The sequence below is a fragment of the Mirounga leonina genome, unplaced genomic scaffold, assembly GCF_011800145.1.
Source record: "Mirounga leonina isolate KUSES-001 unplaced genomic scaffold, KU_Mleo_1.0 Mir_125, whole genome shotgun sequence".
In the NCBI taxonomy this organism is placed as follows: Eukaryota; Metazoa; Chordata; class Mammalia; order Carnivora; family Phocidae; genus Mirounga; species Mirounga leonina.
The window spans coordinates 21,873,607-22,161,964 of NW_023270305.1; the positions used below are offsets into that span (position 1 = coordinate 21,873,607).

A 288,358-nucleotide genomic window follows, 5' to 3' on the forward strand; every position below is an offset into this window, starting at 1 on the left:
TTCTTGCTTCCATTCATTGTCCCTGTGTTACTCTGCTGCCATAATTTCAACTTTTTAGCACATATAAGATGCCATTACTAGTAAGCAGCATGATTTTATATACCACCGAGACAGAAAATAAACTGCCAATTAAACCATGACATGCCATCAATTGTGGGATGCATCCCACATTCAGAGCTGTTAAAATATTTTTAAAGTGTGTCTCAAAGTCAATAAAATATGTTATCTTTATAAAATATGAATCTGATGAGGTCACTTGTCTCTAAAAGCTCCAAACCTTCCCCTCCAGGATGAAGTCTAAACTCTTTGCTACGGATTTTAGGCCTCTATCGTCCAGCCCAACCTTACTGGCCTTGTCTCCTAACATTTGCTGCCAGGCATCCAGTCTCCTCAGACCTCATTTTTTTCCCCCACAGCAAAAGCACATGTTATCTTCCTTCTTTCAACAACATTTATTAAATGGCTGCTGTATACCAAGCTCTATTCTAGGCACTCTGCTGTTTTCTTTGCTTGGAATCTCTTCACCTCTTTGCCCCTAAACCTGGTATCTATTCTTCCTTCAAGATTCAGCCCAACTCTCTTCTCATTCATGAAAAAGTTTTAACTGTATCCAATTTTCTCATGTAGACTTGATTTTGTCAACTTCTATTACACTATATTGAAACTGTTGACTTACCAGTTGCCCATGCTAGACAGTGGCCCCTCAGACACAAGGAAAGACATTGATTTTTGTAACTAGAGTAGTGATTAGAAATGTAGGATCCAGCTTGCTGGCTTCAGAGGCCCTATCCTGCCTTATAGGGAATCATGCATCCTAAGTGTGAGACAGACATGAAAAGTACAGACTTTAGGGGAAGTACAGACTGTAAGGAGTAAAATCACTATGAGGTGAAGCTCTTGGGTTTGATCCTCACACAGGTCAGAAGTACTCCTATGTTCTAGAACCATACACTAGACTGCATTTCAAAAGCTTTGAAAGTAGCAAAGATTTAGTGAATATCCGAACCTATTATAGGTTTAAAAAATCCCATCATTGAAAATGCTAGAAGACTTATTAAGTATCTCTTATATGCTCAGAATCCTGTAGGCGCTAATTTCCTAAGTGACTGATGAGAAACTCTTATTAAATAACTTATTCAAAGTTACATGGACAGTAATAAACACAGTCAGAATTTCATCCCAGGTCAATTCAATTCCCAAGATCATGTTCTTTCCATTAGAGCACTTTATAGCACAATGCCTCATCATCACTGAGGACATTTTTGATTTAGTCAGTAATTTGTCAAGGAAAAAACTGAATAGTCCTCTTCTTTAAATACCTGTGATTGTCATTGCTGGTTGGCTCTTCTCCTTGGCAAATCTAAACAAGAAACATAATATGGTCTTTGACAATAATCAGCCGATGATGCAGACTCTTGGAGTCTCTCCTATATGGTTTCATGCCCTATGATCCCCATCTTCCAGTTTTCTTGCTAATCTACATGGTCACAGCTTGCGGGCAGCTAGCACTTGGTCAATAAACGTGTTTTGTTGCGTGAACTTTAGTTTGAGCTTGAAAAAGTTTGTGAAGAACAACCAATGTAGCCAATAAGATGATCAAGACACATTATCAGTTAATTAGTGAAAAAGAATATGAATAGGATGGCCTTAGAATCCAATACCAAAATATTAGAATAGTCTTTAAGTTCAAATGATAAATAGAAGGAGGTGCCAATTTAAAGTCCATAGTAAATTTATGGATGTCAATGTGATGAGGGTAATACTCGTGGGGGGAAGGCTTGAAAGGGCAGCATATAGGGGCAGTACTGCAAAGAAGGTTTGGAGAGGAAGTCATATATTCTGACAGATGTGGAAAAAGGAGAAGAATGGGGGTTTGAAGAGTTTCATTGTCTTTTGAGTGCATAGGACCTTGGTAATCCCCCAATAAATCTATGGGCTGGGACAGTGTGAGCGTGTGGAAGCTCACTCTCACGGGGGAGCAGAATGGAGCTGGCTACCTTCTCATTTGAGTAAGTGGAAAGTTTTGATATTACTTATTTTAACTGCCACTAGTCAGTGCTAACAAAATGTTGTTAAGATCTAAGAACATTATGATAATTAAAAAAATGTAAAAGCTAGAATTGGTAACAATCATTTCACAACATTCCATGGTCAAACAAACAAATGCTTGTTGTTTATAGGTGATGTCAAAATGGCGTTTGGTCTGAGAACATATAATAATACCTGGGGCCTGAATAAACAATTAATGTTATTTCTGTTTAGGCTAAAATATGTTAGGATGAGCTGGCCGCTGTAACAAACAAGCCCCAAATCTCAGTGACTTCTCACAGTAAATATTCATTTCTCCCTAACATCACCATCCACTGAGACTTCAGTGAGGTCTATGTATGTGAATGTGTCTGTATGTAGGAGGTCAGCTTCAGACAGCCATTGAGGGATCCAGGTTCTGTCCATTTAGTGGTTCCAGATTCGCCTAGTGCCTCAGGTCCTCCATGGTATGCTTTGCAGCCAGCCAACAGAGAGAGAATAAGAGAAATATGCAGGATGGTGGAGAGTTTTAGAGGCCAGCCTAGACAAGATCCCCATCCACATTTTCATCCACATTCCATGGCCCCATCTAACCTCAAGGAAGATGGTAAGTGTTGCCTAGTTTTGTGTCCAGAATGAAAAGAAGGGGGTGCCTGGGTGGCTCAGTTGGTTAAGCGACTGCCTTCGGCTCAGGTCACGATCCTGGAGTCCCTGGATCGAGTCCCGCATCGGGCTCCCTGCTTGGCAGGGAGTCTGCTTCTCCCTCTGACCCTCCCCACTCTCATGCTCTCTCTCTCTCTCTCATTCTCTCTCTCTCAAATAAATAAATAAAATCTTTAAAAAAAAAAAAGAATGAAAAGAAGGAACATAGAAATTGGTAAGCACTACCAATTCCCCCAGAAAACAGGTAATAAATTCTATTTCAATGACAAAACATCTGTATGATATATAGGATATGAATATAAAAATACCAGTATTCTGATGAACATTATCATATCAGAATTTGCAATTCAAATAAATGATGTCTCCTTGTCAGCAGTTTCTTGGAAAAGCTGAATGCTGGTTCCATGGAAGCCACCAATGCCTACCATCTTTTTTATTGAGATATAATTGACATATAACATTTATTAGTTTCAGAGGTATAAAATAATGATTTGATATTTGTATATATTGTGAAATGAGCACCATTCTTTAAACTTTTTTAGAACATATTTTTTCTGGAACATGTGTTGATTCTCTTAAATATTGCCAACAAATATCCATCCTTTGAGGATGAATTTGCTAGAGATTAATAAAAATTAATTTCGAGCCAAGTCTGGTGAATGAAGAAGGTAATCTACTTGAGTTTTATAATATGTCGAATCATATATGATGGTTAAACAATGAAGCATATTTTCCCATGGGACTACACAAGGCAATTCCAAAGTAAACATTATAGGAATGATTTGAGCACTTTCACTAAGTGTTTGAGGGAGTGTGCAGATAAAAGTTTCTGGAAGGCAATCTGGCAGTGTCAAAAATAGGCATACTTTGGGGCGCCTGGGTGGCTCAGTTGGTTAAGCGACTGCCTTCGGCTCGGGTCATGATCCTGGAGTCCTGGGATCGAGTCCCGCATCGGGCTCCCTGCTCGGCAGGGGGTCTGCTTCTCCCTCTGACCCTCCCCACTCTCATGCTCTCTCTCTCTATCTCATTCTCTCTCTCAAATAAATAAATAAAATCTTTAAAAAAAAAATAGGCATACTTTGACCCACAATTAGCAATTCCACTTTAGGAATTTACTAAAGGAAGTCAATGGACAGATGTTTGAAGATTTTGCTAAATGGGAATGTACTGCAGCTTTGTTTATGACAGTGAAAATATAAAGCAAACAAAAAACCCTTAAAGATATATTAATATGGCATTATTAAATATAATATGGTATACCCATGCAATGTAATATATTCAGTAGTAATAAAAAGGATGTAGTTTTTATCCTAAAGATCAATATGCCATGTATAGGTATAAGTGAAAAAGCATTTATAAACTACGATGCGTATCCCATTTTATATTTCATACTTTAAAGGGGAAAATAAGCCTTCAAGGATGTATAAGAAATGTCATTAATGGTTAATATTTCAATGATGGAATCATAGGTGATATTTTATCTTTTTTTTTTTTTAACTTGCTTGTATTTTCTCATGTTGCCCCAACCCCCATGAGCACGTATTTGTGGAGAATATTTAAAAAAAAAAAAAGAAGTAGTAGTGTATAACATGGGTTCTGGAGCCATACTCCCTGTGTTTGAATCCCAAATTTTCCTTTCAAATAGGTGTGACATTGGGCATATTATTTAACCTTTCTGTGTCTCTGGTTCCCTACCTATAAAATGCAGGTAATTGTGTACCTATTTCAACAGGCTCTAGTGAAGACTAGTCATGATAATATACTCAGGTAGTAAGCAAATATACACATTGTAAATACTTCATAAATATTTCTTATTCAATAATTAGGAAAACAATGAAGCTATTTCTATTCTGAGAAAAGCACTAATGGCTATTTTAACTTTTCATATGCAAATTAACAAAGAAGGCAAGATCTTGTGGTAGATGTTAATTTTAAGGTGGGTCCACAAAAAACAATAAAACTGAAAAGAAAAGCAATTTACCCTTCCCAACTTCCTGCCCGAGACAGTGATATACACAGTCTCCGATGGTATAATAGGACTGGTTTCCAGACTCAATAGGCATCCACAGAGTTCTAAGACCTCGCAAGCCACACAGCCTTCTGTGCCTCAGATTCCTTAACTATAAAGTGGAGACAGCATTTAGGCACTGGAGGTAATATAAGGCTATTCTGTACATTAATTAAAATAACCCTTGTGAAGAGCTTATTAGCAGGCACTCTACAAAGGTTAGCTATTACTATTATTATCATTATTATTAATGATATACCCTTTGAAATATTATTAATGAACTAACCTTTAAAATAAGACTGGAATAGGTCCAAGAAAATATTACAAAGGCTACAACCCCAGGGCTAGACAGACTGCCAAAGTGGGACCAACAGAAAGATCCATAAGAAGGGGGGGGAAAGGTGAATGCCTGGTCAGGTAGATGCTGCACAGGAAGAGGTACTGGGATATCACATAGCAGGAATTCTCGCTCCAGCCTAAAACTTGAGGAGACACTCAATGAGAAGGACTCCAAAAATACCAATAGACAATGAGAAGGACTCCAAAAATAATATGAAAGGAGAACAACCATTTTATCCATACTATACTGTGGTTGGTATTCAAATTTGTCTCCATCTTACAACAGAGAAACCGATTCAGAAAGGATAAATACCTTGTTCAAACATATGTAAACAGCGAGAGAGAGAACCTGTGTTGTGCATGTGCCTTCCTGGGTTCTAATACGTCCAGAGTAGCTGCCATACACAAGCAGGGTAGATAAGAAAGGAACTGCCTCAGTAAAATTAGGTACTAGGTGGTGATAATCTAGCCCAAGTACCAGATCCAGAGCCCAAGATCAGATGGCTGAACTTCCAAACCAGGGGTTTCCCTGCCACTGACAGGGTCCAAGCCCAAGGTGAGCCCAGCTGAGGTTGGCAAGAGCCATGGGAGGGAAGAGGGGAAAAGAGCATGTTTCTTGTCCTGGTTTCTTCATAGATCTCTCTACTAGGTATGCAACATCTTTAGAAAACAATGAGACTTTTTCTCTGGTGCAATTCAGTTTTAAGAGTGTGTTTTTCAGACTCAAAAGGCAACTCCTACATTTTTCTTTTCGTTTCCGGAAAACACAAACATCTCAGAGTGTGACTAGAGTGGAGAGGTTGAACTAGGCACCGAACCAAGGAGGAGGGCTCTAATACCACTGGTCTGTCTATTGCTCTCTTATTTCCACTTTCTACTAGGTCCCCAGCTGAGCATTTGATTTTTAGACATTTTCAACAATTTAGCAAACCCCTCCCACCCAACCCCCCCAATGGCCAATAGAGGGCGGACTGTCTCTTCTTCCAGACCTCCATCAGAAGTATAGTCTAACTCCCTTTCCTTTTAGACCTGTGGGATTTGGTTTTGTGCACTAGCCCCCCTCCCCAATTTGGAAGACTCCTTCGTGTCCAACCACCCTTTCAAAGGCTTCTTTTAGAGGCATTTACTAAAACCAAGAGAGAAAGGCTGCAGACAAGAATGTTCATATATCTTTTTACCTATAATTCTTCCCTCTCTTTATCAACTCATTCAGGCGTGCATACATTCTTACGAGTCATGTGCCCTCCCCCCCAATAAGCTGACAATTTAATGGAGTCCAGACCTATTTAGAGAAAGTTTTATAATATATCATGATGAATGCTACAAGCAGAGGTAGTTACAAAATGCTATAGAATAGATCAGGGAATAAGCTCAAAAGACTTCTCAGAGAAGGCATTAGACCATATTCCATGTATGACTCTCTCTCTTTCATTTGTATAGAACTTCCAGGGTCTATGTTATCCCTCCCAGTCTACTTTCTCCTTTGACCCCCAATTGTCACCATGTTGGGCCCACCTATCCTTTCTTCTGTATCTTTACTCTGGTCTCTAAAGATCAGGGAATCCTTTTGTTTGAGCCTCACTCTCAGCCTTGGCTTCTGGCCACCTAAGAGTCCCTCCTGGATCCCAGGGAAGAAACTGCTACTTCATAACTGAGCTCCTAGTTCACACACTGGCTTCAGATAAGTTGCCAGGCCCTTGCTGGCTGCTTATTTATTACTAGTTACAGGCCTCATGTAACTCTTCCTGTTTTCTCCTTTGCTTCTCTATGAATTCTACGGCACAGGACCCTATATAAGTTGAATTTTCTAAGTTGATATATCCATCTTAGGAATCTCTCCAGTCCTTTCTAAGGTTAACTTGAATTCCCATGAGAAGTCAGCCTTTATCGCCTTGCGTTTGTCTACCTTCCACCGGAATCCCAGGAAAGATGGATGGTGACCTCCATATTGTTCCTCGCCTGTGTTCAATCTCTAGCTTTCCCTAACCCTTAATATATTGCCTTAAAAAAATAAAAAATGCAAACACAAAGTAGGACCTTGAGAATGATTATTCTTATTTTTTCAATTGACAGTGGCTTTCTCACTCCTGCATTTTTTTCCCACCACCTGACCTTGGCTTTTCCTGTTGAGTCCTACAATGTTATCTGCTACATTTTAATAATGTCTTTATACTTGCATTTGAACAGAAATATAGATAACCTCTCTGCAAGAGTGGCAAAGGCCTTTTAACACAGCACAATGATGACAGTTTGTTGGCAAATCCCACAGCAAAGGGCTGGTGCCTTGTTGGGATACAAGCAACAGTCATGTTTAACAGTGTGGTGTGTTTTTATCTTTCTTGAATTCTGCTAACAGAAAACCGAGCATATTTCAAACAGTTTCACTAATAGTTGTAATTGCAGAACCTCAGGATATGAGGTCCTTTCAGAGGGCATCTAACCTGACCTACACAACTACAGGAATTGTCTCTACAACATCTTTGGAAACTAGTCATCCCAACAGCTCTTTAGACCCTTCTAGAAAATGGGATGCTCATTCCCCCTTTCTATTGTTGAAAATCTTCTCTGCCACCCACTGATAATCAGTAATAGTTAATGAGTCTCTTCCTCTCCTCAGGACAAAGAAATACGATTGGAGCAACATTTAGTTTTCTGATGCCAGTGGCTGGGGAATATTCCAGTCATAACTCTGGCTTTTTGGTTCAGAATTGGAGTGGTTAAATCCAAAATATTTATGGTAAGTATAAATTTGTTCCGAAAACAGAGGATTTCAAAGGCATCTTTGTTTCCTTTCTCCTTACAATTCTGTGCTATTAACTTTTGGTTCATTAGTCACGATTTTCAGGATCCACTTGGCTGCCACCTTCCTGGAGCCAGACTCTTCTGGATCAGAAGGTCCGCTGCCCATTCCCACCTCACACCTGCCACAGGACTTGATTTTTTCACACACACCCCCCCCCCACACACACACGGATGCAAGTCACTTTTTGTTAATTCACGAATTTTATTGACCTTGGTACATATCCTGTGAATGGTGGGTCATTACAGAGCCTGTCATTTCCAGAACGTTTTCTGACAGTCACAGAAGAGAAACAATCTCCGCACAACGCATTTTGCATCACTTCAGTTACTTCTTCACTGGGGTTTTCACAAATAACATTTATCACGCATCTTCTTTATTAATATATTTACAATAAACAAGTAAACGGGGGGAAAAAAAGAAGGAAACCCATTACTTCTGTCCAGGAGCTTGGGAAAGAACAGGGCAATGTCAGATGACATTAATGATGCATGAGAAACACGGGTCCAATCATGTCAAGACTTGTAGTAATCCAGTATTTGGCCTTACTCAAGGGAGAGAAATTCAGCTCTGCTACTTTCCATTCACCCCCTCCCATAACATAGCACCTTGGCACAGACGGCAGAGCGACCAGCCACACAGGATGTGGACAGTTAAAATTCAACTCGAGCTACAGCAGTCCTCAACCGTCCTCCCCACCCCCTGCGGAATATTTACCTAGACCGTTTAAAGCACTTAATTAATTCACCACTAGCTTCGCTGGAGGCGTCTCGAGCTTCCCGAGACTCCATTACATAGTATCTTTCACAAAGTCTATCCCCAGCTCGAGTGGAAGATGGATTCTCATCCATTTGCGGAGGCTTCCGTGCATTCGCTTCCCTTTGGCTCCGGCGGATGCCCCAGCCAAGGCTGCAGCAACCCCCTCGGCCCCGAGCTTCGCGGTCCCCGCCACACTCCGAACTCAAAGCCGGCCCAGGAGGGGCAGCCGGCTCGCCCTCGGGGCGCCCAGGCCACAGCCACGGTGGCCGCGGAGCCTGCGGGCGCCCGGCACGCCGCGCCTCTCGCTGCCCGCCGTGTGCGCCCCGAGCCCGAGCCGCAGCGCGCCCGCGGAGCCCCGGCGAGGGAGGCGCGCGAAGGCTCGGCCGCAGGGCCGGCTCGGCTCGCGGGGCTCCAGCCGGAGGAGCCGGAGGGGGAGGAGGAAGAGGAGGCGGAGGAGGAGGAGGAGGAGGCGTGTGAGGGAGGAAGGGCCCGGCAGCCCGCGAGGGAGGGCGGGGGAGGGGGCCGGCCGGGCCGGGAGGGGTGGGGGGGCAGCCAATGAGCGGCGCGCGGGGGGGGGGGGGGGGGGTCGGGGGGATGGGGTAGGATGGGGGAGGGCGCAGCCCGAGCGGCGGAGGCTCGAGCCATAAACAAGCGCCCGGAGGAGCCGCGCAGGAGTGAGGCGAGCGGGGCGCGCGGAGCGGACGCCGCGGACCTTCTGCTGCGCCACCGCCCCCACTCGGCGGCTCGGGAGGCGGGGACCGGCCCGGAGGCTGCGCCGCCGCCACCACCGCCGCGGGGCCGGCCGACCCGGAGGAGGAGAGGGAAGAGGCGCCGCCAGCCGGGGCTGGAGCCCAGCGCAGCCGCCGCCGCCGCCGCCAGAAGTTTGGGTTGAACCGGAGCTGCCGGGAGGAAACTTTTTTTCTTTTTTCCCCCTCCCTCCCGGGAGGAGGAGGAGGAGGGGAAGCCACCGCTGGCGCCAACGCTAGTGGGCTCGGGGTCGGCGCGGCCCGCAGCGGGGGGCGGGGGCCTCGCCCCGCGAGGGGAGGCGCGCCCCGGGGGCCCCGAGGGGGGCGGCGAGGACCGCGGGCTGCGGGTGCGGCGGCGGCGGCGGCGGCGCGTGTGCCCCGCGCAGGGGAGGACGCCCGCCCCGCTCCCGGCCCGGCTGCGAGGAGGAGGCGGCGGCGGCGCAGGAGGATGTACTTGGTGGCGGGGGGCAGGGGGCTGGCCGGCTGCGGGCACCTCCTGGTCTGGCTGCTGGGGCTGCTGCTGCTGCTGGCGCGCTCCGGCACCCGGGCGCTGGTCTGCCTGCCCTGCGACGAGTCCAAGTGCGAGGAGCCCAGGAGCTGCCCCGGGAGCATCGTGCAGGGCGTTTGCGGCTGCTGCTACATGTGCGCCCGCCAGAGGAACGAGAGCTGCGGCGGCGCCTACGGGCTCCACGGAGCCTGCGACCGGGGGCTGCGCTGTGTCATCCGCCCCCCGCTCAATGGCGACTCCATCACCGAGTACGAAGTGGGCGTATGCGAAGGTACGGTCGCCCGCCGCCGGCCCCCTCCCACCTGGCTGCGCCGAACAAAGTTTGGCGGAGACTTTCCCGAGGAGAGAGGGCTCCGCGGGAGGAGGGGGCCGCCGCCCCCGGGAGAGAGCCCCCCCGCCCCCTGGTTCCCGCTCGCCCGCTTCCCCGGACGCTGGGCCGGCCTCCGGCGAGGGTGGATTTCGTGGGTGGGGGCGGGCGGGTGGGGGTGGCCGCGCCAGACCCGCACACGTGTGGCTGCTCGGGCTGGGACTGCGGGGGGTGGGGCGGGCCCCGCGCCCCGCGCCCGGAGGTGGGGGCGCCGCGGGCAGGGGGCACTGCGGAGGCTGTCGCGAGCCCCTCGGGGAGTCCGGCCCCTGCCGCCCTCCCCGCACAAGCGCAGTGTGCTACCGAGTGCTGCACACCGATCTCGAAAGTCCCTTTTCTGTGGGCGAGGAGACGTGTCTTCAGCTCTCGCTCCCTGTGTGACTCCTCTATTATTTTTTCCTTGCTCTCTTCCTTCACCCCCTTCCTCCTCCTTCGCATGTAAATCAGTTTCAGCTCCGGAATATGTCAGCCCAGGGGAAGTTACATACGGTGGTTACTCATTTATTTGCCTACTGAAAACAGTCAAAGGCTTGCTCTTCTGAATGGGGCCGGGGGGGTGGGGTGGGGGGTGTTGCACCTAGGAGTGAAAAGTTGTTGCTGACTATTCGTGGCTGCTTTTTAAGATCAGATATCCGCGTGTTTCCTCTCGTGTTGCCGGTTCCTTCTGTTTGTTTGACAGCGAAGGCTGTACTCCTGTTTTCTCCACGAAGCATTGTGCACCTGGGTGTGGAGACTGGCGGAGGGAGAAAGCGATTAGAGCAGTGAGCCTCCGCTGGTTGGGTGGACCCCTGTGAGCGGGTGTCGCCCTGAGCCCTGCCTGCCTGCCTCGGCCTCCGGGTGCTTGGTCAGGTTTGGGGACTAGAAAGAGGGGCAGTGAGTTCTTTTTATTTGGCTGTTGGGCAGGACTCGGTGAGCACCAGTTAGAAGCGGGATCCCTGCTCGGGCTGACGTCGGGGTGATGATGCTGTTCCGGGGCATCCTGGTGCAGAGCAGCTGCCTTCTGGAGAAGCGGCGAGGAGGAGCGACCTGTCGCTCTCTGACCTGGGCCCTTGCTTACCACACTCAACGGCCAGACCCAGCACACCAGGGAAGGGTTTCTTCTGAGGCATCCTTCTGTGTGCATGTTTTGTTTATCGTGCCGAGGTACTGAAAAAGAAGGTGGCAATCTTAAGGATAAAATGGGTCTATTAAAAGACTTCAATTCTGTGATTTTCTTTAAATACACACACATTTATTTACACCTCTTAGAGTTTGGACAGTTCTGGAAAATCAAGGAGGCTTTTCTGTTTTGGAAGCTAGTGGGCAGTATGGAGTGAAGGGAACTCTTCTCAAAGGGAAGGGGCCCTGCCCTGCTGCACCCTTAGGACATTGGGCGAGAAGAGTTTATTTGCCTGAGACACAAAAGCCTCTGAACTGGTGTCAAGTCCCATGTTAATACATGTGTTTTTATTTCTCACATCAGGAAGAAATGGCCAGGAGATTAACTTCTGATACAATTTTATGTGTTTGATTTGGGGAATTCTGAATGAGTTGGACTCAAAGATGCATCTTTGAACCCTGCCTCTTGGAGTGTATAATTTACTTAAGCCAGCCTCCCATAAATCTAAAAAGAACAAGCAACATGAAAGAAGGCTAACTGCAGTGGAAACTGCTATGCTCTGAGAAGGACTTTTGGAGGTTTCAACGATTCTGACCCTTGTTTTGTTTCTTCTCGATGTACTGCTGGTGAAGGAAATGTGGAGCTGGGGGCTTGCACGGGAATGGAGTGTTTTGGCACCAATCTTCCAGTATCACGGTATAGAGTTATTTTGGCAGTTTGTCGTGAGCTTTTCATTCCTCTGAAATGATGCGATCCCTCTTAGTTTGATTCCTTCTGGTAACACCCCGTGCACTTGGTATTAGCCTCGAAGATGCTTGGAAGTACTTGTTTCCGTGATTATATCTCAATTAGCGTTCTCTGGCAACACTTTTCATTTAGCAGGACTGTTTTCAGTTGCCAAAACTGGGCGCTCAGCATTTCTTTTTATCTAATCTTTTTAGAATTCTAAAAGCAGCCTTCAAGTTGTATTCTAAATCCATTAAACCAGAGTAAGAACGGGGGCTACCTGGCATGATACAGTGTTTGGATTTACACAGATACTGTCCGTCGTCTGTCTGAAATTTCAAGTATTTTCACTTGGCTACAAAATTTATGGAAAACGTAGGATAAATAACCTTTTTTTTTTCTTTTTATAAAATTAGAGGAGTCTTTAAATGTCAGTAATTACCTAGAAGGTGCGGACTCTTTTTTGTTAGTTTGCAAGAAACTTCTCAATGGCTAGTCTTTCCCTCAGTTTCCATTTTTATTGAGAAATTCACACACTGAAGCACGATTATTATAACAGACGTGACTAGGAACTGATAAATTTTAATCATGTTGAAGTCTCTTTCGTTGCAATTTTTGCACTAAAATGACCCCTACTGGTTGTATCTGTTAATGAAAACTGTTTTTGAAAACTTATTTAATTGCCTACACTGAGAAATCCTATTGCATGTTATAGATATATTATCATTACTAATCTACCGGCTTTCGAGGACATAAATTAAATACCAGTTACATTGTTCCGCTTGCCAAATTGCAGTAGTTTTTATTTGTGTTACTCTCCATTCTGGCTTTGTGGTGAAAAAAAAAAATCATGTTTTTAAACTGTGGTTCACATAATGAGTTAGATAAATCAGAAGCAAAAGTGGACCCCTTCCAACCTGTGGCTCACTGTCTTAGGTTTAAAAGCACGCCAGCCCATAGTAGGCTCTCAATAAATGTGTATTGAGCAAATGGATGAACAGTCTTCTCCACAGAAAGAATAGTGAAGAAAAAATATTTTCTGAAAGATGAAATAATGTGAAGAGTTGTGCCCTGTGAGTCACGTGACATACACGTACACTTGGTCTTTTCAGCGTTGTTTAGATTGTTATCAACCAAATCGTTCTTTTTTTAAAAAAAAAAATACATTTTTGGTTTAAGTGCATTTTAAAAATCGAGAGCCATAGAGCCAAGTACCTAAAGTTTTTTCCTGCTCTCTCGCAGTCTAAAAAGTGCTTTTTGGCCCCCAGGAGGGCACAAGTCTCTTTATTGTTTCCACTCATTAGGTGAGTCCCTGTGGCCATTTCTGACTTCCCAAGCAGCCTGTCCCTTGGCTGGGCTGCCTGCCGCCAGGTAAATCACCTAGAAGTCAGAGAAACAAGTTTGAATTCTGAACTCCTGAGGAAGAAGACTGGATGGGAGATCAAAGACAGAGTTTTGAAAAATTACCAAAGCGGGATTTTCTAGGAAGAAGGTTTTGATTGTACCATGAGGATTCTATTTTGGGATGGGGGTGAGGACCATTTTCCCTCTTATATGGAATAGTACATGATGCTTCTGTTGTGAGGGGTCAGGACAAGGGGGGCGGGGCGTGAGCAGCCTTCTCTCTCTACATAGTAAAAAGGCACATGATGGCTTGAGTTTGACAGTTTGTGAGGACAGTGATTTGGAACCTGGCAGACATTACTGAGTGGCTCGGCCCCGAGAACTTTGTTGTACTGGAGCCAGGTGATTGCTGTCCTAGACAAGAACCAACTTTTTTTTTTTTCCCCCAGTGCATGTTTACTCAGTAGCTTCGTCTTTATGGAACTTTCCATGTTTTTTATCATGGCATCTCCCAAACTATCTCCTTCAAAACACAGTCCTTTTATTTCTCCCAGGTATTTTAACTTTTCCTTCCACCTAGTTTTCATGGGGACAGTGAGGAGGAAAACCATACTGTGGTTATGTGGTGGGTGCTTACAGCAAACAGAATGTTGGATTCTGAACCTGTTGACTTTAGAAGGTTATAGTTTCTTTTCAAAACCCTGGAAAACTGAGTCGGGGATAGAGATGATGGCTCTTTGGAAAAGAGTGTATGGAGGATCTGAGGTCAGGGTGCAGGAGGCAGGTTTGTTTCCCAAACCAAACCATTTGGTTAATGCACAAGCCACACGGATCTCCTCTCATTGCTCTGAAATGTAGGACTTGGAGTCAAGAGTCCATGGATTTTAATTTTACTAATTAAAAAGAAGAGGGGTGGGGCCAAGTTAATACTCCTATATTGACATTTGAAAACTTGACACACCCAGGACTCCTTGTTTTTGAGGAATGTGTTTTGCTTTCCATCTCAAAGTGTTCAGGTGGAGTGAGCTCCTAGAGAAAGCCAGCAGAGGGCCTATAAAATTACGATACTAGGGTATGGGAAGAGAAACCAATGCAAGTAAACAAGGAAATAATTAGTTCCTCCCAGAAGTAAATATTGACAAAATATGGAGAGACTATTCACTGCACAAATGACAGGACTTGGTGACCTTCGCTTTGACTCTCAAGCTTACAGAATCCTGTTATTCAGGAATCCAGTCACATAAAACACTTGGCAAAGGGCAAATGAATTGCATAGTACCAGAAAGACAAAAATAGCACGTCTAGAGAGATTTGCTGCCATTAATTCATGCTTAACAGTGACCAGCAGAATCCACATGCAAGTATATTGACAATGCAGTTGTGAACAGGCTAATTTATGAAGAAAACTGTTTGAAGAATCCTTAAACTGTGGGCATTGTGTCTAGCGATAAGAGGTATTTAGTGAAATGGTGCATGCAGGTTTCTCTGTTCGTGCGGCTTGGTTAGAAGCAATGACTTGGATAAACAAGGGAACAGCTTGGGGGTGCTGGGGACAGGCATTATGAAGTTGGGAGGAGTAAGTAGATGACCCTAAAAAGATAAGGGAGTGGGAGGACCAAAGAACGACAAATGGGAGAAAGGAAAAATATTGAATTCATCTTAGGGCAACTGTGTCATCCTTTGAAGAAGAATCCAAAATGCATTCCAGACATTAATTGTGAAATTCTTGAAAAAAATGTGGGTGTGTTTAACATCTTGCAGGAGCATGGCAGGGTAGTGCTGCTCTAGCATGTGGATGCCGCCAGATGAGCCATGGCAGGATGGATGGAAGGTCAGGTGTGTCTGGTGAAGCGGCTTCCTGTAACACTGTGTTCCGTATGTGGCACAGGCGGTGTCAGGATCCTCGAGACCCCCCAGTACAGCTCAATTAATTATTCGAAGAGGAAACTGGACTAGCCAAGCAGGCATGAGTAACAGACCAAAAGCCTGCCTTCTCAGCGGTTGACTTTTCCAAAGCTGAATTTTCAGAGATCTGACTTGTCTTTGCATAGAAATCAATCACTCATTCATTGATTTCCTGCTCTGTACCAGGCCTTCTGCTGAGGCAGAGGGCAGCTGGGGAGCTTGGGGACCTCTCAAATGTGTTCCCTACTCCCTACACTCTTTTCCTTCCTCCTTCCCTTGCCTCCCTCCCTCCCTTCCTCCCTTTCTTCCTTCCTCTTTTAAAGATTTTATTTATTTATTTGACAGAGAGCTAGAGTGAGCCAGAGAGCACAAGTCGGGGGAATGACAGAGGGAGAGGGAGAAGCAGGCTCTCAGGGAGCCATACCACTCAGCACTCGATCCCAGGACCCGGGGATCATGACCTGAGCCGAAGGCAGACGCTTAATGGACTGAGACACCCAGGCGCCCCTCCTCTACACTCTTTTCATCTCAATAAAGTATAAGGCAGCAAGACCTTAAAAAGTCTACATAGTCATACAAGTTCAAGCCAAATAGAAATGATCTTGCAAGTGTGTATATGATTAGTTGTTGAGTGAAGTAGGTGGTTAAAATTTGTTCTAGGAATCGCAACATCTGAGATGATCTTTTCAGGGTCTGGTGGCAAAGCTGAAAAGGAGAATTTGAATTCAAACTAGGTTTAAAAGTATGAATAGGAGCTCTTTTTTTTTTTTGCTGGGGGATGGGATCCTACCCATTCTTCTTAGAGGCTGTGCAACATATATCAGAGTGTTTCCCAACATCCGAGAATGAGGCTGCATTCTTAATGCTTTACTAGTTGTGGTTTAGAATGGCAAGTTTCCTTTCCAGAGTGATTTTCTCCGTGTTCTAGCTTGTTCCACTAGGCAGATGAGCGTGGGCAGTGAGCTGAGAGGTGTCCCTTTATATCAAGCATCTTTCCATCTCACCCACTCCCTGCTGCTTGTCTTGGCCAGTTAGCCTGGTCTGTGCTTCGACAAGACCTCCTGGGTCTTCTGGTCAGAGGAGTGGTTGTATAGATTTAAATTTAAGAAGGCCCTCCAAATTAACATTTCTAAGTGTTCGTGTTGGGCCTCACAATAAACATACATGCTACCTATTACTATTACTATGTGGAAAAAAAAGTTAAAAGATCCTTTTTTCTTTTACAAAGCGAACAGATTTCAATTCCTTACCTCCCTTCCCCAGCCCCAATTAATTCCCCGTGCAAAAGACGTACACCTTGATAAAAGTGTGTCATGGTTGAAAACTTGGTTTCTGAGGTCAAATCTGCATCTACTTCTGTGCCTCTCAGTTTTCTGTCTGTGTAGTGGGTTAATAATAGGGTTGCTGTTAAGGACTCAATGAATTGCTATGAAGCACTTGGAAGAGTGACTGGCAGTGACACTTAATAACAACAAAGGTACCAACCAGTATAAGTAAAACAACTTGATATGGGTGCATTCTGTTGTTCTGCTTAATCCTCCTCTACCTGAGTAATGATTATCAGTAGTTAAGGAGTTTGGGCTCTTAGAAAAGGAGCAGATTATCAAGCTCAGGTCCCCTCTTTTCTTCTACCCCAACACCATAAGTGCATTGAGTAAAAAACTTATTTAAGGGCCTCTAAAGCTGTTTGCTGCCTTCAGATGCCCATTTGTTAAACTCTGTCTAAATCATTTGTATATTTTGGGTAAAAATAAAGAGGGAGGAACCTGAAATTTTTTGCATTACGTCATGGGAGTTATAAATGTTACCATTTATCTGTGGGCTAATATTTAGGGAAGAGGAGGGCACCTAAGCTCACTGTAATTAGGACTGTACATTTTCCTGCACGTTATATTCTGGAGGAAGAGTTTGCCCCTAGCTCCTGGAGTGTTCACACTGCTGGTGCCCACAGGATTTGACCTGACTTGAGCTAAGGAGGCAGTTTGTGTCGCTGCAGCTTGCCTGCTTTGGGACCCCAGGCCCACCTGCTGCTGCAGTTGGTACAAACTAGACAGAACTAGAGGTCAGACGTTTACCCAGTCCTTTGCTTCCTACCTGTTTCCCTGCTGTCCTTCCGCCCGCAAGTATTTACTGAGCAGCTGCTATGGGTCTGGTCTTTGTGCTACACTATAGTGATGCTGCCTTTCTGAGCCTCAGTTTCCCTCTTGGGAAATAGTAATAGGTAGCATGTGTGTTTGTTGTGAGGCTTAAATGAGATAAAACTGTGCTGAAACTTTCGTGTGCACATAAATCACCTGGGGATCTCATTGAGCATGGAGGTCCTGATTCAGTAGGTCTGGGTGGGGCTTGGGTTTCTGCATTTCTAGTAAAATCCCTGGTGATGCCAAAGCTGCTGATCCTGGGACTACACTTTAAGGAGGAAAAAGCTAGTCCATAGAACAGAGCATGGCCTATGAGACCTGATAATGTTACCTGCTATTTTAGTTATTTTTCAGCCAAAATAAAATAGGGACCCCGCTTTCACAGAGGCCATGGTCTAATGGCAGATAGCAGAGACGCTTATATCCAAGAGTTATTTACAGCTGTAAAGCGCTGAGAAAAGTGCTGAGCATCTCAAGAGCAACTAAGAGGGGCTCTGACTCTAACCACCAGGAAGGATTTAGTGGGCACCAAGCAAGGTCTGAGGGTGTGCTCTCTTCCTTCCTGCTTCCCACTCCTCTGTGCAGGATGTTTTAGGAAAAAGAAAATAGGTCTTGATACTAGACAAACCTATGTTCAAACCTCAGCTCTTATTTTTTAACTGAACAACCAACTTGCTTCATTGTTTTGGGCTTCGGGTTCCTCGTCTGTAAAAATGGAATACTTACAGCTTTCTGTGAAGTAGATGTAGTGAGGGTTGGAATACATATATGTGTATATATATATATGAAATTACATAGATAATGTGTGTGTTGGTGTGTGTAGAGTATAATTCTTAGTACCAGATAGATTTTTAAAAAATGTTAATTCTAATTTTCATTCTGTTATCCTTTTTCATTTTCTTCTTCGTTAGCTTTATCTAGAAGTTAAAAAAGATGCACTTTGTGACACACAGCTCCTTCACATTCGAGTTCAGTACTGCTGTAGTTCCTAGCCTCTTTGCTATTTCAGCAGAATGTGGACATTTGCTTGATTTTGTGGTTCGTGTTCCTAGTACCAGAGAGCTATTTCAAACTAAGACTTTTTAAAAGGTGACCTATCTTAATATCGATGGCCTGTGGTTTAATGGAAGCAAATTAAATTTCCTTTTATTGCTAGAAGTTTTCTGTGGGTTTCAGGGCATCCCTGGAGACATGGGAGACCCCAGGAGTGTCACCAGGGCAAGGCTGGGATCACTGCAGTTACAAAAGGAAGGAAGGATGGAGCCGCCATCCCAGCCGGCCCGAAGACAAGGGCAGGTTAAGAATGAGCAGGAGACGGTGTTGGGCGGACATCTGCATTGCTTTTCTTGATCCTATGGGTTCCATCCATCCTTCCTGTGGACTAATACAACGGCTTTCCCGTGGAATAGCCTTGTAGTTTCTCTGCAGCATCTTTGTACTACAGCGGAAGGCTGGGAAAGAATGCCTAGAATTAAAATACCTGAGTTCTTGTCTCTTTAGTTCCTGGGGTAGGTGCGGCTCCCACTTTAGGAAGACAGAACTGCTGCGCTGTCTTCATGCCTGCAAATGGGTGTCATTTTTACCCAGTAAATATGGGCTGAGGACTCACAAAGCAAATGCTTTATACTGGCTCTTAGGGAACAAGGAGAAAGAACTTGATGAAGATATAATCCTTGCAATCAATAGTTTACAACTCTTTTTTATTTTCTTCTTGACAACCAAACCTTATTATCACACAATAGAAATTGAATTTTCTTCCAGAAACTCTTTTAGTAGCTATCATTGCAGTGCCTCTTTCATCAAGAGTGCTGGTATTCAAATATGTAACTTACAAGCAAGGTGAGATAAACTTTGAAATTTCAAGGTTTTAAGTATGTGCTTGTCAAATCCAAAAATAACGCCCTAATTCGAAATCACCTGGGAACATTTGTCTTACGAACATTTAAGAACAAAAATTAAGTGTTAATTATATTTTAAGGTGTTATTTTATGTTTCAAGTTCCTGAGAAGATAATTTGAAGAATCTGCCCTTTGGAAATTTTAGGGAAGTGCTTTGTCCTTAAGAAGGAGCCACTCTGGCTATAGCAAGGGGGGGGGGGTTGGGAGGGGGAGATATAGGCTGTAACTAGAGACTCTGCCTGTCTTATTTAGCATTTCAAAACAAAAACCATAAACAAACATCTCAGGTTCAAAACAGAAAGGAATTTCTGGCAGGGCAGAATGAAACCTGAGCCTGCAAAGTCCTGGGTCTACAAGAGGTAACTTATTTAGCTTCTTATCCAAAGGCCGCAAGCAAAACGGTTCACAGCTGTGATAAAACAAAAGGCATGTCAACATTGGAGAGTTGTGATACTTCTTTTTCAAGACTCTAAAAGACCTGCCAAAATAAGGTAAAGCTACCGTAAGGAAGTTTGACCTGAGCTAGACTTTTCATCTTAAGGATTAGTTGGACCACTTCAGACCCATCACATATGAGGAACCATACATACAGGATGTAGGTGCTCAGTACCCTTAGTGTGTGTTTATAATTCTGCAGAGAGAGAACATTCCATCATCTGGTCGGATGTAGATCTGGAAAACCTTCACACGGTTTCCCCTTTCTCCTCACTTTCCATAGTTGGCACATTTGCTTTTTTAAAGACACGGACATTTACATTCTGCATGAGGAAAAAGGGATAAATAGTTCTGTCTCTGAAAACCAAAGTAGAGAGATGTTTCAATGGTTTGAGGAAGACTGTGTGTGTTTTTCAGAACTACTGAGTTCTTCTATTTCAGACAGATCTCAGGAAAATTTATTACCACTGTCTGTGACATAAAAATGAAAGGCCAAATAAATTTCCATGTTTTATTTTTTTATTTTTTTAGATTTTATTTATTTATTTGACAGACAGCGGAGAGAGGGAACACAAGCAGGGGGAGTGGGAGAGAGAGAAGCAGGCTTCCCGCTGAGCAAGGAGCCCGACCCTGGGCTCCATCCCAGGACCCTGGGATCATGACCTGAGCCGAAGGCAGACACTTAACGACTGAGCCACCCAGGTGCCCCAGATTTCCATGTTTTTATCAAAAGAATGAATGGGTTCATATATATACCAGTTTGTGACAGGAAGGATTTAAGGCTGCTCAGAGAGATAAATCGTGCAACATTCTTGCATGTGAGAGTATACCATGTTACAGGAGACAAAGTAGCCATGCTTTCAGATCTGCTTTCATCCCTTAGTAGCTCAGTAACTCAAATAAAACCTTCTCAACTTCCCTTGATGTTGCCTTAATTTATCTAAAGGGAATTAGGTAGTTGCCTACCTGAAGGCAGAGGAACTGAACTGATGGTATCTTAAGGCCCTTCTGGTCATAAGATCTATGTTTTTTACGACCTAGAAGTGGGGCACAGGAGTCAAATATTACCTTGTGTTTGCGGAGCCAAGGAAGGGAGAAGTGGTCGTGTCTACAGGACTCTTTGCCAAGGGCTGTCGGCGGAAGGGCTTGGAGGAAAAGATCAAGTGTTCTCACATAGTTCTGTTTATTGCGAGGTGGTGGAGAGGGCAAAACACAGTGATCGGGACGTTATTGACATCTTTAGATGCTGGCAATCTTTAAGCCATGTTGAGTGTTGGCCCAGCCTGGATTCAGGGTAGAATTTATGCCTCTCTTTTGTGAATGGGCTGGCCTGTTGCCTTCACTCTTTCTCCGTTTCCCTCCTTCACTTCATTAATTACGATGACTGTGAGGTAGGTAGGTGACAGCTACCACAAGGGGAGAAGCTTGAGCAAAGACAGGCCGAAACTTGCCCAAATTCACATGCTCCTTTCTGCCTCTGACACTAGGAGAGAGTTGAGTAATTGCTGTTCTTCCTAATACTGCAGGCGGCAGCCAAATTCCCAGCATTCTTTTACCTTTGCGGCTGTTTTCACTTGCCAGGGAGTTTCCTTCAGGAGCAGGCTGGATTTAAAGAAACATAGCAGTCCTTGCACGTGAGGGTTGGGTGGGGGTGGCCGGGGTACTGGCCCATGTGGCCCTTGGGCGCCTCACACCGGGAGGATGAGCTGAGTAGTCTCTGCAAAGGGACGTGCTGCACCCCGTGCCAGCCCCCCTTGTTACCTCTGTGTGCTGCGAGCCCCGGGAGCAGGAAGCCCTGCGTGTCCGTGAGACAGCAAGTCTACCCTGACTGTATTTCAAGAACAGGCCAGCTGTGAAGCTCAGGAAGTTGTCTCTTGGGGTCTAGAAACCCCACCCATCCTTTGCATATTGTCCAGGTGGGTGGACCCGTGCGTGGCTCTGAAACATGATATAACGTGAATTATTCCAAAGAATGGGACGCCTAGTGTACACCAGCAATCAGCTTGCTTTGCCTTGTGGATATTACATTTTTGCCAAGAGCAGCCTTCCAGAATGAGGTGCTAGTTAATTCCAGTCGGGCATTTATTCGTTAATAAGTCTGCTGAATGCTAAATACTCCATTTGGGAGTATGCGACTGGAGAAAACTCAGCAGCTAATTATTATGTAGATCTCTTCTGTGATTCTCACTTTCAGTTCAATTACCTAAGCCACCAATCCTTAGCAATGTGAACTTATTTAACTTTTAGTTTTCTGTGATATTTTGCTTTTTGCTCCGAAAGTTTTTTTTTTTTTAACTGCTATGAGATTACTAATAACTGGATAGACATTTTATGTTGTTTAACAGAAAACCTTTCTGGGTTGTGGAGTACTGTGGCTTGCTCTGTTTTTTGTGTTTTCTTTCTTTCTTTTTTTCTTTCTTTCCTTTCCTTTTCTTTTCTTTTCTTTCTTTCTTGATATCCGAAGTTAAATCCTGTTCTGGATCTTATCCTATCTGTCCTTCCAGGGTAGATTTCTGGATAGCTAATTAATGGTGGTGTCTGAAATAGCCATTGAGGGGTGGCTGGTGTTCATTTACTAATCGGAGCTTTTGCTGAAAAACTAGGTTCTATTCTACTCTTCTTTGGTATATCAATAGGTCTTTATTTGGTTTCCTTCCTGCTTGGTTGGTGCATATTAGCTTGAGAACTTAAGAACTTTTGAGCTGGGGTGGGGGGGGGGCAGTAATGATGGTCTGAATGCCTAGGGCCTTCTCTCTAGAACACTTCTCTCTTGGAAGTGGCCAGGGTGTTCAGTGTGTGTTTGCTGCCACCAGAGTCCGTGCTAGAAGGTCCATTTGGTACTTCTCATGCCCATGACTTTGTGCTGTGCTTTGGCCCTCCTTCCCCCGTGAATCCCTGCCATGACCCAAGGTAAGCTGTATCTCAAGCACCCTGAAAGGCATGCTTTCCAGAATTCTTTCCATTTGCCTCCACATTCTTCCTAGCATGGTTAATGCAGCTCTCCAGCTACTGGTGACCCAACTAGTAAGAGAAGTTGGTGCCAAGCATCAAATCCTCTGCGAGGACCTCTTCCAGTAACGGTGTCTGCACTAAGAGGATAGCAGAGAGCAGTTCTGTAGAAATGTTTGGAGGGGATGTGTTCGCCAGTACGTGAGATTCATTTGATTCTGTGCAATATGATAGTATGGGCCAGCAAGTGATAAAAGTTCATAATACAGGGTTCTTCACACATTTGTGGTGGACTTGCTGGCCTAAAAAGGTGTGCCCAGGATGGTAAAATATCTGTAGCGTCAGCAGCTGGGCTCCTGGTACGCTTACAGATGTGACTTTGAAAGCCAAGAAGCTGTGATAATTCTTTCTTTCAAGATGCAGGTAACTTCATATCTTTGGATAGAGAGTGACTGTGTGTGTGTGTGTGTGTGTGTGTACAGCTGCTGAGAGCACAATATAAAGAATACTTTGCATTGTGTTGAGTATGTGCTGAAAACAACTTGCATAGTTGAAGCAAATTAAATATACTATCTACTCTGTAGATCAGCAAACTGAAAATGACTTCTTAAGTAAAGATTGCGCATTGTTTTATTACACTTGAAAAAAACAATTCTAATTAAAGTGCTTTGGCTTTTAAACTATCTAGTTAATTGGGATATCTATACATGGGCAAGTGGAACTCAGGAAGATTACTGACTTTATTTCTTGCTGATTGGGACAAAAGATTTATTATCCAAAGGACAATTGTGGGATGATTTATAGTAGGTTATCACTAAACATAGTTTTTGGCCTTACACAGGAATTTTAGATGTGATAACAGAAAGGAAAAGCAGAAATTTAGGGTGAGAAATGGAATACCTCTATAGGGAAATAAGCACATAAAAGAAGCCAGAGGTGTTTTTGGTTGGAAGGAGATGAAATTATTTTCAAAGACTATGTTGGGAGAAGGTGAGTGAGCTCTCAGCAACCAAGTTTATTGACTATCTATTCAGGAAATTGTACTCAATGCTTTGGAAAAAGACTCTGCCAATAGAGTTCTGGAAAACTTGAGGGAGAAAAAGTATTTACATGCTTTATAACATAAAACATGTCCAAAAGAAATATATAGTTACAGCTACATTTGGCACTGAAAATAGTCATGTATTATATTTTTTAAACTGTGTGTGAATGTGTAAGCATGTGCCCTGGAGTCAGAAATGCTTGGCTGATACCATTTCTTGAGAGAATGGAAAAGTAGAAGGTATGAGGAGCCACAAAGAGGGAGAAAACATAGAGGATGACTAGTAGTAAAGGAGGAACAGTGAATTGTTTTTCCTTTGGAGGGGATATATTTCATGTGCATAATGATTCCAACTTACTTTTTTTTTTTTAATAATCTTAGTATAATAAGCATTTAACTTCCCATAGAGCCTTAGTAATTTGCATGTCATTACCAAAAGCCCACAGGTAAGGGAAAATTAGACTCCTAAATTCAGTACCTGACTATTCTCAAGGTGTTGGCTTGCTAACGTTGTTTCAAGTTTATGTTGGGCAAAGACCCTTTGAGAATGCAGAAAATTAGGAGATCTGTTCGACACACATGCTTCCTAGTATCTGTTGCAACTAGAGGTTTGCGGGCAAAGCCGGCAACTGGAAAAAGGGTGTGGTGTCCACTTTCAGATTACCCCAAATTGTCTTTACATCCTTCAGAATGTGTTCTTGTCCTTCAAACCCTGCCATTTTATGCTGCTTCCTTTGTGAGGACTTCCTGCCCTGCCCAGGAAAAAGCAATGCCATCCCCCCACACCCAGTGCCCATAAATAGCACTTTCTCCTTCCCCTGTTATAACATTTTTCACACTGTGTTAGAGTTCACATTTCTGTCTCTCTGCCTCATTGTGATCCATTCGAGTGCCAGGATTGTGTGTTGTTCTAGCGCTTGGCACACAGGAAGAACTCAATGAGCATTTGTTGACTCAATCTAGACTCAAGGTCATCCAAGATATTATACAAAAACTTTTCCATCTGAACTGTTTGGTTTGCACTGTGGAAAGTGTTGAGAGAATCCCAGTGAGAAGTCTCATCATTGCAGAAGGAAGCTTAGAACTGGTTAACCAGGTCCTCTCTCCTGTCACACCCCTCCCCCCACCCCACCCCCAGTCATCCTTAGAATTAAGTTTTTAAATTTTGCTGTGATAGGTTAGTTTCAGCTGTAATTATTTTGGCTAATATTTAAAGGTAATTTTTATTTGTGAGGACTTTTCTTTCTTTGCCAGTTTGCCATAAAGATGTCACCTTTCATTCACCAACCTTTCATCAGCTTGTAAGAATTTTCCTCGTGGGCGGCAGCTCGTAACCTCTTTACCACCAGGGATCTGGGACAATAAGCAGTTGAAATGCTACAGTGATCAGCTATTTGTAAACTATAACTGATAAACAATTATGAATTATTATATAGACATGCTTCAGATATGTGACCATATGAATAATTGATAATAAACGTCTGCATTTTCTGCAAATCTAGGATTGTGTCTGAAGCATGTATGTGGACTAATCAGGAGGGAGTTTAAGTTAACAAACATGCATAGAACTTTCCATCTGTGAGTGTTAACGCCAGTGAATGACACAACCTATTTACTGCTGCAAGTGATCTCCGAATGTCATCAGGAATTTAACTGTGCACCTTCTTTGGGGAAGGAGCTCCGAAGCCAACAACATGAGGGTGGAAGTGTGTGACTGTGAATAATAAAAATGCCTCACAAGGGTTTGAACAGGAAGTCCATAAGAATGCAATATAAGGAATTTAAAAAAGCAAAATTCCTTTTGGATTTTCTCCAAACCCTATGACTTCAGGGACTGAGGAATTCTTGATGACTCGTGGCTGGAGTCCCAACTTGTTATTAAGCCGGGTGGAATTGTTTTTCCTTTAGCACCAGTCATGAACTCTTTGTTTGTTTGTTTATTTTCCTGAAAGTCTTAAAGTGGTTTACAAATTAAGACACTAAGGCATTAGACACTTAAGGACACAACAGTAAATTATAACCTTTGGGTGATATTTTTGGTATTAAAGTTTTCAACTGCTAAAAAAGGAGAGATTTGGCTAAAATAAGGATACAGGGTCATAGACACATAATACAGAATTATCCTGGTATAAGTCAGGCATCTGTAACCTTCTGTGACTTTAGTGTGCCCAGAGAGCCCCATTCCCTCAGTGCAGTTTTAATTTTGATGTCTCTCGTACAGCATGTGCCTTCGACTTTCCCATGTTTAAGATGCTCATCCCTTATGTGATTGTAATTGTTTATAATATTAGTGACATGGCTGGCGGCTTTGCAGTAACCCACTTGAGAGTACCAGTTGTCCTAAAGGCTTTGGGAAGGGGGAGGAGGGCAAGCTGGAACTGATCGCTAAGTAAGGTTTAGGAGTAGAGCTCTAGTTTTCCATGATTCTTGGTTGGTGATGAAAGGTTCAAGATTTTAAGCAAGGTAATTTTTTTGAGCATCCACTAATGATTTTCCTGTAACTCTTTAAAAATATAGTTTATTACTTTTAGGTGGCTTCATTACTGTTAAAGTTTTAAAAGTCAGCTTCCAGACATTGGGAAGTTGTTCTCCTTCAAGTGTTGGCCTTCTCTAAGATTTTCTCGGTAGAGAGAGTATTTAACTTGATGGTGGATACTGCCCAAATTAGGGGTGGGCCTATCACAAAACCTGTGGCTCCCCTGTTAATTTGAGGTAGAAGGTGAAGGACCGAGAACTGTTCTTGCTGCTAGAAGAGCATATTTACTCTCAGTCTTTAATAAAATAAATGAAAGGAGGCAGAGAATGGGGAAACACACTTGAAGGAGGGAGGGGCCTCTCTTGTTGTAAGCCAAAGTAAACAGTTCTGTAACTGAAAAGTAGACTATCAGGAAGGTGAGAACCAGAGAAGTAGGTGTCAAGTGCAACCAGCAAGTACCATTTTCAGCTACAGAGATAGCCAAGTTGCCCCGAGTCCCAAAAAAGAACCTCTCGGAGGTATTTAGGGGAAATCAGTTTCCTGAACTGGCCTTTCATGGGCCTACAGCTGGACCCAGGGCCAGGGCTGGGGGAGAGAACAAACGGATGCGATTCTCTGAGGGGTAGAGATGAAGTCGCCAGTAACCGAGGGAAAACTTTTCAGGGGAGCCCGTGGACTGGCAGAATGCAGTGGGAAGGCATCCCTGAGTGCGCATGATGTTAGAGTTAATGGAAACAGAGACGTTTTCTTTCTGTCTTTTGTTACAGTGGAAAACTGTGTTGTTACAATGGACAGCTGCACACACATTGCATGTGATGTGTGCATGTACTTACACACGTCCACATACGCAACACATGCGCACGCACAGAACTCCTTACGGGGTCACAGTCTTGCCCTGATCGTCTCTTTGTGTCCGTTTTTCTACCACGATAGCGTTTTTTCCTAAGTGGAGCTCTTAGGCTCTGTTCATTCCAACAACAACAACAAAAATTCTGTCTGTGGCCATCCTTAATTTATATAAATAAAGACACGTAGATTGTCTCCTAAGAGGCTTACATAAAGCTCTGGGCATCTCATTCCTGTGTTGTTTCTTCTGTAGTTAGTAAGATACTTTTTCAGGTTTAGAATTGCTGATGTCCTGCTCATGCCATGTTTCGAGAAAAGGAGACCATCAGAAAGGACTGATACAGAAATTTCTTAGAACTTCTTATGCTCAGAAATTCTTGGAGCTTATTGCATGTGGGAAAGGGTCTTACCTTGTAAAAAAAAAAAAAAAAAAAAAAAGCCCAAGTCTCTTGAATAGTCACTTAGAAAGGTGTTATCTAAATTCCTTTTCTGTAGTTTTATTTCTTCAACATCTTATTTTCCTTAATTAGCTGTATGTGCTGCGGCCAAATATTGGGTCCACTGCCTTATAAAGACAACATAACTTTATGAGGCAGCTTGGGAAATAGAGAAGAGAAACAATGATCCAAAATGCTTTTGTTCCAAACCCAAGAACTAGTTTCATGTTACTGTGTATGTGTATACCCTGTCTAGCCTTCCTCTATGTACATACCTTTTTAAAATCACACATCCATATATTGCTTCTTTCCATTAAAATTATATCAAATGAACTTTACTATGTTGCTACATAGTCTCCATTACTATAATTTAAGCTTATTAAGCAAGATGTGCTGACTGTATCTTTCTACTTCATTTTCCTAACTTCTTTCCTCTCAGGACTATATAAAAGGTGAAAAGGGGGCGGGGGAAGTCATTTGTGGTGATCTTAAGGCAAAATTCTATGTAGTCTTAATTTGTTTCCAGGAGTGCCTAGGCTCTCCAAGCAGATGAAAATCATTGTCTTCTCTCCCCTCACTGAGGATGTGACCACTTGCTACCTGTGCCTGTGGCCCTCTGTGTCTAGTACTGTGTCATGAAGATGGGGGGCCCTTAGCTGTTTTGTCATTTGGCCATGCTGCCACCAGGACCATGTTGACTCTGAGGACATTGAAGCTTTTTTTAACCTTTTCCTCTGTTAAGTGATGATTTGTTGGCTTTGTGCAAATAGCCCACTGGGTAGGGACATTTTTATTCTTTTTTTTTTTTTTAAGATTTTATTTATTTATTTGAGAGAGAGAATGAGAGACAGAGAGCATGAGAGGGGGGAGGGTCAGAGGGAGAAGCAGACCCCCTGCCGAGCAGGGAGCCCGATGCAGGACTCGATCCCGGGACTCCAGGATCATGACCTGAGCCGAAGGCAGTCGCTTAACCAACTGAGCCACCCAGGCGCCCCGGGACATTTTTATTCTATTGCTTTTTTTTTGTAGTGAATTATTGGATTGCAAATATTTATTTAGAGTGAAAGATGGATATAATTAACTACACCCTAAATACTAGATACTAACTTCAAGATGAATTTGCAACCTTTGTGCTTTGTATGCATGAGACATAGGCTCTTGTTACCAAAGATTTTATCTGAGAATTTAAGGTTTCCACTTCCACCAATTTATAAATGAAAACTTGGAGGCCTGGAAGTTATCCCGCGGGGCACATGTATAAAATTTGGAAAAACTCGGATCACTTGTGGAATTGAATTTGTTGAAATCAGGGAAACGGACTTTTTTCCCTTGTATTATTATTGGCTGATACATTAATAAATAGTTTTTACAACTCAGGTACTGGTTTCCTATTCAAAAGGTATAGATAGCATCTGTTGTAATATTTCAGATACACTTGTGTAGTCTTTGTTCAAACATTTCTCACTCAAAACCGATTATACAAACAGGATGCAAAACCAAATTGCCAGGCTTCAGATATATTTTATATAAATTTGAAGTGCTTTTTGGATTATCAGAAGGAAGACAAACATTTTGATTACCTCTTTAAATTAAATGACTGTTTCTGAATTATTCTAAATCTTTGAAAATTTATAATTCATGCATGTGATCTCTACCAATCAACATTTCCAGTCTAGAAAATACTGGGCATTTACCTGGCTGCTTCTTGGTTGGAGAGAGGACCCATGTACATGTCACTAAACCACAGCATATAGCTAAGTAATGCATGTGCACAGCTGGATTTGAACACTTTGGGTCAACATATTTATTTAAAATAAGCACACTTTGTACTGAAAAAGTAATTTGAAGGTGAAATCACATTAGATTTAATAGTTTAACCTTGGATATTTTTGGAATTTTAGGTAATATTATGGGACAGTAGCATTCATTAAAGTCAAGTGTATAAAATCTTTTAAAAATTTGTTAAAATCTTTTTAAAAATTAAAGCACAAAGGGATATTAATAGATATTTATATTCAGCAGTACTAAAGCAAATATTTGACACCCACCACCATCTCCAAAATATGTGCGCTGACATTGGGTCTTTAGGGTAAATGAAAAGGTGTGGAAAAGCTGACAGCTTTTAGGGAAAAGGTTTGTCAGGGGGGAAGGAGTGTGGGACTCCCCTAAGGTTTGGCCCTACCTAAGGCCTGTAGTTCCTTTTGTAACAAATTTATAAACATTTATTTAAGTCTTTTCATCAGTAGATTATCTCCAGTACTAAACGGTTAATCATTAATCAGCTGATCTTCATTATCAACCAAAACCAATTGTGTTTTCGTCACAAATGCTCCTTAACAATGTGGTTCTAAATATTTAAATCAATGGATAATGAAATCGATTCCTGTGTTCCTTGTCATATGGTAGAACGCAAAGCTTCTGGCTTTTGGAGAACATTTCAGCAGTCGGCGAGGGCTAGTACGGTGTCCCTGAGCTGCTTTTTTTTTTTTTGCTTACAGAGCCCTGGAACTTGGCCAGCTTCAATGAGGGGGAGGAGGAAAGGTTCAAGTTTGAGAGCCCTGGGTTTATTTCTGGCTGTTCAGATGTGAGACAGTGGGAGAAGGCATATAGTTTGAGGGAGGTCGCAGACTCAAAGGTTCACGCCACGGGTAAATGCGGGATGGATTTTTTTATCGCGGCTTCACACTTCTACCTCTCAGAGTTGGTGCTTCCAAGGGGTGAGGCACAACGTCTGGATCTAGTATGGTGGGTGTCTCGGAAGTCTCTCCTAGCCATAGTCCAACCGTAGCACTCTGTTCCTTTTCTTTCTGAATTTGTTGTCAAATAACTAACTTCCTGACCTGCCGTGAGACTTGATTTTTGCAAACAAAACACCATGCATCTTGGAGAAGGGCAGTTAGGTGAATACTAAATGCCTGTAGCATTTGGGGCTGGAGTTGCGGGAGGTAGCGGTTACACTACCTGCGAGAGACAGGCAGACGCACCCCAGTCTGGAGCCCCCAAGCCGCCCGAGTCTTTTTCCCTTAGTGGGTTGGTCATTGATTTCCCCTGTGCAGATTCTGAATCCCTTTCTCTTGTACCCACCCTTGTTGAGGAAGCCCCGCTTCCAGCCGCTGCCCTCACTCGAGCCCCAGCTCTGCACGCGGGTACCCTCTGCCGTTAGCGGTTTGGGGACACTGCCCAGCCAGCCCGCCCACTGCCCTCCTCAGCGGTGCCTCTGGCCTCCCCCCCAGCGCGGGCGCTGCCTCCTTAGTCCTGCTGCTTGCTTCCCGGATGAGCAGTCACCACAGCCTTGGGACATTTTACCCACCCATAGGCCTAGCTTGTGTTCCTTCATTTGCCGGGGAGCACTGCGGATGCCGTCTCAGGAAAACGTGCCCAGAGGAAATGACTTCCTCAGGAGAAAGCACATTTATCGGTAGAGGCAATATTAAGTGCTAGCAGGGGTTCAAGCTCTGAGGTCAGTTCATAGTCCATCCTAGTGACTTGCCTGGTGCCTTACCCTGCCAAGCTGCTTGACCTCTGTGCATGGTTTCCATCCGTAAAATGGGAATAATAATAGGATCTACCTCCTTCAGGTTGTTATAGGCCATACCTAAGTTAACTCATTTGTGTACAGCATTGGAATAGTAACCTGTACATAATAAGCAGGTTTTTTATGGGCCACTTTAATCATAACATCAACCACATGATAGGCAGGTGGTCGATGTTAGCTGTGATTGTATCTTTTTGTCCCTCAGCTTTGAACACTGTGGCTTGTACGTAGCAGGTGTTCCTTAAATGCCTTGTTGATTAAATGTAATATTCTGAAGGTGGAAAGAAAATGACTTCCCCTTCTCTTACCATAAAATAAAAGTGATATTTGGTTGAAATAAGACATTGTCCGCATGAAGATACTTACCCCCTGGTTGGAGGCAGGGTAGGAGGATGTTCCAAATTAATTATCAGTAACAGTGTGCCGTGATTTCTTCATCAGAACTGACACACCCAGCCTGTCAGTAGTTTGAATAATATTTACTGGCTCCCAAGATAATTTTGAAAGGACAAAACAGCTTAATAGTGATTTATTTCCAGTAAGCATTGTTATTGGAACATTTCAAATTCCAGCATATTTGATGGCTATATTAAAACAGGCTCTGCCCTTCATGGGTTCACCCTGTTCTAACTTATGTTTGCTTTTAAGGCGGAAGATGGGTAGAAAGATGCTCTTTAATTGAATAGGTCCCTGCTGCTTTGTAGCCAACTCAGTGCCTAGCATGGTGCCAACAAAGAAGTAGTTGCTCAGCAAATAATATTTTAAGTTAATTAGTAAATTGATCGTACGTTTTTCTTCACATTACATCACACTGATGGCTTGAAGGTACCTGTGAGGAGGTCTTGTTCATGATTTTCCTCCAGGCAGGCGTGCCCTAAGATGATGGTCTCTTGCTGTTGGGTGATAGAGTATTGAATTTGAGGACCGCTGTCAGAATTCCTCCTCATCTGCTATAAGAAGAACAAATGGTCCCCAAGGGGTCCAGATAGATGGTGCAGGAAGGAGCACCACCACTCATCGCTGATGAGGTATCTGAGCCATACTCACGATGAAGATCACAGCTCTAACGGAAATAGGTAAGTCATCGTTTTCTAAGTTAAGAAAGTTTAAAGGTTTATGCTGCTACTATTTCATGTGGCAAGGACTGAAGAAGATATATCCTTGTGTTCTCTTGTTAGGGACAGTGATCCGAACAGTAAGAGTATTTGACCCCGGACCTGGAGATTACAATTTGGAAAAGATGGTTTTAAAAAAGTGATCATGTCCACAAAGACGACAAGAACATGAAGCTGAAGTCCTTTGTCAGTGGTTTGTAAGTGCTTCTTTTCATTCTAAAAATATTTATTGATTCAAAAAAATGATTTATGTGACAGGATTGAACAACAGTTAGAATTCTTTTTCTTTATGGAGAAATTGGAAGAACTTCAAACTAACACACATACATACTCATTCAAAGAAAACCATTTGCCCTGCCTTTTCAAATGACATTTTTGTTGTCTGGTGTCATTTTAATAATGTTTCTTTTCTTTTTTCTTTTTTTAGGTCTTGGTGCATACCAGAATTTTTTTCTTTCAACATTAAGGTTCTCCCTTGTTACCCAACTTTAAAAAAATAAATTGATTTCAATGCAAATGAGTGCTGTGTGTTTCTTCCGTGGTGAGATTATTTCATAGGTGGTTTGAAGGATTCATCGAATTTTATAAAAAGAGTGTAAAACTGCCTTTCCACTTTCTCACATCTCTCTCACCCAGATTAAAGTGGCCCATTGAAAACCTGGCCTTTATCACAGAAGAGCTGTTGTGGGGCAGTCTTCATGGGCCACCTGCCCATGTCTGCTCTGGGCACACACCGTGCTCATGTGCAGGAATCAGCCGCCACAAAGGAGCAGTCTGTTGACAGCAGGAGGAACAACACGTGATGGGAACATGCACGTTTTACCAAACGGGACACTGGACTGCTTTCTTATGAAGGGTAGTGTGTACGTGTTGGGGTGGGGGGGAGTCCAAATTGCAGTTAGTTCCAGATGATTCACCACATGGAAGGCATATTCTCTCGCTAGTGTTTGGGTCTTAGTAAATAAAGTATTGTGTTGAATCCCGGTCTGACAGGAAGGAGGTGGTAATTGGTCAGGGATTCTATTTTGTTTGTTTTCAATAAAAGGGATTACTTAAAATGAGATGACTCTACATCAGGATACCTTTTCGTAGGATCGTTTTTATCTTTTATACAGAATTAATCTTCGCTGTTGTCAGCCTTTACTCACAGAGACTTATTAGAAACAGTTGTTGGTTTTTTAAAAAAGGGGAAAGATAGATACTTAGTTTGAAGTACAGTTGGCAGATTTGACCACTCGAGGGTGTTGTTTTCTCCGTGGAGCATCTTATAGAGGTCGAACCTGGCTGACAGATGCTTCTTATGACTTTGTCTAACCCATGAATGGCAGTTCCTCTTCATTTATCCCCTCTCCCCAGTCTCCCTAGCATCATTTCTCTCTTCCTTCTCTCTCAAGTTCTATTCCCCTCAGTCATCAGGTGGTTGAAGAGCAAGCCAACCCCTGTCCCCAGTAGGGCGGGATGCCAGTCCAGCCACGGGCCCTCACTGCCCATCTTCCAAGAGAGGACAGTCACCTTGACTGTCTTGGGAGGGAGTAGGAGGTCCTGCACCCAGGCTGAAGTTGGCTTATTTACCTGCTTACACAGGGACCAGTTGGGCTCCCAACTCCTCAGTCCTCCCCAGCCTCCCCTTCCCGGGTTCCAGCAGACTGGAACTTCTGTATTTGAGGAGTTCCATGATGGGCACTGTGTCGTGGTCCTCGCTGCCCCCCGTGGGTCCAGGTGTTAAGTCCCATCATGCTGCAGTCCTCCGCTCCAGAGGGTGACCTTGAAGAAGACATATGTCCTGGAGCCTGATTTCATGAGCCTTGGGGCCCTGCAAGCAGGACAAGTTGGGAGGCCCTTGAGAGGCCAGAGCCTGAGGGTTTGAGCCCAGCCCTCTACAGAGTTAAAACCCGAAGGACACAGAGATCACATGAAAGGCTCCCAGACTCTTCTGGGAGACACTTAGTCAGAGGCAAAGGAATCTGATTTTGCAAGAGGACAGTTTTGCTCTGGGAGGTGAAAGAAGCTTGGTTGCCTTCTGAGTGGAAGTGGCCTCCTATTTGCTAGTCAGAATGACCTCAGGCCTTGAGAATGACTGAGGTCAGAGAACTGTTGCTAACCCGGGAATCAGAGAATTACGGAGTTGGAAGGGTCCTCAGAAAGGCATCTCTGGGCCAGCCCCCTCGTTTTACAGATTGAGGAACCGAGGCCTCTGGAAGTCTGTTGTGCTCTCTTACGCTTTTTACAGTTTCTGGTGTGTCTGCAATGAGCCTCTTCTTCGAACCTGAGCAGGTTGAGTGGCTGCTGCTTGCCTTGTCTGGAGGGACCTCTTGGGGCCCCTGTTGCCCTCACTGCCCATGGCCCTGGGCCCTGAGTAGTGGGCTCAGTAGGCCGAATCCTCCTCTGCTGAACTTTTCCCTCCCTGCCTGCCTTCTTGCCGCACCCCCACCCCCCGTGAAGGAGTCCAGAACCCTCCTTGCATGTGAAGCCACTGGAATGTAGCATTCTGCCCCCTGGCCTTGAGTGTCCTGGATGGACCTGGCCTGGGAAACTGGAAGGACTCAGGGGAGAGGGGGTGGGAACAGTCCCTCATGGCCCTGGGGTGGGACGGAAGGAAAGAAAGTGCGGGGAAGTGTGACCTCCCCGAGTAGGCCCAGCTGACTCTCACCACATGGGAGGCTGGCGCGGGCGTTGGGCTGGCAGACTGAACAGGCAGGTTTCCTCAGGCCAGGCCCATGGGTGGGGGCCTCTGGCAGTGCTGAGCCCCAGGAGGTGAGCTGCTGGGGGAATTGGGGTGAAGAGGAAAGGATTTGAGAGGAGCAGGCCAGAATGCAGAGGAAGTCATTGTAACAGGAGGTGATGAAGGTGAAGGTGGTGGATGGAAAGAAGGAATGTCCAGCCACTGTACAGACTGGATGCATTTCTCACTTTAGGAACCAAATGTTAGGAGATGGGAAAGACTGCCTTAAAGAAGCTTCTGCCCTACTTTGAGACTGTGGGCTTTTTAACATGCTTACCCTTGGCAAAGCAGGGTTAGTAGGGAGGGTGGCTGCACATTCAGGTGTGAGACTCTTGACACTTAGCTGTCCCTTTCTATCTTCTGCCTGTGAGGACACCCCACCCTTGACGACCCTCAGAAGGTTAGCAGCCGGTTACATTCCCTTGAAGAGATTTTTAAAAACCCTGAGGCTCAGCCAGGTGGCTTTCCACCCTCTCTCTGCCCCTTTCCACGATAAAGGAACCTTGCTTCTTCCTCAGCTCCTTCCCAGTTAAAGCCTGTGCAGAACTCGGATGCAGAGCAAGGGATGGGGACCGCCTCATGGAGCCCCTGGGCAGCCGTGAGCAGATCACACCTTGCCCCACCGCCTGTGAGGTTCGTCAGGGTGGCAAGCCAGCTCTTTGTTGAGTGTCTAAAATTAAATTCTGTGCTTCTAGGAAGGGAACAGGAGTGACAGGTGGCAGAGTGTTTCTGAAACACCTTTTTAAGAGGAGAGAAATTGCAGCTGCAGCCATACCTGAAGGGGTTTGGTTTCCTTTGCTTCCGGAATCTTCCCCGTGCTGAGTCTGTTGACTCTTCCTGTGCCCAGGGTTGCCTTGAGCCTTAATTAGAGTTCCGTGGTCCCGCCACATCCGGTCTGAAGGGAGGGTGCCAATCTCCTCTCCTCTTCTCTCACATGACATGGTACAGAGCCCTAGAAAGAGGGGCCCTGGTACTAGTAGAAATGTCGTGGTTATTTGACTCATTCACTGGGCCTGTAAACCGCGTTCTGTGATACCCCTTCCTCTCTCCAAATAATAACAAAAGCCACCAGGAGAGGTCCAGTGGGATGCTGCAGGCAGGTCGGCAGGTCGGCAAGTCAGCATTTCACTCCCAGAGTTGTGCGTCTTAGGGTCTGCCCTGAGAGCCTACCGGTCTTCCATAAATCTGGATGTTTAAAACAACTGAATTATTAAAGGGTACGTTAAATGCTTATATGTAAGTTTAAAGCTTCTTATTTCTGTATATTCTGATCCTTTGAAAATTGGTGATTCTTACTGTTAGTTAAATAGGGTATGGATTTCATCACAGCATCCTTTGGGAATTGTCTGCATTTGGTATTTCCTTTTATATCCTAAAAACCATTAGCTTTTGAAACATATATTGAAGTTAATAGACAATAATTTTTAACCTTTCGGGCAGGAGTTAAGGTAGATGTATTTCCACAAACAGCTCATTTGAGCAGTTTTTCATGACTTAACACGCTAAGGACTAAATAGAATAACATTGCAGAATCGTGATCCACCTGCCTTACTGGGTATGGGAGTACGTGTTGCTGTAAGTGTGTAGAAAAAGGACTGGGTGATTCACATGGGTTTTATTTATATTTCCTTTTGGAAGCAAATAATTCTCTAGGTGTGTTTATGCATGCATGTGTTTTACTTTAAAATGTAGAAATATATCAACTTTTTTCTTTAACTTTGACACTGCGATGTTTTAAAAGACCCAAAAGGTACCTGCTTCCTAAGTCCCTAGGCATGAATTATTGTGCAGTTTGTTTCTTTTTCTTTTTTTTTTTTTTTGCACCTCAACCATTCCAGAGAGATGTATTAAATATAAATGTTACAGATAAATGCATAAGTATTGACAAACTTAAGCAAACCAGAATCTTAGCCACCCACAGAATGTCTCTTCCTTCCCATGACGTTGTCCCCTCGTGCACCTACTCCAGCTTGCCATTCATTTCTCCATTCAGCAAGTGGGGCTTGGGACCTGCTGTGAGCCATCCATTCATCTCAGCAGGGAGTGACTGTAGAAATGAGGAAGGCGCAGTTTCTGCCCCCTGGAAACTCAGAATCTAGCTGTGGGCAACCCGCCGCAGTGCCTTGGGATAAGTGAAGGGTTGTAGGTAGGAGAAAACCAAGTAAACTCTGAGGAGAAGACATTAGTTGGGCACGGTAAGCGAATAGCAGGTTTCCAGGTGAAGGTGAATGGGGAAAGAAAGATGGTGCCTTCTCAGAGGAAACAGAATCAGCCAAAGGCCCACCCAAGTGGACTTAAACGGTGTATGGAGAGAACTGACGGATTCAGTAAATATTTGTGGAGGACCTACTATGTGGTAAGCCCTGTTCCAGGTGTGGATGATCCAGATGTGAACAAGACAGACAAATCCCTGCCAGCCTGGAGCTTTCTGATCTAGGGAGAAAAGATGAGCAAAATTAGTCATAAAACTTATACCATGTCAGAAGAAGATAAGTACTGTGCAGAAAAATAAGGCAGAGAAAGAGAACAAGGACTGTGTGACGCGTTTGGTTTTCAGTTTTAAAGAGACTGGTCATGGAAAGTCTCGCCGAGAAATGGAGTGTGATCAGAGACCTGAGGTTGGGGGTTGGGGGGGGGAGCTGTGCACAAAGCCGCCGGGGGAGAGGGGTGTGTTCCAGGTTGGAAGGGACATGAGTGCCCAGGCCCCAAGGGTTCCTTGGCCCGGGAAGGGAAGAGGTGCAGTCTGCGCAGTGGGAAGTAACCTGGAGGGTTAGCTGGGGCCAGGCACAGGCCTGGTTTATCAGTGGGAGGGGTCCTACTTGAGACTGTGGGCAGGTGGGAGCCAGTAAAGATTTTTGGATAGCATTGGGCGCTGGGTGGTTCAGTCATTGAAGCATCTGCCTTCAGCCCTGGTCATGATCCCAGGGTCCTGGGATGGAACCCGCGTTGCCTCCCTGCTCGGGAAGTCTGCTTGTCCCTCTGCCCCTCCCCTAGCTCGTTCTCTCTTTCTCTCTTAAATAAATAAATAAAATCTAAAAAAAAAAAAAAGTTTTTGGATAGTGTTGGTAGTCATTACCGTTGTCATCACTGAGATTCCCAAACCCAAGTACCCAGTCTCTCAGAGCTTTGTGCCTATTAGGCGTAGGGGTCCAATTACTACACCAAGGAAACTTCAGTTTTATCAGAAATGTGCAAATATATTTTCAAACACATTCTTAAAGTTTCTTCATCTTTCTCTGGTCTTGTTATATATACTTCATATGGTCTATTTCACATGAATCTTGGGGATTAAATCATGGCTCTGTAAATCATCATACCTCCCAAGATATTAATGTTCATTTCCTGACCTACCCAAGAGTCCTGCTTTTCATTGTCCCCTAATGTACATTTGCTTTTAGATAGAGAGTTCTAGGATGGATTTCAAGGACTTGGTGCCTTCAGAAATCAGTGTAACAGGCCCTGTGTTGCGTGAGGTTTCTTATAGGCCACAGTTGTCTCTCTGATTTTCATTTCTAATTTATAGCCCTACTTCCCACATACACATATTGTAGCAATGCGGATTCTAATGATGTTCTAAGAAAAAAAGATCTAGACATATACATCAAACTTTCACTTATGATGAAACCAGGTAACAGTAGGAAATTGTAAACCATGCACGCAAAACAGTGTTCATTGAATATTGCTGGCAAATTGTGCTTTGTTGCCAGGACCAGGTAGCAGGAGATTCTTGGCATGTGTAGGAATAAAAATAAGATCAAATATAGAGATAAACTTGCTTTATGAAAGAACTTAAAGGTTTGGGCTTTGGGGCACAATATTTAGGGATGATATTTCTTTGATGACCAGTACTTGAGTTAGTGGTAAGGAAGAGAAATAAAGTCCTTGGAATTAATCTTGATCATTTATCTTCCACTTGGTTTACTTTCAGGAATTCAGATAAGTTATTAAGGTAAAGTTCACAGCAGTGCTCAGGTTGATTTATAAAAATATTCCTTACAAAGTGATTGCTAACCGATTTCACAAAATTATTATCCTAAAAGATTCCTTAATGCTACTTACAGATCATTACACCTTTTAAAAATCACCATTTGAGCCTCAGGAGTATTGCTATATATGAGGATACTGTTGTCTTAACAAAGAAACCCTTGTTTCTGGGATGATGGTGTAGTTGAGATCATGTTTATGTTGTTGGGTTTTCCTTTCTGATGTTTCCAAGGGTCCTCTGGCAACTCTACTGTTGACTTAGAAGGTGTCATTGTGAGGCCTCTGCCTGTCCAATGGGTATTGACACCAGCCGTTGGTCTCTGGGCCATATGCACTGGAGATGGGCTTCACCAGAGTGACATGGGAAGTGTAGGAGTGTTCCCTCCTTCCTTTTCCCTGATGCTCTCAGGTCTTCTGAATTCACTTGAACTTGAAATTTTGCCCAGCTGTTTGACCACCTCAATTCATAGTTCCATTATTTCCCTGCTTTATGATAGTCTGTGCAGAATTCAGGCCTCGGTTGCTGAGCTTCTGTCCTCAGCTAAATGTGTTCGTCTGAGAATTAAGTGCCTAGTCTGGTCCCTGGCACGTAAAAATGTGGCTCAATAAATGTTAGTTGTTATCAGAAGATTCATCTCTGGGGAGTGTGTGGGGGGTGGTGAAGTATGCTTCGTTACCTGTGCTAACTATTCAGCTAGTATAATGAAAAATGCATATCCTTCAGAGTGCTTATTTTCAGAACGCTGTGTTCCTTTTGTTGCTCTTGTTTGAGATTCTGGTCACATTTCTTCTTTTCATTCTAGTGGTTCACACTTTTGGATGAGTGCAATCAAGAAAAAAGGCATTCCCATATCTAGTCTTCTGTTTTGCTCTCGGTCATTTGACTAACAGATTTTAGGTTAGAGCATACATTAATATTTATAAAATGGGACTGTGCATTATCCATACCCACAAGTACCTTTCTGGCAAGGAGCATTAATTTGTGTCACATTATCTCATTATGGTTATGATAGAGGTAGTAGAAAGGGAGATAATAGAGTTTATTATTTAAGCTATTGTTTATTTACCGAACATAGTTGAGGTATATTCATTCACTCAACATGTCATAAATATTTATTGGTATGTGGAAGTTTTGGTTAATATAATGTTGAGGTTAAAAGAAAATTTGAGGTAGTATTAATATTTTACAAGTGGGAAGACTGGCATCCAAAGATGTTTCTTTCTTCCCCTACCACCAAACTGACTTTCCAGGAAAAGTTTGGCACCGGAAGATTCAGATTACTCTTGTCCTCTAACCCATTCCTGTTGATTCCCTCTGCAGATACTTATTTTGTTAAGCTCCTATTTGCCAAGTCCTACAGTCACCCAATGATAAAAAGAAAAGAAGAGAAAAACTAGATCTTTAGCTTCAAAGAACCCACATTCTGGTGGAGGAGATTAGATGAGCAATTTCATGATGCTGCCGTAAGTGAGATAATTTTAATAAGTATACAGTAGAAGTCCCACAGCGGGGAAAACGCTTAATTTGGTCCCTGTGGAGTGGATGATACCTGGAGAAAGCATTAATAACTGAATAGAAACTTTCAAAGCAAGTAAGGAGAAGCAGCTTTCTAGGCGGAGAGAACAGTTTGTGCGCAGCCAGGGAGGGAGTCAGGAAACAGCCTGGGTCATTTAAGGAGCACGGGAGCACGTAGTCATTAAGTAGTGTGAGTATTGTGGAGTAAGTGGGGAGGAATGGAAGAGGTGAGGTTGAAGAAGTGGGTTGGGGTCAAATCTAAGCAGGCTTGGTCTTCCATGCCCAAGAGTTGGCTGGCCAGATGTTGGACTTTATTTTGGAGACCTTGCTTCCCAACTCCATATCCTTAAGAAGTTCAACAGGGCTATTCTTATAACATCCCCTCTGCGTTTTTTTATACTAATGCACCTCTGTAGAACAGATCACTGTGAGCCTAGAGATAGCTGATCACTGGGCCTAATCCGAGGATGGCTTTTAGAGTATCTAGGTGAAGAAAGGAAATGTGACACAATTAGGCACTTCTCCAAGATATTTTTTCCCTCGACCGAGATGTATTAATTTTTAAGCAGCAGTGCATTTATTTGATAGCTGAAAACCAGTATTCTTTGAAACTTGGTGAAACATGGAGTTACATGTTTTAATAGACATTCAAGCTCAGAGAACACTATGTTGCTCAGTAATGACATGTGCCTGAATGGAAGGCCAGCTCAGTACCGCCCAAACATGGGCCAGGCGAGAAGGCCTGAGATTTTCCTTAAAAAATATTAGGATCTAGGCTCAAAGCAGGGGAAGTGTAAGGGAGTTGAGTTTCACACCATAGGGTACAAAATAATGGTAGCTCAGGAAATGTTTCCATGAGCAATCAAATACCTTCATTATTTTAAAAAATTTCCAAAATGTAACCATTTAATGTCCAGCTTTGAGTAACTTCCTGGTAAAACCACCAAAGAGAAACTGATTTAAAAAATATATTTATAGGGGCACCTGGGTGGCTCAGTCAGTTAAGCCTCTGCCTTCAGCTCAGGTCATGATCCCAGGGTCCTGGGATGGAGCCCCACATGGGGCTCTCTGCTCAGCCAGGAGTCTGCTTCTCCCTCTGCCTCTGCCCCTCTGCCCTGCTCTTTCTCTCTTGCTCTCAAATGAATAAATAAAAAATCTTTTTAAAAATACATATATTTATACATCACAGTACCTGGATGAGTTGACATGCTATACAGGACTGTTAATCATAAGCCATTTATGAGATGTCTTAATAATCTTTCTGAAGAGCCGGTTTTTAATTAATCGCCTCTGTTGCTTTTATCTCTGTAACTTCGATTTCCCTCATATATTTATGACTTCCACCCTTCTTGTTTCTTTGGACTTGCTCTGTTGCTCTTTTTCTAATTTCTTCAACTGAATGCTCTTCTCTCTCTTTTTTTTAAACCTCATTTCCTGTGAAATTTCCCTTTAAGCACTGCCTTCCCTGTTTCCCAGCAATGTTGACATAGTATTTCTATTGTTCTTCATTTTTAAGTATTTGGTTAATTTACCTGTAATCCCCTCCCATTAAAAAAACCTTTTTGTCATAGAAATTCCTAAATCTATATAGAAGTAGAGACAATTGTATAATGACACAGAACTTCGAAGGTTATAAATAAATTCATGGCCAATCCGTTTTAATACATTGAGACCTCAGCTAGTAAATCCTCTAGGACTGAGGTGTTATTAGAAAGGTCTTGCCAGGTGATCTTTGTTATAGTAAAAGCACCTTTCGCTTGCCTTCTTATGCCTAGTGACAGTTTTCCAAACCTCAGACTGGTCTGTTAAGTGAGAAACTATTTTAAATTTAAATTCTGATCACTATAAGCAGGTGACTCTCTGACACTGTTCCCAAAAAATTGTTGGCATTGGACAGTTTCATCCAAGATGGCAGAATCAAGGAAACATGAGCATGAGGTCTAGACCTCATGAATTGTCCACTCCACCTCCTTTTTCGTAATGAAAAAAATTGAAGCCTTGAGGGGCTAACTGCCTTGTTCGAAGTTGCTCTGCTAACTAATGACAGAACTAGAGTTGTGGTCTCCTGGATCAGGCACTGTCCATGAGGAGAACAGATGTCTGGGCTGTTTTACTATATGCAATTTAAGACAGATAGTTCCTAATTCAGGCAGAAGTGTGAAATAGGGGAACTGTGTTCTGTAGTCCCAGGCTCTGCTCTCCTCTTGTTTCATGAATTCCTTGCTTCTAGAGACACTTCTTGCCTTCTCTTAAGCTCCTCTCTCTTCCTGTTAGCTTCCTGCTATCAAAAAGGAAATTACTATTATTTTATTCATACACTTGGTATGATTTTGGTTAGAATGGCAGAAAGTTGTACTGTAAACGCCTTCCTAGCATCTTGAATCCCTAGTACCTTGCTCAGTTCTTGATGTATAATAGATACCACTATCTGAGGAACAGATGATTGGAAGGAAAGAAGGAAGGGAGGGAGCGAGGGAGGGAAGGAGGTTGGATGGATGGACAGCTGGCTGGATGAATTTGCATTCTGTAGTTCATCTCTGGACCGCTTCTGTTAGATGTATTGCTAAGGTGTCTGACAAAAATTAGAGCAGTGTAACACACACTTACCATAAATTGATTTAGTAAATTGGATCAGTCCTGTTTGTTTTTCAGAGAATTCCCTACTTGGACATAATATGAATCAGTGGTCATGTTTGTTTGCTCTATATTTAGAGATCTGCATCAGTTTAAGAAGTTAGTCTTCAAAAAATATCTGTGAGCATATTTTAGCATTTCCATTGTCCTCTCTGGTCTACAGTTACATATGCTTAACATAGTTTCAGTTTGTGGAAATGCCTGTAAAACAGATTTTTGTAACATGAATCATTTCTACTGATAACCATAATTTTGCCCTTCCTGCTTTGCACTGATTACAGCACCAGGAAGAGAGGGAGAGGGAAGCCCGCTGGCTTTTGGAACATCCGCCTTAAGCTTGAAGCAGAGAGAATGAAAGCTCACAGCATTAGATTCCTCCTTGAGCCGAATGAATGCCTGATAACAGCCAGCCAGGAGCTGGGGGAGTTAAGAGCCGCAATTTTACATTACACTGGAGTTTCTAGGCTGGCATGGAAAGAGATGCCAGTATTAGCTATTTGCATCTTACTCTAGCCACAGGGATATGTGAGCAGCTGGAGAATTAATTTGATATATATTCCCAGAAGCTTCTCCTCTGCCAACCGAATTCCATTACTGTGAGCTTCTGAGTGTGTACTGTGAATTTGTTTCTTGCCTTTTAATATCTGCTATAGCATATTTCTGGGTAAGTGGATTGCCACATAATGGGGTGCAGCTCTATCTTGGTTTGGAGTGAACTCCATTCGCCTAAGCTGATACAGGGTAGGAAAGGTAAGCCTTTGAGTATACAAATGCCTGTACCTCCAGGAAGTCAGAGGTTTTAAATGAATACACAGTGATGTGTCCAGTAAGTGCAGTCACACCTGAAACGTTTCATTCCATATTAGTGGAATTTCAGACGCCGGCATGCAGATGGAAAGATATTTTGAAGGGCCGAGAGGTGGAATCCAGGATCAGGGAGGCCGGAGTTGCCATGGCTGGTTCCTGGAGCTGCTGCTTCTTCCCGGGTCTGGAGTCGGATGTCTCCTTACATCTTCTAGGACCCCTCTGCCCCAACATCCTCCTCCCCAGTGCTCTCTTTCCTACCCCCAGGATTGAGACTCCTAACTAGCCCTTGCATTTAAAAATCTTCTGTGTCACACGCGGAAGGAAGGAATTTTAGGCATCCCTGAGAATACTGGAAGGTGCCTTGTGCAGGGTGAGACTGAATGTGGCCGTTGGAAGGACAGGTGTTTTTGCTTTGGCACTACATGTGTGCTCTTAAAACAAAAACCAACCTTCTGCAAAATCATTGACTACACTAGGGGCGCCTGGGTGGCTCAGTTGGTTGAGCGACTGCCTTCGGCTCAGGTCATGATCCTGGAGTCCCGGGATCGAGTCCCGCGTCGGGCTCCCTGCTCAGTGGGGAGTCTGCTTCTCCCTCTGACCCTCCTCCCTCTCATGCTCTCTGTCTCTCATTCTCTCTCTCTCTCAAATAAATAAATAAAATCTTAAAAAAAAAATTTTTTTAAAAATCACTGACTACACTAAAAATGAGAGAGGTGTTGGGAAAGATAGGGTTAGGGGTAGGTCACTCAAAACCTACGGAACTGTATACGGAGAAGGTAGATCTAGACAATGAGAATCTAAATGAAAACACGGACACAGGTAAGCCACCCATAGCATTGGCACCTGGAGCCTGGACAGCCCATCCTTTGCAGCCTTACCTCCTATTGCTTCCTTCCGGGCGTGGCGCCTTGAAGACCCTCACTTCTAATGGAGACCAGGTTCATCAGAATTACACCTAAAACCCAAGGGGAGTTTCTTCATCATGATATTTAAATACAGGGGGAGATATCTCTGGTTTTTTCATTTGCATTTGCAACCTCCTGGGTAGTTTAATGTCATGGAAAGTTCATTCACTACAGCCGTCATTTCTCGTGCTAGAGGAAGGAATTTAAACAATAGATTATCTATCAGCCTTTTCTTAAGGTGTTCGTTATTGCTGAGACTTTTCCTTTCTTTGTGAGAGAACTTGCTCTTGATCTTGTCATAACATTAATGTGCTGAGAAAAGTCATGTATGAATCAACACAACGTTTGCATTTTATTGACTTCATCTTCCCACTGAAGACACGTGTCTGTTGACTTTTAGGGTAACCATTAGGAGAAGAGGTCCCCCGGAACCTTTGTTATTTCTCAGACCTGGATCCTATGCTGCCTTGGCCCAGGTGTGTCAGCAAGACACGCTCTTCAGAAGAGCAACCCCAGGGTGGGGTGGGGAATCCCAAGACCTTTTCAGGGAGTATACGAGGTCCAGACTATTTCCATGGCAATATTAAAATGTTACTTTTATTCTGTGTGTCATCCTTTGCTCTGGGGCCACAAGGGCAGTGGTGGTCAAAGTGCTGGCTTCGTAGCGCGAAGAGAGGGGGTGGTACCGACTGCCAGTCATGGCATTTGTCTCCTGGCCCTTCTTACCCATCTTCTTACATCTCGTGTTACCATTCTGGGGAATGAGATGGGAAATGTGTGTGAACTAATTCTGTCTCATGCTGAAGTACCGTGCTTGTCTCAAAGGAAAGCATCACGTCTTGAGATGTCTTCTAAGTATCCAAGTGGAGATGTCAAGTTAGTAGTTCTATGTGACCGTCTCTTCACTGAGCTACTTAACATATTTGGACGTATCCGAACATACATCAATTTTAATTTGTACGTGAAAGTATTAGATTTCTCTCATCTTATATTCAGAGAAAATACTTCAACGTCCCGATTTGGTCTTGCAGAAGTTACAAACTTAAAAATACACTCACAGAGGTATCTCAGTTGTCTTTTCTGACTGGAGACTACATCTTGTCTAGAGAGTACCAGGAAAAAAGACTACTTGAAATAAATATTTAAAAGGCAGTACTCCTGCTTTTAACTCCTTCCCCCTCCCCCTTGACCAGTCCAAGGAGAAATCAGGAATCCGGGAATCAGAGCCTTCATCCTTGCATTGTATATATGGATTTACTTAAGAGAGATTTAAAAACATCAAATTTGCCAACCACTGTCTGCAGAACTGTTGGGCTCAGATTTGATTTCTGTAATCAAACCTCACTAAATTTTTGCTTTGAGTCCCTGTTGATTGGCTGTAAAATTATTTTAAAATATAATGTTATGTAATAGAAAAACATAAAAGCATTTGTCTCAGAAGCATGTTGTACTTGATTCCTATAAAGCAATGGTTGCTAAGGGAACTATTTGCCAAGAAAAACAAAGTATTGATTGGGGGCGGAGGCATGGGATTAAAAAGATTTCCTCTCAAAAAAGAAAATAAAGGCATATAAGACATTTGGGGGTTCAGAGTCCACAGCTTCCTAACTGGACATGGTGGCCATGCCATTTTTTTGAAGGTACAGTCAGGCTTACCTGTGCATCTTCCCATGCAGCCTGTTACTGCTGCCAACAGACTTTTACTGGGAACAAAGCAGGAATCAGTAAAGTATTGGGGAGAGCATCAACGGCAATTGCCTTTTAATTCGGATTCCCCGTTCAAAGAGAATGGTCTTCCTGGAAAACACATGGACAGCGGCATTGACCATACCAGTGATGAAATACATGGCTAGATATATAGCATAGTACTATTATATATTACAGTACATAAAGTTCATGGACACTATTCTAAGTTCTGGGGTTAAGGGGGTTCAAAGTTGGATAAGATGAGGCTCCTACACACAAGGACTGTACCTAGTGGGGAAGTTTGACTTACATAAAGCCATTACCACAGGGGACCAGAGGTCTGTGCACCTGCCTCAGGGAGCATGGAAAATGGAGCCGTTCATAGTGGAGAAGACTTCCCCAAAGAGGTCACATTTGAACTGGGTCTTGATGGATGAATAGGAATTACTGTGGGAAGAAGGGAGGGGGGTGTTCTAGGTAGATGATACTCCATGAGCAGAGGTGGGGAAGCAGTTATTAAGCGTTTGTAGTGAGACTCTCAGGGTGCTTAGAACATTAGGATGTGTGAGGGATTGGTGAAAGATGGGTCTGTAGCAGTACAACCCATATCATGAGGAACCTTTTATTCTACAGTAAGAATGTTGGGCTTTTTCTTGTTGGCAAGAGAGAACCACTGAGCAGGTTTGTTTTTTGAGGACGATGATTCCCCCATGCTGGGGAAAGGAGTAGTGGAGGGACAAGAGGATAATGGCAGGGAGACTGGGGAGAGGATGTTGCAGTCCTTCAGGAGAATGAGGTCTTCAGGGAGTTCTAGTTCTAATGGAGGGAAAGGAGGTTTACTGTGGGAAAAGATCATCAGAATCCATTCAATTTGGTGATGGATTAACTGTACATATTTATAAAAATAGTAATAAATATTTCTTCTCAGAATATGATGGGAAAAGGAGAAATAGATAAAGGAGAAATAGAAGAGACTAGTTTTCCAGGGGTTCAAATGTTACTTGATTTCTTACAAGTTTTTAAGTTCCTAGGGTTGACTAACTGAGTTACAAATTTGAATATAAAGTCACAAAAATTCCTCCATGACACACTTCGCTGAACTGGATTAGGAGAGTGGTACTAAGAGCTTTTTCAAAAAATAAATGTAGAGATGGGAAATCATTTATGTGTCCCATGTATTATATATTATAACTGAAGACTTATCAACAATTTTCCCATGCCGAGTTGTTTCATTATGTTCTTTTCTGGTTTTCCTTTCAGGATAATTTAGTAATTTCACTGTTGTCTTGAAGGTAGGAATGTACCTGTGTGTGTTTACATGTTATTTCTAAAAACCAAATACAGGCGAAACATCTTAAAACAGATAAATTATGTTTTTGTTTCAACTTGTAAAATCATTTTACTAAGAGCTGAGACTTTAATCAAGTAAGTGAGCCTGAAACCAGAACAGAAGAGGTTTTCAAAGAATTGCTGTGAATCTCTTTATATTGTAAATGATATCTTTCTAAAGACCCCTTGACAAGAAAATTATTTCAGCGAGGGAGAATAGCCTTTTGCAGTAAGTTAGTGATGTCACCAGAAGTAAAATTTAGCTGTAAAAAAAAATTACAGCCATCTGTTTACACTGTCTTCTATGAAAACACATTCTCAAGATGGCTTTATACCTGCCTTCGTTTGAGCAACAGGTTTAAGGTATCTTAAATTCAAGCACTTTAAAAAAATTCTCTCCAGATACGGTTATCAGAAACAAGTTTACTATTTAACAGGTAGTACCTAGTTAAGGTACGATAAAGTGTCTATGAAAGATAATGTTGAGAGGGGGGAAAACTCATAAAGTGCCCCAGAGATTCATAGAGAAGTAGCCTGATTTCCTGTAAGAGGTGTTTCAGCTGTGAGGAATAGCATTACGGATTTAGTCGGCCGATGGTTCTGTCATGCTTGTGTCATGTTTTATTTGTCTGAGCTGGAGCCCATGAACATAGTTTTGAAATCTGCTTTGTTTCTTACAGTCTCCTCCTATGATTGCATGACCAGGATAGTGATTTGGTCTCAGCTTCAGAGTATGACTTCCTTAGCCTCTCACTAAGTGGTCGCCCTCAGTTTTGTTGTCCTCTCTGGCTTTGGTTTTGGGTGGACATTAGCATCTGAACTGAAATGCGTTGGCGGAATCTCCACTGCTGTATCCATTCTTCCTTCTTTTGGTGGTGTCTGAGGTTTTATGTTGATTAGCTGTCTTGATGTATTAAATTGCCGGCTATTTTAAACCCAAAGCTCGTCTCTACCAGATGGACTGAAAAAAAAAACAAAACAAAAAACTGTGGGTATTTTTGAATCATTTTGTAGGTTGACTGGTGTCTCCTGTAATTTTATTGAAAGTAGGAAAATCCAGGAATCTTTGTTTAAAATAAGATGTAAGAGAAGGGGTGGTTTTTGATCCCACACATTTGTATATATGGGGTTATTTAGTGTCTACATGTATGGCTCTGTTTCCTTTTTCTCACTTATTTGGAGGTTGGATTTCATTCATTCGTCAAATTGTAGCCAAAACCACCTTTTGTAAATCGAGGTGTGGATATCAGGTGTTAATCTTGACATCTTTGCACATTTTTGCTTTCAAACAGGCTTTTGAATGAAGCCGCAAGCAAATATTCTGTGGTTGTTAATTGTTTTACAGATGAGAACTGGGACGATGACCAGCTGCTTGGTTTTGAACCCTGCAATGAAAACCTTGTCTCTGGCTGCAATATAATCAATGGGAAATGTGAATGTGACACCATTCGCACCTGCAACAATCCCTTTGAGTTTCCAAGGAAAGATATGTGCCTTTCAGCTTTGAAGAGGATTGAAGGTAAGTACTGATTCTCAACAATTGTCAGGCTTAGCGCTGTGTCATATTTGAGCTGGAAGAGGCAAAGACACACTTACAGAGATTGGTACATTTTATAATCCCAAACAAGATGCATAAAGTTGACGGAGTACTGACGTGATGATGTGTGTGCACCATGTACATCTGTGTTTTCTGGAGGTCATGGATTTGGTAATGCTGTGGTCTCATGAGCAGGGTAGTTTGTGCCAGCTTGCTTAGGTCACCCCTGCATACTGGATGATTTCACAAGTGGTGTGCTTGAAATTGGCATCTGTTGTCACCAGGTCCATTCTGCTTGATTTACCGTAGCATGGTGCTCCATGAGGAGAGTGCTAATTAGAAATGCAGCTCATCTGGCAAGGAAGTATGTCTCTTTAACAGAGATGGGAGAATTGCACAGTGATGGTTGAAGGCTCAGGTGGGTTTTGCCATGGGGCAAAACCACATAGGTGTGGATGGGTCATTGGGTGCTTCGCCTGTGGAATGAAGTCAGAAATTACATTAAAATAACAAAATTGTACTAATATAACCCATAACTTCTGTACATTCCTGCATAAAACCTAGACAAAAGATTGGAGATGTGGAAGTATGATTCCTAGCTTCAGTAATTGCAAGTGGCATAGCCAGAGCTTGGTACCGTGGCTCGAAACCAGGATTAACAAAGGATAAGGCCACAGACCAGCATGAGACTCTTTCCTAGCTCCATGTTCCTCTTGAGGAACAAAAAGAGCCGAGCCAGACATTCTTAAGTATACCTGTTATCTCTAAAATGATGTCATTCTTAGATGGAGAGATTGGTAATATGGTTTGGAATACCAAGGATTTGTGAGATCTCGTAAGGGCAGTACAGCAGGACTGAAGTTGTTGAATTGTGTTAAGTTTCCAACTCATATTAAATGGTAATAAAGAATAAGAAATTTATAATTGCCTCTAAAATAGCTTTTCTCTTCGTATTTACCAATGCTGCTAAATCATTAAAAGAGATTGTAGTCGGAAACGATAGAAATAAAGTTTTAGAACTACAGAGAGTCTTAGGTAATATTTAGTCTGGCCCTTAGATTGGAAAATTGGAAAACTGAGCTGCATGCAACTTCTCAGTAACAAGCCTGGGACTAACCATGTAAAGTATTCTTCCAACTGCATCATGATATTGGACAACGTGTTACCTAACTCGTTTTTATCATCTTGTAGCTCTTTGCTCACCCCTGTCCCTACCCCATTGCTTCCAAAAGACAGTATTTTGCCAATTTTAGCATATAAACTTGCAGGGATATAGATGGAGTGGTCAAATATCTATTGAAATAATTAATTTAGTTACACATACTGAAAATCACATGATCTAAAACAATACAGCAATTTAGATGATTTTTGCCACTCTTACATTTCACAAAACTTTTTTTTTTTCCCCCAAATGTTTCAGATGTATCACTGTCCCTGCCACTGTCTTTGTTCAGGCAACCTTCCAAGTCATTTAACCCCCTGTTCCCCGGCAGGCTCTCTTCACTGCCATCTGAATGGTCTGAGGCAGCAAGTTGTGAATCTAAGTTATCACAAGAAGCAGGTTGTGAATCTAAGTTATCACAAGAAGTTTTGTTCAGAACTCAGTGTCTTTTCACATAAAAGTGGGACAGTTGCATTTTTAATTAGGTGTGTATTTATGATCTTTACAATGTGGAGATTAATGGCATTGATTTTTAAAGTGATTCTAAGAAGGCTGTTTATAAGATCCAGCACTTCCAATTTTGAGAGCATTCCCTCAGGAATAATTACTGTAGCTGATTAAATTTCTTTACTTTTTTTTTTTTTAAACAGATTCTGTCAGATGACCTCTGTATAATCCAAAAGTAGAACTGGTTGAGCTCATTTAAAGTTAATGTGTCCTCTACAAAGAGCACTTTGTTTTTTCAAAATAAAGCACCCTGCAATATTCAAGATCTTATAAGTCAGTATTAGGGATTTCCCTCTTCTGAGAAACAAGTTTGAGGGAGAAAGCCCTGCCTATATTCAAGTGCATATGAAAGAATTGGTGATGGTATGGTACTGTGTACAAAGGAGTTGTTAATAGGAATGAAGACTTCGAATGCTTTTAGGGATTTAAGGCCAGACAAGTGTGACCTGGAATTGTAGGGTAAGGTGTCATGGAGGAGGGAGAGTCTGAACAATTTGGAATTTGAGTAGTGATGGGTTCTAGGAAGGAGAACAATGTGGACAAAAGAATGAAACATGGATTTACAGGCAGGATCTACATGACTTATGTAAGACACTGGGGACGGTGGTCTAAAAGAGCAAGGTTTTGGGGCACCTGGGTGGCTCAGTCAGTTAAGTGTCTGCCTTCGGCTCAGGTCATGATCCCAGGGTCCTGGAATCAAGCCCCGTGTCAGGCTCCCTGCTCAGCGAGAGCCTGCTTCTCCCTCTCCCTGTGCCTTCCATTCTGCCTACTTGTGCTCTCTCTCTCTCTGTCTCCCTGTAAAATAAATAAATAAAATCTTTAAAAAAAAAATAAGTAAAAGATCAATCCATGTTGCTATCAACCTCTGTTGATAGGTTAGAGGAAATAAAGATGGGGAGCAGCCTGGGACTAGATGACAGAGTGTCTTCGCATCTCAGAGGGAGCTTCAGCCTGGTAAGAGGAACTATCAGGAATCATTGCAGGTTTATGAGCAGAGAGAATCAGAGCCTGGCGAAGCCCTCGATCGGCAGGTGGGGGTTGTGGGGGGATGCAGAGTGGGTTAGCAGGGGAGATACTGCGGGCTGGAGGCTCCCTGGAGAGCTGTTTCAGTTATTTAGATGTGGTGCAACTAGAGACTAGACTGGGGGCTAGCAGGGAAACAACAAGGAAGAGATGGATACACACCATTTTGCTGAAAGAACCTACAGTATCTGCTAACAGATCCTGTAGCAGGGATGAAAATGCACAAAGATGATTCTAGGGTCCCCCCCCCCGAAATAGCATAAGAATGATAGTACAAGTCACACGGAAATAGGGACACTTTTGAGATGTTTGTGCTTTTGAGATGTTTGGAAAGTGGAACTGGAGAATGGGATGTTTGTTTTAGGGACATAGAGGGTCAAGAGGGGCTTTAAAAATATGAAGATATTACAGCATGTTTGAATGATGACAAGAATGATCTAGTGAAAAGCAAGAAAGCACTTAATGTAAGAAGGAGCATGATTGCAGGAGCCAAGTGTTTGAGAGAGGAGCAAAATTATTTCTTTTTCTCAGACACGATAAAACAAGGTTGTCAGCTGACACTGAGGTGGGAGAAGAGGTGTGAAATCCTGAGGAGGAGGAGGAAGAGGAGGAGGAGGAGGTAAACCAGACGTCTCAGAGAGGGGGCGAGCGGTAGCCAGGGCAGTGGGTTCCGAGGAGGTAAACCAGACGTCTCGGAGAGGGGGCGAGCAGTAGCCAGGGCAGTGGGTTCTGCTCATACCCTAGCACTGGCAGCTCAGTGGAGGCTCCCAGTTCTACACTTGAAGGACACCAGCCGACACAGTCTTGTGTTTCCTCCAGCTTCTGTGCAGACGCGGTGTAGGTGGAGAGCTGCATCTGACCACGACTGGGATTTTTCCTGGTACGTCTGAGAGAAAGAGAAGGGCAGAGGGTCATGCAGGAATCTTCCCAGTGGTAGTGCGTGACCTGTGCCAGGAAGGACAGGGGCAGTGATCGGGGAAGACGCAGCTCCACGCAGCACGTCCACAGTCCCCTATTGCGTGTGCTTCATGTGAACAAGGTTTCATTTTTTAAGGGGGAAAGGGAAGAGTGATCTGAAAGCGGCAGTGAGAACAGAGGGGACACCGCCCCACCCTCAGGTTTACGGAGTGTGGGAAAGGAAGCCGTCCCTACATGAGAGGACTTCGAGGGACAGAGGAGCTAGGGAGTACCCAGGTTTCCGTTAAAACACAGTAGTGAGGGGAGAATGATGGCAGAGGGGATGGTGGTGATGACAGACCCATGAGTTCTAGAAGGCACAGGAGAAGGATTTGGGAGGGAGGGAGGGAGGGTTGTGCAGGGCATGGATGATTTTGCAGAGCCCAGGAGGGTAAGAGTCCAGTAACCATGAGTGACCTGGTAGATTAGACTTGGTTCTTGATGTTCTTTTGTGGAAAGATGAACAGTTGGTTCTAGTTAAAGCCCTCTTTGTAGGTCCATTCTTCTGGGCAGTTTCTAGCATTTAGGTGTGCAGGGTCAGGAGGAGTGGGGCAGAAGGAGCAGTATTCTTACCAGAGCATAATGAGAAAGCACGTGTCCTCATTTCTATGCTTTGGGAGTAAATTCTGAGCATGAGTTCTAAACATAACCACAGCAACATTTAAAAAAAATGTGTGGAAGTCATTGCAAGGAATTTTAATATCGTATTTATAGATTTATGAAGAATACTCATGATTTCTGGGTACGAAACAAGTTCCTGTGTATTATTTACATCCTTTTAAAAGGGGAGGAGTTGGTCCTGGATTTTCCCAAATGTTTTCTTTCCTAAAATACATGAACACATCACCGTAAGATCAGTTGGTCACAACTGTAGAGGCAGCAGGGGCTGTGCGGAAGGCTTGTCAGATCCTCTGTTTCTCCAAAGACGAAGTCTGATAAAGGGAATGACCTGCAGGTCACCCCACCTTGATCTTAACAAAGCTTATAATTTTATGTTCCACTCTCTATTCATCCTTGATTTGGTATATGTTATACTGAGCTTCACAAAAGTTAAATTGATGGACCGTCAGAGGAGGGGACGAAAGTAGCAAGAACAGTACCAGTCCCTGCAGCTGCCCGGTGCTCTGGAGGAGCCACTCTGAGCTTAATAACCGTAGTCAGAGTGGCCACCAAAGATTTCCACAATACAGTGAATGAGGTGGACCTTGAAGTGTGGATATGACGATGACTCATGTTGGGGTCAGGGGCTTTTATTTTGTAAAAAATTATTACAGTTCAGAGTGGTCATAAACTCAAAAATTAATCAGAAATATGAAACCAAGTTCAGGAAGAATGAAAAACACCCTGGAAAACATTCAAACATTCATTCATCCAACAAATATTTATTGAGTGCCAAATATGTACTGGGCACAGATCTAGTGGCTAGGGATACAGCTGTGATGGAGCTGACATTCAGAAGGGGAGGGACGACATAGAAACACAAAAATGAATATAAAATATTGTATAATGTGATGGGAGCTATGAAAAACAGTAATTAGGATGATATGAGAATTACTGGGATTAGCGAGAAAATTGCTTTTAGATATAGAGGTCAGGGAAGTTTTCCATGAAGGGAGAGCATTTGCTTTAAAATCTGAATGCAAGAGAGCATCAAATTTAGGATGATCTGACAGGAGGGAATTCCATTCAGAGGGAATCACAAATGTGAAAGTTCTAAGCCAGCTTGGTGTGTTGGAGGAATAGCAAGAAAAAGCAAGAAGGTCCGTGAGACTGGAATGTCACGGGGGAGGAAGAGAAAGATGGGGGTGAGATCACATAATGCCTTGTAAGTTACCGTGAGGTGCATGGATTTTATCAGGAGGACATAGGAAAGTGGTTCAAGGGCTATGAAGAGGGTATAGCATAACTTGGATCTGGTCGAGCAGAGACTTGGGCGAGGCCGCAAGATGCAAGAACAGGAACAGAGTCTCAGGTAGGGGTTCTTTCAGTAGTTCAGGGAAGAGGTAATGGTGGTTCAGACTTCAGAGCTGGAGATGAAGGGATGGGTGAATTTGAGATATAATTTGGAACTAGATTTGTTGATGGGTTACACATTGGGGGTGAGGGAAAGGGGAACCAAGGAGTACTCTTAGACATTGGGTTTTAAGCAAAGTGATGCCCTTTCCTAGGAGCAGGAGTAGATTTAAGGAAGATTCAAGAGTTTTGTTTTGGACAAATTAAATTTGACACCCAAGTAGAGCTGTTTGTCGGTTAAGTAATTTTTTATGTAATTAACTCAGTAAGTAGCATTCAAGCTCTGTGTATACCATGTATACTTACCCCAAGTAAGTATACTGAGACTACAAAGGTAATATATCCCTGAGAGGAAGTCAGCCCTTTCTGCAAGGAGGTACAACGTTGTTGGGAGATTCTAGAGAAAAATAAAAACCCAATCAATCCACACGGAGGAGACTAGCTGAAGGGATATCTGTGTGGGATCCATAAAGTGTGTTCTTAAATACACTTTTTAGGCATTGCTGCATTACACATCATGTGGATTACTGGACTAGTATAGATTATGTGAAATTTACTCCTATTTGGAGACAGACAATGAGCATTTTGCAAAAGGAGGAGGATGGGGGTTTAAGAAATTTCTCCTTTAATTTAGCCAAAAGCACTTAGAAGTAATATTAAATGGTTTATAATTTGGGGCTACATTTAATTACTTTTTCTCTACAAGATATTTTAGAGAAAAGATCATCAGAAGCTGGCATGTGATACTTTACATCATTGTCTTATATCGAGTAGCCAAGTAAGAACTGCTCAACCGAGTTCAACTCTGAGATGTATGTTGGGTGGCTCAACCGAAGGAGAAGGAGAGAGTGTAAGACAGGCTTGGAGATAGAAAAGAGAGGATGGACAGAAGGGTGCAGATGGAAATTACAGTGGTCAAGGCTGTGGGCTTTAGTGGCTGATTGACTTTGGAGCATGAGGAAATTGAAGACGGCCAAATTTGGGGAAGAGCGGGTGATTGTCAAGATAGACGCTAAGGGGTCATGAAGGTCAGGCTGTTTAGTGGTGTTATTTATTAGAATGTGGACCACAAGGGGAGCAGCTCTATGGGAGGTTGGATGAGGTGGATATTGAGTTTGTTTTGTTGTGTTTGAGGTGTCTATGGAGATCAAGGGGAAGACAGGACCTAGGAGTCTGGAACTCAGAGATCTGGGCTGGAGATAAGGATGGTGAGTCATCTTCCCAGGGAGAGCGTGGTGGTGCTGTTAATGAGTATGTAAGCGACGTGAGGAGCATGAGTGTTTTTAGGAAGCGTAACGTGACAGTGATGTGCTCTGTGGAGGACACGTGGCTGGGCGCGTTAGCACACCGCAAGTACAGTGATGGCGGTGCAGGAAGCCTTCCCCCAGCCCGGCGAGAGAAAGCCTAGGGACCGTCACTGGCGGCCAGCCCACAGTCAGCCTCAAACACAGGTGTCACTGCCCCCTGAGAGTGGGAGGTATAAAATGGAGTATATCATTTTAATGGCTAATTATTGGTGGACTGACTGATCTGTACTCCCTTCCTTATTCAAAAAAGCCTTTAAAAGTGTTGAGGGTACAGGAGCTGGTCAGACCCCTACCTGAGATTAGAGCCATCCAGGCTGGGACGCTAAGGCCAGTGAACAGTTGGGTGGGAAGGTAGAGAAACAGCACTGTAGTGGTAGACTCTTTCGGTCCAGAAGAATCCTCTCAACGTTGTCTATAACTTTCTGAGGCTGCTCCTTTTGCTTCACAGCTGCTTGCTTTCTTCATTCACCTTCATTCTCTAGTCACTTATTAATTCAAAAACTAAGTATTGAGCACATACTCTCACTACAGCTGAGTCTACCGGTTTGACTTTGTTTTGCACTTAACTGAGGGGCCATTTTCTAAATGACCCTAAAGGAGCAGATGCATAAATAGAATCACATTTTAGATACGCTGTGGGAGCTTGCTTTTGATTTTTTTAAAGATATTTTCTAAATGTCTTAAATGATATTTTCAAGCATTTATCTGTTCTGTAAACTTATGTTGCATGGAATATATATGCTGAGGCAGAAATTAAAGGTTAGAAAAAGATGAGAGAGGGGCGCCTGGGTGGCTCAGTTGGTTAAGCGTCTGCCTTCGGCTCAGGTCATGATCCTGGTGTCCCGGGATCGAGCCCTGTGTGGGGCTCTCTGCTCAGCGGGGAGTCTGCTTCTCCCTCTCCCTCTGTCTGCCACTCCCCCTGCTTGTGCTTTCTTTCTCTGTCTCTCTCTCAGTGTCAAGTAAATAAATAAAAAATCTTAAAAAAAAAAAAAAAGATGAGAGAATTTATGTAGCTAGATACCTGTATTTTTTCTCTTCTGCTTAAAACAAAAGGAAGATTGATTTTACATTATATGGCTGTATCTTCTGACGCTAAACTAATTTTAACATAGACAAATAACTTCTGTTTTATAGAATTTTTCCGTTCAGTTTTTAAAAACCTAAATAACAGTCACTTCAGAGCCTTAATTTTAATTAATTATGCTCTAAATTTACTCTTTCAGTTGTACCTGAGGAAACGTTAATATTATATGGGCTTATTATTCCATTTTTAGTGTTTTACATTTCCCTTATTTCTTTTTCACACAAGTGTAAGTGCTGCCTTTTATTCTTGCTTCACTTTTTCTCCGTCTGTAGCCCACAGTACACCCTGTGCTGTGTGTGGCCTCATCAGATAGACTGCCTTGCGATGCCATCTGTAACATTTGCCAGTAGACAAAAATTTAATTAGTATGTAGAAAGAAATCCGATACTGAACGCTTTAATCCACGCAGCTTTTTTCTCAGACATTTTGTGCTGGGAGTAGGGACGACGCTATCAGAAAAAACACCCATGGAAATGTGATCAAGTGGAGATGGGCACATTATTTAACATCCGTTCTGTCTTTGGGGTAGTGCAATCGAATTCCTCCTTGACCCTCTGGGCACTGGAACTGTGCGGGATGGAGACACTTTCAGCTGTAGCAGGACGTCTGCTGCCCGTAATACACGTGCGGGGATGACAGAGGCACCCAGCTCTGCCCCGACCCATGTTCCCACATGGGGCTCGCGGTCGGTGTGGGGGAGGACTGGGCGTCGTGCGCACAGGGAGTTTCCTCGGTTCCTTAGACTTGAGAGAGCTTAACGGACACACTGAGATTTTGATTTACAGGGACTGGACTAGGACTGGGGAGTCTGCATTTCTGGTGAGCCCCCAGGAGAGGCTGTGCTGCGAGTTCTTCACTACCCCAACCAGTAGTCATAGAGGGTTGATGCGAATCTGCCTCCCGAGGAGAGAATGTCTTATCTTAAAGCGATCGTTGGACTTACTCTTGAGTTCTGCTACTTTCATTGTTTTTAAATACAAAGCATCTGTTCTAAAGCCTGCCTTCGAATAGTAATACATAGTAATGATTGTATCATATGATTTTTAAAACTTTTTTTTCCAAGTAAATATTAAAAGAAATTAAAACCCAGTTGAGGTATTTCATAGTACACACATAGGATCACATGATGAAGAACTAAACAGATCTCAAGACTTGGATGCTGAGGAAATTGCTTTTAGTAGAGGTGATTCTTTCTAGAAGTTTACCTATTTGATCTTTGCTAAGCACTAGAAAAATATCTCAGAACTTAGGTCTGTGGATTTTTTTGATTATATCGATCTACATGGTTTTAAATGTCATTATCCCCAAATCTTTCCTACTATATAATATTGACTATAGTAAAAATGATCCAGTGTAATCATTAATTCACAGGATCAGAGGTACTGAAAGTCAAATCATATGTTTCCCCAAAATATGACTGTAAGATTATAATATAGCAGAGTTAAATTTATAAAGTCCTTACAGCTTATCAGTACCGTAATTATTTGGTTGAAGGGAGGATTGAAATGGGGTGAAGATAGAACATTTTAGGGGAAGAACCTTTGGGGAGTACTTGGCCTTTAGGTAATCCTTGATAATGGAATATATGTACTTAACGACAAAATAATAACCATAAACAGAGCTCTGCCTCTTCCTTCTTGGGGAGCCAAGCGTGTTGTGTTGCAGGGGCTGTAACTTCTCTGCTCCAGAACTTCCACCAATTCATAATTTTTAACTTAGTCACGCGCTTCATTAAAATTACACATTGCAGATCGTTTTTCTTAAGGAAGTTGTACCTGAAACCAGTATTATGTTTATGAATGGATTGCTTTAGCTCATTTAAATAGTTTTAAAAAATTATCTTCAAGGAATTCAGTTTACAGTGTTTATCAAGTATGGAGACACTAACCCTTCCCTCGACCAAAGAGAAAAAGCCATTTAACCCTACTTTCCAGGTGGCTGAGGGTCCTCGTTACCATCCAGGTCCTCCTGATTTTGATTTTTCCTCTAGCTGTCCAAGTGTCATGGAAGATGCGTGCTTAATGAAGACCGTAGGGTTTTTTTGCAACATTAAATTAAACATTAAATCTCTATTGCTGTCCCCCCTCTTTGTAAAAACAATCAGAAATCAGTAATGTGATCTTTTTTTTTTTTTGACCACATAAAGTGACTTTGACATCTAAATATATGTATTTCATTTTAGATTCCAGCGATGCCGTAGGGAAGGAAAGCATAGACACCGTTATTTATTTTCATAAGTAGTAGACTTCTTTTATTTAGGTTGACAACTAAATCAGTGTTTTAGAATTTTATGTTATAGGTACAAATTGTTGTTTTGATGTCTTGATAACTGGTACGGGGGGAATAAAGGGCTACCAAAAGGCGGAAACCAGTTTCAAATATCTGGGAAATCAAAACAGGAAACTCAAGGAACTTGGCATGAGACCAGTTGGAGAGGAACAGTTGCTTGAATAATTATACCTGCATTTTAACTGTTGGAAGTCATATAGTGACCTTCTGGTTGTTGTGATTTCTTGTGCCCAGCAAAAAAAAAAACACCAAAACCATCATGATTAAATATTTTATATCCTAGTGCTTAGGAGGGGAGTGTGTGTGTGTTTGTCTGTCTATGTCTGTGCAGAGGAGTGTTTTATTCAGCCACATTGGGGCTCCAGGAAATGGTGTAAAAAAAACAAATCTTCATTCTGACCCTTAGAATGATGCTTTCTATGTAGTTACATGTAAATAGTCAATAATGTTCTGTTCCACTTACTGATGCCCCCCCCCTTCTTTGCTTTAACTCATTCTCTGTGCTCTCCAGCCCTCTCTTCTGTCCAAATTGGGTATAGCCCAGACTGTCTGTCTGTCCTCTTCCTATCTATACCTGCTCCCAGGTTGGTATGGGAGTACCAGAAGTTGTAGGTAAACGATTTTTACTACAAGTGTATGCTTGTTTCAAGATTAAATACCACGTACTTAGTATATATTTTTTAAAACACACTTACTGTTAAAAGGACAAAAAAGAACCTGATGCTTTCAGTCAGAGAAACGGTATTCTTTGTGGGCCAAGCTTAGGACTCTTCTATTTCCATCTACCAAAGATGCTGAAGAAACGTTGGTCTGAGGCTTGCCTTTAGCAGGTGAGCATTTCAGCTTCTGGGTAACCCTGAGCAGGCCCTTGCATATTTGTGATTTCTGACTTGATTGTAGGTGACCTTTCAGTTATTCCCAGGGCTTGGCGTGTGCGCTCTTGTGAAGAGCTGTTGAGTTGCGGCTTTGCCCAGCTGTGTCCTGCTAAGTCCTGGCCCCACAAGGGTTTTTCCTGACATGAGCAAAGGATCTGGAATCCTGGCCTTCTGAGCTGCTCCGAAGGGAGCCTGGGACCACTCCCCATAGAGGAGTTGGAGTTGTACCTTCTGGGTACAACTAATGAGTTAGTGTACATAATCTGGGATCTTGGACAACTCAGGCAAAGTTGGTGGTTTTAATTTGCAGTCCATCAAAAAGTGATCATTTCAGATGTCCTTACAAGTTGTATCAGTATAGGTAAGGATTCTCTGGTAGATACTGAGCTTTTAACCTTTTTCCAGCCTTGCCAGTTTTATTTAGTTACTACTACCTTGATTAAGTGATCCTCACACACACACACACACACTTTTTTGAATAAAGAAGGTTTTAATTTTTAAAACAGCAGAGACACTTATTAATGTAAGGAGACAGGGCTGAATGCATGGAGTCACACATAAAGATAGACTTTGAGTCAAAGCTACAATTTCTGCCACTTCTTAGTGAAGGTTAATGGAGCCAACCTTAAGTGAAAATGGTCAAGATTGCCACTTTGTCTTTTTTCCTCGGTGGCTGCCCCATTCTGTTCTTTCAGTTTTTTTTCCCACCTCAGAAGCCCGGCATTGTCTTTCTCTCTTCACCCTCAGCTCCTATAATCTAGGCAAAATGTTGAATTATTTACTCTCGTTGATTGATTACACTCTAGAAGGTTATCTCAACCAGCGCTTGCATTTTAATCCTTTCTAATTGTGGAATTCCTATGAAAGGCCTTCAGTCCAGACATAGGAAAGCTCTTTAGGATGGATCAGGGATCCCGGAAGTCAGTCCTGCCCCTTCCCAAGAGCGTGTCCCCACACCTGGGGAGCGTGGGCCGGGGGCCAGCCCAGCTGCATGGTTGCATTTGAGGTGATATGGAAAGGATCTTGCCCTGAGAAGACAGCTGTAATAACTCAGTGGCCCTTCCCAGTCTGAATAGGGTTGCGCATGGGAAGCCTTCTAGAAGATACTGAGAAAAAAATAAATCACAGCTCACTTTAATTCGTTTAAAAGCTATTTTATGATTCATAGGCATATTATGTTTACTCCTAGAACTGGTGCGTCCGTCTTCTTTGTGAAATACAGAACTTTCTCAAGAAAGGTATTTAAGAACACTAAAACAATATTTGAGGCTTTTTAAAGAAATATTCCAATAAAAATAAAATGTGACTCCTTCCCTAGTTCATACCAACCACAAAGCATGCTGTTCTGAGCATTTGAATAATTTTGAAACCTATGAGACCATTCTTTTAATAGTGCATGCTCTCTAAGATAAGAATAATGGATTCACATTGGTTGTTGATATGTCTGAAGCTGGGGATATACTCTTATTAGGTGCCTTCCTGCTTTTGATTTGCAGTCTCTGTTGCTAAATGTTTTTTGCATCGGGAGGAAGTAACAGCTATAAGCAGTGCCTGTAAAGCTGGAAGAGGGAAGACATTAACACGTGATGAATTAATATTTGTATGAATTTGTAGGAGACTGGAATGTCCCTTTATATCATGGATGTGTTCTTTGTTCCTGGCTGACAACTTCCTAGTTTTCCTACCCTTCATTATTCTTTTCTCTGTCCCTGGAATTTTTTTTTTAATTTCCCGAAAAGCAAGTAAAGTGCTTTCTCCTTATCAGTAGCCTTTCTTTTCCTGTTCCAATAACAAAAGAACAATACAAGAATTTAATACTGTTAAAAAACTGATGCTGCTTCTTCTTAATATATCCATATATTTGTAGATAAAATCCAAGTTTTATAGACAGAGAAAAAGCTATGTGTCAGTAACATGAGCTCATATTTTATCATGTTCTTCTCAAGTTGTTGTTGTTTTTTCTCCCTTTTACCCGGTTTGGAAAATGAAAAAAAAAATTTTCTTTTCCTCTTCAAAATCTGTTCCCGTGTTCTGCCGTTGAGAGTAAAGTTCCTGGAAATGAAAAAGATAGGTAAGACCACTAGTTGTCCCCTTAACAGAAGGGAGAGGGGGTGTATCTAGAATACATTCTGATCTTGTTTATTTATCAGTCGCCGTTTATTTATATAAAAGACTGTTATTTACTATTCCTGTTGCTTTGACAAGAAAAAAGTCCAGTCTGCCTCACGGAGCTTTTATAAATATCAGGGGTGTGGTTTTGCAACATGGAAGGGATGCCTGTTTCAGTGTTCAGATGCAGTTTGAGCTTGTGGCAGAGGTGCATTTAAAGTGGCTTCTGCAAGTATCCTTGAAACTAGGTTGAGCAAGGGCCCTGGTGACCTGTCCCATGGTGGTCCTGCTGTGGCCCCAGGGCACCCTGCTTGCTTATTCCTCTCTAAGGCATGAAACAAAATCTGATAGACTCAGTTGCTGGCGCGCCTGGGTGGCTCAGTCGTTAAGCGTCTGCCTTCGGCTCGGGTCATGATCCCAGGTCCTGGGATCGAGGCCCACATCGGGCTCCCTGCTCGGTGGGAAGCCTGCTTCTCCCTCTCCCACTCCCCCTGCTTGTGTTCCTTCTCTCGCTTTGTCTCTCTCTGCAAATAAATAAATAAAATCTTAAAAAAAAAAAAATAGTCTCGGTTGCTTGGTTGTGCCTGACCCAGATCTGGACAATTAGTGAGATCTTCATACTAACTACCTTGCCTGTAACGTTTAAAGTGATATTTATCTCTGTGGTAGTAAAAAAGAAGATCTAATATTACTACGTTTATATGTTCTCGGTGCCTTTTGGCATTCTCATTGCTAATCACAGGGGAACCTTCTGAATGCTTTCTCACTGAGAGCCAATTTGTTTCTGTTCTGTCAGGAATTTTTCAAAGGAAATTAGGCCGTGGTGTTACACCTCAGTGGGTCATGGAACTTCCCAAAAATGTTACCTATGTGTTTTTGCATGCCTCCTGGCCTGGCTTTGTGTCGGCCTAAATTCAAGGCTTATTATAATGTCTTCCTTGGGGGTCCTTTGGGTATTTCAGTAACTAAGCAAACATCGAATCTGGAGTGTGTATCCCATGTGGATCTCTAATCGTGTGTGCCCATGTGTGTTAGGAAACTTTTTTTTTTCCTGTTAAAAAAAAAAAATCCTGTCACATGCATTTGTATATTTTCTGTACCAAAAGTACCTTGTATACACACATGTTCCTTGTACATGTATGACTCTATAGCTAGATGTGTGTAGACACATACATAAATGGTGATACTGATACATGGAAATAAGTACAACCATAGGATAATTTTTATTCTACCTGATATGTCTGTGTCTGCATTTACCTCTAAGTCATTAAATATGACAGTGCTGACAGTAGTGTTAACATTCTATGATTAAGAGTTTCCTGGAAATTTTGCCCTTCTTGGATGGTAGAAGTTAGTCCTAGAATGTATCCCCCAGCTATATGTTCTGCTGCGCTTTGTAAGAACTGGTGTAATATTATGCACTCTCTGAATAGCTTATGGAAGATAAGGCAAGAGTCTTCAAATAAATATTATTCCAACTTCTTCCAGTTTCATTTCCCTTATCACCATAACAACCACACCCAACTTCGCTATTAAACTGTGTTGTCTATCTGCTTCCCACATGCTGGTAAAGCGGACCCTGTTGAGTAGCAGGGGAAATATGAGAGATAAAGTTAAAACTGTCTTTTGTTGACATTTCTAGAGCAACAAGTCAGAAAGCTTTTCTTCCTCTGGGTAGACAAGAGCTGCTACGGGTCACGATTAGATGGTATGTCCTTTGGTAACCATGATGACTCCCAACAGAATTATTTAAAACATTCCAGTAAATAACCCAGAATCCTGGTAAACAAAAACGGAGTGGTTGTTAACTTACAAACTGTGTTTCAGTTTTCTATATATGGAGAAGGAGAATACTGGGGAAGAAGGTTAGAATCAAGGTGCCCAAATTTCTGAAATGAAGCTATTCTGGACCAGCCTAAGTGAAATGGTGGGGGTTTTTTTGTTTGTTTGTTTTTAAGGAGGCGCCGTATTTGGCCACTTAGAGCCCTGCAGTGGGAGCTCTTTGCTGTGTATTACTGCTCTCTCGGTTGATGTGAGATCTTGATAATCTCTCTTAGTTGTACCACTCTTCAATTCAAAGGGATTTTTAGGTAAAGCACATACTAACTTGATGCTCTATGATTTCGTGTCATCTGCTCTTTAGTCATATTAACCTCTCTGTCAAGAGTTTGGCCATCTCTTCAAAGAACTCCTTTGTGATAGGAGTCATGCACCAAATGGGGTGGCCCATTTGACAGACATTTTCTGAACATAATAATGTAACATGATTGTTTTTGCCATATGTCCCATGGGCTGACATACTGTTTTCTATTACCAGAAAACATGTTTGAGGTCTTTTATAAATCTTACGTCAAGTACCTCCTGGAAGAGAAGAGAAATAAAACGATTATATCTCACATTATTGACTGTTACCTGTCCCCACAAAAAAGTAGTTCTAAAATGTCAACCCAGACATACGGAGGGATTAGGGGGTAGTGAATGTGCGGTGGGCTTACGAGTGACTTTATTTTCTTACCGGCTTTGTGGAAGGACTCAGGCTGTCAGGGAAATGAACCAATCTGTAGTAATATACAGCACTAGAAATTCAAATCAATCCTGTTTGAAAGTGATACCAGGATTTTCCTTGAATGCAGCTGAATGAATGCTGCATGTGAAATGTCAACTAAACATACGTCTCCGGCGCACGTAAACGGAGAGGGGTCACAAAAATATCCACTCCGGGTTTTCGGATATTTAAACGCTTTAATGTTCTTTTGACCTTCAGTTAAAGGACATAGTCACGAAACAGAGGAAATGCCTTAAATTCTAGCATCTGGGTTTGTTTCTTTATACTTTTTTGGCACGATTACAACAGTAGGGCTTTTTTTCCTTTAATTTTTTTTCACAATACAGTCAACACGGCCTTCTCACATAAGCTGGAAAGGACAGTCGTGAGGCCAAGAGCAATGGGTTTCTGAGCTGTGCTCTGAGGCAGGGCCTCCCTGAATGGCTTGCTGTTTCAGAGGAAGCCTCGAACCAGAAAGCAGACCGAGTCCCACACAAGAACAGATGTCATACAGCATTGGGTACCTACATGCACATACAAATAGATGCAATCACGACTTAATGCATTCGGTGCCCTAGTATTTTGAACTTCTCGAGTCTTTAGCACTGTATTCATGTTATATCATCTGTATGTGGTTTGGGATCTTCACCTGGTTTTTCAGCTGCTTGAAGATGTTTCTTCAAGAGTGTCTTCTGTAGTGGAGCCGAGAACATAGTTGAATTAAAGTACCTATAAAGTGCATGTATTTCGACATGGGTGCTTTATTTCGGCTCTGTTGCAGCCGTATTTGTCACTTCTCACCAGTGAGAGCTCACTGAAAACTTTGGCAGATGTCATCCCATTAACTTAAATACTCCTCTATCAAAACAGTAAGCTGGGGACATTTTCACATTTCCGTGTTTTCTCAGCTTTACATCCAATAAGCTTTTCCTGAGATTTTTGATAATATGAAACAGCATCCCCTAGATGTTCTTTTCTTGTAGAAGTTGAGTTTGGTAGCCTCTCTTGCTGGTGGTTACCTTAGCCACTCCATGCTGCAGTCCGCAGGCTTTGGTGTCACCAATGCCCGTGGGTCATTTGTGGGGTTCTGACATGAAAAAGGAAACAACACTATTATGCACAGATTTAACAGACTTAAAAGTAGCTTTAAAAGTAGTTCCCAAAAGCCATCAGACTCACAAAGCTGTGTTTTGTCCAAAGTTTGTAGATGGAATGTATTTATCCTATAAACTCACGTTGAAGGGGATAATCGTCTGCCCTTAGCTAATGCCTGTGTAGTTTCCCCTAATTCCTGCATTCATTCATTCCTTTAACAAATACTTATTGAGCACCTGCTCTGTGTCAGACATGGTGCTACATACAGAGTGAACGAGACAGACAAGGTCCCCGTCCCCTTGAGCTTTCAGTCTTATGGGGAAAATAAATAAAAGCCATAAATCAAAGTATATAAGTGCAGTTCGATAACAACAGAATGCCAAGACCAAGGTAGGATGATTTGAGAAAATCTCTCTGAAGAGATGATGTTTAAGTTGGACTGAAAGTTAAGAAGGAGTAAGCTCTGCAAGGAGCCTGGGGAAGAACATTCCAGGCAGAGTGAACCGCATATTCAGCAACCCGGTGTGGGAAGGAGCTTTGTGAGCTGGGAGACTAAGGGTCTTAGTGGGCTGTAGGTAGTGAGTGAGGGTGGGAAGAGCCACCCAAGGGACGTTAGAGAGGTAGGGAGGGATGAAATCAAATAGACTATAAGGCCAAGAGTTTGGATTTTATTCTAAGTATAATCAGAAGCCATTGGAAGGTTTTAAGCTTCAGACAGAGAAGATAGGATGCCCTTTTTAAGATCAGCTTGGGCTGCTCTGTGGAAAATGTCTTATAGGAGGAGGTTGGAGTGGAACCAGGGGACTGGTTAGGGCACTGAAGAAGGAGAGCCAGGAGGGTGATATGCAGCCAGACCAGGGATCTGCCAAGAAGAGTTGGAGAGAAGAGAGGGGATTCCATGTGTCTTTTGGAGGTACAAAGTCTCAACTTGATTGAATTTGGGGGTCACATTAGGAGGAGGATTCCATGTTGGACCCCGGGCTACTGCCTTGAACAGCTGGTATCATTTCCTGAGATGGGGAAGACTGAGCAAAAACTGGGTGGAATCAAAATTAGCCTTCAAAATGCATCAAAGTATACCAGGGGGTAGAGGTGATTTTGAGTTCTTCTCTTTATATAGTGATGACATTTGGAAATTAAGTCGTTAAAGTCTTACACTGTCTGGAACACATGAGCAAAATTCCAAAGATTCCAACTTGGTGGCTCTTGGTGGCCGTTATTCAGCTTGGTCTTCCGGGGACTGGTTTATCTAATCCTTTATCTCTTCCATTTGAGGCTGTGTTTTTCTCTTCGACTTTGGTGAATGCTTCTGTTCTTCTTTCCCAGGGATGTCAACAAAACCCACACCCCAATCTGCTTAGCTTCCTTTTAAAATTGTTCACAGGTTCTTTTTTTTAAATTTATGACAACATGTATCTCCTCTCTTGGGCATGATTATTCACACCCTAGAATTCCAGGCCAGCGGAGGGAATTGCGAGTACACGCATCACTTCTCAGGCGCACTCCTGAGCTTTCCATGAGGAAACCCCATTCTGTTAAATTCCTTCTCCCACCTCCTAACCAAAAGACCTCTGTTTGGATGTGGTGGGACCTCTGTGGGTGTGTACGTAACACCATATTTTACTCTCCTGCATGCCTGCCTGTTTCCCCTGAAGGCAAAGACAGGGCTTGGCCCCTTGAAGGTAATAAATGTCTCATGATTGAAAACATGATGGATTAAGAGTAAATTATAAGAGATCACTTATGAAATACGAAGAAAAATTGGGCTTTAACTTGTAGCCATTGAAGGTCCACTGCAGGCTCGTAATCAGAGGGGGTCAGAATAGAATGTAATAAGGAAATGCTCTAAATAGATTGGTCATCAGAAAGTATCCTTAAGTGTAAAACACATTCAGAATTTGGAAATACTTCAGGTCATGATGATGAATGTTAATTATCATTGACCTGATAAGGAGAGAAGTGTGTCCTTATTGGAGATTTCTAGATGATAGAAACCAGGACAGTCACTCACACTGTAATACTCTCTGTTTGTCCTCTGAAAGGAAGAGACGTACTAAATTTAGTATTTTTTGGCCTGTCTTTGATTTTACGTGGGCCTAATTTCATTCAAGCTTACCCTTTCGGCTCTAGTCCTACTTTATTTCGGTATTATTGCTTGCCCATTTTTCCAAAAACAAAGACAAAATCATAGTTGCTGTATGCAGTTGGAAGAAACCCTGGCACAGATCCTCCAGAAACCAAAGAGAGAAATTATTAGCAATATCCAGACCAGTAGCTGACTGGCTCCCATTCTCCCTCCCATGACCATTCCTGATTAATGGGAGAATCTGTTCTGCAGTTGAAAACTGCTTTCCCGAGCCCAGTCTGTCCTGGCTTCAGCACATGGCCAGCTGCACAGTGAAAGCCCCTGCCAGGGCTCCGTCTCTCTGATCCCACCCTCCACAAGTCAGATGCGGTGGTCAGAGAGCACAGAGGCGGGGAGAGCATCCAAGTCAGTTTAGACATTTCCACTGAGAACAGAGACCCAGCACCCTCCAGTCAGAAGCCCTTCACTCACACCGGACACTGTGTCCCCTTCAGAAGTACGAAGTTCTCCTCTGAAGATGTTGCAATTCTTCCTTCATTCTTTCGTTCTTGATTTCTGTCCAGGCCACTTAGCTCCTGTGTCTGTAGTGATTAATTTGCTCTGGAACTTTTCCTGACGTCCTTTTCTTCACCCTTCCTCTGGCTCTCCTATCATCTCTTCCTCCACACCTCTTCTGATTTCTGTTTGTCTTCTGTCATCCCACCATTGTGTTTCCCCCTCCTTTACTCTGAAATAGCCTTGTATGTCAGCCTATTTCCAGCAATATTAATACACCCTTTTTTTTTTTTACCAACCTAAAGTATTAGCCAATTTAACAAACTCAGTGCACTTTATGGCAGCATAAATAACAAAATACTATTGCAACAGGCCATATATTTAATCTACCTTTCTCTCTCATTTTCCTGATTCTGGACTCCGTCTATTTTATTTCGGGGGCCTGTTATCTGAGTAGAGTTTGGAATCCTTGTAGGGTCTTCAGAGCACAACTATCCCCACTGCATCTATAATACCTTAAAAACAGTAATAGGAAGATGCAGGAAAAAAATTTCACAGTTCAACTCTTACCTAAGGAGATTTTAGTGCAATAAACATTCACATATACAACAATGAATAATGTATAGTCCTAGCTCAGGGTATTTCCAGTTTTCTTGGGGAGCCAGGCATGAAAACAATTTACCAAAATAGAAGGTAGGACAAAATAAGTACTTTTATAATTTAGAGGTACAGGAAGTCTGTAAGAGTGCTGAGAGAGAAGTGATATTCTGACTGGGGAAGTCAGGGATAATGTTTCCTCCCAGTGAAGGTGGCATTTTATTGAAGCCTTGAAGATTGGACCGGATTTCAGTAGATGGAGAAGAAGGACAAAGGGTCCTCGAGACCAAGGAGGAGGTGGTGGGGGTGGAGAAGAGCCGTGTGTGTGCAGGGGGGAATGCACAGATGCTGGCAGGGCTTGGAGTGGCGTGCACACTGCACAGAAGAGAGGACTGACTCCACTTTCTAAAATGTTGCAGCCAAAGGAACAGGATAGGTTAAATTGTAGCCTGCAGCTACTGTAAGATCTAAAGGGAGTGTGTTGTTTACCTGTGACGTGTCAGGGACTTGAGCATATTTATAAAACAGAAGGGAAAGGACTGGCAGAGAGCAAGAAGTTCCAAGATACAACGCAAGAGTGCAAGGCCCCAGACAGCACCATAGACTTTCCTTTGGTTCCTAACTTCTAGACCTTTCATGTGTCAGCTCTTCGTCTGCCCTGTCCAGCCTCCCTTTACCGCGCAGCACAGAAATGTTTTGAAGCTGCTACCCCAAGGAATCAGCCCCAGAAATGAGGTAAAGTTGCCTTCACTCAATAGGAAATCACATCTACAACTCTCCACAGCTGTGTTGGTAGAGTTCGGAGAACTGAGGTCTGTCTTGTTTGAAAGTTTGTTTCTGTTGGGTTCCCATTTCTGTTGTGACTTTGGGTAAATCATTCAGCCTCTCGGAGCCTTCCTTGCCTTATCTGTTGAAACAAGATGGTGACCCTGGACCGTGTCCTAGGCTGCTGTGCTGGACTATTTGAAGGTGGAGTCACATCCAGGCTCTGTCCTTTCTGTCTCCTCTCTTCCCCACACTTCCCTTCCTCTCTCCTGCTCTGGTTCTTAACCTGACTTATCCTGATGCTAGCCCTGCAATAAATATAAGTGGATATTGCTATTTCAACACTAACATATTTAAAGAAATTTTCTTACGATTCAGTAAGAAGCTGAGTGGTTTATAGGCTTTCATGTCCGAGAAGAAGGTATCCTAAAGTTTAAAATTAAGGTTCTGGTCATCCATACATTTGTTAACTATTTGGATGACATGGTTATTTTGTCCAGGGAGGACCTCCTCTGCAACATTAAAAGGCATATATGCTTTGTTGGTTTCATTAGTAACTTTGTCCTTTTGATTTGCATTTCGTCTCTCTTTGCAAAATTGGGTTTGATGTCAGGGTGAGCACATGGTTCTTGAGGTACTTATGTTAATATTATAGTCTCCTATTTGCATTATTGCCACTTGAAATGGATTCACTGGCATCCCAGAATAGATAGTTTTGATACTGGTTAAGGCTGCACCCGGGCCATTCGCATTCCACATTCTTTGTAATGTGCCAAGTGCTTGGTGCACATACCTTATTTATCATGTTGCAGAGACGGAATGCACTGATTTTTCAGGAGGTCTTTGCCAGGGGAGCCAGCTTTTCTAACATTGCTTTCCATATCCCTGAAGCTGATGTTAGAATCTGAGCATACGGTTTCATTTTCTTTTCTTTGGAGCCAGTTATTGAAAGATGAGACATGCATGAGGAAATAAATTGAAGAAGGACTTTTGGCGATATTCTGACACGGCTGCTCTGGGCAGCACATCCGAAATGCCCAGAACACAGTCCTGAACATTGGTCCTATTCGCTGGTGAGACCAAGAGATGGTGGCAGCTCATAAATAATCTTAATTTATACCAAAGTGGTGGCATTAGAGCCCATTGAGCTGATTGATTTCTTTGTTCCCCTGACCTCCAACGTTAAAGTTCCGTTTGGTTCTCTGCTTATTTTTAAAACTTCACTTAACTTCTGATTCTTATTTCCTCTTAGTCTTATTGTTTCCTGTCTTTGTGTTTGCTTGAGGCTTAACTCACGCGCAGCCTTATTCTCTCTCCAACTTCCTGTCCTCTTTCTTCTTCTATCTTGTCTTGCAGATCTTCCCTGCTTAAAATGTTCTCTTGCCCATCAGCAAACTATATTAGTTTAATTCATTTGCCTAAAAACAGATCTCTCATTCCTGAAATTGGGAATTATGTGGGAAAATAGGATGTAATAATAACTAACATTTATAGCATGCTTGCCATGTACCAGATGTCACCAGGCACTTTATATGAATTATTTTTTTTTTGGTAAGTCCTGAGAACCTCATGAAATAAGTTGCCCAGGGTCACACAGCCAGGTAGAGCGAAGACCGGAACCCAGATGGTTCCATGTTCTTAGCTGACTCTGTTACTTCATTGCCTCAGCTGTTCAGCCCGTCGAGGTTTAATGATCACCAGTGAGGTCAAGACATCATGCTAGACACACAGACACTAGAACTGTAGCAGAGAGCCTTCCTTCCTCTTGCAGTACGGGACCCTAAGTGTCATGTGCGAGGTTTGTGTGGGTACTTCCATTATACCTATGTCTGACAGTGTCTAACTCTTTCCAAAAGTCAGGGAAGTCTTCACCTCTATGGAACTGAGGTTTGAAGGGTAATTAAGAGTTTGCCAACTAGGAAGGAAGAGAAGGCATAGAAACATGAGAGAGGAGAGGATGGGACGTTGAGGGCGCAGTGAATCTCATTGTAACTGGAGCAAGCATGGGTCCTACAATAGTGGGGAAGGGGGCGGGAGGTGGCGATGAGGCATGGGGTTGGTCATGCCCAGATGCCAAGGGCTTCAAGTGCCATGATAAAGAGTTTGGACTTTCTTCTTCAGTCATTAGGAAGCTGGTACCGCCATGCCGTGTTTTCCTTCTTGAATGTCTCCTGCCGGTGTTGCCTCATTCTATGGAAGCCACTGGAGATCCTAGGAGCTCCATGGCATCTGACGTCAGCAGCTGAGATCAGCTGAGGGGACAGTTTATTGCTGTGGCATTGTAAAAACCAGTGTTTTCATGCAATCTTTTGATCCTTTGTCCTCCACAACTACTATGAAATTAAATCCAAAGCTATAAACAGAAACCTAATTTCCATTCTTACGTTCTTTTTTTTTTTTTTTTTAAGATTTTATTTATTTATTTGACAGAGAGAGCGGGAGTAGGAACACAAGCAGGGGGAGTGGGAGAGGGAGAAGCAGGCCTCCCGCCGGGCAGGGAGCCCGATGTGGGGCTCGATCCCAGGATCATGACCCGAGCCCAAGGCAGACACTCAACGACTGAGCCACCCAGGTGCCCCAGTTCTTATGTTCTTAACTTGTAAGATTAATACAGAGAAACTTTCCAAAGAAGCTTTTATGTAAGATTAAATGTATGTAAGATTAAATGTAAAAGTTTTTATGTAAGATTAAAAGTTAGGGTTTGTTTCTCCTAATTAAATTTTTTCTTTTTTTGAGAAATTGCACCTTTAAGTGATGTTATGAAGAAGTATTGGGGGGCGCCTGGGTGGCTCAGATGGTTAAGCGTCTGCCTTCAGCTCAGGTCATGATCCCAGGGTCCTGGGATCGAGTCCCACATCGGGCTCCCTGCTAGACAGGGAGCCTGCTTCTCCCTCTGCCTCTGCCTCTCTCTCTCTCTCTGACTTTCATGAATAAATAAATAAAACATTAAAAAAAAAATGCCTAAAAAAAAAAGAAGTATTGGGATATTGTTGACGAGCTGTAATCAGTGTGATTTAAAATGCTTATTAACTTCTGTTAATTACTGTTTAAAATTAACCTTCAAAAAGCAAGCAGCATCTTTCTTAATGGCTTTTTTTTTTTTTTTTTCAAAAACCCATTTTTATTAGTCATTTTTCTGGTGTTAACTAGGTGACTAGATATGGACCCGATTATTATTTTTTTTCATTTTAAGCCCATTCTTTCCTACTTTCAGTCAGAAAAACAATCAGTAAGTTATGAACATTTCAGTCCGATTGCAAATATATTGCCCTAGCTTACAGAAAGGGAATTAGCAAACTGGCAAAAATCATAGAATAGAATATGGTAAGGTATACCTCCCATTGAGTTTCTTAGGTGGGGACTATTTAAAACAAAATCAAGTGAATTTTAAAATATAGAAGATGTTCTGCTTTCAGCAATTAGCCTGGCAGTCCAGGCACTTGTCCTGGTGAGGCCGCCCTTGAACAGCGGATGGATGTTACTCATGTTCCTTTCTTCCTCCCTCCCTCCCTTCATTCCTCTGTCCTTCCTTTTTTTGTTTTTAATTGCCTTCAGTGTTTATAGCACTTTTCTTTTGAATGCCTTTGGTAATAACAAACTTTGATTTTTTGAAGTTGGATTTTATTTTGGGAAATAACCAGAAGGCCTATGGAGTCCTAGCTTATTAATATAACAGGTGAGCACTTTGGGGAATTCTGTTTTTGCTAAGATTGTATGCTAGAACTATTAGGCACTGAGGCTGATTTTTATTGTGTATCTCATGAACTGCTTTTAAAGAAAACATCAAAAGAGACATTACAGAAACGTGTTGAGAAATGAAAGAATTGGAATAACTCTATAACTTCCTGAGGTGACTTTCTGTGCAGAACAACATGATTTGAATGTAGTAAGTCCTGTTATTTTGTTTCTTGGGGGCTTTGTCCCTTTAATGTGCTGTCATATTTTATGCATTAAATATAGTTAATATTTTTTAATTCAAAAAGGACTTAGGCTGCATTAACAGCTCTGTTTTTAATTTGAACATTAGTTCGTATATTACTGGATATGTGAAGATGTACCTGTTAATAGGGGACCCAGTAAATAGAAGGTGTCAGGGTAAACTTTTTTTCCTAAGCATAAATGAATGGTTATAAGTGCCATTTGAAATTCTGAATATCGACAAGATAGTTGGATTTTGGTAATTGTGCAGTCTGAGAAGCTTTGCTCTCAGTAACTGCGAGAGTTTATTCTATTCGCTACTATTCCTCCTCTGATTCACCCTTAAGTAGTAATTTACTCTTGAGGAAAGGGGAAAGCTCTGTTCTTGAGGCCATTATGATAAGAAAGGTTTGGTTTGTTAGTGACATTACCTATGATGTGACACCTGAGGCAAAATACTTGGTGTAAGTCAGCTTCATGAATTATCTACTGCTTCTCTCTTGGTTCCGCCTCCCAAAATTAATGATGCCATTTTTATTCTTGTGATTTTCTCCCTGCAACTCCCTAAGTGTTCTGTTAGATACTTTGGAAATGGTTGTTCTCGCCAGGATCTGCCCTGTTACTGTTGTGAGTTAGTGATGGGTCTCCGACTAAAATTTGTTCTCTGGATGCTTGTCCATTGTCTTTCTTTGTAATGTTTTCTCAGCTGCCTGATTGAATATATCCGCCCCAAGGACTGGTTACAGAAATATTGCAGTGCATTATCCAACCTAAGCCTTTTTTTATTTTCTTGCAAGTGAGCATTTAAGCATATAAATAATACATATTATAGAAACAATATTTAGAGCACTGGGTAAGAAGGGAATTGCTTTCATGCTAGAGTATTATACAACTTTGACAATGGGATCTCTTCATTTTCTAAATCAGAGATTCTTGCGTACTTTAGAATCCATTTCAGTACACTATAGACCTTTAAAAATTACAAATAAATTGAGGTGGGTTTTTTTTCAGAACTGACTTGGAGAATTTCATTGTACTTCATAAGGTAACTGGTGTCATACTGGAGTCCTGAGCCAGAGTCCGTCAAGACTCATTGAACCACACACGCACAGAAGGCTTTTGATAGAGCATGTTTTTAACTTTAAAATAATTACCTTGCTGATCTGGAGACCTTTGAAAAGTCCATAAAGTTAATTACACCATGAGACACACCCTCTGCTCAGCTGCTTAAATACTGTATCAGTATTACAGGGTTCCTTTGTTAAAATCAATGTGGTTGAAGTACAATATTATAGTAATACGCAGTTCATTGTGTGCAGGCATTTATAAAGTAAGATGATAGTAGTAACTACACAGTTGTTAAAAAGTTCAGGACTTTTTGCTATTGTATCATTAAGATAGGGAGGCTTTGGGAACTTGGTACATTTTTGCATACTTTGGGTTGGTGCTACCTGACAATTGTCCTAAATTATTTAGTCCATTGCCCTTGTATCATATGATTCTTTGACTTTACATTGTTGATTTAGTTCTGTGACTTATAAAAAGATCTAAGAACCTTTTGTAAGTATTTTAAGGTCAGCAGTTAATGATAATCAGAGTTAACAAGAGCTGCTTACTTACGTGCCAGATACTAGTGTAAGCACGTGACATGTATTACTTAAAGCTCTCAACAAACCAGTGAGGTGGAGACTTTTATTATCCTCATTTTACAGATGAGGAAACTGAGCTAGGAGAAGTTACCCAGGGTCATACACTAGTAGTAAGTGGTAGAACTTAGATAGGTAAGTGGGTAGGTAACTACATAGACAGGTAGATAGATAGGAAAAAGTAGAGATGTTAAGATCAGTAAGGGGATATTAGTGAGAGAGATAATAGTTCACTGGCTGCCTGCTATGGTCTAGGCATTTTGTTGGGCAGTGAGGAAACAAACACAAGACTCTAGTCCAGCCCTCGTGGAAACCACATTTGTTCATGGAATGTCAAAATATAAGTAATTAATGATGCAGTGTGAACATTCTATAAAATTGATATATGTATGAAGTCTATAAAAATAGACTAGAGGAAGGAATCAGACTTGTGAAGGAGACTGAGGTGAAGGGATATTTCACAGAGGAGATGACTTTTGTTTGAACACAACTAGAATGCTCTTCGAGGACAAAGACCATGTGTTTCCAACTTTGTGTCTCCAGATCCCTAGCAAAGCGCCGGGAGGTAATGAATGCTCAGTAAATGTTGGACAGATAAATGGTGGCAGTCTGGCCAGCGAAGCAGATGTGGGGGAAGAGCATTGGAGGAGATGCCCTGCTTCCTCCACCCCTTGCCCCATTGAAAGCATGGGGGCAAGTGGACACGTGTTGTGCTCTTCTGAGATAGGACTTTGGGTGTGTCATTGGGAAGTGGCATGTTTGGGATTGTGACTGTCATCCTTTCACTTGGACCGCATCCCCTGGTGGGAATAGTCCCTACTCCCAACTTCCTCAGAACACCTGCTTTGAATCCTACCCTTATTTCAAGGCCTTGGTAAAAACCACACTTCCTCCATGGAGCTTTCCCAGCAACTGCCATGCAGGTACTCTCTCCTTTCTCCGGAGTCCCAGCACTCTTTGTCTCTACCACTCATTTGCCACTTAATAACCTATTGTCTTAGGTCACCTCTTTAATTATTATCTGTTGTTTAAATTTTCCTGTGTTGTTCTCCAATTCTTACTATGAAAAGAATCTCAGAAATCATCTGCTAACCTTCCCATTGATAAAGAGGAACTGGAAGCTCAAAGAGTTGAAAAGAATTGTACAGATCAGATAAGCAGTTAGACTGAGTCTACCCCCAGAGCCTGATCCATGCTATCTGGGTACTCCGCTTTCTCCTGAACTCGATAGTAAGTTTGTGGAGGCGAGGAACCGTGTATCACACTTAGTGTGGGCCAAGTAGCTGCCCAGAGACATTTGTCAATGAAAGAATGAATGCCACTTGGGCTCTCTGACTGATGTAAAGATAATGTGGTTCCCAACTTATAATAACATCTGGGGGATAAGAGTAAGACCTCAGCCATTAGATAATGTTTGTTCAGAAATAATATCAGAAGAGCAACTACTGGATACTTTTCCTGTTAATTTCACCAGGACTACTGTTAAAGATGGCCAGTTGATTCATTGTTTAAAACTCACTTGAACAACTCAGTCAGCTTTATATATTTCTGACAGTTTAAACTTAGGTTGCTTATTTTTAAGTTGTGATTAGAAGTTAGTCTAAGTTATTTTCCAATATAAAAAAATAGTTTTCTTAATTTAATAATTTTTGCTTCACAGTGACATAATTAAGGATGGAGTTAGATCCCACAGTGCCCTTGGAATTGCTAAGTGAGAAATCCTTCTCTGACTCAAAAGGAGGCTTACTGGTGACAAACTCTGCTGTCCCCAGCATTCTTATCAGAGATTCAGCTGAGGTGGAGCCTTCTAAATGCATTCTTAAGTGGGAAGTGAGTGAAAGAGTTAGGTATGAGGTTATTGCTAAATAGGAATAGCCATGACTTATACAGGATTCATTACAGAGAAACCAACACAGTAGACCCTTGTGATTCATTGATTTAACATTCACAAATTCAGTTATTCGTGAAACAGTGACCAAGAAGATCCGTGACATGTAGTAATTTGTCATTTGAATCAGGTGTGCCGTGAAGTACCTGTGCGAGGAACAAATCGCTTGGCTGGTAATAAACCAAATACCCAGTAGGTTTTTAGCTCATTACCACGTGTGTAGGAAGCTGTGAACTGGTCAAAACTTCTTTCTTTCTAAAAGAAAACCAGGAGGAAGAGGAGTAAAGAAGTCCTAGAAAGTAATGGTTCCTTACCAGAAAACAGAAATCTGGGACAAATTAAAAAGCTGGTGTGCTGTATTTGGCAGTAGATTGAATCTCTGAAATGCCTGGTACAAAAACAGGGAAGAGCAGTTCCTAGAAATGCTTCCATACGTGTTCCGGCCGGTGTGTTACTGCACTTTCTGGAGCAACTGTGGCAGCATGCACCAATTAGTGTGTGCAGAGACCTCAAGAATTATCTCTTATGGAAATCCTGAGTCTGTATTTCCATGCCTTTTTTGTTTTTTGGGGGTTTTTTTGGATTCCCAGTATGACGGAATAGCCTTAAATTGCACCATTAATCTTGCAGATCAGCTGAGATGTCTCAAATCTCCTGTTGCTTAAGGCTTTAAGATCAGGTAGAATTCCTAGCATATATCCATAGCCACTTGTATCAAATACTGTTTTTTCTTTCTTTCTTTTTTAGAAAGGGAGGGAGGAGGAGCAGGAGAGGCAGAAAGAGAATGAGACTCTTAAGCAGGCTCCATGCCCAGCACGGGGCGACATGGGGCTCAGTCTCACAACCCTGAGATCATGACTTGAGCCTAAATCAAGAGTTGGATGCTTAACCAGCTGAGCCACCCAGGTGCCCCAAGAGTCTGTTTTTGTTTCTTAACAGGAACAACAACAAAACACTGTGGAATAGAAATTCACGTAAAACCAACCAGTAAGCTCCGGAATCGCTAGAGAAAACCTGTGGGATTACTGCTCTCCCTTGTTTATACCTGACCTCCTTTGAGGCTCCCTTTCCCCCTTCCAAGGCAATTTTTTATACTCTCAGGTGTAATATGGGCAAAGGATAGTATTAACAAAAACCCTGAATTCTAAAAAGTGGCTTTTCTGAACATAGCTATGACTTCACAACAGGAAAATAGTAAGAAAAGGAAGAGGGGAAAATGGAGAAGGAATAGAGAAGGCAGACATTCTCTTCATTGGCTGCACAAAGGATCCGCAGTTCCTTGGAAAGACTGGGCCAGCAGAAGCCTACACTCAGTATGGGGACAGAGTCTGAATATCACAGGTCACACGTATTAGTAGGATTTCAGCCATCACCAGGTACAGATATCCAGATAAGTTGTGTCCACTGCAAAACCAAGGAGAAGAGCACAGAAGCACTGGTTAACATGTGAGGAAGCAATGGCAGCATGAAGGGGTTTTACAGACAGAGGGCTTTCCAGAACTTAATTCTGAGTTAAAGAGGCTACACCAAGTCAAGATTCTGAAAGCAGATACTCAGCTTCCACATGAGGCTTTCTTCCATCTTGAATGCTGAGAGACACTGTCTGGTATTTATTACCAGCTGCTCTGGTCTTAGAATTTCTACTTTTCTATGACTCGCTTTCATTTTCTGAATGAACTGGGGGAAATTGCCAGAGGTCTAAATAAACTTCCTGGGGATTGGGTTGTTACAGAGGAACCCTGTCTTAGGAAGCCCTGTGGTGCTCCACATGGGAGCTGTCTCCTTCCAGGTTGCCAGTCCCAAGTCCCGTGGTGTGCCCAGAGATTCCGTCTTGGTGAGCCTGCCATTCCTCCCATTCCCAGTGTATTTGTTATCTGTGTCTGAGAGGACAAGGCTCTCTGCCTGTATGGCCAAGTAGCCTATCAGCACCTATGTGGTGGACAGCACCACAGCTACCCTATGACCAGAGGTTGCTCTTCTGACCTTTCTTACGCACTCTACTTAGAAAGGGTTACTTTTTTTTTGGTTTGGTTTGTATATTTAACTGATTTCATAATAAAGGAGCTTTGTAATCAAAATTTTAAGCTAGATTCTGAGCAATTTTAAGTATTGCAGAAAAGATGAATAACTGTCAGGGGAAGGTGCAGACTACAGACCAAAGGACGAGAATGTTTGTATGACCATATGTCTTGGTGGAACCAATGTAAAATTACCCAGGAGACCTGGCTTCTGGCCCTGCCATGCCATTCGTTAGCCGTTAGCCAAATGACCCCTTGGGCAAATCATTTGGTTTTGCTAGACCACCGTTTTTTCCACTTACATGTAAGAATTTCTGGCTAAGAAAAATTTTCTTTTCCTTTGACAAGTACACGTCCTGTAGATAGAACCATTCCCACATTTTTATGCAAGGACAGGCATATTAATTCCTCTACTTTCTTGTAATTAAATCCTCAAATCTTCAATCCACCTTTATTTTATACTTTAATTATAGGAAGGATTAGATTGATTTGTTGAAATTAGAACATTTCAAAAGAAGTCTAGGCTTTCTGCTTAAAGTTTGCATGCATAGAAATCTAGGCTCCCTGATGACTAAGGGTTCTCTCTATATAGCCTTGCTTAATTATTAAAATATACAACTTATTACAATGTCTCTTACATGGTATTTGATTATTACTTATTTATGGAGTTGATGAATAAATAAGAATCTTCCAGGTACTTTTAACACAAATAAGCAATACAGACAGGTCCTTACACCTGCCTGTATTGCTTATTTGAGTGTTTCTCAAGTGATTCTTCAGAATGCTATATTTACTTTTATTCTTTGAAGGGAAATGTACTTCCCTGTTACACAGTTTATTTTCTTAGAAAAATTATTGTAGAGGTTTCTAGTCCCTGCGTCGCTATAACCGTTCTCCTCTTCTTTGCTAGATACAAAATTTTGGCTACAGATATGGCCACCGAGAATAAAGACTACATTTCCCAGGCTCCCTTGCAGGTAGACGTGGCCATGTGACAAAGTCCAGGCCATGTGAAGGGGGCAGAAGCCATAATGCAACTTCACACAATATACGACTTAGAGTTGTGCCCTTCCCCTTGCATTTTCCTCTCTTTCCACTGGTTGGAAGACTAGATGGACAAGGGCTGTAGAAGTAGGTATTAAGGAGCAAAAAAATGAACTTAGATCCCTAGCAACTCTGTGGGGTCTAGTGCCCCACACATAAGACACACAAAGTTAAATTTCATGAGACTCTTATTCCAAATTATCACAAATTCCCAATTACTGGAGTGTGAATTTGTGAGAGTTGATTCATCATGTACTATTTTGTTCCCTTTAATTCATTCTGGTTAGACTTAATTTATGGAGTCAATATGTACTTGGACGTATTTGAAAATATTTGGAACTATGCTATACCCTTGAAACGCAGTGGCTGCACTAAGCACTATATTCAGTGGCAATAGCCCTAACCTCTCCATGTCATCTAACATAGAGGTCTGAACCGTGTGGCTGCTTTCTCCTGGAGCACCTCTCTGAATTTTATCTCAGGTCTGAGATGGTAGTTCCACGGGGGCTGCTATCTAATGTAGAAGATGGTGGGGGAGGGCCCTAGGTGGTTCAGTCGGTGAAGCTTCCAATTCTTGATTCGGCTCAGGCCATGATCTCAGGGTCATGAGGTCAAGCCCCACGTGGAGCCCGCATTGAGCTGGGCGTCAGGCTCCACACTGGATGCGGAGCCTGCTTACGATTTTCTCTCTCTCCCTCTGCCCTCCCTACCCCCACTTGCACACACACAAGCGAGCACTCTCTTGGGGGAAAAAAAAAACGAACAAATGTAGAAGAGGATGAGATTGGCTGGGACCTCTGTTGTTCAGACCCATCGGGTTCATCAAGCATGTCACTATCCTTTTATACCCAGAGCCAGCTCTAGTACCTATCTACAGAGAGAGAGAGAGAGAGAGCAGCAGCTGTGCCTGGGGGGAGGAGAGATAGTGGTAGAGCTTATAAATGACAAATTTTCAAATAGACATGGTCTAAAGCAGCAGTTCTCAAATCATGGTCCCTGGTCCGCAGCATCAGTAACCTGTGAATTTGTTAGCAATGTACATTCTCAGGCTTCAGCTGAGACCAACTAACTCAGCAACCCGGGAGGCAAGGTTCACAGTCCTCATGCTTTAAAAAGCTGTCTGGCACGCTCAAGTGAGAACCCCTGTTCAAAAGAATGTCAGAAAGCCTGAGAGTGGTAGTTACAATGGCCATATGATGGGAGTACAGAGTCTAGAAAAACTTTGGCTAGAGGAAAACAACCAGGTGGGGAATGAAGTGAGGAACCACACTCTTCAGAGAGAGGAGTAAGACTAGGCGGGGTTCACATCATGCTCCTGAGAGGAGTCTAAATCCTGTACTCCTTCCTGTGTTTGGTACCTGGAGCCTGTCTGGCCTCTGCTTCTTGGTTCAGGCATTTCATGAGCCAAAGGTGGAAGATTGCCTTTATATTGCTCCATGCACAGACTGTGATTCTTAAATCGCTGGCATTTTTGAGTGGAAAAGGTCCCATAAACCCATGCTGACTACGACGAATAAGGAGGGCTCTTCAACGACCTATCAGTCAGCTCGGCAGGCTGAACCTCCCCTTGCCCTGGAAGAGGGTTTTGAGCCAGGAGCCAAGCCCTTTAATGGCTATGAAGAAAAAAAAAGTAGAATTTCCATGTAAGGGCTACCAAGAATATAAGTGCCTATTTAATAAATTATTTTTTGAAATGCCTTTTCCATTTTGGTAGTTGAAGTTTGAAAAATGTTTGGAGTACTATAATTATCATTTCTGGGAAAAAATACACATTGCAGTATTTTTGTTTTTGCTGCAGGTCAAGTTGTCGTGCGGGATGGAAAGTAAACACGTCCCTTTGCTCAGCTGCAGGTCACATATTTGTAGTCTCTGCGTGCCCTCTTGGCGGTCGTGGTAGATGAGGGTTTACGCCGTGGGTACACAAAGAATACAAAGACGGCATAGAAACGTGGGGCCCTTTCAGGGGCTTGGCCCAGCACAAGGCTGATTAGGAAGCTGTCTGCTGGAGCCGAAGGAACGGTCAGAAGGGTGGGCAGGCCTTCAGAGAAAGAGTTGTGGGAAGGGAATGAGGCTGTTCTGAGAGGCGCTGACCACCAGAGGTGGTCTGCAAGGATGAAGCACTTTCTCACCAGGGAAGGCCTTTAATGTTGTGGGTATAAATGCTGGGGATGGGGGGAGGAGGGCTCTGTATGTTTGTTTTGGGGAGGCAGTCATGACCATTAAATTCCATCTTGTCAATTTGACAACTTGGTAAGCCAGGCCCATCAGCACATCTTGAATGCACAGATAGCTGGGGAAGAATCTCCAGGGAAACCTACCTATGCAAGGCAGCTTCCTTCCTTCTCTCCAGACAGAGCAGAGACTGTTTTCTCAAAAAAGTGGCCTTTTTTAAAAAAAGGAATTAATAAAGAAAGTAATAGAAGCTGACAGAGAACCAGGACTTGAGTAAAACTTTCAGCATGCTAAGATGACTGTGTGTGGAGCATGCTAAGGATGTGTGCGTGTGGGGATATAGATGGGTGGGTGGGTGGGTGTGTGTGTGTGTGTGTGTGTGTGTGTGTCAGAATCGGCTTCACCTTTATCAAAAAGAACACTCGTGATGATCACATCCCTGTCCCAGGCATTGTGTGGGGCATTAGGTTTAAAACAAATTTGAGAGGAGAAGTGAGCCAACGTTGAGGGCCTGGGGTATTCCCATGTGTGTATATGTGTGGATCCATGTATACACACACATCACATGTATACGTTTAACATGAAATATTTTTTATATTTACATAGCAGATATATTACATACTTACATAATATAAAAGAATGTGTATATTCTCTTAATCTCCAAAACAGTCTCATAGACTGAGTATTTTTATGCCCCATTGAACGCATAAGTATACTGAGTATTCTGAGGTCAGTCTGACTCAAAGCCTAGACTATTTGTAATAATTGAGGATGATGATGATAGGAGCGATTCTCTTTTGGACACTTAGACATGCCAGGCAGAGAACTATTTGCAGTATATATTATCTCGCTTAACTCTCATAACAATCCTTTTTTTTTTTTTTTTTTAAGATTTTCATTTATTCATGAGAGAGAGAGAGGCAGAGGCAGAGGGAGAAGCAGGCTCCCCGCGGAATAAGGAGCCCGATGCGGGACTCGATCCCAGGACCCTGGGATCATGACCTGAGCCGAAGGCAGACGCTTAACCGACTGAGCCACCCAGGCGTCCCCATAACAGTCCTTTTATAAGGAAATTTTGACACAGACAGGTGCCGGGAAACTTGTCCAAGATCACACAGCCAGTTGTGGAAGAGCCAAGATTTGAACATAGTTTTTTTTCTGGCTCTCAAATCTTGGTAGTAAGCCAGTAGGTAGACTGATTCCCATATAAGAAAGGTAAAAAAGTATCTAAAAAGTAACCTCTGTTCAATGGCAAGCAAGTGGTACAAACAAGTTATTTTATCTTAAGTAATGAAGGGAGGAAGAGAAAGAGGAAATAAATGGCCGAAATAATTTTTCAAAAATCTACTTCTACATTTTTAGCTACATGGGTTGTGATTTTTTTTTTTCCCCAAGAATGTGCAAACCCTCGTGAGAACTACCACCTGAACAGTTCAGTAGCCTGCTGTTCTTTATCTGTAGCCACTGTTGTCAGACAAAACAGCAGTGTTCTGCAGGACTGTGTGCCCGTCCTTTATTCACGCTGCTCTGTGCCCCCCCTTACTCTTGATACATCTTTTTTTTTTTTAAGAGAGAAAGAGAGCATGCGTGAGTTGGGCAGGGCGGGGGGGAGGGGCAGAGGGAGAGAGAGAATCTCAAGCAGGCTGCACACCCAGTGTGGGGCTTGATGCACGGCTCCATCCCACCACCCTGAGATCATGACCCCAGCTGAAATAGAGTTGGATGCGTAACTGACTGAGTCACCCAGGCACCCCTCTTGATATATTGTTTTGTTCACGTTAAGTATAGTCACTTTCGGGAACTTCCGAAGACCTCTGATTGGCACATAATATTCTTTGGAGTCCTTCTAAAGACTTTTGAAATCCATATACCACCTCTGGGACTCAGGAATTTATTGACAATATTACCGACAGTACCCTTGGTTTTCTGTTCCTGGTTTCTTAGTCTCATAAGATCGCATTTTTCTACTATACTACTAAAACTCTACATTGTTCACAAATCCTGGAGTTTTAAAGAAAAGGACTGGCTCCTCTAATTCAGTAACAATTGTTGGTCCTCCTTAAAGGAGCAGAGACCCGGAGTCCCTGGTTCCATAGGAAGAGCTCGCAGAACTCCTGCCTGGGGGCCATCCACAGAGGACCACCTACAGGGCCAGCCCCCCATTTCACAGATGAGGAACTCCAGACCCTTCCTTCTCTCATCTTTAAAATCTGACGTTTTATTTTTCCAAATCTGTCTCATGATTACACAAAAGAAGAGCCTACTTTGCAGCATCCCTTCCTCAGTGGAGGAAAACTTGAAGTATAGAAAGCAGCCTACCCAAGGTCAGAACCCCTCCGCAAAATAGAGGCTTTGTATTCTGTAATGGATGTTGCCTTCCATTTAAACACCACCCTGGGGAGTTCTTCATTTCTTATGTTTATGCCTCTATGACATTTTCAAACTGTTATGAAGATTCCTCTCAAGATGTTGCTGAACCAACTACACAAATTTAGTTCATTTAAGTTTTCCTCATTAGTCATTTTCCCATTCTCTGATAATTTTCATTTCTTTTTTGTGGGCTTGTGTTTATGGCAAAAAGGGGACGAGGTATTCAGAGAAGTTTATTAGGCAAAATTAGTCTTTTTGAAAGCCATCTTCAGTTCTTTATACATTTATCCAAACCATCCTGAGGCCTTACTTTATTGCCAGATTTTTAAAAATAAATTCATTGTTACATTTTGAAAACGTGTTACTGTGTATGAATATATAAATTTAATTATATGAATGGCAAATCCCTCTGGAAGTAAATTGAATACATGTTCCTGGTGTGAATTAACAGATGATGAAATAAAATGTCTCTGGACTCAGAATTCTAATAACCTTTGGTAAACTGTGATTTAAAATTCAGTAGAACGTACACAGGCCATGTTTGGGATCTAGCTCTTTACTCCCTACCACTTCGGCTATTTTCACTCTTCCCAGGGAGCTCTGATCTTTTCCAAGAAGACTTCAGAGAACCTGTTGATTCAGGTTTCCTAAGAATTAAAGCAACCTCAAATCCCCTGGGAGTGTGAAGTATTGGTGGGGAGAGGTGCCTAGAACAGTGGATCAACTTTAGAAAAGTTGGGGGACTTTACAAAATCCTGATATCAGTGGCCCACTTCCAGTAATCCTGGTTGAATTGGTCTGGGTCGTAGTCTTGAGCTTCTGGATTGTTAAAGCTCCCCAGAGATTCTCGTGTGCTGCCAGGGTGGAGAATCACTGTTCTAGCGCTGTGGTTCTCAGACTGCAGTGTGTATGAGAATTGCATGGAGGGTTTGTTCAGATAGATTGCTGGGCCCCTCTCCCAGAGTTTCTAATTCTGTAGGTCTGCTGTGGAGCCTTAGAATTTGCATTTCTAGCATATCCCCAGGAGAGGTCGATGTGCCTGTCCATGGCCCATGGTTTGAGAACCATTACTTAAGATGGCTGAATCACCTGGAAATCTTGCTAAAATGCAGTTTCTGGTCTGGCCCAAGGGTCTAAGTCTGTACAGCTCCCAAGTGATGTTGATGGTGCTGGTCCAGGGCCCACCCTTTGAGTAGCAAAGCTCTAATCTAAAGCATTATTTTCAACCCAATTCAGTAAGATCTTGCTTAGAAAAGATGTGTGGTCTGGGAGATTCCTGGAGGTACCATGGGGCTCAGCATAGAGCTTGGGCCATTTGGTGGCAGACAGAAATCTGGAGGGCTCAGTGCTTCTTTGGCATTTGGCCGGCTGCCATTTGACAGGATGTTTGAACATGCCCTTGGCAAAGCTCTCTTGTCAATAGGGAACTTCATTGTAAAGATTCCCAGTTTGCTTGGAGGAGTAACACAGTAATTCTCAGCTCTAATCACACAATAGAATCACCGAGGGAGCTATTAAAATAAGAATTTTAATTCCTAGGCCCCTCCCCTAGAAATTCTGATTTAATTGATTTAAGGTGGCATCTAGACAGTGGTATTCTTAAAAGCTTGGGAAGTGATTCTAATGGACAGCTAACATGAGAACCACTAAAGTGTATCTCATGTTGCAGTTTTACAGAGAATTTAATTTTTTTCTTTATATTTGGCTAATTTATATTCTACTGTGATGCAAACTAACTTTATTAGGTAATGAAAACAATTTAATTTGGAACTTTTAAGAAACGGGCATATGTAGATTCCTCACTGTTAAATCCTAAATTCAGAGTAAAAGAGAGTGCTGGGAAAGTACAGCTGGTGTTTCTGAACAAGCTGAAATATGAAATATTTCTGGGACTGTATCAACAAGCCTAATTTTTTCCCCTCGGGGTTATGATTGTGTGCAACAAGTCTTCACCACGAAGCTTGCCAAAAAAGGTTATGATAAAATCATGGAATGTGAATGAAGAGAATTCACAGTGTAACTTTAAAGGAGTCAGTCTCTAAATTTAAAAATGTAGGGATGACATATGTCTTACAATTGTAATAGAAGTTTTCAGAACAAAATAATGCTGGATGCAAAAAGCTCCACCTTTTATTGGGTGATGTCTGCAAGGCCAAGGAGCAAATGAGTTTGGGAGGACAGCTGACCAGAAAGTGTTGAGGACTATACCGAAGACCCTGAACCTCTCTATCTTTGCAAGTTAATTTTCCGTTTCTATATGTGAGCAAACGTGTGGCCATTGACTAAATATACAAGTCCCAGGAAAGCTGATGAGGAAAGGTGAAGTTTCTTTTTGCTTTTGGCGTTGTGGACCAGTGGGAAGATTGTAGGCTTTGGAGCCTCTGCCACCTGCTTTGTGACCTTAGCCAAGCTTCTTAACCTCTCTGTGCCTGGCTCCTCATCTGCCAGGTAGACATGAAGGTGTTATCTCTGTTCACGTGGGGGTAAGAAAAGGAGAGGCACGGTGCCTCACACATAGAAGGTGACCCATTAATAAAGATCGCTTTCATGTCTTTAGCCCAGTCCTGAGAATTGAATCCTTCGTAAGAAACACCTGTCAAAGTACTTTTCTTGTAAGTCTTTATTGGTATTTTCTCCCTGTGAATGACACCAGTTTAAATTTCTTCTTAATAATTTTGAGGTGTATTTTCTGTTTGGAGAGTTCTTGCCTTAGCACCTTGATTCTTGCTGGTCCCTGCATCTGAGACACTCCCACCCTGCTGTTTGCATGCCTCTCCTTTCTTTCATTCAGGCCTCTGTGCAGGTGGCAGCCTCAGTGAGACCTGCCCTCGCCCACCTGGTACACCCGCTTTGCCGATTCTGCTTCGGGACATTTATCACCGCCTGACAGCGCACCGTGTAGCTCTTTGAGTAGTGTCTTGCTCTGGAATTGTGAACCTAGGAGGGCAAGGACTTGGTTTTATTCTCATCTCGAAGCTCTGTGCCCAAGAACGCCTGGCACATTGAAGTCCTTCAGTAAATATTTGTCAGATGAATGAGTGAGAGAAGGGTGTGAGGAGGGAGATTACCAGCGTGAGATGTAGGGAAAACAGCGGTCCCAGGCTCCTCCCCTCCTTACTCTGTGCTCTACCTACTCAATTCTGTGATGATCAAGTCTGAGCCAAACTTGGCATCCCTTGAAATATCTCTGTGGTTGCAGCTCCCAAGGATTGTGTCAGAAAGACCATGTGCTGCCTGAGTGCGTTTGTATGTGTGAGAATCAGGATAGATTTCAGGAAAAGGACGGGAGGGAACACTCAGCAGTGTTGACTTTGTAGTCGGTTGACTGTCTAAATTTCAGTCTGTTTCATGCTGCCTGTTTTCCATTAACAAGGGTGCAGCATTTTAAGGGACATTTTAAGGGATTTTGAAAGAGGAGGAAGGCTTCGATATCAGATGTGTGGGACTCTGCAAAAATCAGATAGGATGAGAATCTGGCAATATAATGTTTCTCTCTCTCTTTTTTTTTTTTCTCCTCCCATCTAGTAGTTTTTGTTTTGGCTTTGGTTTTATTTAAATCCGTGTTTAAGCAGAAAATCTTGAATGTGATTGCTACTTGTAGATCATGATTGTAATTTCCCTGTTGACCTATGGACCTGGAGAAGATCTACAACTAGCCAACATGGTCACACAGGTTCAAGTGACTAAGATTGATGTATACTTTATTGTAAAATCATTCTAATATGGTTGACCGTGTCAATATTTTAAGGGCTAACCTCTTAAAGGAAGATAATTAATATGATGAAAGAAGCTATTTTCTCTTGGTGACCTCTGTTACAAGCGATACTTTCACTTTAATCTTTCTGTACCGGGGGCAGTTTTTGTTCTTTTTTTTTAAGATGCCAGTTGCAAAGTGTTGCCAAGGCAACCAGACTGAAAAGCTTGTTAATTAACTTAATTATAATATATAGATTTGTTAGACACCATAGGGAAAGAGGAGAGGCTTCCTTTCAAGTGGATGAAATTTAAAATTCAGAGGTAATACCAGAAAAACCTTCTAAATGAGGGAAAATACATGTGTGGCTGTAGTGTTCTCCTTATTTTCTTCATGGAAGAGAGATGGAACGGAGGCATAGATGAATAAATGAAATCTACAGGATGAATTAATTTAGAAATGGGGCTGAGAAAAGAAATATCAGAAAGGCACTTCCTGAGGCTATGGTAACCGTAGTTGGGTATAAGCCACAGGTGAGGACTGGTTGGAGAAGATGCTGGTTAGTAGGGGTTCTGGATAATCCATCGAGACATGAACAGAGGGTTGAAAGAAGAGGAAAGCCAAGAATGTTAACAATTTAAAAAAAGATACAAATCTTAGAAACCTAGATTCTTCGAAAGCATCATTTTACAACTTGCCAAGTCAGTATAATGGGCTTGAATCTTATGCCTGCTAGTCATGGAGTGAACACAACCTTAAAGCTTTAAAGTAAAAACTGTTGGAGATACAAGAAGTTACTGGTTCATAGTGGATGATTTTAATAGATCCTTCTTGGAAATTAAAAAAGAGGAGATGTAAGTGATCTGAATGTCATAATTAAGCTTGATTTTATAGATTTGCAAGTTTACATCCAATAAACAGAGAATACATGTTCTTTTCAAATACCCATATTTTTTTTTTTTAAAGAATTTATTTGAGACAGAGAGAATGAGAGACAGAGAGCATGAGAGGGAGGAGGGTCAGAGGGAGAAGCAGGCTCCCTGCTGAGCAGGGAGCCCAATGCGGGACTCGATCCCGGGACTCCAGGATCATGACCTGAGCCGAAGGCAGTCGCTTAACCGACTGAGCCACCCAGGCGCCCAAATACCCATATATTTTAAAGTTGACCTTAGACCACATGTGTATACACTTGTGCCGAAACACATACATACACACAAACACAAATTCAAGAAATTAACAGAAGTAGAAAATTGTACAGCCTACATTCTCTGCAACAAAACAATAAAATTATAAAAATTAAAATCAAGAGGAAAGCCAAAAATACTTATGCAGAAATGTAATAGCATTCTTCTATAAAGTCTTCAGTTGAGGGAATCAAAGTTGAATTATAGATCATTTAAGAAATGAGTTTACATTGAGAGTAATGCATATCAAAAAATCAGAATATAACTAAAGCAATATTTGGCCTAAAGTATTAAAATCACAGTTGAAATTATTTGCATTTCTAAGAAAATAGAGGCAATAGAAGAGAACTAAGCACTAGAGAAAAATCAGTGAAATAATCTGGAAGACGAAGAAGGAAGAGATTCAAAAACTAACAGAACTGATGAACACATAAACTACAAAAACAGAATGCTTGGTCATAAAACCTGAAATGAATTTGAAAATCTAGATAAATTAGATCTAGATAAATTAGACACTCAGCAGTGTCTGTACAGATGATTCTAAAAGAGGTAGAATGCCTGAAATCTAATAATCAAAGAAAACTGTCTCTTCTTCCTTTAAAAAAAAAACAAAACAAAAAAAAACGGAGTTCTGATAGTTTCACAATTGGGTTGTATGAAAAATTCAACAAATGCATAATTCCTATGTTATTTAAAATGTTTTACAGCAGAGTAAGGTAGAATGAAAAACAGCTCATTGAACAATTTAGTGTAACGTGGGAACTAAGACTGGATGAGGGCCGTGCACACACACACCCACGCGCACACCAAAGACCTACAGGTGAGTATTATTCAAGCTTATCAATTTAAAAATCTTAATGTTAAGATCCAGCTGGATCTTCAGAAAGAGGCTTTAAGAAAACAAGGATAATTTTAAATCTGCTAATTGATTATATAATAAATTAAAGGGAAAGTCAATATGATCATCTTGAGAAAAGTTGAAAAAGCACTTAATAAGATCTAACCCTCATTTTTAACATTCCTAAATCCCTTCGGACAGTGGTTCAGACTGTGTCTGTATACCTTATCCCATTTGTATTACAAAGGTAGTTCTTGGGAAGTAAATAAATCTCTCAAGGTTTGAACTGCAAAACACATCAGTAGGTGACAACGTTGAGACCGTGAAACATAAAGAGCGGAGTAACTAGGAAGATCTAATATGTTGGGTTATGATGAAAGCATGTTCTATTGAAGCATGTATTTTAAAAGTCTGATTATACATACCACATATTTTGCAGGATGAGAATGTAATAGAATGTGATACAGAATAAGTTAACTGCAGCACATTAACAAGAGTAGGAATTAAGTGCTATTTGCAATTAATGTCACAGAGCTCTTCTTAGGAGACAGTGTGTTTGCCAGATGAACCATCCACAGAATGTACTTCACAGACTCCATCTCCATCAGTCCCCATGCAATCAAGATTCACTTTCTCCTCCTCGGCTCTTTGATTTGTTCTGCCCACACTGATGGGTATCCAAGAGTGGGATTCCTCTTGTGTTCTCTTCTCAAGACAGTTGCTTGGGGTTATCATAGGAAAACAGGATATATGCATTCTCCGTATATCCTACTGCAGCCACACTGGCCTCCTTTCTCTTCCCGGGCATTAGCTATTTCCTCTGCTGGGACGCTCTTCTCCCAGATCGCTCCATGGCCCTCCCTCTCCCTCCTTCAAGTCTTTGTTCAAACATTGGCTCCTCAGTGATGCCTGTTCTGACCAAATTGCAGCTGTCCCCCACCTCCATGCATTCAGATTCCCCCTTATTCGGTTCCATTTTCTTTTCCCCATGGTACTGACACCCTCTGCTACTACACAGTGGGCTCATTTATGATGTTTGTTCTTTATTTTGTTATTTCTCTCCACTGTGCTATAAACTATATGAGGGCAGGAATCTGTGCTTGTTCTCTTTATGGTGCATCCCAAGGTGCTAGAACAGCAGGTGCTTAATAATTTTTTAATGAATTTACTAGAACTGTGAGTATGAAGGCTTTCCTCCAGTGTTCTTTGATTAGCCAGGAAGTAGACAAGGAAGAGGGTCAGTGAAATGAATGATACAGCAGTCAAGGTAGGAATGGCATGAGGAACACTTGGTTTTGGAAATGGTCTATCTACAAAGCAGACTATAATTTTTTGTTTAGAAGACTAAACTAGGTGATCTGGATCTGACCCTGCTTTTGTGATTCTGTATGGGTTTTACTGTAGGAAAGACAGAGCTAACGATAACGTACCACCATTCCACATGGCATCATTTTCACCCAGTATTTTCTGAACTTCCCTCATCTGCCCCAGAGATCATGGGACTTTGATGATGTGCTTTGGGTTTGTTTCAGCCTTTTCCTCAAGGACATGATGTTGGTGCAGGTTTCTTAAAAGCTTAAACCAAGAGACACCGCTGTGGACTGGGGCTAAGGCTTTGCTTGACTTATATTTCTTATCTTTTAAAGTGGAGATGCAGCAGTGGACAGTACATAATACCGGAAAAAGGAGAGAGGGGCATTTGGTGGATCTCTGCTAGGGATAGATAACGCCAGATGGTGTTTGGGGAAATTACATGGGAACATAGCTCATTCTCCATCTTGCTGAGCTTCCACATCATAGAATCCTAGGATCTGAATAAGTTCATCTCTTCAGAATTCAGGGCTCGGAGATGGAGTTCTTCATGCTGATTATCACATACCTTATCCCCAGTCCCTGCAGTAGCCAGGATTTATTCCTGGGTCTGTTTCAGGGTTTTAAACATACACTGTTTTCAGAGAGCAGCCCTTAAAACTCCTTTTAAACTCAAAGATCTTCTGGTCAGTCAGTGATGAAGTCCAGTTCCCAGAGTCTGCACGTCATGCAGGCACCTGCCTGCAGCCCTCTTGATTTTGGTCCGTGAGCCGGACATCGATTATTCACAGGTGAGCGGGAAGGTGGAGAAGGCCACTGAAGCCTCACACCCCCCGTGTCGCAAGCGGATCTCAGGGGAGATTTTCACGGCCGGCTAAGCTGAGTGTGACGGTTTCCGCCAGAGTTCTTTCTCTCCCCTTCTCTTCGGTCCATGAATAGATCCTCAGGACTGCCCATGCTTCCTACGCCAGTGCCCCACGCTGCCCCCGGGCATGTGCTAAATTCTTTCTCTCCCATTTAGAAGAGAAGCCAGATTGCTCCAAGGCCCGCTGTGAAGTCCAGTTCTCTCCACGGTGTCCTGAAGATTCCGTTCTGATCGAGGGCTATGCTCCCCCCGGGGAGTGCTGCCCCTTACCCAGCCGCTGCGTGTGCGACCCTGCGGGCTGCCTGCGCAAAGTCTGCCAGCCGGGATACCTGAACATACTGGTGTCCAAAGCCTCAGGGAAGCCGGGAGAGTGTTGTGACCTCTATGAGTGCAAACCAGGTACGCGCGGGCATCGCCTCAGCAGCCTTGCTGCTTTGTGTCACCGGGTCGCAGGGTCGCAGCCCCCTCTGCCGCTGCCGTCTCCCCCCTCCCCCTGGGAAGATGGGCACACCTGCCACTTTGGGTCATGGCAGCCTGATGTCTGGCCTTCCAGTCAGAGTGCCAGAGTGATCATCCACTGGTACGGAAGCACCTGCAGATAGGGACCGTCTTTGTTTCTTCTCTTCTCTTTCTTTTCCTTCTAAGTATGCTTGACCGGGGAAGCGGGGTTGAAATTTATGGTCCTCTAGCTCCGTGCTTCATTCCCCCCCAGAGAAGATCAGAGCCCTCACTTGTAGATGTATCGATCACCTTATTCCACGTAAAGACAATCATCATATGTAAACAGCAAGTTATGTTTAGATAAATATACGCATCAGAATGCTAGATGTGTTGTCATGAAATTCTCCGCCCCAGTCTTTCTCCCTGCCAGCCCCCACCGTCCCTCCGCTGACTTGATGGCATGTGCTGAGACTTCTTAGACTGTTCACTCACCTTCCTTGCTACATTTGATTTGTTGTCCTTTCACAGCTACTTCTTGCTTTATTATTATTTCTAACATCCTTGTTCTTGTGGCATTTCTAATGTGGTCTGTGAACAGGTCTAGACGATAGTGATTTTCCTGTTTGCAAGTTTCTAACTGTTGGGTCAGAGGTTTTTCTTTGTTTTTTTTCCCCTACTGCTAGATAAATGCCTGAAGCCAAACAATCCCTTGTCCGTCTCTTGCCGTGTCCCACGAGAAGCGCCTCTGGCTGGCTGACTCTCTCCAGCCACGTAACCACCACTGGTGCCCTTCTCATTCTCCCCCATCATCTTCATAGGACAGCTTAGAGGGCTTAGGAAGGGCTAAGAGGACTTCATCCACTTAGCCCTTCATCCAGTTGTTAATTAACAAGTCCTGGCACTGATAAGGGACACATTGCAGTTCTCTACTGTTGGTTGAAATAAAAATGTCATTGCTAGGAGAGGGTTCTGGGACGCAAGGAACCTGCAGCCCTTTGCGAAGGGCCAGAGTTTCGTGCTGGGACTCGAAATGCAAGTAAATGTAACAGTAAATGGTGCTTCTGTTTGCCCCTCTCAGTTTTCAGCGTGGACTGCAGCACCGTGGAGTGCCCCTCCGTTCAGCAGGCCGTGTGCCCTCTGGACAGCTACGAGACTCAAGTCCGACTCACAGCGGACGGTTGCTGCACCCTGCCCACAAGGTTGGTTTGTCATCGGTTTATCAGCTTTTCTCCTTGGTCTTGTGCGTTAGCACGGATTCAGGCATGCAGTTTGTTTCCCCTAAGTATCAGGGAAACCTAAAATTCTCCTGTTTGTGGGGAGAAATCAGAACTGTGACTGCGACTTGGTGTTTACATGTATCGTTCCTTGGATCAAAGCCAGCTGTCATCAGGTTAAGTCACTAAGCCTTCTGGATTCTTCAGTATCGGGGTAGCTGTGCACTTTCGCAGGCTGGGAACTGTCCAGGCAAGTATGTCCCTCAGCAGGATGCACTCAGGGAGGCAGCAAGGTGTGGATCAGAGTAGGCATGTCATTTGATCCTCCACAGTGAATCTTACAGGTACTTCACCATTGTGTCCAATGGGATGAAACGCTGCCTGCCTCACGGAACTGTTCCCCACGGATCCTTACCGTTTGCAGTCACACATCTACCCAGACCTGTTACTTGCTGAGGCAGAGAGGAGTCTGAATTCTTTTGATGCCTTCTAGGAACAGACACAGCTCTCTTTGGCTTGCTGGGGAAAAAGGTGCTGTCGTTTTAGTCCTAGTAGCAGGACATCCACTTAGCCCTACAGGATGAGGCTCACTCCAGAGCATGACGTCTCCAGGTCTTGTCCTAGACAGTCTTCAGAGCACCACCGTGGAGCTGGCCCTTTGTGCTTGGCTTTGGGGAAGACTATGCTTGGAAACATGGAGTTTATATTCTGTTTCTCCTGCTGAGATGCCCTCCCCTTTTCCCTGCCGTGACCTCTCCTCCGTCTTTCCCAGGCTGATAAGGCATCGTTTTGACTAAGTCAATTCATTTCTTTCTATTCTGCTCTACATTTAATATCCACGGTTGAAAGGGTGCCTTCTTTTGCTCCCTTTCTAACCTCTGTCTGTCCCAATCCCAGTCCAGTGGCAGGCACTTCCCATCTGTGTTGTAGGAGCAGTTGTGATTTTACAAATGGCCTGATAAGATAGGAATATATATGGTCCCTAAGTGCCAGTTATGGAGTGTAGACATCCAGAGTGTGTTCTGATAATTACTCTTCTTTTCTTCTCTTAAAATACATTAGTTTTCCCCTACCCTTTGTCCTGTCAGAAGCTGTAAGAGTGGGGTGCCTGGGTGGCTCAGTCAGTTAAGCGTCTGCCTTCGGCTCAGGTCATGATCCCAGGGTCCTGGGATCAAGCCCCACATCGGGCTCCCTGCTCAGCGGGGAGCCTGCTTCTCCCTCTGCCTCTGTCGCTCCTCCTGCTTGTGCTTTCTCTCTTTCCCTGTCTCTCTCAAAATTAATAAAAAATATTAAAAAAAAAAAAAAAAAGCTCTTGGAGTCTCTCAGATATATTTTACACCACTTGTCCTATCCTTTATACTGTATCATAAAGGAGATACAAAGGTTTTTATGAAGGTAACCTACCAACAGTGGTGCAGCCCCTTCTTATGACATTATTATGTGAAAATGTATCTGAAGATGCTTGGAAACGGTGAAGCACTGTGCAAATATAAGGTATTACCAATCAGTAATGGAGGATGAGGGAGTGCTACTAACAGTAACAGATGTCCCTTCAAGGTCTTCATGAAAAGGAAGGTGGCACATTACATTACAGAACCTAATTAATCAAAACTGAGCCAGTTGTTAATTAACAAGTCCTTCAGTGAGGAAAAGGGACAATTCTCAAGTCACTCTTATAAATGTTAACATTATACCATCTGCATGTAGGAGGCACAGTAGGTTATTTTTCAGTCCCTCTAGGGGGTCAAAGTGGGTCAAAGCTACTGGAAGACATATTTAATCACAGTTTAAGGAAAAAAATTTTCTCACAACTAATGATGTACAGTGATGAATTGGGCTGCTTCCTGAGCTCCCCGGAGCTGGAGAGATTTCTTTCCGTCTGGATGGCCACCTGCCAGCAATGCTTAGAAGAAATGTTGCATTGGAAAGGAGGTTGAACTTAGATGTCTTCCGTTTTATCTCCAAGCTTCTGTGAGTCTTGTAAACATAAACCTTAGGATGGTTATTATTGTGTTGACATAATTTTGACATTGGCATTCAGGACTAAAGAATGGTCAGTCAGCTAAAGGTGCCTCTGAGGAAGAAATTGAAAACAGAGAAGGAAGTCGTTCAAAATCCCACTGTAAATTATTTGCAGGGAAGGGGTAAGTTCTCACAGCCTTTAGTTTCCTGTATTTTAGATAGTCAGTGACCCCTGCGCACTCCCTGCCCGTTCTCCACATCCATCCTGTGTTCCCACCTGGATGAGACCCCTCCCTGCACTTGCTCACGCAGGCTCACGCTCGTTCACACTCATGCAGGCTCACATGCAGCAGACTCATGCTCGTTCACGCTTATGCTTGTTCCCGCTCATGCTCGCTCACGCAGGCTCAGTTGACTTTCCTGAGAGCCTTCTACAACTTCTGCCCTCCTACAACTTTTGCCTGTCCTCCTTTCAGGACTGCATTTCCTTCTTTTTGAAGTGTTTTCAGTCTTCAGCCCTGAGGATGACTTAGGTACCCTCTGCTGCTTATAAACAAATTCCCATGTATCTCTTTAAGCACTTTTTATAACAAATTGAAATCATTGATTTTTTTTTTTTTTTTTTGGTCAATATTTCCTACTCTGTGATTTTTCAAGGGAAGGGAGTATTTTACAGCCTTTAGTACCTAGAATAGGAATTGCTATAATGTGTCAACTTACATTTGTTGATGAGTGAATGAATGAATGAATGAGTAGGCCCACTCCACGCCATGTTGATTTATTTGTTGAAGAGAAAAGTGAATATTTTTAGTCTCCTGTTATCCTCCTGTTGGGTGGTAATACTACTTCTTGTCTCACTTTAAAAGCCTATGCTTTTTACCCAACATCTTTCTTTATGGCCCACTTCTCAGGACTACAGAAACTCTTCATTCCGAGCACCAAGGTCACCTCTCAAAGCCTTTATCTCTCCCTTCCACCTTTTCTAATATTGTTCACCCAGCAGGACTCCAATTAAATTCCATTTTATCCAAAAGGTCTTCATGCTTCAACCAACACCCATCCTACTCCCTAGGAACTCCTAACATATTCTTTTCTGTGTTGCCAATTAATCACATATTTCCTTGCATTGTTATTTAACTGTTACATGCATAGTCTTGTCTCACCAACTAAGGACATTTCTAGAGGTCAGGAATTGTGTCTTCTTTCTTTTCCTCTGTATATGCCTTAGTACTGAATGAATCAGTAAATGCAGAATATGCTCAGACCATGGCTAAACCTAGTTTAGCATATTAAGTGGGTTCCCACTTACTAAGGAGGATGATAGGTCATACTTTGGCAAGAGAATAAAAACCCAAACAATCCATGTGAAAATGGAAATAAAAACAAGAGAGCCTAATATGGAATAATCACAGTATTTTAAGAGAAAAAAACTTCATAACTTTATTCTTTTGTGTGATTTATGTCTTTAAGAGCATGATGTTTAGGTAAAAAGAGCATTTTGGAATATGTAAAATTCTGTTATAATTGATATTTGCCAGCATGTTTACAAAGAGCATTATTAAGAACTTAGAGCCATTTCATATCAAAAACCAATGATGTGGAGAATTCAGGGGGACAGCCCTTTACAGTTATGGTGAAGGTAAAATATCAGTAGAGCTTTACCTGTTTTGTAAGGATTTATTGGACTTCCAGAGACAAGGAAAGGGGCTTGTGGACTTTCTCTCCCTCACCTTAAAGAACAAATTCCTCCCTTTCATTCCCAGTGAGACTGTTTTACCCATTCAAGCCCCTAACTGTCCTATTTCTGGGTGAATCCTTGTGCAGTTTGTGAATTTTCTTTTGAGTTGTCTGTTTTCAGTTACTCATTCGTTCATCAAGCATAAATTGGGCTCTTAGAAGTGACAGACAGTACCCTCTAGATGTTCTTATTGTGCATGGATCTCTCTCTCCTCTTCTATTCCTGACAAACCCTGGTTTTCCCAGCTTACCTCTGCCCTTTCTACATACAGTTTATCCCTTCTTTGCTTGCTGCATTTCTGCTTTTTCTTAATGGCCCAGCCTTCATTTTCCCCTCTTTTGCTGTCTTTTCCTGAACTTCATCCCATTTTGACATCATTCTTACATGTGATATAATTACCTCCTAACCATTTTTAATTCTTCTTTCCTCAGCTAGGTTTTAGGTTTCCAAGCACCCTGCCAATTCTTTTCACCCTTCTCTCTTCTCTTGGCCCTGGAATAGGATGTGAGTTCATCACACCTTTCAGGAGACAGTGAAAAGAAATGAGAGTTAGTGGCCGGGGGCCTAAATGCTGTATGACGGCAGAAAGGAAAACCAGGACTGTCCAGGGGGTTCACGACACCTGTGGTCTTTGGAAGGCTCTGTGTGCATACAAACACCTCCATGTAAAAGGAAACTTACAACAGAGGAAGTTGTATCAGGTACAGTGATCCAAATGGCATCTTTGCAGCGAGGGACAAAGTATTTAAGTAATGTGAAGGTAGCAATAACGAGGACAGCTTAACTGTGTAATGTGCCCTGCTGTTTACAAAGCTTTTCCACTTTTGTTGTTCTCATCTCATCATCATTTCTGATTCCATGAGGAATTTAGAGATATGAAAACAGAGGCTGAGAGAACAAGTGACTTATGCAAAATCATAAGTGTTCTTTGGTATAAGGATCAGAGCAGGGGGCCGAGTCTTCAACCCAGGTTCTTTGATCCGAAGCCTTGTCCTCTCCACTGCAGTTTTGTTTTTTTTTTTAATAAGTGTTTTGCTGGGGGTTTTTTTAAGCCCAGGAAATGTATCAGTGATTATGAATTTATATTTCACCAACGTATGTATTTATTTCAGCATCATACATATTAACACAATATGCATAGGTGTCGGTTATTCATTGTTGTGTAGCAAACCACTCGCTAAAGTAGTAGCTTAGAACAATAGATGTTTATTTCTTGTGGCTCTGTGTGTGAACTGGGAGGTTCTTCCATCGTCCACTGGCAGGTTGTGTAGGGCTTGATGGTCGAAGGTGGTGTCACTCCCATGTCTGGGAACTCAGCCCGGATGGCTGGAAGGGCCTGTCACCCCCTGTGGGGTCTTTCATCCTGGGCTTCTCCCGCGATGGCAGAAGCGAGAGAGCAAGTAGCAAAGCCTTAACAGACGGGACTTGGAAGTCACACAGCCTCCCTTCTGCCACATTCTGTTGTTCCGAGCAAGTTGTAGGGTGACCCCTGATTCAAAGAGTTGGCAGTAGATTCCACCTCTTGATGGGAGAAACTGCAATGAATTTGTGGCCCTTTTTAACCCACCGTAACATACATTTGACCAAATAGGTGCCCTTTAGATTTCATTCTCTGATTCTAGAAATTTGCTGGAGTGCTTGCTGCAACTATGGGATTCTTTTCCAAAGACTAACATCCTTCCGAGCCTGGGGCTCTGTGTCCTTGGGTGTAATTCAGGTATCCTGTAGCCAAGCTGCTTTCCCATCAGCAGTGACCTCTTGGCTGCTCTCTTGGCCTGCCAGTGGGAGTGGGCAGTTCACCTAGGAGTAGACCCATGATGGAGGAGCCTCTGAGCACCAATCTAGCTTGGGCATCGTTTAGCTGACCATTATTTTTAGCTCCTCTCCTTAAAGTTGTGACTGCCTAGGCAAACTTGGTTTAACAGGGAATGTCATTTTTGGATGCCACAAGATGTGCCTGGTGAAACCAGGTCAATGTTAAAAACAAACACCAAATGTGCAGAGATGTTGCGTAGAAATTCTCCTCTATAATGGTTGGTTATGTCATGGTTTCCAAGAGAAATGGACCCCCACTACATGTAGCCGGAGGATAGATCCAGTTCCCCTGTGTCAGCTAGTCCAGACCTCCACGCAGTTGGGCTGCTTCTCAAGAAGATGGCTCCTAGATCACAGTTTTTTTTTCTTTACACTCCTCCCTCTTTGCTATATCCAGGGTTATGTGCCTAATTTTACAGGGGCTTCCCATCGCCTCTATAATTTTTCATGCCTTTTTAGATACAGGCTGATAGGGCAGACATTAACTAGTTAAAAATCTAGACCATAATACCTCTACCTTATTTCCTCTCACTGTCAGTCAAATGAGTTTTTAAATACCCTTATGCCTTTTGACTTGTTATTTAATGACTTCCGTATTTTTATTAAGAAGATGAATGAATGGAATATGTTACAGTCACCCCTTTAAAATTTATTTTAATGAGATTTGTCCCAAACTTTTTGTTCTGAAACCATTCTGTGATCAGTTTCTGTCTGTAAATATGCATTCCTTAAAAGTTACTGAGAAAAATCCAATCTGGTTATTTTGAGGTGGCAATCAATGAAGTCACTGTTTATGATGTTCAGACTTAAAATAGGGTTTTCCCTGGGTTGTACACAGTGCAGCCAGCCAGGTTCCCAAGCTCCCTCCTGGCTCCAGCCTCTTTCTGACTAACAGGTTTGATTCTCTTCCAGAACCTATATCTGGAACATTTATATCTCTTGCTTTCTGAGACACTACACTGAAAAACCTGTTTTATTTTTAAATCAAGATTTTAGAAGCATTTTTAACTTTTTTTTTTCCTTATCCAGTCATTTAAAAGTTTTAGATTATCTGTTAGCGAAAATGTTGACTAATATGTGACTTTGGTCTTTACCAAAAAATATAATAGAATATCTTGAGCACATTACATTCCAGGTACGGCTCCCCTGGAAATGTAGACAAACCCAAATCATAGTGCTCCTCCTTGGGTGGCAGGTTATATGGCTCTCCTGTTTCAGAGATGGAGTTTGGTGAACCGGGAAAGGGGTCCTGCCCGGTGAGTGGTAGAAGCAGGGTGTGTGAGCACAAGCCACTAGGCTCACTGTCCCCTGTGGCTTTGAGCTCACTCCCCACCCACCTGTGCCTGGCCCCACCACTTAACCTAACATACCATGTGCTATACTTCCCTTTGTTACTGTAGTCCATGAGCAAATGTGTGCACGGGAGAAAACTGTTCAGCAGCGAAGGAATGTTCCTCCACACGTCACCTGGTGCCATGCAGAGAGCACACGCACCCAAAGGTTGTGTGCAGGAATCTAGGCCCACTTCTGCATGAATTTGGACAAGGCTCTCATATTGTCTGCATCTGTTTTCTTCCCTGAGAGAGAAAAAGGGGAAGAGGGATTTGATGATCTCAGAAGTAACTTCTACCTTTAAGTTCTTTGACTTTCCCAAGCCCTTGAGAGGGGAAAGAACCCAAGCCACTGGTGCTAGGAAACTCCTGGGTGAGAAAGAAGGAACATTTTAGAAAATTCCAGGACTCACAAGATACTGGGAGAGATACATGGTTTGCATAGTAATAGGAAGGGAAGAAAGTCTAAATGAAGTCATCAAACAATTATATTCACTTTTTTTTCATTTTCTTTAAAAAAAAAGAAAAACAACTTAGGAAAGGCAAAATGAAATAAACTTATAAGACCAGTGACTTAAATCAGGGTAATCAGACTGGTTGAATTGTGAAAGCCGGGTGATAATCCAGTTAAGTAGATGACCTGCTGGTCAGTGGCTAATGGAATATTGCTAGTTGCTTCTTTTTTTTACATCTGTAAATAGAGAGTCCCTTACATAGCAGGATTGGAGAATATCTGGTCAAAGGCTGAATCCATAAAAAAAGGGTGTACTCTCTTAAATTGCTTTCTAGTAGAAGGTGGACATCTCTGCCTGTCAGCCTGCTTTGCTGGGTGTGTTGGGGGAGGATGTGATGTGCGTCGCACCCTGCTAGCCCCACACGCTCACGGGCGTGAACTGCAACCTGCTCGTGGCTGCTCACTGGCTCCCGGACCATGTTTGTACTTGCTTCTCCCCAGCTCTTGCTCCTTGACTTTCGCTGAGGTTTTATCTTCGTCTGTTCTCCCTATCCCTCTTTATTCAGCTCCTCCATATTCTTACGGGGTTTTTCTGTGCTTTACTCTAACTTGTGTACGCACACAGACACCCACACCCAGCATTATATGGGTACAGGAGCGTTAACTTCTCTATTCCTGACTCTATGAGAAGACCGTTTCTTTCTATGACTGTTAAAATAAAAAAAGATCTACTGAATTAAGTTCCCCTTCTCTTTGTTTGATCCTCAGTTTTATTTCTCTAAGACGTTGACCTTAGAAGACCATTTCCCACTCATGCCCTGTCATAACAGCTTGAAACACTGTGATTCCAGGAAGAGAAATAAGATAAAAGGAAGGATGCCAACCCCATTGTATCTGGAGGATACATCAGACACACAGCCCATGACCAGAACAAAAGTCATAAATTTCCTTTACTTTCATTGTAGCATCTCGATGTTTGTATTCGGCTGCTTTGGGTTGAGAATCTAGGATGCTTCATTCCCATTCCTCAATCTTGGTTTCCCTGTGCTCTCGAGAAAAACCCGTCTTGTTGATGCTACATTGTATTATGATAATAGACTCTTAGTAGATTACCGTCACACTGTTTCTTATGAAGAGATGCATAGAGATTTTTAGAGAAGGAGCTTTCTTTTCTGGGGTTCCAGAATTCACAGCCTGACATTGACTCTACCAGATGAGGCTGTCAGAATGAAGTCTTTGGCAGGTTGTCCCTTCCGTTCAGCAGAAGCCCTTGAGTTAAATAAAAATTAATTTAACCGCAAAGCTGCGGTGAGTAAAAACAAGGTGCAGCTTTGAAAATATCAGAGACTCCTTGAGGGCCTCATGGAAGACCGAGAACACTGGGCTTGGTCTGGTGTGGGGCATGGTGATGAGTAAGATGTGGCTTAGGCTTGAAGGAGCTCAACACCTTACAGAATCAGCTCTTCCAGCTTCAAGAAAGTTCCAGACTTTTTGGAAGGTAATAAGAAGGGAACACACAGAGAGTGATCTGCCTTCAAGAAAAGAATCGATTAACAGACTGGCTTTCTACCAAATAATGGAAATGAATTTAAGAAAAAGCTGTAAAGTAATTTGCCATCTGTAGCTCCAAACTCAGATCAAGGACTTCAAAAAGCACACATACAGAAAAGCTGATTATAATTTTTCACATCCCTCCCTCTTTGCGTATGGTTTTTAATCTTGGGATCATACAGGTCCCATGTCGTTGGGAACCCAGTGGATTTTCTTACTCGTCTGTCCACTTCTGAGTAGTAGTTTTGGAGTGACTGTATTAGGAGTCCCTTAGCTTCCTGTTTGCTAATGTACATACACGTGGGTGGTTGAACTTTCCAGAGCTCCTCCGCCAACTATCTCCAGAGCCTCCGTCTATTGTTCTGCTAGTCAAAGCCTCGAGGATGGTGTTGGAGGGGTGGGAGTGGTGGGTGGGAGGATTATGCAAGGCCAGGAACACAGAGGGCAAGACTCTCAACACAGGACACATCAGCCCAACCAGACACACGTGTCAAAGCCAGATACTTCCTGAGGGTGGCTTGGAACTGATAGGTCCCTTCTCAGAGCTCAGAGAGCACTCTTAGCTCTTCTCTGAGACAGTGTTAAGTTCTTTAGGTCATCAAATGATATTTATTATAGATGTGTATGCTTTTAACATTGTGCTAGGTAATTAAGTTGCTTGTATCACGCCTACACAAGCTAGCCAGTGGAAATTGTCCCCAAATAGGCATTCTCAAAAGGACTTCATCAAATTAAGAGTCTTATAATTAATTATCATATCCATCTGTTCCCAAGACATTGTCTCAAAGAAGATGGCACTTAATAACTTTTTTTTTTTTTGTAAGATTAGTCTGTTAGGACAGATTTCTCTAATTCAGTTCACTTTTTGGATGTTCTCTTGAATTTGGATAATTTATCCAGCTGCTTTTTGGGACTGTTGTAAAATTAAATTGTACAATATGTAAAATATGCATTAGCATAGCTCAGATCTAAAACATTCCTGATTCTTGACATGCTATCATGGTAGCATTCCCTCTGTTTTTAAACACATCCAGAAAAAAATTTGGAAATCTATTTGAAGTCCTTCCTTCTCAACTAAGAAAAGAACATCTATTCTGTTGCCCTCTGCCACAGTAATGTTTGGCCCAAAAGAGCAAGTCAACTCATAACTAAAAAAGCCAGAGTCTATATTAAACTCTGATGTTTTTAAAACAAAATAATTTTAGGAATTCCATGTTGTTATTGGACTTATCCCCAGATGGAAGAAAATATGCTTTCCTAGAAGTAAAGCCCTTGTCCATGGAGATGAACTATCTCCCTAGTAGAGAGTTTAATTTGTCAATAATTCACTTCAGATGTGTTAAGCCCTGTTCTTCCTATATTAGTGCTTTACGCCTGTTGCATTTCGCCGTGAAAATGACCACTGTCCAGTCTTCTTTTGTATTTAAGTCCTGAAACAAAGCGGAAGGCTCTCTTTGAGTGGCTTACAGTTTGGCCTGGTCATCACCAGACATTGAATACCTGGCCCTCTGACACTCACTGAAAGAAAGTAATTCAACTCCAGTTCATAGGACTTGGAAAGCAGACTGCACTGCATGGATAATATTGAACCTCAGAGGACTTTCCCCACCCACCCTCATTTGATATTACCATCATCATGACACAGGCAAATACATCAGCTCCAGACAGTTTGGCAAAAAGGTTTTGTGAAGCTATTCACGTGACTAATAAGCAAATCTAAAATGTTAGAAATCCTCCTTCCTCTGGAAATGCCCGAAGCACCCGCAGATTTCATGCATCGTATTTTACTGTTCATTTGCCCCTGTACATTGGATGTAAGTGACAGGGCTCCTCATTGTTGTGTAGACACGGTTTTCAGAGAGTTCAGGGTTATATTTGCCCAGTAGACATTTAACTGCTTAACTGCAAATAAGATGAAGGTGAAGACAGCTTGTTTCTCTTGAACTTGATGCTCACTTAATCTGTGAATATATCACACAGACAAGTGCATCTTAAATTGCCCTTTCCTGACTTTGCCTTTTTTTTTTTTAAAGGAAAGAAGTTGTATGTCATGGCTCTTATGATATGATCAAGTACTTTGATTACCGTAACTAGGTCATGGATTCCTGAAGACTCTTAATGATACTTCTTGAGACATTAGATTGTGTATTTTTGAGGGCAAGGATGCTCCTTAATATGTCTCTCTCTCTCATTAGTGCTGAGCACAGGTAAATAAATACTCAATAATTGCTTTTAATTAAGTTAATAGATAGTTGATTTGCATCGAGTCCTAGCATCAAAACCCCTTTGTGTGTTTGGTCTGTTCAGGGAATGACTGAGTATTTATTGAGTCCTGGACATTGTGTTACCTGGTGGGAATAAGATGTAGACACTGATTTAAGGAGCTTACAGTCTAAAGGGAAGGCAAACACATATAAATCGTTACAGTTTAAAGTACTACATGCTTTAGCAGAAGTGTGCAAAAAAAAAAAAAAAACAGCTCATAGAGCAAAGAGATACTAATTCTGATTTGGAAAACTGTTGGATTTGACTTTTGAGCTGAGTCTTTAAGAATGAGTCAGAGTTCACCAGCTGGAGAAAGAGGAAAGGGCATTCTAGGCTGTTGTGGTCATTGAGTTTTAAACTTTTCATGTGACTTCCAGCTTAAAACAGTATCACTAATCCCTTCTATCTTTATGATTCAAGAAAAATGGAATTCATGACAATGTTGATTCCCCCCCCCCGCTCCGATAATAACCACCCCTTTTCAGGACTACATCACTTGTTTAAGATGGTTTATTACTTTACTATTGTTTTCAATTAAAGATGTGTGTCACAGTGTGGTGCACACGGCCCCTTCTTACCCAGCCCTGGGCTACTTCACTAGTCTTTCCCCTCCACTCCCCGCCCTGTAAGTCCCCCTACAGTATCTCTCCCAATCCCCACCCCAACATGTAACATGCTCCTGGTGGGCTGAGCCCTTTGCTCCAACCTAAATACACTATATTCTTTCTTGCCTCTGCAAATTTGTGTAAGTTCTTCCTGTTCCTGGAATGTCCTTACCTGCACCCCCATTGCCCCCTGATAGCCACTCACAGCCTCCCTTCACACACACACACACACACACACACACACACACACACACACAGCTCCAGACATTTGTCTTCGGGCCTTTCCTCAGAGAAGGCATCATGGAGGAAGTGACTCTCGGAGGGAATGGAGGACTGTTAGGCCCAGGAGGGACTTCAGTGTTGAAGGTGTTGAACAGCTCCCTGCCCCAACTGGGCTTTCCTCCAGCAGCCACCAATAGTTGGGGTCTCCACACAGACAGGGAGGTGGTTGGTTGGTATCACAGTTTGCACTTGGCCCCTTGGCAGGCTTGGGGTTGAATTTGACCCCAAGACATGTTTTCTCTGCTTCACTTTTTTCCCCCCCTCATCTTTAATTATTTACATTTTAAAACTGGCATGCTTCACGTAAAAATATGGCTTCTTTTGAGCAATGGGGAGGTGTAGCAACATGGACTGTGCATTTCATCATGGAATGAATAGTGAACAGACCTTCTTGAGTTGTCTACACAATAGCCCTCTACTCTTTCAGGATTCCTGCCTGACTCCTAAAGACATTCAGGTTTGGCCTCTCTGGGTTTAGCTAACTTGGGGTTGGTGTCGAAGGACCAGATGTGGATGGAGATTAAAGGGGCAAGAAGTTTAAAGACATGAAGATAAGGGCTCAGGTGAAACGCTGGGTTTGGGCTTGTGTTGCTAAGGAGTTACAGTCAGGATGAGGCCCAGGCTGGGGCAAAGAGGGAAAGATTTCTGGGGCACAGTGGTCTCAGGGAGGCTGAGAGTCAGGTGGTGGGAGCATGGGCATGGGAGGACCAGGAGCATGAACTGTTGTGATCAGTGAGTAAGGTGTTCGGCTTCAGAGATTTTAGAGTGCTGTGGCCTCAGGAGCGAGGAGCTGGTGTGCAAGACGCAGATTCCAAAAGATCAGGCGAGATCGGGGGGTTGAAAGTGCTTCGTCCACATAGACATGGAGGCCTCCCAAATTATTGTATAAAATAGCTAAGAGGTGGTGAGCGCTTCTCTGTTCCAGGTACTGTCCTAGGTGCTTTTCATATATCAGTTTATTTAGTTCACAGAGCAGTTCCAGGAGATAGGAGTACTTTAATCATCCCTATCTTAGATAAAGCACAGGTGAGGCTAAGAGAGATGCTATAACTTGCCCAAGGTCATAAGCTCCTTATGGCGAGAACTCAAACCTAAGGTTGTCCTCATGTCCAAGTGCATTCTCTGACCTCCCCCGCCTTAGGAAATGGAGGGGAGACAGGAGCCACAGAGAGGGAGGGGGCCTGCATGAGGGAGGAAAGTGACAGCATGGAGGATGTGGTCAGCTCGGAGGCAGTTGACCTCCCTTCCAGCCCAGGTGAATAAGTGAGTGTGGGGGAAGTCACTGTCTCACTAAAGACAGCTGTAAGGAAATACCATCTGGGGTCAAGCCAGGTAAGTGTCAAAACTGATTTGAGTAGCACGCTTTGCAGTGATGTTCAGATGTTGAGAGTTTGTCTGCAAGGGGAAGGTTGGGGAAAGCAGAGAGGTTGGAATGGAAGAATGAGTCCCCAAGAAGCAGAGCAATGCTCTTGAGGACAGGAAACCAGAGGATCTTGCACTTCGCACTGATGACAAGGATGAGAGGTCTGGGAATTGACAGCCCACACGGGTCCAAGTGGACGCATGCTTCACGATGCACGCTAGGTCAGCAGCAGCTCAGGCCCCAGGTGGCTCTGGGAGCTCCAAGGCACGTTAGCCACCCCGGCTGTTCAGGTTCTCAGATAGAAGGTTAGTCCTGACATCTCTGGTGTTTGTTCTTCACGTGCTGCGGAGAGGAAACGGAGAAGTTCACATCCCACTGTGTTCTCATTTGTGATTGTATATCCCACTCCTTCCTAAACTAAACTCCCTGAACTGAGAGCCAGAAGCCTTTGCATCCCCGGCCCCACCCAGCTGAGTGCCCCTGCTTGTACTCACCCAGCAGATCATTCGGAAACAATTGTATGTTCATACATCAGCTGATTCCATGTTCCACGGCACCCGGTTCCGATGTAGTCCATGATGCCAGCTCTGAGATGGGATTACCTTATGTTGCTTGTGCAGACTTCCTCTCCACATCCGATCCCAGTCCTCCTTCCCAGAGCGTGCCGCGCCGGTTTCCCTTCTTTCTTCCTCTTGCTCACCGGTCCTCCGTGCATCTCTCACTCCTGCCCTTTTACTCTCCGAGCCCATCCTGCCAACCACGAAGAGCAAATGCCAGCGTCTTTCCCCCAGACCTGAGGACGCGAAGGCAGAAAGCCTTCCGTTCCTGGGACTCGGTCGTTGTCAGACTGTTGGGCTACCCACGGAGGGTGGTTCAGGATGCCCGCCAGGTCCCAGCTCTCCTGTTTCAACAGGGGCCCAGGCCCACAGGGGAGTCTTTCCAGCTGGGCACGTACTCTGGTTCCTCGGCTGCCAGGACTGAAGCCCTCTGGAACTGTCCCGACTCTCTTCTTTAGCCATCACGTTGAGCTGGTGACGTGTGTGAAGAGCCATTGCCTCCTCAACCTGCCTGCTTACTGTGGAGCCTGGTTCTAGCACGTGACTACCAATCTTAGAGGAACCATGTGGGCTTATCGATTCCATTTTCCTACCATTTCTACCACTTTTCTTTCAACTTGGCACTGTAAGATAAGATTCCTGAGCCACATGCCAACCTTGAGGGCGCTGTAATCATCTGCCCCTTGAGAACAGCAGAAGAGAAGGGCTACAGTGACGACTTTATTAAGGTCTACAGTAGACTTTGTCATTATGACTGATACTGGAAATGCAAAGGAATATTTTACCTCATTGCCCTCAAGTTATATCTTCTGTGTATTGGAGCATATCCTTTGATTGCTCCCCACAGGAAAAAACAAGACATAACCGTAACAACAATGCGGGCTGATTTTACTATTGTCTCCGAAAGGGCAAGTGGTGAAGAATTTGCAGTTTCTGGTTGTGAAATCGAGAGGCGACAGCTGTTGGAAGGAAGCGCCTGATCCTCAGAGCTGGGCCAGGTGCTTGTGTGGCTAAGTAACACGCGTGTGTAACTGCCCGGGGGGTGGAAATGCAGGGACATCGTGCAGGAATTAGCTTGAGAAAGAGTGACTAAGGGTTTGTTACTGAGTGAGTAGCAAATCTCTTATGGTGAGCCATGAGAAAAATTGGGATCCTAAGAAACTTCCCGAGGAAGGAGTGCAGTTCTCCATAAGGATAGTTAGACCCTCAGGAGGGAAACCCATTTATTTTAGGATGTTTTATTTACAGTATCTCTCTCCCTCTCTCTCTCTTTTTTTTAACTTCTGAATTCCTGAAAAGAGGTAAAAAAATTTAATCAGTACAAAAATAGTGTATCGAATTTAATTAAACTTGTAGCTACTTTTTACAGAAGTAGGTTTTATGTGTCATCATAATTTCCATTCCTGACAATTATTTCATTAATACACTGAATGGAATCCTAGTAGTACAAGTGCTTTTTGCCCTTTTATTTCCACATTTCTCCTTATTTCCTAACTAAAGGGAGCGCCCCCCCCCCCCCCCCCCCGCCTATAAGTAGTAGTTTTTTTTATTTACAGATGGTGCTTCTCCCATTTTGAAGGCCTCCTGCATCCAGTCAGGTGCAGAGTACATGCAGGTTTGGGAGGGACTGTTTGCGGAGAGCCTCATGGAGTGGTTTTCCCTCCAGGATGTGGGCCGGGATATGGGTCTGCTCGGGGAAGATGAGGCCTCGGTGGTTTGTTGCTTCCACATTTCCTCCTCTGCAGGAGTTTATTGTAGGGGAATGTTAGAATAACATTTGGCCTCCGCTCTGCACGGCGCCCAGCACCCACCGCAGGGCACTCTGGTGCTTTGCAGAATAGCAGTGGGAGTAGCGAGGAGGACTCCTCTCCTGCGGCCTCTTCTGGCCCCCCTCTGGCTTTGTCTCCTTTACGGTGTCTCTAGTCACTCTAGTGAAGCACACTATTGATTCTTCAGCTAAATTGTGAAGCCCTAACTTCAGTTCTGAGGATATGCCCAGGAATCTAGAGACACCGGCATCAGGCCTATCGTTTCTTCTCCTGCATTGCTTAGTCCTCTTTAGTAGGAAACAAAGAGAGAGTTGTAGATGTGTACGTATGCTCCTTCTCAAAAAAAAAAAAAAAAAGTCCAGAAAGCTTCTTCAGAGAGCAGGCCCACCATGAGCTGGGCCTGACGGTGGAGGGCCAGCAAGGAGAAGGGGGTGGGGGAGGAGGACGAGGAGCCGGCCGCGCGGGCGTGCAGGCGTGTGATTTGCTCCGAGGGCAGGGTGGACGCCGGGAGGCGCAGGGAAAGGCACGAGCCAGGATCGGACTGCTGCAGGGAAGGGATGGCGAGCGGCAGTAACAGAAGCGTGGAATTTTCGAGTGAGAAAAGAGCTCATTCCGCTCCAGCCATCTCATTTTTATGACGAGAAACCTGCCTCCCAGTGTGGCTGGCCAGGGGTGACACATTTCCTGGCAGACGATGGCATGACACAGTCACTGTGGTGCCTGTCTTCACGCCACGCGTCTCTCACTCCTAAGCAACCGTACTGGGGCAGGAAGGAGGTTTTGTAAATGACTGAGAGCAAGTGCTACGAATCATCATTCTTATTAACGTGACAGAACTCGTTGGACTTGGCTTTTTCTACTGGGAAGTGGAAATGAAGCCATGGCAGCTGAGAGCCTGCATCTCTGCGAGCAAGTTGCTCAGAACGTGGGGACGGGTTCCCTTGAGTGGAATCTCCTGGAGGGCTTGAGATGCAGGCAGATTCTGAGCCCTGCGCCAGACTTGCAGAGGAACAGTCCCCGAGGGTGGCACCTTGGAACCTGCATTCTAGACAGGTTCCATCGTCTTGCCCTCCACATGCTAATTTTGAAAAGTGCTGTACCTATTAGCTCTCAGTCTGAAATTTATACCCGTAAAAGCAATGCATGGTTTAATCTCTGAGTCTCTGGATTTATCCTCATTTTTTTGTTCATTTACGAGACAAATAAGACCTGCCCCGCACTAGAGGAATTCACAGGAGAGGCAGTTAAGATTTTGATTTCATAGGATGAGCATGTTCAGCCCCAAGAGTCCGGTACCCATGTGTACTATTGAAGGTCAGAGGAGAGAAAATATCCTGGTTGCCTATTTTTTTTTTTAATGTTTCAAGTTTTTATTTAAGTTCTAGTTAGTTGTTAACATATAGTGTAATCCTGGCTGCTTTTTGATCAGAGAAGAAGGCCTTGTAGGGTGGGTGGTCTTAAGGTTGTGTGGAATTCACCAGCGGCAAAAGAGTTGAGGCGGAGTGCGCCTCGGAGCTGTGGCTCTGGGGGAGAGGGTTGGTTGGGTGAGTAGACTCGGTGAATGGCAGATTGCCCTTGTTGCTCAAGTGCAGCAGGTGGGGGAACCCGTAGAACATGGAAGCTCAAAAAGATAAGTAGAGGCTCGACTTGCAAGCACTTTAGGGGCTGTGCTAGGACTCATGCCTGCCTGGGACTCTGTGTCGTCCGGGAAGCAAAGGACATGAAGGGAAAGCATCGGTATATATTGCCTTTCAGCCAACGCAACCAGCCAGCCTGGGTCTCCTAAGGAGGGGAGTGCCCTCTAGGGGCTCAGATGATTTCTGAGCGCTGTTCATCATTGTTGCTCAGGTGCTCAGATGCCCACTAAGCTGAATCCATACCTACTCGAGAGAAAAAAAGACAGCTTCAGCAACCCACCTGGCTGCAGCTGTGATTACATTATGCAAGGATTTATTAATGTGGTGCCTTGATTGATCGTTATCTTAATACTGAGGATAACATTAGAAGCTTGATTTTTCCCGCAAATTGCACCTACAGGTTGCTTCTTGTTTGAAGTTACAAAGCCCTTAGCCCACGTATTGTATGATTCTGTTCTATGAACTGTCCAGAATAGGCCGATCCATAGAGACAGAACAGAGATTCATGGTTGCAGGGTCCAGGGGGGAGGGAATGGGAAGTACAGGGCTTCTTTTTGAGCTGATGAAAATGTTCTAAAATTAGATAGTATGGTTGCACAACCCCATGAATATAAAAACCACTGAATTGCACTTTAAAGGAGTGAATTTTATGGTATGCTAATTATCTCAATAAAGGTGTTATTTTTTTTTATTTTTATTTTTATTTTTTTATTCTTATGTTAATCCCCATACGTTACATCCTTAGTTTTAGATGTAGTGTTCCATGATTCATTGTTTGTGCATAACACCCAGTGCTCCATGCAGAACGTGCCCCCCTCAATACCCATCACCAGGCTAGCCCATCCCCCCGCCCCCCTCCTCTAGAACCCTCAGTTTGTTTTTCAGAGTCCATCGTCTCTCATGGTTCGTCTACCCCTCCGATTTCCCCCCCTTCATTCTTCCCCTCCTGCTACCTCCTCCTCCTTCTTCTTTATTTTATTTATTTATTTTTTTTTTTTAAAAAAAAGCCCTTAGCCCTTCTGCTGTAGGTGTCCTGCAAATAGCTCTGCCTGAAGTAGCCTTTTTGAGTTCATGGTATAGAAATCTCAGTGTTTTGCTTCTCCCTTTCTCTTCTGTATTTTTGTTTAGTTACTATTATCCCTCTTTTATTCGTTTCCAGTTCTGTTGAATTTAAGAAATACTTACTAATGACTACGCATAGTAGATGCAAGGAGAGCTTGCGGTAAGATTCGCGCTCACGTCACCACAAGCACAGTGAGAGGAACCTTAAGGGAAGTATGGGATCTGGCGGCTCCTAGAGAAGCCGTGATCTGAGGTTGGCCCACGAGGACGGATGGTAGCTGGACAGACAGCTGGATAAGGAGTGTTCAGGAGGGAGCAGGGCTAAGTGGTGCAAAGGCAGCCAGGGTGAGAGCTTATGTGGAGAACAGAGGAGTGACCCGAGCGGAAGGAAAATGAAGAGAAAGACCACAGAGTAGAATTGGGGGGGAAGAGGCACGTAGACCTGACAGTGTTGACTCCTAGGCTGAGCACCTGATCACTTAAATGAGGAGCAGCTGAAGACTTTTGATGTCGGAAATACAGGAACTGGGCCATAGGATGGGTGTGAGGGGCAAGGAGAGACCCAGGGGAGGGGAGGCCAGGTAAGAACATGGAAATTGGTCGGGGGGGGGGTCGATTTAGAAGTGACGGTAAGTGTTGACATCGATGTCATGAGCGTCTCTTTCTCGTATGTCAGTCTGTTTCCTCTACTGCTGCTCCACATGTTTTCTCCATTTTCTTGTTTGCTCTTTCTCTAGGCACTGGGGTAAAGGGCAGAAGGAAGACTGGGGAGAAGGGACAGAGAAAGAATAAAAATGAAGAGAAAAGGTAGTGAGGACAGAAGAACAGTTTGCATGTTTCAGTTGTTTTGTAATTCAGCATTTCCTCTTCATGATTCGCTAGAAGAGAATCTAGTCTCTTCTAGTGGAAAATACAGGGCAGGAAACCTTATTTATTTTCAGGTCAGTTGTGGAGTCTGTGTGCCTCACTGTTCCCATCTGTAAAAGGGAAGAATAGCTACCTCCAGTGTAGGTAAACCAGGGAATCTACAGGAATCTTATTAAAGAATTTTTTAAAACTACACTGGACTCACATAATTTGTAGACATAATAAATTTCCGTGGCAGATGAGGGTCCTGGTGAGTCCCCCGTTCGTGAGAGAGTGAGTGTAAACCCACCTGTCAAAACATAATCCATGTGAGTTGTATTATGTGGAACTATAGGAAATTGCTCTTTGACTATTTTTGACCTACAAGAAAATGACAGTTTCCCTAAAGTTTCAACCTAATAGGTGGCTGCTTGATAGATACCTGATGTGAGCCCAGGTTTTCACCCTTTCTGGTTTCTTAGTAAGTTCCTTCTTTATTAAGGTGCTGATGGTCTTCAACACTTGTTCATCTTCGGTTCAGGGGAAGCTGTGAGAAGACAAAAGACAGCAAGAAGTGAGGAAGGGTTGCCAAGGGGCTAGCCCAGAAGGGGAAAGGAGCTGGGAGCCAACCAGCCAGCAAAAACAGGGACACCTGAATCCTCGGAACTTGAACATGTAGTCATTCTGGGTTTAGAAGCAAAAATTCTGCATCAAGGGTTTTCCTTTGCTAAGTGGGTTACTAGGCAGTTGTGCGCAGTTTCAGACCTTCTGTAATATACGGTAGTAAACAACCTTTGTGAATCTCTACAAAAGCAAGGGAGAGATCTAAATGTTGAGAAACAGGTCAGATGTAAAAGGAGAAAAAAGAAGCCATACGGCAGACTCCGTTACAGTTTTCAGCTTGGTGGGGTTTCTGACAGCCTAGCAGACAGCCTGGCACATAAGTGCCCATATGTGTCCAGGACGGGTCACTGAAGGGCTGAAGGATATCTGAAGAGGTATTTTTTTGGTTCATTGTATACTCGCTGGTGTTTGATTTAGAATTATTCACTGAAACAGGGAGGAAGGTGGATCCCAGAAGATGTGGAAGCAAAGGTTAGTCAGCTCTTCTTGCAGGCTGCTTTCATTATAATCACATGCAGATATCAGGATCAGGGCGTGGCCTCTCAATCCCCTAGCCCCATTGATCTGTAGAGACCGAAGAGTTGAAGTTGTACAAAGGATCAAGAATACACTTGATATATCATTACTGTAACATCACAGGAATAGGATTATCTGCCTAAAACTGCAGTGACAAGGCACATACAAAGGAAAGACTATGGGATAACCTTTGCAGGAACTAAAAACCCAGTTCATCTTTACCCAGCCCTGTAAGGTGATTGTCTTATGGGAATACAGATCTGCCCACATAGAAAAGGCAAATGTTTATCTTAAACCATAGGAAGAAACACTGGTTGCAGCAAAACCTTAATTATCTAACCCCCTCTTCTCCCAGGTGCCCAGCATAACCATCGCCCCACTGGGAAGAAGGCTGAAAGGGCCCACCTCGAGAGGGGTTGTTCACACCTTTCCAGTGACTTGCATGGTCTTTGGTGCAAATTTTAATTGAAGTTTGTTTCCTTTTTTATTGTATGCTTAACTATAAATGTAACTAGATCTTGGGCCTGATTATTGAGGTACTTGTGGACTACATGCATATTTTGTTAAACACCCAAAGAACAATAGGACAACAAAACAATTAAGGGAGTGGGGAACAAAACCAAAATTAATGTGTGTGTTACCAGTTCTTCCCTGCTGGGAATGTTACCCTCCCCTGATCTTGACCTGCACTGTACCCAAATACCCACATACTTCCTGCAAGGATGTCTCTTTTTCGGATGCCTTGCTTTCACTCCTGTCAACCCAGGAACTCCTTGAGTCATCCTCTCCGCCCTCTGATCCCCACTTCCAGCCCGCCCCGGCTGGAGTCTAGCCTCTCCTTCCTTTTATTTCATTTATATCCTGACACCCTGCTGCCCTGAGCTTCTCATTTCCTGCCTAGTTCCTTGTAACAGATCATCAGCAGGCAGTTGACACATTTTGTTCTCCTCTCACGAATACCCACCACTCTGACTTTTCTCTGTTTAGGCTGGTTTCCCAGCAGAGTTGAAGTTAAGGAAGGGTGAGAGCCAGCAGAGCGAGCTTGCAGTTCAAGGAACACCTCGTTCATGCATGTAGAGATAAATGGACATGTAGTAGCTTAGAAGATGCCCCAAATGAAGACTTTCAGCTTTCACATAGCTGTCACAAAGTCCACTGACCGAAGATTGTGCCCTTGATAAAGAGCTCCTCGGTCTTCCATCAGAGTCTGTTTCTTCTGTGATACACAATCATAAATTAAGGTGGCTAAAGATGAGGGTCCTCCCAGACACAGTCACACTGGCAAATAGGGACTCAAAAGATACTTACTCAGTAGCTGAAAGAAGGGTCAGAAGAATGTCTGAAAAACACCAAGAGGTCAACAGCAACAAAGCAGCAACACAGAGCACCCCTTCCACGTGAGCCCTTGCAAGCATCACTGGTTTATGGATAACACCATAATGTATGCACGTAAACACGGCCCCGCATCATCAAGAGAACGCAGGTTATGCTGGTCTGGTTAAGTAAGAAATGACATAATGCATTTTAGGAATATTTCTGTGAAAATGGTTAAAATTAAAAATACAGGTGTATATTAAGGAGATGAGCCTCAGTTATTGGGAATGCAAATTAATGTTAGCACCCACTCCCCATTTCCCCGTGACCCCAGAAACCCAGGACAGCATCCTACAGACAAGCTTGTGCCACAGCCCCTGCCACCTTGTGGGCTCCCGACTTCTATGTTGTTGTTTATTCATGGGGTTTTCCTTCCCTTTTCTTTGGTTTCAGATGCGAGTGTCTCTCTGGCTTATGTGGTTTCCCCGTGTGTGAGGTGGGATCCACTCCTCGCATAGTCTCTCGTGGAGATGGAACACCTGGAAAGTGCTGTGATGTCTTTGAATGTGTTAATGGTACGTGGGGTTTCTCTTGTTCTCAGAGAGTGTACATTCGTGCAGGAGGAGGGGAGGGTTCCATCTGGCCGCTTCTGCCTTTTGCAAGGCAGGGCATATACTCGGGGGCTCAGAGCAACTCCCTCAAGAAAGAAGGTTTGCTTGAGACCCCACAGTGCAGCAAAGGCAGTGAGGAAAGGGGACCCTCGTTCCATCCATCGGAAAGAGGATTTCGGAGGCGGAGGCCCGGATTTCATGTAGCTGTCATATTCTGCTGTGTTTCAGTAGTGCAGAAATGTTAGGATTTCGCGAAAAGGATCATGGAGCCTGTAATCATTCTGCTGCTGCTGTCAGGAGCCAGTCTGTAGGACGAACACCACACCGAAGCTACCACAGCCTGAGACAGGAGCGGCATTGCTCGTCTAGCGGAGTCTTTTCCTACTGAAAGAGCACGTCTTGGACCAGTGCTGGGTCCTTCATATTGGCCTGCTTTCGGCTTGAGCCTTGTGGCCCAGAAAAAGCATTCTTCAGTCACAAGATCCCTTCAAGTAGAATCCGCCTGCCCCTCCCTTTCACCTTTCACAAGAGGGCTCGGTGTTTGGTGACATGGGGCTGATTGAATTTAGATGCTAGAAGGGAGAAGAACCTAAGACCTGTCCCTCCCTCAGAATTTTCAGAAGGAAAACAAAGGATAAAAGTCAAGCAAGTGAAATGTCAATAATTCTAGCCCTGTTGAGTCAATACCTAGACACAAGGAAAATGAAGATGCATTTGGACAAATCCAACAAAATCACACGTGCAGAAACCCCCATAGTAACTGCTACCTCTAAGACACCAGAGTTCAGAAGAATTTCTGCCCTCTCTCAAGCCTGCCCTCTTCCCCAAGAAAATTCAAATTGAGTCCTGTTTCATTGCGTCCCGTAGTTTTGAGTGCAGTGGCCGCCTGTCCTTTTGTTTTGCTTGGAGGAAACACTTGTGGTATGGCTTCGGGGTCGAGAGAACATAGATTGGAACCGAATGATCTCGCTTTGCGAATTGGTTCCTCTGCTTACCAGCTGTGTAACTTCGGGTGCCTCTTGGTCTCCCGGGGCCTCAGTTTCCACATCTGTCAAATGGAGTGAATAACAGTCACTTAGATGAGGTTTTATATGGGAAGCAGTTACCGTGGTGCCTCAAGAGCAAATGGTCTTTATTTTGGGGTACCCGCCTCCTGTTCACATCCACAAACACGGTTCTGGATATTTCCGAGGGGATAGAGAAGGTGAGATGAGCTTCCTGACTCAGACCTCACGGATACAAGGCAAAGGGTAGAAGTCTGTGCTCAGTGCTTCTCCTCACCTAGAGTCGTGTGTGTTAAACACCAGCAAATGGCCCAGCTTTTTTCCCTGGTACCGCTGCAAGGTGTATTTGTAGGTGACATTCTGTGGGTATTTAACTCCTACCGCTTGAGACCAGTAGTCGCTGCGTCCCCTGTGCTCCCAGCATCTCAGATGCGCTTCCTTCCAGGACCCCTTACTCTGCCAGGTGCTCTCATGTCTGTGTCTAATTCTCACATCTGAACCGCCAGAGGGCAGAGAGTCTGTCCTTGTGTCTGTGGGTAGGAACATGTTGTCTGCCTCACAGAAGGCACCCAGGCTTTCTTGGGGGAGTGAGTGAGCAGATTCATGTCATCTTAGTTCCCTCTAGAGGTGGCTATTAAATACCAGCCCACAGAGGGGTTACTTTGTGGGAATCCTCCATCTTTTACTGCCCTTCCTGAAACATTAATCTTGAAAGTCATTTGTCCCCTGGAAATACCACGGCTAGCAATACAATTTGCTCTTATGTCCTCAGGGTGAGGAAGAGGAGTGCGTTTCTTCTTTCCTTGCATCTCGATTATAGAAATTCATTGTCATGCCCTTCTTATCAGGACATTGACTTCACATCTCACCCCGGCGTGGTGTAATTCAGACAGCTAAGGACTGCACCCCACCTCAGGGGCCTCAGATGAATCTTTGGGGCCTGCTCCCGTTTATAGCCTCACTTTTTATAGAGCTCTGAGTCCAGGAATAGGACTTGCCATCTGCCATGAGAAAATGCAGAGATGACAGAACTGATATTTGCACTGTTTTGGGGGTGCCTCTTTCTTGACACCACAAACTTGGGTCATCTTTGCTTTATTTATTGTCCTATTTAGTGTCTCTATTACTATCTTAGTCACTGAGTTGTAGACGAGACTAGAAACGTTAATGCTATGAAGATTCATAATCAAGGAATAACAATAATGTGTAAAGACATTCTATCTCCAAGTCTATATTTTACTTCTTTTGAGATATACATACATACACACACATATGCACACACACACACACATCTGTGTGCCTGGGAAAATCTTACTATTGTCGTAAGGTCATCGTTAGAGGGTATTACATATCAAAAACTCATTGTTATCACTTAGAAAGGCAGAGGTCTGTATATTTATAAAGCTCTGCTTATCCACAAGAGATTTCAGGTAACTTTATAGCAAAAACAAGTAACAGAATGCTGAAATATTAATGAGAAAAGAGGGAACCATAGAGTGGTATGTAAAAGTTGAAAGTGAAAACCAAAAAGAAAGCGCCCACAGGTACGTAGGCTATGTCTGTCTGTCTGTATAATTGCCAAGGCTAAACGTTAGCCAGGCCCCCGACCTCCTGGCCATCAAAGCGAAAAAAGAAGATAGAGTCAGATACGCAGTTCTTATTTTTAGGGGAAGGAAACCTCCTTGGAGGGGGCAGCTCTCTTCTCACCTGGAAATTTGAAAAGCTCTAGATGATGAGTCGTTCTGTCCTGAGTTACTTTCATACCACCAGTCCAGACACAGGTTTCCGGTCTCAACAGAAAGCAGAAGCAAAGTATTAAAGTGCAACTCCATGAAAGTAGTTCTCAGAGATCAGTGTGACACACAGCTGGAACCTAGATGACTAGAGCATTGTCTCTTAGATTTTGAAAACTCCCAAAAATGTAGGAATAGCTCTAGAAGCCCCCCTCCCCTTCAGGAGACAGTGGGTTGAATGTTAACATAACTAACCTCACATGTAGAAATGGAGATAGCAGGCTAGCACTCAGTTCCTAAGCTGCCATTGAGGTGATGTGTGTGTGTGTGTGTGTGTGTGTTTTAAAACAAGCATTAAAGTGAAAACACAAGATGAAAAATGTTCACAGAGAATTTGAGAACCCCTGAGTTTTGAAAACATTAGCCTGGAGGAATAGATAGAATATTCTCCATAAATATTATTCTCTTTTCAGTTTGGTTTGGTTTGGTTTGGTTTTGGTGGTGGGACTGGAGAGCTGCAGACCAGATCGAGGCAGTTTGTGACTGCATTCTCTGATGAGAGCCAAAAGGAGGACCTGTGAGGTATGGGCTGAAGGACAGGGCTGTTTAGAAACCAAAGGAACAGGTGGTATGATTGAGCTCCTTTTATGGAAACTTAGAAGTCATCAAGGTCATCAGCTGGAGATATGACCTCCACAGCAGTAGTGAAGCAGTCTGGAGTCCCCTTCAGTACTGCGTCTGTTTGGGCCCACAAACAAAAGTTTCATCATCCGTCAGCTGGAACTGAGCAGTGGCCTTTACTTTTAGATGGGCACATGTTCTCCATTTTGCTCTAATACACCCTTACACGAGCCCACCCTTCTCATTCCTGGAGGAGTTTAGATTTGAAATCTCAAGCATAGAATATGGAAGTGATCATTTGGTTGCTTTAGATATGTGATCAGTTGTGTATGTATATGTACAAATATCTGAGTAAAGCAGAACATCTTGGTTCGAGTGTCATAGCCAATAACTGACTCTTTCAGCATGGGAAGTTCATCAGTCATGGGAGAGCCATACATACCCAAGGTTGGCTTGCTCTTTGCGTAAAATTTTGGCACAGAAAACTTACCTGCGGTCTTTTAATACGGAAATTAGTGCAAAAACATCTACTGAGAACCCTTTGTATAGCAATAATGCTCAGTAATGTTTCTAGAGACATAATATTTACTTCTGCAGTAATGAAGAGAAGACTGCTCTTTGAAAGAAATATTCCTCATTGTGCACTTATTGAGCACCCATTGTGTTCCTGGAGCCTTATCAAGCTGATCTTACTTAAGAGTGATACCACTTTTTGCAATCCTTTATAAGGGTTGTTCCCTAAATAGATCTGTTGGGTGCACTCTAGCGCACACACCTCTTCCCCCCATGGACAAGGGCTTTTTCCTCTTCAGGTATTTAGAATCGCATGTACGCTGTTTTGTGATCCATCTGTTTGCTCTTGACATAGGGAGAACTTTTCAGATCTTTCCCATCTGACGTGTAGTTTCTCTCTTTTGGCTTATGCTGTCTACCCACTGGGCTTGCTACACAGCTCACCCATAGTAAAATGAGACCAGAGGCAAGGTACTGGCCTTTTCCTACTGAGAGATTGAAGAGAAAAAGCAACAGAAGTGTATCTGTTTAGATTTTTCTTCCACTTTCACATTTGATATAAAGTTCTATGTTTTAGTCTTTTCCTTCAATAATATACCTATCACATCTGCCAATCAGTGTAATTTGGCAGGCAGTAAAGGTTATTAACCATCTATACTTCAAGGTTCTTTTTCAGGAAATCTAGACTTTATTATAAAGAGGGAAGAGAAGATTCCAGAACTTAGAAATACAAAATTTAATTGGGCAGACACAAAACATACACAAAAATCGCTAAAAAGACACTTTTATGCATCTCTGTATTGAGAAGTACAAATTACATAGATTATTTCTTTGTAATATTTTTCTTTTCCACAACCACTTAAGTTGTCCTCTTAGAGAGGTAGTGGTCATCTCCACACTGTTCTGAGATTCACATCTATCCCCTGCAGGCAGGGAAGTAACTGGTCATTGCTCCCCAAAGACCAATGCCATCCTTCTTATCATGTATTTTCCTGAAGAGCCTCCATAAATTTCTCTCAATATCAAACAGGGATTTCATTATGTTATGTGGGGTTTTTTAAATTATTGTTATCCTAAAGAGCTGATTGTTTTCTAGGCTGGGTTTTTGGGGACTCCTCATCCCTCTATATTCCACCCCCTTGCTCTCAGTGTATTAGCTAGTGAAATCTAACTGCCAGGTCCTTCATTCACCCTGTCCCCTCCCGCTTAAGCGTCTGCACACCCCCCGATAAAGACAGGTTCATCTGAAGCAGCGTTATTCATAACCAGACTTTTCCCTCCTCACCTCTTCAGATCTTGCATTGAGATTTGTAGCTTCACGCAGATGGTAGATGTGGCTGATTAATGCAACCAAGTAATTAATATTGATGGGTTTATACATTTTTTCCTTCACTTTGAGCGGGTGCTCAGCATTTCGTTAGAGTGCACTGCTTTACCTCACTGCAGAGCGTGCAAGAAATGGATAGTAACACTTGCTCTGTCTTCTCCACTGGACTGTTATAAAAATCAAATGAGAAAGTCATTGTCCTTAGATACAGATCAAGTGCAAATATATTCCAATTAAAATGCAGTGAAAGTCTCTAAAAATTGTGAACATGCAAGGTGACATATTAAATGATGTTGGGATAGAGAAGCCCATGAGAGATGCATGTATCATAATCCAGTTTTCCCCACCTTATTAAACAGGGTACATCAGCTCAGGAGAACTTTCTTCAACTTGGGAGTATTTTTATGTTGCTAGCTTTATTGAGACACATATCATGCAATTCACCAAGTTAAGTTGTACAATTCAGCAGTTTTTAGTATATTCACAGGGTTGTGTAATCATCACAGTCAATTTTAGAACGCTCATGAATCCCCGCAAAAGTTCCCAACTCATTAGCAGTCACTCTCCATTTGCCCCCAAAGCCCCCAGTCTTAAGCAACAACTAATCTAATTTTTGCCTCTATAGATGTGCCTATTATGGGCATTTCATGTGAATAGAATCATATAGTAACCTGGGTTTTTTGTTTGGCTTCCTTTAATTAGCATAATGTTTTCAAGGTTCATTAATGTTACAGCATATATCAGAACTTCATCTGTTTATGGCCAAGAAGTATTTCGTTGTATGGATATACCACATTTTGTCCTTAACATCAGTTCATAGACATTTAGGTTGTTTCCAAGAAGTGGAATGGTGTTTTGTTGAAGTCCAAGTACTATTAGAATTATAGATTATTGAGCCAGGTAGAGAGAAGAAATAATTTAGGAAAGAACACTGGAAGAACACAAAAATATCATCTCCAAAAAGACCTAAATAGTTTTTTTGAGGCAGAACAAAACCTAGTGTGGAGGCAAGATCATTCATTTAAGGCAGAGCATTCTCTAACAGAACAAATGTAGTCTCTTTAAATCACATTTCAGATATGTGAGTTTAATGGTCGAAGGGTTACCTTTGCTTGGGGAGGGGGGTAAAGCAGTGTAGGCTTTGTTAAGGAGAATTTCAGCTTCCTGGGGCAAAGAGGAGAGCTACGTGACTTTTTAAATTCCACTTTATTTTGCATTGCCTTGTTGCTTCTGTTATTTAAAAAAATTATATTGCGTTTAGTACATTTCTATCAAATTTTAACCTTCTGCTGTCAGAATTTTCTTGAGGCTGTTGGAAACACAAAAGGACGTCACTCAGAAATGAGTTTGAATGTGCCTTGTTTGCTTTTAACTCCTCTCAGAAACAAAGCCAGCCTGTGTATTCAACAATGAGGAATACGACGATGGGGACATGTTTCGAATGGACAGCTGTCGGTTCTGTCGATGCCAAGGGGGCGTTTCCATCTGCTTCACTGCCCAGTGCGGAGAGCTGAACTGCGAGAGGTACTATGTGCCCGAAGGGGAGTGCTGCCCTGTGTGTGAAGGTAAGAAAAGGTGCTGATTAAAGATTAATAAGCATATACATGGCTCAGAGTTGTAATATCAAAATCCACCCAAAGCAGTCTCATCCAAAAATAGTGGAATATTGAAGAAGTTCCCTTTTTACGACATTCGTGATCCATCTTTTAGGACTTCGATAATGCCAGGAAGGCTGTGTGAAAACCCCTCCCCGAGGGAAGTTATGCCCTGGGTGTAGAAAGTGAGCCACCTGTTTACACAGGTCAACGTGAGAGTTCCTGCAAGTGATGTCAGTTACTCCCCTGTGGTCCTAGCAGTTCCTCAGTAAGTTCTGGGGAAGTTCCCTTCACCCTGACGTCAGAGTTCACCCCCTGCTTTCCTCAGATTGCTTGGCTAGAACAAGCCAGCCCTAATCACTGACCATCTCAGCCAGGCAGCTCAGAGAGGAGCTTGTCCTGCCTCCTTTCCACACCCAGACCCCTCTAGGGAGGATCAGGACTCGCTGCCCTCCCCACTCTGAAAACATGTGTTGGCAAGGGTGGGCTGTGTGGCATGGTGGTGACATATGGCCCAGCCAAGTGTCAGGTGTGGTCCTGGGTTGAAGGTTCTCAGCAGCCTGCTTTCTCTATATCCCCTCACCCCTCCAGGAACTAAGAGTTTCCTGTTCCTCCAACAGGCTTTATCCTCCCATCTCTGATATTTGTAAATAATAAACATTTCAGAATAATAATTCTGGATATCCATTCACTACAACCCACCCATTTTAAGGCTTAGGAAACGGGAGTTCAGAAAAGTAGAAGCAGGGCGCCTGGGTGGCTCAGATGGTTAAGCGTCTGCCTTCGGCTCAGGTCATGATCCCAGCGTCCTGGGATCGAGTCCCGCATCGGGCTCCCTGCTCAGCGGGGAGCCTGCTTCTCCCTCTGCCTCTCTCTCTGTCTCTTATGAATAAATAAAAAAAAAGAAAAAGAAAAAGAAAAGTAGCAGCATTTGTCTGAGTTTATAATGAAACCAGGAATGATATACCCCCACACCTGACTGTGTCTCTCCTGTGACCACATCACACTGGTTCCCCAGAAAGGAGGGTCATGTGAGCCTTCTTGGTCCTGACTGACTGGGTCACAGACCTTCTCTCTGGAATCAGACATGTCACTCTTGTGTCTGATGTTCACCCTGCCTTTATCTGCTCCCAGGAAACAGGAGGACAAAATGTCATGCCACGTTCCATACCTTTTTCTGTTTTCCTAAAATCCTGTTCAATGTCCGAGCTATATTTACCACATAATACTGAAGATCTGAAAATGTTTAAAGTATACAAACTACATTCCTGACATTAAACAACTGTTTATAACAGGGAAATTCTTTCCCATGTTAGCAGTTATTTTAGCCAACATGGGAGAAAGGTGGTTCACTTTTTAGGTGTCGTTGGGGATTAATTTTTTTAAAAAATCACATCAAACTTTTAACCTTCCCGAAAGATGTGTTGCCTAGCTGGCCCCAGTTTGTAATAGTCGCTGAAACTATGTAGCAGTTGGTGGTGTAAAAACATAGATAGGAACCTCTGTGTAATAATCATAATGAGTTGTCTGGGCACGGATCCGGTTATGTCTCACTTCCTGGAATTCAGATCCAGGCTCAGAGTAGAAATGAAGTATGCAGTGTAATATTTTTTATAAAGAAATTTACAAAGTCTTATCTAGCTCGGGTCTTTTGGCTGCTTCCATTTCTGGCGGACTGACTTTCTAAAGCTGTGACTGCATTGTTTTAACTTTTGGCGTTCTGACTTTCTTATAATGCCATTACTTCTTTAGACTAGAGAGGACCAAACTCATAACTGCCTGGACTTTCCTCCCAGCTCAGCAGCCCTTTTTGAAGCCAGATTTTATGTGTTTCTGAAAAAGAAAGTTTGAGTGGTTTCTCTGGTGGCTCTCATCATAATGGTAGTTGGGGATTTTGTATGCAGTATTTATGTCCTGGTCAGTAATGTCAGAAAACATTTTTTGTTGTTTACAGTAGCCTTGGCTACTTTTGATCCCCAGCTCACGGGGAGAAAAATGGCCTGGGTTCCCAGGCTTCCCTCCAGGGCACAAGCCCTGACCCACGGTATGTCTAGACCAGCCTTTGTCGTAAACAAGGCCACAGCCAAGTGCCTGCAGTACATCTCACCCGTGTCCACGTGCTGTCCACGTGGATCTCCAGGCACCCTGAGATAGAGTTCAGTTATCCAAGAAGCCACAATATCCCTCTGAGTTGGATGGGGGCATTATTTTTCCACCTTATAGGTGGTGAAATTGAAGTATAATAAACATTAAAATTGACAACTCAGAAGACCTTGTCAAGAGCCTAAAATGGACCTGCATCTTGTAATTACCAGCCCACAACTCTGTCCACAGAGTTTTGCTACTTTATGAAGTGGTAACACACCTGCCCGTTGGTTTTTATGCCACAGATCCCCTGCCCCGTCTGCAGGGTGAGGATGGGTGGACACAAATTCAGGATGACAGCTGCTTTTGCACGTCCCCCAGGAGACACTTGATGCAACCCGAGCTTCTGCTGATCACAGCTGGAAAAGAACTGCCGATGACCAGAACCTGGGAAAAAATGTCTCCAGGTGCAGGCAGAGCTAAGACTTAGAATGCCCTCCATCTTACTTGGAACTCACCTTTTTAATCTAGATCCAGTGTATCCTTTTAATAACCCTGCTGGCTGCTATGCCAATGGGCAGATCCGCGCCCACGGGGACCGGTGGCGGGAAGACGACTGCACGTTCTGCCAGTGCATCAACGGAGAGCCCCACTGCGTGGCAACGGCCTGCGGACAGAGCTGCATGAACCCCGTCAAAGTGCCTGGCGAGTGCTGCCCTGTGTGTGAAGGTAAGCCTTGTTGAGTCTAATGAGTCCCTGGCGAATGTCTCATGTTGGATAAACTTCTACCACTGTGTGCTTGTTTGTTTTTTATTTCCTCGGGCATAATGTCTGCTTCATGCTGTTACCAGTTGCAGATGAATTCATTATAGGGCCAAAACTAATCGTTTGGGGCAAATGTTGCAAATTTGCAATGAGAACCGTGTGATCTTTATTTTTACTGCCGCCAATATGCTTATCTCAATACTTTATGGTAGAAGAATATATACATTTCAGTTCCGTTCACTTCAAGCTTAATTAGCATCCAAAGGTCAATGCAGTGAAATAGAATGGGAAATAAGACCCTTGACTCAAGCGTGGCATGTTTATCATGTTTCCATGAGCCCAGGAGTCCTGATGGCTGGAGGAAAGCCTGCAACCATCAAAAGGCAGTTTGCTGTCCCCACTGCCTTCACTCAGCACCCCTTCTTCTGCTATCCTGAGGCTTTTCCTTAGGTCTTGGTTGCCTGCATTCACTACCTCTCTTCCTGTTCAATGGAGAGGAGCCCAAGGCTTCCTAGATTGGCCTTTCCCAAGCCCTATTCCAGCCCATTTCCCTCATCGTGGGAAGTTTCTTTGCACACTTAAGTCAGCCTTAATTAATCCTCTGTGCCTGTTCATACAGACAAGAGTGAATAGTTATACTGACAGATCCAATGGAGAGTATCCATCATTAAGAAGCACATTTGCGTAGTAAAATGAACTACAGTGGATCATGTTGAAGATGGATCCTTCTAGAATTTTTTAAAACAGCTATTAAGGAACTGACAGGTCTTTGCAGAAATTCCATTGGCTGGGGGCGCCTGGGTGGCCTAGCTGGTTGAGTGGCTGACTCTGCATCCGGCTCTTGGTATCTCCTCAGGTCATGATGTCAGGGTCCTTGGATCGACCCTGACGTTATGCTCAGCGCAGAGTCTGCTTGAGACTCTTTCTCCCTCTCGCTCTGCCGCTCCCCACTGCTCTCTCGCTCTCAAATAAATAAATAAAATCCTTAAAAAAAAAAAAAAAAGAAAATTCAGTTGACTAAATCCTGTATCAGGAGTCTTCTGCTTCTACCTAAAATTTTAAGAAACTCAGACTTCAGAGTTTGCCTGACTAGCTTCATTAACCTCTGAGGGCTTAGAACTCTAAAGAACTTAAAAATCATATAAAAATGTAAGCTGGAGGACTCTAGGTCTATTGACATCACCAGTTCCCTCACCATTACTCTGCTCAGAGTGCAGCTGCCCACCTCCAAAGTTTATAGCTTCCAGAGGACCAATTTTGTGGAAATCACCCATCCCTCACACGTGTACTCCTCCCATCCCCTAAAGGCAGTGCTTCAGCGCAGGAAAAAGGAGTGGACGGAAATACGTATGATGGTATACGGTCAGCTTTATGAGAGAGGGCGCCTTGCCGAAACAGAGGTGGAAATATCGTTCCCTGAGAACTGGGGCCAGTCCGCTGTCACCTTGAAATCCTTACGTTCGCATATGTGCATGATAACTTCAAGAGAAATTTAAAGCCTAAGTGTATTAACCATCAGACGCTAATCCTTTAACTTCATGAGTCTTGAATTATAAATTGATAATAAGACTAAAAAGCTTATATAAAAAGTAAGAAGGCCTTCCCTCTGACAGTACATGAAGGGAAGGCAAGCCCTTTTGCAGCACCAGCATACCATCACCACTGCTGGGATAGAGCAGGGAGACCGTCAGGGACGAGGAATGTGTATGTGTGTGAGACAGACTGATGGATTCGTGCATATCGTGTAGATGTTTGGATAGGGAGTGAATGTTAGTGTGATTACTTAGAGTTCAGTCTCACAGCATCTACGTGGAGTCATAATCTAATCTTCCACTCTTTGAGAAAGGAGTGATCGTTTTGGTCAGCTGTTAATTCCAAAAAATTTATTAAGCACTTCTGATTGTCCAAATACAGCACTGGACACAAAGATAAATAAGGGACAACTCCTTGTTAAAGTCAGAGAAAATACTTTAGGCTGTTTTAAATTAAACCAGGAGAAAAGGCATGCCCGTATTTAGGTACTGTGGGGTTAAGTGCTTTGTGTTTGTACCTGATGTTATTGAATCCTCTCGATAACGGTGCTGCAGGCTTCGTCATCCCATTTAAAGATGAAAAAAGTAAGGTTGAAAGAGACGAGGGTAATTTCCTCCAAGGTCAGTGGCCGTTAAGTAGCCATGATGGGATACACGGACGTCTTGTCAGATTCAGCTACGTTCTGTCTGTTTCCTGCGCTCCCAGATGTCGTCTGTTTGCTCATACCCCTATTTCCAGTTTCCTTATTCATCACTCTTCATCTCTGGCTCTTGGTCTTGCGGCGGGGAGTGGGACAGGAGCGGGGTGGCAGTTTGAGGAGGACCGATGCCTTTGAAGAGACCCATCACAGACTTCCTTCCCAAGCCTCGTGTCGGGACCGTCTCCTCGCCAGAACTCAGCATCTTGATTTCAAGCTGTAAGATTCTGCTGGTCTCTGTTCCCCTTCTCTCCTTCTTCATCCAGCCTTCAGCACAGTCCATTTTCTAGTCCTCAGAGAATTAGATTATCTTGAATTTCTTGTTTTTGCTCTTAAGTAGTGAGTTTCATATAAGATTGTGCTTGCTGTCCAGTAACTCCCGTTTTAAGATGTAATAGAAAGACAGAAAGATTCTTTTGGTATGGGATCAAAAAACAGCGCCCAGCTTAAGAGTGAATCCTAAAAGGTTACTTATTAATAATAATAAACTTATAAAATAATACAAGTCGAATGAATCTTATTGCTTAGTTTATAGGACCCAAGAAAGTCTCTGGAACTATTTGAAAATACTTTTTCAGCAGCATATTTAAGTAGAATTTCAGGTGACCTCAGAATAGCGAAAAGATTAGATGAAATAAGAAAAAAAGCAAGGTGCTAATGTGTAATAAATAATCAGCCGCAATTATTTGGAGAAAATCAGGAACACTGGTGTTTATGCAGTTTGTACACAGTAAATTCCTCTGCGCACAATTGCATAACAAATGCTGGCCCTCACCCTATTAGCTACAGTCCCAGGGTACATAGTCAGAGCCTGAAATGAGATGAAAGAGCCCACACAAAGATTGTGGTTTGAGATTCTTTCTAAATAAATTATGTATTACCAAATATGGCATGTTAGGACCTGCAGGGACGACTGGTCACCTTGTTGTGACCACTGTTGTTCCTGGAGCTCCATATCCTTCCAAGTGACAATACCATGTGTTTAGTTACTCCTGGAGGACAGGACTGGAACCTGGGGCCCCTTCAAGACTTGGCTATTACTTGACAGCTAACTTGATTCACAAGTACCTAAGTGCTTTTTAAATTGGCACTTAAGTACTCTCATGATTGAGTCTTACCAAGTTATTGTCAACACCTAATTCAGGTATACAGATAAGCCATCCCATTTTATAAGTCTGTAACTGATTGTATTCTTGGGTTTTGTTCTGCTGGCTTTTCTCTTCATTTCTTCTTCTTCAATAGCATGATTTAAATTTTCTGGCCCTTTTTAAAGCGCTAGGATGGAAAAGAATGGAATAGTATATAAAGTTTGCAATTTAAGTGTACAGATGGGAGATATGTCCTTATCTCCTTAAAAACTGAAAACAGAGAGGGCGCCTGGGTGATGCAGTAGGTTGAACGTCCGACTCTTGGTTTCGGCTCAGGTCATGATCTCGGTCGTAGGATCGAGCCCCGCTTCAGGCTCCGTGCTTAGCATGGAGTCTGCTTGAGACTCTCTCTCTCTCTCCCTCTGCCCCTCCCACTCATGCTCTCTCTCTTAAATAAATAAATCTTTTTTAAAAAAGCCTAAAAACAGAAAAGGAAGGCAGCAGAATGAGGTCTTCCTCGGCATCTAGCACCATTTGTATCATCTCATTTATAGCCCTTAATGACAGTAGCTAACATTTCTTGCACACTGACTGAGCCGGCCTGAGTGCCTTAAGACCAACAGCTCATTTGATCCTCACAACTTTCCTCTGGTAGCACCATCTTAATTCATCATCAAAGAACCCAAAGTTTAGAGGTCATGTAACTTGCCCAGGGTCATACAGCTCAAAAATGCGGAGCAGTGTGTTCCCAGAGCCTTGGCTCTGGACCCTGCAGGTGTACTGCCTCTGAGACAGACCCTGCACTGCACTCCAGGTTTACCAGTAGCCTGAACGAGGCTACTCCCCCATGAGCTAGGAACTTACCATATACTTTTGAATCCATAAAACAGCACCTGACATGGAAGAAGTTGTTAATGAATAAATGATGAGCCAGTAAGTTAGGGAGCGAGGGAAAGCCTGGAGTAGGAAATCAAGCAATCTCCTCTTACAGATCTCCGTCTCTTACAGATCTCCGTCTTAGCTGAGTGAAGTGGCATACCCTGATAAAGATTTCCTTAACCAGAGTCTCAAATGCTGACCCTGATCAGATGAAGAAGGAATAATGTTAGAATGCTTATATTTGAAAATACACTCTGAGAATAGAAAGCAGAGTGTTAGATGGAGTGTGTTTGGCACACGGTGGGCCCAGATGTTTATAGGCGAGTTGGGCCAATTAGCTTCAAGTACCGCTCAGCCTCCTGATGAGCACTGAGCTCTCGACTCCTTCGCAGGGCAGCCACGGGGCCCTCCAAGACTGGTTTGTAAACTGTGGCTTATTCTCTCTGCAGTTCAGCCCCTGTGTCCAGAATCGCAGAGTTTAAGTGGGGCTTCCGCAGACCCTACAAGGCTAATGCCTGCTGTCAAACTAATGTACTGCTTTTAAGACCTTTCAGCAAGTATATAGGTGCTGCAACCTTGTCATTTCAGCTAGAATTTTTTTTAATGTCACAATTCAGTATTGAAAATACTTGAATTTTTTCCCAATAACATCAGATATAAATGCTGCCTATGCTGATTCTTAATGTCAGAGAGACCCTAAGGACACAGTACTACCTTCTATTAAAAAAAAAAAATCCGTTGTATAATTAAAGGTAAGATAAGGTATAGGGGAGGGAAATTTTGGCTCTGAGGTGGCTATGACACGCCCTGGATGACTCAATAAGAAAAATGCAAGAAATGTGAACAGGTATGAGGCCAGCTTGGCTGCTACACCTGATGCAAGAGATAAGAATTTCATCGTCACTTCGAAGTCTTGATGTCAAGCCTGCTCATCTTTGGCTGTGGCTGGACCCCACCCAGGTGGCCGCTGTGACCTGAGTGTTCATCAGGCCCAGTGTGTACGGTCTCCTACCGGGAGGATTTGTTTGTCTGATGACCTGGGGGATTTCGGAGCCAACACCAAGAGTATCACCTATCAAAAATTAGGAACCACATGGGTAATATTTTATAAGGTAATATTCAGCATCACGACTTAGGTTGCCAGTAAGTAAATTCCATGTTTGTGGCTGGGCAACTGGCTAGTTTCTTTCTACGAGTTCTGTTTCTCTGAAACAAAAGCAGATCTGTTTCCCATCTCAGACAGGAAATCAAAGAGTTATTTGTAGCTTATCAAAGCTAGATAATGGGTATATAAAGGTCTGTCATATTATTCTATCTACTTCGGTATTTTTTTTAATTTCCATAATAAAAACTTAAAATGTGTGCTATTCACAGAGTTATTATGTGAAACTGAACGGAGTTTCAGACCAGTCTAATAATTCTGCTAACCTGGAGTAAACCAGCTCTTCCCTGTGCATTGATTCTTCCTAATTCTGTGGACTTTAGGATAGAATGTGATTGAACCAGACACTCAACCATCTTTCTTCCCGGCATCTTGCCTTCTTGGATCTCTTACTTGGGTAATCCTGGTCCTACTTGGGACAGTGTTGAAGAGCATGAGGCTTTTCTTGATCTGCGTGACTTGATTCAGCCACTTCACCATCAGCTCACGGAGTAGAGTACGTGCTGAGTACCTCTGGAGGGCTGGAAACAGCTGTCAAACATACTGTCCTCCTCCTCAGTCCTCCTAGGAACACCCTATTCTTTCCCATAAATGCCGATGATCTCGTTTGAATCAAGCTGCCCCTCAAATGAAATTTCTACTAGGCTGCCAGAAAAGTCTGTACCAGGCACATATCTGGGTGGGAATTCCTTAAAACAAGAAAAAATGTTTCCAGCCCTGCCCATAATACTTCCTCACTGAACAGTATCTCAAATGATTAAGCTACTGCTTCTGTGGCAAGGAGTCAAACATAGTTTGGCTGACCCAAGAGGCAGAGAAGTCAGAGATGCCGCAGGGTCACATGATATCAACATTCTGGTACATCAAACAGGGATCAAAAATCAGTTTATGGATGGTATTGTTTCAGTGCCATCTACAGTGCTATTATTAGTCAGCCAAGAATAATAAAATACTCGTAATATCTCCAAGACTGTTAGGCATGCTGTTTCATCCTTTAACTCTAAGTGTCCTGGAAACCCGTTCCATAAATGGGAATTAAAATATAGCACGGTCTGTTTTTTAGCTTGTCCAAATAAGGTCCTATGTTGGGGTAACAAACGCATAGCAGAGGACTATGTGTTAACTTAGGTAGGTATTTAACCTAAAGCATCAAAAATTTTTCTTGGATGAATTTCATAATATTTTTATTTTCTCTGGTCGTTTAAAATAGCTTTAGATATTTCAAATAACATTAGAATGTTATTGTTGAGAGCGTCTTGTGAAACACATGATTAGAAAAACCTCTGCCTCTGATGTTACAGCTTCCAGCAGTCCCAGCTATTAAACGTTTTCCCGTGGATGTGGCCTGCGAGGGGCAGGTTGCTCTTTATTTCTCCTGCTGCCCACTTCCCATACCTAAAAGAGCATTATTGCTAGGTGTCTCCTAATTTTCCTACATAGATAATAATTGAATCTCATAGTTCAGACTTGGGCCTGCTAATTTTCATCTAATCAACAGAGGCAGGAAAACATAGTCTGGAATGCTAACTATGTGAATGAAAAATATTTAGTCATTCTTGAAATGATAGGAATGTTTTTCCAACAAGCTTAAATAAACACAATCTCTACTGAGACTGTGTTAAACTTTTTTTGGATAAGAGACAACTCTTAGGCAACCAAACAGAAGTTAATGAAGGTTATTAAGAAACATGCCCTTCAGAAAAGGCTCATGGACTTTTAAAAGCGAAAGATTCCGTTTTCTTTATGGTACAGCCATCAACCCAGAAGTAGCCGAATTGGTTTTCTTTTAGCTTTTGTCAGCTTGATAGGATTTAACATTTTAACTAATAATCACATTGTCTAGCTTTTCAGAGATTGTCTGCTTTACCTAACTGTGACTCTGTTAGACCATCTTATTTTAGAATCCTCGTCTTCGTCTCCTTCCACTGTTGACCTCTGTTCTAGTGAATGGATTGGTCTCAACACATCTGTCTTAAAGCACCTGACAGCCTTTTCATAGGAAGCTTGTTTGTTGATACCCATACAAGGTCCAGTGATAAAGTAGCGAGATTATTTTTAAACGTACCAAGATATACATATCCAAGTGAAGTGTTTTTCCTTTCAAAATAGTTCTATGGGAAAACTGCACAGCTCCTGCAGAAATAGAGTCATTCAAAATATTTTTGGTACTTCTCTGTTGAAACAGACATTGGAGCTGGTGGCCCATCCTTTTGAATGCCCTTAGCTTCTCAGACCCCTGACTTCCAAGGTTTATTAGATTCTAGGAAATAGAGTCATTCACATCGGTGAAAAAAGTGGATGGTCTAGTTCGGTAAAATCATTCAGAGGAAGCAAAAAGGGGGACGGTAAAATAAAGGCACTTTATCTTCTATGACATAGTAATTTGCTCTGAAAAGCAACTCCAAAGAGAAGTTTCAAAGAGAATTTTAACATGAATAGCATTTCCGCACAAGCATATAGCCTCTGAGAGTAAGTGCTTTTAGCCATAACACTTATTTGTAAGTATAACTCCTGGTGTATTTATTAAAAAAAAAAAAAATCAATTCACCTACAACATAGTGTTTTTTATGACTTCTAGGGCCTAGAAGCATTTATTTAAATGGTCGTGTATTACAACATTTCGTGAAGTTACAGGTGCTCGATTCAAACATATTTTCAAATAAATTAGACTAAAATAATTTCCCTGTAGAAATAACTCTTTTAAGAGGGGTGGTGATTCCTACATGATTTATTTTTAATATCCTAGCTCTCTAACTCCACTTCTGGTGGTACCATTTTAAACTGTTTCAGTGTATGGTCTTCAGTTTATCTTATAAGAACAAAACGATTTCCTATTATTTAACACATGAGGGTTAGCTTCAGAGATTGTAAGCCAGTGAATTGTTTTAGAGGCCCTCTTTAGAATTATTTTCTGTGCTGTGTCTGTCTGATTATTGAAGATAAAATGTCACTCAAGTGTATAAAATGCTGCAGTATTATTGTAAAAAACAAAACCCTGCAGGAATGAAAATGTCTGCTGAAGAGTGTCCCTTGGCCATCTGTGGCTCTTCCATTGGAGTTAGCTGCTGAGGGGGCAGGGAGCTGGATCACACTCACATGTCCTTATCTCAGTCTGAGACTCCAAGATGTTCCCCGTGTCCATCAGCATGCACACTGGGACATCTATTACGGGGGGCTCAGCACTGCCACGTCTTGGTCCGGGGGTCCTACCATCAGTTTGATCGAAATTCAATAGGTAATAAGGGATAATGAACATTGAGTGCTTTTTTGAAATTTGTCAGAAACACGAGGTGATGGTGATGCCTAGGCATTTCACACTTTTTTTTTTAATTCAAGTTGAATTATTAGCGATTCGACCATATTTGTACTTACCATTTATATCTACAGAATACCTCTTTACACATCAAGTGAATTGTACTTTCACACCTGAGAGATTAGCTGAATGTATCACGTTTGCTTGAAACAGAGCCCAATTCAGGTGACCAGACCACTGGAAACCACAGAATTTAATGCTGGTCACCAATCGAAAATAAGATTCAGGGCAAGACTCTAGCTCTTACTTTGCAACACCACCGTGAAGCACAATCAGGAGTCCCCAGGAAAGTTCGAAGGCCAACAAGTAGTTGGTCCCTGGGCCCTCTGGGTTTGACTTTTCACCTTGGCTGCTGGAGCAGACTGAGAGCAGAGTCTGAGCCACGTCCCCAACCAGCCAGGACCTCACAGCATGCACTCTGGGTGCTGACCTCATCCCTGGCTGCAGTGAATTCTTTTCTACTTAAAATTTACCTTGGCCCTCGTTTCCTCACTTTAAAAGAGTATACATGCATGATATAATTTGAGGCTGCTTTGGATCTGCTTTGGAATCAAGCAAGGTATATTTAATGCTTATTGAGGTATTCAGTACCTACCATTTGCTTATGCCTGGGCATATTTGTATTTGGTCCTGGCACCATGACTTTGGCCATCGGTAGGAAGACAAGGGATGGTATTCGTTTTCACCTTAATTAGAAAGCTCTTGCCCTGCATGTCAGCTCACTTTCTAAAACAATTTAGGGACTGTGTACTTTATTAAAAATTTCATCTGGAAGAATGCTTAGCAATGATAATAAGCAGATTGAGAGGGATTGACACGTTCAGATCTTTTCAAGACCATGACTCTTTCATGCTTTCTGGGAACCAAGTTTTAGGAAGATTCCACGGAGATTTTAGGCCAGATGAATTCAGTAGAGATGCCCTACAGTCCTGTGACAGACACTGAGCACGTTATTATTTGAGTGAGAGGCCCCCAGTATTGTTGCCAAGAAAGTACCGGTTGAACTGTCTCTTACTGTTGACATAAGTCTTACCTGGTCCCACGTCTGAAACTAGGATCTGCTCATCAAAGACAGCTTTTAGAGATGGGTCTTCTGTATCCTCTTGCAACTTGAGAGTGGCAGGACTACTGGCAAAGCTACCAAAATATTCTATATATGAATGTAATGAGTTTGCCCTCCTCCCCAAAGATCCAGCAAGGCCCCCATCATGAGAAAGGAAGAACGGGGTCAGCCAGGCACACAGAACCATTGTTTCAACTCACACTGGATAAGCTGATTATGAAGAGATTTCTGTTCTCTTCGAGACACCACGGGCACAGTCAAAATGCGGAACAATGATAACAGACTGCCACTCAGCAAATGTGAAAGGCGCCAGTGGCTGGTCACTAACACGCTCCAAAGCTTACCAGACCATATGAAAGGATGTCGTGGACCAACCCACATCCCAGATGCTTTTCATGTTATCACTGGAGATAGAAAAGGATGCTTAGGTTACAATGCACAGGGTTCAGAATGCCAAAGCAGTTGTCGTACCATTTATCAGCTGAACATTGAAGGCCTACAAAAGGGCACATAATTCATTTACTCAGCCATCCTCTGAGACCAGGTCGAGCTCCAAGCAGGCAGGATAGTCATGACAACGGTAATTTTAGCGACAAGTCATATCCACGTCACACCTAGAGTTTGTCGTCCCCTCTTTCTGATCTGATTTGAGCCTCTCAGTGATATTGCGAGGTTGGAATAGTGGATATTCCCATTTTATAGAAGCCCGAAGAGGTTCAGCACCACATGTGAGATCATGAGGGAATAGGGACTCAAGCTAAATCTCCTGACCCCAAATCCCTCTCCTTGGCATTGCTTCCCTTTAGACTCCCATCATGAGAAGGGAGAGGGTGAGGAAAGTTAAGTTGGTCAATAATGAAAGTACTTGACCATCGTGGCTCAGATTCAGAAGCCATTCTTGCTCCTGGCTCTGTTCTCAGTGCTGAGACCCAGTTACCATTATTCTGACCTTTTTGTGGCCTGGCCTTTGATCCTGTTAGTTTTCCTGAGCCTCTGTCTGGCTCAGGAATTTGGACCTTGCTGTTTGACCTCCGGGAAAGCCCGTTGCGGCTGCCCAGGGATACGGGCCCCACCCGAGGGCATGTGAGTCGCTCTCCCCAGTTGTCTCTGTGCTCACACTCGCCCTCTGCCCAGCCTCATCCTCTCCAGGCCCTGGGCCCTGACCAGTGGCACTCATGTCCCCACTGAGGAAAATAAATGGGCTCCAGGTGCCGGGCACTGAGATGACATCATCAGTGTTCTCGTTTGCATTCCTGTTTCAACTCATCCCTTTTCTCCTTCTGACTCTTGCCGGTCTTTGTTTCCATTACAAGGTAAATTTGCTGAGCCCTCGGCAAAAGTGCCCATTCTTCGTCCCCTGCTAGTTGTGTTGCTGAATTGAGTGCGTGCCCAGCTCTTTTCAGGACTATTTTAATAACACTTTATTCATTTGGCACCATCAGTGAATTGAGATAGTCCTAGAAGTGAATTCCCCAGATAATTGAAATTGAACGTTAAGAATCTTGAGGGAGACCTACAATGCTTTACATACTTGCCTGCCTTCTCAGGCCAGAGATACAGATCATAATTTCACTGACTTTAGGCAGTTGAGTATCATCAGTGGGTTTCTCACGGAGACTGCTTGGGTTTGGGCATTTTCGCTCAGTTTGTGCTATTATTAGAGAGTCCGGTTCACAGCAGCCTTCTGAACTAGCTTGCTGCTCGAGGGAAGCTCATTTATTGAGTACCCACTATGTGTAAGGGACTGCTGCAGCAATGAGAATCCTAAGGAACTTACTGTCCAGTCCTCCAAAAGGTAGGAAATTAGAGATTCATCCTGTTAAGGACAATACTGAATGGGAGCCCTTCTTCATCAAAAAATATGCCCTGACTTTCCATGTTCAGGCGTCTTTGTTCTTCTTTATTCATTCATTTAGCACGACTGTGGGCCAAGTACTAGGCTTAGTGCTAAGGTTATAAACCATGAATAAACCATTGTTCCTAACGCAGGGACCTTTCCTCTCTGGTCCTCAGCCATTTTCCAGAGGGTTGGGTTGAGATACCAAAATTCTGACCACCTGACACACCCCAGTTCAAGATAGCTATTAAAATGTGTGTATGCATACATAATACATACAAATGTATTTATAAATGTGACCCATTATTTCTGGTTCCATCCTCTAGGAAAACGAACAGTAAAAATAATGTAACAAAATATAAGACAAGTTTAAAAGATCCAAATTATTCTTGGAATCCACCGTCATTTTGTGAGCTCTCTCAAGCTGAATTCTTGGAAAAAGATATCCTCTCTATAAAAAAATTCAATTTTTCTTCTGTGGTCTTTTAATAATAATCTCAGAATCCTACTACTGTCTTTTCCTATTAAATATGAGGTTGATAAAGGAAGAAAAATATCTCCAACAGCCAAGTTCCTTGGAAAAAGCATACAAAGTTAATAAATAGGTCTAAAGTAAATATATGGTCACTTCTCTATCTGACCATAAAATAATACAGATCTTGGGGACATTTTCACACCATTCATCTTTTAAAATAAAATAAAGAAACTGCTCTGTGATAAGTACTTTAAAAATTACAAGGATGTAGGTGTTGTTATGAGAAATATATACAAAGGAAAAAAGGATCACTAAGTGTGTAGTGGCTGAAAGAATTTGAAAACTCCAGCTGTAGATTTTTTTCCATGACTTCATGAGACTTTTGTACATACACATCCATACCCCTTGGAAATCCCCACCTTCCAGATTAAGGGAGTTTTGTATCCTCAGTCTCTCTCTTCTCATCATCTACATGAACAGTTTCCCCTCTAGCTTCATTTGGGAAAATTTCATCTTTATAGTACTTCTCTTCCCAGGCTGTAATTATGTTGACAATTTGGTGATTTATTGGAATGGTTTTCTGACTAGTTCTGGTCACATATGAAAAGCCACTGTGGTAACAGAATGACATATGAAGACACAGTAAAGCAGATAAACTATCTCCTTTGGTTCTGTCTTGTCCAACTTTATCTCCAGTTTTATGGCCCCCGGCCAGGCGCACAGTAACTGGTAGGCTTTGGGGACCTGATAGATTTAGCCTTAGAAAGTGAGTGAAACTTTGGAATTTTCCCACTCATTAGCTATTCACATGGCTTAACCAAACCCAGCTCCCAAATAAATAAATAAATAAATAAACAATTTTTAAAAAATCTTAAGAAAGAGAATGCCTGAATTAGGACTGAAAAGAGAACATAATTGTTCATCTCTGTCTCTCAACAATCCAATAAGCAGGCTTGTGAATTTATAGACAAGAGCCATGTAACATTATGCAAACCATTATTGAAGTCCAAAAGGAGGGGTACATCAGAGACAGATAGGAGTAAATTTCATGTATCTTGTTACTTGTACTTGAAATTTTTTTTAACTTATGAAAGAAACGTAAGAATGTATCTGCCTTAAAAAAAAAAAAAAAACTTTTTCTAGAAATTTGCCTATAATGAGGTTTTTCCAGAAAGACTTCTCTTAGTGTGTGTGTGCGTGCACGCACATGTTTGCACGCAGGTATGCTGGTAGGAATCAGGGGTGCTGGTAGACAGCCGCTGCCCACAGCCAGGCGCTCCAGCCCTGCCGTGCACCCAGGCCTCGGCAGGGTGAAGCAGCACTCCTAGAGATAATAGAAATCTGGAACTAGAGCTAATTACCCCCCGTCGGAGGTGGTGCTTTAGACAGACCCAGGAGGGATGGCTCTGGATGTCTTCCACGAGTGCTTTTCCAGAATCACCCACCCATACTCAAGAGCTACTAATTGACTGTCAGCCTTCCCAGAGTTGCTAATCAGAAAGAGTGCTTCACACCCTTCTCAATGGAGATAATTAGTATTATTTGCGGGAGATAAACAGTTCATAGTAATCAAGGTAATGAGAAAAACTTTGTATGCATTATTTCAAAACCAGAAGTTCAGTGGAGTGATACAGATTAGACACCAAGTTAAAAGCATCTATTAGCATGTTCATTTAAGCTATAGCCCCTTGAAATATAAAAACTGGTGATTCTATAAATTATTTCAGGACCAAATTCACAATATTATTACACACTTTAAAATAACTGAAGATCAAAATATATTCTTTTTCGTTCTGTTGTTGTCCCAAATGTGTTAAGCTATCTGATATGATGATAGGACTGATATTAAAACTTTAAATCAACATCTTAAAAAGGTTAAATTTGAGTTTCAACTTCTTCCCTTTCTTTTTGGAGAATTTTCTGTAAAATAACAAAAAGCAAAGTAGAGAGTTTAGATTTGCTTAACACATTTATATCTCCTGAATGATCAAATATATATTATTTTATGGTCTAGTGCTGTGGCCTTGGAGTTAAAATAATGCTTTTATTTTAACTTTGTACTCCTGATCAAATTAACTGTGACCATAGGGCCTGACCATCTCCATTGAGTAGGTACAATTGCTCCTAGGAAATACTTGAACATCAATGTAAAATACCGGTGGTGTTCCTCAGAAACTTAGTTTCTGAGGCTCTCTAAATCTTGAAAAATATGAATGTTTTCCTGGAAATATTTTGACTGGGAAGGGCTTTGTTGGGCTTTCTACAATATGAAAAATAGTTATTCCTAAATTTTAAATAGATGTAAAATAAAAAATTAATATGTGTTTATGTTATTGCATGATATAATAGGTCTCCTTCCAGCATTTTGTTCTCTAAGGCTTAGGATAAGAATCAGTGGCTGAACATCTGCACTCCTGACCCAATCCCAAGGGTTCTTGTAGAAATAGCTCTTCTGGACAGCGGCAGGTGCTCAGAGAGCCTTTAAAAACCATTCACGAAGACAGCGGGCTGAGGAGAGCAGCAGTCCCCACTCAGATGCGGGGTAGGAAACAGCAAGCAAACTGCTGGATGTAGACGTAACAAACACCCATTTTTGTTCTTTATTGCTTCTAGGCTCAGAAAATATTTCTAGAATTCTTCTCCACAAAGAAGCTGTTCCAGGGTTCCCTTTAGAGATAGTTGTAGCCACAGACAATGAATTCCTGCTGTCTCAAGCCTTCTTCCTTTGGAGGACATTAAGGTATTTCTTTAATTCCTCAGCTGATTCAATACAAGATGAGATGGAATTTCAGGCTGATCTTGTAAGCACCACCTCGGTGAACTTCCCCTCGCCAAGTACCCACCTGTGTGCAAATATCTGCTCGCTCTCCTAAACGAGGAGACCTGAGACCTCTCCTTTGAAAAGGGCCCACTAACATGTCTCTGCCCGGCCAGTTTGAAGGGGGACAGTCTTCTTTGCTCCAGGCAACAGGCATCGTATACCATGATGCATCATTGTCTCCAAAAGTCTTAGCAGGACCTCTGTTCAACTGATAATCCCTAAACCTGCCAAGGGCATAGCATCACCATCATCCTTCTAGAAAGGCATGTGTTTTCTGGCCTATCATCTCAGTATCCTTTGTAATGTAAGAGCATAGAAATGCAGGATTTACATGAGCATCTTCTGGTCTTCAGGCCAAGACTCATCAGGATATTCTCCATGTTCAGAACACCATTGCCCAGACCAAGTGTGAGCTAGTCACAGTCCCCGACACACACAGTTCAGGGTACTCTGACAAATAGCTCACACATTTTTCACGTGTCGCCAACACTTCCTCGAGCTTCTTTATGTGTATGGCTTAGAAGTAATCATATTATGATACCACGATTCTAGATTCTTTAAAATACCTCTACCTACCCCAAGAACTTCCTGGGATAGAAACTTTGTAAACAGTCTAACTAACTTTTGGTCGTTACTCTGTAAGGACTCTGAATGTAACATTGATTTTAAATGCTCCAATTCAGGATGGTATCAAATGTGTCTCGCTTTGAAGTTCATTATTAGGAATAAGAAACTGAATTGCAGTGGTCTTTCTTTCCCCAAACACTGCTCTGATGTTAGTAAGAGGACCACTTCTGAGATTACATGTGAATGTTTTGGACTGAGAGCAGACTCTCCTATCTGTTTATGATAATATCATATCTTTTGCTAGATAATTCATAGTTGCATATTCCTGCTGTCATATTGTTCTTAGAGAAATCTAACTATAATACAGAGAGGACCTCACAGGGCAGGACACCGAGCACTACAATGTTGAGAGAATGTTGGAAGGGAATAGAATGTAATGCATGACTTCAGATGAAATGTTAGGCAGCTAGTCGTCTACAGATGTGTCTCTTACAGATCAACATTTCCTCCAGCGACCCAGGACAATGGCAGTAAGTACCCCCCCCTCCCCAAATCGTGCGTTACCACCACCATCAAAAGGCTTTTAAAATTTGTTTAGTTTGTACTCGTAAAGACAAACGATACTTGTTTGTTAAATGTCATAAAATGAGAGGACAAGCGTTAAAATACTTCTTAAAAACATTTAGATTTCTGGGCGCCTGGGTGGCTCAGTTGGTTAAGCGACTGCCTTTAGCTCAGGTCATGATCCTGGAGTCCTGGGATCGAGTCCCGCATCGGGCTCCCTGCTCAGCGGGGAGTCTGCTTCTCCCTCTCAAATAAATAAATAAAATCTTTAAAAAAAAAATTTAGATTTCTATATTGAATATATCACAGTGAAAGTTTTGTAGTCAGCCAACCTATTGAGGGGAAATTGAATAGTTCTAGAGTAAATTGACAATTCTCGTGAGCAAATGGTTTTGTTGAGTTTTTCTGTGTTTTAATATTAAATATTGAGGGAGACATAATTTGAAATGTATACACTTCCAATTTCTTCCCATCTAATGTATCATAAATGAAGGGGAAATACGATTTTAAAGGTACAAAATAATTTTTTGTTTCTTGCCTTCTACCATATTATCTGAGACTTGGAAGATATCCAGTAAGACTTGTTTTATCTGAAATATTTACCAGCACCTAATAAACAGCCCTTCTATGCATTTTCTTTTCATTTGTTACACTAAGCAAAAGGTATCATCCTGAATGTTGTGGGAAAACAGGCTCAGTGTATCTCCTCTCCTGGAGAAATGTGTTGTGTGCTTGATGGACGTCTGTGACTGTCGACCTAGCTGATGAAGCTGTTTGGATAAGTGTGGGACCATTCAAGTCGGTGCTGTGGTTCTGATCCTCAAGCCACGCCATTTCTTTTTCTTTTGACTTTCTAGACGGAGATCCCAGTTCTGATTTTGTGCGTTAAATGAAATAAGTATCAAAAATAGCATATGCAGCACTATCCTCTTAACAAATCCCTAAAATTCACCAAAAGTAAAATTACATACTACCCTATGATTATTATGCATTTCCGGGATCGGTGTAATCTGCCCAAATACATTTTTCCATAATACATTTTCTGAAGGCAAAAGTCATTCATGAACTTAAATGTCAGTTAAGAATACAAGGTTTAAAAAAAAAAAAAAAAGGAATACAAGGTTTGGGGCGCCTGGGTGTCTCAGTCGTTAAGCGTCTACCTTCGGCTCAGGTCATGATCCCAGGGTCCTGGGTTCGAGCCCCACAACAGGCTCCCTGCTTGGCAGGAAGCCTGCTTCTCCTTCTCCCACTCCCCTGCTTGTGTTCCCTCTCTCACTGTGTCTCTCTCTGTGAAATAAATAAATAAAATCTTTAAAAAAAAAAAAAAGAATACAAGGTTTTGGTCCGCGAAAGGTGCTCAAAACTCTTCTCTACCCATAAGCCATTCCATAAAGCATGGACATAGAGAGTTCAGAATCCAGTCCTGATTTTTGCTCTCATAACTCCAGAACGTAGACCTAGCTCCTTTCTCTGTGGGATAATCTATAGTGTGTTTACTTAAAGGTGATACAGGTCCTCTATTCTGTCTGACGTTTGTGGTTAGAATAATGTTGACAAAACATTGGCTGTCTTGTGGCTGAAGGCTGAAATGGAATCAGTATTTTGGGTGACTAATAACAGTAGTGATAAAAGAAAAACCATATAGGTTCAAAAACCAAAGATGTTTACAGTAAATTTTAAAAGAATTTCAGAAAGCAGCACAGCTATATTTAATTCACGGGCATCTTAAAACTTGCCTAAACTTAAACTACTTTTGGATGTTTACAGTTACCTGTCAGAAAGGATACTTTAGTGATTGAAGGAAATTAGAAATTTTACAGCAGTGGAAAGTTCACATAAAAATCTCAGGCGATGTTCCTCACGCTGTGTAGCAATAAAAATAGAGAATGTGCTATACCCTCTTCATACATATTTTTACAGGGAGAGTGCTGATCAAAGCATCTCTTGAGTAAGTCAGAGTTGCCTGCTACCTGTGAAGAGCTGAATCACTGGCCTCTTTTAGCAGATGGATAAAAATTTAGAACTCTTGTTCTTAGCAGTGGCAGCTAAAACACTTATTTTAGTCTCTCTTCCATGGTAACAGGAAACGAAACTGGAGAAGACAGTGTGAACTAATGGATAGAGTGTTGGACGGGAGGTCAGGAACCTCTGTTCTGTTCTATTCCCAGCCTGCTACTGGGTTGCTATGTAAACTTAGATAAGCCAGTCACCCTCTCTGCACCTCATATTTTCCATCTGTGGAAACATAGGTAGAGACATTCGGTACGAAGCTCTTCACAAAGATACTGTAACCAGCTTACTCTGAAGAAGTTCATAGTATCTTTTGGTTAAAAAGAAGCTACATAAATATGTCAGTGGCCCTGTTCCTTTTGATGACACCCTGGCCACAGTCTTACGTTATGTAGGTTGTCGCTTATCAGTGCTACAAAACAAGGACCATTACAATGGGTTTTGTACTGCATGGAAACCAAGATTGTGACCCTGGAGCCAGAATGCCTGAGTTTGAGTCTTGGGTCCACCATTTACTAACTCTGTGATCTGGGACAGGTGAGCAATCCTAGATTTCCTCATCCATAAAATGAGGAAAATGAGAGTACTCATCTCCCTGGAGTGGGATGAAGCTTGAAGGCGTTTATAAAGAGCACTGCAAACATATAGACCCGTAATGCACTTTACATAAGTGTGTAATTATTTTTATTGCCCAGGACAAATCTTCATTATTAACATGATAGTAAAGTAAAACATCACCTTTGGCACTGGGTGTCTTCTAGGCTTTTCTTCCCAGAACGGCCGCTCGCTCTTCCTGCTGACTGCTTGTGTCTGACCCTGCCACCCCCGTAAGCCCTGGGCCCTGGGGATAAGCTCTTAGTCACTATTATCCATCATACCATCTGTAATAATTGAAGTAGTGTCACATAAAAGATAGGAAATCCAGGGGCGGCTGGGTGGCTCAGTCATTAAGCATCTACCTTCGGCTCAGGTCATGATCCCGGGGTCCTGGGATCGAGTCCCGCATTGGGCCCCCTGCTCCTCGGGAAGCCTGCTTCTCCCTCTCCCACTCCCCCTGCTTGTGTTCCCTCTCTCGCTGTGTCTCTCTCTGTCAAATAAATAAATAAAATCTTTAAAAAAAAAAAATGGAAATCCAGATTTCAGAAGAGTTGCAAAATGGAGAGGTAATTGACAGTTGGAAGCTATGTCCTGATTTTTACAGAGAATAAATGCAGAAAACATCCAGAGGAAATAGAAGAATAGTTAACAATTTACATGGAGTTGATTTAACCTCTCCTGTCTGCTTTCTGTAGTGGTGACCATCAAGGGAAGTACTATGGGAGGGTACCAAGAAATACATAAATTGCTCAAATGTAAAGAAAAAGAGTTTTTGGATTTTCAAAAATCTAAATAAAAATCTTTCTGTTTCAGGGGTTAAAAACATTAGGAAAGTATACAAGTTTAGGGTTTGATGAAAATTACTGATTTTTTTTTTTTGCAACTTACTGTAGTGTGGGATTTCAAAGATTGAATAGCATCTAAGAGGTAATCATATGTTTCATTGATTGTTTTTTCTCTTTATTATTAGAACCAACCTATATCACAATTGATCCACCTGCATGTGGGGAGTTATCAAACTGTACGCTGACAGAGAAGGACTGCGTTTATGGTTTCAAACTTGATCACAATGGTTGTCGAACCTGTCAGTGCAAACATAGTAAGTATACAGACGATTGCACTTTTTTTCTGGGCCTAATAGGATACTGTCAAAGCATATTATGTGATTGAATATCTTTTTCATTCCTATTGATGACATTCCCTTAACAGCCTGAAAGAAGAAAAGAAAATTTGTACTTAACAACACACACAGATACACAGTCATTTGGGGGAAAAGAGGTGCTGCTTTATTCTGGTTTTCACCTTCATTGTATTCAGATACTCCTCACTGTCCAGTTGCATCATGGGGCAGCCCCCCAGGCTTTGGAGGACATATTCTTTCCAACCACCCAGTCGGCTCTCTCTAACACCGTTGCTCGGGTCATTCAGTGACAAGGCGGTCACCTGCACACAGGTGGTCACATTCCACGTGTGGACAGACACAAAACAGGAGTTGAATAATTCAGTCGTTTTCAATTACATGTCCCCATCACTCTGCTTGCCTGCCAGAGTTGGTGCTAAAACAGAGTTTACAAAACTGTTGTTGGGACTCTGGTGGTTACCATCTTTAAATGTCCTAGAAGCCTCCATGCATCGGGGCTGTCCTGTTTGAAAAGCTGAGTTCATTAGGGAGCTGCCTTGGCATCCACGTGTGTTCGCTTAACCGGCCAACTTCGTTTTTTTGACACCAAGATAATTGGTATTGTATTGTGTAGAGTTTATATTTTAATACTTCTCAACTCTCTTGAGCTACACACCTCTCTGATCATGGGAGCATACCTAAATTTTTTTCTGAACTGTCTGAAGTCTAAAAATAGAGATTTCATCGTGCCTGATCTCCCCACCTACCGCCTTCACCTGAGCTTTCTGTTAGGAACTTTTTTACCACATGGTTATGCTTATATAAGACCCCTGGCACTTCACAAGGAGCCCTTTGTAGTTAAGTCCAAAGAAACAATTTTCCTCCAGTTGTCATTGAAGCAAGTAAAAAAGGGATCACTGGCTTTTTGCAGAGTAAGGCTATTAGGAAAATTCTGCTCTGCCTGTCTTTGCGGTCATGTTGCCTTCCGGCTTTGTAACAGGAACATGCGTCCATACTGCCTGCCGGGTACCTCCAATTCGTTAACACATCGAAAGAGATAGGTACAGGAGACTGTCGCAATTTGTGTCAGTGGTGTTTTTTAATATAAATCTTTATTGACTGTTCATTATGTGCAAATTTTATTTATTTGCAGGGATCTCTGGTCTTTCTTCCTTCCCTCCTCCCTCCTTTCTTCTTTTGCCTCATATAATAGAGCACCTGCCGAGTTCTAGGTACTGTACTACGTGTTTATGCCACAAACATGAATACAAGACCTCCCCTAAGAAAAAAATCTCCTGTAACCAGTACACTAATGAAATATCACCACTTTAAGTCAAATTCTGTAACTCACAGCTCCTATTAAAAGGAAGCTTTGGTCCTATAGAAGAACCGGGAAGGAACTGACCCATCTCCCAGGGCCATGCTGGGCACCATCAGAATTGGGGATGCCATTGGACATCATTCTTGTTTAAGATCCCCTTCTGTGGTCTTGCAATTCTGACCACGTATCCATTTTATCACACTGAGATTCTTGACCTGGGTTAGTCTTTAGCCATCTTACTTCCTGCCACTGGATACCTAAGAACATAATTAAACACCAAGTGGCATTTGTCGGTTTGTCTGTATCATACAGAAGTCTGGTCATAGAGTATTCTCTCACTTCCGTCCCGTTAGCAATCCTGACACCTCTGGAAGCCACACCTTTAGGAGGTGAGTCAAAGTAAACCAAATTGACCAGTCCTTAGTTGTCAGACTGCTGTTACTGTATGTCCCTCGCTCTCCTCCCCGGCTCTGGCAGCAGATTGACCTGCATCTGGCCGATCACGGCAAGTCACTTTACTTCTCTGGGCCTCTTGTCCTCATCTGTAAAGGGCAAATAATAATACCTAACTAATGGGTTATTCTGAGGACTAAGTAAATGAATGAATGCAAAGCTAGCTTTACTAGCCGACATATGGTAATTGTTACTCTGTTTACAGAAAATGAGAGATGTTTTATAACACATCCACTTCTGAGTCAGCGCAAGCTGGCTGATGTGGAAAGCCCCCAGCTTCCCCTCCTTTGTTCCAATACAGACCTGCCTCTGGTTCTTCCTGTCCTCTGAGGACACGCATACAAACAACTTTCCCTTTACCTTTTAACTTTAACCGTCAAATATTCTCATTCTCTTTCACCTGGTTTTACAAAAGGAAACTTCCTTGCACTAAAAGATGGCGTTAGTATGTTCTCTTTCCCATTGCAGCTACTTGATAAATACTGATTTTGTCTAAATTTCTCCCCTACATTATTTCTTTTTCTTTTTCTTTTTTTTTTTTTTGCATCCAGCCAAAGCCCGTTACACATACAGTGGCCCTAACCATCCATACCTCAGTTTTCTGTTAGGGATTAGGCCTTGTTTATATAGACCACTGGCATCAAGATTGCTTAAAATAAGACCAGTGCCCAATAAATATTTCTCCCCTGTTCATTGCTTTGTTGTTCATTCGTTCTTTTTTCATCTAGCATTTGTTGACTGCCTGCCATATGCCACACACTAGGGATACGAAAAAGATAAAAATGGACTTCATCCTTATTAGTAGCATGCCAATAGGCTGTAATGATATTGCACTATAACCAAGCATATTATACCCAACCACTTACTTTCAGATTGAAATCAAAACCCAGTGCGACTCCTTCAAAAAATACATGGAAGGTATAGGACAAAATATTCTTTTGTGTAAACATACCGTAGCTTTGCTACTTTAACCTGTAACAAATAACATTCTTTAACACTGCTCAGCAAAGTAATGCATCAAAGGCATACAGAGAATTTAAATTATCCCTGACTCATTTTCCCATATTTAGAATAAAGAAAAGAAATATGGTAGAAGATGTTCAAGTACGATAGCTACAAAAGTTAAAACTAAAATCATTTAGGTATGCTGTTAGTAACCTAATACTTTGTCAGTATAAGCTGTTAATAACATTACTTTTTAACCAAATAGACACACTACACTTCAGCTTACTATATGAGCTATATGTAGTAAATGACATCTGTATGAATTAAATGCCATCCGTCTTTTGGCACCTTATTTTCTACATCTTTAAATCAAGTGGATTTGACTGGATTATTTTTAACTTCTCTTCCAGTTTTAACATTCTGTAATTCTAGGAAGTAAAAATGCTTTTATTTAGAAGCTGATGCAGGCATAGAAAATTAATGGTAGCCAGAAGAAAAAGCCTTCCTACTTTTCATGAAATATATATATCCGAATCAAGCATCTGAAGAAGGTTGCAGCAACAAATACAAAGAGGCAGGCTCCATGCTTTCATTTCATTATAACTCAGAACTAAAGTAATAACTAAAGCCCAGAGGCAAGACTGGGACAATCATTTGTAATGTTGCATTTCTTTATTTAATCGTCTCAGGACCTTCGTGGTGTTCTTAACTGACCGGTTAGTGGGAATTGCCAGTGTCCAGGAGTGTGGGGGGCTGCAACAGAGAAGGGACACAATCACACTGGGTTCCAAATGCAGTTACATGGTACTCACTTAGCCCGAAGGACCGATAACAGTTGTGTCCTATTTTGGCCCCGGGAGCAAACAGCACTTTTTCTCCAGAGTAAACAGTTTACTTCGTAGCTGCTATTAACCAGCTGTGATGCACAGATGCTGTACTTTGCCATTATTTATCACTTTCTTTTCAATGGTAATTCTGCCCTATAGATTAGAAAGCATTTTTAGATTGCAGTAAAGTCATAATGCTGAAAAATTAGGAGTATAAGGCCACCGTTCTTTCTTTCATGCTGCCTCAAGTGATGTACTAAAGCTTTTCAGACAAACTTATAAACCCCCACCCACCTATAAATAAGATATTTCTACTTGGTTCTGCTCTTTATGTAAAGGTTTGCCTTGTTGATACATTTATAGTAAGAAAAGTCCGTGATTGATACATGGATCTAGGACCACCACCTTATGGTCTTTAATATTCTTCCTTTCTGAGCTAGAAGATGGTATTTTGACATGTTTAGTAAGTGCCACTATTTTCGAAGATTTTAAATACTAGCAGAGTAAGTTTTTCCATCTTGTTATTTTTCTCTTAATATGGCAGCCTTGAGAGTGGAGGAGTAAATAGCAAGAACATTGATCGATTTGTTCATTCAGCAAATGTTTATTGAACATTCACTCCATGCTAAACACCATGATGTAACCTAGGCTGTATAAAGAAAGAAAATAAGGCCCTACCCCAGAGCCCCCTTCTGATAGGGAAGAGAACAGAGACAGGCCCGGTCCACAGTGTTGCGACTTAAAAATTCGTGGAATAGAGAAATGGGTTTACAACTTCGATTTCAGTGTAAGAGAAAGAAAGGTGGCTGTGAATGTCTTCTCCCTCCTTCATCATCCCTTAATGATGGGAAGAGAGGAAAACTGATGGCCTTTCAAGTCCTATAATTACAAATTTTTAAATGAGCCATTTAGAATTTCACTTTTAAAAAGGATGCAAATTAGTAATCAGTTGCTTCGCAGTGTGATGTAGACCCACAGGGCTATATTAAATATGTGTAATGAAAGGTTTATGATCAGGACAAAGTAGAAAATTATACCATAAATCACATTTTCCTCTCTAAAAGATAGCAAATTAAATGTTCGTGTATTGCCAAGATTCACAAAAAGATGCTCTCTTAAAATATTTATGTAAAACCTGAACCCGTCTCACCTATTCATTGTAGTTCAAGGTTTAATTTTAGATGATAAGGTTTGCGTGTGGAGGGGGGAACCCACGCATTCTGTTTTTCTTAGTATCATATGCATTATTTATAATACTTGTGCTTTAAGGGTGTCCAAATAAAATACAGATTCATTTGTTATTCCGACAAAAGCAGCATCTGCTTCCCACCTTGCCAGCCCCTGCAGAGCAGTAATCAAGCATTGCTGCACTCTTGCCGTCACCGTGTCAACCTCGTTACATTTGATTGACTTTCAGACTCTGCATTCAATGCAGACAGGCCTTGAGTTGCTTCAACACATCACCAAGCATGCTTTTCTTACCTGGATGCTTGTATTCCATACATTACCCTGCGAAGCCCTACCTCACACCTTTTGAAATCTTTCCAGAAAACTTTTCTTCCGAAGCTCATCTCTCTGGTAGTTCCTTTTGCCCGCCACCATAGCTTCTTCCCTGCCCCCCCCTTTTTTTTATTCTAAAATAATGTTATAACTGACTAATAGAGGACAGCTAAAACATCATTCCAAATTCTGCTAACAGAGGAGAGTTCAAACATTTCAGATAGTGGATAAGCATTAATGTAGACGTTTTTGTCACATACGCTTTTTAGTCAGTTAGACTTATCCAAAGACGTGGCTATCTGTCAGTGGTTGGGAAAAAATACCTAAATTGAAATACTATTTCACTTTATAACGTGTTATTAGGCCTGTTCCTTTTTAAAGAAAGGGTAAGAAATCCTTTAGACTGCATATAATATGCAGTATTATAGGATTGTATCTAAAGCTCCTAAGAGAAAACATTGTGTGAACATTGAAGAATGTGTGTTATCATAAGCATTTAGTTGGAGCAAAAGATATAATGTAGTTTGGGGTTTAAGTGTCTCATTCTCACATTTAAACATTAAATAGTAATCAGTAGTTTGAGGAACTCATAAGAACAAATTTCATGAAAAAATAGCACTCCGTTTCATCCACACCTCAAATAGTAGTCACAGCCTGCTCTTTAGCACCAGATTGGAATACACTTCAGAAATCTGTTTTTTGGGGCTTCTTTTCTCGATTAGTACCAAGATGTGGAGTTATGTTGAGATAACCAAGGAATGGTGGCTCTATAATTTTTAACCATTCCTAATGCTATAGTATAATATAGTATAGTATTTACATCTGTGGAAGAGGACCGGCAGATATTAGGGGCAGGTCTGGAAGTGTCCATGTGTTCATCAGCACGTCACGCTCTCTGCCTCTCTTCACAGGGGAGGAGCTGTGCTCGGGCCTCAAGCGAGGCTGTACTTTGGACTGCCCCTTTGGTTTCCTGACTGATGCCCACAACTGTGAGATCTGTCAGTGCCGCCCACGGCCCAAGAAGTGCAGACCCATAATCTGTGACAAGTATTGTCCATTTGGATACCTGTAAGTATTTCTTAATTCAGAAGATCTCTTCTTAATCATCTGTAACTTAATGAAACGTCCATACTTACTTTTGTTGACTGTCTCATGTGTATGTGAATGGATCAGTGATGCACTGAATCCAGAATATCTGTGCTTGCTTTGTTAAGTGAATCAGAGAGCAGCAAAAGGGGGGTTTTACTCTTAACTCTTTGATGAAGAGGGGCCAGAGCCTCATTCTGCCACTGTCCTTTGGGCCTCTTCTGTGAGGCTTCCTCATAGCAAAGGCCTTTGCACACTGCCAGAGGGAATGGAGTTGTCATGAGAGCCCAGTATTGGACATGCCACAACTTTTCACAACTGTCCCAGTGACTATTTGGTGATAATTTATTTAATAATGTGTACTTTAAGATCAGTGGATGGCCACTCATTGGCCACGTGGAGCATGATTATTTGCCACACCTCCCTATCTTACCTTGGTGCTGGTCTGTAGTTTATAACATCTTTTTCTCCATCTGGCAGTATCTTTTATGAATTCCCTTAGAGATAAGAACCATGACTTAGATTTTCAAAAATTCTTTGTTGAACCAAACCCCCGGAAAATCTAGATTATCCCAGGGGGAAAAGGCACTTCACATTTGTTTAGTGTCTGTACTAACATCTATTTCTGTCTTTGTATTAAGCTGGTTTCCTAAAAGACGCATTTTTATTCCTTAAAGATTTATTTATTTTAGAGAGAGAGAGACGCACGCACGCACGCGGGCAGGGGGAGAGGGAGAGGGAGAATCCTCAAGCAGACTCCCCACTGAATGCAGAGCCTGATGTGGGGCTCCATCTCACAATCCTCACATCTCACAGCTCATGACCCGAGCCGAAATCAAGAGTCAGCCACTTAACCGACGGAGCCACCTAGGCGCCCCATCTGCCTTTCCAATTTTTAATATATTTGTATAGTGCTAGTAATTATAAAGGACTTAAATTCATCATCTCTTGCCTGCCATCTTAAAGTTACCATTTTTATGGTTCCTCTTAGGAATTCTAGTTTAGCAGGGATAGGGGAATCTTAATTCTAATTTTAGGATAAATTGAGAATGCTCACTATCCTTAAAACGTCCCCAAATTAATAAACCGTCATTGTTCTTAATCCTAAAAATAGGACTTTTATACCAGTGAAAGTATTATTTCTTAGCCCCACTCCTAATGTCCAATAAAGTATTATTATCATAATAGTAACTACAAACACCTGCTGCAGTGTCATGACAGCTCAGAATCGAGGTTCAAGTCCAACCTTCACCTTGGAGAGAAAGCCCTTAGAGGACTGTGGAGTCCGTGGCATGTTCCTATCAGTAAGCACATTCAGGGAGAACCAAGCAGATCACCGTAGACAAATAAGTACTTTATCAGCTAGAAAATGTGATTTCAAGGGCAGCCTCTGAAGGAGAAATGTTGGCCAGACACCATATGGGAGCACTGGGACGAAGGCAGCCTTCCATGCCCCTTATCCATACCTGCTGAGTAGACTGTTCCTCTCTGTGTGCAGCAAAGGCTTACAGAAGGGGTCGGTGGACAGGTGGATGGATATCTAAATGAATGAACAAATCAGGTGAAGCCTTGATAGAGCTTAAAAATGACATGTGTTCTGGCATGACTATGAATAATTCATTTAATTCGTTCTTCTCATCATGTTGACATAAATATGTAGACCCCAGCACTCCGTTCTCATTTCACTTAGCAGATTGTGGTTTAATTGTCACTTGGGCAGTGGTATACCAAGGGTTTCCCATAGAGCTGTCTCCTCTCAGAGTGCCTTAATTTATCCAAGATGAAAAAGAACAGGAATTTTTTTTGTGTGTTTGTGTTATTGGAACACCACTGTTGCCACTTTAGGGCTACTTGGGGTGAAACCTGAGGGTAAATAGAGTAACTCCTCCTTGTCTGAGGCCCAGTAAGCCAGCTAGGGCAAAGCCTGCAGAGCAGATGTGGAGCCTAGGAGAAGACTCAGTCCTGTGGCCTGTGGACGGGACACAGAGGGAGCTCCTCTGTACCAGACCGTAACATTCTCCTTTTAGAGAAAATAAGGAATGTTTGTTAAGAATTTTTTTTTTCCAAAAAAATCTTCACTTAAATTACTGTGATGTGGGGCACCTGGGTGGCTCAGTCATTAAGCGTCTGCCTTCGGCTCAGGTCATGATCCCGGCATCCTGGGATCGAGCCCCACGTCGGGCTCTCTGCTCCGTGGGAAGCCTGCTTCTCCCTCTCCCATTCCCCCTGCTTGTGTTCCCTCTCTCGCTGTTTCTCTCTCTGTCAAATAAATAAAATAAAATCTTTAAATAAATAAATAAATTACTGTGATGTATTTCGTAAACACATATTTATTTAACATCATCTTTCCAATCACAAAATTTAGGCACTCTAGTTTATTAAAGTGCAGCCTTTTTCCTGTATCCCGCATGCTTCTTTATACCCCGTGTATGGAGCATTGTTCAGTTGATATTCTTTCCTCGCTAGTGAAATCATGAGTGGACCTTGATTGCAGGGCTTCTCAAAATTTTTATTCTTTATCAATCTTGGTCCAGCCTTCCCAGGTCTGTGGAGTCTTAGGTTTTCCTTCTGTCTGCTCTAAGTTCAGTAAGATGCTCATTAATGTTACTACTAGTGGGGCGCCTGGGTGGCTCAATCAGTTAAGTATCTGATTTCAGCTCAGGTCATGATCTCGGGGTCCTGGGACAGAGCCCTGTATCAGGCTTCGCACTCAGTTGGGATCTGCTTTTGCCTCTGCCCCTCGCCCCCCACTCGTGCTCACTCTCTCCCCCCCAATAAATATATTTTTCAATCTTTTAAAAAAAATATTTCTACTAGTGTCTGAAATTTCTCAAAGATTGTGGTCATGTGAGGAAGGTTTACCCTGACAAAAGGAGGACTTCTGCCCCAATGCTGGCCTCCAGCATTGACCAACAGTATACCCTTTACCATCCCATTCATGGAATTACACGTTCATCTTTTTTATATTACGGTACTACTTTTCCTAATTAAAACAACAGTCATGTCATTGGGGTTCTGACAGTCACATCCCAGACGCACATTAGTCCTTGGGCAATTCCAAACCTTGGCCATGGGTAAGTGGTGGTCACGGCCACAGAGAGCTACTTAGACATCACTCCATGAGTTTTTGAGAGCGTAAGTCAAGTTATTCTGCTCAAGAGTAGTATCCCTTCAATGACCCTTGGTCTGAGTGCTTGGACATCATTTGAGACTTTTGGATTTTCTGACCTCTGACAAAATTTTAATTACCCAGGAAGAATAAGCACGGCTGTGACATCTGTCGCTGCAAGAAATGCCCGGAGCTCCCATGCAGTAAAATCTGCCCCCTGGGTTTCCAGCAGGACAGTCACGGCTGTCTTCTCTGCAAGTGCAGAGGTAAGTGCAAACCCATGACCCTTCTTCCCCCCTTCAGAACAGCCAGGGCTCAGAACCAGAGAACAGGAGGACATCATGTAATTGAAACCGTTTCAGTGACGGTTGTCTATTCAGACACAAATGTCACTCTCTATGGGTCCATCCCTTTTCCTTCCATCTCATTGGAATAAGAGCTCAGAATAGAATTTAAAGTAAGCATATAACGGACAAGCACATTTGACCAAACGAATGACTTCTCAGCTCTTCAGTTTTACCCATCTTAGGAACGTTAGCCTAGAGCACCTTTACCTTGACCTCGGTAGAGTCTGCTTCTGTTGGGCAGTGGCTTGATACAGTGATGCAGCAGAGAGCCCTTTTTGGAGCCTGTGAGGGTGGGCGTGGCTAAGCAGCCTGCTTATCTATTTTCTGGTAACAGTTTTCTGTGAGAATTTAAACTTCTGAATCAGCAAACGCCAGCCTCGGTCTCTACATACGCACGAATCCTGGGCATGCATTTTGTCTGGGACTTCCCTGTTCAAGACGTCCCTGCAGCCATGGGAGCATGCACCCCAACTGCCATTTCTGCCCGTACCCCAGCTCCAGCCTGGCCACCCACCCCACCCAGTCTGCTTTACTTGTGAGCATGACCCACAGATTCAGCAGTAAAAGATCCCTCAAGTTTGTGGTGTGTTATTTAGTTAGTTAGTTAGTTATTTGACAGAGGAGAGACACAGCGAGAGAGGGAACACAAGCAGCGAGAGGGAGAGAGAGAAGCAGGCTTCCTGCTAAGCAGGGAGCCCGATGTGGGGCTCGATCCCAGGACCCTGGGATCATGACCTGAGCTGAAGGCAGATGTTTAACGACTGAGCCACCCAGGCGTCCCTGTAGTGTGTTTTCACAGTTAGGCAGTTATCACCCTTAACAGTGTCTTCAAGGGGTCAGAGTAAACAAAAATCCAGTCACTGCTTCGATTGTTGCACTGAACAAAAATCTGTTAGTTTCAAGAGGCCCAGGCTTTCCCCACTGGGTGACTTCCAGAGTGATTATTCCGCATATATTAAACATGTATGTACTATTTGCTATGAAATGAGTGCTTGTTTACTGTAGAAAATATGAGGAAGTAGAGGGAAAGGGGTAGAAATCAACTATAATCCCGTTAGTAGGAGAGAAACTTATTTGCAGGGTTTTTTTTTTTTTTCCTATTTTTCTTTTTTCAAAAGTGAGAGCCTATTAACTTAAATTATTTTCATGAGCCTTTCCCGTGTCATGAACTGTCCTTTTGTACCCGTGATTTTTGGTGGCTGGGTCGCATTACAGCTGCTTCTTTACCAGGCTGCCTTCTGTCTGTCCAGAGGTCCCTGCTTCAGCCGGGCCACCTGTCCTGTCAGGCACATGTCTGTCCATGGATGGCCATCATCATAAAAATGAGGAGAGCTGGCATGATGGGTGCCGGGAATGCTACTGTCACAATGGACGGGAAATGTGTGCTCTGATCACCTGCCCGGTGCCTGCCTGTGGCAACCCCACCATTCATCCGGGACAGTGCTGCCCGTCATGTTCAGGTAAAAGCTGGCTGCCATCGTGTGCGCTCCCTAAGCAAATGACTTCTGCCTTGCAGGGCCTCATCACATCTGTGACTCTGGGGGACGTGCAGGGGACGACCCCCTGGAGCACATTCCAGCTCTCCGTGGCTTTTGTCAACGACGGCCACAGAATCAGCCAGGGGCTGTCAATGATTGGCCGAGGACCAGAGGAAATGCTCAGACCCTAAAACGACTCTCCTCGTTTTTTGATAGTTTACTCAATGATATGGGTCTTCGGACGGTATTTTTGTAAAGGATTGCGGACCTACTGTACTTAAGCTCCAGCTCTCCGTTTTACAGATGGTGTATTAAGGCTGAGTGTTTTAGTTAATCGGAAGGGATTGATGCTAACTTTATTACGTAAAAGCTTATTATTTATAAGGGAATATTTGAGAGGGAGAGAATTATCAAAGTCTGTGGCTGTTGCCCCTTTTTAAATTAACGGCCATGTGGTGCTCTTGCCAAATGGAGATATTTAGAGTGACCACACATCCCAAACATTTCAAATCCTAATGATGGTAATCAAGAGAAGTTGCTAGAAGAACAGACCAGATTATATAATTCATGGGGGTCTGAATTATGGTTGTCAATAACAGTAATTATTACCATAATACCTCATCTAGTGCCGTTCATCCAAAGAGCTCAATATAGTCCTGCATTTATTATTTCTTCCTCTCTGCGGGCCACTTGAGTTAGGGGAAAATGTGCTTAGGCAGTTTTTCATTTGAAAAACAGACTCAGAAATACTAGCTGTCTTACCCAAAGTCAAATAATATGTCAGAAGGCCAGGGAGAAGTGAAGTCTCCTGATTCTTGCACCACATCTCTTTTAAAGTTGGAATGGGTGTACTGTCGGATTTCAGAGTCCTCATTACTTCTCCTCTGGTCAGTCCTGTCCCACGTCTCCCTGTGAACGGATCCACCTATGCAGTGGGTGCCGTCAGGAACCTGAGACCTATCTTTCTCCAGCAAGGCAGGCCCGGCCTGAGGGGAGGTGGCCTTGCCAGCCATGGCCGGGGTGAGGAGAGGGACACTTGAAGTCCCTGTTAGCTCTGAGCATCGACACCCCTCAGTAACTAAGGTGTCAAAGTGACAGGCAGCCCCCATACCCCTGTAGAGGACCAGATGATCATGTTTGTTTTGTTTTCCCCATAGTGCAGTCCTATGAGTCCCACACTGAAAGTTTCCTTTTTCACATGTTTTGCTATTAAATATGAAAAACTACTAGTGTCCATTGACACAGAAGATAAATGAGCAGTTTAATGAAACAACTCTGTGTTGACTCTTTGGGGAAGGAAAAATCATTTGTTGCAATGAAGACCCCATGCTTTAATTTTAGGCATGAGTGTATGGAGTGTGGACGGCACCTGGGTCTTGCTAAACTTGTACTCAGTGAAGAAGTCTCAGCCAGACTGGTTCAAATGCAGAGACATTACTAAGAACAGATGATGGACTTAACAAGCTGGAAGTCAGTGGAACCAAAATGAGTTTTCTTTGTTACAGAGATAGAGAAAATTGTCATATAAATACACACAGGATTACTGATGTATTGTTGTGGGTGGTGAATATATATGTATAAACACACATATGTGGATCTGTAGATATATTTTTTTCCAAAAACCTTTAGTGGATTACCATTTACATTCTTCTCATGAGAGACCCCAGAGCTGTTGCATTCAGGGATTCCTACATTAAACATTTTCTCTCCTCTTGCATTCAAGGATCAGCTGTTTTCCTTTCTGGGATAGGTGAGCAGTTCCTAAACTCTCCTGATAGAAGATTCACCAGATGATGCTGTTTCTCAGGTGTTTGCTCTCTCTCTGTTTGTCTCTCGTCTCTGTCTCTCCTGCCGCTCGCGGGTTTGCCATGAGGCATGGGCTATGGCAGAGAGGTGAGCAAGAGAAGACGCCCGCAAACACGCATCGCTTTCTTCTGACCACTTCCCTCCGTGTCTGCGTGTAGAAGGGCAGTAATTGGGAGCCTCTCTCAGTCCTTGGTGAAGGGAAAAGGCAGTAAGGGAGCCTTTTCCAACATTAGTTCATTGCTGCTCTTTTGAACAGTTTTTGTCTTCTCGGTAAACCATCTGGTCCCAGCTCACTTTCGTTCTGATTTCCATCCTCTCCCCTTTGCTCAGAACTGCAGAGTTTGCTCGGGTGGCGTATGCACATGAGCCCTAGCTAGTGTCTGTTCGCTGTGATGTGTCCGCTCAGTCAAAGTGCCAGTCTCTACGCGTTCCCTTGAGACAAAGCTGTGGGCACAGTTCCCTTCTGAGCTGGAAATCAGCCCACCCCACTGCATCTCGTAGGTGCTTAACTCTCGTGCTGACCACCACTTTGAATGTCACCACAGCGTGGCTCCTCCGAGATTCCGGTTCTGAGCATGCCTGCACAGACAGGGTAGCTGTCCTGGGGCCCAGTTACCACCGAGCTCCAAGCATGAGCTGGCCTGGGTGTCTCCAGACTGCTCCTCGGCAGGGTTCACCTTCTTGAAACGCCTGTTGTATTTGGGTTACCCGAATATGCTTAATGTCCTCATACTGCTCCTTTCCCCGGCACAGCCTCGGGGCCCCTCCCAGCATCTCTGCAGACGGGCTAAACATTCAGTTCCCTCTCTATCATTATCATCTCACCAAGACACCAAAATGCCTCTCCTCTGGGGAGAGAAAATATAGTTAGCATGGGTCTCTGGGCATTGACCTGTCCTGATGATGACATCGCCAAGCAGATGTTTAGTCTCAGGTGAGGGTTTCCAGACTGTTGATTCTGAAAGAGCATTCCTGCTCAGTTTGCTCACGGCTGCTCTCGGGTGGGCTGTGGCCCGCTCAGCAGCCGGATGTACTTCCAAGTATCACCGTCCTCAGGATCCTAGAGACAATGGAGTGGATGGGGCACAGATCACTTGGAAGCCGTGTTTAATCTGGAGACATAGCCATGCCCCAAACGAACATAGTCTTGGGTTTAGATTCCTTGTCTGCCCTTAATACTGAAACCTCCGTTCCTCCTATGTAAAATAGGATCCTAGCACCTACCTCACAAGGTCTAAGGCCGGTGTAAGGAGTAAATAAGATAGAGCACTTGGCATGGAAACTGGACCACGGTCCGCATTCAGTAAGTGAGAGATTGTTACTCTAGACACTTCGGCACATTCAGAGCTGCCCTAAGAGGCCCTGTTCTCTTCTCCACAGGAAGAGTCCTCTCGAGGTAATTGAACTCCCTTATTGAATTCTGTCATCACTGTTGACAGACTGGAACCACTTGAACCTCCCTCCTTCAAACCAGCGCTTCTGCTGTTGCCTTCTGTTTCTGCGCAGGGACCGTCCCCTCACTCCCGTCTTGATAGGAGTAGAGGGAGCTCCTCCACGGCCACTTCTTCTCTGTCCCTTCGAGCAGACACCACCAGGTTCTTCAAGAGTTGGGGAGGCTTCAGCTGAATAATTCCTTGTGTTTTCCTTTTCTGTCACTTCCCAGATGACTTTGTGGTGCAAAAGCCAGAGCTCAGCACCCCCTCCATTTGCCACGCCCCGGGAGGAGAGTACTTTGTGGAAGGAGAAACGTGGAACATCGACTCGTGTACACAGTGCACCTGCCACAGCGGGCGGGTGCTGTGCGAGACGGAGGTGTGCCCGCCGCTGCTCTGCCAGAACCCCTCACGCACCCAGGATTCCTGCTGCCCTCAGTGCACAGGTGCCTAAGCCGCGCCCTGCGGCGCCCCGGGTGGGGGAGGGGTGGCGGAGGCTGCCGCGCAGGCGCTGTTGTTGGGCGGGACCCGCGGCCGCGCAGGCGCTGTCGTTCGGCAGGAGCGCCGCGGGCCCCGTGGAGCCGCGCAGGGCGGCGTGCAGAGCCCAGGAGCCCGCATCCTGCTTCCTAAATTCATTCCCATCAGCCGCAGATTTATGTGGTGAATGTGCCTTGCGTCTGAGGTGCCTTGGGCGGGGGGGAGAAAGATTGTCTCCTTTTCTTCCATTTTTTCCCCCCTAACTTTGCACGTCGAGAGACAGTCCTGGGGCACCAGATTATTCCAGATGATTTTGCAAAGGTGAAAAGTCGTCTTTGTCTTTCACCCATGTGAGAAGCGGCTGTTAATAAGTCATGTGAATAAAATGCTTTGAAATATATAAGGGTGGCAAAGATACTTTTGAGAATGTTGAACAGGAAATTGCTAAAATATGCATAATATTCAATTCCTCAAACCTGGGGTGATTAATAAATTAAGATCCAAAAGTATTAATTTGACGAGCACTGCAGATGTACAGAGAGTATTGATTTCTTTTTACTACTCAGGTAATCTGTCCCTGGCTGGTAAACTTAGGGTCATGATACATATAAGACAAAATTGTGTCAGGATTTTAAACCTAAATTCCTGGTTCTGTAACTAAAGTAGCACTTGTAATTAACACCGGAATTTTCCAGAAGGTACTTTGTATATGTAACGTCACCAAGTTGACAACACAACTAGTTTTATTTTGTTGTTGCTTAATCTTTGGTCTTTTCTTAAATCAATAACCATTTACCTTCTCAGTGTCTATCCTTAGAGTATTTCTGCTCAGTGAAACATATACATAATTTTTTATCACTCTTCTATTCATTTGCAAACCCTTGTAATGTTTTTCTGTTCCGTTCCTAAGGGGAACAGACACCCCTGAACACCTGGTGTTGAGTTTATTAACTTAAGCCTGGGTGGCTCATCCTTTCTTTATGTATAACTCAAGAGATACTTAAGTGCTGGCCTTCATCTTAAACATTAGGACTTACTGCTTTATATGTCAGTATTCCAAAGGTTACTCTTACATCTGTGAATAAGAGCATTTCTGGAATGCTCTTATTTTAAAATAAGTCACCTACCCCTTAATTGATCTTTCTGAACTTTCCATTCATAGTTGTGTCACAGCGATATTAAAAAGTCTTAAAACGCAAAACATTTTCTTCACAGTAAATTTCAACAGTAGCATTGATAAATGGTGTATTTCACATCTGGAAAAAGACCGTCTCTAATCTTAGGATACTTGCATTCTAACGTAGTCCAGAAACGAGATATATGTGCAGTTGGAAGAGTTGTGTCCCTCTTGGTGATTGTTTCCCCTAGGGTGCCCTGTTATCACTCCCTCTGTCCTTCCACTTTCCCTCGCCTCTGGCTTGGTTTAGTGCAAGGTCTGGAAGTGGAAATGGGTTCACAAAGAAAGATCGAGCATCCCTGTGGGTGGTGATACTTCACCAAAGTAGAAAAAGGGAGAGAATAGAATAATACTTCTTTCTTTTTAAAGATTTATTAAATCTTTCATTCTTTATTGTTTAGAGTTGGAAAGAAGCATAGCATAGAAGAGAGAGGGAAATAGAATAGAAAAAAAAGAATGAAGGGACACCAGGGAAGGGATGGGTAAAAACAAAACAAGAGTTAGTAGTTGGAATCGGAAGTATAAATAAGGGGTCCCTGGGGCAGGAAGACAATAGCAGGAGAGGCCCAAAGAAGGAAGATACCGTGGGCAAGAGTCCAGATGACCTTTTCAGCCAGGATTGGGTTAGGGGTCGCCTGCATCTCAGCTTCGGCTCCCTTGTAGCACTGACCACAAGTTCCCGTGTCCCCTGGGGCCTTTTCTAGGCCTCAACAGGAGGCCTCCAGACTCTAGGGTATTCATTTCACCTATTTCATAGCTACATCACTGCTGTCCCTGCTTCCTCTTCTAAATGTTTATATGTGAGACTGGACACTGCAAGGGCGAAGCTGTCATAGCCCAGAGGAACCTGGTGGCAAAATTATCCCTGGACGTGGATGACCCTGAAAAGGTCACTTTGAAAGTAATCCTCTCTCACCATCTTTAACCCATATAGATGTCATCTGTGGAACCGTGCCTAAAATTAGACCCAGAGCACATTGGGAGCAGTGGAACAGTGTCTCTCTTCCCCTTGGGACTGCCTTTGGGATTGGCAGTAGGAAATAGGGTTCCATGATTTTGAGGAGAGGGCATGGGCCCAGTCCATTTTGCCAGCTGCCCTCTGTTCCTCAGAAAGAGCCCAAAACAAAGCAGCTGCCTCGCTTCTCAGAGAGGCTCTTGTCAAATCCAACTTCGTGGCTGTCAGATGTACTCCTGAGGTGGATAGAAGGAGAAGGTGACCATTAAAGCTTCCACATCATGGGGATGACTACCTGTCTATCCCAGTTAGGTTGGTTGTGTGGCTGAAAATAGCAGACTTCATGAAATTGATTCTAGGAGGAGCATCTGATCATCCTTTTGACCGTGTGGCCCTTGAGAAAATGCAAAGGTTTGCTAGGGAGGACATCATGGCTGTTTCTAAGCTCTGGAGTGGTGAAGGTGGTTGATCATGCTTTCTCTTATCAGCAGCCCGGTGACTTTCTAACCTAGGGACCTCACTATCATGTTTTCCTTTGTTATATTCCAGTCAGGTTTCTGCGTGAGGGTACAGCTTTTTATGTAATTTCATTGAATGCCAAGACCCAAAGAGATCTCTGGGTTTTCTGGTAATACTCCTTTCTGTTTCGAGTTGTAACTGTATCTGGGAGCTCTCTGGTCAAAGTCTTTAAATAGCAAAGACACAAATGACTTGTGGGTGATTTCTCTGTGTGTACATCCTTACGAGTAGATTTCCCATCATCTTTCAGCCTGAACATCAGGATACGACACATAGGGGTTCAGTAGGTGCAATGAAAGTTTTGGTATTGATTGGTTAGGACGGCACATAGGTACAAGTCCTAGAAAACCCAGCAACAGTTTTTTAACAAAAAGTTTCTTGTCCATTCATTACAAGAAGTTTGGAGGCAGATTAGTTGGTGTCTTAGCGATATCAAGGTCCTTCTTCTACACGTATGATAAGGATATTACAGCTTCAGGCAGCACACTCGGATTCAAGGCAGGAAGAGTCTGGGAGGAAGACCACATCTGCCTTCTATCAAGAAAGGTGCTTTCCCAGAAACCCGCTCATTTAGCCACAACCAGGTGACATGGCCACCTGGAAAAGCAGGGCACAGGATTGTCCTGACTTACACCTAATGTGATCCAAATCCTCAACCACCCTCCCCCTCCCTCCAGGGTTTTGTTAAGCTCCAGAGCAAGAGTAGAGTGAATGTTGTACAAACTACTTAACAGAATCTCTGTAACAGGTCTTTTGTGGTCTTTATTGTTTTGCTTTTAAAATGTAAGACCCTGCACAAATCAGGCTTGCTGTTTTGTTTCGGAGTCATTTTTACGGGAGGCACACAGAGCCCCAGTGACCGAGCGTGCTCTTTATAAGACGGAGTGAAACTCACTATGTGGCACAGTTGCTGGCCGGTAGCGTCTCCTTTTCCCAGCTGACCTTACGTTCAATTTTTCCAGATGAACCTCCTCAGCCTTCCTCATCCCATAATGAGAGCGTGCCTAGTTACTGCAAAAACGACGAAGGGGATATCTTCCTGGCAGCCGAGTCCTGGAAGCCTGACGTTTGTACCAGCTGTGTGTGCATGGACAGCGTCATCAGCTGTTACTCTGAATCTTGTCCGTCGGTGTCCTGTGAAAGACCTGTTTTGAGGAAAGGCCAGTGTTGTCCCTACTGCATAGGTAAGACCAAGAAAAAAAATCCGTTGTTTCTACCAGTGGCTGTTAAATCTACACTGACAGCCATTTGCCTAGATCAGTTCACTACTGGATTGAGATGTATCTCAATGTTTGTGACCTGTTACCCGGACCCAAAGGAGTGGTATGAGGCAGGAGAGTGATGCAAAAGATGTGTTCACGAGATACAACCTGTGAGGAATGAGAGGCTCTCTCAGAATGCTGTGGTGTTCTCGAGCTGTCCTCTTCTAGTGGGCTCCTTTGCTGTTTCAGGGTTTTCAGTATTGAACCCTCTTTCTCCACCCAGTTTTTTACATTGGTCCTTTTGTCCATATACAAACACCTATTAAGGTACACTGAGCGCATAAAGCTTTGCTGCTGCCTTGAGATCCACTAAATACGAAATACCGATTTAATGTCCCAGTAATTCCTCTTGTCTGCTGACTCCTAATTGATTTCCTTTTCGACCATGCAGTCAGTTGTCCTTGTTGAGGGCCTAGGGACACAAAGTGAGGCAGGCCTGAGAAATCAACAGAGCCCGCTCCTTCTTGTGACCCAGGGGGATAGAGCCTGTCAACAGAAGACGTCCGTATGTTTGCCCCGGATGTCTGTACTGAAGCTGGTCCTGGGGACAGAAGCCAGATGCTGCTCTGGAGTCCAGAAGGCAAGGCTCAAGACAGCTGGCTACTCTCATAAAGGCACAGTCCCCGCTCCCAAGGCTCTCACTCTCTTTTATTGCTTTTGTATTGAGTAAAGCTCATGAAGTCAAGTGAAAGACAATGATACATCTCAATCCAGTAGTGAACCTACAATCAGAGTAGCAGATAAAAAATTAGGGAGCGCCTGGGTGGCTCAGTCGGTTAAGGATCTGCCTTCAGCTCAGGTCATGATCCCAGGGTCATGGGATCAAGCCCTGCATCAGGCTCCCTGCTCAGCGGGGAGCCTGCTTCTCCCTCTCCCACTCCCCCCTGCTTGTGTCCCCTCTTTCGCTGTCTCTCTCTCTGTCAAATAATATAATCTTTAAAAAAAAAAGATCTTTAAAAAAAAATTAGACAAGCTATATTAATGGCAGGTATTGTGCATTTACTGCTGGAGTTTTTTGCATGCTTTCTAGATACAAGTAATTACACATATTTGGGGTGATACTTGAGGAAAAGGAGAGATCTTCAGGCCACGGTGCTTTGTAGCAATTCCTATAGATGAACTGATGAATGGCGCTCGGGTACATGTCGGCCATAACTCAAGCTCATCAAGACAGCTCCTTCTCCTTGACTGTTCGACCTCTGGCCACTAGATGGGAGATCACGTCCTCTGAGTCTTATTCTCTATGTTGGTATATAGAGAGATGGAAAGATTCTAAAAACAGTTTCTGCTCTCGGGAATTTTACAGAGCTAGATTTTTCTCAGTGTAATGGCCAGAGAGTATTTAAATGTATGTTTGAAAGCTGAATTCTCTTCTTTTAACAGAGTGACCAACTTTGGAAATTATTCTTCAAACATGATTTTTGAGAGAGAAATGGGGGCTACTAATCAGGATGGGGCAATAGCTCTATACCAGGAGTGTCCCAAGCAAATCAGGATATATGGCTGCCCTACTTTTTAGTGACCAACAATATTGGGTTCTACTCTAATACCCATAAGCTTCGTAGCTCCAAAATGGAGCCAAAAAAAAAGTATCAATGCATACATACATCCAACTGAGTGCTACTTCATTTCTCAAAGAGCTGACCAGTATTTATACAGAAAATGTAACTGCCTTTGGTGAGATCTAAATAAACGGTATAAGCTGGCCACTATTTCAGGCCAGGGGATCGGCGGAGAGGAGAGATGTACAACCAGGACTACCATATTTAAATATCAGAACTTCTGTGCAGTTTATGAATCAATCGGGGTGCTTAAATCATACTTAGAAACCGGGGCCCAGGAGGCTGCGAATTCCACATTACCTTCAGAGGAAAATCTGGCGGTGAATCTCTCTCATGTTGAAAATTCATGGATTATTTTGTTCAGATAAAAAAGTTCTTGTGTTTTGCTGCTTAATCAGTAAATTTATAATTAGTAAATTATTCATCTAGTAAGTTTGTTTCCATATGATAAATAGTAAATCACTTCTTTTTCAAAACCAATTTAACAAATGTAATCTCATGGAAAGAAACCTGCAAATCGGTAGTCTGTGTCTTTCTCATATTTTGTTGTTGTTTTGGGGTTTTTTGTTGGCTTGTGTTTTTGGCCTTTCTCTTTCCTATTCCAGTTCCTTCATGATTTAGACTATACGTTCTTCTTTAGTGTGGAGAGAGAAATACCAATTTGGTCCAAATTTTTTACTTTGACTTTAAGTTAGTTGGCAAGCACTTTCACCAAATTTTGGTTCGTCAAGCTCATACTTAGTATAGCGGAAATTATGTTTCGGTAGTTATCCCCCCCCAAATACACACACAAAGATGCAGGTATAATTGTATCATATAAATCTAGGGCTTATCTTCAGGGTAACATATTGGGGAGACTTAACATTTGATGAGTAATACTGTATGCTGTTACTCTTTCATTTTAGCGCTTCATATATGTTGTTTTATTTTTCAAAGAGTCACTGAGCCCCTTCAATATACAGCATATGTATTTTGCAAGTAGCCTTGTTAGATTGGCCTTCATCCTTTCTCCCCCTTATGTGCAAGCATACGAAGTCAAGTTCAGTCCATGACTGTGACATGAGGATTCCCTATCGGACCCTCCAGTTAGCTAGCTCCCTTGGCCTCTTCAGGCTAATTCTCTTATCAGCTTCCCGTCAGCCCGGCCCTCTGTAAGGACTCCAAGCCCGGGCAGCGGCAAAGCCTGCGTCCCCATACAGAGACCGCCTCACAAAGAAACAGGCCATCATTTTGCCTGCCCTAAAGCACCCGATGATTTCTCCACTTGGCCCAGAGGACCAGTGATTGCACTGTCTCCAGTTTTAGGCTCTCTCGGTTTGAAACCAGCTCCTTCTTAACCTAGATCGTCTGTTCCCAGGATCATACGTGCCTCACCCCCACCTGCAGTGCTGACCTCACCATGGCCGTGGGTCCCTGAATGAATATTCTCCCTAATTAGATCTCTCAAATTCAGACTTCTAAAAACCTCAAACCAGCCTTTAATCCGACTTCTTTTTTTTTTAGTGATAAAACCCCTAAACAAAAGCATGCTTCTTTCACCTTGTGAAGTATCCTTTTTTCTTACCATAAGAGAATTGAAAAGTGGTGATCCTACGAAAAGTAGTATAATTATGAATATTTGTATTCCTTTCAGCTAAATTATCAAGTCGCTAATGTGCCATGATAATGCTTTTCTTTTGATGTGTGAAGGCCTCATATTATGTGTGCTAATTTAATAGAATGTGTAATACAGACATAATTAATAGGATTGATGATTAATTTTGAAAAGTGAACAGCTTTGTCTCATTAGTTATAATACCCCTCATTTGGGAATTCATCCTTGTACTAGAAGGAAACTAAGTAGTAATTACCCAATCATTCTATTGGAACACTCCCTGATTCCCTAATTTTTTGTATTCCAGTTTTCTAAGCAAATACAAATTTAGATTTTATTTTCATAGGCTTTTTGACTGTAATGATGGCTTCGAGAATGGGGAGCAAGAATCAAAAGATGACTTGAGCACATAAGTCAGGTGAAGGTAAAAGGTCTGGTGGGAATTCTGATGTGTGATGGCAGATTGGATCTGGGGTTCCTTGTAAACAAGTGCCTTCAGTGTGACACACTTCACTCTGCAAAGTAGCGTCATAGCCTTCTCGCTGACAACATCCTGTGTGCCTTCCTAGAACCTTTCTAGAGCAAAAATGATTTCAGTGAGGTCTTTATTCCATCACTCTCAGATGACAGTAAACAATTCAGCCAGCAACCCTTACCTAGTAAGTGCCTGTGGGGATGCTGGCCCTGACCACGTCAGCCTTGCTCTGATGTCTTTGTTGGTGATGCTTCTGCCAAGGACCAGATTCTAGCAGCTTCTCTGAGGGGCCCCACCATCAGCATCCCAGTGGACCTTCACTTTGTCCAGGGGCTTAGTCATTCCTGGACAAATATTATAAAGAGCATTACACTGATCATAAAGACCTTTCTTAATTTAGCTTATGGGGTCCTCAAGCCCATGTTGCTGCTGCCTCATACCTGCTGTTGACTTTGGAAAGGAAGATGCTCAGGTGTGCCCAATGATCGAGCGAGCCAGTCTAATTGAACAGGACTGGTCCTGAGCAAGCAGCTCCTGTATCGGCCAAGTCCTGTTACTCAGTGCATAGAATATTGTTTTGAAACTTGGAATTTGACAAGTATTTATTTATTTGTAACCGTTAGTGTGTTATTTCAGAAAATATTTGAGGTCAGATTTTTTTTTTTTTTTTAAAGATTTTATTTATTCATTTGAGACACAGAGATACAGAGAGAGAGAGAGAGAGCATGAGCAGTGGGAGAGGCAGAGGGAGAGGGAGAAACAGACTCCCGGCCGAGCCAGGAGCCCGATGTGGGGCTCGATCCCAGGACCCCGGGATCATGACCTGAGCCGAAGGCAGACGCTTAACCATCTGAGCCACCCAGGCGCCCCGAGGTCAGATATTTAAAGTCCTATCTATTGGCTGGAAATCTCTGAGTCAGTGCATCTTTCTCACTTAAAAAACTTTGGCCAAAGGTGAGTTCTTTTTGGATGCTAGTCAGTTGTTTGTGTCTGTCTGTGTGTTTATATATGAGAGATAGGAAATGATGTACTTACATGTTATGAAAGTATATATATACAGGTTATAAAATCCGTATGTATGATGTGAACAAAGTTAAGATAGTCTCATTACATGTCTCTCAGTTCAGTATCTTTTAAGTGTCTTTAAGTATTCCTATCTTCAAGGGTCTGTAAAAATGAGTTCTGTTATGGGTGGCACCTGATCATACATCTCACTGATTAGAGGTTAGCTATTTTTTATATTTATTATATATATCTTAATATTTAAGGTGGAGCTTTCATGTGGAGTCAGGCTGGCTTGGTGCACACTGTTGGTTGTGATAGTACGATTCTGTTTCCGCTCTTTTGTGATCTTCAGCTAGAAAATGATCAGTAATATATGTCCTTAGGAGGGCGGTGTCTCCAATTTCTGTCAAGTCAGCCTATTACACATCATTCATTTTTGTTTAGATGTATGTGTATGATTATGCTAATTCGTCTAGGTATCTTTTCTTAGAGATTACAAATATAAATAGTATCTCTGTGGAACATCTGTTGATCATTGAGTATTTAACTCAGCCCAGGAATCAAACATAGCAAATATTTAATTCCGCATCTCTAAGACATACAACCCATAGAATTAAAGGTTGTACCTTTTTAAGCCATAATGTTATGAGGCTGGTATCTCTGTTGCAACATTTTTCACAGCTATTTCTCCAGTGTGTTTTCTTAAACACTTACGTGTTTTGGAAAGAGAACTTACTTTGGAGCCGAAGGGTTATGATCCCACCTCTGGCACATGCTAGCTTTATGTCTCAGTGCTAGGATCTAACCCTAGCTCAGTTTCCCCATCTCTGAGATGGGGACGGTAATGTTGTTCTCTGCTTCACTAAAGTGCTGTGAAAATTAATTGACATAATGCACACATGTGAATGTGCTTAGTCAACACAATGTGAACGCTTGGCTCAGTTCAGTGACAGCTCTTCCAACACGGAGTGCAGCTGATCTGGGTAATGTGCCAAATGGATTCTGGTATCGCACTTTACATATAGCACCTACCTCTCTGCAAGAGAAAAGCCTGGATATAGCATCCCAATGATGAGCTGTTGAAGGACAAGAATATTTTAGGTAATGCTTCCATGCTGTACCTCGTCCTGCACACACTTAGCTTAAAACAGCCCACCACTGCTTTAGTCACTGTATTGTGATCCAGGTGGAGGTGGCATGCTTTCCAAGGCTCTGTAGTGCAGCTGGGTTGGGGCAGTGCCCTGCCCACAAACCTCAGAGCTTCACTGTCCTTTCATGCCAGGGATGTTGCTGTGGGAGAGAGAATGGAGCTCTTTTAGTTTTTGTTTACTTTGAGAGGCTGGTCCCATTTGAGGAGTCTGTGAACTTACAGTGCATGATCCACCATGATTCCTACAGAGCACGTGGCCACTGTCATCAGGAAGAGCCGAGGTATGCTTCCTGAACATTCTTCAGAGCTCTGGGTTCTTGAGGTCCCCACACTGCAACCAGGTGGTCCCAGATAGTGCTGAAGTGATTTAAGCGGAAGGGAAGGGGAGCAGGATGCTTTTCTGTGTGCTGTTTAAAGGGTAGAAGACTACAAACACTCTGGTTGTCATGCACTCTACTAACTTTAGAATGGGTCTCAAGTTGTTGCAACAGAAATAAACGGTGTTTGATTTCAGTCTGTTTAGGTCTTACCCTGCACCCTGGGAAGCACCTCATCCTGCTCACTCCATATGCTGCTTTCCGTTGGCTGCTTGTGTCCTTTCCAGGCCTTAGCTGTGTAAACAGAAATTCCAGTAAGCCTCTCTGAGTGGTGTCCTTACCTGGGCTTCAGCACACAGTCTTATTTGAAAGAGGTCTCTTGCACAGATCCACAAGCACATGCCTTTTACCTCTTATTTCCATCCAGGAGACCAACTCTGATTTTGGACTCTCTAATGGTTGGGGGAAAGGCCCCTCTACAGGAGGGTTACATTTCTAATGAGGGCATGTAATCAGACCTGATGTCAGCTGGCAGACCCTGATGGGCCACACACAGGCTGTGACGACAGGAACTTTCTCTGGGAAGTCCAGTGGTTTCCACTTCAGGGTTTTCTTAATAAGATTCTGTACTCTTTCACATAGATGGCTTCCCTTATGTCCTAAGGGAAGCGTGCTATTTTCCTTATTTAGGCCACCTTCATCTTTCAATTTTCCTGCCTGCCTTTTAGACTACATTATATATTTCCATAATGGTTTCTATGTATAATCTCCATGAAGGATTGTCAGCCTTGTAAGAGATGGGACCTCAGTTAAAGTTGAAAATGGAATATTTCCCTGAACTTTCATCCATTAAGTGCTTACTTGACCCATAACAGATGGTTAATGCACAGATTAAGTCCTATCAGTGAGAAATAATGTCCTCTTTGCGTGCAGTGGGAATCAGCCAGAAGTCATTGTAGTTACCAGTTTGGTAAGATTTCTATTCCTGGAGCTCAGGAAAGTTTATAATTTTTTTTTAGTGACCTTATTACCTATTTTTTCCAGTATGTTGAAGAAACCTGAAAGGTTCTTTCAGCCTTTATTAAAATATACCTTGGACTCCCACCCCAAGAAATAGAATAAAGTAAAGCATAAATGGACTGCCAAGAAAGGTCTTAAAATGGTGGTCAGATCTACTTTCAAAGTATTTGAGACGTTATATAGAGGCAGGGGTTGGCCTACGTGGCAGTAAGTGTCTCAGTTTTCTCTTTTTATAAAAATGAATTAAGAGTAGATGTTTTATTTATTAGAAGCTAGAAGTTATTAGGGACTCAGGTTTTGAGTTAAATCAGTAAATATTTCTTTTTTTTTTTTTTCAGTAAATATTTCTTGAATTTTTTAGCCAAAAACCTTTAATCATGTGCTGACAGAATTACTGTATATTAGACCTGTGCCTCATTGAAATTGTGCCATCTGCATCCGATTTCAGCAAGACTTCGTCGAGTTCCGCTTTTCCATTCTTCTCCAGTCAAGACAGGTCCAGTGCGCCAGCCTGTTGAAAATCAGTCTTCATTAGTGCTTACGAGTCTGTGTGCCTCTTGGTGACCTGCGAATTGTTTGCCCAGGTTCCTTCTTCGTTGTGGTTTCTGTTTGTCTCCTCTTTATGTAAACAGAAGTAAAGCTGGTTTCTCAAATAAGAGGCACACACATTCGATTTCTTCTCTAAACGTAGTTTGTACCCAGCACGTGCCCAACTTTGGGATACAGAAATGAGGATGAGATCACAGGCCAGGGACTTGAATATTTTATCCGTTAAAAGAAGATAAAAATATAATAGTAGCATCTTATTCCTTTGTGGCAGTTAGAGAAAGATCACTGCAGTTCAGTGTTAAATTTATAAGCAAAAATTTTTGAAGGTACTTTCCCTACGCTTCCCAGAGTCAGCTGCTTCACTGATGATTCTTGGCTGCCTTTTTCACCCTCTTTTCTGAATCCCCTGTCACCGTAGTGTACCTTGTACCTTCTCACATCTGCCTGAGTGATCTCTCACTAATGCTTCTGTAAGTCCCTCAGACCTCAAAGTTAGGAAACCAAATCGAAGCAGAACGTTGTTAGCAGGGCCTGCAGTTTACACAGCTTTCCAAAACCTTCAGCATGTCTGCCTGGACCTGAAGTCCTATAGAGCTGGTGAGATCTCCTGATCCAGGAGCATCTCCCCAGGGGTGGAGACCTCACCCGCCTCGGGCACTACTGCGTCTCCAGCATTCAGGACTGCGCTGTCACAGCGATGTGTAGGAAGGAGAAGCACCCCTCTCCGCTCCTGCGGTGGATTATTTTGCAGCGGGACTTACTCCGAGAATAAGAGCTGCATTTAATTTCTTCTCCTCTGGGATCCCAGAGTAGATTACTTCTCAGAACTCTAAATAGTACACTGGAGCTTTGAAAGAACTGATGCCGTTTCTAAAGCTGCCTACCTTCCTCCCAGGAAGTGCCTCCCACACCGCCACTCTGACTTCATGACCACTACGGCCAGATTTAGAACCTGAAGCATCTGACAGGAAGGTTGTCTCCTGGCAGCCACTGAAGAGTGCAGCTACAGCATAGGTTCAAGGGGATCTTCATTTTCAGATCCTTCCACAGAGGACAGAGGGGCAAAAGCCCGGAGATGCTTCCTTTTCAGAGGCTACATCCCTCGTCATGGTCCGATTCAGAGCAAGACCTGAGCCACCACATCAGTGATACTGAAACACTGAATTGGATCTTTAGAGGAAGAAGCCACCACAGCTCTGGAGTCGAGGGTTTCCCCAGCAGTTAATCAGCTTTATGGTATAATTAGTAAAAAATAGCTCATGAGTAAAAGCAAAGTCCAACCTTAATAGCCTCTTAAGACATCTTCTCTTGAAGTAAGATGGCCAAGTTTGAATAGTTGGAAAAGTCACCTTGAAAGGAGTTAATATTTCAAGGCTTTGCACTTCTCCCTCCCCTTTTTATGAAACAGAATCAGGGAAAACGAAAATAAAAACAAAAACACCGAGTTCTCCAAATTCCACCACTGAAAGACATGGCATACTTTAGTCCTACATGATGCCATATAGCATTGCTTATATTTGAATCCAAAGACGATGAGACGTGTCTGTGCACTCCCTGAGTTAGATGGCCCCACAGAAGGAGCCACCGCACATGAGTGCCCTGGGCCTCCGACACGCGGTGTTGGGGATGACTGCAGAAGCAGATCTCCATCCTACAGCAGGGACTTTGTTTCTGAAGGAGGCCAAAAGTCACTTCAAGCCTGGTCTGATGGATGAGAGAGACCCGAGCTGAGGAAACCACATATCAAAGCTGATCTAAACCAAGGAGTGGCCATAAAATAGTAACTATCTTCATTGCATGTGTCAAAATTTGGCTCTGGATGCCTCTGCAAAAGGAAAATTCCAAAGCCATGTGAAGCAAGGGCAGTATCGTTGGAATACATTTATAGCCCTCTACAGTGACTGCTTAGAAGGGGATCACATTTGTTTGGATATATAACTCTTGATGTGTTTGTCCGAAAAAGAAACCTTATTGTATTAGTGTCATACCTCATGTTTTTCTTGGAACATCCTCCTCTAATCCTCTTCTTCCGAGAGACGTGTTAAAGAGAGATTTGCCTAAGAAAGACCGTGAGTCCTCAATAACTGCTTCATTATCTATGTTCCTTCGTAGGATTGTGCCAGACGTATGATGCAGTTAGTTGAAGGGTAAATTACCTTTGAAGACGAAGACCTTAACCCCCAACAAAGGCGAAGGGCAGGAATTCTGGTGCCCATTTTTTTTTAGAGTTAGTAATCACCACGTTTGTGTGGCACAGGAAGTGGCCCTCCCTGAGGTTACCCTGCTGGGTACAGGTGGGCAGAAGGTGTGTGGAGACTGTGGAGCCACACCCACCTTGGTTCCCATCCTGGCCTTGCCACTTGCTAGCCGTGCGTCTTGGGCAAGTCACGTAATCTCCCCATGCCTCGGTTTCCTGTGGAATTGGGGTAATACCCTGTCCCACTGGGCTGTGGAGATCGAATGGAACGACTCCTATAAATCACTTAGCACAGTAGCCGGTACATAGCAGGCGTTCAGCAAGTGGGAGCTCCTATTATTGGGTATCAACAAATAAAAATAATGTCATTGTCAGTGTAAACAAACCAGTTGGAGTGATAAATAGAACAAACGGTGCAGCCCACTCTGTAGCCAAATATAAACCGCCTAGACCACTTTTAGTTGGATGTTCCCATGTCTCCATTTCTACATCCCTCTTCAGCCAGAGTGCTTAAAATGCTTTTACATGTACTTCTAGTCAGACTGCTCCTTCCCACAAAAGACTACAGAGACTTTATTAGGTAGAACCTCACATTGAATAGAATGGCCGCCATGTCTCCCTGTAGACAAAGTTGTTTCTAAAACTCTCTGACAGCTTTCTCAAATTAACCCAACTGTGCCATGGAAGGCGGTGGCTTAACCAGGAGCAGAAAGAGCCTGTGAGAACTAGGGGACACCGAAATCCATCAGCCAGCCCAAGTGACTCCATGGTTTCAAGGCCTCTGTTTAGCTCTTTGCCCTTCAGGTAAAATTTAGTCAAAAGTAGAAATATCTTGATAAAGCCTCATTAACCAAACTCTAATGAATGAATCTGGGCCACATAGCAGCCACCCTGGAAAGGATTAGTCAGGGCTTTCCAAAAACCAAGAATCCTCCATGTATTTCATAGGGAAATTCAGTAGAGTCTTACATGTGGCTTTGTTTTAAAGCACCTTTGAAGAAACACACTTGATCATTATGAAACGTGCTGATACTGTGGTTCAAACTGATCAGATGTGAAGATCCCGTAGAAAACACTCCCCCTAAGCAGTGGAGGGGAAGCATTGCTCTGTCACGGTCTCTGAAACGGATCTCCTCTTGGACTGAAGGCCACGTCCTCAAGCCTGCCTGTCCTGACTTAACACACCTAAAGCTAACCGTGGCTCTCCCCACAGCAGCACGTTGGAACCAGCTTGGCCCTCTCCTCACGGTGTTGTGTACTTCCCAGGGAGGCCCTGGAACATTGGAGACCACATGAAGAGGGTTCTGTGCGTTCCTGGAATGGAAGGAAAGGAGCCACTGAGTTGAGCTCAGCGTAGAGAACCTGAGCCTTGTAGTCAGACGGAGCCAGGGGATTACGTGGGCTCTGCCACGTAGTGGTTTGGTTATATCAAGTTGCTTCCCCTCTGTAAACCTGAGTCTCCTCAAGAGAATAGACTGCCCTCCTTCTTAGGGTGTCTGTGAAGCTGAATGGCAGTGAGTTCTTGAGCACGGTACCTGGGCACCATGGATGCTCAGTAGATGCACTTCGGTTCTTCAGTATTTGGCACCTAGATTCCTCTTTCAGAACCATCTGGTGTTTCTCTTATCTCTACCATTTGTCTCTTCTGATCTCCAGTCTTTAAGAAGGGCAGCTATGAGAATGCTAGAATGCCGTTCAGTGTCATTCAGTTCTTAGATCTTGTGGCCTCCCTGAGCTCTGCACCGTGAACTTCAACATTGGCTTAGAGTTTTGTGCAGACCTTGAGGTCCCTCAGTCCTGCAACCAAGTGCCATTATGAGTTTAAGGTATACAGCATGATGGTTTGAGTTGCATGTATTGTGAAATGATCACCACCATAGGTGTACTTAACATCTGTCATCTCATATGGGTGCAATTAAAAGAAAGAAAATTTCTCCTTGTGATGAGAAGTCTTAGAATTTATTCTCTTAACAACTTTGCTGTCTATCCCATAGCAGTGTTAGCTGTAGTCATCATGTCGTACATCACATCCCTAGTCTTACTCATCTTACAACTGGAAGTTTGTACCTTTTGACCACCTTTCTCCAGTTTCCTTCCTGTCACCACCCCCCCCACCTCTGGTAACCACAAGTCTGATCTCTTTTTCTGTGAGTTTTGTGTTTTGTTTATTTTTTTAGAGTCCACATTTCAATGAGATCGTGTAGTGTTTGTCTTTATTTCACTTAGCCTAATACCTTCAAGGTCCATCCATGTTGTCACAAATGGTAGGATTTTTTTCATTTTTATGGCTGAATAATATTCTATTGTATATATATAACACAACTTCTTTGACCATTCATCCATCAACGGATACTTAGGTTGTTTCCATGTCTGGGCTGTTGTAAATAATGCTGCCATGAACATGGCACGCCTGGTTTTTTAAACCTTCCTGATCTCAAGTTGGAATTAGTTGAAAATAATCTTGAAGGCAAGATGCTTCCGAGATAATCTGTGATGAGCAGAGCTTAAATGGAATAGAGATAAACCAGTAGAAGTTCCTGGAAATTCAGTCCATGTCAGCCCACTCCCTGAGGGGAATGGCTTTATTGTGATCATGGAAGCCCCTGGACATGGGACCCATCTGGCTCGCCCTCTGAGTGACTGCGTGGAGCCTGCTGCAGTCCTCTCTGGGGGGCTCCCAGGAGAATGCATCTCAGTCTTCCTTGCCATCACATGGCTACTTTGAATTCTTAATCTTCATTGAATTTAGGAAAATACCTGTTTTTGTAACAAAATCAAATAAGGAATTTCATTTTCACCCAACATATAGTCAGAGTTCTTGGTTCAACCCATCACCTCCAAGTCATTCAGAGTAGTTACTTTCTTAGATCATTTTATAAATATTCTTTGAGAAATGATCTCCTTCAGTTGCTGAGTCAGCAGTTACTGAACACTCTGTTATGCTGTAGCTCAGCATTTGATCATTGGGTGTTTCTTCCATGGTTTAGTTTTCTTACAGTCTACTCAGATTCTTCAGAGTTGAGCCGCTAGCATTCAGAGAGCACCATACCACATAGCCAGGTGCTCTAGAACCGGGCTCCGATTAAGCTCTTCCCCCTCAGTATCCTCGTGTGTGTGTGTTTGGGGCTTGGGAGGGGTCAGGTAGATAATGCATGCTCATGTGTGTGTGTGTTCAAGATTTCCATTTTATATATTGCTGCCTATTTATCAAAAGTGACTGACATTCATTGTCAAAAAAAGGTGAAGAGAAAAACTCACCAATTCTAACGTAAGTTACTATTAACATTTTCATTTCTCTCTAGACAGTTTTTAATTTTCCTCTTTACGTGATGGAGCTTGTCCTATACGTGATGCATTTTAATAACTGCCCAGTATTCTCTCATATGATTTCATTGAATCATTTAAACATTCTCTTATTAAAGACACAAATTTTTTTCCCTAACTTCTTGTTGTTATAAATAATATTGTGATGAACATTCACCAGAAAACACTTACTTCAGGACTTTTCTGATTTCCTTGGGATAGATTCCTAGAAGGATTATTGGCTCAATGGTATATAAACTCCGTAGAGTCACAGGAAGGGAACCGCCAGTTCTACTGATGACCCCACACGATCCACTGTTCTCCTACCCGAAGCTCCCAGTGACTGAAATTTGTCCTCTCTTACCTTGTTGCACCCCAAATTGGCTCTGTCCTAGCGGCGACTTCCTGGTTGTGTTCACACAGAGAGGCCTAAGAGTTGGAGGATCGATCACTGCATTAATAATCGATGACTAATCCATTAGAATATCTGGAGGAGTTCGATAAGGCCTGACCAGGTCCCTCACAAATTCCCCGTTTATTGCTTAAAGCAGTGAAATGACTCATCTATTGGAATTACCTCTGCCCAGCCTCCTGTGCAGGAAGGGTTGTCCTTTCTCAGCATCCATATCCTGACAGCTGTCTCTCAGAAATCTCTCAAATCTCGCCTTGCCTGTCCGCCTCCATCCACGCTGCCCTAACCGAGCCCACGTCACATCCCTGTGACCAGTATCCTCAACTTCCTTTCCCCATCTTGTCCTCCATGTTGCCCTTTTCTAGAGCTCTCTCCTTACCATTAAAGCTGCTGAGGTCCCTCCTGTCCTCTACAGGAAGGAATCTCAATACGTCCGTTGTTACTCAGGGCCCCTTACCATCTGACCCCAGCTTCACTTCCAGCCACGGTGCGTGTGTGTGTGCACATGCGTGTGCATACACACACACTCTCTCTCTCTCTCTCTCTCCATTCTGACGCTCTCACTGCCCTTCCAGTGTGTCAAGCTGTTGGACACACTGTCTTCTGCTTGGAATGCCCTCCCCACAGCTTTGTCTTCTGCTCATCCCTCCAAGTGAAATGCGAACACCGAGTCCTGAGTCATGCCTTCCCCAGCCCCCAGCAGTTAGTTGCTTTGCCCTCCATGTTAAACTCACAGGAGCAGTGGTTTCTGTGTTATTCTGTGGCGAGGTGTCCAGTTCCCCAAGCCTGTTCCACCACGTCTCTGCAGTCCTCTGGGTCAGGGTCATGGTCATGCCTTCTTTCCCACTGATGAGAAGAGTTCATAGAATCAACAAATGAATGTCTTTATAATGTTCAACATATCATGATTATTTTTAGTATATCAGTGCAATTTTTCACAGATAATTTTAGCCTCATAAGTAGGAGTAGCATTAATTAATTATCTTAAGATGTGTCTTTGCCTAGATCCTGAGAAAATACAAACCAGTGCTTGGCCTTGACTCGAACCCCTTTTTATGAAGTCCCCATCCTTCCTGAGTTCATGCCTACAGTTCATTCCCTCACTCCTTTTCTCTGAGAGGACTGGCCAAGACGCCTTTGGGAGGAAAAGCACAGCAGAAAGTGCTGGACAGGATGGGCAAGGAGTTTAACCTTAACCTTCTCTCTTCTAAGGTCCTTGCACGGTAATCCGTTATTCAAATTTTATGCCATGATATTGGTCCATCAGAGGAGCTGTTACAGGGTTTATGTAAAATATAATCAGTGATATTGCTTTATGAAGAGCTGCTTCCTTTCATAAAGAAGTCTCTGCATAATAGACTCTAGATTTGATGGCAAATCTAATGTACTCAATGAAAAGTTGGCTGGAGGTCAGAATATTATTTGAATTGGGTTCATTAAATGATTCTACTGAGCCATTTGACATGTGCGTTTGAGATACCTTAATGAAGTTGCCTCCCCTGAGGACTAGGCTAGGCAGAAATGTCTATCGGGTTTGGTTCGAAAGCCTCCAGTTATGTTTTTAAGCTTAACCGTCAGTGCACCAGAAAACTTTCTGTGGAATGTTGAGAAAGCGAAGTATGTTTTTTCATAGATAATGAGAAAGCATTTCTGTTCACGACTGGAACTTCCTGTGATTACTCGGTATCCCTTGTTGAACTCAGGCAGCAGTACTGAGAGAAACCATGAAGAAATGTTGAGAAACAGAGAGATTGTGCATTCTGACACTTGACCTGCTTATAGAAGTCTGCAGTGGACTGAGACGCGGCTATGGAAATACAACATACTAGAGTAATAGGACATTCTCAGTGCCATTCAGTAAGGTGCATATGCTTGAGTAATTGGTTAAGAAGAGAACATGGACACCAAAAACAGATAAGAACATTTCTGTCTTTGGTGAGCCTCCTCTGGAAAAGTTCAGCAGGAAGCTTTGAGCTGGGTCTCCGCAGACAGCAGATTCCGGCCACCTTAGAGCAGGTGGCTGCAGGTTGGGGTTGCTCGGAGAACGTGGCACCTGATGCCCACACGTTTCTCCTCACTCCTGCAGGCGTCCTGGGCTCCGTCCTCTGTGTCTGGGCAATAAACACTGCCTCCATTAGAGCTTCCCAAGTGCCTTCCAGAAGGAAGAACCCTGAGCCCCTAACATCACTCCTTTCCTAAGGAACTTTCCTTCCAGATTCCTTTATAGCTTTTTAATTATCGGTGACCAGTGGTCAGTAGAGCTGCCTTTAGAATCTGAGCATAAAATTTCCCCAGGTTGGTAGGAGTCATCCAGTTATTGGCCTGTCCAGTGACGAGGAAGTGCTGACCCCCATTTCCCCGTTGGTCTGCCCCATCTCTGCGGGGCACTGGGGCCTCTCTTTGAGCCACCGTTCTTGAGCTCTGGAGAGAAGGACAGGCTGTAAATTGTGACCACTCATAAGTAAGTTCAGATAAAACCAGGAGGCGGCATTGAGTCCAAGAGAAGAAAGAAACTTTCTAGAAAAAAGTTGGGGACGGGAGGAAATGAGGATGGCAAGAGAGACTGGAGAAGAAAGAACAGCAGAGGGTTTTAAACTGTAAATTCTTACACACAACAGTAACTCCTAAAAATACATTGTCGTCAGGGGCACCTGGGTGGCTCAGTTGGTTAAGAGTCCCAACTCTTGGTTTCAGCCCAGGTCATGATCTCTTGGTCTGGGATCAAGCCCTGCTCAGCGTCAGGCTCCGCGCTCAGCACAAAATCTGTTTCAGAGTCTCTCCTTCCCTCCTCTCCTCCTCCCACTCGTGCTCTCAGTCTGTCTCTAAAATAAATAAAATCTTAAAAAAAAAAAAAAAGTATATATATATATATAGTCAAAAAAAAATATATATATATATAGTCAAAAACCATAGTTGGCTGCAAAAATGGATTGAACGGAAATGAGGTTGTTTCTAAAGTAGAAATGCCTCTGTTGACGAGGGGGAAACGCACCGAGCATCACTGAAGACTGAAGGAAGTGGTCGTGTCGCCGCCGATGCCCCCTCGTTCCCGGTGACGCGCCCCAGTCATTCCTTACTACTCCCCTGAACCACTTACGAAAAGATTAACCGAAAGTAGGAATTTCATGAAACGTCTCTGTAAATACACTCAGCTGGACTTTTTATCCCCTTCCACGTAAAACCTCTGAACGTGTCTCTACCTATTTGTATTTAGGTGTTCCTTGTGTCGTGTGTTCCCCGGCCACCCAGTGTGAACGAATTTGCACTTTTTGCAATGACGATCTAGTGACACCTGCCCGGTGGGTCCCATTCCCCCTGGCCGTACCCGTCCCTGCCCTGGGTTAGTCGTCTCCACGGCCCTCGGTCCCGTCCCGCGACTCCACCCTGTGCTGTTCTGTCCCCTAGAAGACACGACCCCGAGGAAGGCGGTGTGCCACTTCAGCGGGAAGGCGTATGCGGACGAGGAGCGGTGGGACATAGACAGCTGTACGCACTGCTACTGCCTGCAGGGCCAGACGCTCTGCTCCACCGTCAGCTGCCCCCCTCTGCCCTGCGTCGAGCCCATCAACGTGGAAGGAAGCTGCTGCCCGATGTGCCCAGGTACCCCGCTGGGGGCGCGGATGGTGCGTGGAGCCGGCGCAGCTCCGAGCCGGTTCCGCCAGCTCGCGGGGCCCATGCAGTGCGTGGGCCCAGCCGGGGTCTCCCCGTGCAGAGATGGGGGGCGGGGGCGCGGGGGGAGCTTGACCCGTGCAGAGATGGGGGGCGGGGGCGCGGGGGGAGCTTGACCCGTGCAGAGATGGGGGGCGGGGGCGCGGGGGGAGCTTGAGAGCGACACCCGGGGGAGTGCCTGACTGTGGGCCCGGCTAGAATTGCTCTGCTGCTTCCCATTTGCATTCTCTAAATACTGGTGGCACGAGTCTGATGGCCGTACCGGACTCTTGAGCATACCTGTGCTGTGTGGGTGACACGGTGTCCGTGCGTGCTGGACTAGCCCGAGATGGACGCGGTGGGGGACCACTCCACAGCCATCACAAGGGGACTGACTGTACACCAGAGCCAGAATGGAACAGCTGCGTTTAGAGAATACAGCTCTGTTCATTCTGGGTTCAGTTCATCAGTCCCAGCAGTACCCAGGTTGTCCCGGGCTGCCTGCCCCCAAGCCCTCTGGCCAACACCATCTCTTCCCACGGAGACCCCATCCGGCAGCCATGGAACCCCATGCCTGCGCCTCCCCCCACATCCACCCTTCATGTCCGCTCAGCAGCCTGCCTCCAAGTCTCAAACCTCAGCTCCCCGCCGACTGCTGCCCAGATCCCCCCCTGCCCCGGGCCTTCCTCTTCCTTCCCTATGTCTCATGCCCTAGTCCTCTGCCCCTCGTCCCAGAAATGCAGGGCCTGAGCCCTCCGCAGCACGGCCTGGGCCGCAGTCCAGACCCCCCAGCCCTAAACACACAGACTCCACCAGCAGTCCAGACCGCAGAGCGCCTGCACCCTAGCAGTGGGTCAGGATCCTTTCCATCTTCACCTTGCTGCATTATGTTAGAGTCTTGTTCCCTGCGATGCAGGAAGCTCGGAGTCCTGCCAGCCGTGCTTCTACACTGTGCGGTCGTAAATGGGATGGTCAGTTAAGCCCCAAGCGTCGCATTGTCTGCACTCATTGACCTTTTACTGAGAATGTCCACTTCTCGAGACTCTGTAAAGGCTGGGATGTTGTGCCCGCTCGGGAGGCTGAGGCCTTTCCAGAGCCTTCACTTGGGTGCTCTTCCTGCTTGTCTTGTGGGCGTCGTGTAAGGCGCAGACGGAGAGTCACGATCACTCTGCTGGTTTATCATTCTGCACCTGGCGAAAAATGAAATCCCTGAGGGTCACCCAAAGAAGAACGAGGAAAACCGTGTATTTCTCATGGGAGCTGGTTTGCCCTCATACCACCTGTCTCACAAGCTCCATACCCACCTTCCCAGTAAGATGCTTCTGAGGTACAAATGGGGAGACTTGACCTTTTGTATTCAGCAGAGACTCGCTTAGTGCCTGCTGTGCACCAGCCTGTCCGAGGCACTGGGGGGACCGCAGAGAACTCAACAGAGCACCGTCCACACGGAGCTCACGTTTTCGTGGGGAAGGACAGGTAGCAAACAAGAAACAAGAAAGAGCACCCAGGGTGAGGCCAAGGACTGTGGTGCAAAGCATAGCCAGTCAGGGGGCAAAGGAGAAGCGACCGGTGGTTTTGTTTGAACCGGTGTCATTTAGGAGACCCAGAAGAATGGAGGACTCCGAGGGAAGAGGCAGAACCCTCTGGGTATAGACAGGGCAGAGCCCTGGGCTGGGAACGCACAGTGCCTGTTGAAGGACAGCCCGGAGGCCTGTGTGGACGGGCCCCGGGAGCAGGAGGGTCAGGCGAGCGGAGAGGCCGCCGGGAGCTGAAACCTGCAGTCTCTCTCGGCGGGGGCAGGATTTTACTGAGTGGGAGAGAAACATCGGAGGGTCTTAAGCAAAGGAGGGAAGCTGACTTCCCCTTTCAAGGGATGTCTCTGGTGCTGGGTTGAGCATAGACCGTGGGATGTGGAGGCAAAGAGTAGTCGGAGGCTTTCCCAGTAATGCAGGTGGCCGCCAGTCGTGGCTCTGGAGGCAGGAGGAGTGGCCGGGCTCGGATTCTGTTGTGAGGGGACAATCAGTAGGATTCAGTGGTTTGTAAGCCTTGGGGTTGGGTGACGAGATCCCCCAGGGAGTGAGTGTGGTGGAGAAGGGCCGCCATGACTGAGCCAGAAACCCTCCAACTTTGGGAGACCAAGCAGGGGAGGAGGGCCTAGCAGAGGAAGGAGAGAAGGAGCCACAGCGACGTGGAAGGAGCCCGGGAGCTGTGACCCAGAAGCCAGGGGGACCTGGGCCAGGGGCGCCGTTAGGTCCTCGCAGGAGACGCGCAGACTAACCGTTGTCGTGTAGCCTTGTCCCAGTCGCCCTGACCAGAGCCGTCTCGGCACAGTGGTGTGGAGGCTCAGTCTAATGAGAGGTTTCAAAGGAGAAGGGCAGGGTGAATTGGAGACGCTGGTTATCAGCCCTGTTACACAGTTCGCAGGTGAGACTGCTGTCAGGGGGAGTGGTCCTGCAGGCGTCCCCAGGATTCGAGCTGGACCTTGCAGGACAGGTGGGCTCTCTTTACTGGAGTGGAACGAAGAGCATAGACGCCATCCTTTGTTCGGGTGGGGAGGCTCATTTTTGAGCACGTGAAGGACGTGGTCACATAGGTGCTTTGGGAGGATTCATAGGTGATGTGTAGGAGGGACTAAAGCAGGGGGAGACCAGAGGCTGGGACAGCCGTAACCCACATGGCAGACGTCCCAGGTGTGTGACAGCAAGGCCCCCAAATCCAGGTGACGGTGCTAGGAATAGAGGTCAAGAGACACTGTCCTTGGTTTGTGATTTTAAGAAAGGAGAGAGTGCATATATATATAACATCCTTGTTCATTATGAAAGATTTCTCCAGGGACTTCTCAGTTAGGATTTACTGTTGGATTGAAATTTAATTTCTGTAAATCTCCTTTTTGCATCTGATGTACTATTAATGAATCATTTCTCCATGTTCTCTCTAAGCAAACTTTGAAATCATTCACACCTTGCCACCTTGCATTTGATTGTGTCCTTCCAAGGAAGGTGGGTCCCCGCCCTGTTCTCACTGGCTTACTGTGTGATCTTAGCCCGGGATCTTCACCGAAGTGCCAGACTTCCATTTCTCATCTCGATAGTTCCTGCTACCTCGCGTTGCCCCCTGTACATATCGACTGCCGGTCTGGCCAGTCTCACCCCTTACAAAGCACTTTCCCCCTCTGCTGTCTTAGGATATGAGGACAAAACCCGTGAGCTGGTTCGTACTTGTCCCATTTTAACAGAAGAAACCGAGGCTCGGGGAAGTTAAGTGGATTCTCCGAGGTCACGCCACTAGTTGGCAGACTTGGGCGTTCTGGTCCTCAGTTGACTGCAGGTTCCATCTCCCCAAAAATGGTGCCTCAGCTTGTGAGCCCCAAGCATCCTGCCCCCCCCCCATATTCCAGGAGAGGACATTTCAGGGAAGGTGGCTCTTACAACTGGCCAGTTGCCTCTGAAAGTAAAATATTTCCCCAGTAAGGGGTCTTGGGTGCCTCTGAAGTTCAGAACATACTTGACCACAGGAGTAAGTCTTCATTGTGACCACGTGCCCGTGATCCACGTGGCCTGGCCACATGTAGTTTTGTGTCTGGGATGCCAGCAGCTGTGAAGGGCTGTGACAGTAAATGCCGGAAGGGCTGTATGTGAGAGTTGGGGTCGGACGCAGGCCTTGGCCGTGGAGGCCCTGGGTCTAGGCGTGGAAAGAGCGTAGCTCCCACGCTTCTTTTTGTTTGTCCAAATCGTTTTGTTTTTGTTTTGCCAAAAGATGTTTCCTTTTTGGCAAAACTGCTCAGAGACAGTGTCCCTTGTAAGTTCACATTAAAGGGAAACGACCCTTGGGCGTGACGGCTCCAACCTAGAGCTCCGAGTATTTTGTGATGAAGAGGGAGGTGTAGGTGGACGTCCGTCCGAGCCGTACTGAGGTCAGTGGAGCAGACCCGTACCCAGGGCAGGCTGTGAGCCGCTCAGCGGGGAGGGGCCCACGAGGACAGGACTGGTCTTGCTCATGGCTGCCTCCCCAACACGTGGACCAGTGCCGCGCTCAGGAAGTATTTGTGGACAGGGGTGATAGAATCAATCACCGTGTGAGACCCCCTCCCTGACCCAGGGCACACCCTTGTACCTCCCCCACTGCTGCCAAGCAGAGCCTTCCTAAGCACCTGGGGGAGGAGGACTCACCTGTCCGGTGTGCCGTGTGTGGGCTTCCCCTTGCAATCTATGCATGTGCAGATAGGCGGTGCGAGGATTTCAAGCCTGCTTCTCTGGGGCTTTCACCCAGGAAGACCCTGAGGTGAAGCAGAACCAATCCCAGCTCTGGGGACCTCCGTGGGGGCTTTGGCTGCTTAGCCGTCCACACTGCTAGGTCTGGTGGATAGATCTCACTTTGGCCTTTTCTGCTGAGCTCCCTGACACCGGGGGGGGCAGGGGGAGGCTGTTGTGATGCGAAGGTTCGGTGCTGTGTGGACCCTTAGGGGACGCGCTCAGAGGTGCTGTGGCGTCGAAAGATGTCACCTAAATGTCAAGGTCACTTTTCTTTCCAGACTCTTCCAGGATATTCCTATCACGTAATCAGGGTTTCTCAGTGGGCGAACTAAACGCCATGCCCTGTGCACCCACCCCAGAATCACCCACCGTAGGCCTACAGAAGCACGACCTGTGAGAATCAGCACATTTTATAAGCCCTTCAGGTGACTCAGAGAGGACAGAAAAGTTTGAGAGTCATTGGTTTCACTCCAGCGGCCCTTGCTTCTCTAAATAACACTGTCAGTAAATTCTCTTTTTAATTCTAGAGTTTTTAGGTATCTTTTTGAAACTGTAAGTGTCTAGGCCTTGCCGTGTCTGAGGTGCCAAACCCCAAGCACTTGAAAGTCCCCATATAACTTTTATGACTCCTCCAAAACTTAACTACTAATAGCCTTCTGTTGACCAAGAGCCTTACCATATCATAAAGAGTCGATTAACACATACTTTGTATGTTATAGGTGTTATATTCTTAGGATAAGCTAGAGAAAAGAGAATAGTAAGAAAATCATAAGGGGGGCACCTGGGTGGCTCAGTCGTTAAGCATCTGCCTTCGGCTCAGGTCCTGATCCCAGGGTCCTGGGATCGAGCCCTGTATTGGGCTCCCTGCTCTGCGGGGAGCCTGCTTCTCCCTCTCCCACTCCCCCTACTTGTGTTCCCTCTCTCGCTGTCTCTCTCTCTGTCAAAAAAATAAATAAAATCTTTAAAAAAAAAAAAAGAAAGAAAGAAAATCGTAAGGAAAAGTACAACTACAGTACTGTACTGATAAAGCCCACTTAGAAGTAGACCCATGCAGTTCAGACCCGAGTTGTTCAAGGTCAGCTGTATTTAAGAAAGAAAGCAGAAGACTCGGGGACAAAAGCCAAAATAACTTTATTCCTGGGGCACCAGAAGACCCGGGCCGTGGCGTCACAGAACCGGATTTGAATCCCACCTCTACCAGTTCCTGGACGCATCATCTTGGGCAATTCACTTAACCTCTCCGATTTCCTTCCCAGGCAGGAACTCCCGTTAACAGACAGCGGAAGCAGAGCAAACACTCTCTTCCCTGTCATTTCCCCTTCTCTCTACTTCATCTTACGGTTTACTTCTTGAAAGGCAGGTAACTACAGGATAGACAGCAGTCACTGTGAGCAGGGGATTGTTAGTTCTATTTTAACTTCTATCACTTGTACTTTATATATTTTATTTTGGACTCAATTGGGCTACTAGTGAATATTTAGTATTACCAATGCTGAGTAACCTTATAAAAATGAGTTTAATAATATGGCAGGATCTGGCCAAAAGGAGCTATATGGTTGATGCAGACTTTTGTGTCACCTTTTGAAAATAGGGGTTCTCAAGAACTATTTATTTAAAATGTTAACCAGATGAAGAAAGGATATATAAATATATTTGTTAGGAGCCAAAGAAAACTCTGAACTTTTTAAACTGGTCCCTTTTAGAACTTAGCTTTAAAAAGAAAAAAAGGGAAAAAACCCTGATATTTGGGACAAAGAATATTGTTCTTCTTAGATGGCCTTGTTTCATGTTGTAGAATCTTATTGATCAGAGTGCCTACGTGATCAAGTTAGATCATGGAACTGTATTTACTGAAGATCATCTTTTAGTCCACATGGTTCCAATGGTAACAAAGCAGACATTTTATACTTGAGCCAGGCCACACCTTGTCAGGTCTGCCTACAGTCTGTTCCCATTTAGGGGAAGTGACTGGAGGGGAAATGCCTCAGGAATGCATAAAGAGTGAAAGATGCTTTTACTTTTTCACTTCCTGGGATATATTTTATATAAATGATTCAACATTCAAGGTTTAAAGAGAAACCGTTATTAAGATATAGTATTTAGCTGATGGAAAGTAAAAGAAATCCTTCCAATTCAGCCAGTCCCTATCAGCTTGCACAAAACTACAGGGCCAACACCATTTGACATGAAAAAGCAGAGCTTTCTCCCTGGTGCGGGAGAAAACTTTCTCTCCCTTTTTTACATGGTCATAAGACCTGTTTCCCGCACTTGCAAAGGTAGTGACTCTCTAGCAGTAGGTGATAGAAATGCAGAAACAGGATCTTTCATGTCCCAGGACGTATTGTACTGATTGAATGCACCATCCATTTCGATTGAGGAAACAAAAGTCAAGAGTAAGTAGCTCCTCCATCATCTCTTATGAAAAATGTCCTTTTCTTTTAGAAATGTATGTCCCAGAACCAACCAATATACCCATTGAGAAAACGAATCACCGTGGAGAGATTGACCTAGAGGTTCCCTTGTGGCCGACACCCAGTGAGAATGACATTATCCATCTCCCCAGAGGTAAGTGCTGAAGTCGACTGAGATCTCTGTAATCTTACATGTGGTCTACCTTTTTTTTTTAACTTCCTTTGCGTATCTTTTTAAATGGCAAGCCCAAGTAAGTTCAAATAAGGACTCCAGGGAAGACCTGCTTGGCTGTAACATATTTAACCCAGAATGATAAAGTAAGTCTGCAGGTAACTGGATAATATGCCTCCTTCTGGCCCCACATGCTCAGAGACTTAGTGATGATGGAAAGAAAGATGTTCTTTGTCCTAAGAGCCTGGTATCTGGAATTTCAAAGCCAGCTCTCCTATTTGTACGTATGTGAGCAGAAGAATAATACATTATTCAGTCCCTGTGGATTCTGGACTAAGCAATTGTGCATTAGGTTACCCTCTGCTTCTAGGTTGTTCTTACTCCATGAGAGTTCAGTTTATTTTATGTGCTGATTTTTCCACTCATCAGGTTTATTCCTTGCTTTTTTCCCCCAGCTCTGTCCTTTTCAGTTGTGTAACAGGCACATTATTCTGTCTCTCAGTAGTTAAGTGACAAAGCAAGGCAGGGTTCCTGTCAATATTGCACTCTCTAAAAGTAGACCTCTTGATCAAGAGTATAAACTTCCTCTTAGCCTTGACTCAACACCGCCTCCTGTCTACTCCAAGGACATTCTTAAAATCACTGCTAGGCAATTTTTATATCTTTTGGGAGAAGCAATATTCATTGCTTGAGAGATTAATGGTCTGTTGTTACTCTAGATACTCTGCAGGTTATGCTTCTTTAGATCAAGCCAGATAACCAGGGAGCCAACCTCCTGGACCCAGCGTTTTGGCTACTTATATAATTGCTATGACTGAACTGTGCTTTATCATTACATTTAAATTCATTCAGTCAATAAATATTTGTGCCTACTCTGTGCCACACACTGTTCTACATGCTGGGCTTTGGTCATAAGAACAGCCTTATTTATTGCAATATATTGAGGACCTGTGCATTACTTAGCATCATCTCTGTTACAAAGTCCCTGAGGAGGATATTTCCTCATGTGTCAGTAGCAGGAAAATTTGTACTTCTCCTAAGCAAGATTTTTTTTTTTTTAAAAGATTTTATTTATTTATTTGACAGAGAGAGACACAGCGAGAGAGGGAACACAAGCAGGGGGAGTGGGAGAGGGAGAAGCAGGCTTCCCTCGGAGCAGGGAGCCCGATTTGGGGCTCGATCCCAGGACCCTGGGATCATGACCTGAGCCGAAGGCAGACGCTTAACGACTGAGCCACCCAGGCACCCAGCAAGATTATTTTTTAATGTTGATGACATTGTAATCTTGTTGATGGTATTTGTTTCCTCTTTTGCTTTTGCTGCTAGGAAGCCCAAAGCTCAATTTTATGGCCTGCTTTTTGCATCAAAACAGAACTTAAGCACTGGACTGAATTTTATAAATAGACTTGAAGCTTCCTTTTCCTTTCACTAAATTTTCCTTAACTTTTCAATTTCCTTGTATGACATATATTCCTAAAACCATTTGCTATATCATTTGGAATGTGGTAAGGCAAAAATTCATTCCTTTATTCATTGTGTATTTAAAACCTGAATTCATCAATAAGATGTTATTTTGACCTTTGGTATTTGTCTTGATGCTGATAAATAATGAGGGTTTTTTCAAATTCCTGTAAAGTATTACCATCTACACTGGATAGAATGCCTAGGAAGGTCCTCTTCTTTCCATCCCCCCAAGCTCCCCCACACACACACACAGAGGAAGAAGCGTATTAATAAAAATCTGATTTTTAAACTGTAGACAGTCTTAATATCACAAGGCTGTGCTATGATGAGCTGTTTCCAGAACAATTTAAGAGCAACTATTTTTGATTGTGTAATTCCTGCATCATTCACTAACCTGGTCTTTGATGCATTTAGACAGTCTGAACACAGTAGTTTATTTGAAAGAAAATAAAAGTAAGGAAACTTCCAGGGAGTGCTCCTGATTGATATAGAGTTAACCTAGTGATCTCTGCAATATTTATGGCAAGAATGATGATTTAAAGGAACAGAAAGACCTGCATTCATAAGAACAAAACTAAATGTTGTCTCCTGTGCAGTATATTAACTAAGGCAGGAAAATGATCTATTAGGCCTAGTGAGTTTTCAACAATTTTATGAAGAGGGAGGCATTTTTGCTTAGAGCTCAGTATCAACCAAAAGACCAAACTCTTGATGCTGGTGTAGTTTTTACTGTGACATTAGTAATTAGTCTTGGCTGTTAGTATGGTAAGTCCAAGAAGATACTTTGTTCTAGTCTCCTATTTGCTGGTAAGCGGGGAGGTAAGCTAATGTTTCTGTTTCCGAATCTTAGAGAAGACCATATAGGTTAATGTTAATCAAAATACTTTCAGTAATCTAGTTTAGTCAATTTATAAGGATGAAGCAAGAAGCAGCTTCACCTTGCCCAGTTGTTAACCTTCTCACCCTCATATTTCCTGTCTCACATCCATCCCTAAGAGCTCTGCCCTCTCGTAAGAGCCCTCTGGATCTTTACATTTGAATCGTGTTTAGCCTGAAAGCATTGGGAAGAAGTGAAACCAAGTCATTGATTGGCATTTGCAGTGTAACTAAAATAATCCTTAAAAATTCTTGTTGAGGTAATAAATGCTTGTTAACTGTTTTTCTCCTAGACATGGGTCACCTGCAGGTAGATTACAGAGATAACAACAAGCTGCATCCGGGCGAAGATTCTTCACTGGACTCCATTGCCTCGGTTGTGGTTCCCATAATAATCGGCCTCTCTATTATAATAGCATTCCTATTCATCAATCAGAAGAAACAGTGGATACCACTGCTTTGCTGGTATCGAACACCAACTAAGGTATTGTCCTGAAAAAGTTTGTCTCTTGAGTGACCGAACTAGGAAAGCTTGCGTGCTTACATTTCTTTAAATTGCTTGATGTCTTTTATATTAGCCAGTGAAAATTTTGCTTTGGTCTTCATGGGCTCAAGCGCACAGCAAGCTGTAGCCATCCGCTACAGAGTACTTGCCTGGGGCTGGAGCAATCAATGGACGAATTACCCATCATCCACTGGTTAATGAATCCTGACCTTCCACACAGCCAATGTCCTGGATTTAAAGTTTTCAAAAAAAAAAATTCTGGATTCATTGTTTATATTAGAAATTAAAACCTGAATTTCTCAGTGATCTATCAGCTTAGAATTGGGAAAGAAACCTAGAAAGAGGGCGCCAGCACTCGGGTGAGAGCCACAAGACTGCTCGAGCGTCCTGAGCATATACAGAACTCCAAAGGACAGGGAGATATATCCAGGGCAAGCACCGGGGGACAGGTGGCAGAAGATCCTGAAGAGACTGTAAAGTAACACTAGACCAGGCAGAAAGGGGCACATTTCACTACTGAGAAAGGACGAATATGTATTCGTCAAATCAGCCTATCTTAAAAGCCAAGAAAATTCATTTTCATTAAAGGGAAAAGTCAATGACTTTTTCCAACCCTGAGTCTACTTTTTACATTTAGTCTTTTTTCTTTAAGAAAAAATCATATACCCTTAAGAACTTGAAAACCGCTTGAATAATTATTTTAATCCAGTTTACCACCTAGATAACTCTTCTGTATAAAATTCCTGTCAGATGCTTATCCGGCCTCTGATTTTCTTTTAAGAAATACACTTTGGGCACCTGCAGGCTCAGGACACGGGGCTGGGCAAGACCCAGTCCCCACAGCGAAAAGCTGGGAAGAGAGACCAGTTCATAACGTGAATGGAGTGGCTGGCTACAGACAGGGGCTGGCTGTGTGATTTAACATTGTCTGTTTATCTTAAAATCTGCCTGTCTGGTGACTCCCACTTCTTCAACCCTTGTAAGTGCTAGCCTGCATGTCAAGGATTTGAAAATAGTTCAGTGGTTTCACCATTCTCTTTTTTCAGTTCCTTCATCCACTCCATTTGACATAATTTATTGACAGTTCACTTTTAAACCGTTTTGTGAGGCAGGATCCCTTACGAAACTACCGCTGGTGCTAGAACAGGGTGTAGACTCCACATCCAGTCTGCCCGTCCGTGTCCTGCAAAGCTATCACCTCACTTGAGTCGGGACTAAATTTGTTAACTTAGGATACATAAGACAGCTCATTCTTTGTGGTTTTTCCTCCTCTCATTAAATAGCCTTCTTCCTTAAATAATCAGCTGGTGTCTGTGGACTGCAAGAAAGGAAGCAGAGTCCCCGTGGACAGTTCGCAGAGAATGCTAAGAATTGCCGAGCCGGACGCGAGATTCAGTGGCTTCTACAGCATGCAAAAACAGAACCACCTACAGGCAGATAATTTCTACCAGACAGTGTGAAGAAAGGCGACGTCGATGAGGCTTTGAAAGACAGAAAACGACTAAATCTGCTTTTAAAAGTAAACTAGAATTTGTGCACTTGCTTAGTGGATCGTTTTGGATTGTGAGTTGATGTACAGCGCTGAGAACTTACCGGGATGGGCTCTGTCTACAGCAGTGTGCAGAACAAGCATTCCCACTTTCCTCAAGATAACTGACCAAGTGTTTTCTTAGAACCAAAGTTTTTAAAGTTGCTAAGATATATTTGCTTGTAATATAGCTGTAGAGATACTTGGGGGCGGGGACAGTTGAGTTTGGTTGGGGCGATGGGTTGGGAGGGTGGTGTTGGGAAGGCAAATGGGTCAGCTGGGCTCGGGGATGGGCGAGAAATCCTGTTAAAATAAAAGCAGTTGAGTGGCCCAGAGGAGCTTTTTTTCCTCGAAGACTGCACTGGTTGCTTCAAAGCTCGGGCCCGAGCGAGCGGGAAAACAAAGGCCTTGCGACCCGGCTGCCATAGCCACCTTAGGACTGCAGACGAGCGCACCGGCACCTGGCGCTAGCCATCCCCAGGCTAAAGCCACGAGTTTCTTGTCTATACGGTCCCGCTGCGGTGGGCGGTGAGGAAGCAGGAGAGATGCGCTGCGGCATTTCTCCGACGCGGGTTGTTAAGGAGATAGACAGTTATACTTTTTGCTGCTTTTGTTCTCTTCCAAGCCAATCAGCCAGTTCCTAGCAGAGTCAGCAGGTGAACAAGACCTGAGTCATTTCTTGATGTGAGCACTGGAGCTTTTCTTACCACCACGTGGCAGGAAGGAGGCAGAGGGCGAAAGACACCAGGTATTTCCAGGGGCTGTACTTCATTGTCTGTCGTGGCTTTGTTCTCTTGTTGGGTGTTCATAGTTTTTGTTGAAGCTCTAGCTTAAGAAGAAACTTTTTTAAAAAAGGACTGTTTGGGGATTTTTTTTTCCTTATTCTATACTGATTCTACAAAATAGAAACTACTTCATTTTAATTGTATATTATTCAAGCACCTTTGTTGAAGCTCAAAAAAAAAATATGCCTCCTTAAACTTTAGCAATTATAGGAATATTTATGTAACTCTTATGCTTCAAAAAAACAAAAGTATTTGTGGGCGTGTGTATATAATATATATGCATATATATTTATACACATACAATTTATGTTTTCCTGTTGAATGTATTTTTATGAGATTTTAACCAGAACAAAGACAAACAGGCATTCCATATCAATGCTTTTGATCACTTACAAATTTTTAAGAAGACAAAATTTCATTCTACCTGCAGTTTAATTGGGAAGAAAGATGTGTGTGGTGAGTGTGAGCGCGTGTGAGGGTGTGTCTGCTCACGCCTTGTGCATCAGCATCACACCTGCTGTGGAGAAGGTATTCCTTTATTAAGATCTTCTTCCTCATTTGGATATGCTCTCTGTTGGTTTTCAATTTGCTCACTGGCCAGAAACATTGATGGCAGTTTATCTGCATCACTAATCAGCTCCTGGATTTTTTTTTTTTTTCTTCAAACAACTGTTTGAAACAACTACTGGAATATTGTCCATAATAAGCTGGAAGTTTGTTGTAGTTTGCCTCAAATATAACTGACTGTATACTATAGTGTTAACTTTTCAAACAGCTCTTAGCACTTTTATACTAATTACCCATTTGTGCATTGATTTTTCTTTTTAAAATGCTTGTTGTGAAAGACACAGATACCCAGTATGCTTAATGTGAAAAGAAAATGTGTTCTGTTTTGTAAAGGAACTTTCAAGTATTGTTGTAAATACTTGGACAGAGGTTGCTGAACTTTAAAAAAAATTAATTTATTATTATAATGACCTAATTTATTAATCTGAAGATTAACCATTTTTTTTTGTCTTAGAATATCAAAAGGAAAAGAAAAAGGTGTTCTAGCTGTTTGCATTCAAAGGAAAAAAAAGATTTATTATCAAGGGGCAATATTTTTATCTATTTCCAAAATAAATTTGTTAATGATACGATGTTACCAAAATAGATTTACATCAGCCTGATTAGTATAAAATTTTGTCGACAATTAATCCATTCCAGGCATAAAAAATCTCTATCAAAAAAATTGTAAATGCTTGCTTTTTGTTTTTTTCAATCATGGCCGTATTATGAAAATACTAACAGGATATAGGACGAGGTGTAAATTTTTTTATTATTATTTTAAAGATATGATTTATCCTGAGTGCTGTATCTATTACTCTTTTACTTTGGTTCCTGTTGTGCTCTTGTAAAAGAAAAACAAATATAATTTCCTGAAGAATAAAATAAATAGATATATGGCACTTGGAGTGCACTGGGGTTCTACGGTTTGTTTTGTTTTCCTCAAACCACGAAGCTATGAGGGAATTATTTGCAACTGGGTTCTTGGCACTTTGAATCTCAATCGCAAAAAGGACTAACAGTCCTTGTGTGTTAAGGTTGTCAGTCTGACCCTCCAGCACCCCCCGCCCAGCAGCTCCAGGGCCGCTCTCAGAGGGCAGGCCTCGCCCTGCAAATCCTTGTACAAAATCCCGTCTCGGGGTAGGTGGCACTTTGATGCTGCTCTTAGGGAGACTTAAAACCTACCTGTTGTCAGTCACAAATCAGAAACCTGCTCATCCTCTCCTCACTGGTATCAAAATCCATTCATCATGTGTGCGAGAAGGGTCAAGGTGGGAAACACTGGTAGTTTACCACTGGGGAAGCAAGTTTATCAAACAAAATCAGAGAAATCTCATTATTAGGGGACTGGGAATTGAAAGGAAAAAAAATACTTTTTCATACACTCCAGAAGCACCTACTTAAGAATGAACTATAAACAGAACACTTGAATCTCTTCCCCAAAAACCTATCCTCAAAGACTTTTGACGCGTATGCCTTCTAAAGTGCTCTTTCCTTAGTATAGGCAAAATTTTTACAAATTTGGATCAATTTAGTTGAAGTTATTAATTGTATTGTGTAAGTATGCATCTTCATCAGTTGGAGGGCAAGGAGCGAGGTAAGGCCCACACAGTCACTATCAAATAAGGCACTGATAAAACAAGAAACTAGCTCAAGCTCCACATAGCCCTAGGTAACCGCAGAGATGCCAAGTCGGTCTCCAGCTCCAACCTGAGCCGCTGCTTCGCAGACCTGGTGTGCCACTTGCCCAGTGGAATGAGGACTAGGGGTGGGCCTGTGTGCTCACAGATGTTGAAGGGGCATTTTAAAGCCCTGACAGGTCCTCTGTAACTCTTCCCACACTCCCGTGGTCTGAGGGAGGGAGCTGCCGTAGCTGTTGGGAATGTCTCACAGACCGAGGAAAAGAGCAGGACTTCGGTCATTCCACAGCAACCCAGGGCAACCTGGAAAAGTCTCTCTCTCCCCTCCTGACCATCACGAAGCTAATCAGGGTTCACCAGCTTACACACGGCAGTGACAGACAACATGTAGAATGGTAAAGGGAAGAATCTAGCACTGCAAGGGAAGAAAAGTCTTAAGAAATACAACAAAAAACTCTCAAAAAAAAAATCTCTCCAACATATATTACCCTTTTTTCCAACATTTATTAAATGGCAATGACTTGACTGGAACTGGCAGAAAAGTGTTTCAGGACCAGTGCTGGATGGATGAGTAGCTGCTCCCCGAGTAGCACTTGGGGAGGACGCCCCCGCATGAAGGACACAGACCAGGAGTGGGGGCGGGGCGCGGCTGCGCAGACATGAAAGCACCTCAGGGGACGCAAACTCCTTGTAAAGGACACTTCTTCGCAGACATATAAACATCCAAAGTTCAACAATACAAAGTTCTGAAAGTGAATGGCAACTTAATGATTAACATCTGAACAGTGGTGAAACCCGCAGCAACCTCCAACATCAGCCCGCTCCCCACCAGGGAGAGCGCACATTCGGCTTCCACTTCTTCCAAGAACAGCCCGCATTTCCGTTTCAGTCTCCCTGGACAACACTGGTAGGTAAGGTTTATCCTGACAGTCCCCTTATAAAGATCAGCGTCGGTTCTCGCCACCACCGAAGAATAGCTACGATATAAATCTCTCAATGCTTTAATCTAGTTCTTCAGTGCAGTTCAGATCTAGAAAGCCGTAAGAACTCAACTGGGCATACTGTCAGCTCAGAAAAAATATAACTGGGCATGCACAAACATGACTTCCCTCTTCCTCTGCAAAGTTGGAGAGAAGAGCTCATAATTGTTAGTATTTAACACAAAACACCTCTAGAATTCAGAACAGTGCCATACTTCTCTTGGTTCATAATACAAAGAATTAGTGAAAGCATGATCTAGTAATACTGAATCACAAACCCAAGTTCAAGTGTGCGGAGTTTCCAATGGCAGGAAGGGAATGGTAGCCAGCTTTCAGAACAATGCTGTACGAAATCTAGCTTGGAGTCCGCGAAAGAAAGCTGCTCCTGACATGAAGTTGCCCTATGTAGGGCACAGAACTAGAGGAAGAAAAAAACCTTTAAATAGAAATACAGATTTTGTATATATTTACACAAGATGTACATACATATGTATAGAAAAATATACTATTAAATCATGAGAACAAACAATGCAAGGACCTACAGTAGCAACTTTTTAAAAAAGGTTTGAAAACGCTACACCCAACAGTGAAAAGTTCTCTCAAGACACATTTATTACAATTGCCCAGAAAGGAGATACCAAAAGGCCATGTCTCTTAGGATGCCACTTAAGAGATAAGAACCCATAACGTTAGCCCTATACCGTCAGCCTTGTAACACGGGCAAGAAGCTCCCCAGAAAGTGAAAGGAGAGTGCAAGTCTACACACACACACAGCAGCAACCCTGTCTACACTGCCGGCCTTCGGTGCAACCTGGAGGCCACGGCAGGGTCATTCAGCACGTGCAAGAAAAAGCTTAAGAAGCCCGTACAGCATCCATCCCACCCTTCTCAGGCCAAATGAGGCCCCTTTTCTACCTTCTTTCATTTCGTACCTTCGCATTAAAATGAACACTTAGCAGCCAGGCCATGGTCTTTGTTGTTACACAACCATGAGGAAGTCCCACCAAGAAAGCAGAAGGAGAATTTTCCCTTGAGCAGGACCCCCGCCAGGTGAACCTTCTAGTGGGCTGGGGACCCACCCCCCAAGGTAGAGGAATCGCTGACTGGCTGTGGAAGGGCCAGATGGGTGGAAGAGAGCATTTTCAGTCACCCCGTCTGCATAACCGCCGTCCATACGTGCCCACGCGACTGAACACCTCTGAGCGTCACCCACAGGCCCACTTACGTGCTCGGACCGCACAGTCACCACCTGGCTCTGACCCCTAGCTGCTTTTCCACCCAGGCCTCACAAAGCTGAGACAAAGCCACCAACACACGTGCACAAGCGGCCCGTGAGACGCAGCTCCGGCACGGGCCGGCCCGGCTCACAGGCGGGAGCGGGGAGCACAGAATTAGGTAAGCGCTGCTTCCCGAAGGCACGTGGTAGAGGTTCAGTTACAGGCCTGGGTTTTCAGAGGAAAAACTGCAACATCATTTGCCCCCAGAGCACTCTGTTCTCTGGGTCGTAAAATTCTTCCATGCAGTCAAATGATAAAATAGCCAGAGAATGTTTCAGAAGCTCATTCTATTTCTGGCGCTCATGGCAGTGCCCTAGGGACCCGCTATAATTAAAAATTAAGACATGTTCTTTATGTTCATCTCATTCCTGTTTCACATCTGTAAGAACAAACCTCAGAACAATCCAGCTTTCATACCAATGCTAGCACAACATAAAAGCAAACAAAGGTGTCAGGTGTTAAAAAAGAAAATTCAGAATGTAATAGGAAGAAAAAGCCCTCCATCAGAAGAACACAACTTATTTAAAATTTCAATTTATTCTTTTCAAACCCCTCCCCCTACCTCTACCCTACTAATGACTGGCTCCACTCCAAGTCTCTTACAGGTGATACTTAACGTATCACTCACTTGGAGCTCCCAGTACATTCTGAGGTTCCCTCTTTATGAAGCTATGGTTAAAGAAAGGTCTCATCTGAGTTACCTAACATCTCAGAAATCCCAAACTTCCTATAGTTCAGCCAGCAACTCTGACGGAGAAGAGAGAGAACCCAAAGGAAAATGTTACCAGAAGAGGATTGCTCTCAATATTGGATCACACCCTACAGGATGCATTTTGTGATGCTTGGAAAATCCGTCACCTGGATAACTGCTGCCTTATAGAAAATAATTTCACTGTATTAGTATTAGTTTTAGTTTAGTATTAGTTTTGCCTATAATTAAATAAGTTCATCAGTTCCCTCTTTATCATCCAAATTTTGATCTTTCCTCATTAACTTCTCAAATGACCTTCCTTTGCCTCATCCCTGTTCCCAACCTGTGATACTGATCTTGCTAAGATTTATGGCTCATTTTTCATTGTCCTAGTTGATGAAAATCCATTCTTTTTCCCCCTCCCCTGCCTGTCCCTTACAACAATCCCTCTCGTATTCCCTTTGGGACTCTCCACTGATTTGACTATTCTTTCTTTCATCCATCCTCATGATCTGTCCTTCCCTTTCCATTGTCCCCAAGATGGCGGAGACCACCCTACTCAACCCCTCCCAGTGTCAGTCAACACCTCAGACTCACATAGTTGTGGGAATGTCTCCATAGTATTTCCCCCACTGCCTGCCTCCATGCTTACAGCTGAATTGTGCAACGTATTTCCACCAGCTCAAGACCCCAAATAAGAGTTGAATTTTATATACCATAATTCGTAACATGCATAGCATAAGTAAGCCATGCATCTATCCTCACTCTGCACAAATGACATTGATTAGTGCGTTTGGGAATTATTTTCTTATCTATTAGCAAGATGATGCATTCACCGACTCATCAAATCTTTCCAACCATCGCGCACACCACATCCTAACACTCACCTTTCAGTATATAATCGGTTAACAAGCTCGGGACCTTTTCACTGTCCTCTTTCATGGCACGAAGAACTGAAAAATAAAGGTGAGAAAGACAAGGCAACAATTTCAAATTCCCATCGAAGATCTCATTTACACTGTAGCATTAATTAATTATATGGTATAACCCATCCATGCAAATTATTATTTTCTGGATATGGAAATACACCCACAAATGCTCAAGAACGTACTGTGGTTAAGTCCTTACTCAGATGAGAACATTCCTATTGCCCGAGACTCATCTCCCTGATTTAAAACTTCCAAACAGTGGAATCAGGAAAGAGGCATCAGGTTATTTACACAGAGCCTCAGGTCTGTCATCATAAATACTGGAGAGCGAGGTCCCATCGTGAGCACTTCCGTAGGCCCCGGGAGCAGGATAGCCTCAGTCGGCAGATCTCACAAGCTGGAGAAAGTCTTAGATAAATGACTAGTTAGCTACACTCTCCAAGGAGCATGTCTGTCAGCCTTCTTAGAAATGGGTAAAAGACCAACACAAAGAACAGACCTCACAGAGCAACACCCAGCCAGGCTGCCTCCTTCTAGACTATGAAGGAACCTTGGCAAATTAGCCTCATCCTAAAGGAAATCTTTGACAATTTCATCTCTAAGCAAAGACGAATAGAAAGATCAGCTATTAGAGTGGTTAAAACTCTAGGCCACCCAGGTACACATAAACACATGAACAAACACTACACTTGCACAGTATTCTCCCCAGAGCATACCGGGGAAAATGCCACACTCTTTTCCCCCAGACATAGGACAAAACAACATGGTGTAACTGGCAAGTCAGTCAACCTGGGCTTAAACCCTGTCTTTCCCACTTCCTCGTTGTGGGACTTCGAGCTAGTTCCTTAACCGCCCAGTACACCAAGTTCCTCATTTGTAAGATGAGAACCATCATCAGACCAGTCTCAGGCTTGTTATGATTACCAAGTTACTAATTCGGATGTGAAGGGCTTAGAACAGTGCCCCACACAGAATATAGGCTATGTAAGCATTAGCCGTATTTATGAACACAACTAACATTATTCTAATTCTTATTACTATTGCTGTGTGCTTCCAATAGCTTTTATGAGGAAGGCTACATAACCAGAAATGCTACCCCTCTCCCCAGGACGTCTCCTGTGCCCAACATCTCCAAGGTGGTGACCGCAGAGGCTCCAGTTCTCCCCCAGGTTTTTAGGAGATAACCACTTCTTACTTTCAAAGTGAAACTCATACTAACTTGGACATTCATTCACACCCCCTACACACGTTCACTCACCCAGAGATTCCAAATGATGGCCGTCTACAAATACATCATCTAAGAATCAGCCTGAGGACATTTTGATGTGGGAATTATGATGACTTTGGTTTGGCCAAGTATGTTTGTCCTTGATCTGAGAAGCCGAGGTTTTTCAGTAATTCCTGGCTTCTAAGGCAATATTTATGTCTCCTTCTGAAAGGGCTACTCTGTTCAGTATTTCTGCTTCCCATGATGTTTTAGATTTGTTTCCAGTTCTACATAAAATCACATGCCATAAGCTAGCATTATTAAAAAGTACAGTGGACTGGGAACTAAGAGACCCAGCCCTGTAATTAACCATTCCCCTGTGTGATCTTGGACACTCTAACGTCATGAGTTCCTCTGGAAAATCAGAAGGCTGGCCACCCAGTTAATCTCCTCGTTCTCTATTTTAGACTGGCTAGCATCACTCGATTTATCCATATTTTGGTATAAAAGGCTTTGAAAGTATTGTTCACCAAAGGAAGGAATAACAACTTCAGGTAGCAGGCAGGCACCTCCCTTGTGCTCATCCCATCCATGCCTCCATATCCCTAAATTCCAAAAGAGCTCTCGTCACCAGTATCCATTCCTGTGATTCCCTCTCACTTGGCTCCCTCTTTAATCAGCAGTTATTACAAATATTTACAGTAGAAAGAACCTAACAGGTCAGCAAATCCAGTCCCTTCAAGGAAAACAAAGCTGACTTACCCCAAATCAAACGTATGTTAATTTATTTACTATGAGGGAAACATAGCAAATACTTTTATCCTTGTTTTCCATTGTGACCATGAGAAGGTAAGTAACATCCAAGGATATCACTGTAAATAACAGGGACAGAACCAGAATTCATGGCTCATTCATGGCTCTCACAAGAGATAGTCAATGGAATGTATAGTTAAGTCTAACAAATTATTTTAAAATGCAAGCCTCCTGAAGGTGGAGTATTTTTGTCTGCTTCGTTCACTAAAGTATCTCAATGTCCAGACCGCAGCCTGGCACAGAATAGGCCTTTTTAATATTTGCTGAGTGACTCTTCTTAAAATATTACTACCAATTCAAATTCTACCTGTGACTACTACCTTGGATTCAGGGTTCTACATTCCCAAGAAAGGAGAATGTTTTAGGCCACATTCTAAATCTTTCCTATTGAGTTACTGACAATCATATTTATAGAAGATCCATGAAGGACCTTATTTATTGATAAATAGATGTTCTTAAACATCCAAGAGATGATGGAGAATCAAGTTACACTTTTTTTCCTCAAAAGTTCAGCTTGTAAATATTTCAAAAAGAAAAAGCACAAAAAATACAAATCAACTCTGGATTTAGTGTCATGTTTGATGTTATAAGCCATCCATGGTTTCATTCTCAATAAATGATGACATCATCCATCATTTACTACCCTAAATCGACAAAGCAAAACAGCAACAACCAACCAAAATCAGTATTTTGAATCAGCAAAAGTAAACAGGATAAGAGTTTAATTTCATCTTTGCTCACTTTTTGTTAATATTTGAAGATCTTCAACAGATGGTGGTCCGTTTTTTTTCTCATAAGGAATGACTGTTGTCAAGTACTGCCAAGTCAAAAAAAAAAAAAAAAAAGTCACTTAAATCTGAATGACCTTATCTGCAAAATTTTGATACAGTTACTATAGGTCTATTTTATAACATGAAACATGAGATATCTTACTATCTCAGCTGGAGCTCATTTTTTTGCCCACCTCTATCTGCTTCATTCAAGCCCAATGTTAACATAAATATCCATTTTTTCATCTTTCAGTTATTAAAAATTTCACAAAAGTAGGTCTGAGGGTGATCTATTCAATTTGTTCATTATTAAAGTCTTATCTAGCATTCTCCTTGTATATTTTCAACATATTTTGGAAATAGTAATTTAAAACTAAAAACGTAGTTGTAACAGTTCTGCATAAACCAAATCATTCCCAACAGCCAAATAATTCTGTTTCAGACCATTTTTTTCTGGTTGAACAAAATGGTCACATGGATAACTTGACAACTTTAAAAACACATACCAGCTTCTTCCAGAAGCTATCTTAGACACACGTACCAATTTTAGAGGTGTATTATTATTATTATTTTAAATTATTTAGGATGTTTAAAGGCATTAAGGGAAAAGAGAAAAGTGAAAGGAGAGAATGGCCTAGTGAATAATAAAAATTCACATCTGATACTGAGACAGTCTCGTTCACCACTGTAAAGGCTCACAAGTATCAGATTTATGGCCTATTAAGTATGTCCCATGAAAGCAGAATCTAAAAATTATTGTCCAGATGTACCTATTCTGACCACTCCACCAAAAACTATCTAGTTCAGTGTGGTTTGCATGTGCTCATCTGGAGATCTACTGTCTTTTACCCAGAATCTTTTAAGACCCACCCATTACTTAGTCCTTGCTCTAAATCTCTGCTCTATTCCTAACCCTCCATGAGTGATTTCACCCTTGGGTGACCTCATAATCAAAAGACAAGGTAAAATGGTTTAACAGGAACTGGCTCCTTAGGTACAGAAAAGTAGGAAAAGTGAATTATTCCATGTGTAAGAAACAATTCCCACCATCTTTTTGGTGTAGACTTCTCCAAGGTGATACCCAATTGTAGCACTGAATGTTTCTCTGTGAAGGAAGCCGGAAACAAGCCCCCTGGGGCTTCACAACAGCGTGAGCGGCAGGCAAGCTGGCCTCTGAGAGCATCAGGAAGCAGCGCCAGCCCCACCCCAACCCCGCGCACTAGCCAGCTACGCTCCCTGGCCCACTGGTATGTGTGGGTCAGCCCGGAAGCTATTATGCCAGCCTGTGAGTTTGAGAGAGGCAGAGGTGCCAGAATAAAAAAAAAAAAATTAGACCATCCCTTCATGGAGCTGGAAATGTCTGTGTGAAGGATTATTTAATATTGATTATTGCCCTTCTTGCCCTTCTACGCTCAAATGCTTTCTTCTGATAAACTGCCAAAAGCTACCTTCTGCACACTTTCTAAGTCTTAAGAGCTACATTGAAAAGTTTTCTTTGTGAAGTGAAAATTTCAAATTGTGGAAAGTAATTTTAAGCACACTCATTAATGTAGACGTGTTTCCTGTGTTCATGATCCTCCTTAAATCACTGTACAAAAATGTTAATATAAAGCAAATTACTACACATTTGACTGTGTACTTCTATCCATGTATAATTTTATATTAAATCATGTCGCATGCCTCACTTGGCAGAGAGTGAGTTGGCTAACTACATGATACACCTTAAAAACACTTGAATTTCATTTAAAAGGAGGTAAGATATATATACTCTTACTGACATGTTTGACCTAGAACTCCTGTCAAAAAGACACCAACATCAGCTTTCTTCCCCCCGCAAAATGATATCGTTTCTCAAACTTTTAGAATTAGCATAGTATATTCTAGTTTAGCTATATATTCTATACATGCAACTCCTTATGTCAGTGCAATTTGTTTAAAGGTAGTAGAAAATGGAGTTCTAAAACATGTATTAAGAATGCATTTAGTCTTTTGTCCAATTTGAAAAATGCTTTTTCCTAAAGGGAATTGTATGCATTATCGAGACTATAAAAATGATGAACTTTCACTTCTCTCTTTTAAGCAACAGTCTTAGTAAATTAGTAAAACTGCCAGCTTTCACAGGACCTTCACTTACGCAGGAAATGAAAAAGCAGAGAATGAGGAAAATAAGGATAACCCAGCACCTGTTTCTCTCCACCTGAATTTCCAAAGGTGTGGCGGAGGCCATTCTGAATGACATTTGAGATCCCTTCCATGCTGAAGCGCTAAAGGCAGCAATATACGGCCCGGAAGAAAAGGACAGAGAAAGAAGTTCAAAGACTATTAGTAAGAATGCACCACCATGATTTATGTGCCCAAGAGACAAGCAGTTAGAAAATGCCACTACTCATTCAGATAAAACAGACAAAATCATGCTGTTTTTAAACAGTTTTTGCTTCCATTCCCTTGCAAGTCAAATGCAAAAACAATTGCTTTTATGCTACTATATTCATGAAGACTTTCCTCACCTGGCTGATAAATAAATTTGCTCTAATGTAAATATCCTAAGTTGTACACATCTTTGTCTTAGGCAAAATTTACCCGCGTAACTTTTAAGATACCTCTTGATATTGTTTACCTACATTGTATCAAAAGTCTGAAAACTTAATACTAACAGTATGCATATTTTCAGCCTAAGTGTGCATATTTCTACCGCAAGTTTGGAGAAACATGAACATAACATTTGGCAAATGAGAATGCTGTTACTTGGAGAGCTGAGGACGGCTTCCCACTCGCTCTGCGGGCCACCTGCCACTGCCTTGGTGCAGAAAACTCGAACTGCAAGAGCACATATGCTTCCTGGAGAGCACAGTGGATCCCATGTGCCAGCAGGCCCCGCACACTTCTGCAGACTTTCCCGCTGTTTCTAGGAAACAATTCTAGCTTCTTCCCCCAGCAACCTCCAAGGCTTCCGAGAACTCACTGTACTCTAAAGGGAATAATTTTTCCCTCAACTACTTATCTTGATTTGTAACCAGTCTGCAATGCCACCAGACTGGGGAAAAGAGGCCATTGTCACTCCTCTGGCTGCTGAGTCAAAGGCCTGAGATGGATTCTTAGGGCGTGACTAATTAAGGAGGAAGGCATCCCGGAACGGGAGTTCAGTCCCCATTGACCAGATGGGTCCTCTCTCTGGATTTTTACAGAGGAAAGTTGAAACAGTAAACACACTTGAGTCAATATAACGAGTATTTACCAGGCCCCACGGAACAGAAGAGGAAAGCAAGGCAATGGTCTCTGCTTTCAAGAACGTATGGTTTAGCCCAGTGATTCTCAAAGTGTGGCCCAGGAACCCCCCGCCAGGAGGTCCCTGAGACACTCTTAGGGTTCATGAGCTCAAAATTATTTTCTCAGAAATACTAAGGCATGATTTGCCTTTTTCACTTTCATTCTTTCATGACTTATAGTGAAATATTCCAAATGCCAGGCTGAATGTAGAAGCAGATTTAAGACTCTAGCTCTCTTGAATTAAGCCAGGTATTAACAAGATTAACAAAAATGCACAGGAATGCCACTGTTTCTCACTGAATTTTTGAAATTAGAGTTCTTTTTCGTAAAAATATGCTATTTGTGTAAACATTAATGAATTTCTTATTGGTATTTTTAAATGAGTTAGTAAATTTTTAAAAATTTTATCTTATAATGGAGCAATTATCCATCAATATGACTTATGTAGACAAAAACTCTTTGGGGTCTTCAATGAATTTTAAGAGTGTAAAGAAGTCCTAACAACAAAAAGCTGAGAAACACCAAGAAGTTTCATCTTTGAAGGAGCTAAATGCCTCTTTATCAGTCATGTACTCAGTGGTATTATCGAAAATCTGACTACCAAATGTTACCGTCTTTGGAGAACATATACAACCATGCCTCTCCTCCTAAATGGTCCCTCCCCACAGAGCCCTTCCCAGACTGCATGCCATTTTGTTCTGGCAAGAATGAAATGTCTGGTCTGGTCACCTTGACTGAACATGCTTCACTTGGCTGACAGCATAACCATATTCCCTTTGATGGAGTAGGCTAGTTTTAAAGGAAAACCTACACATAAGTATTCTGTAGATTTTTGTATTTTGTAGCTTTTTCATATGCTATCACATAATTTGTTCACATTTCTAAGCAGATTATCAAGAGATGAACTTAGGCACCAGAGGCTAGAGCCATTTTTTAAACTCTACCAAACGTATTTCCTCTCAAAAGCAACAAAGAGAAAAACACTTCATTCTCTATGTAACCTGACTCCATTATCTCTAGGCACGTTGAAGCTAGACATTGTCAAACAAGGTGAACAGTTTTAGCATCCATGCATCAGGAGACTGAGGGATACTTTACATCTGGGCAGCACGTTCTTAAAAACACTAGCTGTACCTCCGCAGTTCGAAACCTAATGTCTGTCATGGCAAAAACATAAGTAAGAAGACAGATGCACATTCTTAAACTCCTGGGTCCAGCTGTAACCTAGGGCTCCTTATGAAACGTGCAGCCATGGCTCCGCTGAGCCGCCACAGCGCTGGTCGCCCGACGGATGACTCCTGAAAGATGGCTGTCCCGCAACCACAGCGCCAGGCGGGGTGGAAGGAGGTGGAAGCACGGCCACGTGAAGCCACAGCGACCCGGAAAAGCACAAAGCACATGGCTAAGAGCTGATCCCAGCGAGACAAGTAAAGGAACTCTCCCTAGAGCCGTGCCCCGGGGCTGAGGGGGGCTGAGTCCGGAGCTGGGGCCGGTGGCCCCCGCGGCGGCCTGGGCAGGGAAGCAAGGTGGCTGGCACCATGTTACTGCCTCCCGCCCCAGCGGGAAAAGGACAGCACAGCAAAATCTCAAGGTTCACGAGAGACGTCAGAGCCCATCCCTCCCCCAGCGCCCCGGCGGCCATCAATCCCCACCGCCAGCCAGGAATCACAGCGCCACCCTGTCCTGCCCTCGCTGTTTTCAAACTCTTCCTCCGGCCCGCTCTGTCTCAGGGGCAACTTTAAATTCTCCAGCCCTCAACCAAGTTCCTTTCCCCAGGGTTTCCTCAAACAGCTCTTCCCGGGTCACTTCTCTGATGCTGAGGTCCAGGGACACTTTTCAGATCCCTCTGAGACCCCCGGTAAGCGCTCCACCTGTGCCCCTGCCCTGGATGCCGCAGGCTCCTGGCCCTGGCTTCCGCCTGCCCCTCGGGCTGCCCCTTCCCAGAGGTGGCCCTTTCTCTGCTCGGCTCTCATATACCGGTGTCCCCCGGGGGGGTCTGTCCCTACTGTTTTTCTCATGCACGCGCTCTGAACGGTCCCACCCCGCCGTTTTTCACTTCTGCTGCCACCAATGTACAGCTCCACTTTGCTAAGATCAGGAAAGGGCTGAGAACCGAGCCTGGCACTGAGGAAGGGCCCAGGACACGTCACTGAGTGTCACTTGCGTGTTCAATGGCCTCTCGGCCATCTGCACCTGAATATTGCTAAAACTCATCATATCCAAACCTGAACTCATCTTCCTCTCTCCCACCAGAAATAAAAGTTTTGTTTCTTTTTTAATCCTATTCCTCTTGAGCATTCTCTACCTTTCTCATGCATGTATCCACTCTTTCAAAAAACAGGGGCCAGATATCACAGGTCTTAGCGACTCCGAGCGAGCACACCAGCCAAGCCCCTCCTCCCCTGATGACCTGACATTCCAGCAGAAGCGGGGCCAGGAGTCAAACAAGTAACGCCCCAGCTGATAGCTGCACCACGGCAATAAAAATCGGGACGCCTATTTTGTATCGGGAGGTCAGAGAAAAGCTCTCTGAGGAGGTGACATCTGAGCTGCAACACGAAGTAAACACCCTCCCCGATGAGCTACAAAGGACCATGGACAAGAGAGATCCCCTCAGAGAGCAAAACCAAAAGCAGCCAAACCGGCCAACCCAGGAGTTCCATCCGCGGCCAGTGCACAGGGGTCCTGTTAGCCTCCCCCAGTGGTGGTGAAACGGGAGCTGCCGAGTAGTCCCACTCTCCCCTCCTTCCCATAAGCAGTTTTTACTGCGGCGGCCCTGTTCTTGCTCCATCCTGGTGGGCGGATGTGCTAACATGGCAGACTTAACCTTGGCATCATAGAGGCTACATCCAGAGCGGACGGGAAAAGCAGGTAACCCCCCAAAGATGCCGGGCTGGAGGCTCCACGCAGTTGCTATTAACAAGACCTGTGCATCTCCCTTTGGGAGGGGGCACATGTGTTCTACCTATGCTTGCCCAAGTCAGGAATCAGTGACCGGACCCTTCATCCTCTCTTCCCTGCTGCCCAACCAAGAGATTCCACCTCTTTCATATCTCTGAAGTTCAACCATTTTCCCGGCCCTACTGTAACTTCATGGCTCATTTCTTACCTGAATGAGTGCCTCTGAGTCAACGTCTCTCTAGTTGCCCCCTTCCAATTAGTTCTCCTTGAAACACTGAATTTATCCTCCCAAAAGACAAATCTGCCCAGGTAATGATCCACTTAAAACCTCTTTTTGGGTTTCCTACAGCCTTTACATAACGACCAAACAAACGCCTTAGCATGGCATACAAAGCTACCCATTTTCCAGCTTCTACTTTGCTACTTCCTCACCTTCTTCTTGAGTGACTTTCTCTCTCGCCTTCAGCTTGCTCTCTCAACTTCTAGCCATAGTGAACCACCTACAGGGCCCCAGATGTGCCTGTCACCTCCAGATGGCTGCCCCCACCATGCCCTCTGCTTGGTAGGCCTGCCCCTTCTTCTTCTTGTTCTCCAGATTCAACTCAGCCTTCCCAGACCCCTAAACCAAACTAGGGGCAATAGCAACTTATCCACACCTCCATCACGAGACGGTGCCAGACACAGAACCCACCAAGAACATGGTAGCTACTCTGAATACAGCAATTATCACTGTTCACCTAGTTTTCTCAACCTTGACAGCCATGTGAAGTCAGACAGCTGTTTGTGTGGGGTGGAGTGTGCAGTGTGGTGTGTTGAACGGCATCACTGGCCTCTACTGGGAATGCCGGTAGCAACTGCCCAACACCTCATCCACTTGTGACAAGGACAAATGTTTTTGGACATTGCCTAAAATCGTACGGGGGGGCAAAACTGGCCTGGCTGAGAATCACTGCATAAAGTACGTTGCATGGTTTGTCAGCTGGATCCCCACGTAGCATGCCCCCGCATGCTGGGATTTACTCTGCATCCTTAATACTCATGCCTGACACATAATTAGAGATCAACATATGTCTATCTCATAATAGTAAAAAAAAAAAAAAGATAATCCAGATTTTTTTTAAAGTGGGGATGAGGCACAATATCTAAAGAAAAACAGCAGAGAAAGAAAAAAGAAAGTTTGGGTTAAATTTTTTTTTTAGGAAGAGAGAGCTGGGGCGGGGGGTAGGGGGAGCAAAGTAAGAGGGAAAGAGAGAATCTCAAGCAGGTTCCACACCCAGCACAGAGCATGACAAGAGGCTCGATCTCGCAACCCTGAGATCATGACCTAAGCCAAAATCAAGAGTAGGACACTTAACCAACTGAGCCACCCAGGTGCCCCAGTTTGGGTTAATTTTTTAATAAATTTAACTAAGTTCTCACAATCGTTAAAGGAAGAAATAATGTCAGACACTTCTTTCGTGTGCCAACAAAGCACAAACCCATCCTCAGCACGCAGGAGGCATTCGATGGATAGTCGCTGGCTGAAATTAGAAAATTCTGTAGCAATTATTACCCATACCAGTGAAATACTTTCAGATTTGGCGATGGAACTAGGAATCACACCTTAGTCAGAAGTATTTGGAATCAGAAAATTTTCCAAGAGTCAACTGGGATAGAAAAATACTGAAATAGAAAGCAGGGCTCCGAGCTCTCTCCCAGCCTTGCCACCGACGTCTGACTAAGGAGCAGTCACTAAACCCACACATGCCTGTTTCCACACCAGTGAAACAGGTGATGAAGTGGTATCATTTGTAAAGGTCTCTTATTAGTAAATCGTATGAATCTATGAATTATCTCAACCGAGATTATCCATGGTTTCTTTAAGAAGGCAAATCAAAACACACACACACACACACACACCAGTATGGGACTGCAAGGTCACATAAGGTTATAATGTAAGTGCTCTAGAAGGACAAAACTGCACAGCCAAATGACACATTCAGAGTTATCTACCCCAATGGCATTTATAGATGTCTACTAAGCCACAGTTTGACACTTCTAAGACCAGAGCCCAGGAGTGTTAGCACCTGGGGTAACCATATTGAGAAGAGAAATTTTTTCTCTGACTTGTTTAGGAGAGAAATTTTTTTTTTAAAGAGCTAAAAAGCAAAAATAATCTGAAGGTGAACAGAAGACAGATGACATGATAAGATACAAAGTTATTTGTCAAAGAAGTCAATGATGAAGTTCTGAAAAAGACCACTGAAGAACCCGGTCTAGGAAGTCAGTGTGAAATTAATAAAGATAAATAATCTTGTTGACAAGGTTTGTAAAACAATGGAGTGACTAAGAAATACAAAACCTCTAGGATAACAAAAGAGTAGCACGCAGATCAATGAACTAGAAGGATCAAGGAAAGGAAAGACCAGGCAGGACAAGGAAGAAATAGGAAAAGAGCTCCAAGAACACACAATAGGTGGTTTCACAACTGCCCTATAAATTCCATAAAACAATACCCCTTTTGGAAGGCAAAATGAACTTTAAAAAGATAAAACCCCAGAGACAGATTAAATTTACTTTTCAGTAAACATCAGCTCATTTAGAAACACTACATTTATAACCTTGAGAGCAGACATGGTGTGATTAGGTGCTTCTGGTACTGAACTGGGCCAGAGGGAAGATTTTGTCTATGCTTAAATTTTATTCGGGGGGGCAGAGGGAGGAGGAAGAGGAGAAGAGAAGCATTCCTTTGTTGAACATTTCTCACGGTAAAAGTACTACAGACCTGTCAAAGCACTTTCAGAAGTCTCGCGGTTAGGAACGCTCGATGAAATAAAGGATATTAAGGATTTCTTAATTTAGCTTAATTAAAATAAACAACTGCAATATTAAGTACGTCAGAAAACCTAATCCTGCCTCCATTTAATCTACCATTTCTAAATTTGAAGGATCCAAATGTTCAAATGCAAAGTGAAGAGCTAGTAAAGATTCTGGGGGTCTAAAATTACCTTGTAATCTATCCATCTGTTTTCCACCGTATCTTTACAAAGGAGTTAATAGCTCTGTAAAATGCCCTTCTCAGAATGGAATTTTTGATATGAGCCCATTTATAAGCAGGAAAATGATTAAGCATTACAGTATTTACTTTATTGTTTCCCTCACTGCTGACAAAGTGCCAAAGTAACAGTGAGGATGGGGGAAGAAGTTTAGTCAATCCGGGGCTCCAGTCGCATGATTTACAATGAGAATACTCACAGCTACCTCATGACCATTTCCTTCCCTGGCGTGAGTAGGTATTTAAGTCTCAAAATCAGCCAATCTCTAGAATCTTTTCCCATACAAAACCAGGAGCAAAGTATAAACAAGATACAGGAGATTAAAAACAAAAATTAGAAAAATCTGACAGAAGAGGGAAAGGAGCCAAGATCTCCAAGGCCACAGACAAAACACCTGCACCGCTTACCAGGAGAAACGCAGAGCCAAGGGTCCCTTGCACACACCTCTGTGTTACATCCTCGTGCCAGTATGTACAGGTTCTGTGAGCTAAGGCCTCTGCTGAGCTTCTGTCTACCCATTTATGAAATGGCAGGAATATTAATAAAATCTGTAGGGTCGCTGTGAGGATTAAATGAAGTAGTCCATGGGAGTCACTTAGAGCGTTCAGCAAATACTGATATCCAAAAATATTCAAAACATTTCTCTAGAAAGGCTAGAACAACATTTGGGGGGACATAGCTCCCAAAAAGAAGTAACCACATCTTTCTACTTTTCTCCAGAACAAGTAATGAGTAGTTTTAGTTCTCATATAAATAAAACAAAACCTGAGAAATAATACACTCCTGACTACAGATAGTCTCTAGCCTAAGGAGCTGAAGACAACATGAAGAAAAGAAACTACTGTCCGTGACTAAATATACAACTCAGCCAAAAAGCTTAAACTGAAAACAAGTAACACTTGCAGCTAATTCAAGGTCTTTCTGAACAAGAGAAAGAAAAGAGCTAGTAAACACAAACACTGTGTAAACTGAAAAGCAACAAGAATCAGATACAGCGATGTGATCTGTTAATTCTTTTCTGGAGTCCTAAATATATCAAATCATTCTCTGCACAGAACATTCACCAGCTTAACTAATTTCACCGAAAGAAGGATCCAGCACAGGGAAGGCCAAACTAACCAGGAGGCCAGGAAATTCAGACTATTCCTGCTACCAGACTTTTCTCTTAGCCTTATCTGAGACCCACGGGCACAGATCTCTAACAAGCCAGGAAATCTTTTAAAAATCCCAAATTCAAAGCTCAGTGTCAGAAAAAAGGTTAGGAAAAGCAATTAAGAAATGCTTTTCATCTATTTCTGACTCGTATCCTAATTTATGCTCTGACTCCATAAATATTCTTTATACTCAAGAGATTCAAAAGAAAGTGAAATTCAAACATAATTATGGTTCCTCATAAATCACAGCATTTGCAATAGTTTGAATGACATGATTTTCAAATACTGACTTATAGAACAGTACTTTTAATTTTTAAATTCTTAAAATAATCGAAACACAAAATACAAGAAAAACAGAATTGAAAACAATAATTGTAAAAAAATTACAAAGCAAAAATATTCAAATAAGTATTACCTAAGATGTAAAATTTGAGTCTGTTTGACACTTCTTCAGATCAAATACTTTTAATGTGAATTATAAAGCAGTTGTAAATGCAAATTCTACTGAAAAAGTTTCTGCAGAAAAAAATAACCAGATCCAAGTAAATTAGAAAATATGAATTATACCAAAGTAGATAAATATTTGAATATGTCTTGAATATTAAACTATTTTGGAATTTTGCTCTCAGAACAGGAAGATGTGTATGAAGATTTTCAAGGTTAGGAGTTAAATGGAATATTATCAATTTAATTTTTTTTGTATTTGAACATTTTTAAAAATCTTTACGTAATTTAATATTAATGTGGTAATTAAATTAGTGTTGGCAAACATTTTCAAAGCTATTAAAATTAGAGTAAAATAATTAACCCTGGTAATTTTATGAATTATTTCCTGATACTCATGAATACTCTCAGTATATAATAAGAATACAATTTCCTGGCATATTGTGGCTTTTATGTGAATTTGTGTTATATTAACAAACAATTAACAAACCTCTCCAAAGCATAAAGAGTCAAGAACAGACTCCTGATTTTTAACTGTTGGGTCATGAAAGCTCACTATTACCAGTCTGTTACCAAAAGACAATTGCAGAAAACAAATAGTAGATAATGGTAAACAAAAACTGGCGGTGACATATATTTCTCTAGGCAATACTATCTTTCATAAAATAAAACTGTTCTACATCTAAACTAATTCATAATTCATAGGTGTGAATTATTAAAATAAATATTACACATCCAAGTTTCTCTCTGCCCTACAATGACCTTCCATTCTATGGCCCTAACACTAATTTTTAGGAATGCCCATTACAATAAAGAAAAATATGAAGGATTGTAAGAGACCACTACAAAAAATTATATGCCAACAAACTGGAAAATCTAGAAGAGATGGATAAATTCCTAGAAACATACTATCTTCCAAAACTGAATCACGAAGAAACAGAAAATCTGAACAGACTGATTACTAGCAACAAAACTGAATCGGTAATCAAAAATTCTAAACAGGGGCGCCTGGGTGGCTCAGTGGTTAAGCGTCTGTCTTCGGCTCAGGTCATGATCCCAAGGTCCTGGGATCCAGCCCCACATCAGCCTCCCTGCTCCACAGGAAGCCTGCTTCTCCCTCTCCCACTCCCCCTGCTTGTGTTCCCTCTCTTGTCTCTCTCTGTCAAATAAATAAAAATTTAAAAAAAAAAAAAATTCTAAACAAACAAAAGTCCATGACCACATGGATTTACAGGCGAATTGTGCCAAATATTAAGAGTTGATACCTATTCTCTCCAAATAATTCCAAAAACTGGAAGAGGAAGGAAAGCTTCCAAATTCATTCTATGAGGCCAGCATTATTATTCCAAAACCAAAACCAGACAAAGACATTACAAAAAAACTACAGGCAATATCCCTAATGAGCATATCTACAAAAATTCTCAACACAATATTAGCAGACCGAATTCAACAATACACTAAAAGAATCATTCACCTCAATTAAGTGGGATTTATTCCTCGGATGCAAGAATGGTTCAACAGCCACAAATCAATCAATGTGATATATCACATTAACAAAATGAAAGATAAAAACCATATGATCATCTCAATAGATGCAGGAAAAAGCATTTGACAAAACTCAACATCTGTTCATGATAAAAACTCTCAATAAAGTGGGTTTAGAAGGAATATACCTCAAGATAATAAAGGCCATATATGACAAACTGACAGCTAACACAACACTCAATGAGGAAAAGCTTTTAGGAACATGACAAGATCCTCTCTCCCACTTTTATTCAACACAGTACTGGAAATCCTCACCACAGCAATCAGACAAGAAATAAAAGGCATCCACATAGATAAGAAAAAAGTTAAACTGTCACTATTTGCAGATGACATGTTACTAAAAATAGAAAACTCTAAAGACTACAGAATACTAGAACTAATAAATGAATGCAGTAACATTGCAGGATACAAAATTAATATACAGAAACCTGTTGTGTTTCTATACACTAATAACAAAGTAGTAAACTTAACCAAGGAGGTAAAAGACCTGTACTCTGAGAACTTTTATAAAACCCTGATGAAAGAAATTGAAGACAACACAAATGGAAAGATACACCATGCTCATGGACTGGAAGAACAAATATTGCTAAAATGTCCATACTACCCAAAGCAATCTACAGACTCAACACAATCCCTATCAAAATACCAATAGTATTTTTCTTAGAACTAGAACAAGTAATCCTAAAATTTGTATGGAATCACAAAAGACCCGAATAGTCAAAGCAATCTTGAGAAAGAAGAAAAAAGCTGGAGGTATCACAATCCCAGATTTCAAGATAATACTACAAAACTGTAGCAATAAAATAGTATGGTACTGGCACAAAAATAGTCATACAGATCAAGAGAACAGGATAGAAAGCCCAGAAATAAACCTAAGCTTATACAGTGAATTAATCTACAACAAAAGAGATAAGACTATACAATGGGGAAAGAGACAAGAATATACAAAAAATATACAATATACAGTCTCTTCAATAAATGGTGCTGAAAAAACTCGACAGCTACATGCAAAAGAATGAAACTGGGCCACTTTCTGATACCACATACAAAAATAAATTCAAAATGGATTAAAGACCTAAATGTGAGGGGCGCCTGGGTGGCTCAGTTGGTTAAGCATCTCCCTTCGGCTCAGGTCATGATCTCAGCGTCCTGTGATCAAGCCCCACATCGGGCTCCCTGCTCAGCGGGAAGCCTGCTTCTTCCTCTCCCTCTCCCCACCCCCTACCCATGCTCTATCTCTCTCTCTCAAATAAATAAAATCTTAAAAAAAGAAAGACCTAAATGTGAGACCTGAAACCATAAAATTCCTTAAAGAAAACAAAGGCAGTAATCTCTTGGACATCAGCCTTAGCAACATTTTTCTATATATGTGGCCTTGGGCAAGGGAAACAAAAGCAAAAATAAACTACTGGGACTACACACACACACACACACACACACACACACAACTTCTGCACAGCAAAAGAAGCCATCAACAAAACAAAAAGGCAACCCACTGAATGGAAGAAGATATTTGCAAATGATATATCTGATAAGGGGTTAATATGAAAAATATATAAGTTATACAACTCAACACCAAAATAACAAATAACCCAAGTAAAAATGGGCAGAGGACCTGAAGAAACATTTTTCCAAAGAAGACACATAAAAGGCCAACAGAAATATGAAAAGATGTTCAACATCACTAACCATCAGGGAAATAACAAATCAAAACCCCAATGAGTTATCATCTCATACCTGTCAGAATGGCTAGTATCAAAAAACCAAGAAGTAACAAGTGTTGGTGAGGATGTGGAGAAAAGGGAATCCTCATGTACTGTTAGTGGGAATGTAAATTGAACCACTGTGGAAAACAACATGGAGACTCCTCAAAAAATGAAAAATAGAAATACCATATGGTCCACTACTGGATATTTACCCAAGGAAAACAAAAACACCAATTCGAAAAGATATATTCACCGCCTGTATCTACTGCAGCATTATTTACAATAGTCAAAATATGCCCATTGATAGATAAATGGATAAAGAAGATGTGGTGGAATATTACTCAGCCATAAAAAAGAATGAATTCTTCCCATTTGCAACAACATGAATGGGCCGAGAGGGTATTATGCTAAGTGAATAAGTCATACATATACCACAGGATTTCACTTACGTGTGGAATCTAAAAAATAAATGAACAAATAAACACCAGAAACAGACCCTTAAATATAGAGAACAAGCTGGTGGTTGCCGGGGGAAGGGAGGTACAAATGGGTGAAGGTGAATGGGAGGTACAGGCTTCCAGTTACTGGATGAAAGGTGCATGCTACCATAATAGCGTTGTTTGGTGATGGTAGCTACACTGTGGTGAGTATAGTATAACGTAGAGTTGCCAAATCACTACGCTATACACCTGAAACTAATGTAACATTGGTGTGTCAACTATAAGGAAAAAAGAGAGAGAAAACAGAGAAATGCTATCAAAGATAGCCAAGAAATCACTGTTGAAAATGTATTAATATTTATTCACATATATAGGCAGACTTTATCCTCTTGAGTACCACTACTTAGAAAAAGTGGTGGAGGGGGATCAGCTCCTTTTCTACTTCTCCTCTACCTTCTTTAAGCTACTTTTTATTACTGTCTATAAATACAGTGTACCCAGAGGACTGCCAACATTTTTAAGTTTTTCATTTGGCCCCAAATCTAGAGACAACTGGTCTACCTGCTGGCTGTCTTCACTTAGCTACTTGGGAATGTGACACACAGAGCACAAAGGTCTATTGCTAGGCAGAGTGCCTTACGCAAGTGGCCTGGAGATGGACTGGCCAAGGCATCACTACCTATAGGCATAATTCAGGCTGCTGGATGGGGTCCTGAAGAAGAGAACAATTCAATACACTCAGATAAAACAAGGCTACATTTTATAATAAATTTTAGTCACAATATAGTGATCTTTTTATACAAATTCACTTTAAATGGAGTTTGAATCTTTTTTTTTTCTTCAAATTCTTTTCATTTTATTAAATTTTAGTCTAAATCAGGGGTTGGAAAACTTCTCCTATAAAGGGCCAGAGAGTTAATATTTTAGATTGCAGTCCACACAGTTTGTCACAATTATTCAATTCTGTCCTTGTAACACCAAAGCAGCCATAGACCATATGGAAATAAATGGACATGGCTATGTTCCAATAAAACTTTATTTATAAAATAGGCAGAGGGCCAATTTGGCCCTCAGGCAGTAGTTTGCCTTGTCAATCCTCAGTCTAAATCACCTTAACAAATGTGAAATTTGAAAATTCCAAATTAAAAAGAAGGGAAGAAAAAAAATAGGTCCATCTTATTTTAAACAAAAGCTCCAAATTCAAGTAGTGTCAAAACAGATCCTTCTAAGCTAGGAGCTGGAACAAACTGGAATAACTTCAGAACAATCTAATCAGAGCTATCTAAATGAAAATAAATTTCTCTTAAAGTCAGCTTTGGTGAAGATTAAATGAAAAACTATTACTGGGGCATTTCTGCATGTAAAAGAGAAACAAAATAGATTTGACTATTCGTCATAATATGAGCTAAGTGAGTCATAAATACAGAGCAGTGCATCTGTGAAAGAAATATATAAGAAAGACTATCAGCCAAGGCCTAGCTGTCCCCATCATTAGGCAGTTATCTCCCCAACCCCCAAAAGCAACAGGGCAATACAATTCTTTTTAAAACAGAGTTACTGATTCTTAATACCCCAAAAGTTTCAAAATTAACTTCTTCAGGTTAATTGAAGGCAACTATTTATTATTGCTGGTGTTAAGTCCCACACATGAGAACTCTCTCTTGAAAGCGCCAAGTGATTACGGCAAACAGAAAAGACACTACAGATTCCTATCTTCTCAACCCTAGACTTAGAAAACACAACCCTACATGTGACTTTTAATTTGAAAACATTACCGGATCCTAAAGGAAGAAGTATGTCCATTTCATCCATATACTGAGGTATGATGCCAAGCAAGTAAACACTCATGTCTTTACAACTTCAGATAATTCTAGGTGACAACCACTGCTAAATTAAAACACACCTGGTATACTCTGACTTGTTCTTGTACTCATGTGAACTGCCACTGAAGTCCAACGGTCTGTGACTCTATACAACATAAACAGAAGACTGGCAACAACAACAAAAATCCCTGATAGAACAACAATTCAAATAGGACAAACCAAATCCTTTGGGATTCTATCTCCTTTATAGTGAAGTTTCAATTCAACAAACAGGCATTAAGTGATGTGTAAAAAAAACAAAAATTAGGTGAGATGCTAAACAACAAAACAATGTGAATGAGCTTTTGGGAAGGCTGCACTCCTTCCCAGGTGAGATTTAATCCAATGATGACAACAGGGTACAATACTATGAGATTAGAAGTATGTGTACCCTCATAAATAAATACAAAAAACATCTAAAATGTGACTTAATAGGCAACTCACAAAAGAATACAGAAGTCAACAGATCAAACCATTATTTGCCTTTCAGGTCAGTATATATCAAAAGGCTAACAATACCCATTGTTGGTTGGAGGTATGGGGAAATGGTTGCTCACTTATGCAATTACTGGGTTTCACTTCTGTAGAACCATATGAAAAGATGGTTGTTTAAAACCCTCCAAAACTGCATATCCTCTGACTTAGAAATTGCACTGATTTCAGTGAATGAGTAGACTGTTCAACTAACCAAAAGAAAAATATATAAGAAATAAATTCAACTTTAGGAAAACGGTAACTTTAGTTTGATAAATTTCAGAGAGAGATAACTAGTAGGCAGTTGGATATGTAACTAGCATTTACTCAGGATATATACTAGTCTTCCATACGTTATTTCATTTAACCCTCCCAAAACTCAAACGGAGATGTACCCAGAGGCAGGCACAGGACTCAAATACAGCTCTTAACCCAAAATTCTTAATCAATAGGCTCCTCGGTCTCCAAGGGCCTGGCACCTGACAGAAAGACCCTAGGTAGAAATACAGATTTGCAAGTTTATTTCTTTCGCACATTTATTAGTAGAAATTTGTTAGTACCTAATGTTACACCTAAGGATATAAAGATAAAGTGACACTTCCTATCCTTAGAGACCCATGACGGACAGACATGAAAACAAAAAACTATAATACAGTGTGACAGTGCCACAGAAATAGTCAAGAGGAATAATACTAACCCCAAAAGAAGGAGAGAGTAGTCAGTTCTGCATTGGAAGAAGAATCATCGAGGAAGCTTCTAAAAAAGGGAGACAATGCCTGTCCAGGATTTCAAAGGTCAAATTAAAAAATGAAAAAAATCTCCCAAGTGTACTGGGAAAAATAGGAATAGAGGGCCACCCCAGAAAAGGGAGTGGCATATATAAAAGCACCAAGGCCCAGAACAGCATGGTCAGTTCAAAAACATGCATGCAGATCACCACAGTGATTAACAGACAGTACCCGTCAACCATTCCAAACTCCACTCCCACCCCTCTTTCTTCTGATGCTGAACAACAGGACAGAAGAGATAAAAAGTTTTCTGCTCTCTTGAGTCTCATTTCCCAAAGAGAAGATCCAGTCCTCTAACCTCCTCTCCAGAGAACTGGAAAAAGACAGGACTACCTTGCTCATCAGAAGGAGCAGTGACATAGTGACCACTCTATCAAAAACAGCTCCCCAACAGCATTGCTATCAACCGCCTTACCCAGGCTTTTATTGTCTTGGTGGCATTTATTACTATCAAAAATGACACTGTCCAGTCATTCCTTCTTTGTTTATTGCCTGTCTCCCTCATTATAATATAAACCCCAACAGGCCCTGGGCCTTGTCTGCTTTATTTGCCACTGTATCTTCAACAGTGCCCGGCACAAGAAGACACACCCTGCAAGTATCTGCGGGATGAATGTGTATCGCTTTATCTTAGCCAACATGTAGCAGATTTTAAAAATTAAAACAAATCAAGGTAACATTTCACTTGTATAAGATACTCAATACTTTAATATTTAATAGTATTTCCATGCCCCCCAAAACCATCTAATGCTCTAAATAGCATCCCTAAGCCCCCCATTCTTTTTTTCACTACAGAAAATGTTTGAAACAAAAAGTCTCCAAAATTAACACCTAAAGAGTTTAACTCTGTTCTATTTCCACCCAGGTATTTCTTTAGTGTCTTTGGACCAAAGAGAAGAGCTAGCAAATATGGATAAAGTGTTACACCAACTACAAATGGATGTTTTGTTTCAATGAAACATGTTTAAGGAAAAATGGAAGGAAGCTATTCCATGCTTAAGGAAAGAAAACCAAGTCCTGCTAATAAAACAAAAATATCCAAGGTAAAAAGAAAAAAGTGATTAATGTTATTAGAAAACAGATAAAGCATGATCTCTGTAAGAAGGTCACCAATTTTTAGACATTTGTATTACTGATGATAGCTAACTCAGAGAGACAGGACTTGCCCAAACCACGTTACATAAAATGTCTAACAAGGTATTTATTATCTTTTGCAAGCTGTTTATCCAATTGGCCGTTTCACTTTAGGGTTCTTTTGAGCCACCTACCACCCTTTTCAGAATCACAGATTTCAGACTCCTTGTGTCGCAGATGGGATGGTCTTTTTCCAGCTTATAGAGGGAACCAGTACCACATGCTTAGCAATGCCATTAGTAACCTGATTAAAGGTTTTGTTACTAATAGTAGATCAGGACTCAAGAAGCAACTTCACAGGTCCATATACTGTGAAAAAATTGACTATGAATCTATTTCAAGACTCATAAAGGTTTGAGTAAGATCTAAATGTTGCCTTGCCAAATCCATTTCTCAATATAAATGCCATGTACCATTTCACCACGAATCCACTCTAACACTTTTTATATGGGAGTTACAAAAAGGAGGCTTTATACCCCTCTCGGGATAAATTTATTTCCCTCAGCCAAGTGTTAACACTAATAAATGGAGGGTTTACATGTAATTCTTAAAAGCGGACAGATAGAAATTACCAACCATGCTATGACTTTTTAACTAGGCATTTTGTTTAATCACCCTTGAATAACAGGGCAATTTAAAAGGTGCAATTTTTAAAAAAATACAACATACAAATTTTGCTCCAGAAATTTAAAGCAAACTTTCTAGCATTGTATATTCAAACAAATGTTTTTGGATGTTTGGGGGTTTTTGCTTTTCCAGAGTAGTCACTGGAAGCGACTAATTAACACCTCTTCAATCAATACTGCCATTTCTCAAAAATATTTTGTACCACATATCTGAGAACTTTCTCAAAATCAGTTTATGAACTATGTCCTTTCAACAAACAAACGGACTTTATACCAAGAAAATGTCCATTTACTCACAGGCCAAAGCAGACAATGAATAGGCTAAATGGGGAGATTCTTTTTGTTTGTATCAACTGCTCATTGGTGACCCAGCAACCTAGAACTGCATTCTCTTCCCTGGGTTCCAGCAGAGTCTGGTTAATAAGAACCATTTCTCTGATAAGTATTCCTTAGAAAAAATAAATTGAGACTTAATCAAAGACAGAACTTACATTATTACAAACCATAATAGCTAGTTTGTGGTAATTTGTATTACCATGTTATCAAAATCATGAATGAAAAAGGGACATTCCTTTTAGAAAAATGGATCCCTTTGCCCAACGATTATACTTCAGAAAAATAAAATCAACATTTCTTCACATACAAATAAAATGAAGGTGGCTATATAGAAGGTCTCAACTGATCAAAGAAAAATGAAATGGCTCTAAAACCCATAAATAAATACATCTCATATAATTAGTTAATGTTTATGATGGAGTTTAATCACACGAAATAGGGCCACTTAAGAAAAATGAAAAGGTAGAAAACAAGAAATCTCATATGAAGAGTCAAAGATTCACATACTCTAAACTTTTTTTCACCAGTTAGAAATACTCTAATCTGGGGGCGCCTGGGTGGCTCAGTTGGTTAAGCGACTGCCTTCGGCTCAGGTCATGATCCTGGAGTCACTGGATCGAGTCCCGCATCGGGCTCCCTGCTCGGCAGGGAGCCTGCTTCTCCCTCTGACCCTCCCCCCTCTCATGTGCTCTCTCTCTCTCTCTCTCATTCTGTCTCAAATAAATAAAAAAAATCTTTAAAAAAAAAAAAAAAGGAATATTCTAATCTGCCAAATACAAGGGCAAATGGCTGATATCACATAACTGCCTCGAACACCTTCATATTCCAACTTGGCTGATAAATCAGGAGGAAGTTGATTACAAATCAGTCTGTGACTGTAGGCTCAGCACAGTTCGGCTACCTTTAAATGCACCCCCTTTTAATTTTTTATTATACAAAAGAAGCAAAAACAAGAAAATACCATTCGTAAGCCCACCAACCAAACATAAATAACCACTATTAACACTTTGCTGTATTGAAACCGTCACCTTTAAGATACCCTCCTTCTTTATTCCCCGGCCTTCCTTCCACTGACTTCCCTCCTAAACATCTCAGTATCGAATTACTTGGAAAACCATTATATGCTCACCAAGAAAACACCTTTCTGCAAGAGCTGAGCACAGGGGTCTCCTAGAGCAGAGCCCCACGTGTGCTCCCGTGAGAAGCACGAGAAGCCCGCCCGCACACGCAGGCGTTGGGAGCGGGGGCCTGCCCCTGGCCTGGGGCCCTGGGACCACCACAGGGGCGGCTCCAGGCACTCCAGGACTCCCGCAAACACCACTTACTGTGCCGGGCATGTGACTTCTCTCATTCTTCCCATTCTGAGAGCTGCCGTTCTTGAGTTTCTTTTTCTTCTTGGCTGTTTCTTTGTGCTCTTTCTGTTTGTTTTGCACTTCAATGAGAACAGAAATAAAGCTATTTTTCACTTCCTTTTCAAACTCCAGTTCGTCTCGCAGGGCCAACTGCTGCACCAGCTCTTCAGAGAATTCCTTGATGGCGGTCTCAATTTCTTCCAGTAGCTCATTTAATTCAGAGACTGAGAGCCTTTTTACTCCTGTGACCAAAAGCAAAGCACAGCAGATACTAAGATGAAAAGTGTTTCAAGAGAGTGGTGTTTTACGCCAAAAGAGCGAAGATCATATTCTAAACAATTAAACTGTGGGAGATCTTCTTGTAATCCTAAAACTTCTGGTGGGCAGGTCTGAGCAGAGGTAGGTGGGCAACTTACTCCTCAAAGGCTGAGGAGTGTAACAACATTCTTTACTTGTCTAACTCAATCATTCCACGAACAGCACTCCAGTCAAGACAGAAAAAAGCTCGTACAAGGAAAAGAACAAACACAAAAGCCAAGGGAGAGTACAGAAACTACCTGCTGACAAGAAACTGCACGCAATTTAGCAGGGTTCTAGCACACTTCAGAAGATAGAAGTTGAAGTGAAAAAATTAAATACATACTTGATCACATGTGCCCCGATGTGTGAATTTTTTTTGAAGACTGGGAAGATGAAAGGAAAGACTATTCCCTGAAACCCGCTTTCAGTTTTTTCTCAGCACTTCTCACGTGAGTGAGGCTAGGACATCACTGAAGCCCTCCTCCAGTATGAGTGGTGTCTTACAAAATGACAAGATTAGGGCAGAGACACACACAGAGCAAAGGCCATGTGACGACAGAGAAGCCCGCCATTTACAAGCTAAGGCGAGAGGCCCCAGAGGAAACCAAACCTGCCCACACCTTGATCTTGAACTTCTAGCCTCCAGACCCCTGAGACAATAAATTCCTGTTGTTTAAGCCCTGGACATGTGGGACTTTGTTAGAGCAGCCCAAGCCATCTAATACAGAATTCAAAGGTGAAAATGACAAAGTCCCTGAGCAATGATAAAAATACGCCCGAGCATTGTTGGAGGGCTGAAGAAGGGTATCACAGCCTATGAGAGTCAGAGCTTTCTGGAGATGGTCTGAGATACACAGGAAGTATGAAGAGCATGAATTTAAGGAGCGTGTCTTACTCTCTTCATAACTGCTTGTGCTGGACCTCTGAAGAGTCTGGATTTCCTGGGACAGCATTGACAGCCGATCTGACTGGGTGGGCGTTTCATCATCTTCTGGGTCTGGAGATTCCTGCATCATTTCTTCAATTTCTTCGATAACCTTCCAAAATGTACATACCACTGTTACTCAGAGGCACTTGGGAAAACAATCTATCTGCACACGGTGCTCCCCTGAAGCAACCAGAGTAGAAATGCACTAAATTCTCCACTAACCAGCGGTGTGCAGGAGGAGCTGGTGTTCCGAATAATCAAAATTTTGCTTGCAAGAGTGAACATGATTAAAAAAAAAAAAAAAAATTTACAATATGCTAAGCACAAAATTAAACAGAGTATGATTTAATGTCCATCATGATTCAGTAAGCCCTATCAGATCTTGCAATGTCTGAGAAACGGTACAAAAACACACATATAATTTACTTCAGATGTGTTAGAACCAGATCATATAGTCAAAAGAAAGCAAATGACAGAAAATATACCATATGCCACATGCCAGGGCTCAATCTAAAGCACTTCATCAAACTGACATAAAATTTAAAAAACAGAACAGTATAAAAAATTGGTACGTAAAGCAAAAAATTACCTCTACGACAGCAAAATTTTCCTTTAACAGCAGAAAAAGAATTTCACATATTAATTAATGGAAGATTAAGAAATACTCAAAAATTACTTGAAGTGTAGAAGCTTAAAAGAGAAAAAAAAAAGGCTGCACAGAAGCAGGAAAATTTCAGAAGTCTCTGTCTTTCAACCAATGATCCACTGTCGTGTGCAACATTGCTCGAATCTTATGATAGTATCTTGTATTGCTCCACATTGAAAAGTTGAGAAGGATACAGAAGTCAGTGAGAACTTAAAACTAGAAAAATTACTCAACAGTTAGAAAAAAGAGATCTAAGAGTTAAAAAAAAAAAACTATTAGAAAAAATACAGGATGAATCAGCAAGCTTAAGATGTAATACTTGTACTGAGGAGAAAGAAGAGTAAATCTGGGGGAGGCGGGGATTATGTTAATTAGTAAGCAGATTTTCTCAAATGGGCATTGTAAAAAAGCACAATGAAACACTGGAGAAGAAGCAGAGTCTACTTCACTATGTCTTGGGAGCAGGAACAGCTTACGGCATTCAGGCAGATAGATCACTGAGGAGACAACGGATCTCAGGGTCACGTATTTCCCTGGGATATCATGCTCCACCTCCCACAGCCCTCTACCCCATTATCTGGCATTTTAAGCACTGCACTCTTTCCAGGCCTGGAATAATCCAACCACAAATATGACGAAGGAGCATCAACATGGCACATGTTTAATAGACCCCTCTCAACCTTGCCATAACTTATCTCTTTATTGACCTCATCCTTCCAGCCTAAAAATTTAATGTGGGAATGTTCACAGTCAGAGTAGCCGCGGAGCATGTTATTTCAGGAAGAAGTTCTTGCACCGCATTTTGACAACACAACACAAGTGGGACGAGTATTCAGACAATGAGAAAGCTGATTCAAGTGGTTTAAATGGATACAGGGCTGACATTATTAGAGTATTCCACAGGAATAAAGCTCACTTCTTTCTGGGCGCATAATATGTACTTCTAATAAGTGCTAATAATTTTTACACAGGCTTTTAGAGAGAGTAGGTAATTCCCGCACAGATACAGTATAGTTTGCCATGTCTTGCTAACTCTAAAAAAACGTACAAAATTCCCAGTATTTTTTATGATTTCAGTTGAAGCAATAATCCTCCCTTAGTAACTTGCTGTTACTGTTTTAACAAGGCCTATACTGGGAAAGTGCCTATATTGAAAAATCTTCCCAACTAACATAATCCTGTCTGCTTCAGATTACATATACCTTCTTCTTTTCTCAGTGGAGGAGTTAACTGATAAGTCTACATAAACAGAAAATGCAGGAAAAATAAGTAAATTCCAACAACCCGTCACTTATTGCCACAGTAAGAAACTGTGTTTCAGGGCGCCTGGGTGGTTCAGTTGGTTAAGCGACTGCCTTCGGCTCAGGTCATGATCCCAGGGTCCTGGGATCGAGTCCCGCGTTGGGCTCCCCGCTCAGCGGGGAGCCTGCTTCTCCCTCTGACCCTCTCCTCTCTCATGCTGTTTCTCTCTCGCTCGCTCTCCAATAAATAAATAAATAAAATATTTAAAAAAAAAAAAAAAAGAAACTGTGTTTCAGCTCGAGGTTCCCTTTTTCTTTCCTGGACCAATGTCTCCTCTATACCTGATCCGCAGTGAAGAGGGGCTCTTCATTAACGCAGGAGACGATGATTGAATGCATATCCAGCTGTTCTCTCAGCTCCTCATCGTCTGATGTATCAAAGAGCAAACTGTCACTTATCTAAAAGCAAAATAACCCACTGTTAAAAGCAGGACATCCTGATCACAACGAAGTCACAGTGTCTGGGTAAAGAAGAGTCTTCCCTCGGAAGGGAGAAATGATTACGATCACTCCCTGCCCGGCAGTGTGTGAAGGGCTTTACATATTCATCTCAAACACAAGGGCGGGGGGGAATGGAAAATAAATAGGAAATTGCTGAGGTGCCGCACGCATCCCCTAATGCCCAATGCCGACACACACTTAGCTGCTTTTCCCTGGGGAAGAGTTTCATATATAGTATTGGTTAGAAAGTCATAAGGAATTATAGGAGACGGGGGAGGGAGGTAATGGGCGGGTTTAGCAGCAAATGTTATTTAGTTCACAATCTAATAGTAAGATTGGTATATGTTAAATTCCACAGATAACATAAAGTTAGTTACTTCCAAACTAACTTCTAATATTCAGGATAAAAGCTTAGGATTCGACTCCCTGGCACTGTCCACGAGAGTAATACTTTGCCTTAGAGGTGAACATCTCTTCTTCCAAAAATAAAATCTCTGCAGGTTCTAAGAACATCTTTCAACCTAACTGTGCTGGAGGTTTCCATTTGCCTCACTGCCATTTTCCACCCTGCTCTGGGCCTCAGGAGGCTCAACTTTATGGACTAAATCAAAGGATGCCCTTGACTTCTGGCTTCCAGTTGGGTTAAAAACCACTGGCAGACACTAGCAGGACACTGGAAGGAGGGAGGGTGAGAGCCGGACAGTCATTCCACTGTCTCCCTCCTCGCCAGACTACCAAAAAGCAGCAGATCTTGTCAAGCAGACCTCTCCCCCACAGTTACTCTGTCTAGGTTCTGGTAACTTCTTCCTCTCCTTACCTCTTCGTGCCCAGGGGTGCTATTGCTTGCTTGTTGCCAGCCCTGGGTTATCACACCATGCCTACCTAGCTGGTGTCCCTTAACCTGCCCACACCGATAATCCAAGAATTTAGTACTCATCCTAATTGCAAAGCCATATCCGAAAAACACAGCAGATGAAAATGGACAAGTGATCATCTACCTATCATCTATCTACCATGACGTGACGATTCAGATGATGAACAGAACTAAAACTAAAGCTCTTGTCTTCAGAAAGGAGTACCACTCACGGAGTTCCTGAAGAATAAATGGGCAACAAGGAGCTAGGTAAAGGGCAACCATGCATTTCTCTGAGGTAGTATATAATCTAAAGAATAATATTTTACCTGAAAAAATTATTTTACTTGCCAGGGCAGAGGATATACGTAAAATTGAAGACACAATTGAGGGGATGTAGGTCCCTACTGCCTCCCTAGTTCCTCATGCAGGAGCATCTGAAGTGTAACGGAATACAACCCACAGAGTGAGAAGGGCAAGGGACCACTGGCGTGCTGCCTTTCAGAATGTCAGGCTAGGAGGGGAGCCACATCAGGGCTCCTACCACAACATGCATCCATGTTGTAACTCAGGGATGACACACCTCCTCAGTCTAGTCTTCACCGCGCCATCAGCCTAGGAAAGGCCTGGACATGGCCTTCAGTGTATCATTCTGAACTTTCAGAACACTGTGAAAAAAACAATCTAAAAGCTTCCAGGGAGAAAAAAACCATCACATTAAAAGGATCAAGAATCAAAATGTCTTTTGAACTCTCTACAGCAACAAAAGAGGTGAGAAGAAAAATCAATGTTTTTCCATGTTTCAATAAATTTCAGCCTAGAATCCTATCTCAAAGTACTTAACCTCATAAACCCTTTCTCAGAAAGCTACTGCAGAGTAAGTTCCATTAAAACCAGGAGGAAAACCAGAAAGGAAGCAGGCCTGGGATCTAATACTGGAAAGAAGTGGGGGAATTCTTACAACGATGGTGAAGTAAAGATCCCACAATGATGGCTGTGAAGCTCACCTGGAGAGTAAACAGTTCAGATGACCACTGTTACTGCACGAAAAGTACTAAACTTTTCGAGAAAAGTACCCGAGAAACAGAGGCAGAGACACTAACAGATTCTCTGGTGCATGTCACTTACTAAAATGAGTTTTATGGCTCTGTGGAGGCTGAATTTATGAGTTATTGATAGCTTAAATGAACCACAAAAAGGCAATGATTATTACCCTAAGAAAAAAAAAACAAAAAAAATTACAAGAGGAAATTTACTCATGATGTAACGAAATGGGTCAACTGTGAACATTTAAACAGTCAATATAAATGATGAAGATTAATTTAAACAAATATTTTTATATAATTATTTTGGGAAGACAAGGGAAGGGAAAGTTTTCGTGAGGGTTATGCTGTTGAGGGTTGGAAGGAGGACTAAGAGAGACCTAAACCTCACCCTCTGGGTGGAAAGCAAATGGATAAAGTCTAAAGTTGAAAGAAAAATTAAGTAAAATGATGAGAGCATGTTACCTGTCAGAAGAAACAGTTCAAGGAGTTGAAAGTGGCTGCCTCTGGTAAATGGAAAGCAGTGGAAAGGATGGGGTAAGGAGGGCAGAGGCTGCTTTTTCATGCTAAGTCCTATACTAGTCCTAGTACTTTTTAAACCAATGCAGTTATCCTTTTAATAAGGAATGTGAAAGATCAAGAGCTTAGGCTCTTGGTGAGAGAGAATGTTTGACTTCAAGATTATAGAAGTGGAGATGAAAAGTGCCAAAATCTAGTTATAAGGGTGTATGGATGATGGGGATAGACCTAGCAATTATCTTCACAGATCCTTAAATTTCAACACTTCCCAAAATCAATCTTCATTATAATTGAGGACCATAGATTTATTTTCCCCCTTACAGACAAATCAAAGTTTTCATTTTAAAATGACTCCTAAGGAAGATATGATCTTCTTCCTGCCTCTGCTCTTAAAGATAAAAAGGTGCATAAAACAAAGTCCCTGTCCTTGAAAAAACGCTCATGGTAGGAGGAAGGAGTCGGCACAGGAGATGTTCCTAAGACAATATGATTTACAAGCCTTCTACTATATGAGCATATTCGAAAATGGCACTGGACTTAGAAGAGTTTTTATAGCTATGGCCAAAACACATGAGTGATACCAGTAAACCATTAGAATAAACTTCCATAACAACAAAAATAATGACCCCAGATCATCTTTCCAGGGACTGAGCCAAGTCCATTCCCCACAGAGATGGCATATGTTAAGGGCTGGAATCCCTTTCGGCTTTGAAAACTAACCTTGGCTGTCATGGGTATCATCCTTCGCTCTCCCATTTCGGCACCAGTGTGTCTTCTCTTTGCCGAGCATTCCCATCCCTCCTTCCTGTGCCAGGTTAGATAAAGGGCCGGTGGCTCTACTGACCTGTCTGGAACTAAAACTGCTTCAAATGGGAAAAATGTGCCTACGTAAGAATCCGGAATGTACTAGTTGCCTTACTGTAGAAAGACTCATCAAATTTAGGGGCGTGCCATCTTGAACCTCAATGAAAGAAAAGTTAAAAGCTGAAATGTGGCAAATGGTGGCTTTCCTGAATGTTTTTCTCATCCTAATGCAAAAGAAATGTTTTCTCCCTTCATCAAGAAAAAAATTTCCAAGGGCGCCTGGGTGGCTCAGTCGGTTAAGCAGCTGCCTTCAGCTCAGGTCATGATCCCGGAGTTCTGGGATCGAGCCCCGCATCAGGCTCCCTGCTCAGTGGGGAGCCTGCTTCTCCCTCTCCCTGCCACTCCCCCTGCTTGTGCTCTGTCAAAAAATAAATAAAATCTTAAAAAAAAAAAGAAAAAAGTTCCTATAGATCCTATTTCACAGATGGAATAACCTAAAGGACGCTTTCAAAGGCAAATTCAACACAATTCAGTTATGGAAAGAATAGAGCACAGAATAGGCAACGCTAAATAAAATAACTCAGGTTAAAAAAAAATGTAATAATATGCTAATAGAATGAGAAGGTCACTTCTTACACAGTTCCTTGTTCTTCAGGAACTTAATGTGCAGTTACTCTTTCCTGAGGAATAGAGTTCTAATTTCAGTTTACTCATCACCTGGGTAGTTGTGTCACAATAGGTAGATGACAGATGGATGATCACTTGTCCACTTTAATCTGCGGAGTTTTCCAGATAAGGCTTTTATAATTAAGATCAGTTACTAGTACTAAACTCCAAGTCATTACTAATCACTACCCTTGGCTATACCATTACTCTAGCATTGAAAACAACAATCAGAAGGCAGAAAAAGGGAGGGACTTCCCAAGATGCAATCTAAGAACAATAAAAGATATACATTTTATTCAATGAAACTAAATTACAGTGTCCCATTCATGTTGCTAATGCACTTCAGTTTGAAACCATGAAAGGATCTCTTCTATGCTATTTTTTAATATGTCAGACAAAAAACATACTCACTGACTGGCTATCATGGATTTAGCACTATGTTAAATGAAACAGAAAATACTATTTTTTAAAAAAGAACTTTCCATCATATTCTCTAACCTTAGGGTCTCAATGACAAGATTATTCATTCATTCACTCAACAAACATTTGTCTTAGTACTCACTACGTGCCAGGCACAGTGGCAGTTACCAAAAAGACTAAAAAGATTTGCTACCAGCAAACTACAATCTAATGACAGACCCTGAAACATAGGATTAGTAAGAGAACAAAGTAATGGTTTGAGACATGGACAAAGTGCTGTGGGGACCAGTACCCCGGAGACAACAGGACTAAATTCTGTGGGACAGATAAGTCCTTGAAGATTTTCACACCTCCACCAGTGTAACCGACTCCCACAAAGAGAGCTGCATTTTCCTGCCACACAGGGATTGAGGCCATGGCTACATGGCCATCTGTCAGAGAGGCTGCAGATGGGGATTCCCCCCCAAGTGAGAGGCTGGATTAAGTATCCTTTAAAGTCGCTTCCAACTCTAAAATTGTATAATTCCATGAGATCAGCAAAGGCTAAAACAGTAATAGGAAGCTTCAGAGAGGAAGGGAAACTTGAACCACGCCCAAAATGATAGCTAGGTTCTAAATAAACAGAAGACAGAGCATAACATATGTTGTTTTATTCCTTTTCACGAAACGTATGCCAGGTCAGTCAGCAGAATAGCTTGGTGGGGTTAATAATACTGTAATAATAATTATATACAGTAAGATTTCTCTATCTACTCGAATACTGGGAAACACAGACAGAACTCTGTATTTTACTAGAAAATAATAGGCAGCACGCTGTCCTGAGCCATATATTTGAGAAAATCGTTTTCATAAAACATTAACAATACTATTTAACATACTGACAGCCCCAATGCATTACACTCTCAATTACACAAATACACTTAATGAAACACGGAGCATGCCAAAAGGTCTGGCATGAGTTTACATTGTTATATGATAAAGAACTTAAACAGCCCCTGAAACTTACATAACTTGGCTGTTTCTTGTCACCTTTAGATAAACCTAACACTGCTCTTCCACTTAAAACAATGACCTTCCCTCTTCAATTTCCTCTCCACCCCCACCCCGGCTGTCCCATCACCTGTGCTCACACTTCTAACCCAAGGCACCTTCACTTTACAATCCCAAGGAATCCCCAGCAGCCTCGAACAGGTAGCCAAGAACTCTAAGGTCTTTTAAAGGTTCTCCAATACTCACAGGAACACACAGTCTTCAGAAAACATGTCATGTCCAGCACGTCCTTAAATTCATCAGAAAGTTAACTCGATGCTGTTTTTCCAGACGCTCAATATATTACCCAGTTTTCTCAGCACACCAAAATTGTGCTAGTTAAGCTCAAAAAAAAAAAAAAAAAGCTGATCCTTGGTGTTCATATACAGGTGATGAAGATTTGGTTAAACGTATACAAGCAAGTGTGTGCTTGGGGAGAACTGGAGGAAAGTTCTAGCAAGTTGACAGCAGTAGGGCCAAGATGGCAAGAGAGGGCCACACCAATGGCTATAAACTTGGAAAGAAAAGGCAACCCAATGAATCTGTGTTAAATAGAAAGGTTATTTTTTATCAGAATCAGTTATTCGGAAACTATTCGCTCAATTCCTAACTTACCCCTTTTTCTGAGAGGTTCAGTGTAAGCAAATGCAAGGTCCTGGTATGGGATGATTTCCAGTCCACAGGCATTACGTTTCCATAATTATCTGTCAGGGCATTCCAAATCCTTGAAAAGAAGAAAACTACAATCAATGAAAGTTAACATCCCACATGTCTTTTGTTAAACAAATACCAAAACTATTGTCAAAGAACAAAAAATGTCAAAGCAAAACAATGGAAGGCCTCCTGTTTTCCAGAAAAATACCAACAAAGAAGAGCCCCCTGAAGAAGACTGAACAACAATCAGATCATTGGGCTGACAAGAAGTGCTGAGGAAAATGCAGTGGTATAAAAAACTCTCTCAAAGTCAACAGCTCACATTTCCACAATACTAGGTGCCAGGCACTGTCCTAAGCAATTTACATACATTAACTCATTTAATCCTCAAAAACAATTATGAAGAGCCATTATTATCCCCATTTCACAGAGGAGGAAACTAAAATACAAGGAGCTTCTGTAATGTTTCCAGAGCCACGTGGGTAGTACATATGCTGGGTTTTACACTTATTTATTGATCATTTCATAGGGTGAATAATCTTTCTCTAACCCAAAATGTGTTATCCTTCCTGGAGAAAGAATTCAGTCTCAATGTGAGACTGGGCTTTAATATCTATTTTGTAATATAATAGGCTAAGCACTAAGATAAAATGAAGGAGGAAAGAAAGGGGAGTTCACAATAAAATGCACAAAGGTTATAGCCAATGCAATCACCCTTCCTTATTGTCAAACAGCATTTTGGGGAAGCAACAGAGTAAAATGAAAGGGTGCTTGACTAAAATCAGGAAACACAGACTCTCGTTTCCTTTCTTCTTCAAACACTGAGTCTTTGGCCATGTTCCTTAACCACTCTAGGTAAGAGCTGCCCTTCTATAAAATGCGAGGCTTGAGTAACAGACATTCCTTCCAGCTCTATTACTCTTAAGCATTATTTCAAATGAGCTGTTTTGAGGAAAGTTCCAAGCCACACTGGATAAGGACAGCAAACTCCAACTTCATGACCAAAATTCAGATTTAGTACCCAAGTAATAACAGCATAATAAAACATGACATTGTATTAAAAAATGACCTCAGAGATATAAATGAGATGAAATTTAATTGGGGTAAATTAAACACTACATATATAAGCTACTAAATGAGCAGAGATACACAGATGTTATAAGAAACAAAAAACTAAAATATATGGCAGATATCTAATCATGAATAAGCCATTAAATAACTGAGTGGGTTTTTTTTTTTCCAAATGTGTAAGCCACTAAGAGACAAAAACAAGACCACTGGAGGTATAAAAATAAGATTGCAAGCTTAAAAATAAAGAAGCAATATACTTGAATTAATGAATTTGGGATTTGGTGCTAAAGAGAAGAAGCAATGGGACCATAACTGCCAAAAACATAAAATCCCAAAATGATGTTTGGCTTTGGAATGCACATTAGCCTCAATGAAAATGTGAACCCAAAAAGCTCTAGGAAACTGGCTTGTTTACCCAGCACATCGCCCATATGCATAGTTCATTCCTATTCTCCTGTTAGAATCACAACCTTCTCCAATGCCAAAACACTCCAACTGGAGGCAACAACTCTGACTGCTAAGCTTGCTGAGTTTCTGACCCACACCTTCCTGGGTAAAAGACTTTCAGATACTGAATAACTGACTATATACCTAACCCTGGTTAGGAACTTGAGTAGGATATTCTAGTAGGTGAAGACAGTACAGGGTTTTAGGGACTGCTTGTTTGCTTCTTCTTAAATGAGGCTGGAAGAAGAAGACGAGTGGCATACTTCACCCAGTAGGAGAGACTGTGGGTGAATTTGATCTTCCAAGAAAGTGAAGGACAATTAACAGTCCTCTAGCTCCACCAAGGTCAGAACAATTACAGTTGGAAGGACACAGGGCTGAATTAAGTGAAAGATTTCTAGAATTCTCCAGTCAATACATGAATTGCCTTTATCTTTATCATAAAGTATTACAAGCAGTCATAAACAACCAGCAGGAAAGCTTATTTCCAAAGAGGCCAAAGTCCTGTGACATTGAATCCCATGTGATACCCTTCTAAAGCAAAACCATAGCAAATAAGTGCAATCCATATTTAACCAAAACTAAAAGTGGGGCTCACAGAAGTTAAATAAAGTGCCCTAAGCCAATGCAATATCTGAGTGAAAGAATTCTCAACTCTCTCTACTGAGAGGAGCAGGGATGGACTCTACCAAGCAATGGAGAGATGCATGCAACAGAAAAGGGACAGTGAGCAGTGACCAGCCCTGGCCCCTGAAAAGAGAGAAAGAGATTTGTTATGCATTCCCAAATCAAGAATCATGCATTACTACCAACATATCATCTACTAAAAACCATTATCAAAAGTAACAAAATATTTTTTTAAGTTTTACATCAACCTAGGATTTAAGCGAAGACTAAAATAAACTACTTTCTAGATGGTACAGGCAAAGCAAAAATAGGGAACCTTAACATTTGTGTACAAACCACTAATATATTCTGAGAAGTTACTCTTGCCAAACCCAAATGCACTGTAACGATCATTTTTTAATCCAGAATTTGTCCTGTGTCCCAATGATTCAGAGTATATAAATCTCTGAATATATATATATATATATATATATATATATATATATATATGACTATCTTCTCTAGGAATAGATGTTCAAAAATGTCATCTTTTGCTACCAGCTACATACATGGGTATACAAAATCCAATCATAAACTCTTCCTCCACACTGGGCAGAACACTGCAGACGGGTGCCAATGAGACAATATGGTCCCCAAAATAGCTAGGCCTGAACCACTGCTAAGCCATGGCCCTCATTCTCAAATCCCTCTTCTCAAGCTTCCTCCTACCTTGTTCACAGAGGAAAGGAGACCATCAGGCTGGAAAGCCCTTTCTATGCCTATGGATCCTTCTCTATCTCGCAAGAATCCTTTCCTAACCTCGAACCTCTGCATTCCATCAGGGCTCTAAAAACCCATCCCCTACCCAGGGCCACAGTGTTTCACTCCTTGTACCCGCAGCTTCTCCACGGCTCCTTTCCCCAGACCTATACAATATGCTCGGCTCCCTCACTTTCACCATTCCTTTTACTATCCTTTGGGGGTGACACCCTGGTACATAATTATAACCCTTATTTAGCCAAATTATAACTGGGGTTCATGATAGTCAAATAAAGTGCCCCCCCCAGGAACTCTGCCTCTCCCTTACCCAGCTCGCACAATTCCGTATGAATGTCCTATCACTGCACTTAGATGATTCTGTAATAACTACCTGTTCGTACATGCGTTGTCCCACCAGACTAGGAAATCCTTGCTATTAATAACACAGCCTTTCTCCCGGTTTTTTGTGGGTTTTTTTGTTTTGTTTTGTTTTGTTTTTGGCCTCTGTGGGGATATGCACTCCACCTGGGCTCTCAGATGGAGCCAATAAATTCCTGTGGCATAAATGCTGCTTCAGCGTTGGTACCTTTGCACGTGCTACATCGGCGAGCTGCAATGCTAGACCTTTCTTCATCTGCCAGGCGAACTCCCACTCATCCATCAGGATCCAGTTTGCACATTTCTTTCCCTGTGAAGCCTTTGCTGGCTCTCCCACACACCCTTTTAAATCTCCTATATTTCGCACGTATGTCTAGGAGAGCATTTGTTACACCCATACAAATTATTTGTTTACAAATCCAGCCCCCCTCCTAAGTTGTGCCCTACGTGAGAGGGGTGTGTTCAGTCACCTCGGTATTCCCAGCGCGAAGCAGCCTCCGGCACTTGGCGCTTAAATAAATGCTAGTTGAATGAATGAGTGGCTACACACGTGCCCGAGGAGGTTCAGTATCTAACTACCTGGCCCGTGGAAGGAGGTTCCCCTCTGAACCCAACCTGGGTCGGTTTCTAGGGAGCAGGAGGAGGAGGGCAGTGGCGGAGGGTGAGGGAGCGTGGAGCGCAGGGGAGCTGGGGGATTTAAAGCGCTGAGCGCCCAGAGGCCGAAAACCCCAGGGGGCGCCGCGGGGGCGCAGAGAGGGCGGGGACTCGCCAGTCGGAGGAGGCGGAAGGAGGGCGCGGGGAGGAGCCTGGGGCCGGAGTCCCGCCGAGGCAGCAGACGGAAGGCCAGAGGGCAGGACGAGGGCCGCGCGAGGGGCAGGGGAGGCTCCCGCCCGCTCCCGGCCGGGCCCGCACTCACTCGTCCCCCTGCAGGAGGCTGCACTCGGTGATGGGCCGCACGGCCGCCCGCGGGGGCTCGGCGCCCGGACCCGAGGGGCGGAAGCACAGGCTCAGCTTCTCCTCCAAGCTGCAGGCCAGCGCCGGGAAGCCGTCGCCTCCCCCGCCCGGCCCTGCGCCGGCCTCGGGGCTCGCGTTACAGTTCTCCTCGTCCTGGAGGCTCCGGGCCGGCTCCTGGAACTCATAGAAATCCTGCCAGTCCCCGTCCGCCGCCATCGCCGCCCGGCGCAGTGGCGCGCCCCGCCCCGCCAGAGGCCCCGCCCCGCAGGCCCCGCAGGCCCCGCCCCGCCTCGGGCCCCGCCTCCTCCGTCCACCTACCACGTGGATCTGCCCCAGCCGCGCAGCCTCGGGGTCTTCCCTTTTCCTGAGGCTTCTCACAGGTGATTGCGGTCTCCTTAGAATGAAAAACTTTATTTACGTTGAGTCACTTTCTACAGTTCGTCACTCAGGAATGGCTTCCCTTAGTGGGAAACTGGCCTAAATGTGTCTAAAATAAAGGGCTTCTTTAAAGTTGCAACCTAGGGGCGCCTGGGTGGCTCAGTCGTTAAGCGTCTGCCTTCGGCTCAGGTCATGATCACAGGGTCCTGGGATCGAGCCCCGCATCGGGCTCCCTGCTCTGCGGGAAGCCTGCTTCTCCCTCTCCCACTCCCCCTGCTTGTGTTCCCTCTCTGGCTGTCTCTCTCTCTGTCAAAAATAAATAAAAAAAATATTAAAAAAATAAAAAATAAATAAAAAAATAAAGTTGCAACCTAGTGTCAAATTATGCCCCCCGGGAGAAACCGGATCCTTTTGTAACTTTGCAACCGGAAGAGCAAGCAGAATCACTTGGAAATGCTTAAGTCCTACCGAAATTCGTTCCACAAATATTTTATATCTAATACACGCAAAGCACCTTCTAGACCCTGGGGAACATACAAAGATGAATAATTATGTAAATCAATATTTGCGAAGCACTTGGAACGGCGTTGGGGAAGGTAACTGAAAAGATGTAACTGCCAGTTGACCCCTGAGCTCGACCCAGACGCTGGAGGTCTCTTCACCCCCGCCCCTCTCCTTGGAATGGGAGTTCCACTTGCCTTTCCTTCTCCCAGAGGCTGCTCCAAGGACAGAGCCTTCAGCTGGTATGTTGAGAACACTGGCAGAGCATACCATGAATGAACCCAGTTAGGGCCTCTTAACAAACTTTTAAGATCTGGCAGGTGGGTGTGGGGATCTATTTGTCTTGCTGTCACCAAAGGCAAGCCTCCTATGTATGTAAGTTCCCTTTGCTTATTAAAACTGCTGTCTGCCAACCTGGAGTGGCCCCCTCCTTCTTAGCTCTTTCCCTGCCCTCCCCTTAAGGAGGCTGATTTCAGATTACATCAGGGAAGCTCCCGAGAGTGTTGCAAACCAACAAACTGGGATGAACTTTGTAAACATTGTGCTAAGTGAAGCCAGAGACGAAAGGACAGATGCAGTATAATTCCACTTATATGAGGTAGTCAAAATCAGAGACAAAAAGTAGAATGGAGGGGCGCCTGGGTGGCTCAGTTGGTTAAGCGACTGCCTTCGGCTCAGGTCATGATCCTGGAGTCCCTGGATCGAGTCCCGCATCGGGCTCCCTGCTCGGCAGGGAGCCTGCTTCTCCCTCTGACCCTCCCCCCTCTCATGTGCTTGCTCTCTCTCATTCTCTCTTAAATAAATAAATAAAAATCTTTAAAAAAAAAAAAAGTAGAATGGAGTTGCCAGGGGCTGGGGGAGGGGGAAATGAGGAGTTAGTGTTTCATGGGTACAGAGTTTCATTTTGGGATGGTAAAAAATTCTGGACTTGGATGGTGGTGATAGTTGCACATGAACGTACTTAATGCCACAGTATACTTAAAATCTGTTAAAATGCTCATTTTTATGCTATGTGTATTTAACCACAATTTTTTTCTAAAAAGGCGTGGCTTTATTAAATCACTTGTTAGAACTGCCCTGTACAGATGTGCCTTGTTTATTTAACATCTCATCTCCTTAAAAGTGGATCCAAATCAGACATTTAAAATTAGTTCATGCATTGTCCATGGTAATTATTGAATAATTGCTAACTTATCGATCATCTCTTCCACTTTACCGTTTGATTGAAACTGGATTTTATGCAATTATGTCAGTTAACTTCACTTCAAAGTAATCCAAGATTAATAAAATAGACTGTTAATTTGAAGACTTAAGTCGGAGGGACTCATTCTGAGGAGAAGAAATTCAGTGGAGATGGGAAATCTCTCTGGCCCACACAGGAAAAAAGGTGAAGGAAAGAGAAAAAGGTGCCAACCTTCAAGAACACTAAGTCCACTTCCTATTGAACTGGGAGGAAAATGAATGAAAAAATAAAAGTTAAGAAAGCTCTGTTGAGCACAATGACACACTGTCAGAAGGTGACACCAGGGAAGACCGACAGCGTGCATTCAGGAGACCAGGTGGCATCAAGAGGTGCCACCAGTCTATAGAAAGGAATAGACGCAGGGCGCCTGGGTGGCTCAGTCGGTTAAGCGACTGCCTTCGGCTCAGGTCATGATCCTGGAGTCCCTGGATCGAGTCCCGCATCGGGCTCCCTGCTCGGCGGGGAGTCTGCTTCTCCCTCTCTCTCTGCCCCTCTCCTCCACTCATGCTCTCTCTCTGGCATGGCAGCTCTCTCTCTCTCTCTCAAATAAATAAATAAAATCTTTAAAAAAAAAAAAAAAAGAAAAAAGAAAGGAATAGACGCAGACAATTCAGGGGAGTTTGCAAAGAGAAACCAGGTGGCTTGGGTCACATTTGGATGAGATAAACTGGTTCTGTAAGTGATTTTACTTTTTGTCTGATCCCTGGCTCACCTGTTACATATTTAATGTTGCCCATATGCATTACATTCTATTTTCCGGTATACTTATTAATATAAATTTCTTATAAGGGTATTGGTCCCAAATTTTCCATAGTCTTGAGAGTGTTAGGACAAGGGAAACATAGCATCCAGAAATATTCCACAAAATCAACCAGAGTCCCCCAAAATTTGCAAAGATGAGCGTGCTACAAGAATGAGCATTAAAATGGAAGTGCCCTACTTCTTTGGAGTTGTATTTTCTCAGGTCCTTCTTTTTTATTCTTCTCCCTCCAAGGTTTTATTTCCAGAGATGTTAAAAATTTCTTTGCTATAAATAAAATCTTTAAAAAAAAAAAAAAAGCCCTTCCCCCTGCTTGTGTGCTCTCTCTCTCTCTCAAATAAATGAAATCTTTAAAATTTCTTTTGCTATCTTTGGAGAAGGAAAATTTTGTTGTGAGTGGGGTTGTGATGGCTGAGACTAAGGGATGCCTGTTCTACACGTAGTACTATATTTTGAAAGCTATAAGTATAACAGGATTTTCTTTGTTTTTTTAAGAGCAGTCAAAATTTCTTGTCATCAAAAGAGCTGCACCATATTGCTGCATCAAAATAGCCTCATCAAAAAGTTATGGATCTAATATCACTTCACACCTGTCAAAATGGCTAAAATCAAAAACACAAGAAATAACAAGTGTGGGCAAGGATGTGGAGAAAAAGGAAACTTCATGCACTGTTGGTGGGAATGGAAATGGGTACAGCCACTGTGGAAAACAGTGTGGAGGCTCCTCAAAAAATTAAAAATAGAACTACCCTATGATCCAGTAATGACACTACTGGGTATTTACCCCCAAAATACAAAAACACTAATTCAAAAGGATATATGCACCCCTATGTTTATTGCAGTATTATTTACAATAAGCAAATTATGGAAGCAGCCCAAATATCCATTGATAGATGAATGGATAAAGAAGATGTGGTATATATACAATAGAATATTATTCCATAATAAAAAAGAATGAAATCTTACCATTTGCAACAACATGGATGTAACTAGAGAGTATAATGCTAAGTGAAATAGATCCATCAGAGAAAGACAAATACCATATGATTTCACTCACATGTGCAATTTAAAAAACAAAACAAACGAAAAAAGGAAAAAGAGAGACAAACCAAGAAGCGGACTCTTAATTACAGAGAACAAACTGATGGTTATCAGAGGGGGGTGGGGGGAATAGGTGAAATAGGTGAAGGGGATTAAGAGTACATTTATCATGATGAGCACTGAGTAATGTATAGAACTGTTGCATCACTATATCATAGACCTGAAACTAATATAACACTATGTTAACTATACTGGAATTAAAATTAAAAACAATAAAAAATTTTTAAAAAGCTATGTATCTAAATAAATAAACCACTTAAGTCAAATAAAGGTTGGATCTACAAAAACAAAACAATGTGGTCTATTAAGATAATTGTTTGCATAATTTAAGCAAACACACACTTAATTGCTCAATTTTCCACTTGACTAGGGTAGACACAGAAGTGAATTGTTTCTAATCTGATATTAGATGGTTAAGACTAGTTGTCTTGGGAATTCCTTGTTATTTTTTAAAGAAAGAAATGCTACTTTAATTAAATGTTGTAGAAAGTAATCGTTAACTCTGAAGGACTGATTTGCCCTTTGGAAGACTGAGAATTCCAATGGACTGAATTAGCATCAGTGCCTAAATGTCAGGAGCTCGGTCATCCCCTGTGGTCTGCCTGCAGGACTCTAGGTCACTGGGTGAGGGTGTGCTGGAGGGGGCCAGCACCCTCAGGGTTGCATCTAGGGGCCAGAAAACCCCAGCCTCAGCCTTCTCCTCCTGTTATGGACTGAATAAGGTTCCCTCAACATTCCTATGTTGATGTCCTAACCCCCAGTACCTCAGAATCTGACTATATTTAGAGATAAGGTATTTAAAGAGGTGATTAAGTTAAAATGAGGCCATTAGGGTGCAGCCCTAATCCAATCTGATGGTATCCTTATAAGAAGAGAAGGAGATCCTGGGGCATGTCCACACAACATAAAGACCATGTGAGGACACAGCAAGATGGCAGCCATCTGCAAGCCAAGGAGAGAGGCCTCAAAAGAAACCAACCCTGCTGACCCTTTGACCTTTGCCTTCCAGCCTTCGGAACTGTGAGGAAATAAAGTTCTGTTGTTTGAAGTCACCTGGGCTATGGTATTTTGTTATGGCAGTCCTCATAAACTAACATGTCTCCCAAAGTCACCTCAGTGGTTTCTGGGAGTCCCCACAGGGCACCTCACTTGAGCTCAGGACTGACAATTCTGTTCCTTTCTCTGGCTTCCTTGTCACCCTTGAGTATTGGTCTTTCCTAGAAATAACAATAACAAGATGTTAAATGGGTGACTCACTAATTAAGAACAAAACCAGGACTTTCCCTGGACCCTATTAACCAGCTACAGGAGACGAGACTAGAAATTATAAAGATGGCTTAGCAATCATGGAGACAAAGAACTGCCAGCCAGATTGATAGGGGCTGGGGTACCCAGACTCAAGCCAAGAGAGAGGGCTTCCCAAGAACCAGAGAGTGGCCAGAGCTTGCACAAAGGGTGACAAGTGTCTTTCCCTCCAGCAAGATGGTTACTGAGATGCAGGACTTAGACCCCAGAACCCCATGGGCCCAGGGTTGGGCACCATGAGCAAGTTCTTAGGAGAACCTGATGTATGTCCCCTGGAGCTCAGGGGTATATGTGAACTTAAGAACTAGGGCTTCCTCTTACCTAGAGAATTCTGAAGGGAGGAGGATAGAGGATCTGCCTGTGATGTCAGGGCCAAGAGAGAAGGCAGCGGAGGGGGCACCCCATGGTTTGTTGGGCAAGGGTTATGATTTTGCCCTGGGAACAAGGGGCCTGCCAGAGGGAAGCTAGACTCCAGTCATCTTGAAAGGGTCCCACCAAAAAATGTGAGCAGGGTTGAGGAGCCCTAGCAGGAGACCACCTCAGCCTAGGAGGAGGAGGGGACACAGAGCAACAGGGGTTTTGATGGAGGTGTGAACGGGCAAGCGAAAGCCCCTCCTCTGCTACCTCCCAAGTCAGCCTGTGCAGGGGAGGGGAGAAGTTTTGACATGAGTATGACATGGAAGTTGTTATTTACATTGAGTCAGACTTCTTTGTACCTGAAAATCAGACTGTTCTGATTTGTGAAAGTGACTGAAAAGCTAAGGAATGTGGCCAACATGCCAGCCAGAAGAGGTGATGGGAAACTGGACAGAACATGTTTGCAGGCTGAGATGGGGCCGGGGGGTGGGGGGATAAGGAAATATTTTCCATGTTGTACTTACCTGAATTCAACCAATTCAATATGGCGGCGCACCCACTTTAGCTCCAAGCACCTTAGACAGACACCATGCCAGCCCTCTACTCTCCTCTCTCCTGCTGGTTCCCACTCCCTGCCTTTCCAGTTGCACAAAGCCCTCTCATTTTCTTTTAACAACAACAAACAACACCCTAATAGATATCAACTCATGCAAATATAAATGCTTAAGGACTTTGCTACCCCAATGCAATCAGACTCGACCTTGACTGAGATCACCTGTCACCCCTATAGCAGTAATTACTCTATATTCAAACCACCAAATAAAGACAGTACCAAGGAGAAATAGGTACTAGAAGATGAAAGTACAGCTGAGGACCCTCTAATGAATAGTTCTCCCAAAGTCCAGGCTGCAAGAAGGATGCAGTGCAGTTGTCAAAGTGACAATGTCACCTTTTGCTGTGAGATGCTTTGATATGGGTCAGCACAGGCAGCAGACATCCCTACCTTAAAACTTAGGGCTTTGGTATTTGACCCATAAAGGCCCATTCTCCTTTGCCAAGTAGCCAGCTTAATGTTAATACATCCTCATTTTTTATTTGTCAAAATTTTAAGCGTTACTCATTTTTTCCTCCTTTGTTATTCAAGTTTGCTTTGTCACAAGCCTCAACTTCCCAGCCCTCCAGATAGGGATGCCTCTGTGCACTTTCACGGAACATACTGATAAAAAGGAAAAAACAATAGGTCAGAAGATTCTAAAGCCTCTCACTCCTGATAGGATTTCATTCCTTTGTTCAATAGTCTTGCACTAATGGAATAAAAACAGCCAAAATTTAAGAGGCAGCAAACACCATCTCCTCTGTCATTAGCACCCAAGAAATATTTTAGGTTACAGAGAACTGAAAAATATCTCTTCCATGTTCCTAGTAAAATGCATAGAAAGACAATAGCATAGATTCAGAGAACAAAGGAGAGACTGATAAGCCTCTCTTATTATGGGCAGTGTCCTACCTATGAATAATGATGTATAAAGTGGAAGTTCTATGAATTGTTTTGAAGATTGATTTGTTTCTAAGTTTGTTCTATATCTCAGAGCAATATTAAAATCAAGTTTCCCATAGGCAAAGGGTGACACAAGCTAAAGACTTTGCCATTAATACTCCCTGAAGCAGGCATTGATTTGATCTGTGTTTAATAATCAATGTTAAATGACCCTGGAGCAGGGATTCATTTCCAGTGTCTAATAAAATAAACAATATTTAGTTCTTTGAAATTAAATTCTTTAATTGAAGATCTCTTAAAAGGAAATATGGCACTTAACATATCCCAAAAATGTCAGAAGGGTAAAGAAGGATCACCAAATTACTCACTTCTTCTACATATTTTGTTTGCAAATAATGATGTTTATACGTGCATCAAACTATTTTTGAAAAATAAAACACTTGTAATTGGCTTCATAGAATAGTAGTATTTTCATTTATATCCTCGGAACTTTTTTTTTTAATTTTTTATTGTTACGTTAATCACCATACATTACATCATTAGTTTTAGATGTAGTGTTCCATGATTTATTGTTTGTGCATAACACCCAGTGCTCCATGCAGAACATGCCCTCTTTAATACCCATCACCAGGATAACCCATCCTCCCACCCCCTCCCCTCTAGAACCCTCAGTTTGTTTTTGAGTCCATCATCTCTCATGGTTTGTCTCCCCCTCCGATTTCCCCCCCTTCATTCTTCCCCTCCTGCTATCTTCCTTTTTTTTTTCTTAACATATGTTGCATTATTTGTTTCAGAGGTACAGATCTGAGATTCAACAGTCTTGCACAATTCACAGCGCTTACCAGAGCACATACCCTCCCCAGTGTCTATCATCCAGTCACCCCATCCCTCCCACCCCACCACCCCCACTCCAGCAACCCTCAGTTTGTTTCCTGAGATTAAGAATTCCTCATATCAGTGAGGTCATATGATACATGTCTTTCTCTGTTTGACTTATTTCGCTCAGCATAATACCCTCCAGTTCCATCCACGTCATTGCAAATGGCAAGATCTCATTCCTTTTGATGGCTGCATAATATTCCATTGTATATATACACCACATCTTCTTTATCCATTCATCTGTCGATGGACATCTTGGCTCTTTCCACAGTTTGGCTATTGTGGACATTGCTGCTATAAACATCGGGGTGCACGTACCCCTTCGGATCCCTACATTTGTATCTTTGGGGTAAATACCCAGTAGTGCAATTGCTGGATCGTATGGTAGCTCTATTTTCAACTTTTTGAGGAAGCTCCATACTGTTTTCCAGAGTGGCTGCACCAGCTTGCATTCCCACCAACAGTGTAGGAGGGTTCCCCTTTCTCCGCATCCCCGCCAACATCTGTCATTTCCTGACTTGTTAATTTTAGCCATTCTGACTGGTGTGAGATGGTATCTCACTGAGGTTTTGATTTGGATTTCCCTGATGCCGAGCGATGTTGAGCACTTTTTCATGTGTCTGTTGGCCACTTGGATGTCTTCTTTGGAAAAATGTCTGTTCATGTCTTCTGCCCATTTCTTGATTGGATTCTTTGTTCTTTGGGTGTTGAGTTTGATAAGTTCTTTATAGATTTTGGATACTAGCCCTTTATCTGATATGTCATTTGCAAATATCTTCTCCCATTCTGTCGGTTGTCTTTTGGTTTTGTTGACTGTTTCTTTTGCTGTGCAAAAGCTTTTTATCTTGATGAAGTCCCAATAGTTCATTTTTGCCCTTGCTTCCCTTGCCTTTGGCAATGTTTCTAGGAAGAAGTTGCTGCGGCTGAGGTCGAAGAGGTTGCTTCCTGTGTTCTCCTCTAGGATTTTGATAGACTCCTGTCTCACATTGAGGTCTTTCAACCATTTGGAGTCTATTTTTGTGTGTGGTGTAAGGAAATGGTCCAGTTTCATTCTTCTGCATGTGGCTATCCAATTTTCCCAACACCATTTGTTGAAGAGACTGTCTTTTTTCCATTGGACATTCTTTCCTGCTTTGTCAAAGATTAGTTGACCATAGAGTTGAGGGTCCATTTCTGAGCTCTCTATTCTGTTCCATTGATCTATGTGTCTGTTTTTGTGCCAGTACCATACTGTCTTGATGATGACAGCTTTGTAATAGAGCTGGAAGTCTGGAATTGTGATGCCGCCAGCTTTGCTTTTCTTTTTCAACATACCTCGCTATTTGGGGTCTTTTCTGGTTCCATACAAATTTTAGGATTATTTGTTCCATTTCTTTGAAAAAAGTTATCCTCAGAACTTTTAATTAGGCTTTGAAGTTCTTTGAATCCAGAAAGTTCTTTCTCATGCTTTATAATTGTGTTATCATATTGCTCATTTTAATAATTTGGAAATACCTGGTTTCAAAATATGGGGCACCAGTGTGGCTCAGCCAGTTAAGCGTCCAACTCTTTTTATTTTTAAGATTTTGTTTATTTATTTGACAGAGAAACACAGCGAGAGAAGGAACACAAGCAGGGGGAGTGGGAGAGGGAGAAGCAGGCTTCCCACCGAGCAGGGAGCCCGATGTGGGGCTCGATCCCAGGACCCTAGGATCATGATCTGAGCCAAAGACAGACGCTCAATGACTTAGCCACCTACGTGCCCCTAAGCATCCTACTCTTGATTTTGGCTCAGGTCGTGATCTCAGGGTTGTGAGACAGAGCTCCGCATCAGGCTCTGCCCTGGGCATGGAGCCTGCTTAAGATTCTCTCTCTCCCTCTCCCTCTGCCCCCATCCCCTGGCTCTCATTCTCTCTCTCACTCTCTCTCTCTCTAAAAAAAAAATAAATAGGGGCACCTGGGTGGCTCAGTCAGTTAAACGTCATGATCTCAGGATCATGCGATCAAGCCCTGCTAAGCAGGGAGTCTGCTTCTCCCTCTCCCTCTGCCCCCTTTCCTCTCTCTCTCTTCTCTCTCTCTCTTGCAAATAAATAAATAAATCTTCTATAAATAAGTAAATAATCTTTTATAAATAAATAAATAAAATAAAATAAATGGTGGGTAAGACATGCCACCAGATGCTGTTATATGATTTTTTTTTTGCTTTTATTTATTTATTTATTTACTTTTATATTTTTTATTTTTATTTATTTTTATTTTTTTTATTCTTATGTTAATCCCCATACATTACATCATTAGTTTTAGATGAAGTGTTCCATGATTCATTGTTTGTGCACAACACCCAGTGCTCCATGCAGAACGTGCCCTCCTCAATACCCACCACCAGGCTAACCCATCCTCCCACCCCCCTCCCCTCTAGAACCCCGTTTGTTTTTCAGAGTCCACCGTCTCTCATGGTTCGTTGTTATATGATTTTTAAATCCATGTACTCATTCATTCAGCTCAACCACTGCCTTCAAATATCATTCTTTACCCAAACCCCCTACATACATACCTTATTTCATCCCCATTCCTTCACATTTTTCTACTCCATTTGTCTCCTTCCCTATCTCCAATTATTTTAATCACTTTTTAATTTCCCATTTATTCTTCCATCCTTTCATTCTCTTCATTTGTCCCCACTGACTTTCTCTCTCCTGCAAATCTTTCATGAGACTTGGACTCAAGCCATTCATATGTTAAGAACATGTGAATATATTCTCCAGCTACTCCAGTATTTTCCTTGTCATTCAGAAAGACATCTATAACTCCTATCCACGTAGCTTTCTCTGGCTAACCCCAGCCTACTCCTACCAGATAAATAAACCACCTATTATCCCCCCTACTGTCCTCTCATGGTCATATCCAATGATCAGGCTGGACACTAACAGGAAGGGCACACTGGGAGGGTGGCCAACCTGCAGCTAGGCCAGCCACTGGAACTGGATTAGCCTGGGCAGGGGCTACATCCAGGTTATTAGCAGGGCAAAGTGTTCACAAAACAGTGATGGATTCTATAACAACCTAGATCAGGTTCACCGGGCCCTCTCTCCTCCCAACTGAGCAAAGCACAGTGGTGAGGGATCCAGGAATAGGCAACATCTAGAGACTCAGGCGGGCAGAAAAAAGGTTAGTTTTAGGGTAGTCCTCTGGCAACTAGCCAGCCTCTCCAAGTCATGACTGGTCTAAAAAAAAATGAAGAAATATTGAACCTTCCTGTAGGATCTGGTTCAGGAATGAATTTACCATGAGGCTAAGGAACCTTGAGCTTCAGGACCCTCCTTCCACCTGCACAAGACCCTTCCAAGACCCTGGGAGAGGCCCTAACAAAGCAAAGAATGCTGTCAGTTCACGCAGTATTAAAGATGACTCACCGCACAAAACATTTGCATTGCCCTGAAATCTTAGAACTCATATAAGAAACTTGAGAAAAGTTTTTCTAAATTTGACTATAATCTGACACATTTACCTGACGGTATTACTTACAAGTCATGAACCTGAAACTTCTCTAAACTATCCATAATAAAGAAGAGTATTTTGAAGAACTATGTTAGAGAAGTGACTTTTATTTCTATTGTTTATGAAAAACGATGTTACAAAATTGCAATCTCATGGTGTAACAGCCAAAATGTAAGGGACAGGTATTATAGAGTCATGTTAAAAAGTTAATTATATTAAAGTGTTATGTTATTTTTCTGGATTTTATAATGTTTGTGTTGTCACCTTTTTAGAAAATAAACTATTTATTTTCAATTTTCTTCATTCTAAATATTTACTTTCATAGCTAATTTTGTCTTTTTTTTTTTAGTTATAGAGTTATAAAAGCTTCAGAGTACACAAAATCTGGATCAGCCCTTAATCAAGTGGCCTCTGCTAATGAGCTGGGTTGAATGAGACAGGTATGGCCTGATGCCTACCATTATTTGCAAGTAGCTAAATATGCATGAATACATAATTTTTAAAGCGTTAGTTAAAACTGCAAGTGACTGGGCTGTCCTTCAGTCTATACATGTGTCTTGAGGGAGATTTTATTAAAGGCATATAAGAAGATATCTGTAACAGATACTGCTAGCCTATATCCAAACCCATAAATATAAGATTTAAGCTTAATTTATGTGACATAGATCTGAGTCCCATTCTGGTGCTTTAAAATGATTTTTTTTTAAAAAAACTTTGCTTTCTTATATCCTATGTATTCTTCCTCTCAAGTATATGTGTATTAAAAATGTGAAGACTGAAGCTGCTCGAAAGTATAGAAGAATACAGACTCCTAGAACTTGCTCTGAACAATGGATACAAAAGGCAAAATTAAGCACTTTCTTTCTCTTGTGAAAACTGAGATGGTGAGTGTACAGTACTTATAAGGGGGGCAGGCTGTAGTAGCCTGTCAGGATTTCGCTGGTGCTTTCCCAAAGATCAGGGACATCAGGGAGAACAGATACATTGACGAGTCATCGAAGCCTAACAGCTTCAACCTGTGCTAATGAACAGACTTTTGGGGGCTGAAGGCATCAGCCACTTCTCAGGCCAGACCTTTGACCTGCCTCATGATTGCTCCCCACTTCACCTCCAAGACAAAATAGTATTGCAGTTAATTCACAGCCACAGAAACCACACCGGTCACAGCAGTCTCACCTAATGGCGTTAACTAACATCCAAACTAAACAAACTTGTGAGATTGAAATTGGTGGGCATTCCTGACTAACACAAAAGTAACAAAAGTTGAAGGGTCCATTAATCACACCTACCAGGTTACCCCTCTTCCATAGCATGGAGGTGAGGAGTCAACAGCTTTTAGTTCCTGTGAGGTTTTACTGGAACACGCTCATTAGTTTACACATTGCCTACACCACAAAGCAGAATGGAGTAGTTTCCACAGACTGGCAAAGCCTCAAAGATTTACTATCTGCCTTTTACAGGTGAAGTATGCCAACCCCTGGACTAGAGGGATTGGGCTGTGAGGCTACTACCCTAATAAGGAAGGGGCAGAATTTGCTACTGAGAAGTGTGAAATCATGGGCATCCTGTCCAGCACTCCTTTTTCTTCCTGAGACTATAGAACAATCTCTAGGAAAGAAATGAAGTGAAACAGACTATTGGAAAATTATGCTTTTCATAATGGAAAAAAATTCTTTAGAAAAGAAAGAAAAGGCAAATACTAATTTTTTGCATACCAGCTAGTGCTCTTTGCTGTAAGATTTTTCTAGGGCCCAACCGCTATTTACTGTTCAGGGTAAATTACTCTACTATCTCCAAACAAACAGAAAAGAAAGATCAATGGTTTTCTGATCTGGAGATGGAAAAATGTTTTCTAAGCATAAAACCAAAGGCAAAAACCAATAGAGAAAAAAATGACATCCTTCAGTGAAATACTGAGTAGAAATTTTTATAAATTATTGATACATATCCATCCAACACATAATTTCAGCTCCTTAAACCACCTGCAAGGACAACAGAGAAGGTATTAGATAAAAACGTTGAGCATGATTTGGGTCTGAGGTAGTTCCCAGAGAAGTCTCTGTATACTAATCAAAAACCACTTTTCAAGACAGGAGTCCAGAATATCGAGATGAGGGAAGTGGCTGCCCTGGTAAAGGAGGAGGAAGACAGCTGGGACTGGAGGTCTGGGCTTCTGGCCATTACTTGTCACATCACAGCGACACCCACAGGAGAGCCATTTCATGGACCACTTTCCATGGGAATTGTGGGTAGGGCTCATTGGCCAGTGAGAGCATAGCTACTCTGATTCCATGCAGAGAATCTCACTTCACTGCAGTGGCTCTGAACCATCCTCTCTACCCTTTGTGCAGCCCTCTGTGATCTGGATAAGAAGAGGTAGGAAGAAGGAAAAATAATAAAACCAGTTTAAGAAGCCATGCATCTCTAATTTTATTATCTGTTAAACTCTAACAGATAATCAGTTAAAACTATATTTTATGAAGGAAATTTTAAAACCTTCATTAGGTCTTCAAAACCCAATCCTGAGGCAGCAATCATATAGTAAAATTAGTAGAACTGATTTAATTTTTTAAATTAATTTCTTCACATTATAAAACACCATAAACAGAATTAAAAAGCAAATGACAAACTGGGATTATATTTGAAACATAAATAAGAGAGAAAAGACGAAAGTCCTTAACATATAAAGGTCTTTTGCAAAGCAATGGAAAGTAGAGATAGCCCTGAAAGAGATAAAGATCATGAGTGATCAATTTGTGAAAGGACAAATTTGTTAAAGTTTGTAACTTTAACAAACAAGTTAAAAATTCAGTCTCAACAGCTAACAAGGAAATACAAATTAAAACAACAAAATATTCAGGGCCTATAAAATCAGAAGCTAATTTTTAATTGAAAATATAAAACATTTTTTATGGTGAAGGTTAAAGGGAATAGGTATTTTCAGATGCTTAGGCACTGGGTATAAATTGACACAAACTCTCTGGGGGCAATTTGGCACATATGGTATATCAGTAGGTGTCCAGTCAGGCATCTTAGGTGGAGGAAATCTAACACAGGAGTTGGTTAGAAAATTGTTAGCAGAACTGGAAGAACCAAAGGGGAGAGATGATGGTACAAAGAGGTAATACATAATTGCAGGAAGTTAACTCTCCTTCATGGCCTGGAGAAGCAAAAGGGAGAGGGTGAGTATTACCCAGAGTCCACAAGACCACCAACAACCCCAAGCAGAAAGCTGACATCCTGTTGGTGTTTCTGGGCTTGCTTCTAGAGACTGCAATCATTTGTAGTTGGCTCTCATGACTGCTGATGGAGCCAAACACACACACACACACACAAAAAGGCTTCTACCCAGCAGGCAAAGGAATCTGGGAAATGTGGTTTGCAGGTCCCTACACCCCTGTACAGAGGAAAATATAAAACATAAAACTCCAGGGCATGCATCAATAACATAAAAATGTTTACACTGTCTCTTACAACAATTTGTAGCAAAACACAATAAGTAGCAACAATAAGTAGCAAAACACAAAAAGATTTAGGTACAAGGACATCTGTAATGATGTCACACTGAGTAATACTTGCCACGTCTTGTTCTTTTTCCCCTCCGGCTCCTTTGTGATTGGGTGCGGCCTTGCAAATAGATTTGACCTATGAGTTCAGAAGTGGCATGTGTCATTTTCAGGATGCATTTAATTGCCAACATGAATCTCTCCAGAATTATCTTTTCCTTCTGGCACAGTGACCAACAACATTCGAGATGATGCTTTTCTGTTAGCCTTGGTGTCTACGTGACTATGATGTGCAGAGATCCCTTGCTAACCCCATACGTGAGTAAAAAATAAATCTCTGTTATTTTAAGCCACCAAGATTTAAGAGTTGTTTGTTTTAACAACATAGGCTAGACAAATCTGGCTTGCACACACTGAATGACTTACGAAAGCAGAGAATTACAAACAACGAATGTGTTCAATGATACGGGAAAGTGAAATACGTTACTATATATCCATATTATGGAATATGCTGTTGCCAATGAAAAATGTTTTCGAAGAATATCGAATGAGATGAGGAAATCTTCACCACGGAAAATTAAATGGAAAAAATAGGACATAAAACAATATCTATTAAATGGGATTCATACATTTGATTATATATTAAGTGCTTTGGGCCGCAAGCGCTCCATGGTGATAGTTATTGTGTGATCAGAAACATGTCAGTGTCATAGTACTGGGCTCAGTTGATGAGTCACCCCTGATCTGGACACACGTTTTGCATTTTGATCAGTGGCTTGTGTTGTTCCTGTGGCCAGGGCATCACTTGGGGGCATGGCCAGCCAGTGCCTCCCCTGGACTTCCCTCTTGCTCTTGGGCTTTGAGTTAAATGATGCTTCAGAACCCACTGAGCACCCACCCAGTGGAACCTGTGAGGTTGCCTTCTCCAGGCAGTGGTGTGGGACATGCCAGTGACTCGCGCCTACACCGTGGCTTGCACAGAGGAAAGTGGCTTATGCTTTAGATGCCACAGCTGCTCTCTTGGATCTACCCTCCCCAGCCCTGATGGAGGGACAAGGAGGTACAACCTGGAAGCGTGGGGGGTAACGCCCCGCAGAGCAAACTTTGATCCATTGGAAATGGAAGCCAGAGGATAATTCCCCCCCTCCGCCACCCCCAGAACCAAGATGTAATAGCTTCATACCATCTCTCGGCAGACATCCTGCAAGAACAAGAAATCGATGGCCCTTACAATCAAGCCGTCACCAGCTTCGTAACTAGCTCTTTCCTAGTTACTCTGCTTCCTCCTTTGCCTCCTGCTTCATGGGATTGCACTTTCCAATAAAGCATTTTAAGGTTTAGCCTCAGGTACTGATTTCTAGAAAATTGGCCTAAGACAGTTATTTACACATGCCTAGATACCTCGTGGTTCGAGTCTAAGAATGAGGCTTCTACAATAGTTGACTTGTGCCTGGCTCCATCTACCTCTTAGCAGCACATAGTAATGTGTCCCTCCAACATCACACTTGACCTCTTCCAGGAAGAAACAGGTGAGCGTAACACAGAGACGGAACCTACAATTTAGTTTTAGTGCCATAGTAGCTTCAATCTTGGCAGAGCTATAAGAATGTTAGATACTTAATTGTTTGAGAAACACAAAGGAAAGAACACAGCAACATTCCATTTCCCAAGAGATGACAGCAGATGTGTGGCTTGCTAACGTAAGCATGTATAGCTTTTCCAATGCTTTGCTATGAGAGGGTTTTCGCACAGTGTGTTGCAACTATCATAGAACATTTTTTTCTTTTCTTCCTATATGTGATCTAACTTTCTGTTGTCCGATTCACCTACTTATCCTGGAGGACCTAGACCAGGACTTCCGTGATTGACTTCTGACCCATACAAGTCTGGAAGAACCTAGAAACAGCTATCAGCCAAGTCTCCTTGGCACAGAAGTATGCTTTGGTCCCCTTGGGCCCCTGGCTGCCTACCTTGAACTTTAAAACTTCAGATCGTGCATTGGCCTGAGTCTGCTATGAGCTTGAGCCTTTCTGTGGTTGAAGAGCCAGGCTCCTGGCTTCTTATGACTCCCGACATTTGGGTGTCCTATTACCTGTGAATCATCTTGCTTGTTGACTCTTGGCCTGCTTTCACTTCCTGATATCCGAGCTTATGTTGGTACCCCTCACCCTGCAGGCACTGACCCTTGGCATATGGCAGATATTCTTGGCCCTAAGTTTTGGCCTTGACTGGTAACTCCTAACATCCCATGTCTTGTATCATAAACGTTGATCACTCTTTTTTTTTTTTTTAAAGATTTTATTTATTTATTTATTTGAGAGAGAGAATGAGAGAGAGAGAGCACATGAGAGCGGGGAGGGTCAGAGGGAGAAGCAGACTCCCTGCCGAGCAGGGAGCCCGATGCGGGACTCGATCCTGGGACTCCAGGATCATGACCTGAGCCGAAGGCAGTCGCTTAACCAACTGAGCCACCCAGGCGTCCCTGATCACTCATTTTTAAAGACTCCACAACTTTTTCTTGTTCACACTAAATTGTACTAAGTATTTACCAATGTCTCATACTTGATGAAACCAGAAGCCAACAAGAATTATTTAAAATGTGATCATGAAAGCTAAAAGAGGGCTCTGTCATGAGAATAAATTCTCTTTATAGAAATATCAATACTCTTTTACTGAACACCTACTTTGTGCCAGTAGTAGGGTAGGAGTTTTACAACCATTATCTCCTTAAATCATCACAATAAACCTATAAGGTTCGTTACCCTTATTGCCATTTTATAAAAAGGTAAGCGTATCCCTTCCATTGCGTTACCCCTGCATGTAGTACAATCATAGACTAATACCTTGAATCCTCTTATCAATCCTCTTATCTTTTTCATAACAAAAACAATAGGTATTAATTATAATGTGGTCTCAATATCTTAAATTTCTATTATTCTATTACTGGTCATCTTCCAAGCCAAGCAAAGTCCCTTGGTCTATAATAACCCAAAAGTATAATCTAGCATCATGCATGAATATTGAAAATGGCCATTCCTTTTCATCTCAAAATTTCACTTCTAAAAAATATAATAAATCCCCCTAGTAGATAAACGTGTATAAGAATGTTCACCACAATGCAGTTTATAGTATCGAAAAGCTGGGGACAATTTGACTATTCACCCATCAGCAGGAGATTCATTAACTCAATTAAGGCACCTTCATATAATATATATATGATAAATTTATTTAAAAGGAGAAGGTAGGGCGCCTGGGTGGCTCAGTTGGTTAAGCGACTGCCTTTGGCTCAGGTCATTATCCTGGAGTCCCTGGATCCAGTCCCGCATCGGGCTCCCTGCTCGGCGGGGAGCCTGCTTCTCCCTCTGACCCTCCCCCCTCTCATGCGCTCTCTGTCTATCTCATTCTGTCTCTCAAAATAAATAAATAAAATCTTAAAAAATAAATAAATAAAATAAAATAAAAAATAAATAAAAGGAGAAGGTAGATCTATATGAACTAACATGAAACATGTCCAAGATACAGTGTTGAATGAAAAAAGATAAGATTACAGATTCCATTCAGGCAAAAAAAGTATATTTATAAATTACACGATTTGTAAGTTTATAATATATAACATATATTTATATAATGTCTGAAATGCTAAGTTACCAATATTAGTGATTTTTCTGTGGCATAAGATCAGTAATGGCAGCAGCCATAGAAGTGACAGAATGCGGGCGCCTGGGTGGCTCAGTCGTTAAGCGTCTGCCTTCAGCTCAGGTCATGATCCCAGGGTCCTGGGATCGAGCCCCACATCGGGCTCCATGCTCCGCGGGAAGCCTGCTTCTCCCTCTCCCACTCCCCCTGCTTGTGTTCCCTCTCTCGCTGTGTCTCTCTCTGTCAAATAAATAAATAAAATTAAAAAAATATATATTAAGAAGTGATAGAATGCTTTCACTTTCTATTTTATACGCAATTGTATTTTTTACATTTTAGAAGCATGCATAACCTTTATAAAAAAAACACTTCCATTTTGAAATTAAAATTTCCATGGAAGGCAAAGATTTGATTTAATTATTTTTTACCTTAGTGAACAGAGACTTACTGTCTTCACAAAAAGCCTTGTCCTTGTATGAAAGGTGCAAAAATTCCTTATTATTAGTCTTTGCTTGTCCGTTGCCAACATGGTGCTATATGAATTTAATCTTTTTTATACAAGTAAATAATAATTCCAGCATATTATAAACTACCTAATCATTTTTTACTTTCTTCTGTCTTATTACATAATCTTGTTAAACAAAATGATGTGTGTTTGAAAACCATATTGTGATATTTATATCACATAAATAGAGAAAGATATTGAATTCTATGGATTATCTCACATTGACACATTTAGATCAGATGCTAGTGTTTGGTGCTTGCTTATTTCTGAGAGATTTTTTAAAATCTTCCTTGTATTTTGAGATAATGGATTCCTCATTCCTCATATACTCCTATATGGACTTGCGAAGTAAGGAAGGAACAATTTTGGAAAAATTTAATTGGGGGAAAAAATGCATACCTCATGAATTCAGCTTTTTTACCCAACTTGTAATGACTCAAAATTTTCCTGAGAGTCAGTAATTGGGATTTAATTGACATCTGAGTCCCAAGTTTATATAAGAAACTAAATTATCTAGACTTTGGGTTATCAACCTCATAAATTATTTTTAGTATTTCTAGGCTTAAAATTCTAGTCTTGTTTAAGGGAAACCTCTACTTTCTTAGATATAAACCTCTCACTATAAAAATAGTGGAGTGGTATTATTATTATTGTTGCATATATTTACTTAATACCTTACATTTACTATATGCTTTCATAGGTACACACAAATTCAAAACTCACAGAAACCCAATGTTACAAAGGAGAAATCCATACTGACCATCAGAACCAAGGAAATTCACAAGGCAGCCCTCTACATGGCCCAGAAGACAGGGTTGAGGTGAAATGGCTAGATATAGATCTTCAGAAAATAGTCTAAAATAAATGGATTTCTCATCCAGTGTCTATATACTTGAAATCCCTTTGGGAGAATAATAAACAATGGAAAATAACTCATATTTAAAATACTGATCAAAGCAAGAAAGTATGAACCAAAGATGTTTTATCAATCCCAACTCTCCCTTGAGTATGGAGGCTAAGAATCAGAGAATATTGTACCCATGCACATTTCTTTAGAAACTTACTAGAGGACAAGCTTCACCCAACTGCAGGATGACTGGAGAAATACTGGCAAAGTGTCAGGTGCGGGTGGGGGGGGGGGACATAAAAATCGTTAGAAATAGGACTAAAATAAATTTGAAAATAAGGGTGGAAAAATAATACACAAATGTTATGCATTCTGATATTATAGCACTAGCACATTTAACAAAATATGGGAGGAAAAGGGAGAGAAAACAGATCAGAGACCAAGGTGTAAAAGCTAAAACAATAGAGCATTTAGAAGACAGCGTAAGAAAATGTCTCAGTAACTTGGAGTAGACAAAAGCTTCCTAGACAGGTCACTGGGAGCGAATAGTTATACAATTCTTGAAATAAAAGTTAAATGTCATTAAACCAAAAACATGTCCTTATCAAAAGATACTGTTATGAAAATGAATAAGCAAGCCACAGATAGAAGAAAATATTCACAAAATATATATCTGACAAATAACTGGTATCCGGCATGTTAGAACAAATAAACCTACAATTCAATAACAAAAAGGCAAACAACCCAATTGTAAGATGGGCAAAATATTTTAATACATGTTCATAAAACAAAATATACAAATGGTCTGTAAACAAATGAAGTGCTCGATGTTATTAGTCATCAAGGAAATGAAAATTAAAACCACAATAAGATACCAGTATATACTCACCAGAATGGTTAAATTTAAAAAGATTAACAACAGCAAATACTGGTGAAGATATGAGGAAAACAGCATTCTTGGTGTGGATATAAACTGGTTGGGAAATATTCCCAAGTTTCTAATAAAGTAACATACACCTATGTCATACTATATGACCCAGTAATTCTACTTGTAGGTATCAACCAAAGAGAAATTTAAAAAGCTAACAAAAACACTTGTACAAAAATGTTCATAGAAGCTTGGGGCACCTGGGTAGCTCAGTTGGTTAAGTAGCTGCCTTTGGCTCAGGTCGTGATGCCAAGGTCCTGGAATCGAGCCCTACACTGGGCTCCCTGCTCAGTGGAGAGTCTCCCTCTCCTCGCTCTCTCTCTGCCCCCCCTTCTCCTGCTCTCTCTCTCTCTCAAATAAATAAATAAAATCATTTAAAAAAATGTTCATAGAAGCTTTCCTCATAATAGCCCCAAAATGGAAACAAAGTGTGCATTAGTAAGAGAACATACAAAACGCCCTATGTTCTTACAATAAAATACTTCTGAGCAATAAATAGGACTCAATCACTTGAGCAAATCTCAAAGGCATTATGCTGAGTGAAAGAAGCCTTACCCAAAAGAGTACATACTGTCTGATTCTATTTCTGTGACGTCTATAACAGGTAAAACTAATTTATGGTAGAAAAAAAATCAGAAGTTTGCCTCTGATTGATGAGTGGGGATTAACTTGAAAGGAGCACTAGGGAATGTTCTGGGGGCAATGGCAATGTTCTATATCTTGTTAGGGGGTCAGGTTACACAGATGTATGCAATTTTCAAAACTAGCAAAGATATACATAAGATTTAGGTGCTGTACAACGTGCACATTTTACACCAAAAGGAAAATACCTTAAATAAATATTTAAACTCCAGTTAGTGATATGTAGGCTGAGTTATTTAAGGGTCAATGTACTAATTTACTTTGAAGTGCATAAAAGAATGAGATCGATTGACCGATGGACAGAAGGATGGATGGATGGATGGACACATACTGATAAAGTAAATATAGTAAAATGTTAATGATAGCATCTGGCCAGTGGGTATATCGGTGTTCACTGTAAAAATTCTTTCAACTTCACTGTCAGTTTGGAAATTTTCATAATAAAATGTTGGAGGAAAAAAGAGGACAGAGAATGTGGTAAGTAGAATGTTCATTGCATCTTGAGCAGTTGGAGGAAGTCATAGAATATCATTTAATGCTGACAAACTGAATGGTAGAAGCCTAAGACTATAAAGGTAAACACTAAGAAAGATAATATTATTGACTAAAATTGGAAAGCGGATGAGAGATGAGAGAAGAAAGAGGATGCAAGCTAATTTTAGTTAGCTCAGAGCATGAAGCCAGTACACATTAACTAAAAAGAGATGGCATTACTAGTATTTATAATATGTATACAATGAAAGAAATCAGATCAACCACAGAGGTTATATCAATAAACGCAAATGGACTCAACCTGAGATTAAAAACAGAATTCAACTCTGTGCTCTGTACAAGAGACTTGCCTAAAACAAAGCAATCCAGAAAGGTTAAAAATGAAATGTTAGCCAAATCGTGCCAGTCAAAACCAAACAAAAAGAAAGCAGGGGTCGAGGCTTTGATAACAGGCAAGATAAAATTCAAGCTAAAAAGTTTCAGGCAAGACAAAGAAGGTACTATATAACTATGCTGTCCAATTAGGAGCAGCTGATAATAATAGTTGTCGAGCGTTCGAAGCGTGGGCAACGTGACCGAAAACCTGAATTTTTAAATTTTGTTTAATTAATTAATATAAGTAGTGCAGAAACCCTGTCCATCATCACAAAAGTTCTATTGGATACCACAGAAAGTGATTGGATGTCACAGAATGTGTTTTGGGTTGTGCTGCTTTATAATGTTAAAGATTCCAAGATGTGACCATCATAAACATCTACACACCAAATAATACAGCATCTACTTTCCTAAAGCAGAAAAGATGGAAAGATGCAAACCCACTATAATAACAGACTTTAACATCAAATTTCTCCATACAAGACAAAACAAGTGAAAATACCCAGTGCTTAAACATTGAAATTGAAAAAATAGAAGTTGTAGGAAGATTTGGTGGGCTGATTATTCTTGAAGTCCTCCAAATACCTCAAAACTCTCCTCTCACAAGGTTTATATTTGCAGCCCTTGATGGTATTTGGTGACAGTACTCAATAAATTGTCAGTTTCTTTAACGACTATACATTGCCATACAAGGAGTTATGGTCATATATGTAACTTCCCAGAAAGCCTATTTGCATCATAAGTTTACTAACCTTCAGAGTTGAGTTGAGAATACAATTAATGGGCATTTCTGAAGTGCTCTGAATTTTTAGGAAGAAAGTCATTGCGTAAGCATTTCTATTTTGGCCCTTTTATAGAGTACATGGGTCCCCAAGGAAAAACCATCTTTGTCTCGTTCAACTATTCACCCCAATTAAATCCCTCAACACCCAGGTCCATTTGAAGAATAATGCTCCTGACTCAGCTGACATTTCCTCTGATAATAAGCTATTTGCAAAAACAATTCTTGAGACTTCCTGTCTTAAGCCTACAGCCTAATGACCTGTAGAATAATCTGAATTTTTGCCACATTAGTCTAGGGGGCCAGGCAGAAGAAGGGAGACTCATATTGGTCTTTTCTTTAAAGACCCATCAATGACCCACTCACTGGCTTCCCAGCAAGTGTAAGAGTAAGTGTATGGCAGAATGGTTCACCAGGGAAACAGGTATAGAATATGAGATGAAACCTCATCAAAGCCACAAAAACCACCTCTGCTTCCTTTTTTTTTTTTCCACTTCCTTTTTTGGAAGGACAATATTTATGAGGGACAAATGTATGCTCTGAGGCCATAAAATGGTTTTCTTCGACAATAGGTATTATAGTAACTCAATGCTGTGTGCACTTATTCCAACCGTCTTTAGAGCTGCAGAGGGGTCCAGGATTGCTTTAGGAGAAGGCTTCTCTCAACCTTATAATTATCTTGTCTTGGGGTCAGAAATTAAGGTCCTTTTTTCCCAGGGATTTGACAAGGTATTTTGATGGGTCTGCCCATTAGGTATTGCCAGTGGCCTGTATAGCAAGAATCTGACCGTCAGAAGACCTGGTCAGGTATGTGCATGGAATAGCTTGTGTTGCAGATGCTATTTTTTCTCATTCCAACTTACTTATCAGCATCTTTCCTTCTAAACCTTGTATCTTATTGTTGATCACAGGACAGTATAAAAACAGGAGCAATCAGGGCTGAAGCAGAGCACATTGAAAATGTCCCCAAGGCCTAGAAGTGCTTGCCCAGCTTGAAGATCCATTGGATGGCTTGTCTCTTCTTTTCTCCAGAAGCAGCATGTTGCCACCAGTTACCTGCATGTGACCCATGTGGTTTGTCTCAGCCTGAAGATGGTCAATTCTTAGATCTTGATCGGCCCATTTCAGCTTTGGTTGATGATGATAAGGTTGCTTTTGCTGGGTGAGAAATAGGAAAATACAATATCTGCTTTGAGGTGCTTTCATGATGAGCCGTGTATTTGCTAACACCCAAGGAACCATATCATCGGATCATCATCTTGTGGCTTATGTTGCGAGAAGGTCATACTCAGCCAACCTTTGACGTGACGTGAAATTCCCAAAGGAGTGAGCCTCAGGGGCCTTGGAGGGCAAATATGCCATCTAATAAAGCAACCACCTCAGTTAAGGTAGTGTGAACCCTCAGACCCTGTTGGGGAATAGACAACATCTGGCACTCAGGAGTTGTAACGATTCTGCAATAAAGGCAGCCTGTGTGGAGGGTTTTCTGTTTACACTGGAAGATGTTGATGGAGGACTGTTTCACCAGGGAGACTGAAGCTATTTTGCTTAAAGAAACAAAGCAAAAGCCTGAAGTTACTTTGTTGTCCAACTCTGACATCAGTGGTTAAACAGACTGTTTATGCTGGTGAGGTAGGCTTCAAATGAAAATCAAGTACAACTTTAGGCTAAAGGAAACCTTGTACGCCCAGTCTGAAGGCAGAGTTAACCTTGGTAATGGTGGTTGGCTGATTCCACTGGAAGGAAGCCCTGTTTGGATTCACTGGGTTTGTGCCCATGGGCGTTGGGTTTTATTCCTTCTCTCAGAGGGGCGACTTCACTGACCTCACTAAGGAAGCATCAACAAAGTTCTCACCATGCACAAGAATTGGAGGATTCCCTTTTATAGCTCTGAAATATAGAAGTCCAGTCTTCTAGAGTATACCTGTTGTATCTTCTTTCCTGTCAGTCTTGAGTGGAGCATGGAATGTGCTCAGTATGTTGTATCCTGGAATCCAGGATATGATCCAAGGGCAGGCACCTTTGACCCAGGGTTGCAGAACGTGGAATTGAACAATATATAGTAGAGGTCTCCAAATCAGAGCCTACACATATGGCCCAAAATTCACCTTCCAATTCAAGTGGCTAGACAGAGAAACCCAGACCATCAATTTTTTTGTTCATTCATTTGAGAAATGGCATGACTCTCATTGATAGTCTAATACATGCTGGGCACTGTTCAAGAAGTTGGAGATCTATGAACAACAAAAAGTACCCCTTTGGGAGTCTTATATTTGGTAGAAAGGAGACAATGGCGAAGGACTATAGACAATAGAAAGCAAGCTGTGAGATGGCCCAGAGTCAGGACAGGAACTTACCCCAGGTTAACATAGCAACTTGCATGGGCATGATGGGTCTATTTATGGTGCCTCAGGCTGGGTTGCAGAGCCAGTCAACCAAGAGCCTATCTCTGTTTCTATTCTATGGAAAATGGGTATAATGACATAATGAAAAAATACTTCGAATTCCATGGGTGAAAAATGATCCCTGATGTAAAGGCAAAGTTGTTCTCATTGCAGCATGAAAGTTCTCTGGGTTTTTTGATCTTGTCACAATTTGAAACCTGTGTGCCCCAGTAGGATATCCCCCTGGGCTCCATTCAGGGGACCCCAGTTCTGGTCTAGCTCTGCCATCAGGAGATGTGTCACCTTAGACAAGGTGCTTAATCTCTTGGAACCCTAGTCTCTTGACCTGTGAAAAGATTGAGTTGGACCAAGAGATCTGTAAGCTCAGTTTTTTTCATCTCCCATATAATTCAAAGAAATATCATCCCCTAAACCACTCTTACCAATATAAATGCTGATCGTGATTAGGAAAATCCTCTTGCTTAGCTTATGGCCTGAACTAATTTTTGTTCATTTAATGCAACGATCTTATTGTTATTTCATTGACTAAAAGTACGTATTTCTCCTACTTCTCACTTGTTTCCTGTGTATCTAATTTGCAGTTTCAAGATCTCTCTCCACAGTTTTGCCATCATTTTAGCTTTTTCATTTAGCTTTGCTTTTAGCTTATGAGCTTTCCCTTTTTGTTTTCTTACTCCAGATCAATGTTCTTGATGTTGCATATACTATGTGGTCCCAGCATGTTAATAATATACAGTAGCTAACATTTATCAAGTTCTTACTGTAAGCCAGGCACAAAATGTCTATGTGATCATCATGATCATCAGAGTGACTCTAAATGATATACTATTATCATCTTTATCATATAAGAGGAGAAACAGTTGGCTTGAGGGGTCAGATTTACACAACTAGGGAGAAACCCCATTGGGATTGTCTGATTCTGGGGCTCAAATTGTGTTCCAAACTGACTCGATTGGTATCTAAGTTGGGGGAGGAGGGAGAGACAGAGAGAGAGAGACAGAGACAGAGAGGAAGGAAAGAAGGAAAAGGAAAGGAAAAAAATAAATTCAGGGGAAAAAATGCAAAATGCTTATGATATTTTTAAAATTCTAAATAAAAATAACTTTATTTCATCCCATTGAAAATGTATAATATTATAATCTTACAATGTAGATTATCTGCTTTATGGAAAATTACAGCACCGATGAGAAAAATAATGCTGCTTATTTTAGCCATTACAATGTTATTATCTGGGTCTATTTAGGAAGTGGTAAAATGGAGGCAGCATTCCAATCTTTAACTCTGAAATTAGATCCTGGGCCCTATGGCAACGGTAAGGCAGGCAGCATGTGGCCCAAGGTCAAAGAGGGCACTAAGACAAACCCAAAGGCTCATGCCCCAAGAGAGACAAAAACAGACTCACAAATTCCGTAACACTAAGTGGCGACTTTTTCTGAGCATCTGAATAGCCCATTCTATTTTCAAGTAAGATCAACTCAGAAAGCTGAGTCTAGGACAATTAAGGGCCAATAATATTCTTGACTGGAAAGCCTGCCCTCATCAACAATTGCATGCCTACGATGCTCTCTGGCTTACCTAAATTCATGACCCTTTTGGGAAAGCTATGATGTCTCGTTAAAGCCTCAGTTTTGCTCTACGGCTCTGGTACCCACCGGAGTTGCAGGCAGAGGCCCCCCTGCGGAGGCGTGTCTCTTCTCCCAGGATGGGCCTTTGCACCAGCACAGCTGTTGTCCAGAGGCCTTCACACTCCATCACGTCTCCTGACAACCCGCAACCTGCTAGGTCATGGGCTGAATGCTTCACTAAGGTTATTTATGAGTCGCTGTAACTTCAGAGTTTTTTGTTTCAGGCAAAGATCAGAAGTCCAAAAATAGATTCATTTAATCAGAGAGAACTCGAAAATAATTATTCTGTACTCATAAATTATTAATCTCTATAAATGAGCCATAACTCCTCGCTACCTTCAAAAAAAATTATTTTTTGAATTTTGTTCAATATCGAGCACCTTATTTCCCCCCCAAACTATCCATGCGGTAACAAGGGAGCAGAGAACCCTATGTGAGCAAATACATTGATGATCCGCAACAGCTTATGAACCATGGAAATCTGGTAGACACGGGTCTGCATCTCATTTTTTGAAGACAGGCTTGCTTGAAAGCAGGGAGGAGTATTTTTCAATCCAAGCTATAAGGTTACTCTAACATTTAGCTTTTTTGTTCACCCTCTGAACCATTTTTAAGTGTCCAGTGTAGTCATGTGAACTATATACACGTCGTTCAACAAGTCTCTAGAACTTTTTCACCTCATAAAACTGAAACTCTACATCCACTGAACAATAGTTCATTTTCCCTGCTCTCCCCAGCCCCTGACAACTACTGTTCTGCTTTCTGTGTCTGTGATTTTTTTTTTTTAAGATTTTTATTTATTTATTTGAGAGAGAATGAGAGAAAGCACATGAGAGGGGGGAGGGTCAGAGGGAGAAGCAGACTCCCTGCTGAGCAGGGAGCCCGATGCGGGACTCGATCCTGGGACTCCAGGATCATGACCTGAGTCGAAGGCAGTCGCTTAACCAATTGAGCCACCCAGGTGCCCTCTGTGATTTTGACTATACACAACTACTTCATATCAGTGGAATCATACTTTATTTGTTTTTTTGTAACCGGCTTGTTTCACTTAGCATAATATCCTCAAGGTCTATCTATGGCATAGAATTTTTTCTTTTTAAAGGCTGAATAATATTCCATTGTATAGATATATACCACATTTTCTTTATCCATGCATTTTTCAGTGGACATTTTATTTGCTTCCACCTCTTGGCTATTGTGAATGATGCTGCAATGACATGGTGTGTAAATATCTCTTTGAAATCCTATTTTCAATTCTTTGGGGACTATAACCAGAAGTGGAATTGCTAGATCACGTGGTAATTCTATTTTTAATTTTTTGATGAACCTCCATATCGTTTTCCATAGCAACTGCACCATTTTATATTCCCACCAACAGGGCGCAAGGGTTCCAGTTTCTCCATATCCTTGCCAACACTTGTTATTTACTGTTTTTTAAAAAATAATTAGAAATAAACCTTATTATGACTTTTTGAGGCGGGGAGGGGAGAGGCAGAGGGAGAAAGAGAACCTGCAGCGCAGAGCCTGACATGGGGCTCGATCTCACAACCCTGAGATCATGACCTGAGCCGAAGTCAAGAGTTGGACACTTAACCGACTGAGCCACCCAGGTGCCGCTTATTATGATTTTAATCAGACATCCCAATTTCTGTCCTCTATGTAGATAACGTTGAATGAAAATTGCTTGCAGCAGTATTTATTGTTTTTTTGATCGTGACCATCCTAATGGTGATATCTCAGTGTGTTTCCTCACTTTCTATTTTTGTAAAAAGAAAAATAATAACCAAGTAAATAATTCCAAGTAATCCAATTAAACATTCTATCAAATTCTTTTCATACAATCATCGAACACTATTGTCTCTCTGGTAATAATTTGTTCTTTGTCCAATAATATAAAACATTGTTTGATGCAAGTCAGCAATGCAAAGACCCTCTGACAGAGCATTCTACCCCAGGTAGAGAGCCAACATATATAAGTAAGTATATTCCTTATCAGACATGTATGAGAGTATTCATAGCAGCTTTATTCATATTAGCCCCAAGCAGAGACTACCAGAGTCCATCAACACTACAATGGATAAGTAAATTGTAGTGTATTTACATAATGGAATACAAAATAGTGGTAAAAAAAAGAACTGCTAAATGTGACAGCATGGACAAATTTTACATACATAGTATTGAGTAAAGGAAATCAGATATAAAAGAATACATACTATATAATTTTATTTGTACAAAGGTCAAAAAAAGGCAAAACTATGGAGCTAGAGGTCAGAATACGATTTCCACTGGTGGAGTACTGACTGGTAGGAAATGCAGTGTTATTGGGGATGCTGTAAACATGTTATACCTGGATCTGAGTGTATACATATATGAAAATTAATTAAGCTGTATAGTATATTTAAATCTGTACACTTGCCTTTATAGAAGCTGCAACTGTCCAAGAAATAAAAGATTAGTCTTAACAAAAGGATACTCTCTTTTTGTTTTTTAAGAGAGGCTACTTACCCAAAAATCAACTAGTAAGTGAGTTTGGGGAATGCTGGACAGGAAAAAAAAATTCCAAACTCATCACTGAAGTGAACTTCAAAAAATGGCAGAGAATGGGAGTTCCCATTTACTCTGCACCTACTACTTCCTGGCAGTAAATAAGAAAAATATGTTAACTTGGAGGGTATTCAGAGTCCTCTAATTTACTATGATGTCCTCAGCCCTTGAATGTGTTAATTTTTTAAATGCTAAAATTCATCACTCGGTTGTCATTCACAACAATTAATTGAAGATCCACGATGAGCTTAACTTTGTTTATATGCAGTTGTTGCCTTGCATTGTTAGGCATCGAGTTACATTTGTTTGTGTTCGTTCCTTATTGCTGCGAAGCAATGCAATGATGTAAATAGAGGATTGAAAATCAAGCCATTGCTGAAAGATTAGTGTTCTACATAACTCAGCTCTAAATAGCGTTCCATCAACTCTTTCCATATTAAAGGAAGCACTGCCTCATGAAGTCATCCTAATTTATAGCCAGGACTCTTTATTAGTAATAATAATATGGCACTGTCTAGATTTTGAGATATAAGTAAACCATAATAAATCCTAGTTTAATTAGCCTGTTTTCCATTGAAAGAGACCTTGGTTACCACGCCTATTCTGAGATAGACAATTACGTGGTACTGGATTCCTCCAGGATTAGAAATATACACAATTAAAGATAAACCTACTTCATGTGTGCTGAGCTGCCTGAAAACAGTTACATTTCCTCCCACCAGCCAGCCCAAGCACTGTCATTTCTCACCTGCACAGTTATAATAACCTCCCACCCACTGTCCCTGCTCCTCCTCTTGCCCTTTGTCTGTTCTCTACACAGCAACTGGAGTGGTCCTTTTAAAACCTAAGTCTGATCAAAACCCTTCTTTGCTCAAAACCCTCCAAAGTCTTCCCATCTCACTCAAAATCAAATCCATATTACAAGGCCCTATGCTATCCGGCTTCATTAGCCCTCTGACCTTCTTTATGACACCCTCCCTTTCACTCTGTCCACTCCAGAAAGCTGGCCCCTTCCTGGTCCTGAACACTCCTGAGTGCTTTTGCGCACGGTCCCTCAGAGCCTGGATAGCTTGCTCCCTGATTGCATTCTGAAATTAGTTCAACTCTCACCTCATTTTAGAGATTCCTGACCACTCTAAGATAGCTCCTTCAAACAGTACCCATATCCTTACCTCCATATTTTATTTTTCTCCATAGCACTTGTCAGCATCCTACATGTTTAATGAATGTGCTTATGTTTACTGTCTGTCTCTTCTATAGAATGTGAGCTCCCCCTACTGGAGAGTAGGGATTTTATTTGTTCGCTGTTGCAGTCCCAGGGTCTAGTACAGTGCCTGCTATATTGTAGCTGTTCAATAAACACTTGTGGATTAATCAAATAATGAATGGCTTAATGTATACTCAGAGAGAACGCAGTCTGTAGGTATCTTAAGTTAGGAATTAGAAAATCATTTCTAAGCTATATGTTGTCAGCTATTAGGGTATCATCAGCATATTTCTAACAAAGATATGTATAGATAGGTTGATGTTTATAACATCTGCACTGGAATATATGTGAAAAACTGACTTCCATCTGGTAGTACGCTATAAATAGAACACAAAGGTTTATGGGGGGCCTGGGTGGCTCAGTCGGTTAAGCGTCCAACTCTTGATTTTGGCTCAGGTCATGATCTCAGGGTCCTGGGATCCGGCCCCATGTCAGGCTCCACGCAGTGTCTGCCGTCAGCTTGGGATTTTCTCTCTCCTTCTCCCTCTCCCTCTCTCCCTGCTCATGCTCTCTATCTCTCTAAAATAAATAAATAAAATCTTCAAAAAACCCATAAAGCTTTATGATATTGACTATATCATAATTTTTGGCCACCAGACTCAGTGTTCAGCAGCAAGTGTACCTATATCAATACAGTAACTGCTCAGATGTAGCAAGATGTTCCTTGTAGTTCTTTGGTACGTATCACCTGGTGCAGCAACACTGTAACCGCCACTCCCTCACTGGTCAAGAGAGATATACAGACACACATTACCACTCATTGCTCTAAAAGAGGGCTCAGCAAACTCTGGCATGTGCACCAAAAGTAGCCCAACAGTCTGTTTTTTTACAGTCTGAAAGCTAACAATAATTGTACATTTTAAACAGTTACAAAACAAACAAAAAACTATGCCCCAGAGACCATATGTTTACCCACAAAGTCTAAAACATTTGCTATCTGGTCCTTTACAGGAAACGTTTGCTGACCCCGCTCTTCCAAATCAGGTTAATGGACATGATTTGGGGAGAAGGAAAAGAATCTTGAAAACACAGAGCTGAGCGTGGATGTGCTGAAACATCTGATTTGGCTTTCTGAGTCTGTCCATAGTACAAGGGCAATGGGTTTCTTAATAGAAGATGGAGTGAAAAACTTTTACCAAGACCGGGGGAGATGAAACTGGCAAGAAGAACATCACCCTCCCCATAAACTTTGAATTTTGAGTTTCAGAAAGGGGAAAATCCAGATAAAACTAATTTTAAAAACTAATATAAGGCAAAACACGAGTGAGAAGGGAAAAATAAGCTTGGTGATATTGTGGTCAAGTGCCTCCTTGTGGCAAGAACTCCAAGATATTCATCAGTGATCATCCTCCCTGTCTTTTGGTCATGACACTTCTGAATTTGAGCTTGAAAGAAGACTGTCCAACTAAAAACTACATTTCCCAGCCTCCACTGCAGCTAGGCACGACCAGGTTCCAGTAAGTGGGATATGCACCAAAAAGATGCACATCATGTCCATGTGACTAACTTCTAGGTTGACCATAGAATGAAATGACCTGTGTTTCCCTTTACCCTTCCTTCTTCCCGTTGGCCAGGAGATGGAGGTGCAGGTTGAGACTGCAGAGTCACCCCACCAACCTTGAACTGCCTAGCTTGGGAACTTCTTTAAGAGCAAAATAAGCTCCTCTCTTGATTAAGCCCCTGCCTTTGGGGTCGTCTCTGTTACAGCAACTTACACAACAACTTACAACACAATGATGTTGCTTATAGGTTTATATACATAAACGCAAAACATACATTTTAACATAAGAGAGAATAATGTTAAAATTTTAATGTAAGGGGCGCCTGGGTGGCTCAGTCGTTAAGCATCTGCCTTCGGCTCAGGTCATGATCCCAGGGCCCTGGGATCGAGCCCTGCGTCGGGCTCCCTGCTCCGCGGAAGCCTGCTTCTCCCTCTCCCACTCCCCCTGCTTGTATTCCTGCTCTTGCTATCTCTGTCTCTGTCAAATGAATAAAATCTTAAAAAAAATTTTTTTTAATGTAAGATAAAAGCAATTTCTTAGACCTCACTGGTATATCTCATATTCACGTCTTCACCAAGAATCATACTCATGTATTATCTCACAAAATACATGAAAACATTTAATTCTATTTTCTTTACAAGATGTTATGGTTTTACAATTTAAATGTAAAAATCTGACCAACCTTAAATTTCTTTTTAAGAAATTATTTATAAGAAAATAAAGAGTTCATGCTATTTTTTGGTTCCAAAGAGCTATCCTGTGGCCCAGACTCCATTTCTTCAATAGCCCACTAATTTGAAGATCTACCTTCATTATTCCTTTATGCATGCATCCCTCTTGTCACTCAACAAATAGCAATGGCAAGCCTACCGCACCAGGTTATTGTGCAGCTGCTGGAAGCGCAGTGCTAAGCCAAGCACAGTCCCGGCCACACAGTGCCAGACCGAGCAGCATACGGTGTGGAGGGGAGACAGTAAGCAGGGTCAGACAAGCAAGTGCGACTTGCAAAGGGCTGAGAAAGGAAGAAATACAGTGCAGAGAGAGGACATGGGGTGCAAGTGCAGGGCAGCTTCCTCCTACAGACTGCTTGAAGGAAGTTCCATTGACTTGAAGCCAGAGTTCAACGAATGAGATCAAGTCCCCCTTGCAAAGAACCAGGGTACAAGCACCCCATGTGGAAGGAGCCTAAAAACATAAACTCAGTTATGTTTTTAGGCAATGACTCCAGATGTTTGGAGGAGAACAGATAGAAGAAGGCTAATAGAGGAAGTAGGAGGACCACAGTAAAGAAAAATTAGGAAGGGCACCTAGGTGGCTCAGTCGGTTGAGCATCTGCCTTCCGCTCAGGTCATGATCTCAGGGTTCTGGGATCGAGTCCTGCGTGGGGCTCTCTGCTCAGCAGGAAGCCTGCTTCTCCCTCTCCTTCTGTGTGCTTTCTCTCTCTTTCTCTCTCAAATAAATAAAATCTTTTTTAAAAATTGGGAAATGACTGCCATACATTTGGGGAAGCAAAACTCCCATATACCTTGGACTCTATTTCAGATCTCCATTCTGCTCCATTGATCTGACTTTTCATCCCCACACCAGGCGCAGGAGGAACACATTTCTACAGCTCCATACTACATTTTAATTTGTGGTGGAACACATTTTCCCATCCCTCCCAACTCAGAATTTCCCAAATATTCCTGCATGTTCATTCCTCCACTTGATCTTTGGGATTGCATGAACTTTATAAGTTAATTTTGGGAGGATTAACATGTTTGTAATATTAAGTCTTCCTATCAAAAACGAGACAGGTCTCTACATTTACTCCTGTCTTCTTCCCAGACCTTCAGTAGACTTATTTTTATAATAATTTTCTGTATGTTAGTCTTGTACATTTCTTTTGTAGCTCATTTTTATATTTTTGTTATTTTTACAGTTGGATTGAGATCTTTCTTTTGTTATCCTTCCTAACATAACTTTTGTCATATTTCCTCACATTTGTAGTGGAAAGGGGAAAAAGTACTGGGGAGGATAGAGTTGATCATATATTTTTTCCCTGATCCGTTGGTGTCACACCTGGATTATAGTTTTTGAAATTAAAAAGCTTCCCTTGAAAGGAGGTTTCCTGTCTCCTGACCAATCTGAGGAAAGATTACAGGGGTAGCAGGAAGTATGGAGAGAAAAAAATAAATCAATTACTATTTCAAATTATCAGTCCATTATATTAAATATAGATTATGACATATTTTTATGAAAATAAAATATTAAGTGGGACTTTTATGTTGCCTCGCATTCTGTGACTCCCAAAGACAAAGATAAAGGTTCACACATGCAAGAAAAGATGCAAGGCATATTCTCAGGATTTATACACGCACATACACACACTCATGCACAAACTGACACACACATGTGTACATACACATGCATGCCAAATGGAATCCTCTGAGGGATAGAATACAAATTGTTTCATTTTGTTCTCAGTACTCTTCTGTATTTTACAAATATTTGCTAATGATCCAATTTTACTTTTATGATCAGAAAAAAAATTAAGTAGCAAATGTAAGAAGACTGCTGGCTCTCCTTCTACCCATTAAATTAGCTCTAGTTGGTACATGCATGTGATACTCTTTTTTTTTTTAAGATTTTATTTATTTATTTGAGAGCAAGAGCAAGTACTGGGGGGGGGGGGGGCAGAGGCAGAGGGAGAAGCAGAGTCCCCACTGAGCAGGGAGCCCGATGCAAGACTTGATCCCAGGACTACGGAATCATGACCTGAGCCGAAGGCAGACTTAACCAACTGAGCCATCAAGGTGCCCTTGTATGCGTGTGATATTCTTTAAGGACTGGTTCCATTATGCTCAGGTGAGAAGAGTAACAGAACAGTGATGTAGAGTCTGGAGTCCTAAACCATTCCGGTCCCCAGAAATTGTAATACAGCAACCAACATTTCTTCGATGGCTATAATTTTGCAGGCATCATGATAGGGACATGACAATGACTAAGGAGCTGTCCTCTCTTACAGGAGGTCACATAACGGAAGGGAGATAGATGGTAAGAACTATTGCAACTATGAGGTCACTTAGAGGCTAGCAAATCTGAAATAACATAACAATGACATACCCTTCCAAGGCCAGAGGAATAAGATCTTTACAGATTCACCATTGGAAGAGATTGCCCTGGCAGGCAAAATGTTATCTTTCCCTGGTGTAGGTAAGCCAAAGCCACATGTCTTTCTTTCTGGGATACTTAAGATCCCATTGGATGAAAATGTGGATGGAGTATCCTCTGAAACTTCTCCCATCTCTAAATACCATCCTTCTATGAGATCAGCAAGGACTGGGAGACTCACAAGAGGCAACTGAGAGCAAGTGAAACTTATGAAAGTTTCAGTATAGATTTCGATTTGTTCTCTCCTCCTACCTCAATGCACCATGTATTTCTCCAATGAGTTCATCACTGCGTCAGTGATTGGACCAACAGGCTAAGATGGCTAGAGCAAGATGCCCCCAGAGTACATGTCTCCTCTCTCTGAAGTAATACATAGGTACAAAAACTTGTTTCCCATTACACATTCATTTTTCTCCTTTCTTTTCAAAATTGCTCTTTTATGCAAGAGCTATTTTATCCAAAAGGAAACGAAAACATTAGTAAAAAAAAAATACATACCTACATATATTCATTAATGATGACAAAAGAAAACATTTTAAAGAAAATAGAACCAATAAGTTAATCATTCGGTCTGCATCTACAATGCCCAACAACCTGTTTGCTACTTCACTGAATTATGCGAACTCACAGGTTATTTCTATGTCACACCACCTCAACCTAATATTGGTACACAGCATTATTTTTGGGTTTTTTTTAAAGATTTTATTTATTTATTTGACACAGAGAGAGAAAGCACAAGTAGGCAGAGCAGCAGGCAGAGAGAGAGGGAGAAGCAGGCTCTCCACAGAGCAGGGAGCCGGATGTGGGGCTCGATCCCAGAACCCTGGGATCATGACCTGAGCCGAAGGCAGACGCTTAACGACTGAGCCACCCAGGCGCCCCCACAGTATTATTTTTGAAAAGACCAGAAGTCAATGGGACTTTAGGGCCTTTGGGATACTTAATAGTCTAATGACGGAATAACTCTTTCCATATTCACAAATGCAAAGCCTAGAGGAAAAATTTTAACCTAGCACATCACTTGCAAATTTAACAATTTCTGTATGCTTGTTCACATCTCCAGAGAATTCAGACCCAACTGGTTCCATTCAACAGGAGATTGTAGCAGTTTTGAAGGGAAATTATACAAATATATACTCAGTTCTTTAGTGAGGACTTCTCAGCCTCACTTAAGAAAAATACATATTACATAACTCATTGTAGGAAACTAAAGCATTACCTTTTAATCAATCACTTGTATCAAGGTTCCCTTTCTGCCAATTAAAAGGGCAACTTGCAAAACTCAAGAGTGCCCCATTGTGGAACAATGACACAAATGACTTCTACTCAGAGTTTGGCTAGTTTTCTTTTTGCTTTGTTTTGTGTTGTTTTCTTGGAAGGGCTTCTCTTTATATGAGAAACTTTCTCTAGTTTAGAAACTGTATCTCGATTTCTTGGAGAGTTGAAAAAGCAAGGAGCCGATCATATGCATGAGTGCATTAATATACATAGTTTAGATGACTTTATATTTCTTAGAAACAAAATACCCTTCATATTTCTTAACTTGTATACTTTAATGATTATTCCAAAGAGTAAAGAGAAAATAAAAGCTACTTGTCCAAAGTGCTGTCTTATTTTTCCACATGACCCCCCAAGGTTAAGGACATTTAAATCATAAAAAGAATATTGGAGCCATCACAAAATTCTCTTCCCCTAAAGGTAAGAGACAAAAAAAGAGCATAAAATATAATGGCACCCTATTTCCAAGCTTCATCTCATAATTAAATCAATTAAATTTTAAGAGAACTGCGTATATAATTCACACACTATTTTTTTCGTCCTACTATGGAATGTGTATTGTGCAGGTGGAAAAGGGAGTGAAGCCCCCCATCTGGGCTTGAAGCTTGTGCCTGATCCTTCAAACCCCACTGTTAGTTAAAAACTCTCATCTGCAAAGTCATCCATGTGGTTGTTGTGCAGCTCTGGTTCCCATTTTCCTCTGCATATTAAAGCTACAATTTCTTCCTTAATTACTCCTCCCTCTTCCCCATTATCCCAATATTTGGGGACAGTCCCTGTGACTTCCCTGGGTGTTCTGTTCTTCAGGTGAATTATCTCCGTGACCTTAAGCAGACCCTCACAAGACATCATTTCCCCACTTCTCCCTGTCCACATTGTAATCCAGGGGGGCACAGGTGGGGAGAAGCTTAAACTAAATCTTAAAAGTAAAATCATCTGCAAGAACATAAAACAGGAATTAAAACACCAGGTGCATTTCTCAAGCAACAAACAAGTCTTCAAAAAACTGGAGTTTCTGTTCAAATCTGTTACACCATCACTGAAGAAGTCCAAGGCAGCAGAAACATAGAGCAGAATGTTCCAAAGTAGGGGAACAAGAATAATAATATTTTTTACAAGTCATGAATTAAATCGGACTAACTCCTCTAAAAGAATACTGATGGCTGAAGCAGGATGTGTACTGATAGCTGAAGAATGTGTACTTGTTGTAAACACCAAGGAGAAACTGAGAGCAGGGGGGCAGCCAGGACAAAGCTGAGTGGATGTTGCAAAGCAAAGCATTGCAGAAACAGTGGCGGGGATCTGCAAAACCAAACTGCAGTGCAATGAATCAAATAGATGACAACGGTTCAAAGAAGCGGATACAAAATAGAAGCACCTACCACCGCAAATGGGTAATCACAAAATGCCAACAAATAAGAAAGCATAAGCAAGGACATTTAAAAAACAAAACAGAAAACTGGTTCCCGATCTGATGGATAATTCTGGCAGGCTATTATTCAGCCAATTAAAGAGCCCATTTGGTTCCACTCCGAAATCATCCTCACTGACACAGACATGTCATGATTTCACACTTTAATGAAGGCAGGGTTTCCAGGCTGCCAGAAAGAAACAAGAAGGAACAGGGGCGCCTGGCTGGCTCAGTCGGTTAAGTGGCTGCCTTCGGCTCAGGTCATGATCCCAGGGTCCTGAGATCGAGCCCCACATCGGGCTCCCTGCTCAGCGGGAAGCCTGCTTCTCCCTCTCCCACTCCCCCTGCTTGTGTTCCCTCTCTCGCTGTCTCTCTCTCTCTCTGTCAAATAAAATCTTAAAAAAAAAGAAAAAAAGAAACAAGAAGGAACATTTAAAGTTGAAAGTGATAAGAATGAGTTTGGTTCTTCTTTTCAGACTTCTGAAAAATGAGGAATTTGGTAAGAAAAAAAAATCTATGAAGTAGAAGAAATTGACCTTGAATTGCAGATTATGTGCTTTTCTTCCTTGAACTTGATCGGCTGGTGACCTGGTGCATTCTGCATTGCAGACATGTGTCCTCAGAGCACATGTTTCTTGTCTTCTTTCAGGTGCCCTGGGGCCTCTGTGTAGAAGACATTTTTTTTTTTTAATTTCCTACCTTGGGGTCCTCTTGAACTTAGGCAGTATAATTTGGGCCCCAATCCTACAGGAGTTACAGGTCCATGATTACAAATTTTCAAAATATATTTATTGTTTCCACCCAGAGACTAAGCAAGCCAGACAGCTCCATGTCACTTCTGCTGAGCAGAGTTTTCCCAGATGTCCCCCCCTCCTGTGGTTGTAGTCCTTCAAGGAGTCTGGCTAGACGCTGTGCATCAGGTACCCTAGCTCTCATCTCCTGCCCCTATGTGAGTGACAAAACCCAAATCCCTAGAAAACAAACTAACAGCCCCTCCCCCACCCCTTCTCCCCAGGCCAACTGCAGCACCAGCTTTCCTGTTTACTGCTCTGGTTTTCATTTCTTTTTTTCTGGCCACTGGAGATTTCCCATACTTTCTGCATGTTCTTGAATAAACATATTTGTAAATTATTTCAAAAAAATGTGTAATTACTCTGTGGATGTATCATAATTTATTTACCTACCTATCAAACTGTTTGATTTTGTACAATTAGAAATAACACTCCAGCAAACATCGCTACACCTAACCATTTACGGAAATATGCAATCGTTTCCCTAGGGTAGATTTTTAGTAGTGGATTGTTGAACCAAAGCTAAGTATATTTTGAAGGTCTTCACTTCACTCATAGATAGCATACTTTTGTCCTTTTCTTGTGATATTTACTTAATTCTTCCTTATTTTATACTTATTGATGGATTTAACATAGTTTCTAGTAAATTTCAAGCCTTATAGTCAGTAAGTGTTTAATATTCCAGTAGTTTGAACACAGTGCCACCAAAGCACTTAATAAAAGTCTATTGGCTTGAATTGAACCAAATTTAGAAATTTCAATTGTCCAGAATCAATAGTAATGAACTTGTCCTTGAGTTTCCTTGGAAGATACCTCCAGCACAGAAAATATAGGTCCTGCGTATCTGGGTTTTGTGCCAGATCTCCAGAGAAAGGAGAGGATGGAAGATTGAGGAATAATGAATGAATGTGTAGTGACAAGAGAGACAGGAAAATGGCCAATGAGTACATTAGAAAATGCTCAATTTCATTAGTCATCATAGAAATGCCAATCAAAACTACAATAAGATACCACTTCACACCCACTCAGATGGCTAACATCAAAAGACAGACAATAACAAGTTTTGCCAAGGATATGGAGAAATTGAAACTCTGATGCATTGCTGGTGGAAATGTAAAATAGTGCACTCACTTGGGAAAATAGTTTGGTAGGTCCCCAAAATGTTAAACATAAGAGTTACCAATGACCCAGCAATTTTGTTGTTGGATATCTACCCAGGGGAAATGAAAAAAAAAATGTCCACATAAAAACTTGTACATGAATGTTCACAGTAGCATTATTCATAATAGCCCCAAAGTGGAAACAATCCAAATATCTATCAATTGATGACATTATAAACAAGATGTGGTATATCCACCCATACAATGGATTATTATTTGTCCACAAAAGAAATGAAGAATTTATATATGTTACTACATGAATGAACATTGTAAATGTGACTGATTCCTAGTGAAAGAAGCCAGTCACAAAAGACCATATATTGTATGATTCCATTTATATGAGATGGCCAGAATAGGCAAAGCCATGGAGACAGGTGCTGGGGGGAGGAGGGAACAGGAGTGACTGCTAAATGGTACTGGGGTTTCTTTGGGGGATGATAAAAATGTTCTAAAATTAGATTTTGGTGATTGCACAACTCTGTAAAAACCATTATACATGTTAAGCAAGTGAACTTTATGGTATATAAATTACATCTCAATAAAGCTGTTCAAAATAAAGGAGAAAGGAAAAGTGATCTGAACTCCAACTTATTTGCCTCATTCTTCTTGTTAAACTTCACCTTCCAGTAATTACCATTCTTAGGCATAGCCAAATTTCTCTCTGGCTCAATAATAGTTTGACATTTCCCCCCAATTTCCAGAGCTTATGAAGAGTGCAGTGCCCTCTAACTTTCCCCCCAACTTCTTTTTGTTCTTCCTGCTGTTGACTTCAGCATTGATTTGCCCAGGCTCAATCTTATTCACTACCTTATTTTCTGATCATGGACTATTTGCTCTGTGGGGGAATTTACTACATGCTCCTTAGACTTTCATTGTTTAACAACCTTTTTCTTTATGCTACCTGCCTCTTTGCGAAAGTCTTTGAGAGCAGGGATAGGGAGGTTTATATCTTTCCATGAGTGTTCTTGTGCCTTTGCATATAGCTTAGAGGTTATAACCTCACAGATTATGGCTGTAAAATACCAAATTTGTCAATAAACTGATAGGGACAGTTGTTTCAGAGACAATGAAATGCATATTGTAGGATTTTACTTTTTTAAAAACACCCTCTCTTTCACTTCTTCACCTCCAAGCCTACCTCTGCAATTGTGAACAAGGCATAATGGAGACATTTTCCAGAAGATAGCATGAAAACAGCCAAGTGTCCCCAGTATTAACTTCCACAGCAATATCCTTTACTTCTCCTTCCTAAACCTACTAGCAACCCCACATTGATTCACAATTACAGCTCTACTACAAACTAAAGTTTGTAGTTTCTATGTGTGGGCACTTCTGCAGGAATTTCCAGGATATTAACTAGGCATTTGGGCAGATCTGGAGGTGGGGTGGGGGGAGGGAGAGAGAATATCTCCTTTGCTTGGGAAGGCAGAGTGGTGATTGTACTGTGATGAATGAAGGGAAATTTTGCTGAAGGAATAAGTCCTCTGGGCAGGAGGACCGAATTAGGGTTTGGATCAATTGTCTGAAAAGACAGAGAGTCTTTTCAGCAGAGACTGGGAAGCTTGATGGAGAAAGCCCATCTTTTATTCTTACCAAACTATTCTTAGAGATGCTAAAAATTCAGCTGGCATGAGAACTAAATAGATCAGTTTACTTTCTTTTTTTTAAAGCTCTCACGCAGCCGTCTCTTCTATTTTTATGATTTTATGCATGTGCTTTGATATTTTTCTATTGCTTTTCCCCATTTTCTCTCAAGAGCCTACTCCCAACCACGAAATGTAATGATGGGAAACATACATTTGTTCAAGATAGCATAAGATGTGGTTTACATTTTTGCTTCACTTTGCCCAAAGTGTAGTTACTTTTCCTTTTAGGTGTTTCCAACTACAAAATTAGGGGAAGAGGGAAGGCGGGCCACACACTGGTTAACTTGAGTTCACTTTTTGTTTAGAGCCGGGAAGGCTGAAACTAAAACAAACTGCAATGCATTTGGCTATTGTGGTAAGAAATGAACTCTCTTATGCTGAAATCATAAAATAATTTATCAGAAGAAATCTTCTTTAATGATAAGTAATAGTCTTTCCAAATCATAAATTTTACTTTATTATTTTTTTTTTGTCTCAAGACAGATCTTAATTTGCTGACCAGGCAGGATAGCCATTGTTGTGGTAAAGGAGAAGAGACACACTCTACATCTACCACCTGCCCTGATGCTGATATCAGAAGTCTAGAGCTTGGAGTCAGAGACCGTCACATGCAGAAAAGAGGTTATTGGCATACGGGAGAAGAGAAAACCATGAGAATCAATGATTCACCTAGGAGGGGAATAAAATAGAGGAAAGGGCCTAGGACTGAGCCCTGGGGACACCAACAAGTAGAGGGAAAGCGAAGAAGGAAATGCCAGCAAAGGAGATGGAGAAGGAGTAGTCAGGTGGGACTGTAGCGAGGTGTAGTAATGAGGTGGGGACAAAACCAGAAAGGGTGTCATCATGAAGGGTGTCATCATGCTCTCAGAGTAGCTGCAAGAAGAGGAGTGTTTCAAGATAGAGGACATGTCAAATGCACTGAAAGGTCAAGTAAGAGTGAACAAGAAAGTGGTCATTGTACTTGACCTTGTGGAGGTAACAGGTGACCTTGGCAGGAGCAGTTTCAGAAGAGTAGTGAGGACCAAAGTCCCATTAGAAAAGGCGGGGGGGGGTGCGGAGAATAAGAAAGTGGGCAGTGTAAATATGGACAACTTTCAAGAAGTTTGCATGTGAAGTAGAGCAAAACTTTGAGGCAGTAACTAGATGGGAATACTGAGCCATGGAAGAAAGATGATTTTTTGTCTATTTTTTAAGATAGAAGATTTTAGAGCATGTTAGTATGCTGATGAGAATTCTCCAGAAAAGGAGAAATTGATATTATAAGACAAAGAGTATCATACAGAATAGTTTCACTGCCCTAAAATTCTTCTGTGTTCCGCCTACTCATCCTCCTTCTCCCCTGACTCCTGACTTTTTACTGTCTCCATAACTTTGCCTCCTCCAGAATGTCATATTGTTGGAATTATACAGTATGTAGACTTTCTCTTCTCCTTTTAGCACTGAATAATATTCCATTATCTGGATGTACCACAGTTTATCCATTTACCTACAATAGGACATCTTGGTTGCTTTCAAGTATTGATATTTATAAATAAATCTTCCATAAGTCTCTATGTGTAGATTTTTGTGTGGAGATAACTTTTCAGCTCAATTAAGTAAATACCAAAGAATGCAACTGCTGAATTTTATGATAAAAGTATGTTTGATTTTATAAGAAACTATCAAATTATCTACTAAAGTGACTGTACCATTTTTCATTTCCACCAACAATGTATGAGAATTCCTGTTGCTTCATATCCTCACCAGCATTTGTAGTTGTCAGTGTTTTGGATTTTAGCCATTCTGAGAAGTGCACGGTAATATCTAATCATTGATTTAATGTATGATGCCCTTATGACATAGGATATGGAACATCTTTTCATATGCTTATATGACATCCATATATCTTATTTGGTGAAATGTCTGTTGAGGTCTTTTGCCATTTTTTAATCAGGTTGTTCATTTTCTTGTTAAGTTTCAAGTATTCTTTGTATATTTAGTGTAACAGTCCTTTATCAGGTATGTCTTCTGCAAATATAGTCTCCTAGTCTGTAGCTAATCTTCTCATTTTCTCAACAGTGTCTTTTGAGAGTAGAAGTTATCAATTTTAATGAAGACCAGCCCATCAAGTCTTTCTTCCATGAGTTGTGCCTTGGGTTGTATTTCAAAGTCGCTGCCATACCCAAGGTCATCCAGATTTTCTCCTATGTTATATCCTAGGAATTTTACAGTTTTGCATTTTACGTTTAGATCTATTATTCCTTTTGAGTTAATTTTTGTGGAAGGTGTAAAGTCTGTGTTTAGATTCTTCTTTTTTTTTTTTTTTTTTTTTTTTGCATGTGGATGTCCAGTTGTAGCACCATTTGTTGAAAAGACTTTTCTCCATGGTATTGCCCTTGCTCCTTTCTCAAAGATCAAAGCTGACTATCTTTATGTGGGTCTATTTCAGGGCTCTCTATTCTCTTCCACTGATCTCTTTGTGTATTCTTTTGCCAATACTGCACTGTTTTGATTACTATAGCTTTACACCTAAGTCTTCTTTTTTTTTTTTTTAAGAGAGGGAGAGAGTAGGGAGGGGCAGTGGGAGAGGGAGAGAGAATCTTAAGCAGGTTCCACACCCAACACAGAGCCCAACCCTGAGATCATGACTTGAACCAAAATCAAGAGTTGGACACTTAACTGACTGAGCCACCCAGGCGCCCCACTTTATACTAAGTCTTGAAGTCATGTAGTTGGTCCTCCAACTTTGTTCTTCTCCTTCAATATTGTGTTGGATATTCTGGGTCTTTTCCTTCTCCATATAAACTTTGAGTCACTTTATCAATACCCACAAAATAACTTGCTGGGATTTGGGTTGAGACCAAGAGTAGTTTTTGACATTTTCTGAGTTTATGATTTTAATCAGTAGGAATGTCAGTCCAAAACAAGTCCCAGTTTTGCCCAGTACTGACTGTATTTGCCAGACTGCCAGAAAATGAAAAGTCTAAATCCCAGACTCTGCTCTCGGTATTCTTAAAATCCAGTTGGAAAGAAAAGATTCACTCGTGAGACAACTAGAAAATAAAAAGGGCAACATATGGCTTAGTTATACCTGGGTAATAAAACCAACCAATGCTTTAACAGTTCAGGGAAGAAAAGAATTTAATCAAATATATTTTTATTTAAGGTTGTGTGCCATCCCCAAATCCTTTCCTTGAAAATTCTGTTTAGCTTCAAGCATGCACAAGGTCAGATTTTTCAGAAGCTGAGTGTCGTTGCTATTGTTCAGGTGCCAGAGGACTAGGATTTTGAGATGGACATTGTCAGGCAACGATCATGTCGATAATGCACATGAGAGTATCCCCGGCTAGGACTGAAAACTAAGTCCTTCATAGAAACGCATTATCAGGGGCACTTGGGTGGCTCAGTTGTTAGACGTCTGCCTTTGGCTCAGGTCATGATCCCAGGGTCCTGGGATCGAGCCCCGCATCGGGCTCCCTGCTCTGCAGGAAGCCTGCTTCTCCCTCTCCCTCTGCTTGTGTTCCCTCTCTCGCTGTGTCTCTCTGTCAGATAAATAAATAAAATCTTTAAAAAATAAATAAAAAAAAAGAAATGCATTATCCTTCTTGATGCCTCTGAGCCTTCAAATTCCATAGATTCACCCAGAAAAACATTTAGGAGAATTGAGGATTGCCCTGGGGAGAGGGATTGAGGGAAATTTGTACTGTTTTACTAATCAGAATTTGAATTCTAAGAGTACAAGTAGCTAATTCAAGTAATTTTCCACCAAGAGAAGGAGAAAGGCACAAGGGAAAGAAGAAAAAATATATGGGTAGCTTACCTATCTTAATTTTTACATCTGATGTTTGAGAATACTGCTTCACTTAGACTTCTTAGGCTCTGGCACGCAAAGGCTGTAATCTGCCTTTGAATGTTACATACCTGTGAATCTGTTTGCCAAGTCGATTAACTTTTTATAATTCCATCATCAACTGAGAATTCTAAAAGTACATTCTCCTACTGTTGCTATGAAGTAAAGAGAGCAAGAACTCTATGAAACTGAAATCTTTTTGAAATCCTCAAAAATATCAAACACAAACCATGGAATTAGCTTTGGTAGCAGAACACCATGTAGACTGCTGATCAGTTCAATGAGTCAAGTCACTCACTTCCTAAAAAGAAGAAATTCTATTTTGGCTTCTTAGACTTAGTGTGTGGAAACAAATACCTACGTATGGTGATCATGCCTTTATTTTTTTTGAAGATTTTATTTATTTATTTGACAGAGAGAACTCGCGAGAGCACAAGCTATCCCTTATTTGAGAGAGAGAGAGAGAGAGCACACAAGCAGGGGGAGCAACAGAGGGAGAGGGAGAAGCAGACTCTCTACTGAGGAGCGAACCCGACTAGGGGCTTGATCCCAGGACCCTGGGATCATGACCTGAGCTGAAGGCAGACGCTTTAACGACTGAGCCACCCAGGCGCCTCGTGATCATGCCTACAAGATTTCTACAGGAATTTCACGATCAAAATTTATGGTGTATGGGTGAAAGGCCCTTTGCACATTCAAATCCAAAAATAGACTCTTTTACAAACTAGCTATTTACTGAGATCCTTGTGCTATTAGTGTCAGAGTAAAATAGAGTGGTCAGCAAATGTCTAGAGGATCTTCAATAAATAAATTAAGCCATTCCCAGGCAATAAAATTTCTACTCTTCTTAATGGCAACTTTGCTTCTTTTTTCACAGAATAGTCTGTTATTTAGTAACTCCAGTTATTACACATGTGCCCAGATAAAAACATTCACACTGTCCATTATTTTGTAAGCTATGAACAGGAATATCAAAAATATATTTCTATTTCCAAGCATTTATTTATTTGACAAACATTTATCAGTTTCTGCCTATATCCCAGGCTCTGTACCAGGCCTGGAGAATAGAGAGAGAGCAAAAATTAGTTTCTGAATTCAAGTTTATGATATTCACAAATAATTACAGCAAGTGACACATACCGGAATAGAATTGCCTTCTAGGACCTATGGAAATTGAAGAAGGGATGATATAGAAATAGAGTAGGAAGGGTGCCTGGGTGGATGAGTCGGTTAAGCGCTGGACTCTTGATTTCAGCTCAGGTCATGATCTTGGGGTCATGAAAATCAAGCCCCATGTCAGTCTCTGTGCTGGTTGTGGAGCTTGCTTAAGATTTTCTCTCTCCCTCTCCTCCTGCCCGCCCCCATCCCCACTCACACACATGCTCTCTCTCAAATATATGTATGTATAAAATAAAAAAATTTTAAAAACAGAAATAGAGTAGGATGCGCGGGAGTATGCCAGGCAGCATCTGGAGGAGAGACATTCCTGAGAGAAGAGCTGTACCTACAGACACAGGAAGGGGTCATCCCACACAAAACAGATGGGGCAAGTGGTCCTGTCTGGCTGTGCTCAGGGTACAGGAGGAGAGGGGTGGCAAAGGAGCTGGGTGGGTCAATGGAAGCATCCTAGAACTCACACGCCATGCCCAGGAGGTTGGACCCCCTCAAGGAGTGGGGAGCCACCAAAAGAGTTTAAGCAAGTTGTAATCAGATTTATGCGTACAGATTCCTCTGGCAACAATACAGAGAATGGGGGGATGAATAAGACTGGAGGCAAAGGAACAAGTTAGGAATTTATACAATTGTCCGGAGAAGAAATAATGAGCACAATGGAATAGTATTTAGTCATGAAAAGAAACAAAATACTGGCAAATGCTACGACATGGATGAACCTTAAAAACATTATGCTAAATGACAGGTGCCAATCACAACAGGCCACATCCTCTATAACGCCATTCATATGCAATGTCCGGAATTGGCAAATATATAGAGGTAGAAAGTAGATTAGTTGTTGTCAGGGGTTGGGAGGAGGAGAGAATGGGAGAATGGCTAGGGGGTGCTCTTTGTGAAGTGGGATGATGAAAATGTTCTAGAATTGATTGTGGTAATCAATGCATAACTCTGTGGATATACTAAAGCCATTGGATTGTACACTTTAAAAGGGAGAATTTATGATACATGAATTACACCTCAATAAAAAAATTTTTTTAAATATTTTTTTTAAGAAAAACAATGAGGCTAGAACGAGAGCAAGTGGTAAAAATTTTCTGATTCTGTCCTGCAGAGCTGGGTAGATGGGGCCACCGCAGAACAGGGCAGGAAATTCAGGAGGATGACAAGCTCCTTTCCGGGCATTTTGGTTTGAGGTGCCTGTTAAGTATCAAGATGGTGATGAACCATAGCTAGGGGAACTCATGAGAGAGAGTCCAGAAATAAGGATTTGAAAGAATTCAGCATATATTTTGTACTTAAATCTATGGAAGTGGATACAACAAAGATGGGCACATGAGCCAAGAGAGATGAGGCTGGGGCTAGACATCTGAAGGAAAGTCATGTTGCAGGAATGGACAGAAGAGGTGCCCTCCAAGGAGGGTGAGAAGAAATTGTCAGAAAGAAAGAGGTAACTCAACACCCTAACACCGACCAAGTCCAGCAGTGACACTAACTCAGTGTTTCAAAATACCTGGGAGCATCTCTAAACACAGTTTTGCTAACTCAGGGAACCTTGGTGGTCAAGTGCACCCACCCTGGACTCTGGAAGACTGTTGCGGCCCCGTGGCTCAGTCCACGAGCTGGATATGCCCCCCAGGCTTCTGCACGTGGCTCCCCTGTCACGTGGTTGGGAACTTCATGATCTCTTCATCTTGCCATCTTCATTTTCCCTGTTCTGCTAATGAAGTGGTTATGTTCAGCTTTCATCATAATTAGTGTTCATTTAGTTCAAGTGCTTTGTAATTAATCTTTTATGCTAATCAATCTTTTTATACATTAATATATCACAAAACATGGGAAAGCAAAACATTTTTCTTACTAGCAAATTGAATTAAGCTTCCTCAACCTAAAAGCAGGGTGGAAACAGAGCCAGACAAACCAGGCCACAGAAAACCTGCCTTTGCTGAAAAACAGACTCTCCAGGCTGCATTAAATTGTGCATTCAGAAAATTGGAAAAATAAGCTCCTCCAAACCATACCTTCCCCCATTTTTCTCAGTTAGCAAGGTATCCCTTTTCAACTGGCTTATGGTTTAAAAAATAAAAAGATTTTCAATACTCATTTTTAGCTCTAGTCAGGATTTCTTTATTTGAATTTTAAATGTGGAATTATCAGCAAATACTGCCAGGGAAAGCGCTCCAAATTATGTCCTTTATTATTACTTTTCAAGCAATAAATAGGCCTTACATATAAGTCCTGCTTTATGATTTTAAACAATCTCTTTTAGCTATTTTTTTTTTTCCTGTCCTGATCCTCATAGCAATGTATGTAGAAATAGCACGGTCAGGGGAGAGGCTGCTTGGGTTTAACCGGGACCCCATTTCCCCAGCTATGTGGCCCTGGGCATGTCACTCTCTCTCTCTCTCTCCCTACGTTTTCTCATTTCTAAAATGATTGCTACTCACTGGGGTGGCTTGAAGATTAACCGAATTCATATATGCAAAATGCTTAGAACTCTACCTGGTATAGAGTAAATGCTCACTAAATATGGCTAATCTTTTTTTTAATATTTTTATTTATTTATTTGAGAGAGAGAATGAGAGAGAGAGAGCATGAGAGGGGGGAGGGTCAGAGGGAGAAGCAGACTCCCCGCCGAGCAGGGAGCCCGATGTGGGGCTCGATCCCGGGACTCCGGGATCATGACCTGAGCTGAAGGCAGTCGCTTAACCAACTGAGCCACCCAGGCGCCCTTGTTTTAAGATTTTATTTATTTATTTGAGAGAGAGAGAATGAGAGAGAGCATGAGAGGGGGGAGGGTCAGAGGGAGAAGCAGACTCCCCGCCGAGCAGGGAGCCCGATGCGGGACTCGATGCTGGGACTCCAGGATCATGACCTGAGCCGAAGGCAGTCGCTTAACCAACTGAGCCACCCAGGCGTCCCCTAAATATGGCTAATCTTATAGTTATTATCTTATCAACGTTTCCTAAGACCAGAGGCATAGAAAGGCAAAGCTTCTCAAATAATACATAATACATAGCATTAGGAGTTCAAATGTTTTCCACCGGGCTCCTGGGCCAATACCAAACAAGGTACTGGGGCACAACCCAGGACCTTAGTGAACACCCGGGAGGATGCTGGGTGGTACTGAATCAAGGATGTGCCCTTTGCCAAGAGAGCCGGAAAGGCCCTGCCCATGCCCCACCCAAACCGCAGTGAGAGCCGAGTTCTTTGCTAGGCAACCTTCAGCTCAGGGAAGCAGCA

At 42.4% G+C, this 288,358-nt stretch overlaps 2 protein-coding genes across 8 annotated transcripts; one reads left to right on the forward strand and one right to left on the reverse strand.

Annotated features, from left to right (window-relative positions):
• The first annotated feature begins 9,717 nt into the window (after positions 1-9,717).
• Positions 9,718-195,846, forward strand: CRIM1 (cysteine rich transmembrane BMP regulator 1). Of its 4 annotated transcripts, none has more exons than XM_035000898.1 (17): positions 9,718-10,122; positions 49,092-49,265; positions 93,297-93,539; positions 94,660-94,780; positions 116,940-117,061; positions 123,678-123,860; positions 126,507-126,704; positions 146,317-146,445; positions 152,424-152,580; positions 155,852-155,973; positions 157,305-157,514; positions 161,002-161,217; positions 164,862-165,083; positions 182,154-182,345; positions 189,089-189,211; positions 191,863-192,053; positions 193,358-195,846. In XM_035000898.1, exons 1-17 carry the CDS (start codon positions 9,792-9,794, stop codon positions 193,532-193,534), a joined length of 3,111 nt encoding a protein of 1,036 aa, XP_034856789.1. In that variant the 5' UTR covers positions 9,718-9,791; the 3' UTR covers positions 193,535-195,846. The 4 variants fall into 4 exon arrangements, with proteins under 4 accessions (XP_034856789.1, XP_034856791.1, XP_034856790.1 ...); XM_035000900.1 differs by having other exon boundaries at positions 9,725-10,122; positions 182,151-182,345; XM_035000899.1 differs by having other exon boundaries at positions 9,726-10,122; positions 182,151-182,345; positions 193,379-195,846.
• Positions 195,847-197,060: 1,214 nt separating this feature from the next.
• On the reverse strand, positions 197,061-238,372 carry FEZ2 (fasciculation and elongation protein zeta 2). Of its 4 annotated transcripts, XM_035000902.1 has the most exons (9): positions 238,086-238,372; positions 233,870-233,978; positions 227,762-227,878; positions 225,500-225,641; positions 224,278-224,546; positions 205,424-205,504; positions 203,212-203,287; positions 200,409-200,474; positions 197,061-197,971 (listed from the first exon to the last, which is right to left on the reverse strand). In XM_035000902.1, the coding sequence occupies exons 1-9, from the start codon at positions 238,337-238,339 to the stop codon at positions 197,955-197,957; spliced, it is 1,131 nt and encodes a 376-aa protein (XP_034856793.1). In that variant the 5' UTR covers positions 238,340-238,372; the 3' UTR covers positions 197,061-197,954. The 4 variants fall into 4 exon arrangements, 3 of the variants coding, with proteins under 3 accessions (XP_034856793.1, XP_034856796.1, XP_034856795.1); XM_035000905.1 differs by lacking the exon at positions 227,762-227,878; XM_035000904.1 differs by lacking the exon at positions 205,424-205,504 and having other exon boundaries at positions 238,086-238,371.
• Between the last annotated feature and the right edge of the window lie 49,986 nt (positions 238,373-288,358).

What these genes read in the sequence shown, in the direction of transcription:
- CRIM1 (XM_035000900.1), top strand. Translation starts at nt 9,792, where the DNA reads ATGTACTTGGTGGCGGGGGGCAGGGGGCTGGCCGGCTGCGGGCACCTC. An exon ending in AACCTGTCAGTGCAAACATA is followed by an intron (nt 146,446 to 152,423) that starts GTAAGTATACAG and finishes CTCTCTTCACAG; the next exon opens with GGGAGGAGCTGTGCTCGGGC. An exon ending in GGTATCGAACACCAACTAAG is followed by an intron (nt 192,054 to 193,357) that starts GTATTGTCCTGA and finishes CTCATTAAATAG; the next exon opens with CCTTCTTCCTTAAATAATCA.
- FEZ2 (XM_035000902.1), bottom strand. Translation starts at nt 238,339, where the DNA reads ATGGCGGCGGACGGGGACTGGCAGGATTTCTATGAGTTCCAGGAGCCG. An exon ending in AGCCTCCTGCAGGGGGACGA is followed by an intron (nt 233,979 to 238,085) that starts GTGAGTGCGGGC and finishes CTTCTTTTCAAG; the next exon opens with GATTTGGAATGCCCTGACAG. An exon ending in CCCTCTTCACTGCGGATCAG is followed by an intron (nt 225,642 to 227,761) that starts GTATAGAGGAGA and finishes ACATTTTGGAAG; the next exon opens with GTTATCGAAGAAATTGAAGA.